The sequence below is a fragment of the Manis pentadactyla genome, chromosome 6, assembly GCF_030020395.1.
Source record: "Manis pentadactyla isolate mManPen7 chromosome 6, mManPen7.hap1, whole genome shotgun sequence".
NCBI lineage: Eukaryota > Metazoa > Chordata > Mammalia > Pholidota > Manidae > Manis > Manis pentadactyla.
Window position 1 is genome coordinate 107184979 of NC_080024.1, and position 212905 is coordinate 107397883.

The following is a 212905-nucleotide window of genomic DNA, read 5'->3' on the forward strand; positions in this document are numbered from 1 at the left end:
GCAGTGCATGGTGCCTGAGATGCAGGGTGTGTGCACTGATAAGACCAAGGCTACCAGAGAGGAATCAGGCCCTGGGATGCAGGCTGGCCATTTAGGCAGGAAGTGTTGGGGTTGGGCTCCTGGAGGGAGACCTAAAACAAATAGACTAATCTCCTCAGCCTTGCAGGCTGGGGGACATATGCTAGAGAAGCCTATCACAGGGGACCCTCTGGCCTGAATCCAAGGGTGACAGGGCCTCCAAGTGAGGGATGGGCAGAAATGTAAGGACGTGCTGACTCTCTTGTACTGATCCTAGGCACTGGTACTTCCCTATATTTTCTATCTTGGACTCCTTGCTTACCTCACAGCTGGACAGCAGTGTCACCGAGTCAGAACTGTCAATGAATTTTCCAATTTGGGGCTGAAATTCATGAGCATTTTTTGTTTCATATTTGATGAGGACTGTGACTATAATTTGCTTTGAACTGTGACAGGCAGGTAAGCCAACAGTCACTTGGAACCCTGTGCTCTGGTTATTGCTCTTTGAGGCATCATTTAATTTGTCTCCATGTACATCATTCATTTTTGCAGATCCTAACATTAAAATTACCTGGGAACTAAAATCTCCAGCCATGCCTGGCAAACTTCCAATTTCATGGGTGGGTGGGTTGGGGTCTCAGAAGTGTGGACTTTGAGTAAGCTCCTAGGGAATTTCAGTGTGCATCCTTGCTTAAGAACCATGGGTTTGTTATTCTCTTTCATGAAACATACATTTATTTATTTTTATATGTATATATAAAATATTTTATTTTATTACATTTAATAAATATATGTATTTATTACATATTTATTAATTATAATACAGACCCCCAAATTTCCCTTGGCTCTGGGAACACAAAGAAGCAGGCACAGGACCTCATGGGCATTAAGTTCCCAACTGAATTCCAAAGAGGGGCAAGGACTTCCCAGGAAGAGGAAATCCCAAGCTATCCCACTTCTGACCAAGTCTGACAGGAGAGGCAGCTCTGTAAAAGAGGGAAAATCAAGTTGCAGGTTGTGTTCACAGCTTGTGTGGGCTAATGTGGCAGTTGAGAGTAACTGGAACCCCAGGCACAAGGGGAGCCCACATTCCATCTGCAACTCTTTCCCAGGCTCTCCATCAGATGCCACCTACTTCCCCAGATCCTCCTTTCCTGAAGCCAAGACCATGGAGGGAGGGGCAGGGCCTTGAAATTTGGGAGGGAGGCCAGAATCCTGAAGGACTGGGGGAGGTTAGACGTTGCTGCAGAAGGCAGTGCCCATAGGGGCTCAAGCCACGACAGGAGCATTCTTATTCTGGGAAGGTCTTGGTAGCTACTTTGAGTTACTGTCATGATTATCTGAGAAGCAAGGTGCAAACTACAGAAGTATATTTTAATATAGAATTAAAAGATTAGAACTCAGGCACTCACATTCCAGCAGCCTCCTTATCTGTGTGTGTGATAATGCAATCTGGTGCACAGACCTTCCACCAGGTGGGCTGAGCTGAGCAGCTTGGCAGGACCAGCTTTATCAGTGGGCAGAGGGGTGCTACTGCGTCTTGGGTGGCTCCCAAAGGGCTCCCTGATTCTAAGTGATCTTCCTGCAGTGTGCCACTGTGTCTTGACCTCTGTTGTTAAAGACAGATTTTTAAGAGAACTGACAGAGAAGGGGACCTTTCTTTCTGATCAGATATTCATGTCAGGTGACACTCAGCTTGTTCTGAGAATGAATGAAAAGGGAATTTTTCTAACTCCATGGAGCTGGGGTTGGCAGACCTAGAGAAGCTGGAGAACATGGGGAGACATGAGGGTTTGGATGATTGGGGCAATTAGATGATATCTAATTGATGTTATTTTTTTAAGTGTCATAATGATACTGTGGCCATGTAGGAGATGCAGGGTGGACTGTCACAGAACACGCAGCTTGCTTTCAAATGCTTCATAAAAGAGGATGTGTGTGTGCATGCGTTTATGTGTGCACAGAGAGAGAGAAAGCAGATGTGGCAAAATATTAACAATAGATGAATCTAGAGAAAGGGTATATTTGTTCATTTTATTAATGTATTATTCTTTTCTTTTATTATTAATTTTATTATTGTATTTATTTTGTTAATGTGTTTGAAAACCTCTCGAATAAAATGGTGGTGTCAGAGAATGAACTACGAATGATTAGCGCAGAGAGAGGAGGGCACAGCCAGCCTGGCAGAAGTCTCCGGCCTCCAGTGGACGGAGAAGAATGGATGAGTGCAAAGTGCCTGACTGCTGAAGCCCATGGATACCAGTGGCTAGAGTGGCTGGAGCCCTAGGGAGGGGGGCTGGGCCTGGATCCCGCATGCAGGCTCACCCCCCTGTCCCAAGGTCAGTGTTTGGGTCGCTTGGGTGCATTTGGGCAATGCTGACGGTCAGGTGGTCAGGTGATGGGCACACCTACCCCTCCTCCTTTGGGCGCTTTGTGTAGGGCCAGGACCAAAAATAAAGATCCTATTTCATATTTCTTTCCTGGACAAGTGTTCAGATAGGTTTGGGATGTGTGATTAGAAAATAGTTTTGTTTTTATGGAATTGCTGAATCCCTGGAATGCCAAAGGAAGACCCATGTGGACTGTGGCTGCCTGCAGCCTGTTTTGCTGCACAATGGGAAATGAATCTGAACATTATTTGTGACTCTTACTCCCCCTGCAACCTGGAAGCTACAGCTATAGATAAAATCAGTTTCCTCATGAGCCAGTGAATGAATAAGACCAAATAATCATTAATTCCCCCACACTCTCACACCTTGTGACTGATCAACACCTGCCCTGACCTAAACAACTCTAAAATGCAGCCTGATTGTCCCATCTCTCCTAGTTCTAAGAAAATAGTGGCCATTCATCCATGAAGCATACAATGCAGAATAAACATTCATGCACAGGACTGAGTGCAGTAAATCAAGTTTATAACATGTGTGACCTGACACCATCTGATGAGAATAGAAATGTTCTTGTGAGAATAGCAATGAGGGAAAAATGCATGGCAGGTCTTGTCCAAAACTGCAGGCCAACAGCTCTACCCAGCCTACCCCAGTGTTCTTCATTTTTTATTTTTTTCAGTCAACTCCAACACTGACCATTTCCTCTGATACTGTGCTGTCTTGCCAGTGGGTTTCAGCCCCTGGCAAGTTCAGTATAGATTCAGTGAGACTGAGGAATGACAATGGAATGTTCTTGGGGTGAGAGGGCTTATTATCCAACTTCGTTCTCCCGCTGATAGATCTAGCACTAGAATTACATCTATATCCAACAGGCTGCAGGTCTGTAATCCCTCATCTCTGCCTCCTTCCAGAGCACTGGGCAGAGCTCTTTATGTAGTGACTCAGTCAATAATAGCTTATTGCCTATGGGTGTGGAAGCAGTAGCCTAGCAGCAGGCCAGTTACATCATCAAGTAGTTTAGGTTGAGGTGAGGATCCTGGCCATAGCAACTTCAATTTTCCCCACACTCCACCCCTCAATAATTCTCACCTCACAGTCTACATGCTGTCAATCTTCTGCAATGGTCTCTGTGTGAGAAAGCTGGAGCACTGTAACCAGATTCCACAATAGCAACAGAGGATAACAACAACTTAGAGATAATAACAAAAATTAAGACACAAGATTTTGATACAGGTAACAAAAATTATAATAATCCTCAAGATGTGCCCAATCCACAAAGACCTTAGGGGTGATAAGACAGATGTTTTAATGACACCAACATAGGCAAATCTTGTTCATCAGGTAGGACGTATGCAAGGTAGTGGCCCTGTGTTAGGACTGTGGCAGGAAGTGGGTCCCATCCAGGTCAGGTATACCATACTTTTACCCCTCTCCCTGTGGAAGTTACCAAGGGGTCTATATATAGTGCTACTGGAGGTGTATGCACTGGTTATAATGATAAAACAAAATTCCCCAGTAATATGCTCTTACCTTCTGGCCATGTAGGATATACTATTGTGATCTTTGGGGGTCACTCTACTGTTACTCCAGGACTACACAGGAGGCCAGCTTCCAGGCCTTGTCCCCAAGGTGCCAGGAGAGCCAGCCATCACTGGTCCATGTGTTGAAATGTCCAAGGCCATATCCACTCAATGGAGTCTCCAGGGTTTTAGTGCAGTTGGTGCTGGCAGTAAGATATTATTCTGGTGGTCAAACCTTGGCTTCAACGATTCTTTCTTGGTTTGTACTTGCAGTATAGGGGAGGCAGCAATATACATTAGCATGTCTATGGGGCTCAGGGCTCCCTTTTGGGGTTTCTCATTCAAATGCCGTAGCACTCTCCATAAGCAGACTGACCATCCCTGCAGACTATTGTTGTCTGCCAGTCAGGACTTTAACAAACCATTGTACCTCTCCATTATGCCTGCTGTGGTAGGATTGTATGGCATATGAAACTTCCATTTGAGTCCCAGCTGTTGCACCCATTCTTGTAGTGCATATCCATTAAAGTGGGTGCCTGATCACTCTCAATTACCTGTGGTCAGCCATAGGCTGCAAAGAGACACTCCAGGACTCTTTTGGTTATCTTTTGGCCTGCACAACATGTATGAAAAGCAACCAGAAGTCCAGTAGCTGTGTTCACACAAGTCATGGCATATTGGTACCCTTCTGACATGGGCAGAGGCCCAATATAGTCTATCTGCCACCTGATGAGGGGTATTGGCCTTTTAGCTGTTGTCCCATGTTGCTGTGGAACTTAGGGTAAGTCCTTTTTAGAGCATACAATGCACTCCTGCTGGGCTCTGCTGACTCCTTCAAAGGTCAAAGGCAAGCCCCACCAATGGGCTACAGCCCACATTGTCTTTTGCACCATGTGCAATAAACGCTGATGTAACCATTGGGCTACATAAGATGCAGGCTTTCCTTCTTTGCAACGTACTAGGGGCAATTCATCTGCTTCGTCATTTCCTGGGGGTGCCAGCGGCAGATGACCTGTCACATGACATACTGTAACTGGTTTAGTCTGACTACAGGCCCATAAATCTGCCATAATTCTTGCCCCCAAAGGGGTTGGTGACCAACCAACCAGTTGGCATGGTACCATGATGGTACCCACAGGGTCAAGCCCAGATAGACAACCCAGCTTTCAGTGCAGACAACTATTGGGGAGGGCCCCTGGGTGATCTCAAGCCACACTGCCTGCAACACTGCCCATCAATTGCTCTTCCTCTCACCATCTTCCATCCGTATTGTTTCAGTCTTAGGATGGAAAGCTATGGCCCTCCATTTTGAGGACTGCCCGTGGCTGGACCTGTCTGTGTACTGTGCATCTTTGGGTATAGGTACCCAAAGATGCATGGTACACATCTTCTCTGGGTAGCAGACCTTATTAAATTCTTCCTCTGAGTAACAGACCTTATTTCTTTCCATGCTCTCATTGCTTCAGCCTCTCCCAAGTCTGCTACTGTATGGGTAACCTCACTTGTGGGCTTCCCTAAGTGAGGGGCAAGAATAGCCACTAGAGGCCCAAAGAGGGATGTGGGAGCCATTTGAAGCCCAACATTTCTCATCCCTGCAGTAAAAGGCTCCTCATCTGGGCCATAAGTTTCTGGAGTATAGATGGCATTTTTATGTCTAACTCCCATAGCACCTGTTGGAGCTCAGCTTACACCTGCCATCTAGCAGGGAGTATGGTAAGTCACCCTGACTGGGCCATGCAGCACAAAGTGCAGCCATAAGCCAATCGAGGAGGGAGTGATTTCCTGGGGCTTGATGTGCATTTTGTAATTGCTGCCTCAAGGCAGGATGAACTGTCAAGGGAAGCCAGCTTTCCCATCTCTGATCCTGACAGAACAATTCCATCCACCCTTAAATCCCACAGATGTAGGAGCCAAGCTGATATTGACTCCGAGGGCTTCTGCCTAAACTGGGAGCCCAAATCCACCAGCTCAGCCTGAGTATAGGGGTGGAGCATAGAGTGCTCCAGGACCTGGGGTGGGGGATGCACCTCTCCTGGAGGAACCTTTGGTTGCTTTGTCTTTATTTTCTTTACAACCATTGGGTGTGTTTTCAATAGAGGAGGGGTTGGTGCCTCTGGCACCACCCCTTCGTCCTCCCCAAGCTCCTCCATTTCCAGGCTGATGGGACCTTTCTTTCCACTCCCCTGAGTGCCTCCTCTATGATACCCATTACCATTTCTACAGTGCATTGCAGCAAGCTAGCTCAGTCTTCAAAGAATCCACAGCAGTTTGCAGTTCACATTCTTGTGCTGCCATTTCTTGTGTCTCTTTCAGAAGCACATTCTCATCTGTAGATTTTTTAATACTGTGAGAAGCAGCCAACCCACAGTTCTCACTGCCTCATGGGCATTCTATTTCTCAAATGACCTACTTACTATATATACCGAGGGCCACCCCTACTGCCTCAGGTATCACCTCTACCTGCCTCTAGTCCTGGGATGGGGCTTAGCCCTCTAGGAAGCAAGCCACCTCAGACCCCATACCCATTGGGGGACACCTGACTATCTCCCCATTCATAGGGGCAGCCCGCTGAAGCACCCCTCCCAAGGGCAGCCCGTTCTGTTTCTTAGTCAACAATGAATCCTGCTGATATCACCAATTGTCTTGCCAATGAGTTTCAGCCCCAGGCAAGTTCAGTATGGATTCAATGAGACTGAGGAATAACTATGGAATGTTCTTGGGTGAAAGGGTTTATTGTTCTCCCAGCAATAGGTAGAACACTAAAATTACATCTGCCTCCAACAGTCTGCAGGTCTGTAATTCTTCTTTGTCTCTGCCTCCTCCCAGAGCACTGGGCAGAGAGAGCTCTTTACTAGTGACTCAGTCAATAATAGCTTATTGCCTACAGGTGTGGAAGCAGTAGCCCAGGAGCAGGCCAGTTACATCTTCAAGTTGCTTAGGTTCAGGTGAGGATCCTGGCTGTAGGAACTTCAATTTTCCCCACATGTGCACAGTATAATAGTCTTCAGTATGTTCTAGAAGGAAGGATTCTGAACATGGTGACAAAGCCCTGTGATTTAGCTCCCTGATGAACTCCTAACAAGCTGTGTGTCTGAGCCTCAGTTTTTCCCTCTACTACACGAGGGCGTTGAGTAGCCCAGATGTGAGAACTCTGAGCCCCAAAGTCCAGAGCTTCCCCAGCAGCTCCTGACCATGTGCATCCTTCCTTCCCTCACCCTGGCCCCTTGTCTTTAATGCATTCAATATGGTGTGGGCCCCAGGCAGCAGCAAGGCCCAGGAGCTGTGGAGATGGGGAGGGGTGGGGGCTGGGGGAGGTGCAGGCAGCCATCCACCGCAGGCAGGCTCTGGAATATCCAGCCAGGTGATGGGTCATAGGGTGGACAGAAGGGAAGTGAGGACCAGTGCCTTCCTCCCTGGAGATTTTTTAAACTAGCTGAAGCAGAGCAACTTCCAAGACTAGCTGGGGGCAGTTTATGTTTTTAAAAAGTCCTTGCATTATTTTTCCATTAAAAACTAATAGATGAGTTTTGCAAGATGTAAAGTTCTGGAAATCTGCTTCACAACACTGTGAATATGTTGAACAGTACTGAAACGCATATGTAGAAAGGGTTAAGATGGTACATTTTATGTTATGTGCTTTTTTACCGCAATTTTTAAGAAGGGGATGGGGGAGTAACAGACAAGTTTCACAGAAGATGGGAAAGAGTGAAAAGTAACAAAAGACAAAATCCAACTTCCCAAACACCATTAATTAATTGATTAGTATTTTGACACATTTCCTTTCAGTCTTTTATTATACAACTAGTTTTCTTAAACCTAATTAGGTTTGTGCTGCACACATGCTTTACAACAATGAGCTTTGTAAACGGAACTTCCTGTTAGTATGGTGCTTCATTTTGAATGGCTTTATGACGTTTTGTGGCAAATTCTAGTTATTCCCTTATGTTTGGCTATTTGGGTCATTTTCTGTTTTCCACTATTATCAGTAATGCTGCAAAAGACACCGTGGTGCATGAAATACTGAGTTTAGAATTGAAGATTGGTTCCCAGAAGTGGAGAAAACAAAGAAGTGGGTTCTTCATCAAGGCTGGGAGGCTCCAGCAGCGAGGGTACGGTACCACGACGCTTCTAAGCTGAAGAGCAGAAAAGCCTGTTGTCACAGCTGAGCTACACACAAAGTCCCAGGGAAGAGGATTTCCTAGGGAAATCCTGAGACCTCCACCTTCTCTTCCCAAGGTTGGTCTTCTGGTGCCTTGTTTGAGATGAATCCAGTGAGCCGTTGTATGCATGCTAGGATACATTTTTTTGAGATAAAAGTCTTATAGGCCAGAACTGTGTCCATTGACTAGTCATCTCCATCTTTACTTTGTGATATCATTCATGGAAAAGATCAGTCAGTTTCTCCCTGCCCTGAACCTAGTCCCTTGGTTACAGCCGCAGAACTTTGTCTCCCTGTATTTGGACTCTGCTACCAGTCTCTTGATGCCGCCCAAGCCATTCTAGGAGCTGGAGCCTCACTTCTTTCTTCGTGCTCTCCTTGGCTGTCATTTCTGCCTGTGGGTCCTACTTCCACCTGTATCTTCTGCTTGGACGCTTGACAACATGCTCCCTCCACCTCTGGGACTTCTGCCTGTAGTCTCTATAAGAAACCCTCAGGCCACTTCCCCCACCTCCCAGCACTTGTCATTTGCCTATCCCTGCCCCTGGACATCCCCAGGTCTTTGGACCTGCTAGTGTTTTCCCAGCCCTTCCTATCACCAGTTGAGCTGCTAGGTGATGAAATGGTGCCAGGAAGGCTGTTTAAAGCTATGCTGCTCTTTCACAGCTAACAGCACAAAAGGGAATAATTGTTTTTTTGCTCCTTACCCCCATAGATTGAATTAAATTAAGTTAATCTGCCTCATTCCACCTCCAGGCTGGAATAATCTGATAGGCTCTTTTTCTGGTCCCAGACGCAGCTATGTCAGAATTGACCTTAACATTTGCCCCAGTATGTCTGCACCAACCACAAGATCCTATGCTCATTAAGTGTCACTCAGAATCAGATTACTTAGGTGTCCCATGTTTTGAAGTTTTACCTCCTGGACTAGATTATAAATTCCTAAGGATAGAGGCTAAACTTTCTGGATGTCATCCATAATACTCAGCAAATTACTCAATATGCAAGTGTACCAGAAAATGATTGTGAATGAAAATATAGGATGGCAGACAATTGGCAGTGCAGAGGACTCTTCTGAAAGGGTCATATTTTGATGGGAAATAAAGACAAATTTAATAGTACCTCCCTAACAAAGAGGTTTCCACCAGGCTTTTCTCAGACTTAAATATAAATTCAGATGGTATTTTAAAAATAAAGTCAGAATGGTTCCCAACTGATCATGATCAGCCAGTCATTTGCCTGAGTTCCTTTCCTAGTCATTTTTGCTGGTCTAGTTAGGAACTGAGGTTTGTAACTGGCTGTGGTCTTGGCCCTGAGTGTTCTGGGCAGGGCTGCTCGGGCACAGGGGGGAGGTAGGTCCCCGCCCCCCCGGCCATCCCTTTTAAAAGGCAGCTTCACTTCTTCCTTAGTCTAACAGGCTTGCAGGGAAAGCAGCCGAGATAACATACCTAAGATGCCTGTAAACTGTGAATTGCCAAACCAAAGTCATGTGAAATTCTTATTATCTTCTCTACAGTAAAACACTGGCTATTTGGAGAGTTTCACTCAGTTCAGGCCAAGAGCCCCCTCCCCCCTTCCAGCTGTCTCAGCGGCTCTCAGGAATTCCATGGCAGCCACTCCCTCGGTTCTCAGCAGGCCCAGTGATTCGGAGAGCATGCCCACCCACTCTAAGGGCTGGTGCCTTCATTGTTCAGCCCTTCCCTCCCCAAGTACACTTGTGGCTAACTCCCAAATATGTGCTTTCTGGCCCACTTGTTTAATCAGGGAGGAACAAAGCCCTCTGTTGGAGCGTCCACGTGCTGCAGGAAGGGAGCATGCTGCTTTCTCCAAAACATCTCATTTAAGGACTGTCCTTTCCAAGGCAGGAGTTATTCACACTTTCAGGGCTGAGAAAGACCAAGTAACTTGTCCTCAGCACACATTTAGACTTTGGCTTCTTCTTTTTCACAGAGATACGTATTGCGGTTAGGTCGCCTACCATGAGGCCGACCCTCTTAGCACTACTACTGTTGATTATCTGTACAGTGCTGTACCGCAGCCCTCTGGAACCTGTTCCTCTTGCTCAGCTGAAACTCTATGCCTGCCGATTAGTGACCCCCCATTGCCTAGACCCTGCTTCCTAAAACAAGAAACGGCCTCGGAGCTCTGTGGCACAGTGCAGCAGGATTGGTTCAGATGCGACAGAATTGACTGGAAACCGATGAAACAGGAAGGACTGTTTGCTCAGTGCTGATCCCAGGCTGAACTGGGGGTCAGAAGCTGTCCTTGTCAGATGAGATTCTCCGCCTGGCCTTGCCCTGCCTCCATCCTTGCAGGAGAGGAGCCTGTGTTTACCCGCTTATCCACCGTGTAGACACACTGAGCAGCAGCCTCTGCGCCAAGGCCCCCGGAGAGGCCATGCCTTCTCCACCCTCTACCGGCTTCTGCTCAACAGAACAGCTGGAAAAGTGGCACCTCAAGGACTCCCCGGCTATTTTTAAGTGGCCATCTGCCTCTAGACCAGGCTTGGCAGGCAGCAACAGGCCCAAGGAATGCCACGGCAGAGGGGTGACGCCCAGACAGCTGAGGATGCCCCACCCTGATCCTGACTGTTGTTCTAGGGCCACAGGAAATGTGGCAGGAAGATACCAAGAAGAAAAAGAATGCCTTTTATACATCCTGGCTTGAGGGTGATGTGGGTACCCTTGGTTCCTTTTTTATTTCTAGAGAAGTCAAGGCCAGCTTCGCCCTGACATTGCCAGGGTCTGGGTGGAGGGTCACGTGGGTACAGTGTATGGGGCAGATGCTTTTCCTGCTGCTGACATCGGTGCCATCAGAGGAGATGGCATAGCAAATGCTCTTCAAAGGACATGCACCCAAGCAAAGCCTTGGGCTTCAGGCTGTAATGACCCCAGGGGTCCCTGTGGCCTGACTTGACTGAAAGTGAAGCCTGGGGCAAAGTCAGGCAGGCAGATCTACCCAGAAACCTTGGCAGCCCAGTTTGCCCCAGCAGTGGGGCCGTCATCAGATCTATGGTTTAGAGGAAGGGCTTGCTTCATGCACAGTGCCTTGGGAGGAGGGAGCATTGAGAAAATCAATGTCCTTTCATTATAGAAAATTTTAAACATGCCAAATTAATTAGAGGCTAGGATAATGACTCCCCATGTATCTATATTACCCAGCTTCATACAAAAGTATTTTCTTAAGCACATCTGCTTTTTAATAAAAGGAAAAAAAGTATGTTTGCATTAGATTTATAGTAAATGTTTTAATTTGCCCATTTCAGGAAGAAATGGGAAAATAAATGGGTCAGTTATTTTGAAAATAGTATATAAAAAGAAAGTAGATAATCTAATCTTTATTTGTCTTTAGTGTAATAGGTGTTTACTTCCCAAGTGCCCACTACATGTCAAGCTCTGTTCCAGGATCTGTGTTCTGCATCCATTGAAACAGCTTCTACCAGCCCGTGGGGGCCAAGAAGAGGTGGGTCAAGGTGTCTGGAGCCCCAGGCTGGCACTGGTGGGACTTTGAGAAAGACACTTAAATTCTAGATGCTAGGCTGTGTAAAGTAACATGACAGTGTTGATCTTAATTGCATTGTTACGAAAATCAAATACAACTACCTTCAAGCTGTGGAAGCAGTTGCAATGATAAAAATATTTTAAAAATTTAAAGGAGTTATGTGGAACATACCTGAAACAGCAGGGGTCAGAAACTCTCTTGTGGGTCCCCCAAACCACTCTCCTCCTAGATGGAGAGGTTGAAAAATGGAACAGCATCTCCTAAACTTCCTGCAGCCAGGGCTCAGATGCAAATGACCACTGGCCAGTTAGATGCTCGTGGGCCTGGTTTGGAAGGGAACTGTCCCTCTCACTCCGGCACTGCTGCAGTGACCCACCTCAGAGCCATGGGTGTGTTAGGTACCAGTCCTGGCAGCAGTCCAGGGGGCCCTGGCTCTGGCCCTTCCATGACTGTGAGCGCCTAATTCCCTGTGTGAATATTCCCCTTTTCTGCTTGAGCTGTCCAGAGTGACTGTTCCTCCTGCTTGGAACCCAGCCTGAAGCTTGTGGCCCAGAATGAAGTCAGGCCCACAGAGGGGCCAGCCAACGGAGCTGAGAAGACTTCACAGGACCTGGGCCCTTTCTCTTGCTCCTTTGGTTTGGTCTCTTAGGCTTTTTATGTGGCAGAGGCCATGGCTGCTGCTTTGACCAGCAGCCACTCCACCCCCCAAACACCCTGGCATCTGGGGCTGCGGTTGCTGTTGTGAATGATCCTGCACAACCACCCACCCAGACCTGCAGTGGCTTGAACAGCACTGATTTTCTTGCCCCTCCGGCTGCCCTCCTGGGGGGCTGCAGGTCATTTGGTGTGGCTCCATGCTGCAGGGAAGGTTCAGACCTGCTGTACATGCCTCACTTTGGACCCTGCTGAAGGGACAGCAGCCATCTGGGCATGTTCTTATCATGTTGAGAGTGCCTGAGCCCAGGCAGGCATGCGAACTGACAGCTCAGCTCAGCCAGTCTGCTTATGTCAGGCCTGTCATCATGGGGCTCTAGAACCTGGCAAGACCACATGCACCAGGTGGGGGAAAATAACCCAGGCTTCCTGGGAGCTTCACAGACAAGTCTAAGAGTGGCAGGGAGGAAGCTTTCTCATGTTTGATGAGAATTGAATTAATCTGTTTGTTTTCAGAAACTATTTTCCTCATGTTTGTGACCTACTTTACAAATTTTTGTTATTTTTTGCAGCTATCAGGAACTTTGTATATTCCTTACATTATTTAATAAATAATGTTTCTGTTTGCTAATATTTAGCGCCTATTATCTTATTCAAGCCTTATAACATTGGTAAGGAAAAATAATATTATACCCATTTTACAGATGAGGAAATTCAATCTCAGAGATGGTAAATAACTCCCCCAAGATCATACAGTCAGGAAAACAGTAGAACAGGAATTACCACCTAGATACTACAGGCATCTTCAAGAAAAATCTTGAAGCAAATAGGGTGGTATTTTAAAAATGTTTAGAACTAGTACACAAAAACATTATTCGATCAATCAAAATACAAAATGACTTCTTTTTTTCCTAGCTAAACAAAACTGTGTATTATAAAATTGTTAATCAGGTGATATAACTTGCAGCATAATTGGTTTATCAGATCGTTTTAGTTTCCAAACCCTTTTTGGCTTTTAGCAAATGCTGCTGTGACCTCCTTGAATGACTTGGTGGCTGCTGAGCCATGCTGCTCTCTGAGCCCTGAAGGAACACAGGAGATGCTCTGAACTCTCCCAGGGACACTGATAGACTCGGGGTGGCTTGTGTGGAGACCTGTTCTTAACCTCACTGATATTTGTAGCTCCTGGTATTCATGCCACCAAACTAACAGCAATTCAATTCAAAGGACATCTAGACTTTCTAATATTGTCGAGGATTTTATTCAATATCTCATTATTAACCATGCCATGAAAGCCCTTATTGGAATGCCACATTTAATTAGTTTGCTTTATCTTATTAATTTTTATTTATTTTTAAGCCATGGAGCCTCATAACATCATTTGGCAAAGTTTTGTGATTCGATAACTTGAAATAATGTGAAAGATTATTGTGCTGCTCACTTTTGCCATCAAACAATAACTGCATTTTACTGTAATTGATTAGGCGCAATCAATAGAAAAAAATAGTTTTCTCTTGGAATTGAAGTTTCATTGTGTTTATCTCCAAATGATATCTCATACACCTCCATTTCTACAGTCTTTTCTGCTTCCAGTACATATTTTATTTTATTTTATATATTTGATCACTTTTATAGTTTTTGGAATTAACCTGTCATCTTTACTAACTGAAAATTTTCTTTCTTATAAAACTAAAGGAAGTATTGGCATCTGCATTAGATCATAATTTATAATTTCCAAATATCTAAAAAAAGTTTTCCTTTTCCAAAATCTTAAGGACTTCCATTCCACAGTTTTATTTTGTTTTTTTAATTAGAGTGTATATACAAAGCATGATACAATTTTCATGTTGCTTTTTCAGCTCTAGGCGCACAGACTGCCCAGCGGGCGCTCTTACCTCAGGTCCCAGCTTGTCAGGCACATTAGTTAGTTCTTGAAAATGCTTGTGTGATAGCCGGCAGTGTATGAAAAGCTTGAGGGAAGATCTAAGATGAATCCAAATGGACATGTTCTGTTGCCTTATCCAGAAGTAATTTAAATAAGGTGATTTAGACAGTGGCTTAGACATTCAAAACTTAGGCTGACTAGACTTTTTCCTTTTATCACTTTTTTTGTCTGTAAACATTTCAGTTTGTAGCTCTAAAAGGGAGTCCTTTTGGAAACATAACCATTATCATACCTAAAAGTTAACTTCTAAGTATTATGCTTGTTACTCCAACCACGTAATAGCAATCCTGAGAACTTTTGCATCTCCCTAAATGTTCACCACTTGCTTTATTAACTTTCTCTAAATTTTTGGAAGTTTTTATTTTTATAAGTGGCTTAAGTGTGAATTTTTTCCCTATTGAACATTATAAATTTTCTTATAATTATGAGCTTTAACATAATATGTTTGCCATTCTGATGAAATATGTTTTTAGCAGTTTCGACTTGAATGACTCAAAGTTTATGTCACTACCAATAATAAGCCACTCTTTTGGTTTTTGAAATAATTATTTTTCATCCCAAAATTAAAATGAAAGGAAATCGGAAAAAATGCACTCCTTATTGGGTTCTTTCTTTGTCTTACTTTTAAAATTATTGCCTCTCCAGCAGGAGGAGGAATTTACAAATCTGAGCCATTTGCAATTGACTAGCTCCCATTACTTTAAAAAAGCATTCTCACATTCTTTGTGAAGTTTCCCTCTCTGAAATCAGCCTGAACTCTGATTTGGAGTGAGTGGATATTTTACTTACATTACATAGATTCAAAACATTGCTGGGGGAGGCCATGCCCTGCCTTGGGCAGAGCTGGAGGTGGGCAGCCAGGTGGGGGGAGAACAGCCTTCTGGTGTGGGCGTCACACAGCAGTTTCTGCTAATGGCAAGTTTCTGAGAAGTATTTTAATTTAGATGGTAATTTTACATATTATGTGTGTATTTCAGTCCTCTGTGTATTTTTGTGCTTATTATTGTAGTGTGCCAAACAATTCTACTAAGAGCAGAGGTGGTGTCTTGCCAATGGGTTCCAGCCCCGGGCAAGTTCATTATGGATTCAATGTGACTAAAGAAAATGACAGTAAAACATTTCTTTGGGGTGAAAGGGTTTATTACCCAACTTTATTTCCAGGTGGCAGGTCAATCACTAAAATCCCGTTCACTCAAAGCGAGTCTGCATGCAGCAAGCAGATCTCTGCCTCTGGGCCTCTCTGTCCACACAGCTGTCCTCTGGGCCTCGGTCCTTGGCACTGCCACCACTCCAGCCTCTGCTCTGCTCTCCTGCAGCCTTGCAGCCCTGCTACTGTGCCTCCCAGAGCACTGGGCAAGGCTCTTTACATAGAGTCAATAGCAACATATTGCCCACACGTGTGTAGTGAGCTAGCCAGCCAGGGCCAGGGGAGAATCCTGGCCACAGGAACCTTCACTTTATCCACAGGTGGATTTCCTTCCTTCATTATTTTATTCCATTGATCAACAAACATTTATTGAGGGCTCTCTTTGGGAAGATGCTGCTGGATGTGCTGACAGATGGACAGGGTCCTGTGGAGAGGAGTTTGTGGTGGTCTGGGAAAACAAGTGGTCTCATACAGCAGGTCACAGCCTCATTGCAAGATGTGACTTAAACTTCAGCAAGGATCATTGTCTTGCCTGAGGGTTGCAGCCCTGGGCAAGTTCACTATGGATTCAGTGAGACCAAGAAATGACAATGGAACAGTTCTGGGGTTAAAAGCGTTTATATCCAGTTTTATTCTCCTGCTGGTAGGTCAAGCACTAGAATCATGTCTGCATCCAGCACTCTGCAGGTCCGTAATCCACCTCCATCTCTGCCTCCATGCAGAGCACTGGGCAGAGCTCTTTATATAGTGACTCAGTCAGTAATAACTTACTGCCAAGGGTGTGGAAGCAGTAGCCTAGCAGCAGGCCACTTACATCACCAAGAAGTTTAGGGTCACGTGAGGATCCTGGCCATAGGAACTTCCATTTTTCCCACAATCATCTATGCCATTAAACTAATGTCGGTAATTTGGATACAGTGGTTTTTCCCACCTTCCTTTATATTTGTTATGTAAATTTAAAAAACAGTTGTATAGAATATATCAGCATAAAGGCTTCATGTCTAATTTTATGTTTGTATATAATAGTTAATGTTATGATGAAAATAATAGGTCTTTGGGATACCCTCCTGTGGGGAAAGTTGGGGTTCCTATGGCCAGGATCCTCACCTGACCCTAAACTACTTGATGATGTAAGTGGCCTGCTGCTAGGCTCCTGCTTCCACACCCATAGGCAATAAGCTATTATTGACTGAGTCACTATATAAAGAGCTCTGCCCAGTGCTCTGCAGAGGCAGAGATGAAGGAGGATTACGGACCTGCAGCCTGTTGGATGCAGATGTAATTCTAGTGCTCGACCTATCACTGGGAGAACAAGCCTGGAAAGAAACCCTTTCACCCCAGGAACATTCCATTGTCATTCCTCAGTCTCACTGAATCCATAGTGAATTTGCCTGGGGGTGAAACCTATTGGCAAGACACTTCTCCTACTGCCTTTCACATGAACTACTTCAGCAGTTTCAGGGCACTCCCCTAACAACACAGGTGCGCACATGGACCCAGTGCGCACACACATGCACCCAGCATGTGCACACTCCAAAGGTGCACTAATGTTTCCAGCACTTTTCAGAGGCTGAACCTACTGGTGAGAGCGGTGTGGGCCTGAGAACTGAGTAGCAGACAGCTGCAGCAGGTGCCGCCCCACACTGGCCCGCCGACCTGGCGGGAACCCTGTGCAGTGCCCACCTGAGCTGGGACCGCACAGTGGGATGCCGGCTCCCTTCATTTCTGCTCCTAGGGAAAGCTCACGTTGGTGTTTGCCTTGTCGCACCCACACTGGCAGAGAGCACAGGGAAGTAAAGGAAATGCAGGAAAGGAGAGGAGGGCAAGAGCGAAGGGCAGGAGCGAGACCTGGGGAGGTAGAGGAAGGGCGGCGGAGCCCAGTGCAATAAGGGCAGACGGGACTGGCAGGTGCCTTGTGGAGATGAAAGCAGTGGGAAAGCAGATGGGGTTTGGTTTTTATAGCTTAAGAGGGCAAAAGTAGAACCTGTGGGTGGAAGTTTTAGGGACTCAGATATTTGGCTTAAAAACTCCCCAAATGAACAAAACTGTCCACAGGTAATGAGCCACCTTTTTGAGGGACAGTATCTCTGAAAGTGTTCATACGGGGGGGTGACAGAGCCCGAGGGTCCTGTGGGGAGGGTCCCTGCACACACGCCGCCCCTGAGTCATCCTCCTGACCGCAGCGCCTTCACCTGTGCAGGCTTTATCCTTTGAGGAGGGAGGTGAGCTTTTCTAAAGCAGAACACCATTGGCATGACATTTACCCTGGGGAATTAGGTCCCACACATCCTTTTAGGGTTCTGTCGTTTGCAAATCTGAGGTCTAACTATATGCCAAGGAGGGGAGATTCATGTGGCCATCTTAACTGCTTCCCCACAGGGCAGGAGCATGTGGGATCTGAGACGGGTGGTGATTTTGAGGGGCTGGTGTATTCTTCCTGCTTCCCCTGCCCCTGCACCTTTCAGGGATTTTGCAGCCCAGCCCTTAGCAGCCACCATGGTTACAGAGGGGAGAGGATGGCAGGGTGAGGGAGAGGCTAGGCTCACTCAGGAGAGATGGAGAGCTTTTAGGAAGGGTCAGATTCTGGATCCTGGGGTACAAAGGGCATGGGAATCAGAGGCACCCCAGAAGACGGGAGCTGAGACCACATGGATCTGCATGCTTTCTCCAGGTGGAGCCTGAAAGCTAGCACACCTCAGCACTGTCCACACCTGATACAGACCAGGAGCCCCAACTCCATGATGCTTGCATGGGTGGGTGCCTGGAGTCCTGGCCTGGCTGGGGAACAGCAGAAAGTTCCCTCGGGGCCAGGCCAGGGAAGACCTGGTGCTGCCAGCAACAGTGGGGTAAAAACTCCATGCAGGAATGGTGGGGAAAATGCAGCATGGCCTTCTTAGACTGACTTCCAAAGGCCAAAGTCAGTGGGTATCTTGGGGAAGGCCTTGGTGGGGCATGACCCCTGGTAGTCAGGCTATGTCCCCTAGTGCCTCGGTGCATTAGCCCTTGGAATGCCTGGAGCAAAATCTTGGGGCATAAGGTTGAGGAGACCACTCAATGGAAGGGTTGTACACTGAGAGGTTTAACAGCTGTCCTTCTTTACTGTTATGTATAGTTTACCACCCCCGGCCCCCCCATTCTCCCCACACACTGCAGGGAAGGAGAAGCTCTCCTCCTTGCCTGCTCAAGTCTGTGGGCTGAGATTTAAATTTGCTCTGGGTTTGGGGTGGTTGGGGCCTGTGTGGTTTCAACCTTGGCCTCTCTGAGGCTTCAGGGAAGGAGTCCTCTCAGGGCTGCGCTTTCCTCAGGGTGTGATGAAAGAAGACTCCTCAGAAGGAGCCAGGTGTTTGCAACTAACTGTTCTTGTGAGGTGGCTCCAACCCCTTTGTAGAAACTGAGATTTTTGTAGCAAGGAACAGGAGTCCCCAAGAGGAAGGTGGTAGAGAAGAGAGCGAAGCTGCACAATGTTTTCTTTACAGAGAAGTCAGAGCCAGAGAGGCCTGAGGGGCAGCAGCCCTCAGATTTAGGGCAGATCACGGCCTGAGGCTTGTCCCTGGGCTGGGAACACGCCAGGTGCAGCTGCCTGGAGAAAGGCCACTTGCTCTGAGATCAAAGGCACCAAAGGAAAGCTACAGTGTCATTGGGAGTCCAGGTCCAGGCAGGCTCGCTCCCCCTGGGAGAGGGGCAGCTTCAGGGGTCATGCTGCCTTCTCCGTGTAGAGCAGAAAGCGTGGACTTGCGGGTGTGAGGAGAAGGAGAACTTTCCTTTGAGGAAATGGAACTGGTTTTAGGTTCCTAGTTGGGAAAAAGCCTACAATGGCACTGGCTTGGTGCCAGGGGCCAGCGTGGCCAGAGCTGCCGGGAGCTGCAGGGCACCAGGCCGGCGAAGGTGCCCCATTTGCATCTTTAAACCTGTTCCCAGAAAGCCTGTCTGGACATGAGACCCTTGAACCACCTCACTGTAATCCTGATTTTACACATGAAGACAGATGTGTAGCAGGGTGGTTTGTACTTGTGGGGTTTTTTTTATTATTATTAAAGTATCATTGACATACAATCTTATGAAAGTTTCACATGAACAACACCGTAGTTTCAACATTCACCCATATTATCAAGTCCTTACTCCTCCCATGTGGGGTGGCTTTAACCAGAGTCTGTCCTTGGCCATGAGGTAATGGCTCTTAGAATACTTCATCTTAACACCCTCAGTTCATGCCAGGCCTGTCCTCTGTCCTCTGACAATGAATGGAGACACACCAGGACATGTGGGGGTGTGGAGCTGTGTGCACGCAACTCAAGAAGGGGGCACACTGGTAGACAAGCTGTGCACACAAACAGATGGGTCATGAACTCTGAGCTCATAGGAATGATCTCCTGTTTTCTGAATCTTGATCCTGAAAGTCAGTAAATCAAGGGCATGTGGGAAGACCCTGAGCCCTGGAAGGGGCCACATGCCACCTGACAGACCCAGCTAATGATTTAGTTATTGGAGACATCCCCAACCCTGCAGAAGTTTCTCTGCAGAGTCCACACTGGGCCAAATTTTGCCAAGCAGGCCTGGCCAGGAGCCATGGTAGACTATGGTAGAAGCCAGCCAGTCCATCCTGCTAACCACAGGGACCACGCCTTTCTCTGTGTGGGCTAAATGTGGGTTTAGAGAAACTAAGATTAGAACAAGAAAGTGTCATGTTTGGAATGCACATTGCCTGACCTGAACCACAGACAAGAGCAGGGCCGTGCCTGCTGTGGCTATTCTCGTAAGCAGAGCATCAGAAGGCTGTTTCTCCCATCAGAAGGCTCAGGAGGGACCGTCTGAAGCCCTTGAAGTCAGCAGAACCAGCTTTTGCAGTCCCTCTGCACAAGCTTGTGCAGTAGAGCCTAGGAACTGGGTGAGCCTCCCCTGAGAGTTCTGGGAGGTGGCACCACCTGGCCTCCTCTGCAACCAGCTGTGGGCAGGGGGTGGCTGTGCCTGCTCAGACACCCCCAACTCCAAGCACCATTCCTTTTGAATGAGCACCCTGTTTGAGATGGCACTTCCACATTCTCCTTTTGCTTCATTCCCCCTTAAAATAGGCCAGGGTGGTCCTGGAATCTGTGAAGAAAAGGACACGCTGGGCTGGAGGCCGCTGAGTCAACGGGATCAGCCACTACAGTGAAAGCTCCTTTTTTGGAAGGCAGGCAGTCACTCTCCAGGACTGCTGAACCCTTGGGAAGTGACGCAAGCCTGAAGCCAGAGAGGGGCGGGCACCAGCGTTCCTCCAAAGGTGCAGAAAGTGGCTCTGGGCCCAGTACGCGGAGCGGGACGGTGGCCAGGCTCCTGGGCGCCATGCCAGGCCTTTGGGCAGAGCCCCTTATATAGGAAACCTTCCACAAAGGACAGCAGGAGACTGCGCTTGAGCGATCTCTGTGTACTGTCCTGCCAGCAGCCATGCCTTATTCTAGAAGCATGAGCAGAAGCCAGGTGGGAGGGGCGATGCTAAAAACGCCTCCCCCGCGGTTAGAGGTGGCTAGGAGGACGCTGCTGGGCTCCCACGCGCTCTTGCTCCTTCCGGACGCCGCTGCTTCCTGGCTGCTTCTCCAAGTAGGCGGCTCGCCAGCCCAGGGGAGGGCTTGGCAGCGGGCAGGCACTGCAGGGGTATCCTGTGCCTCTCGGTCTGGACAGCCTGCAAGTCTTTTCCCTGTTCACCAGGACAGGATAAAGGCCTCTGCCACCACATTTCGTAATAAGAAAACCACACTTTGGAACCAAAGCAGATGGGTCTGCTGGCATCCATGGGGTGGGGTTTCATCCTTCCCTGTCTGCAGGACTGAGCAGGTGTCCCCCGGCTGCCTGCTGTGGGGCTGGCTTGTGCTTCCCCATGAGGAGGGCCTGCCTGAGGATGGCCAGCCCAGAGGAAAGCAGGACCACAGGAGACAGAGACGACACTGGCCTGCAGCAGGGCCTCTGCAGCTCTGCTCCTGCCCCTCGGCATCTGCCAGCCCGAGTCAGAGCCGTGTCATCTGCAGCCAAGTGACACGAGGGGCTGAAGACACAGTCCACTAAGTACCCTGCATCAGTCGAGGTCTCAAGCACTTTTTTTTTAATTTAAGAAAAAGGCTGAAAGTGCTGCTTGAAGATCCCCCAAAACTTCAGATCCCTAAGTTTCTGGGTCCCTTTGGGCCAAATTAAAAAAAACCTATGGTCATATTTGATAGCTCGTTGGCTCATGGCACCAACTACTAATAAAGACTTAAAAGTGATCATACTGCTTTTTCTTATTTCTGAGTTTTGCCTCTGAATGAAAATTTTGTTTGATTTTTGGGAAGAGACACAAAGAAGTATTCCACATATTAAAGTAGTCTGGTGATTGGTTTATTGCAGGAGGTGAGCAGCCAGGAACGTAATGCATGCGCACCACCCCTCAGTCACCCCAGCCACCCATCATTCGTCCCCTTCCTCCCCGAGGGCAACCCCCACACGTCTCCCGCCTTTGGCTATCCCACTGCACAGCCCCCACTTCATGTGCCATCAGCCCCTTTACTGTCACCTGGGTACCACTCCTGAGCAGAAGTGACTAGAAACCTAATGAGCCCGTGGTTAAGAACAAGAGCATCTTCAAAGCTCAGCATTTGGGAGGGGACGTTTGGGTCAAAAGCCAGGTGATCCCCCCGCACTGTGCATCTCTATCCACACCTGAACCCTCATATGGAGCGTAACTTGGGAGAAGTCCGCTCTTCCATGTCGCCCAGCATCCAGAGCATGTACGTGCCTGTGTAAATGAGAAACTGTCCAGTCACCTGAGCAGTGTGGGACAGGAACCGCAGCAGGCTCCTGCAACAGAAGGGGCAAGGGCATGTGTCAGGCTTGGAGCTCTGAGCCAGGGAGGAGCAGACAGTGCGGGGAGTCTTTACCACACTCCACCCCAACCTGCGGGGAGCAGGCAGTGCTCACACTGAATGCTCTGAAGACACCTGGGACTCTGCTAGCCACTTCCAGACATGCCTGTTGTTCAGTCCCTAGAAAGTGCTGAGTAGGCAGACTGTGCTCCTGAGAGTAACATGATGCCCCGTACTTTGGTCACTGGCTTATTTTGGTGTTCTTGGGTGTGCAGAGCTACTGAATCAGTCAAACCAGGTGTGAAAGGAGAAATCAGGCTGAAGGAGAGTCCTACAGAAATCGCAATCACGATCCGAGGACCCAGTTTGCTTAGGGAGGCTGGGACATCCCAACCTGGCCCTGTTGTGGCATCAAAGTCCTTTGGCTAAGTTTGGTAATTTAGACTAAAAATGTAAGTCCAACTCAAATTCTTCTCTATTGAGTCCAAAGCTAAAGGATTTCATTCCAGTTCTGAAGGTCTGCCACTTCATAAGGACAGTCAAACCCAAGTGCCATCTGGGTCAGTCGGGAGAGGCCCCTGCTCCTGGGGTTCCACAAGAGGCCCTGGCAGGTGACGCCTTCGATTTGGGAGGCTTTGTGACTCTGGTGACTGCTTGTGGAGCCATCAGACTTAGCATATGGTAAAAATTAGTGACAAGAAGGCTGAATTTGTCTTTTAAGAAATATTTTGTTGAGTTAGGATTTCTTCATTTTTTTTCTAAGTTGTTATAACTCTCCTGTTTCACTTTAAAAGTCAAGCAATCAAGGTATTTTCTCCCATCTGAGCAAAAAGAGGAAGGTCTCCTAGGGGTCAAGATTTCAACACTAGGATAGTAACAGCTGTCTAGGAGTTAGGTGTTGATGGTTCTAAGTGGGACACGGAGGCCACCCAGAAGCCACTGCCCAGCCACCCTTGTGCAGGGTCTGGAGACCATCAGAGGAGGGCAGTCTCATTTCAAAGCATTTCCCTCCTGACACTACACTCAGGGAAGTTTACCTCCTTTTGGGGTCAGTGGAGAGAAGGAGCCAGCACCCTCAGAGAACAGGCAGGCCCCCAACTGGAGGGGCTATGTAGAGAGCACGAAATGTCAGCAGGTGCAACTTCTATAGACTAGCTTCTAAAGATGTGTCTCAATCTCATCTTCCATCTGTCCCTCCACAGAGAAATAGCTCTTTAGAGGATCAATAACAAATTTACTAGAGGGCTAGGAGCAGGTATATTTGGAGCCTGTGCAATCATAAAGAACTTGGAAGCAACCTTCTCATTTTAAAATTGAGGAAACCCAGGCTCAGAGAAGTTAAGTAGCATGTTGAAGGTCACACAGCTGGTTGCTTTGGGGCAAGGCTGGGAGGGACTTCAGGTGTCACTCTCAGTCCAGGACTTGTGGCAGGGTGTCCATCCCATTTATACCCAGGGAGCGTTCTTGGTGAACACACAGAATTCGTTCAAATGGGTTTGGAGATTGGTCTTCTGTGGGCTCCCTTGTGAGGCTGTACAGCCAGCCTGGCCCAGCCTGTAGTGGTGGTGCCTGGGCAGTTTGTGGAGAAGGAACGTGCCTGTGTCATGTACCTGCTAGCTGCAAGTTAGCAGTGACACAGGAGACACACGCTGAAAAGTGAGCATGCAGCTCTGGGAGGCTTCTCTGTACAAGTCAGGGCAGTCTCCAGGGCTCCAGTTCTAGCTTAGATTTAAGCTAGAATTAGCTTAGAATTAAGGTTTTGAAATGCATAGCTCTGGTTTTTAAAAGAAATATGGTTCTTTATACTTACTTAGTTTTGTTTCTATTTAGTGTTTAATGGTCTTTGGAGAATAAAGTATTTTGGCTCAAAATTTTGTTTTCTGAGATAAGTCTGTTGTGGCATGAGAGTTAAACTACTGACATGAACTAGAGTGAACTCCAATAACTACCCGTCAGGTCAGGGTCCCCAGGGGGCTGGGCTCTGGGAGTGCAGAGCAGTAAGCTGGGGACAGGCTGTCTGGACCAGGCTGTGTGCAGTTTCCAGGCCCTGCCATTTGACCCCAAAGTCAGTTACCTCAGCAGAGCCTTGAGCCCCATACAACGGATGTCGTAGGACACTGAGTACATCTCATACATGGTAGCCTTCACGTTGAGGCAGCCGATGAAGTCCTTGGGATTCAGCTTGTACAAATTGAGGGTGACTCTTGCTATTCCTGATTTCTTTGGCTGCTGATGAGCTGAGATGTAGTTACTACCCTAGAACAATGAAGGGGGGAAGAGACTTTAGAAGCATCCCCACCTACAACATGCAAATTCTGTAATTCTGTTTTTTGCTAGTTTCAACTCTGTTGGCTTAAAATCTATTAGTGACTAAGCTGCTAATGACTTGAATGTTTTTAGCAGATCAGTATGCATAAACCATGTCCAAACCCCCAAAAAAGTATCCTTTCCAAAACTACTTACTGGCTCCGGAGCCTGGGGTTGGGACACACTCACACCAATCACTAAAGGCTACCCGTTTACTTGATTAACATGGACAGTCTCGTGACTATAACACAGTCTGCTTAAAGAGAGCCAGGCAGCACCATTTCTATTTTACAAGAGGCTCCTGAGCAGAAAGCTTCAGAAATACAGGGCTGGAGGAAGGGCTGGAGGAAGGGCTGGAGGGAGAGCTCTCCCAGGGCTTCCTATGTCCTAGTAACTGCCCTTGGTGGAAGCTGCCTTCCTGGGGACACTGAAAGCTGTTTGGTTGCAGCAGCCACCCTCAGGCTTCCTGAAGCATCAGCAGACCTTTCAAATTGGGAGAGAAAGTCAAAAACTCTGTAAATCCCCAGGGGTATAAAGAACTCTGGAACATAATGGTCCCACAAAAACTCTGAAAAAACAAGAAGAGAACATTGCTGTCCCAGGGTGCAATGCCAGGCCTGGAGGCTACTCTTCCTGCAGTTAGTCCACACAGGAATCCTGTGGTGATCATGGCCCAAATATACACAATCAATAGACTTACAACATCTCAAGAACGTCTGGGTTGAGAGCAGCTGAGGTTATAAATGTTAAATTCATCAATGACAATAATCTAGATATTTGACGTTAAGACATAAATGCCCCTAAAAGTACCCAAACACTTCTTGCTGAGCCACTCTTCTTTCCTACGCAGAACTTCCACACTGAGAGAACCTGGGTGTACCCCACTGCTTAATGCTGCTTCTCGGGGGCTACTACCTGTCCATCAGTTAGGAAACATTTTAAAAATTACGATGACAGAATCAAAAGAGGGTTTTTAACCTATAATCCTGCCAGAACTCTTCCCCATTGCCTCAGTTCCTTTCTGAAGTAAAAAGGTTTTTCTTAGTCCCCCAAACGTCTTCCTAGTCTTTGCTTTAAATCACAATCAAGATGCACTCACAAAGCTAATCCGCTGGTGACCTAACACAGGGTTTCAATAAACTACTGAGGAAGGGAGCCCCCTGGTGGCCATTTCTTGGCTGGACATTCTTACCTCTGGCAAAATTGGCCTCCCTGATAAAACCGCCTATAGGTGAACAGGGATCTACAATAGCTGTGAGGTGCCCATTCCACCCAGAAGGACAGTTGAAAGGTGTTAAGAGAAGAGTCCGTCCAAGCTCACAGGTCAAGCGGGAGTCACTAGAGGGAGAGGCCTTCGGTCTGCCCCTCACATGCCAGGGTCACTGGCATCCTTGGGCTCAGAGCCTTAGTGCCCAATCACCCAGGGCATAACTTGCACTACCTGTTACCCCACTCCTCCCTGGTAACCCAGAGTCTCATTTATGAAAATCAGCAAACAGAAAATACCCTTCCCTTATGAAACAGTTTCCAATCACTGCTGTAGCAAATTATGGCAGATTTAGGGGGTTAAAACACTAATTTAGACTCTTAAATTCAGGTAGTTGGGTGGACAAGCAGGGGTGGCTCCTTCTGGAGGCTGCAGGGGAGAGCCGGCTCCCTGGCCTTCGCCAGCTCCTAGTGGGCTGCACTCTAGGGCACCCAGCCCTTCTCACGTCCCTCCTCTGTCTCTGCTTGGGCCTCACTCCAAGCCTCCTGCAGCCCTCCTGTAAGGACCCCTGATGGACCTGTTAGGCAGAAAGACAGAAATGAGCAGGATGGAAAGGAGAAAGGGCCCCCCAAAGATGACTCAAGGAGTTGATCAGATAGAGCCAGAGAGCCAGAAATGACTCAGAGAAGTAATCAGTTGAAGCCACAGGGTCAGGAAATGTCCAGGGTCCCCCCAGATAGGAAACATCAGAGGCACAGGCCTAGCCCAGCCCATGTCCTCATTTCACCAATCAGAACAAGCCTAGAGGGCTAAGACCTGTCAATCAAGGGCTTCTCTGCCCTGCCAAAACCACATAAAAGAAGCCTCAGAATGAGTATCTGGGCCTGTCTCACCTTAGACAGGCCTGCTCTGCTAGCAGAGTGTATTAAAACTTACTTTGCTTTCTTGACTTTGGTCTCTCATCTCACTGTATCTGACTTCCCTGCGACACCAAGCCAAGTCCTTTCCTTCCCAACATATTTTGGTGCCGTGCCTCAGAGAAAGCAGTAGCAAGTCACTCTTACTTTTATTTTCTGTTGGGCAGCCATTCTGATCAAAAGTGGGCACAGGTTAGCCACACTAAAATGCCACTAGGCAGGCTGCCACTAGAAGACTCCTGTGACAGGATAAGATGGTCACAGATCAGGGACAGAAGCATTAGGCTCCCTGCCACCTGCAAGACATCTGCGCAACCAGGCACACAGTAAATCACACCCAAGTCCAATCCCTGGCCATCTCCCAAATAGGTTTTTTGCTGCCTGACACTATCTCCTTTCCAGCTTCTGTTTGGTTGAGCTACCTTCTGGCTCCCACAAAGACCTTCTGCTAGCCTTGATTTCCACTGTCTCCAGCTCTTGGGATCAACTCAGATCAGGGTGAGCCCCCTTTACCCTTCACTAGGAAGCCACAGGACTAATCCTCCATATCCCACTTGGAGACGTCTGAGGCGGGATGCGTTAAGGTCCTGGGCTGCCGGCTGTGCCAGGACCTCTGGGATAGACTCTGGGACGCTGGGCTCTCTAACCCACTCCGCAGGATTATGGTCTTTCAGTCCTCCATCCTGCTGCGAGAGACGTATGAAGCAGGAATATATTTCCAGTCATGGGACGCTGAAACCTCCGGGATAGACCCTGAGATGCTGGGCTCTCTAACCCATTCATTTCTTCCTAGATGGACAAGAGGAGTCCATTCTGGCTACCATGCCACTGGGCTGTATCCTCTCTCATTGGTCCCAGATAGATGCAGAGACACCTAAAAAGAAAAGACTAATATTCTTTTGCAACACAGCCTGGCCCCAATATCAGCTAGGGGACAGGAGCAGTGGTCACTTAACGGAACTCTTAACCCTAACACCCACAGGCAGCTTGACCTTTTCAGCAAAAAGCTGGGTAAATGGGCAGAGATCCCTATGTTCAGGCTTTCTTGTATCTTAAAAGCTGAGAGGATCTCTGCCGGGCTTGTAAGTTAAAAAGTCCTCCCAGAGGAACAACCTAAGACAGGCACAGTCTCAGGGGGCCATCTGGTGAGAAAATGGGGAGCAGCAGAGGTGAGGCTTAGAACCTCCCCCCTCATGTTCTGAGAGAAATCTTCTGCATACATGGATGTTTATTGCCCTTGTCTAGCTTGGATTAACACATAGTCTACAGGCACACACCTGATCATCTACATTTGCTCTCCTACAACACTAAACTCTGTTTTCTACCTTTATCTCGTATCTACCTACCACTTCAGCATTTTATTAAAAATAATAATAATAGAGAAATGTGGTATCCACATATAAATCAGGTTTAAAAATCAAATGAATATTCATATTTGAACTGACTGTGTATAGTTCATAATGCATTAACAAAACCGAAAGCTTCTGTGATGACTGCCCTTGCACTGTTCACCATGTAACTTATTCACTATGTAAGAATTTGTACTCCATGTAAGAATTTGTTCGTTATGCATCAGAAGATTGGAGACTGACGAAAATTGGGCTTGGGGTGGATTAATGATTGTGCATTGAGTATTGACCCCCCTATACAGAGATTTGTTGTGGTTAACAACTATTTGATCAATAAATATGAGAGATGCCCTCACAATATATATATATATATAAACACACTTCCAATTGTAAAATAAATAAGTAACCGGGATGTAATGTATAGCATAAGGAATATAGTCAAAATATTGTAACAACTTGGTATGGTGATACCTGGTACCTAGAAATATCATGTATATAAATGTTGAGTCGCTGTGTTGTACACCTGAAACTAATGTAATGCAATGCTGTTGTCAACTACCCTTCAATAAAAAAAAAAAAAAAAAAAAAAAGTTCAAACCATAAAAAAAAAAGTCCTCCCAGCCTTCCCTCTGCTCCACTGCCTGCTCTTCCTCCACCCCAGCACCCAGGACCACCTGAGGGCAAAGTGTCACAGGCAGCCCCACAGGGCCATCAAGAACAGAGTCCTGGGTACTCAAATGCACTCCCAAAGGCACCCGTTAAAGTTCTCCCATTAGTAGAAATGGCAGGTGGAGAATTTGGCACAGTGCTGGTCCACAAACCTTTTTCACTAACTGAATTAAAACAGCTTAAAACTGATTTTGGCAGCTTTACTTCCAATCCAGATAACCATATTGATCAATTCCAGCACATCAGTCTAGTTTATGACCTCAGCTAGAAAGATGTCATGATAATCCTGGGACAGACACTCTCTGACCCTGACCAAGAAAGAGTTATTAAAGAAACCCATAAATTTGCCAGTAGCCTCTACTTATCAGATACTAAATTTCCTACTGGGGAAACAGCTGTTCCCTCTACAGACCCTAATTGGGATTATAATGATAAAGACGATATATGAGGAAGAAACCACTTCCTCTTTGGCTTAAAGACAGGGCTAAAGAATGTCAGGCAAAAAGTGATTAACTATTCAAAAGTTGCTGCCATTAGTCAGGGGCCAGAGGAAAATCCTGTCACTTTCTTAGAAAGACTGGGAGACACCCTCACTAAATACACTAATCTAGATTTAAACACATCTGAGGGACAAGAGGCAAATTTCTCTCACAGTCATCATCTGACATCAGGAGAAAATTACAAAACCAGATCCCAACAAACCCTAATAGCAGTGCAGACAAGCTCCTGCCCACGGCCAGTACTGTGCTCTGTGGGCCTGATCAGGAAGAAGAGGCCCAGGCTCAGGAAAAGGACAGGAGGAAGGAGAGCCGACATGCTCAGCTACCAGCTGCCCTAGCGGCTCAGTCCATGCGCAGAGGCCCACCAGGGCCTGACCAGGATTCTAAGAGAGATAGTAAGTGTTACATCTGTCATGAGACCGGGCATTGGGCTAAGAGCTGTGTCCTAATAGAGATAAACCTCCACAATTTCCCTGCTACAAATGTAAGGAAATGGGTCACTGGGCTTCCCTTTGCCCCATGGGCCACAGGACCCCCTGGGCCATCAGAGTTGCCCATGGTCCTTGAGCTCCTTTCACAGGAATGGAGGCCCTGGCCCGTTGGCCCCAATCTGTGACAGCGACATCACTGGACTAGAGCCTAGGGTAACCATGGACGTGGCAGGTAGGACAATTTTCTTTTTAATTGACACTGGGGCCTCCTACTCTGTCCTCAGTTCCTAGTCCAGACCCCTATCCTCTTGAACTTGTGTAGCACTTGGAGTGACAGGGACCCTACTGCTCGGCCCTTCACTCCTCCCTTAGGATGTCTCCTCCACAGCCATTATTTTACACACCATTTTTAGTTGTAAAAGAATGCTCTATTTCCCTCTTGGGGTGATACATACTAGAAAAATTACACACCAAGATGATTTTTAACTTTCCCCATCTAGTCAAACCCCTCTCCAACTTCTGGTCATTCCCAAAACCCCCTCGTCAGCTTTTCAGACTGGGAACAGTCCATGAATCCTGAGGTCTGGGCTAAGGGAATCCCAGGAAGGGCTAAGTAGGCCACCCCAGTGGTCCTCCAGCTCAAAGATCCATCTAAGTTCCCCAGCCAAAAACAGTATCCTATAAAGCCTGAGGCTTGTCGTAAAGGCCTCCAGCCTCTAATTTCCAAATACCTTAAACATGGGCTGCTAGTTCCAACTAATTCACTTTACAATACTCCAATCCTGGCGATCATAAAGAGCAACCAGACTTATCATCTAGTCCAGGATCTAAGAATTACCAGTGAGGCAGTTGTGCCTCTCCATCCGGGGTCCCTAACGCATGTACTCTATTAGGAGCTATTCCACCTGACACCTCGTGGCTTACAACTCTAGAACTCAAAGATGCTTTCTTCTGCATCCCCTTAGAAAACCAGTCACAGTCACTATTTGCTTTTGAATGGACCACTCCAGGAAACAGAGCTGGCCAGTTAACCTGGACTGTCCTCCCCCAGGGGTTTAGAGACAGTCCTCAACTACCTGGACAAGACTTGTCCCAAGACTGAACCCAGCTGCACCTGAACAATGGGGGTCCACTCATGCAATATGCAGATGATCTTTTAATCTGTTTCCCCACAAAACAAGACTTCATTAATCATACCATTCAGACCCTTAATTTTTTAGCTGAGCAGGGATATAAAGTTTCAAGGGCCAAAGCTCAGTTAGTAAAGTAAAAGTTCACTTACTTGGGAATAAATAATCCTTCTACCAGGGAAGAGAGGCCTTTCTCCAGACTGAGTTCAGGCCATTATTTCCCTTCCCCAACCTACTAACCACAAACAACTCAGGGTTTTCCTAGGACTAACATGATATTGCAGGTTATGGATCCCAAAACATGGTACAGCTCCTCTATGAAACCTTAAAAGGAAAGGATGCCTCTAAACCTTTAGACTGGGGACCATCACAACAAAAAGCTGTAGATCTGCTTAAAGACCTGTTAACATGGGCCCCTGCCCCAGGACTCCCAAACCCAGCCAGGCTATCCCAACTGTACTCCCATGAAAGACAAGGAGTGGCCCTTGGAGTTCTAACTCAAAAATTAGGCCAAACTCACCCACTTATATTCCATCAAAACCAATTTCTACCTCAAAAACCAAGCAGGCTTTTCTTATGCAGATTAAACACTTATTTGTGCCTCCCAGCTAACTGGACCGGGACCTGTACCCTAGTCCATTGGCCCCAGACACTGACATAGTCCCCAGTAACCAATCACTGGCCATTCCTCTGCCCTCTCACATAAGAGCTAAGTGAGCTATACAGTTCATTCCTCTCTTAATAGGCTTAGGAATCACCACAGCACTAAGCTCTGGCATAGCTGGACTATCTCGCTGTCCTATTACCAAAGCCTATCCAAAGATTTTTCTGACAGCCTAGAAGAAATTGCTCAAAGTGTTATAACTGTTCAAAATCACATAGACTCCTTAGCAGCAGTCACACTTCAAAACAGAAGAGGACTGGACCTCTTGACAGCTGAAAAGGGAGGCCTATGCTTCTTTCTAGATGAGAAATATTGTTTTTATGCTAACCAGTCTGGCCGAGTTAGAGATACTGTCCAGAAGCTTTCTGAACGTGCCTCAGAATCCAACAACAACTATCAGAATACTGGGGCAACTAGTCCCAAATTTGGAGCTGGGCATCCTGGTTGCTTCCCTTAACAGGACCCTTGCTGATGCTTCTCCTAGCCCTACTATTTGGACCATGCTTACTAAATCTCTTAATTAAATTTGTTTCTTCCAGACTAAAGTCCATCAAGGCCAAAGTCTCATTGTCATGAGGATTCAAGCCCTTGCCAACTGATGAATCAGCTGTCTTCCTGGGACCCCTAGATGGACACCCTTACTGTCCTACTCTCCACCATCCTGATAGTCAGCAAGCAGAAGGACCCAAATGACCACACCGTCCATCCCTAACAGGAAGCAGCCAGAGTGGTCATTGCCCCTCATCCCAATGATTTGGGTCCCAACTGCTTGAGGGGGAAATGTTAGGCAGTAAGACAGAAATGAGCAGGATGGAAAGGAGAAAGGGCCCTCCAAAGATGACTCAGGGAGTTGATCAAATAGAGCTAGAAAGCCAGAAATGACTCAGAGATTTAATCAGATGAAGCCACAGGGTCCAAGAGTGACTCAGGAAATGTCCAGGGTCCCTCCAGATAAGAAACATCAGAGGCACAAGCCCAGCCCAGCCCATGTCCTCATTTCACCAATCAGAACAAGCCTAGAGAGCTGACCGTTGTCAATCAAGGACCTCTCTGCCCTGACAAAACCACATAAAGGAGCCTCAGAATGAGCATCCACACCTGCCTGTCTCACCTTAGCAGGCCCACTCTGCTACTCTGTGCAGAGTGTATTAAAATTTACTTTGCTTTCTTGACTTTGGTCTTATCTCACTGTATCTGACTTTCCTGCCCGAGCCAAGTCCTTTCCTTCCCAACAGAGCTGGCCCACAGGGTTCTCTGGGATCACCTCCCAGCCTCAAGATTCTCAACTGAATCACTTCTGCCATGTCCATTTGCCACACAAAGTGGCCCAGTCACAGGGCAGGGGTATTAAGACATCTTTGGGAGGCTGCTGTTCTGACAGCAGCTTTCTCACAAGCAGTACAGCCTAAGGCTATTTTTAAAAAGATGGACCTAATTCACCCCACAAATTTCTTACCTACTGATTTTATCTCCTCACCTGGTTTAAAGATTTTTCCATTTAAAATTTTACATTTTTTAATAATTGGTCTGTAGCCTTTCTGTTCCAGTTAGAAAAATGAAGTATTTGATGTGTACAGGAGTATACATACAATGCACGTAAAAACAAGGACCATGATGGGTGTGCCCACCAGTCTACGTAGAGCAGCCCACAGTCCCCAGGGTACCTCTCCCATTACACCCCACTGCCCCTCAGGAGGAAACCACCCAAGCTGTGCATCAGTGCCTGACTTTCCTTTACTGTTGGCACATGTGTGTTTCAAGCATTACACTGCTGATTTTGCACATTGTTAAATTATCTGTAAATGAATAATTGCAGAGATTCTCAAAGTGTAGTTTGGAAACACCTGGGAAATCGTGAGACCCTTTCAGGAGGTTGAGAGATCAAACTATTCCCACAATAAGCATTAAGATACAATTTGCCTTTTTTGTTCTCGTTCTCTCTGATTACACATCTGACAAAATTGCAGAACTGAGTGAACCAACATTTCCTAAATGATCAATGCATGATGTCACAAGCCATCTCTGGGAAAAAGATCCATCCAAAGTGCAGGGCAAACCAAGGGGCTCCAGTGTCACAGGGGAGGCAGCCCTGCAGGCGTCCTGCAGAGTCTGCACTGCAGCCTTTACGGAACCACCACAGCTGAGTTGAGTGAGGTAGCGAGGACGATACCCTCAATTGTCTGAAAACACCATTAAAATACTCTTCCCACTTCCAACTACGTATCTATGCAAGGTCATATTTTCTTCACGTACTTCCACCAAAAAATGAATTACAATAGGCTGAATACAAAAGCAGATATGAGAATAGTAGCTCCTATACTATTAGGCTAGGCATTAAAAATATTTGCAACAATGTAAGAAAATATCACTCTTCATTAAACATTTTCACTTTGGAAAACAGTTATTTTTCATAAAAATGTGTGATTTTAGTTAAGGAGATATGGGTTATTATTTTTAATTATTTTAATTTAAAATATATTAAATAATGTGAAAATACATATTTTTATTTTTATATTAATATGTATATGTTATAAACATAATTTTAAATATAAACAAATATTTTTAAGTCTTCTCAATTTTAATTTCAAATATAGGAAATATCTGTATCTATAGTTCAGTTTCTCAGCCTTGGCACTGTGACATTATCTGGGTCAGATAATTCATTGTGGGGGCTGTGCTGTGCTATCATAGAATATTTAGCAGCATCTCTGGTTTCTACCCACTTGATGCCAGTAGTGCCCCTCATACCCCAGTCATAGCAACCAAAAATATCTTCACCCAAATGTCCCGTAGGGGATAAAAATGCCCCTAGTCAAGAACCTCTGATTGATGGACAGCTACATATGTTATTGATATAATCCTCATAAAAGCCATTTGGGGTCCTCATTATAATTTTTAAGAATGTAAAGGGGTGCAAGATCAAAGTTTGAGGATCATTTTCTTCATAGACTTAAAAGAATACTACGTCATTTTCACTCAACAGAGCTGATGAGATTTATTCACATAGATGCTTGTGGCTGGACTCTTCATGCACCGTCACAGTTGAAGAGTATTCTATTCAGTGAAGAGATACCAGTGCATTTATTTATGCACATTTACATAGGAGCACATGGCTGGTACCTGCATGCTGGATATATGTATAGAAATGGACTTGCTGGCTTGTAGGTGGTACTTCAACTTGATGGGATAAAGGCAAATTATTTTAAATAGCTGTTGTTTGGAGTGTAAGAGAGTTTACTGCTCTATATCTTAAAAATGGAAAAATATCAAAGTCTTATATCATCAAATCTAATGGTGTAAAAGAGTATCTTATTGTAGTCTTTAACTTAGGTTTCCCTATTCACCAATGAGGTTGAGCATTTTCTCTATGGTTTATTGTCCATTCTGCAGATGCCTCTCCCCATTTTTGCCCATTTTGTTATTAGATTGTCCATTGTTTCCATCACTGATTTGTGTGAGTTTTTAAATTTTTCAAAATACTAACCCCTTGTCAAGTCTTATTGAAAACATCTTTTCCTCACTGTGGCTTATTGTTTTACTTCCTTTATAGTATCTTTTCATGAAAAAAGAATTTAAAAATTCTTTTTTATTTTTCTACAATTTTTTACTAAGGTATTATTGATTTATACTCTTATGAAGGTTTCACATGAAAAAACAATGTGGTTACTACATTTACCCATATTATCAAGTCCCCACCCACACCCCAATGCAGTCACTGTCCATCAGTGTGGTAAGATGCCACAGATTCACTATTTGCCTTCTCTTTGCTACACTGTTTTCCACATGATCCCCCACACCACGTGTACTAAACATAATACTTCTCAATCCCCTTCTCCCTCCCTCCCCACCCGCCCTCTCACATCCCTCTCCTTTGGTAACCACTAGTTCCTTCTTGGAGTCTCTGAGTCTGCTGATATTTTGTTCCTTCAGTTTTGCTTCATTGTTATACTCCACAAATGAGGGAAATCACTTGGCACTTGCCTTTCTCTGCCTGGCTTATTTCACTGAGCATAATGTCCTCCAGTTCCATCCATGTTGTTGCAAATGGCAGGATTTGTTTCTTTCTTATGGCTGAATAGTATTCCATTGTATATATGTACCACATCTTCTTTATCCATTCATCTACTGATGGACACTTAGGTTGCTTCCATATCTTGGCTATGGTAAAAAGTGCTGTGATAAACATAGGGGTACATATGTCTTTTTGAATCTGACAAGTTGTATTCTTTGGGTAAATTCCAAGGAGTGGGATTCCTGGGTCAAATGGTATTTCTATTTTTAGTTTTTTGAGGAACCTCCATATTGCTTTCCATAATGGTTGAACTAGCTTACATTCCCATCAGCAGTGCAGGAGAGATCCCCTTTCTCCGCATCCTCACCAGCATTTGTTGTTCTTAGTCTTTTCAATGCTGGCCATCCTTACTGGTGTGAGGTGATATCTCACTGTGATTTTCATTTGCATTTCCCTGAAGATTAGTGATGTGAAGCATCTTTTCATGTGTCTGTTGGCCATCTGAATTTCTTCTTTGGAGAACTGTCTTTTCATATTCACTGCCCATTTGTTAACTGGGTTATTTGCTTTTTGGGTGTTGAGGTGTGTAAGTTCTTTATATATTTTGGATGTTAACCCCTTGTTGGATATGTCATTTACAAATATATTCTCCCATACTACAGGATGCCTTTTTGTTCTGTTGATGATGTCCTTTGCCGTACAGAAACTTTTTTGTTTGATGTGATCCCATAAGTTCATTTTTGCATGCATTCAGGAAGAAGTTGCTCATGCTTATATTCAGCAGATTTTTGCCTATGTTGTCTTCTAAGAGTTTTATGGTTTCATAAGTTACATTCAGGTCTTTGATCCATTTCAAGTTTACTTTTGTGTGTGGGGTTAAACAATGAACCAGTATCATTCTCTTGCATGTAGCTGTCCAGTTTTGCCAACACCAGCTGTTGAAGAGGCTGTCATTTCCCCATTGTATGTCCATGGCTCCTTTATCATATATTAATTGACCATATATGGTTGGGTTTATATCAGGGCTCTCTAGTCTGTTCCATTGGTCTATGGGTCTGTTCTTGTGCAAGTACCAAACTGTCTTGATTATTGTGGCTTTGTAGTAGAGCTTGAAGTTGGGGAGCATAATCCCTCCAGCTTTATTCTTCCTTCTCAGGATTGCTGTGGCTATTCAGCATCTTCTGTGGTTCCATATGAATTTTAGAATGATTTTCTCTAGTTCGTTGAAGAATGCTGTTAGTATTTTGATAGGGATTGCACTGAATCTGTAGATTGCTTTAGGCAGGATGGCCATTTTGACAATATTAATTCTTCCTATCCATGAGCATGGGATGTGTTTCCATTTATTGGTATCTTCTTTAATTTCTCTCTTGTAGTTTTCAGAATATAGGTCTTCCACTTCCTTGGTTAGGTTTATTCCTAGGTATTTTATTCTTTTTGATGCAATTGTGAATGGAATTGTTTTCCTGCTTTCTCTCTCTGCTAGTTCATTGCTAGTGTATAGGAATACCATAGATTTCTGTGAATTAATTTTGTATCCTGCAACTTTGCTGAATTCAGACATTAGATCTAGTAGTTTTTTATGTAGAATATCATGTCATCTGCAAACAGAGACAGTTTAACTTCTTCCTTGCCAATCTGGATGCCTTTTATTTCTTTGTGTTGTCTAATTGCCGTGGCTAGGACCTCCAGTACTATGTTGAATAAAAGTGGGGAGAGTGGGCATCCTTGTCTTGTTCCTGATCTTAAAGGAAAAGCTTTCAGCTTCTCACTGTTAAGTATGATGCTGGCTGTGGGTTTGTCATATACGGCCTTTATTATGTTGAGGTACTTGCTCTCTATACCCATTTTGTTTAGAGTTTTTATCATGAATGGATGTTGAATTTTGTCAAATGCTTTTTCACCATCTATAGAAATGATCATGTATTTTTTTGTCCTTCTTTTTGTTGATGTGGTGGATGATGTTGATGGATTTTTGAATGTTGTACAATCCTTGCATCCCTGCAATAAATCCTACTAGATCATGATGAATAATCTTTTTGATGTATTTTTGAATTCGGTTTGCTAATATTTTGTTGAGTATTTTTGCATCTATGTTCATCAGAGATAGTGGTCTGTAATTTTCTTTTTTTGTGGTGTCTTTGCCTGGTTTTGGTATTAGAGTGATGCTGGCCTCATATAATGAGTTTGGAAGTATTCCCTCTTCTTCTACTCTTTGGAAAACTTTAAGGAGGATGGTTATTAGGTCTTCACTAATTGTTCGATAAAATTCAGCGGTGAAGCCATCTGGTCCAGGTGTTTTGTTCTTAGGTAGTTTTTTGATTACCAGTTTAATTTCATTGCTGGTAATTGGTCTTTTCAGATTTTCTGTTTCTTTCTGGGTCAGCCTTAGAAGGTTGTATTTTTCTAGAAAGTTGTCCATTTCTTCTAGGTTATCCAGTTTGTTAGCATATAATTTTTCATAGTATTCTCTAATATTTCTTTGTATTTCTGTGGTGTCCATAGTGATTTTTCCTTTCTCACTTCTGATTCTGTTTATGTGTGTAGACTCTCTTCTTTTCTTGATATGTCTCACTAGGGGTTTATCTATTTTGTATGTTTTCTTGAAGAAGCAGCACTTGCTCACATTGATTCTTTCTATTGTTTTATTCTTCTCAATTTTATTTATTTCTGCTCTAATCTTTATTATGTCTCTCCTTCTACTGACTTTGGGCCTCATTTGTTTTTCTTTTTCTAGTTTCATTAATTGTGAGTTTAGACTTCTCATATGGGATTGTTCTTTCCTGAGGTAGGCCTGTAGTGTAATATACTTTCTTCTTAGCATGGCCTTTGCTGTGTCTCACATATTTTGTGGTGTCGAATTATTGTTATCATTTGTCTCCATATATTGCTTGATCTCTGTTTTTATTTGGTCATTGATACATTGGTTATTTAGGAGCATGTTGTGAAGCCTCCATGTGTTTGTGGGATTTATCATTTTCTTTGTGTAATTTATTTCTGGTTTTATACCTTTGTGATCTGAGAAGCTGGTTGGTACAATTTCAATCTTATTGAATTTACTGAGGTTCTTTTTGTGGCCTAGTATATGATCTATTCTTGAAAATGTTCCATGGCACTTGAGAGGAATGTGTACCCTGTTGCTTTTGGATGGAGTCTTCTGAAGATGTCTGTTAGGTCCATCTGTTCTAATGTGTTTTTCAGTGCCTCTGTCTCCTTATTTTCTGTTTGGTTGATCTGTCCTTTGGAGTGAGTGGTGTGTTGAAGTCTCCTAAAATGTATGCATTGCATTCTATTTCCCCTTTTAATTCTGTTAGTATTTGTTTCACATATGTAGGTGATCCTGTGTTGGGTGTATAGATATTTATAATAGTTATATCCTTTTATCATTATGTAATATCCTTCTTTGTCTCTTGTGACTTTCTTTGTTTTGAAGTCTATTTTGTATGATACAAGTACTGCAACTCCTGCTTTTTTCTCACTATTAGTTGCATGAAATATCTTTTTCCATCCCTTTACTTTCAGTCTGTGTATGTCTTCAGGTTTGAAGTGAGTCTCTTGTAGGCAGCATATAGATGGGTCTTGTTTTTTTTATCCATTCAGTAACTCTATGTCTTTTGATTGGTGCATTCAGACCATTTATTTAGGGTGATTATCAATAGGTATGTACTTATTGCCACTGCAGTCTTTAGATTCATGGTTACCAAAGGTTCAAGGGTAATTCCCATACTATCTAACAGTCTAATTTAACTCACTTTGTATGTTATTACAAACACAATCTAAAGGTTCTTTTTTTTCCCCTCCTTTTCCTTCCTTCTCCATTCTTTGTACGTTATGTTATTCTGTACTCTCTGTCTATCCCTTGGGTGACATCTCTTTAGCCTTAGGAATACTTCCATCTAAAGGAGTCCCTCCAAAATGCACTGTAGAGGTTGTTTGTGGGAGGTAAATTCTTTCAGCTTTTGCTTGTCTGGCAATTGTTTAATCCCTCCTTCAAATTTAAATGATAATTGTGCTGGACACAGTATTCTTGGTTCAAGACCCTTCTGCTTCATTGCATTAAATATATCATGCCACTTCCTCTGGCCTGTAAGGTTTCTGTTGAGAAGTCTGATGAGAGCCTGATGGGTTTTCTGTTGTATGTGATCTTATTTCTCTCTCTGGTGCTTTTAATAATCTGTCCCTATCCTTGATCTTTGTCATTTTAATTACTCTATGTCTTGGTATTGTCATCCTTGGGTCCCTTGTGTTGGGAGATTTGTGATTTGTGCACCTCCATGGCTTGAGGGACTATCTCTTTCCCCTGATTGGGGAAGTTTTCAGCAATTACCTCCTCAGTGACACTTTCTATCCCCTTTTCTCTCTTCTTCTTCTTCTTCTAGTACCCCTATAATGCAAATTTTGTTCCATTTGGATTGGTCATACAGTTCTCTCAATATTGTTTCATTCTTAGAGATTCTTTTTTCTCTCTGTGCCTCAGCTTCTCCGTATTCCTCTTCTCTAGTTTCTATTTTATTTATCTTCTCCTCCACTGTATCTAATCTGTTTTTAATACCCTCCATTGTGCTCTTCAATGATTGGAGCTCTGACCAGGATTCATTCCTGATTTCTTGAATATATTTCCGTACCTCCATTAGCATGTTAATGATTTTTATTTTGAACTCCCTTTCAGGAAGAGTCATGATGGCATGTCATCTTTCTCAGGAGTTTTATTAATTTTCCTCTGAACCAGGTTCCTTTGGCATTTCATATTTGTATATGGCACCCTCTAGTGTCCAGAACCTCTACTCTCTGGAGCTGCTCAGCCCCTGAAGCAATGTCGGGAGTTGCAGTGGAGTGGTATTGGTGCCTGAGGGGAGGAGAGAACTGTTTCCTGCTCCCAGCTGCTATGCTGGTCTCCACTGCCTGAACCAGTGGGCCGAGCACACAGGTATCAGCCTCTATGCTTTGCATTTGTAGTTGGTGTAGACAGATCTTCCCTCTGACTGGGCCTAATGCCAGAGTAGGGTTTGCCGGTTTGCGAGCCAGGTGGGCCTGCCTGGGAGAAAGGCACAGTAGGCTGTGTATCACAGAGGGAGTCCTTGGAGCTGTGTAGCCAGCCAGCAAGCTGGAGCACAAGAAGGTCATGAAAGCTCCCAACCTGCTGGGCAGAGTGAACCCAGACAATTTTGTCTAACTGTCCTTTCTCCTAAGCAGTAAGCTCTGCAATCCTTGCCCCTTTAGCAGCCGTCTTGCTAAGGGCTTCCTTGTTAGGAAGTCTCTCAGACTGCCCGCTTTTCTTTTGTCCCAGAGCAGCCAGATATGGATCCCTGCTTTCCACAAGCAGCTGGAATCTCAGTCTCTCCAGGAATTCTGCCTGTCATAGTTTTCCAACCCCCTACTCACAAGAGTACCATGCAAGCACCATGAAATGTAGGTTTGTGCTCCCAGAGCAGATCTCCAGAGTTAGGTATTCAGCAGTCCCAGGCCTCCATTCCTTCCCCACTCCATTTCTCTTCCTCCCACTGGTGAGCTGGGGTGGGGGAAGGGCTTGGGTCCTGCCAGGCCACAGTTTTGGTATGTTTCCCTGTTTTGTGAAGTCTGCTCTTTTCTCCAGGTGTATGCAGTCTGGTGCAGTCCTCTTTCCTGTTGCTCTTTCAGGATTAGTTGTATTAATTATATTTTCATATTATATGCAGTTTTAGGAGGAAGCCTCTGTCTCACCTCTCACACAGCCATCTTTAATCCTCTCTGAACAAAATTCTTATTGGAGGTGAATTTATCATTTAAAAAATGGTTTGTGCATTGTGTCTTGTTTAAAACAGCAATACACTCTGAGGATGCCAAATAGATGTATAGTTGAGCTTCTCAGGCATGTCTCCAACACCCTTCATGTTTCCACCTCTACCTTTTTGTGTTGTGTGGTCAGAAACTTCTTTAGACACATCCCCCAGGTCTTTTATTATGATCTTCAGTCCTATCTCTGTTGACTTTTATGCTAAATTTTTCATTTCCAGAAATTTGATTTGATTCTGTCAAGTCTCCTCCTCCTTTTGAATTATCTCTTGTCTCTTTGTACTTTTGATTATCTTTTATATTCTGTGAACATGTTAAATATATTTACTTCATATTCTATATCTAATGATCCCAACATGAGAGGTCTTTGCAGGCCTGGCTTGTTATTTCTCCTTACTCTTGAATATAGTGCCACAAGTCCTTATAGTCTGTGTTTTGATTGTGAACCCACAATCTGTTGGAACTTGTGGAATGGAAATTCTTTGACATCCAGATCAATGCTCATTCTGAGCCTATTTGCTTGTGCCAGTTACTTGGGAACCCTTACCAACCCTAGACTCCTGGGGCTGGTGGGAGGGACTAGTTGAGTAAAGAGAATCCACTGATGCTTCCTCCCTGGGTTTCTATAAACTAAACTCTCAGCTTGGGTGTTTTTGGAATTAGCAGTCTCTAAAGCCTCATGAGCATAGCTTGTGGGTGCAGATTCTCAGGAGAGACCTTTAAGATTCTCTACTTTATGTGGGCATGCCTAACCTGGCCCCTCACTTTGTATCAGCCCAGGACCTTGTGAAGGCAAGGTCTTCTGCTATAGCCAGCCATGTGCACTGGTTTGAACATATTAACCAATTATCATGTCCTCCCAGCATCCATCAAAACTGAAGCTCTTAGTCACTGAAGTCATGGATGCCCACAGGTGAGGTGCCCACAGGTGAGATGCCAGCTTCAGCATTGCTTTCTTGCCCCACAAAAATTTTGGCCTCTCAGGATCTCCCTTCCTTGCAGGTCAGTTGGGCTTCTAAAAAGATGTTTTAATATTTTGCTTTACGTTTTTGGATGTTTTATAGTGGGAGGGTTTTTCAAGATACATAATCTATGGTTTCCCAGAAATAGAAGCTTAGTTCTTCTGTCCTTTTACTTTTCTAAATCACTAAATTCTCTCTCTCTCTCTCTCTCTCTCTCTCTCACACACACACACACACACACACACACACACACACACAACACACACACACCACACACCTGATTTCACGGGCTCTGCTTGTGGGCTTTCTAGGGGCAGAGACAGTGAATGGTCACCAGGTCATATCTGCATCTTTAACACAATCTGTAGCTATTCACTGGCCAAAGCCTGTCTTTCAGAATTAATTTGCTTAAATCATATAACCCAGGTTCACAAAAATGCTAAGTTTCCTAGAAATACTTCTAAGAACACTTTTGAGAGTAGTGGATCAGTTACTAAGTGAATACAGTACATAGTTTGAAAATGAGCAAGCCAACACCAACGTAGGGAATTACTTTTGTAGGGAAAACGTCTACCCGGCAGCTGCTTGGATGAGTGTTTTTGCTTACCCGCGTCCACTTCTGCCCTTTTTCCAGGATCATGAAATGTGTGTTGTCTGCTAAGGTCTGAAAGAACTCCTCTGAATCCACCACAGTGCCGTCTTCCTCCAGCACCAAAGTGATCAGTCCGTGGGTGATAACAAGGGCATCCAGGGTCTAGATCGGCAACACATGAGAGACATGGAAGGAGGCAAGAGATTCATTCTGACCACCCAAAGTTATTGATCAAGTTAGAGTTTCAGCACTGTTGGCTGATCATGATAAAATTTTAATGGTCAAAATAAACCCTAATTGGTATCTATGACCCAATCTTTGCTGGGAAAATGAGAAGTTAAGATTTTTAATGGATCTATCTCCTTCAGAGATTTCAATGATATAAGTGATCATATTGATTAATACTTCATTTCTAAAATTACTTATTTTGACAAATGAAAAGAATAATCTGGCACAAGTGGTATTCAAAGAGCTTTGGTCTCATGTGGCATATTTGAGAATCTCTTTTCTTGCAGAGTCTCTATGTTGGATATTCATTTCTCATTTCCATGGTGTCTCTGTCTGGGTGCCTTTATAATCCAATTCCAGAGACTCTGAGAGTCTATTTGTCCCTTATTTGGTGATCTAGGACACTGTGTTGGATTAAGGACTGCTCTTCCCTGGCCTTTATGACCAAAACCAGATTTCCTAAGTTTGTTGCTTCCTTATATTCTCCCTTGTCAAAGAAATAAAGCTACATTATCAACCGATGACTACTTTAAGGGTTTTGCTTCTGTAGCTAAACCTTCTGTGGTGCAGAGATGCAATCTGTTTCCCTTTAGTCTTCCATTCTCCATTAATCCACTTAGTAATGGGTCCCTTCAGACTCTCTGAGGCTGAGAGACACTGTCATTTCTGTCTTTGCAATGGCTTGGTACCCACGGCCACGGCCCTGTGTGAATCTGCGGGTTTTCTGTGGACAGGTCAGAGGGGTGCTGTGGTTCACAGTACCTTGCTGAGGAGCTCGTTCAGGCTGCTCGCCATCACTCCTCGTCGGCTGCTTCTGTCATGGCTGGAGACCCGGAAAGGGCGAGCTGGGTGCATGAGGGGAGTGAGTAGGACTCTTTTAGTCTGTGAGCCCATAAATGTCAGGGGCCTAGAAATGGAGGAAAAAAGTAAAAAAATGCATCAGACATTATTTTTTAAAAAAGTATTTAAAGAGAGTTTTGTAGTAATAAAAGTTTTTATATTTGAATCTGAATTAAAACAATTCAAAGGTTGGGGTTTATTAAAAATTATATGTGTATGTATACACCACACACACACATCTCCCAATACCAAGGAACAAACAAGTAATATATAAAATTAAAAACCTAACTATCATTATACCTGTTTTACTAGAATGTTCAAATTCCTTACAGGAACTATTTGAGGAGGAATGGTAAGAACATCAAATTCAAAAAAGGAATGGGTTTTAGAGCTCAAAAAATCTAAAAGAAAAAAAAAAGAAAGAAAGAAAAAGAATAGATTCCTGGAGACCATGAAGTACCTAAGCAGAGTTTTTTAGACAATCAGGCACACACACAAATAGTTACATATTTGTATAGTAAGTCTAAGCCTGAAATTGAAAAGCCAGATAATGGTCACTATAGCAATAAACCAATTAAAAATTTTAACTTAAGACAAACAAGGGATGACAGAACACTATAGTAACTGTGGCTAGAATAACAAGAAGGAAAAAAACTTTGGGTCATAGTTTACATGATGCTTTGGAATAAGTTCCATGTTTATCAAAGAATCAATCCAAAATTCCACTTTAAAAAGGACACAGAAAAAGAAAACAACCATAGTAAAATTAAATGAAGGCTTAATTTTCTGAGGAAAAAGTCTATAACCCTTGATTATAAAATTTTACTTACCTAGCAACTGTAAACAATAATAAAATGAGGGATAAATAAGAAGCTTACTGCTTTACTAGTTTTATTTAACACATATACATTTTGCTTTATAGATATTAGCTCACTGAATCCTCAAAAAACCCTGAGATATAGCCCTAGTTTTCTCAATTTACAGAAGATAGAAATCAGGCCAGAGAGCTGCCCCAGAGCCAGGAGCCAGAGCTGGGTTCTGACCCAGCCACTGGTTCTTTGGCTCATAGAGGTCGTCTACATGCCACATTTTGAGTGACTAAAGAATACGAGAAGTTTGCATATTAATGAACATATGAAGCTTTTGATAGCAATTAAAGAAATGTGAAACTGCCGCTGCCTTACCATCACATGCTTTTAAACCAACATATAGAAGTTATTTAAGAATAACTCCAGGAAGGGAGAGGGCCAGCCGTGCTGGTGGCGCTAGAGGGTGGTTCAGTCTCTGTGGAGACCAGTCTAGCAATGCGTGAAGAGCTTTCACCCAGGGCTGGGGGCTTTTTACAGTTAGGAATATGTCCATAAAGGAAGGATTCCAAAGAATATAGACAGAGATTAACAATGTTTCAGGCAGGTCTTCCTGAGTATGGGCATTGTAGTCAGTGACATATGAACTCATTTAATCCCCACAGTGCCCAAGAGACAAGTGCCTGTAGCTGGCCCCTCCTCCCACTAGAACAACGCCCCCCTATTTCAGGTATTCCAGTGATTGTTGACTGGACAAATACTGTACAGTGACATTTAGGACAGTGAAATAAAGGCTGTATTTTTAGGATGACCTTGTAGAAGATAACAATATAAGAACATCACTGCTTTGTGACACTTAAAATGGTTTGTCTGGATTAACCCTATGAAGGCTAAAATTCTAAGGGAATATCTGTGTTGGGTGTGAATGCCTATCACGTAGGATTTAGCAGTTTATGACACATACACGTACACACACACATATTGTGATTTATTTATTCCGGCTTTATTTTCCCAACTGGATTGTAATTTCCTAAGGACAAAGTCTTCTTTGTTGTATCTCCCATAATGCCTAGCTTAGTGCTAGGCATTTAAATTATAAATAGTATATTGTGTAACGTGAAACTCTACAAATGGATATAAGTGAAAATTCAGTGCTTGCCAACTAATTTGCTATATGAAAAACCTACAGGATAGTAATGAACCAGCTCTCAAAAATTATCAGGTTACATTCACGCTACCAACACAGTCAACCAGTTTCAGAAGGGTTTCGACAGTAGTGAGCAACTGTGTCTCATCCCTATGCCTCACCAACAAAGTGGCATTCTGGAGTCAGACCTGGCTTGTTAGCAAGAATTTTCGGAGTTTTTCAGCTGGCATCACATTAGTGCCTCCTAACTGCTCACATCCAAGCACCAGCTATAGTCAGTCATGTGCACTGGTTTGAACATATTAACCAATTATCATCATAACTATTTAAACATACTAATTATCATTACAACCTCACAAGGAAAGTATCACCTCATTTCTCAGATGAGGGCACTGAGGCTCAGAGTGGTTTCTCAAAGTCACCTAGCTATTAAGGACATAATTTCTCTGAACTGCAAACCTCCAGCACTAAACGTGAGGCCAGAGCCCCAGAGGAAGAGCCGCTCTGGCTGCAAGGATGGAAGGAGTGGGCTCAGTCCCCGTCCTTGGCTCCCTTCCCCTGGGCCCGCAGAGTCACTGCGCAATGTTTCTAGTGAGGCAACTGCAAGAGGGTTGTGTTAGGTCACTAGTCCCAGCGCGGAATCCCCAAGAGGGTGGGGAGAGGCGCCCCCATGTAAATCGGAGCCAGAGCCAGCGCTGTGGCGGGCCCGGCACGTGGCCTCAGAGCTCCGGCCCTGATCACAGTCGCTACCCCGAGCGCTTGGCTGCGCAACGCGGGAGCCGGGTGTCCACACTCTGCTGGGCTGAAGGCCCACTCGCGGTCTCGTCTGCGGCAATCCGGTGGACAGAATGGAGGGTTTTCCACTTTGCGCTTTCCATTTAGAACCTGGCTTTGTTCTCAACCTAATCATAGCTCTGAAACATCAACTCACTGCTAAGTTCCCCTGAGGAGAGAAAGAGAGATTCCAGCCTCCCTGTGCCAGCCACAGTACACACTGCTGTGTCAGCTAACAGCTCTGCAGACAGGCATTACAGACAAGGATTTTCCAGCTCAGGCTGGGAAGGAAGGAAGTCAGAGTTAGCGGTGCTAGAGTAGGGCTTGGAGTCCAGCCCTAGCCTCTGCACAGGGGCAGCTGCTCTACTGGGGGACACTTCCAACGGCTCAGGGCAGCCCTGGGCTGCCAACAGCAGGAGACTCTCCCCACAAAGCAGGAAGCCATTGCCACTGTCCACAAGGCCTTCTAGAATCTATGCTCACCCAGGCCAGGGTCTGTCTGTACATTTTGTACTTTGCCACAGCACACAATCTAGTCACCGAGTAAAGACCAGGCTGGGACATAATCAAAGAAATGGGAGAGCAATGTGCTGGACTCTAAGTCCAGGTGCTTGTGGCTGATGGCACACCTTGTGGGCACAAACAGCTTTGACCCAGTTAGTTGTGGTTCTGTGCCTCCTCACTGGACCCAGATGCTCCAGTTATGCAGCACGCTTGATTATACAGACCTCTCATCTTTTGCCTTCTGACAAGGTTAAGTGCTGGCAGTCATTTCTGGTCCTACCTCTTCTCTCTGCCCTCAAGATAGCATTCCTGAGCAAAAACGATACATGGCCTGTTGCCCTCCTCACCTGCTACACTTCCCAGTCCAGAACTGGGTCAGTGTTGGAGAAGAGGTTTGTGGGGCACATGAAAAAAAATCATTGAAAATATAAAAATGAAATTCTGCCTTTCTTTTCAAGCAACAGGATGTACCAAATTATATGCAACCAAGACCATCCTATTGATAATATAAAAGGAGCAAAGTGAGGTTTGATATACACCGAACCTATATAAAACATACTATGTGAGAACTCTGCTCCAGCTAAATCAGCAGCAGGGTGACTAGCTTGCTAAATGAACAACACAGAACATTAATTCAACTCACTCTGATCCTCTTAATAGGATAACTTATGTTACTGGCAATAGCACAGTGGCTAAAATGTGTTGCTATTTTCCCCTCAATGTTTTAATACATCAAAGTTGAAACAGGAACACTGAGAAACCTTAGAATGCTGCTTCACCCTCTAAGCTCTGGGAAGTGCACACAGTCCTACTAGGTAGGAAGGAAAATAGGTCACTAGAAGGGAAAAAAAAAACAAGGAAACAGGTTGTTCAAGGAATCAGATTATTTCAGGGAAATCAGGAGATAAAAGAAGTCAGAGTTCATAGAACATTCTTGAAAACTATGAAAGGGCATATAGCCTAGAAATGAGGGATACAGAGAAGTCTTGTATTTTTCCCTGAAGGAACCAAGGAGTCTTAACTTACGCAACTGTAAAATAAAGCAACCAGCTACAGACTTGACAGTGGACTTGAACTTTACTCCAGGAAAACAAAGCTACTCCCACAGGTCATAAAGTATTTTCATATGCCAACCTATGGCTGGTGTTTATTCTGAAAGTGCTGGAGGCAAAAGGCAGGCCCAGGAACAACATCTCTGTCAAACAGAGACATGTTGGTGTCAGCAGGACTGACATGGCTCTATAAACCCATGTAAGATTGCCAATCAAATATTCAGAGTCAATGACTGAGGGAATCTGCATTTTATCAGCTGGAAAGAAGGAACCTGTGTGGGAGTCACAAAGTGCAGAAATGAGTTGCACATAAGTTAGCCCAGCATTTTCACCAAAGCCAAGAGTGACAACAGGAATGTTACAAAAGGCAGTGATGTCAAGTGGGGGAAACACAGAAATAAGACAGGACTCGAGAAGTATTTGTCAGGCCTGGGTAGATGTCCAGAGATACACGGACAGTGTAAGGGAGGGAGGGTCTAACCCAAGGGCAGCAGGTGAAGGAGGAGGGTCGACCTCGGCGACGCTTCCAGCTCTCCCAGCGGCTCCCCACACCCCATTAAGGACAACACACCTTGAGACACTCAGCCCCACAGGGAATGTGGCCAGCGCACCTCTGTGCATTGATCAGCCTATCAAAATGCTTTAAGTAGTAAGAGTATTCAAACATGACCATGAAGTTCTAAACGATTTGAAATATTAAAATAAGAGTTTAGACTCAACAAAGGAGTAAGCATCAGTAATCCGGGAGATTTACTGGTAGAACACTCAATTCCTTGCTTATATCATGAATAAGACTGGGGTACTATTTGTACTGAAGTGGCAGCTATACAAAACTAGAGTTTCTTGTTCAAGGAAAGGAAAGATGTACTAAATTGGAAGAAAAGTCGCTGTTTTGCACAAAGCAGAGCATTGTAATGACTGCTGGGTTGGCATGAATGTTACCATTGGCAGGACACACAGAGCGTTGTTTGCCTACACACCCCATGTGGACATCCTCCATGATGTTGGAGGAGCTACGAGGCCTCAGGCTGCTTTTGTTATGATAAGACCTTTAGTGCCTATAGACAATTAACTAATGATTGGTTAAGAGTTTGTAACTGCTTAACGCACTTGATGTTTAAAAATCATATGTACATTAAGTTACTTCCTTGGCAAAATGCAGTTATTCATTGATAAAAGGCAGAGTTAGGTCGTACTCTAGCAGCTAGTTTAAATTAAGGAACGCTGAGGAGACAGAAGTCTAGCATGACTGTAATTAAGAAACACTGTAGTCACCCTGTGGGTTGCTCACATGCATCTTCAGCCTGGACATGAGTTTAAAGAGGCAGGGGAAGAAAAGTGTTTTCTTTTCAACAAGTATTACAGATTGTTTTCTTCCAGTTTAGTTTGGAAGCAGGTAGATTCCAAAGAATTATAGCAGCTCAAGTAGGAGGCAGGTAGATCTTCAAAGTACTGTAGTAACAATCTGTCCCTAACAAATAGTTTCTCGGAAAGAGGTAGATTCCAAAAAATTATAGCCCCTCAGGTAGGAAGCAGGTAGATCTTCAGAGAACTGTAGTAACAATAGGTCCCTAACAAATAGTTCCTCGCTCCTAGAGCTTGCCAAACTCGAAAGTGTTAGGAGATTAGGTATTTCCCTGTTTTGATTTGCCAGCATTTCACAAGCAAATCACTTCCACGCATGCTTGACACGGTGGAAACCGCCCACACACCGTCTGGATTTGGATATACTGCTGTCCCGTCAGGTGTGAGGGCGTGGTGGGCCGTGGCTGCCTCCTTCTGCTCCAGGCAACGCCACTGAGAAATTGAGTGCCCTCTTACCAGTCCTTAAAACTCAGTCCACCAACTGTTCGGTCTGGGAAGAACTTGGGGGATGGGTGTGTTTGTATAATCATGGGGGAAGAGTCTGGGAGATGCACTCTGAACCGTCAACAGTAGTTATCCTGCCTGCAGTGGAATTGTCGGGTGGGTGGGTGGAGCTGGGATGACAAGAGGAAAGACAGGAAAGAAGCCAGGGGCCTTGCTTTTATGCCAAAGGCGCTGGTGAAGCTGCCTTAAACAAGTCTGCTGTTCCTCACCTTCCCCCGGGCCTGCCCCCACCCCCAAGCCCCCATTCCACTCTTTCGTTTGCCCTTTGTTGTTAAAGAGAAAGCCAGGGCTCCAGGCAGACCACCTTCACATTTTGGCAGCTATTTTTCTAAGCTTGAATATTGCACGCAGCCCCTTTAGGCACCCAAGTTCAGATGCTTGTAGTTAACACATTTCCTAAAGTGACATCCCAGCCCCCTTCACCTCACCTGTGCCTCTGCCCCTGGGTACATAGGGTGTCCATCACCTCTGAAAACCTGAATTTTAAAGTATTCCAGGGCTTCGCCATCCTTTTCGGAGTACTTTGAAAGATCTTCAAGATACACGATCGCTTCCTTAATTAAGTCTGCACTCTAAAGTTACTTACATGCAATGTTTTTAGGGTTTTACCAACAAAGATTGGTTTTGGTATGTTAAGATGGGAAGCTGAAACGAAGCAGGGGGTGAAGGGGAGGAAGCAGCGCTGAGGCCAACCAAGCAGAGGGCGGGCCCCTGGTCTCTCCCTGGGCAGCGGCGGTGCCTTCAGAGACGGCGAAGGGGGAGCGCTTCCCCCAAACACCACCTTAGCATCCTGGGTGGGTTGAGCGAGCGAGCAGGGCCTACGAGCGCCCCTGGCTCAGCCCACCTGCCCTTGGAGACCAGAGCCCCGCCCTCTCTGAGCCGCGAGCCCGAGCCGCCTTCGGCCGCCGAGCACCCCCACCAGTGCCCCTCCACTCGCCCTAGCTCCAGTCGTTGTCCCGGGGTCCCCTACAAGCCCTATCCCCGCGCACTGTGGAGGCGTCGCCCTGGTTCTCGGGACAGGGCCCTTGTCTGCACCGGCGACAGCAGCAGCGGCCAGGAATTCGGCCACTGTCACCGGTTCCGCGGACACCCGAGCACCTCGGGAGCGCCACACCGGGCACTAACGGCCAGCTGGAGCGGGCGGAGACGCGGCGGATTCGGGCTCTCCACCCGCGAGGGGCCGCCGCCGTGGGCAGCACAAGGGAGGCTGGGACCGGGGCCTCAGAACGCGCAGGGTGCAGGGGTCGCGGGGCGCAGGGGGACGGAGGAGCGGGGGCCAAGGGGCCGAGGGGGTCGCGGGGCGCAAGGGGACGCGGGGCGCAGGGGGATTGCGGGGCGCAGGGGGACGCGGGGCAGAGGGGCACGAGGGGCGGAGGGGTCGTGGGGCGCCCCCGCGGCGGCGGGCGTGGACTCGCCTGAGAAGCGCCTCGGCGTAGTCGCGGGCCGTCTCCATCCCGCAGTCCCGCAGCAGCGCGCCGCTGCCCGCCCGCCCCGCTTCTTTAAGCGCCGCCGCCCGCCCCGCCCCGCCCGCCGCGGCCAGCCCCGCGCGGGGCGAGGAACTTGGCGACTGCTTGCGGCAGCGGAAGGCCTTGGCGTAGCGTTTTGGGAGCGCGTCGGTCCCACGCCCGGTCGAGCGCGGTTCCGACGACCCGGGAACCCCGGCTACCCTGTGGGCCCCTCATGGTCGCTTGTCAGCCTGTTTGTCTTACGCGTTCTTGGGGTCGGGGCCATCGGCGACACCACCAACGCCGGCAACAGGGCCTCGGCTGGCTGTAGAAAGGTGAATGTGTTTGTTTTAAACCCAGGCCACGGCGGGAGGGTGGGGCTCAGGACGTGTGCAGAAGTTACTGCTGGGGCTGTAGCCCCTGTCGCGGGTCTGCCTCTCCAGGTGAGCTCTTTGTCCCGGACACGCAGCCCTCCGGATCCTCGATGGGGCCTGGCCTCATTCCCGTCAGGTGGCTTCACGGCTGTACCATGGACATTTGGGGGCAGTAAGAAGGGCAATTAGAATGGAGGGGCAACAGAAATGTTGGACGTCGTTAACAATCTTTTAGCTACACGTAAAGGGCTAGGTCAGAGTAAAGAAAGCAGAGAAAAACCGAGCCAGGGCTGAGGGATTCTATCCACGTCCTGCATGCATTGATGTCTTTATCGGGTGATGCAATTCAGGATGTTTCAGACCTCAAAAGAGCGCGAAGCTAGTCAGAGATTCCATATGCCCTTAATTACAAAATCGAAGCAGAAACCTCTTGAGTATAGGTTTAGTAGAACAGCCCCATAATGCCAACCTTTTAAAACGCGTAAACTTTCCCAGAAAGAGATTTGCTAGTTCAATACTCTCCAGCAGTAGTAAAGTGATTGGTTCTGGAAGTGAGTAACTGCTGCCTGCCCTGCAGGGACCGATGTTTTGAAAGAGTTGTAGCTTGACCTGTGCCTCCCTTCTCCTGACTCAACTTGGTTTGGGCACACTGACCTGATCAGTGGCCCCTTCTGCCTGCACTCCTCAGTTTAGCTCACTGAAACAAGCACAGCTGCTTCCCCTGGAGGGTCACTGGTGTCTGCAAGCCTCATTTGACTTGCAAGAGTGTTGAAGCCAAAAGCAATCTCCTTCCAGTTTCCTCACTGCCAGGGCCTGCTGCGAACTCTCCAGCCCCGGGGCACAGAGGGGGTGTTTCCTGCATGTTTGTGTCCCCTGTGATATAATGAGTCATAAGAATGACCAAATATGTATTTCTTAGGTATATTTGGTCTTCATCCACAGTTCCTGAAAACACTGTAGTCTTAAAGGTGAAATGGGTGTTTTGCCATGTTAATGAGAGACTTTTGGACTGTAAGTCTGGGGAGAGGAAATTCTGGGGCAAAATACCTCTAAAAACCAAATCAGTCAAAGGGAGAAATAAAGTTTAAAACCCATTTATTGTGCACAAACTGCAGTCCTGAGCCGTCTTTCTCCTCTGCTCAGGAAGAAGCCAGCAAGCAACTACCCAGCCCCCTTCCCCTTGACCTCTCAGGTTAGGCACGCCCTCGGTTGCCCAGGTAATTACCCATTGAAATGGAGATCAACTTCTCTCCACCCCTGAGGATATGCAGATACACTAAAGCCAAGCCAGATACTCTGGAAATGTTACAATTTTACCCATAGACACCCCTCCAAAAATCTCGCCTTACAATCTACTCGTTCCCCTTCTTCCACATGGTCCCTGGGTGAGAAAACTGGAGCATTGTGACCAGACTAATCACATAACAATAGCAACAGCAATAAAATTACGACAATCCTCAAACTGGAGGATTCAGCTAGGTTCAAAGTCCCATGCATTCCATAGGCAGGCTGTAGCTAAGGGTACAGAGCATTCATCATGCTGCAGCTACAGCCAGGGGGCACATTCAGGCCACAAGGACTGTAGGAGAAAATAACCTTCAGGGCAATAAGATACATGTTTTAATGACACCAGCATAGGCAAATCTTCTCCATCAGGTAGGATACATGCAAGAGAGTGGTCCTGTGGTAGGACAGTGGCAGGAATGGGATCTCGTCCTGGTCTAGTATACCTGACTTTTACCCCTCTCCCTGTGGGAGTTAGACATGGTCAATATATAGGGCTACAGGAGGTACATGCACTGTCCATAATCATAAAACAAAACTTCCCCACAAGATGCTCTTACCACCTGGACATTTTGGGTACACTACCGTGACCTTTGGGGGCCATTCTGCTGTTACTCCAGGAATACACACAAGGCCAGCTTCCAGGCCTTTCCACCAAGGTGCCAGAAGGGTCAGTCATTGCTGGTTGGTGTCAGAATGTCCAGAGCCAGGTCCACTCAACAGTGTCTCCAGGGCTCAGTGCAGTAGGGGCTGGCAGCAGGATGTTGCTCTGCTGGTCATATCCTGGCTTCAATAGCTCTTCTTTGGTTTGGACATATAATTGTATAGGAGAGGCAGCAAGGTGTGTGAGCATATCCACAGGGCTCAGAGCTCCTTTACGTGGCTTCTCATTCAAACGCCACAGCACTGTCCATAGGCAAACTGACCAACACTGTAGACTATTGATGTCCGACTTCAGGCCAGATTTCAACAAACTGTTGTGCCTCTCTATCATGCCTGACCAGTAGAATTATATTGTGCATGAAATTTCCACTTGATTCCTAATTGCTGCACCCATTCTTGTAACACATGTCCAGTGAAGTGGGTGCCTGATCACTTTCAATCACCTGTGGGCGGCCATAGGCTGCAAAGAGACGCTCCAGGCCCCTCTTGGTAGTTTGCTGATCTGCACAACATGCAGGAAAACCAAACAATAGTCCAATAGCTGTGTCCACACATGTCACGGCATACCGATATCCTTCTGATATGGGCAGAGTCACAATTTAATCTATTTGCTACCTGACATGGAGTACTGGCCCCCTTACTATTGTCCCATGTTGCTGTGGGACTCAGTGTAAGTCCCTCTTAGAGTTAACAAGGCACCCCTTCCGGGCCTTGCTGACTTCTTCAAAGGTCAATGGCAAGCCCCTCCCCAGGCTACAGCCCACATTGCTTTTTGCCCCACGTGCAACAAACACTGGGGCAGCCATTGGGCCACATTAGAGGCAGGCTTTCCTTCTAGCCAGGGCACCTGGGCCAATGTGTCTGCTTCATCATTCCCTGGGGATGCCAAAGGCACATGATATACAGTAAGTCTTAGTCTGACTAGAGGCCCATAGGTCTTGCCACAGCTCTTCCCCCAAAGGGGTCAGTGACCAGCTATCCAGTTGGCATGATACCATGTCCGTAGCCACAGGGTCAAGCCCCGATAGACAGCCCAGCTGTCAGTGCGGACAAGTATGGTGAAGGCTCCTGGGTGATCATGAGTCATACTGCCCACAACTCAGCCCATTGACTGCTCTTTCCCTCTCCATCCTCCATCCATATTGTCTGTCTTACGATGGAAAGCCACAGCTCTCCACTTCAGGGGCTGCCCATAACTGGAGCCATCTGAGTACCAAGCATCTTCAGGTATAGGGACTTTTCCCTCCTGATAAGGAGTCTTGGCTACCAAGGACTGAAAAGCAAGTTCTTCCTGCTTTTCACTGGTATAGGTCACTGGCCCCAATAAGCACTGAAATTCTCCACTTAAGGGGCTAGTAGAGAAGCCGCTGTGCTGCTGTAAATATGTGCCCCATTTGGCCATTGTAGGCATCTGTGCCATGCCACTCTGTGGTTCGGGTCCACTCTCACATCCAACCTGCGATGGGATGCAATAACATGGTTATTACCTTGGTCAGAGCTGTTCTGGCAATGGGCTCTGTAGCCAGCAAGGCATGGTACACAGCAGCCAGTTGCTTCTCTGTCAAGGTGTACTGGACCTCTGCTCCTTTCCATAGTTGTGACCAGAATCCAATAGGTTCGCATGTCTGTTCAAGTGCTGCCAAAGACCCCATCCATAACCATCTTTGGCTACATGAACATCTAGCTCACAGGGCCTTGATGAGCCCATTACATTCAACGCCTGTATGGCCTTGACTACCCACTTGGCACTAAAAGCAGCTGCACATGTCTCATCCCAGTCCCACCTGATGCCCTTTTGTACCAACTGGTATAAGGGCTTCAGAATTTGTGCCAAGTGTGGGATAAACACTCTCCCATAGACCAAAAACTCTTGTAATACTGCCACAGTGGTTGAGGTGGGGAAAGCCTGGACCTTGTCTATGACTGCTTCAGGTACAACTTTAGTTTTACCTGACCAGACGACCCCCAAGAATTTCACAGACAAACCAGGTCCCTGAACCTTGTTGCTGTTCACAGCGCATCCTTTTTCCTGTAGATGTTGCAACAGTCTAGGAACTGCCCCTTATAAATCTGAAAGAGAATCAGATGTGAGCATAATATCATCAATGTAGTGATACAACCACACTCTTTGTGGTTTCCTCCATGTGGTGAAGTCCTGGGCTACAAGTCCATGATGGATGGCGGGACTGTGGAGGTATCCCTGCAGAAGGACAGTGAATGTCCACTGCCGGCCTTCCCACGTGAAGGTAAACTGTTCCTGGCTTTCCTGTGCTATGTCAATAGAGAAGAAAGCATTAGCAAGGTCTACTACTAATGATACCTTCCCAGTTCACAGCTGAGGGTGTCCAGAATGTCTCTATGGAGGGGACAGCAGCATGCAAAGTGGGTGTGACTTTATTCAATTCCTTGTAGTCCACAGTCATACACCAGGAGCCGCCTGGCTTTCTCACTGGCCACACTGGGGAATATAAAGGACTATGAGTGGGCTTTATGAAGCCCACCCTCTCCAACTCCTGTAGAGTTTCTCCAACTTCCTTGTGTCCCCAGTTCTCTCCAACTCCTGTAGAGTTTCTCCAACTTCCTTGTGTCCCCAGGAAACTTATACTGCTTAATATTTATCACCCACCAAGGTACAGGCAGAGCTACAGGTGGGTGCTTAGCACGTCCCCTCAGAACTGCCTTTCCCACACGTACCCTCAGTCTGAACTCACCTGCAGTGATCTGTAACCACAGGCCCTGCAGGTTATCTACCCCCAAAATATATTCAGGGATGGTAGAAATGTACATGGTATACTCCTTTGGGGGTAAATGCTCTATCTCCAAAGAGATCTGGGCTTTCTTCACTCTAATTGCCTTACCCCATAACCATCTATTACAACAGGTGTCCCAGGAAAATGCTCAGGGTTTCCATAAATCAGAGAACACTCAGCTCCAGTGTCCACCAGCACCAGGACACTTTGTACATTTACAGGGGACCAATGAATTACTAATTCTACATGTGGCCTCTGGTCCCCACCATGACCCCCAAGGTGGGGACTTTGACCCCCTCTTCAGTCGATCTGCCCGATCATCCTCCTGTGGGGTGAGGGCTCAGGAGAATCCTGAGTACTGTCTCCCATGAAATTTTGCAGGGATACAGGCCGGGCATGAGGCCTTGATGCTGGTTTCCGTGTCCTGGAACTCAGTGGCTGGAACTGCTGCTCTGGCTTTAATTGGTGCCACAGTTCTAACAAAATTCTATTGTGCTGCCCATTGAGTTTTTCTTTCACTACCCCGGCCTTTATCAAATCAACCCACATCTGGGTCCTTGAGACCTTCACAGGACCTTTCGCACTTCTCCTTTCAGTCGTGGCCCATACTTCCCTTGATGCCCTTATCGTTTCAACCTCCTCCAGATCTGCCAAAGTACAAGTAGCCTCACTTGTGGGTAGCCCTATGTGGGAGGCAAGAGTATTCACTGGGACCCAAAGAGAGATGTGGGAGCTGTATGCAGCACCAGGTTTCTCATTCCTATAGTGAACACCTCCTCACCAGGGCCCTGGGGGTCCATATTATAGAGGATGTTTTTCATACCCAATTCCCACAGTACCTGCTGGAGCTCTGCATATGTTTTCCAACTACTGGGAAAATATGGTAAATCACCCTGATTAGGACAAACTATCTGATGGCGGCTGGTACCGGCTGTGGTGGCCTGGGTGGCAGATCTGCCAATGGCCCCACCTCCTCCTCTTCTCCCTCAGGCTCCTCCACCAACATCTCCTCCTCCATCCACCATTTCCGAGGCTGAAGGCACTATTCTTTCTTCCCCCTCACCCACGGTCTCTGGCAACTCAGCTTTTCCTGCCGTCTCCCCGCTTGCCGCTGCTAAGGAGTCTTCTAGGAGTGTGACCTGCCTTTCAGTAACTGTCTCTCTTCTTTAACAGCAACCCATAGGTTATCACCCAGCTCCTCCAAGCGATGCTGAAGTGTGTCTCTCTCTTGCCTGAGTCCCTCGATAATTCTTTCTCCTGTATAACATTTTCCACTATCTGGATGAAAAGAGACCCTATGATGTCAGCCACTACACAGCCCCCTAAGATCTCCAAGCAGTCTTCCAACTCATGGAGGGCTAATTCTGTAGCTTCTGGTGTTTCCACCCTTCCCCAGTTCTGGGGAAGGCCCCACCTCTCAAGGAGGTACTTTACCCTAGACCAATTCCCCACTAGGGGTTCCCAAGTTGAAAGCCCCACAGCTGGGGGGATAATAAGGTGAAGCGGCACCCTCTTCTGCTGCATCCACTGGGGCCTCCCCACCATTCACAGGAGCAGCCCTCCCAAAGGTTACACCCATTATGAGAGACTTCAGGTTCAGAGGCACCCTGCCAACTGCACAGGGTGTAAGTCCGGGGAGAGGGAATCTCAGGGCAAAATACCTCTAAAAACCGAAATCAGTCAAAGGGAGAAATAAAGTTTAAAATCCTTTTATTGCTCACAAACTGCAGTCCCAGGCTGTCTTTCTCTGCTCTGGAAGAAGCCAGCAAGCAAGCTAGCCAGCCCCCTTCCCCTTAACCTCTCAGGTTCAGGCATGCCCTGGGTTGCCCAGGTAATTACCCATTGATATGGAGATGAACTTCTCCCCACCCCTGAGGATATGCAATTGCACTAAAGCCAGGTGAGATATTCTGGAAATGTTACAATTTTACCCACATGGACTCCCACCCAAGGGTGGGCCTGGAGGTTGAATCAGCCAATGGCCAAAATTTAGTCAATCTTGGCTATGCATGATGCCCTCACAAAATCCACGAGAAGGACTTATTGCTCTTCTCTCTGTTGGGTCCTGCTTCTCAGTTGAGAGCTTCTGTGCTTGGGGAATGAGAACACCTACATGTGCCACTGAGCCAGGCCCCAAGCTCCACAAAGATAGAGCTCATATTTTTGGGACCTTGTCCTATGTCTTCATCTGGCTGTTAACTTGTATCCTTTATGGTAACCTTTATTAAAATGGTAAATGTACATTTTTTCCTGAGCTCTGTGAGCTGCTCTAGCAAATTAGTTGAATCCAAGGGGGAGGTTATGGGAACCTCCAATCTCTAGCCAGTTGGTCAGAACCACAGGCTTGTGACTGGCATCTGGAGTGGGGGGTGGAGGGCAGTCTTGTAGGATGGAGCCCTTAACCTGTGATAAATATGCTTGAGAAAATGTCCAAGCTCACTAACGATCAAAGGAATATAAGTTAAAACCATAACTGGATCACCTATCTTTTTTTTTTTTGAGAGGGCATCTCTCATATTTATTGATCAAATGGTTGTTAACAACAATAAAATTCTGTATAGGGGACTCAATGCACAATCATTAATCCACCCCAAGCCTAATTCTCATCAGTCTCCAATCTTCTGAAGCATAACAAACAAGTTCTTACATGGTGAACAAATTCTTACATAGTGAATAAGTTCTTACATGGTGAACAGTGGAAGGGCAGCCATCACAGAAACTTTTGGTTTTGATCATGCATTATGAACTATAAACAATCAGGTCAAATATGAATATTTGTTTGATTTTTTTTTTTCTTTTATTGAAGGGTAGTTGACACACAGTATTACATTACATTAGTTTCAGGTGTACAACACAGTGATTCAACATTTATATACATGATAATTCTAGGTACCAGCTATCACCATACCAAGTTGTTACAATATTTTGACTATATTCCTTATGCAATACATTACATCCCGGTTACTTATTTATTTTACAATTGGAAGTCTGTTTATATATATATATATATATATATATATATATTTTGTGAGGGCATCTCTCATATTTATTGATCAAATAGTTGTTAACAACAATAAATTTCTGTATAGGGGGGTCAATACTCAATGCACAATCATTAATCCACCCCAAGCCTAATTCTCATCAGTCTCCAATCTTCTGATGCATAACGAACAAGTTCTTACATGGAGTACAAATTCTTACATAGTGAATAAGTTACATGGTGAACAGTACAAGGGCAGTCATCACAGAAGCTTTCGGTTTTGTTCATGCATTATGAACTATAAACAGTCAGTTCAAATATGAATATTCATTTGATTTTTAAACTTGATTTATATGTGGATACCACATTTCTCTCTTTATTATTATTATTTTTAATAAAATGCTGAAGTGGTAGGTAGATACGAGATAAAGGTAGAAAACAGAGTTTAGTGTTGTAAGAGAGCAAATGTAGATGATCAGGTGTGTGCCTGTAGACTATGTGTTAATCCAAGCTAGACAAGGGCAATAAAACATCCACGTATGCAGAAGATTTATCTCAGAACATGAGGGGGGAGGTTCTAAGCCTCACCTCTGCTGCTCCCCATTTTCTCACCAGATGGCCCCCCTGCGACTGTGCCTGTCTTAGGTTGTTCCTCCCTTGAGGAATCTTACCCGTCTCTGGCTAACCAGTCATCTTCTGGGGCCATACAGGGAAATGTTAAGTTGGTAAGTGAGAGAGAAGCAATATTCTTTGAAAAGGTTAGCTTTTTACTTCTTTGCATATTTATGCCCTGTGGCTTCTATGCCCAGCATTTGTCTTGAGGTGTCTTTACCACTTGGAAGAATTATGATACTCGGTAAATTCGACATGTGGCATGAGTTCTATTTAAAGGTTGTGATTAGGTAGGAAGAAGAAAAGTTATAGAAGTAGCAGGCAGAAGAAAACCTGGGAAGATTGATTATTTCTTTGACATATCTTCTTGTAGAGTAACTTCAGCATGGATAGGTTTTAAACTACTAATTAAATTGTGCACACACATTAACATAATAGGAATATAGTTACATAACCAAAGCATACCTGTAATTACCAGCCATCTCCAGTGAAACCAAGAAAACGAGTTAGGCACCTTAGACATTTGTGAAAACTTATCTATGATATGGTGGATATTGTCCAACTGAACTTGAACAGTCTGAGAGAATTCAGATAAATTAGAACAACCCATTCCTGGGGACTGTTCACATCCCATATGTTCTTTTAACAGTAAATAGTCTGTGGTTGTAAGATTTTGGAGTGCTACAATTTGCACTTCTCCTAATTCTTGGTTGAGTTCCAACAGTATAGATCCAGTCAAATTTGTTGTTTTACTGTATGCACAGGCCAGCTTAGATATCTCCTTCATCCTTCCCATGGCAAGTCCAGGAACTGGTGGGATGAGTGCATCTACACCTGTGGCAGTGCGTGGATCTTTGTTGGGGTTTTTTTTTTTTTTTTTGCTGATCATCTTCTGTCATGAGTCTTCCCGAGAGTGCTGATGTTGGAAGTTCTTTTTCATATCGTATCTTAGTTCATTTTCGGGGTAGCCAAATTAGGCTTTGATCCTCTGTATAGACACAAACAGACCCTTTGCCTACACTTTTATATGCCCTTTATATCATTGTGTAGAACTCATTGTCATTTGATTTTTATACTTGATTTATATGTGAATCCCACATTTCTCCCTTATTATTATTATCATTATTATTATTTTTTAAATAAAATGCTGAAGTGGTAGGTAGATGCAAGATAAAGGTAGAAAACATAGTTTAGTGCTGTAAGAGGGCAAATGTAGATGATCAGGTGTGTGCCTATAGCCTAAGTATTAATCCAAGCTAGACAAGGGCAACAAAACATCCACGTATGCAGAAGATTTCTCTCAAAACATGGATCACCTATCTTTTGATAAAGATTTTTAAAAAACCATAAAAACTGATAAGGGCACAATTAAATAGGAGTTTATACTCTTTCTACTGATGGGAGTATAAATTATTCCACCTTTTTGGAAACTAATTCAGGAATTTGTATCACAAAAATGAAAAGTGATCGTTACCTTTCATCCATTCATTCCACTTCAGGGAATCTATTTTCGCAGATGCCAGTATCACATATGTGTCTTTTAGTTTCTCATCCATCTACAAGTTCCACGTGTCTCCCAAAGAACTGGTGCACCAGGAGGCTCAGACTAGGCCACCAGATCAGGTGGTCTCTGCACATGCACTCACTTCCCTTAGTTGCCCCTGTTGTGTGCCTGCAGTGGGACTGCACCATAGTTCCCAGTCCCAGGGCCTTGCCCACTGCAGCCTGTGCCCTGGAGCTCATGCTTCTGTTCTCTCTGGAACCACCACTTCCACTCTGCAGGAATGACCTTATCAGGGTGGGGTGGCCCCATTAGAAACCTGTCCTTGCTTCTCCACTGGTGTGGATGGAGCACAGTGACCTTGGGTCTGGGGAGGAAGCAGCATGCACCTCAGCTTCTGTGTATCCAAACCCTCCTGGGTCTCAAGGTGTCCCCTGCAAGGAGGAATGTACCCCTGTTGTGAGGGCTCAAGGCTTCAGTTCATATAAAGGATTGGTAATGCTCTTAGGGTGGACTCTTCCTTGTTAGGTGGGGCAGGTCAAGCCCTGACTGCAGCACTGGGGTCAGAACAAAAGACACTTGTGTGGAAAGGGCAAGGTTTTGACATTTTAGTAAGATTTATAGTAGAGCAATAAATAGAGTATATGTTTCAAGCTTTTTCACTTTATGAATTAATAAGCATATTTGTTTAATGAGGTACCTGGATTCATGGCCAAGAGTTCAGAAAGACATAAGCTTTCATAAAAAAAATGGGTTGCGTTATAGCAGCCTGAACCTTCTCTATTTCATTATTAGGTAACCGCAGGACTGGTCTAGAGACAGGCAGTTCCTACCTTTGCACTTTATAATGAAAGCCAATTTGTAATGGTAGAATCTGAGGATCATGCTAATAAAAGTGGTCTACAGATTGTATTCACAATTTACATACCACAGGAAATTTTTTTGTGTGCTTTTTAAGAAATGTATACTAATTCTTACTGTCTTTCTGAGCCCCCTCCACTTTTCTTCTTTAATTGCAAATAAATTTTTCAGTTTCTGACTGGTATATGGATCCAATGAGATAGTCAATAAATATTGCCAAAAATATAAAAAGAAAAGAAAAACAGCCTACTACTTCTTCTTTGGGAGCTTAAAACTCAGTCACACAATGTTTCTTTTTATATAAGTGGGAAGAAGGGAATTAAAGCCTGTAAGAATTATGAGGCTCTGCTTATAATGTCTTAGGTGTATCTCTTGGAATGAGCAAAGAGTTGTTTGTAATACCCAGATCGTATTTTGTACCTATGACACGCACTCAAACACACACACACACTCACAGGCTTCAGTTAGAATCTCAGTGTTGGGTTAGATGAAGCCTGTCTTTCTAAGGTGCTTAGAAAATTAACCACATTTGCCTTAGTGGATGGAATCAAGAATATGAGACAGAGATGGAAAGGAAATTTCATTTTCATTCCATAATCTTTTATACCTTTTGAATTTTGTGCCTTTTAACTTAAATCATATGCATGTATTACCAATTCAAAATGTTAATTGATCAGTTTGCTTTTAAAAATTAGCTCTGAATGCTCTTCAGTTGCTACTTTATAATATACAGACACAATTATGGAGAATTCTTAAAACTAACCCTGACTGAGGGGTCAAATCCAATGGGAAAGGAAAGTCTCTTTTAACAAATGGGGCTGGAATAGCTAGACATTCATATAGGAAAAAAATGAACTCTGGCCCCTATCTCACTCCATCTAAAAAATTAATTCAAGATGGGTCATAGACCTTGATATGAGAGTGAGAATCATAAAGCCTCTAGAAGAACACAGTAGAAAACAATCTTTGCTCCACAGCCTTGGGGCAGACAAAGATTTTCTGGACCTGGTATAAAAAGCACTAACTATAAAACAAAATTTTGATAAATTAGATATAATCACATTTTTTAATGTTCCACTTATCAAACAATCTTAAGAAACTGAATAGTCAAGCTACAAACTGGGGGAAATATCTGGAGAAAATATATCTGACAAAGGACTCTTAGCCAGAATATTTAGAGAATTCCTGCAAATTAATAATGAAAAGATGAACAACCCAAATTAAAAAATGGCAACATACTTAAAAGTCAATTCACAGAAGATACACAAATGTCTGGTAAACTCAGGAAAGATGCTCATCATTATTGGTCACTACTAGTTAAGGCAGTTTCAACATTTGAAAACCAATCCAGACAATTATCATATCAACAGACTAGAGAAGAAAAACCACACAATCATGTCAGCAGAGCCAGAGAAAGCATTTGACAAAATTCAACATCCATTTGTGATAAAAACTCAAAGCAAACTAAACACAGAAGGGAATTTTCTCAACCTGATTAAAGGCATCTACAAAAACAGCTATGACAGCAAATACTACACCGGACTTTAGGAAACGTCAACATTTTCATGCATCAAATGACAGTAACAAGAAAGTGAAAAGACAGAATAGGAGAGAATATTGTAAATCATGTATCTGATAAGGGCCTTGTATCCAGAATATACAAGGAATTTTTAGAGCTCAACAACAAAAAAAATGACTTGAATAAAAAACAGGCAAACAATTTAGACATTTTCCCAAAGAAGATATACAAATGATCAATAAGAACATGAAAAGATGCTCAACATAATTAGTCATTAGGGAAAGAAAAATCAAAACCACAATGAGGGACCATTTCACACTCATTAGGGATGGCAATTTCAAAAAAACAAAACAAATGTTGGTGAGAACGTGGAGAAACTGGAACTTTTGTGTTTTGTTGATGGGTATGTAAAATGGTACAGGTGCTATGAAAAACAGTATGGGGTTTCCTCAAAAACTTAATAGAACTATGACATGATCCAGCAGTTATGAGGCAGAGCAGGGACATGGAACAAGCATCATGATTAATTTTTCCTGCCTGTGATGAAAAATGCCAATGTATAAATAGTAAGAAAAGGAGAAATTGGCTTAAAGATGGTGGCATGAGAGGTGAGACAGAAACCTCCTACAAAACCACATATGATATGAAAATATAGCAAATACAACTAATCCTGAAAGAGCAACAGGAAAGAAGGCTGTGGCAGGCTGCCTACACCTGGGGAAAAGAGCAGACCTCACAGAACAGGGTAAAGTACCAAAACCATGATCTCATGGAACCCAAGACATTCCCCCACCGCAGTTAACTGGCAGGAGGAAGAGAAATGGAGTGAAGATGGGGTAGAGGCCTGGGACTGCTTAACAACCAACCCTGGAGATCTGCTTTGGGAGCACCAACCTACACTGCATGGTGCTCTGGAGATTGGTGGGGTTAGAAAGCTAAGACAGGCAGAATACTTGGAGAGACTGAGATTCTAGCCACTTGTGGAGAACAGGTATGCACAAATGGCTGCTATGGGACAAAAGAAAGGCAGGCACTCTGAGAGACATCCTAACAGCCGGAGGGCTGCTAAAGGGGCAAGGTCTGCACAGAGCCTGCTGCTCAGGAGAATGGACAGGTGGACAAAATTGTCCTGGTGCACTGAGCCCAGAAGGTTGGGAAATTTCAGAAGATTCAGGTGCTCCCTGCCCCTCTCTGGCAACTCAACTACGAGGCCCCCCACTGTGATGAACTGCCTGCCACTCCTTCCTCCCAGCTGGCAATGGTTCACAAATCAGCTGCCCCCACCATTGCAACAGGCAAGTAACAGGGCAGCCCCATCTATGGCAGCTACAAATGTATAGCACAGAGCCTCCTCTCTGCATGCTGGGCCCACTGGCCCTATAGTGAAAGCATACACTGCAGCCAGGAAGCAGGAAAGAGCACTTTCCTCCAGGCAGGCACCAGTGTCACTTACCTGCGACTCCTGCCATCACTCCAGGGGCTGAGTAGCTCCAGAAAGTAGAACTTCTAGGCACTAGAGGGCAGACCTACAAATATGAAACATCAAAGGAACCTGGTTCAACCCCAAATCCCACACACACCAGAAAAAGGTCCAAGTGAAACTGAACTCACCAATCTTCCTGAAAGAGAATTCAAAATAAAAATAATAAACATGCTCACAGAGCTACAGAAAAATATGCAAGACCTTAGGGAACAATTCAAGAATGAGATGCAAACATTGAAAAATACAGTATCTGAAATGAAACATACAATGGAAGGATTTAAAAGCAGATTAGATGAAGTAGGGGAGATAGTAAATGAAATAGAAATTAGAGAACAGGAAAACAAAGAAACTTAGGCACAGTGAGAAAAAAGGATCTCTAGGAATAAAGGAATATTGAGAGAACTTTGTGATCAATCCACACAGGAGAATTATTCGCATTATAGGGGTACAGAAGAAGAATAAGAGAGAAAAAGAGACAGAAAGTGTCTTTGAGGAGGTATTTGCTGAAAACTTCCCCAACCTGGGGAAGGAGATAGTCTCTCAGGCCATGGAGGTGCATAGATCTCCCAATATAAGGGCCCCAAGGATGACAACACCAAGACATATAATAATTAAAATGGCAAAGATCAAGGACAAGGACAGAGTATTAAAAGCACCCAGAGAGAAAAAAAGATCAAATACAAGGAAAAGCCCATCAGACTATCATCAGATTTTTCAACAGAAACATTACAGCCCAGAAGGGAGTGAAATGATATATTAAATGCAATGAAATAAAAGAGCCTCGAACCAAGAATATTCTATCCAGCAAGATTATCACTGAAATTTGAAGGAGGAATTAAACAATTTCCAGATAAGCAAAAGTTGAGGGAATTTACCTCCCAAAAACCATCTCTGTAGTGTATTTTGGAGGGACTGCTATAGACGGAAGTGTTCCTAAGGCTAAATAACTGTCAACAGAGAAAACAAAACCACAGTTAATAAAGTAGACCAATTAATTACTAAACAAATGCAAAATTAAATCAACTACTACAAAATATGACACCTAATATATAAAGAATGGAGGAGGAAGAAAAAGGAGGGAAAAAAAAGAACCTTCAGATTGTGTTTGTAATAGCGTACTAAATTAGATAGTAAAGGAGTACCCTTGAACCTTTGATGACCATGAATTTAAAGCCTGCAATGGCAATAAGTACATATCTATCAATAATCACCCTAAATGTATATGGTCTGAATGCACCAATCAAAAGATATAGAGTCATTGAATGGATAAAAAAGCAAGACCAATCTATATGCAGCCAACAAGAGACTCACTTTAAACCCAAAGACATACGTAGACTAAAAGTGAATGGATGGAAAAAGATATTTCATGCAAGTAATAGGGAGAAAAAAGCAGGAGTTGCAGTACTTGTATCAGACAAAACCGACTTCAAAACAAAGAAAGTCACAAGAGACAAAGAAGGACATTACATAATGATAAAGGGGTCACTCCAAAAAGATGATGTAACCATTACACATATCTGCACCAAACACAGGAGCACCTACATATGAAACAAATACTAACAGAATTAAAGGGGGAAATAGACTGCAATACATTCATTCTAGGAGACTTCAACACATCACTTGCTCCAAAGGACAGATCAACCAGACAGAAAATAAGTAAGGAGATGGAGGCACTGAACAACACATTAGAGCAGATGGACCTAACAGACACCTACAGAACATTTCACCCAAAAGCAGCAGGATACACATTCTTCTCAAGTGCACATGGAACATTTTCAAGAATAGGTCATATACTAGGTCACAAAAAAGAGCCTCAGTATATTAAAAAATATTGAAATTGTACCAACCAGCTTCTCAGATCACAAACGTATGAAACTAGAAATAAATAACTCAAAGAAAATGAAAAAGCCCACAAAAATGTGGAGGCTTAATAACGTGCTCCTAAATAACCAATGGATCCATGACCAAATAAAAACAGAGATCAAGTAATACATGGAGATAAATGACAACAATAACTCAACACCACAAGATCTGTGGGATGCAGCAAAGGCTGTGCTAAGAGGAGAGTATATTGCAATACAGGGCTGTCTCAGGAAAGAAGAACAATCCCATATGAGCAGTCTAAACTCATAATTAATGAAACTAGAAAAAGAAGAACAAATGAGGTCCAAAGTCAGTAGAAAGAGGGACATAATAAAGATTAAAGCAGAAATAAATAAAATTGAGAAGAATAAAACAATAGAAAGAATGAGTGAAAGCAGGAGCTAGTTCTTCAAGAAAATAAGCAAAATAGATAAACCTCCAGCCAGACCTATCAAGAAAAAAAGAGTCTACACACATAAACAGAATCATAAATGAGAAAGGAAAAATCACTATGGACACCACAGAAATACAAAGACTATTAGAGAATACTATGAAAAATTACATGCTATCACATTGGATAACCTAGAAGAAATGGACATCATGATCAAGTGGGATTTATCTGGGGATGTAAGGATGGCATAATATTAGAAAATCCATCAACATCATACACCACATCAACAAAAAGAAGAACAAAAACCACATGATCATCTCCATAGATGCTGAAAAGCATTCAACAAAATTCAACATCCATTCACAATAAGAACTCTCAACAAGATGAGTACAGAGGGCAAGTACCTCAACATAATAAAGGCCGTATTTGATGAACACACAGCCAACATCATACTTAACAGTGAGAAGCTGAGAGCTTTTCTTTTAAGATCAAGAACAAGACAAGGAAGCCCACTCTCCCCACTTTTATTCAACATAGTACTGGAAATCCTAGCCAAGACAATCAGACAACACAATGAAATAAAAGGCATCCAGATTGGTAAGGAAGAAGTTAAATTCTCACTTTTTGCAGATGATATGATATTGTACATAAAAAAACCTAAAGAATCCACCCCAAAACTACTAGAACTAATAACTGAATCCAGCAAATTTGCAGGATACAAAGTCAATACACAGAAATCTGTTGCATTCCTATATACTAATGATGAACTAGCAGAAAGACAAATCAGGAAAACAATTTCATTCACAATCCCATCAAAAAGAAGAAAATACCTAGGAATAAACCTAACCAAGGAAGTGAAAGACCTATACCCTGAAAACAACAAGGCACTCATGAGAGAAGTTAAAGAGGACACTAATAAATGGAAATACATCCTGTGTTCATGGATAGGAAGAATTAGTATTGTTAAAATGGCCATCCTGCCTAAAGCAATCTACAGAGTCAATGCAATCTCTATCAAACTAACAATGGCATTCTTCAATGAACTAGAGCAAATAGTTCTAAAATTCATATGGAACCAAAAAAGACCCCAAATAACCAAAGCAATCCTGAGAAGGAAGAATAAAGCTGGAGGGATTATGCTCCTGACTTAAAGGTCTACTACAAAGTCACACTAATCAAGACAATTTGGTACTGGCACAAGAACAGACCCATAGACCAATGGAACAGACTAGAGAGCCCAGATATAAACCCAAACATATATGGTCAATTAATACATGATAAAGGAGCCATGGATATCCAGTGGGGAAATGACAGCCTCTTCAACAACTGGTGTTGGCAAAACTGGACAGCTACATGTAAGAGAATAAAACTGATTGTCTAACTCCATACACAAAAGACAACTCAAAATGGATAAAAGATCTGAATGTAAGTCATGAAACCATAAAACTCTTAGAAGAAAACATAGGCAAAAATCTCTTGAATATAAACATGAACAACTTTTTTCTACACACATCTGCTCAGGCAAGGGAATCAAAATAAAAAATGAACAAATGGGACTACATAAAACTAAAAAGCTTCTGTACAGCAAAGGACACCATCAGTAGAACAAAAGGGCATCCTACAGTATGGGAGAACATATTTGTAAGTGACATATCCAACAAGGGGTTAACATCCAAAACATATAAAGAACACATGAGCCTCCACACCCAAAAAGCAAATAACCCAATTAAGAAATGGGTGGAAGATCAGAACATTCACTTCTCCAAAGAAGAAATTCAGATGGCCAACAGGCTCATGAAAAGATACTCCACATCACTAATCATCAGGGAAATGCAAATTAAAACCACAATGCAAGATCACCTCACACCACTTAGGATGGCCAACATGCAAAAGACAAGGAACAAGAAATGCTGGTGAGGATGAGGAGAAATGGGAACCCTTTCCCTCTCCCTCCAACATTGCTGCTGGGAATGTAAGCTAGTTCTACCATTGTGGAAAGCAATGTGGAGGTTCCTCCCAAAACTAAAACTAGAAATACCTTTTGATGAGGAATTCCACTCATAGGAATGTACCCAAAGAAAACAAGTTCTCAGATTCAAAAAGACATATGTGCCCCTATGTTTATTGCAGATCTATTTACAATAGCCAAGATATGGAAACAACCTAAGTGCCCATCAGTAGATGAATGGATAAAGAAGATGTGGTATATAGACACAATGGAATATTATTCAGCCATATAAAGAAAAGAAATCCTCCCATTTGCCACAACACAGATGGAGCTAGAGGGTATTATGTTCAGTGAAATAAGCCAGGTGGAGAAAGACAATTACCAAATGATTTCTCTCATTTGTGGAATATAACAACAAAGCAAAACAGCAGCAAACTCACAGATTCCAAGAAGGGACTAGTGATTACCAAAGTGGAGGGGTGGGGGAGGGTGGGTGGGAAAGGACTGAGAAGGGGATTGAGGGGTTTTATGATTCGCTCACATGGTGTGTGTGGGGTTATGGGGAAGAGTGTAGCACACAGGAGACAAGTAGTGACTGTGGCATCTTACTATGCTGATGGACAGTGACATCAGTGGGGTATGGGGGGACTTGATAATATGGGTGAATGTAGGAACCACAATGTTTTTCATGTGAAATCTTCATAAGAGTGTATATCAATACCTTAATAAAATTTTAAAGAAGCATATGAAAAAAAAGTTCTCAAAGTTTTACTATCAATTGAACTTAAATGTTTACTGAAAATATATCTAAATTTTGCATACTTTGAATAAAGTTGCATTTTTTTAATCCTTTAACTGATCATTCGTATAGAGTAGCCACTAATATGACAATTGAGCTCTTGAAATGTGACCATTTTGACTTGAGATACACTCTGAGTGTAAAATACACACCGAATTCCAGAGACCTCATATGAAAAAAGAACATAAAATATGTCACTAGAGGATCATGGGAAGATGGCAGCATGAGTAGTTCAGTGGAAATCTCCTCCCCAAAACATATATATTTATGAAAATACAATAAATACAACTATTCCTAAAAGAGACACCAGTGGATACAGTACAACAGCCAGGATACATCTACATCTGCGAGAACTCAACATCACACGAAGGGGGTAAGATACAAGCTGTGGCCAGGTGGGACCCAAATGCCCCCCCATCCCAGAACCCAGCAGGAAGAAAGGAGTCAGATGCGGAGGGAGTGAAAGCCCAGGACTCCTAAACAACCAGCTCTAGAAATCTGCACCCGGAGCACAGACACAAGGTGCATGGCATGCTGAATATTAGAGAAACGGAAAAGCAAAACCTGTGGGCAGGTCCCCACAACCAGTGCCCCTGAGACAAAAGAAAAGCAAGTGCTTTTTGCAAATCTTAAAGAGACAGGGACCCCACAGCTGGACGAAGTCACCCTGGCACAATTAGTCAGCAGCTGGGAATCCCGGGGAACTTTACGTGCCCTAACCTCCTGGGCAGCAGCACATCTCTGAAGCTCCTCATGGCACTAAGTAGCCTGCCATTCATTCTCCCAACTGGCATGGACCCCGACACACCAGCCCAGTAGTTGGAGAGTGGCAGTGCGCGCTGGGGGTGGCGGCGCCAGAGGGGATCAGGAGTGGCCCACATGCGCTGATGGCACCAGAGGGGACTGGGAGTGGCTCGTGTGAACCCGCTGTGGTGGCAACTGAGCGACCCGGGTGCGGCCTGAACGTGCCAGCGGCAGTGGCACCAGAGGGGCATGGAAGAGGCCTGCGAGCACCTGCAGCGGTGCCAGAGGGAGCAGCCGTGCTCCCAGCAGCTGAATGGAATCCCAGCCTGATGCACAGCCACCCAGGCCAACCCAAAGGCTGCTGTTGGTGCACAACTGCCTGGCAGAGGCGCCAATATCACGGAGGAGTGCACCTGGCATGCCTGCCACTCCCTGCAGGGCTCTGCATTGCTCTGACAGAGACCCCGCCCACAGCAGCTTAGGGGATTGATCTGGTGGCTGCTCCAGAAGTGCGGGTAACTGACACAGGCAGTGGAGAAGGGCAAGGCATCCAGCAAGCAGTAAAGGACTTTCTTCTCCCAGCTGCCTAGAGCCACTGCTATAACCATGAAAAGGCAGAAACATTTAGTCAGTCCAAAATAGTTCAGACAACCCCTGAGAGAGGATCAGCAGAGACAGACCTAACCAGTCTCCCTGAAAAAGAATTCAAAATAAAAATCATAAACATACTAACAGAGCTACAGAGAAATAAACAAGAGCTAATGGATGACGTCTGGAGGGAGATTACAGAAATGAAACAATCTCTGGAAGGATTTATAAGCAGAATGGATAAGATGCAAGAGGCCATTGATGGAATAGAAACCAGAGAACAGGAATGCATAGAAGCTGATACAGAGAGAGATAAAAGGATCTCCAGGAATGAAACAATATTATGAGAACTGTGTGACCAATCCAAAAGAAACAATATCCACATTACAGGGGTACCAGAAGAAGAAGAGAGAGAAAAAGGGATAGAAAGTGTCTTCGAAGAAATAATAGCTGAGAACTTCCCCAAACTGGGGGAGGAAATAGTTGTTCAGGCTACGGAAGCACACAGAACTCCCGAGAGACAGGACCCAAAGAGGACAACACCAAGACACATAATAATTAAAATGGCAAAGATCAAAGACAAGGACAGAGTATTAAAGGCAGCCAGAGAGAGAAAAAAGGTCACCTACAAAGGAAAACCATCAGGCTATCATCAGACTTCTCAACAGAAACCTTACAGGCCAGAAGAGAATGGCATGATATATTTAATGCAAAGAAACAGAAGGGCCTTGAACCAAGGATACTGTATCCAGCAAGATTGTCACTTAAATATGAAGGAGGGATTAAACAATTCCCAGACAAGCAAAAGTTGAGGGAATTTGCCTCCTACAAACCACCTCTATGGGGTATCTTAGAGGAACTGCTCTAGATGGGAGCACTCCTAAAAAGAGCACAGAACAAAACACCCAACATATGAAGAATGGAGGAGGAGGAATAAGAAGGGAGAGAAATAAAGAATCATCAGACTGTGTTTATAATAGCTCAATAAGCGAGTTAAGTTAGAAAGTAAGGTAGTAAAGAAGCTAACCTTGAACCTTTGGTAACCACAAATCTAAAGCCTGCAATGGCAATAAGTACATATCTTTCACTAATCACCCTAAATGTAAATGGACTGAATGCACCAATCAAAAGACACAGAGTAATAGAATGGATAAAAAAGCAAGACTGATCTATATGCTGCTTACAAGAGACTCACCTCAAACCCAAAGGCATGCACAGATTAAAAGTCAAGGGATGGAAAAAGATATTTAATGCAAAGAATAGGGAGAAAAAAGCAGGTGTTGCAATACTAGTATCAGACAAAATAGACTTCAAAGCAAAGAAAGTAACAAGAGATAAAGAAGGACATTACATAATGATAAAGGGGTCAGTCCAACAAGAGGATATAACCATTATAAACAGATATGCACCCAATACAGGAGCATCAACATATGTGAAACAAATACTAACGGAATTAAAGGAGGAAATAGAATGCAATGCACTCATTTTGGGAGATTTTAATACACCACTCACTCCAAAGGACAGATCCACCAGACAGAAAATAAGTAAGGACGCAGAGGCACTGAACAACACACTAGAACAGATGGACCTAATAGACATCTATAGAACTCTACATCCAAAAGCAACAGGATACACATTCTTCTCAAGTGTACATGGAACATTCTCCAGAATAGACCACATACTAGGCCACAAAAAGAGCCTCAGAAAATTTCAAAAGATTGAAATCCTACCAACCTACTTTTCAGATCACAAACGTATAAAACTAGAAATAAATTGTACAAAGAAAACAAAAAGGCTCACAAACACATGGAGGCATAACAACATGCTCCTAAATAAACAAAGGATCAATGACCAAATTAAAATGGAGATCCAGCAATATATGGAAACAAATGACAACAACAACACAAAGCCCCGACTTCTGTGGGACACAGTAAAAGCAGTCTTAAGAGGAAAGTATATAGCAATCCAGGCATATTTAAAAAAGGAAGAACAATCCCAAATGAAAAGTCTAATGTCACAATTATCAAAATTGGAAAAAGAAGAACAAATGAAGTCTAAGGTCAGCAGAAGGAGGGACATAATAAAGATCAGAGAATAAATAAATAAAATTGAGAAGAATAAAACAATAGAAAAAAATCAATGAAAGCAAGAACTGGTTCTTTGAGAAAATAAACAAAATAGATAAGCCTCTAGCCAGACTTATTAAGAGAAAAAGAGGGTCAACACACATCAACAGAATCGGAAAGGAGAAAGGAAAAATCACGACGGAGCCCACATAAATATAAAGAATTATTAGAGAATACTATGAAAACCTATATGCTAACAAGCTGGAAAACCTAGGAGAAATGGATAACTTCCTAGAAAAATACAACCTTCCAAGACTGACCAAGGAAGAAACACAAAATCTAAACAAACCAATTACCAGCAAAGAAATTTAAGCAGTAATAAAAAAACTACCCAAGAACAAAACCCCCGGGCCAGATGGATTTACCTCAGAATTTTATCAGACATACAGAGAAGACATAATACCCATTCTCCTTAAAGTTTTCCAAAAAATAGAAGAGAGGGGAATACCCCCAAACTCATTCTATGAAGCCAACATCACCCTAATACCAAAACCAGGCAAACACCCCACCAAAAAAGAAAATTACAGACCAATATCCCTGATGAACATAGATGCAAAAATATTCAACAAAATATTAGCAAACCGAATTCAAAAATATATCAAAAGGATCATACACCATGACCAAGTGGGATTCATCCCAGGGATGCAAGGATGGTACAACATTCAAAAATACATCAACGTCATCCACCACATCAACAAAATAAGGACAAAAGCCACATGATCATCTCCATAGATGCTGAAAAAGAATTCGACAAAATTCAACATCCATTCATGATAAAAATTCTCAACAAAATGGGCATAGAGGGCAAGTACCTCAACATAATAAAGGCCATATATGGTAAACCCACAGCCAATATCATACTGAACAGCGAGAAGCTAAAAGCTTTTCCTCTGAGATCGGGAACAAGACAGGGATGTCCACTCTCCCCACTGTTATTTAACATAGCACTGGAGGTCCTAGCCATGGCAATTAGACAAAAAAATAAATACAAGGAATCCAGATTGGTAAATAAGAAGTTAAACTGTCACTTTTTGCAGATGACATGATATTGTACATAAAAAAGCCTAAAGACTCCACTCCAAAACTACTAGAACGAATATCGGAATTCAGCAAAGTTGCAGGATACAAAATTAACACAAAGAAATCAATGAACTAATAGAAAGAGAAATCAGGAAAACAATTCCATTCACAATAGCATCAAAAAGAATAAAATACCTAGGAATAAACCTAACCAAGGAAGTGAAAGACCTATACCCTGAAAACTACAAGACACTCTTAAAAGAAATTAAAGGGGACACTAACAAATGGAAACTCATTCCATGCTTCTGGCTAGAAAGAATTAATATCATCAGAATGGCCATCCTGCCCAAAGCAATATACAGATTTGATGCACTCCCTATCAAATTACCAACAGCATCCTTCAATGAACTGGAAGAAATAGTTCAAAAATTCATATGGAACCACCAAAGACCCCGAATAGCCAAAGCAATCCTGAGAAGGAAGAATAAAGTGGGGGGATTTTGCTCCCCAACTTCAAGCTCTACTACAAAGCCACAGTAATCAAGACAATTTGGTAGTGACATAAGAACAGAGCCACAGACCAGTGGAACAGAATAGAGACTCCAAACACTAACCCAAACATATATGGCCAATTAATATATGATAAAGGAGCCATGGACATACAATGGGGAAATGACAGTCTCTTCAACATATGGTGCTGGCAAAACTGGACAGCTACATGTAAGAGAATGAAACTGGATCACTGTCTAACCCCATACACAAAAGTAAATTAGAAATGGATCAAAGACCTGAATGTAAGTCATGAAACCATAAAACTCTTAGAAAAAAACATAGGCAAAAATCTCATGAACATAAACATAAGTGACTTCTTCATGAACATATCTCCCTGGGCAAGGGAAACAAAAGCCAAAATGAACAAGTGGGATTATATCAACCTAAAAAGCTTCTGTACAGCAAAGGACACCATCAATAGAACAAAAAAGTATCCTACAGTATGGAAGAATAGACAGATCTGATAAAAGGTTGACATCTAAAATATATAAAGAGCTCACACACTTCAACAAACAAAAAGTAAATAATCCAATTAAAAAATAGGCAGAGGAGCTGAATAGACATTTCTCTAAGGAAGAAATTCAGATGACCAACAGACACATGAAAAGATGCTCCACATCGCTTGTCATCAGAGAAATGCAAATTAAAACCACAGTGAGATATCACCTCACACCAGTAAGGATCGCCATCACCGAAAAGACAAAAAACAACATTGTGGGGAGTGGGGGAAAGGGGAGGGCTGCGGAACACAGAGAAGACAAGTAGTGATTCTACAACATCTTGCTATGGTGATGGACAGTGACTGTAATGGGGTTTGTTGGGGGGACTTGGTGTAGGGGAGACCCTAGTAAACATAATGTTCTTCATGTAATTGTAGATTAATGATAACAAAAAAGGGGGGGATTATTCTGTGATAGGATAAAATTAACTGCAAATCAATGATTAATGCATGCTTTACATACCCTTAATTTTGATCTTTTAAAGGGTGTCGGATGATCAGCTATGGAAGTACATTTTTTCTGATAATATTTCTTTCTCTTAAAAAAAAAAGCAGTTCCTGTGTGGTGGTCTCCAATAGGTTCTTCACAATGGTATAAAGCTCATATCAAAGTGTGAGCAAAGGGTCTGTTTGTGTTTATACAGAGGATCAAAGCCTAATTTGGCTACGCAGATAGCGAATTAAGATACGATATGAAGAAGAACTTCCAACATCAACATCCTCTGGAAGAGTCATTCCAGAAGATGATCATCAACAAACTTCAACAAAGATCCTGGCACTGTTGCAGCTGTAGCTGCATTCATTCCACTGGTTCCTGGACTTGCCGTTGGAATGAAGAAGGAGATATCTAAGCTGGCCTGTGCATACAGTAAAACAACAAATTTGACTGGATCTGTACTGTTGGAATTCAACCAAGAATTAGGAGAAGTGCAAGTTGCAGTGCTCCAAAATCGTGTGACTATAGACTATCTACTGTTAAAAGAACATATGGGATGTGAACAGTTCCCAGGAATGTGTTGTTTTAATTTGTCTGATTTTTCTCCAACTATTCAAACTCAGACAATATCCATCATATCATTGATAAGTTTTCACAAATGCCTAGGGTACCTAACTGGTTTTCTTGGTTTCACTGGAGATGGCTGGTAATTACAGGTATGCTTTAGTTATGTAACTATATTCCTATTATGTTAATGTGTGTGCACAATTTAATTAGTAGTTTAAAACCATGCTGAAGTTACTCTACAAGAAGATATGTCAAAGAAATAATCAATCTTCCCATGTTTTCTTCTGTCTGCTACTTCTATAGCTTTTCTTCTTACTTCCTAATTACAACCCTTTATTAGAATTCGTACCTCATATAGAAAATTACCAAGTATCATAATTCTTCCAAGTGGTAAAGATACCTCAAGACAAATGCTGGGCATAGAAGCCACAGGGCATAAATCTGCAAAGAAGTAAGAAGCTAACCTTTTCAAAGAATATTGCTTCTCTCTCACTTACCAACTTCACATTTCCCTGTATGGCCCTGGAAGACAGCTGGTTAGCCAGAGATGGGTAAGGTTCCTCAAGGGAGGAACAACCTAAGACAGGCACAGTCGCAGGGGGACCATCAGGTGAGAAATTGGGGATCAACAGAGGTGAGGCTTAGAACCTCACCCCCCTGTTTTGAGAGAAATCTTCTGCATCTGTGGATGTTTTGTTGCCCTGGTCTAGCTTGGATTAATACATAGTCTATAGGCACAGACCTGATCACCTACATTTGCCCTCTTACAGCACTAAATTATGTTTTTTACCTTTATCTTGCATCTACCTACCACTTCAGCATTTCATTAAAAAAAAATAAGGGAGAAATGTGGGATTCACATATAAATCAAGTATAAAAATCAAATGAATAATCATGTCTGACTTGATTGTTTATAGTTCATGATGTGTGACCAAAACCGAAAGTTTCTGTGATATGACTGCCCTTGCACTCTTCACCATGTAAGAACTTATTCACTATGTAAGAACTTGTTCACCACGTAAGAGCTTGTTCGTTATGCTTCAGAAGATTGGAGACTGTTGAGAACTGGCTTGGGGTTGATTAATGATTGTGTATTGAGTCCCCTATACAGAATTTTATTGTTGTTAACAACCATTTGATCAATAAATATGAGAGATGCCCTCTCAAAAAAAAATGGGCAGAGGAGCTGAATAGACACTTCTCTAAAGAAGAAATTCAGATTGCCAACAGACACATGAAAAGATGCTCCACATCGCTTGTCATCAGAGAAATGCAAATTAAAACCACAATGAGATATCACCTCACACCAGTAAGGATCACCATCATTGAAAAGACAAACAACAACAAATGTTGGCAAGGTTGTGGAGAAAGGGGAACCCTCCTACACTGCTGGTGGGAATGTAAATTAATTCAACCATTGCGGAAAGCAGTATGGAGGTTCCTCAAAATGCTTAAAATAGAAATACCATTTGACCCAGGAATTCCACTTCTAGGAATTTACCCTAAGAATGCAGCAGCCCAGTTTGAAAAAGACAGATGCACCCCTATGTTTATTGCAGCACTATTTACAATAGTCAAGAAATGGAAGCAACCTAAATGTCCATCAGTAGATGAATGGATAAAGAGGATGTGGTACATATACACAATGGAATATTATTCAACCATAAGAAGAAAACAAATCCTACCATTTGCAACAACATGGATAGAGCTAGAGGGTATTATCCTCAGTGAAATAAGCCAGGTGGAGAAAGACAAGTACCAAATGATTTCACTCATATGTGGAGTATAAGAGCAAAGAAAAACTGCAGGAACAAAACAGCAGCAGAATCACAGAACCCACAAATGGACTAACAGTTACCAAAGGGAAATGGACTGGGGGGGATGGGTGGGAAGGGAGGGATAGGGTGGGAAAAAGAAAGGGTGCATTACAATTAGCATGTATAATGTGGAGGGGGTACGGGGTGGGCTCTACAACACAGAGAAGACAAGTAGTGATTTTACAGCATCTTACTATGCTGATGGACAGTGACTATGAAGGGGCACCTGGGGGGACTTGGTGAAGGGGGGAGCCTAGTAAACATAATGTTCTTCATGTAATTGTAGATTAATGATACCAAAAAAAATCTCACTAATAATTTTTCTTATTGATTACATATTAAAATAACATTTTAGGTATCTTGGATTGAATAAAATAAATTGTTAAAAAAAAAAAAAAAAAGAACAGGGAGGACCTCATCTTAAGGGTAAGATTCTGTTTTAAAAACCAGGGAGTTAGGAGGTAAGATTCCTAACATATTTTATGGTAGTGAGACAACTACTGACCCTACCTTAAGGCAGGGCAAGCAGTTCTAAATGATATGTTTCCACTGCTTGAGGGTAACCATTAATTTGGAGGAAAACAGGGTCAATAAATTCCTTGTCTTAAGTTTATCTTTATGAATATCTAGACAACTGATTATGGATGATGACACAGTTTCTCTCACTAAAGACAGACATTGTGAGACCACAGGTCAAGCCTATGTTTCCTTGGCCCATTGCCACATTCTTGAAATCCTTCAAAGACACGAATCCTAAGCCTTGAAGCATGCCTCCTCTCTGAGGCTGCCCACAATTCCCTTTACTCAAGTGCGTCCTTTGTCTTAAAGACTTCTTGATGCCCAACTTACTGTGTTTTGTCTCTGAACTCTTCAAAGCCTGTTGGAAGGTTAATAGTAGACCTCTTTTCCCAGTGGCAAGCATTTTTGTTACTTCACCATTTCATTCAACTTTCAAGACTTAAGCAGAAGCCTTCACTCTCTCTGCTCTACTTCAGACAAGTAGGGAGGTGCTACTGAGATCTCTGATTTGGGCTTGCAAGTTCCTGTCACCTGGGTGACCTGGATGGGGCTGCAGCTGTAGGATCATGCTCTTTAGTAGCCTTCCTGAAAATCTCCTTTCTTTCCTTTGGGAAATTCTCAGAATATAATCCCACTCCATCCAGTGCTCTGGGGCTCCCCCAAATCCTGGGGCGGTGGGGGTTTAGTTCCCATGCCATGCAGATTCAAGTGGACACTGGATAGGAGGTGACCCTGGCTTCAGGAGTTGGCAAGAGGTTTGCCCTATGCCGAGAAGGAGTTCAATGGGCTTCCATTTCCTCTCTGTTCTCCTTTGCTCTCTTGTGCCTGAATGGCTGCTGCCATTCACTACTACTCTCATTTCAATGAATTCCTTCCTTACCTACACTCATCCAAATTATTCATGAATTCTTTCTCGATCAGAGTCGACTCCTCCCCTGTGCAGGTTGAGTTTTCAGTTAGTGCACTGGGAGAGACCTCCCAGGTGCAGCTGCCCAACAACAGACCTGCTTCTGGGAAAATGCCCCAAGGAATTAAAGGCAGAAACGCAAACACCCATGTTTATAGCAGCATTATTCACAGTAGTTAAAAGGTAAAAGCAACCCTAGTGTCCATCAAGGGATAACTAGATAAGCAAAAGTAGTATATCCATACAATGGAATATCATTCAGCCTTAAAAAAGGATGGAAATTCTCCTGTAACCTACAACATGGATAAATGTGGAAGACATGCAAAGTGATGTAAGCCAGTCACCAAAAGACAAGTACTGTACTTCAATTCAAAGTAAAAATGTAAAATAAATAAGTAATGCTGCAAAAAAGGGATAACAGTAAGACCAATAGCATTATAATTTAAAATATTTTAATTGTGGTAAAAAACATAACACAGTTTACCATGTTAACCATTTTTAAGTGTACAGCTCGGCAGTGTTAATGATATTCACATTGTTAGGCAATAGATCTCCAGAACCTTTTCATCTTGCAAAACTGAAACTCTATACCCACTGAACAACTGCCCATTCCCCTCTCCCAAGCCCTGGTATCCAACATTCTACTGTCTTTCCTTATGAATTTGACTATAGATCTCTCATATAGGTGGAAGCATACAGTTTTTGTCCTTTTATTGCATTTAGCATAGTATCCTCACGGCTCATCCATATTGTAGCATATTGCAGGAATTTCCTTTCTTTCTAAGGCTGAATAAACACCCCATTGTATGGATAGACCACATTTTGTTTATCCATTTTTCTGTTGATGGACACTTGGGATGCTTCCATCTCTTGGCTACTGTGAAACATGGGTGTACACATATGGCATCATATTTTTAAATATAAAAAGCCAGGGCAGCACCAGCCATCTTGTTTCTTCTCCTTCCTCTTCTGCATGAAGCAGATAAGCAATTTGTTAGAGGCTAGCACAGTAACTGAGTATGATGCTCATACCAAGCACTGAATCATGACAGTGGCCCTGGGTGAGCAGAAGCTCATGCTGTTCTCAAAGGCTTAAATGTGTCTTTGGAGGCAGTGTAGAAATACAGCTGGAGGTTATTGAAGCCAAAAACAGCAAAGGTCTTCTTTTGTATGTGCCCAGGAACAAGACCCTCTGATCTGTCAGGAGTGGACATTCTTACACAACAAACTGACTCCTGGCACCACTTGGCTCTGCCACTGGCTGGCCCTCTGCCAGCACCAGGAGACACAGCAGGAAACCTGCAGGGAGGGAGGAGGTGTGTATCTATTGCCAGCCACCAGGTGGCAGGAGACATAGCACCTGCCCCAGGAACCGAAGACCTAGAGAGGGTGCCTGCCTGAGAGAAAATGCCTACAGGACTGGCTGGGCTCCTCTGGTCTGCTGTCTTCTCTTCCCCAGCTTGAGTTCATCATCTCACATTCCATGATTTGCAAAAAGATTCTCTAGCCAAAATTTCACTAGGCAAGTTGGTGATGTCACTCTCACTGGGGAAGCACTGAAGTTTTTATACAAATCTGTTAGTTTGCAAGCTTGTATACTCTATAAAGCCCTGGGGAAGATCAAATTGTGACCAGTATATCCAATCACTTGGAGCAGAGGCTGGAGAGGCGATTAAGTCATTTTTAAAATTAAATTATAATTGAAATGCAATCTTATGTTGGTTTCAAATGTACAACACAGTGGTTCAACGGTTGCCCATATTATTAAATTCTCACCCTTCTCTAGTGCAGACACTATCTATCAATGTAGGAAGATGTTAAAGAAGCATTGAATTTTCCTTGCTGTACTACCTTCCCTGTGACCTACCTAATTGTGATTGTGAATTATTGTGCCCCTTTATTCCCTTCCTCCTCCCCCTAAACCCCTCCCCCTTAATAACTACTAGTCCCTTCTCAGTGTCTATGAGTCTACTGCTACATTGTTCCTTCTGTTTTGCTTTGTTTTTTTATACTCCATAAATAAGTGAAATCATTTGGTACTTGTCTTTCTCTGCCTGGCTTATTTCACTGAGCATAATACCCTCTAGCTCCATCTGTGTGGTGGCAAATGGTAGGATTTATTTTCTTCTTATGGCTGAATAATATTCCATTGTGTATATGTACCACATCTTCTTTATCCATTCATCTACTGATGGACACTTAGCTTGCTTCCATATCTTGGCTACTGTAAATAGTGCTGTGATAAACATAGTAGGTGTGCATATATCTTTTTGAATCAGGGATTTTGTTTCCTTCAGGTTGATTCCTAGGAGAGGAAATCCTGGGTCAAATGGTATTTCTATTTTGAGTATTTTGAGGAACCTCCATACTGCTTTCCACAATGGTTGAACTAATTTACATTCCCACCAGCAGTGTAGGAGGGTTCTCCTTTCTCCACATCTTCACCAACATTTGTTTTGTTTGTCCTTTCAATGGCGGCCATCCTAACTGGTATGAGGTGATATCTCATTGTGGTTTTAATTTGCATTTCTTTGATGATTAGCAATGTGGAGCATCTTTTTATGTGCCTGTTGGCCATCTGAATTTCTTCTTTGGAAAAGTATCTGTTCAGCTCCTCTGCCCATTTTTTAATTGGTTTATTTGCTTTTTGTTTGTTGAGGTGCATGAGCTCTTTATATAATTTGGATGTCAACCCCTTATCAGATATGCCATTTATGAATATATTCTCCTATACTGTAGGATGTCATTTTGTTCTACTGATGGTGTCCTTTGCTGTACAGAAGCTTTTTAGTTTGATACAGTCCCACTTGTTCATTTTTGCTTTTGTTTCCCTTGCTGGGGGTGACATGTTCATGAAGAAGTTGCTCATGTTTATTTCCAAGAGATTTTTACCTATGTTGCCTTCTAAGAGTTTTATGGTTTCATGACTTACATTCAGGTCTTGATCCATTTTGAGTTTACTTTTGTGTATGGGGTTAGAAAATGATCCAGTTTCATTCTCTGACATGTAGCTGTCCAGTTTTGCCAAAACCAGTAGTTGAAGAGGCTATCATTTCTCCATTGTATATCCATGGCTCCTTTATCATATATTAATTGACCATATATGTTTGGGTTCATATAGGGCTGTCTAGTCTGTTCCATTGGTCTGTGAGTCTGTTCTTGTGCCAGTACCAAATTGTCTTGATTAGTGTGGCTTTGTAGTAGACCTTGAAGTTTGGGAGCATAATCCCCCCAGCTTTATTCTTCCTTCTCAGGATTGCTGTGGCTATTCAGGGTCTTTTGTAGTTTCATATGAATTTTAGAACTATTTGTTCTGGTTCACTGAAGAATGCTGTTGGTATTTTGATAGGGATTGCATTGAATCTATGGATTGCTTTAGGCAGGATGGCCATTTTGACAATATTAATTCTTCCTAGGTATTTAATTCTTACTGATACAATTGTGAATGGAGTTGTTTTCCTGATTTTTCTCTCTGTTAGTTCATTGTTAGTGTACAGGAATGCAACAGATTTCTGTTTATTGACTTTGTATCCTGCAACTTTGATAGATTCAGTTATTAGTTCTAGTACTTTAGGAGTGGATTCTTTAGGATTTTTATGTGCAGTATCATGTCATCTGCAAACAGGGACAGTTTAACTTCCTCCTTGCCAATCTGGATGCCTTTTATTTCTTTGTGTTGTCTGATTGCTGTGGCTAGGACCTCCAGTACTATGTTGAACAGAACTGGGGAGAGTGGGCATTCCTGTCTTTTTCCCGATCTTAAAGGAAAAGCTTTCAGCTTCTCGCTGTTCAGTATGATCTTGGCTGTGGGTTTGTCATATATGGCCGTTATTATGTTGAGGTACTTGCCCTCTATACGCATTTTGTTGAGAATTTTTATCATGAATGGATGTTGAATTTTGTTGAATGCTTTTTCAGCATCTATGGAGATGATCATGTGGTTTTGTCCTCCCTTTTGGTTATGTAGTGGATGATGTTGATGGATTTTTGAATGTGTACCATCCTTGCATCCCTGGGATGAATCCCACTTGTTCATGATGGATGATCTTTTTGATGTATTTTTGAATTTAATTTGGTAATATTTTGTTGAGTATTTTTGCATCTGTATTCATCAGGGATATTGGTCTGTAATTTTCTTTGTGTGGTGTCTTTGCCTGGTTTTGGTATTAGAGTGATGTTGGCCTCATAGAATGAGTTTGGGAGTATTCCCTCCTCTTCTACTTTTCAGATAACTTTAAGGAGGATGGGCATTAGGTCTTCACTAAATATTTGATAAAATTCAGCAGTGAAGCAATCTGATCCAGGAGTTTTGTTCATAGGTACTTTTTAAATTACCAATTCAATTTCTTTGCTTGTAATTGGTCTATTCAGATTTTCGGTCTCTTCCTGGGTCAGCCTTGGAAGGTTGTATTTTTCTAGAACGTTGTCCATTTCTCCTAGGTTCTCCGGTTTTATACCATGTAATTTTTCATAGTATTCTTTCATAATTCTTTCTATTTCTGTGGTATCTGTACTGATTTTTCCTTTCTTGTTTCTGATTCTGTTTACGTGTGTAGACTCTCTTTTTTTCTTGATAAGTTTGGCTGTGGGTTTATCTATTTTGTTTATTTTCTCGAAGAACCAGCTCCTGCTTTCATCAATTCTTTCTATTGTTTTATTCTTCTCAATTTTATTTATTTCTGCTCTAATCTTTATTATGCCCCTTCTTCTACTGACATTGGGCTTCATTTGTTCTTCCTTTTCTAGTTTCATTAATTGTGAGTTCAGACTGTTCATTTGGGATTGTTCTTCTTTCCTGAGGTAGGCCTGTATTGCAATATATTTCTCTCTTGGCACGGCCTTTGCTGCATCCCACAGATTTTGCAGTGTTGAATTATTGTTGTCATTTGTCTCCATATATTGCTTGATCTCTGTTTTTATTTGGTCATTGATCCATTGATTATTTAGTCTCCACGTCTTTGTGGGCTTTTTCATTTTCTTTGAGTTATTTCTAGTTTCATAACGTTTGTGATCTGAGAAGCTGGTTGGTATAATCTCTATCTTTTTGCATTTACTGAGGTTCTTTTTGTGGCCTAGAATATGATTTATTCTCGAAAATGTTCCATGTGCACTTGAGAAGAATGTGTGTCCTGCTGCTTTTGGATGGAGTGTTCTGTAGATGTCCATTAGGTCCATCTGTTCTAATAAATTGTTTAGTGCCTCGGTCTCTTTACTTATTTTCTGTATGGTTGATCTATCCTTTGGAGTGAGTGGTGTGTTGTAGTCTCCCAAAATGAATACATTGCATTCTATTTCCCCCTTTAATTCTGTTAGTATTTGTTTCACATATGTAGGTGACCCTGTATTGGGGGCATAAATATTTATAATAGTTATATTCTCTTGTTTGACTGACCCCTTTATCATTATGTAATGTCCTTCTTTGTCTCCTGTTGCTTTCTTTATTTTGAAGTCTATTTTGCCTGATACAAGTACTGCAACTCCTGCTTTTTCTACCTATTAGTTGCATGAAATGTCTTTTTCCATCCCTTTCAGTCTGTGTATGTCTTTGGGTTTGAAGTGAGTCTCTTGTAGGCAGCATATAGATGGGTATGGTTTTTTTATCCATTGAGTGATTCTATGTCTTTTGATTGGTGCATTTAGACCATTTACATTTAGGGTAATTATCGATAGGTATGTACTTACTGCCATTGTAGGCTTTAGATTCGTGGTTACCAAAGGTTCAAGGGTAATTCTCTTACTATCTAACAGTCTCATTTAACTCACTTTGTATGCTATAACAAGCACAACCTAAAGGTTCGTTTTTTCTTTCCCTCCTTTTTCTTCCTTCTCCATTCTTTGTATGTTATGAATGTTATTCTGTACTCTTTGTCTATCTCTTGGGTAACATCTATTTAGCCTTAGGAATACTTCCATCTATAGGAGTCCCTCCAAAACACACTGTAGAGGTGGTGTGTGGGAGGTAAATTCTCTCAGCTTTTGCTTATCTGAAAATTGTTTACTCCCTCCTTCAAATTTAAATGATCACCTTGCTGGGTAGAGTATTCTTGGTTCAAGGCCCTTCTGCTTCACTGCATTAAATATATCATGCCACTCCCTTCTGGCCTGTAAGGTTTCTATTGAGAAGTCTGATGATAGCCTGATAGGTTTTCCTTTGTATGTGATCTTTTTTTCTCTCTCTAGCTGCTTTTAAAAGTCTGTCTTTATCCTTGATCTTTGCCATTTTAATTATTATATGTCTTGATGTGGTCTTCCTTGGGTCCCTTGTGTTGGGACATCTGTGCACCTCCATGTCCTGAGAGACTAGCTCCTTCCCCTGATTGGGGAAGTTTTCAGTGGTTACTTCCTCAATGAAACTTTCTATCCTTTTTTCTCTCTCTTCTTTTTCTGGTACCCCTATAATGCAAATATTGTCCCATTTGGATTGGTCACACAGTTCTCTCAATATTCTTTCATTATTAGAGATCCTTTTTTCTCTCTGTATCTCAACTTCTTTGAATTTCTCTTCTCTAATTTATATTCCATTTACCATTTCTTCTACTACATCTAATGTGCTTTTAAATCGCTCCATTGTATGTTTCATTTCAGATATGGAATTTCTTAATGATTGAATCATCATCTTAAATTCATTCCTGAGTTTTTGAATATTTTTCTGTAGCTCCATAAGCATGTTTATGATTTTTATTTTGAACTTTCAGGAAGATTTGTGAGTTCAGTTTCATTTGGCCCTTTTTCTGGGGTTTGTGAAATTTTTGTCTGAACCATTTTCTTTTGATGTTTGATATTTCTGTATGGTGCCTTCTGGTGCCCAGAGGCTCCAGTCTCTGGATCTGCTCAGCCCTTGGGGATTGTAGGGGAGTGGAACTGGTGCCTGGTGGGAAGAAAGATCTGTTTCCTAATTTCCATCTGCTGTGCCTGTCTTCGTATCACAGCCACTGGGCCAATCACACAGGTGTAAGCCTCTGTGCTTTGTGTCTCTAGCTGTTGTAGGTGGGGTCTCCCTCTGGCTGGCCTGATGCCAGTGCAGTGACTGCTGGTTTGTGAGCCGGTGCCATCAGGCAAGGAGGAAGTCTTGGCAGGCTGCGAATCACAGTGGGGAACCTCAGAGCTGAGTAGCCACCAGGGGGATAGAGCACCTGAAGCTCCTCAAATTCCCCAACCTGCCTAGCAGCGCGCACCCAGACAACCTGTCCCTCTATCCCTTCTCCTGTGCAGCAAGCTCCATGCAAACCCTGCCCCTTCAGCAACCCTCTCGCTGCTAGGAAGCCTCTCTGACTGCCTGCATTTCCCTTTTCCCAGAGCAGCTGGGTGTAGACCTCATCTTACAAACAGCTGGAATCTGTCTCTCAAGCACCCTACCTGTCCCAGCACCCCATCCTCCAGAGCACCACACAATGTAGGTTTCTGTTCACAGAGCAGATCTCCAGGGCTAGGTGTTCAGCAGTCCCAGGCTTCCACCCCCTCCCTGCTCCATTTCTCTTCCTCCTGCCAGTGAGCTAGGGGGCAGGAGGTCTTGGGTTCCACTGGATCAAGGCTTTGGTACGTTACCCTGTTTTGTGATGTCTGCTCTGTTCGTGAAGTCTGTATGCTGTCTGGTGCAGTCTTCTTTTCTGTTGCTGTTATAGGGTTAGTTGTATTAACTACATTTTCACACTATCTGTGGTTTTGGGAAGCATTCTCTCTTTCACTCCTCATGCCGCCATCTTGAATATATGCAAAATCCTAAATTTCTTCTTTGGAGAAGTGTCTTTTCAGGTCCTCTGCACATTTATTAATTGGTTTATTTGCTTTTTGTTTGCTGAGGTGCATGAGCTGTTTATATATTTTGGATGTCAACTCTTTATCAGATATGTCATTTATGAATATATTTTCCCATACTGTAGGATGCCTTTTTGTTCTATTGATGGTGTCCTTTGCTGTACAGAAGCTTTTCAGCTTGATATAGTCCCACTTGTTCATTTTTGCTTTTGTTTCCCTTGCCTGGGGAGATACGTTCATGAAGAAGTCGCTCATGTTTATGTCCAAGAGATTTTTGCCCAAGAGATTTTTGCCCATGTTTTCTTCTAAGAGTTTTATGGTTTCATGGCTTACATTCAGGTCTTTGATCCTTTTCAAATTTACTTTTGTGTATGGGGTTAGACAATGATCCAGTTTCATTTTCTTACATGTAGCTGTCCAGTTTTGCCAACACCAGCTTTTGAAGAGGCTGTCATTTCCCCATTGTATGTCCCATGACTCCTTTATCAGATATTAATTGACCATATATATTTGGGTTAATATCTGGATTCTCTATTCTGTTTCACTGGTCTGTGGCTCTGTTCTTGTGCCAGTATCAAATTGTCTTGATTACTGTGGCTTTGTAGTCGAGCTTGAAGTTGGGAAGTGAGATTCCCCTGCTTTTTTCTTCCTTCTCAGGATTGCTTTGGCTATTTTGGGTCTTTTGTGGTTTCATATGAATTTTAGAACTATTTGTTCTGGTTCACTGAAGAATGCTGTTGGTATTTTGATGAGGATTGCATTGAATCTGTAGATTGCTTTAGGCAGGATGGCCATTTTGACAATATTAATTCTTCCTACCCAAGAGTATGAGATGAATTTCCATTTGTTAGTGTCCTCTTTAATTTCCCTTAAGAGTCTCTTGTACTTTTGAGGGCATAGGCCTTTCACTTCCTTTGTTAGGTTTATTCCTAGATATTTTATTCTTTTTAATGCAATTGTGAATGGAATCATTTCCCTGATTTCTCTTTTTGCTAGTTCATTGTTAGTGTATAGGAATGCAACAGATTTCTGTGTATTAATTTTGTATCGTGCAATTTTGCTGAATTCAGATATTAGTTCTAGTAGTTTTGGACTGGATTCTTTAGGATCTTTTATGTACAATATTATGTCATTTGCAAATAGTGACAGTTTGACTTCTTCCTTGCTGATCTGTATGCCATTTATTTCTTTGTATTGTCTGCTTGCCATAGCTAGGACCTCCAGTACTATGTTGAATAAAAGTGGGGAGAGTGGGCATCCCTGTCTTGTTCCCTATCTTAGGTGAAAAGTTTTCAGCTTCTCATTGCTAAGTATGATGTTGGCTGTGGGTTTATCATATATGGCCTTTATTATGTTGAGGTACTTGTCCTCTATACCCATTTTGTTGAGAGTTTTTATCATGAATAGATGTTGAATTTTGTCAAGTGATTTTACAGCATCTACAGAGATGATCGTGCTGTTTTTGTCCTTTTTGTTGATGTGGTGGATGATGTTGATGGATTTCCGAATGTTGTACCATCCCTGCATCCCTGAGATGAATCCCACTTGATCATGTTGTATGATCTTCTTGATGTACTTTTGAATTCCGTTTGTATTTTTGCATCTATGTTCATCAGGGATATTGGTCTGTAATTTTCTTTTTTTATGGGGTCTTTGCCTGGTTTTGGTATTAGAGTGAGGCTGCATAGAATGACTTTGGAAGTATTCCCTCCTCTTCAATTTTTAGGAAAATTTTAAGGAGAACGGGTATTATGTCTTCTCTATATGTCTGGTAAAATTCAGCGGTGAATCCATCTGGTCCAGGAGGTTTGTTCTTGGGTAGTGTTTTGATTACTGATTCAATTTGGTTGCTGGTAATTGGTCTGTTTAGATTTTCTGTTTCTTCCTTGGTCAGTCTTGGAAGGTTGTGTTTTTCTCTTTTTCTCTTAACAAGTCTGGCCAGGGCTTTTTCTATTTTATTTTCTCAAAGAAGCAACTCTTGGTTTCATTGATTTTTTTCCATTGTTTTATTCTTCTCAATTTTATTGGTTTCTTCTCTGAGCTTTATTATGTCCCTCTTTCTGCAACTTTGACCCTCATTCATTCTTCTTTTTCCAGTTTCAATAATTGTGACTTTAGATTATTCATTTGGGATTGTTCTTTCTTCTTTAAATAGGCCTGGATTGCTATATACTTTCCTCTTAGAACTGCCTTCGCTGCATCCCAGAGAAGTTGGGGCATTGTGCTGTTGTTTTCATTTGTGTCCATATATTGTTTGATCTCCATTTTAATTTGGTCATTGATCCATTGATTATTTAGGAGCATGTTGTTAAAGCCTCCATGTGTTTGTGGGCCTTTTTGTTTTCTTTGTACAATTTATTTCTAGTTTTATACCTTTGTGATCTGGGAAGTTGGTTGGTAGAATTTCAATCTTTCTGAATTTACTGAGGCTCTTTTTGTGGCCTATTATGCGGTCTATTCTGGAAAATGTTCCATGTGTACTTGAGAAGAATGCTTAGCTTATCCTGCTGCTTTTGGGTGTAGAGTTCTGTAGATGTCTGTTAGGTCCATCTGTTCTAGTGTGTTGTTCAGTGCCTCTGTGTCCTTACTTATTTTCTTTCTAGTTTATCTGTCCTTTTGAGTGAGTGGTGTGTTGAAGTCTCCTAAAATGAATGCATTGCATTCTATTTCCTCCTTTAATTCTGTTAGTATTTGTTTCACATACGCTGGTGCTCCTGTGTTGGGTGCATAGATATTTATAATGGTTATATCCTCTTGTTGGACTGACCCCTTTCTCATAATTTAATGTCCTTCTTTATCTCTTGTTACTTTCTTTGTTTTGAAGTCTATTTTGCGTGATACAAGTACTGTAACACCTGCCTTTTCCTCCCTACTGTTTGCATGAAATATCTTTTTCCAGCCGTTCACTTTTAGTCTGTGTATGTCTTTGGGTTTGAGGTGAGTCTCTTGTAAGCAGCATATAGATGGGTCTTGCTTTTTTCTCCATTCTATTCCTCTGTGTCTTTTGATTTGTGCATTCAGTCCATTTACATTTAGGGTGATTATCAATAGATATGTACTTATTGCCATTGCAGGCTTTGGATTCGTGGTTACCAAAGGTTCAAGGGTAGCTTCTTTACTATCTATCTAGCCTAATTCACTTATTACACTATTATAAACACAGTCTGATGATTCTTTATTTTTCTCCCTTCTTATTCTTCTTCCTCCACTCTTTATATGTTAGGTGTTTTATTCTTTACTCTTTTTTTTTTGCTTGCTTCCCTTGACTGCTCTTGTGGATAGCTTATTTTATTTTTTGCCTTTAGTTAGTATTTGGTTGGTCTGCTTTCTTTGCTGTTATTTTATTTTCTCTGGTGACATCTATTTACCCTTAGGAGTACTTCCATCTAGAGCAGTCTCTTTAAAATATCCTGTAGAGGTGGTTTGTGGGAGGCAAATTCCCTGAACTTTTGCTTATCTGGAAATTGCCCAATACCTCCTTCAAATTTAAAGGACAATCCTGCTAGATACAGTATTTTTGGTTCAAGGCCCGTCTGTTTCATTGCATTAAAAATATCATGCCATTCTTCTGTGGCCTATAAGGTTTCTGTTGAGAAGTCTGATGATAGCCTGATGTTTTCTCCTTTGTAGGTAATCTTTTTTCTCTCTCTGGCTGCTTTTAATACTCTGTCCTTGTCTTTGATCTTTGCCATTTTAATTATTATATGTCTTGGTGTTGTTCTCCTTGGGTCCCTTGTGTTGGAGATCTGTGGGCTTCCACGGTCTGAGAGACTATTTCCTTCCCCAGTTTGGGAAAGTTTTCAGCAATTATTTCTTCAAAGACACTTTCTATCCCTTTTTCTCTCTCTTCTTCTGGTACCCCTATAATGTGAGTATTGTTCCGTTTGGATTGGTCACACAGATCCCTTATTATTCTTTCATTCCTAGAGATCCTTTTATCTCTCTCTGCCTCAGCTTCTCTGTATTCCTGTTCTGTGATTTCTATTCTGCTAACAGCCTCTTGCACCTCATCCAGTCTGTCTTAAGTCCTACCATTGCTTATTTTACTTCTGTTATCTCTCTCCGGATTTCATCCCTTAGCTCTTGCATGTTTCTCTGCAGGACCATCAGCATGTTTATGACTTTTATTTTGAATTCTTTTTCAGGAAGGTTGGTTATATCTATCTGTCAGACCATTTCTCTGGTGTTGTTTGAGTGATATTTGACTGGACCAGATTCTTCTGCCTTTCCATGGTGATAGAAGTGATAACCAGCAAGTGGCACATGTGTGAGCTGGGAGATCAAAGTCCCTTCCTGCTTGCTGGTTGCCTTGCCCTTCTCCACTGCCTGTGCCAGTTACCTGGACACAGTGAGCAGTCTCTGAATTAATCCCGTGAGCTGCTGTGGGTGGGGCAGCCCTGGGGATGGCCAAGGGCACTATCGGAGTTCACAGGTACACAGCTTGTGTTCTCCTGTGAGAACGGCACCCTTCCTGCTTTCCTGACTTTACCCTGTCTTCCTCTGTCTATGGCAGGCAGCTGTGTGCTGGTGGCAGCCTCTGGGTCTGGCCTGGTTAGCTGTGTGCTGGGAGGAGACTCTGTGTGGTTGCTGTGGGCGGGGCTGCTCCACAGCAATGGCAGATCAGCCAGTTTGCTTACAGTGCTGGCAGGGGGGAATGAATGGCATGCTGCTTGTCACTGTGAGGGTCTTTGGAGCTGCGTTGCCACCCAGGGCATCAGGGTGCCTGTAGTTCCTTAAGATTCCCAGCCTGCTGGGCTGAGTGTGGCAGGACGATTTTGTCTACCTGTTAAACCCTTGTCTCTTTAAGACTTTTAAAGTGCCCGCTTTTCTTTAGTCCCAGCGGAGCTGGTTGTGGGGACCCGCTCACAGTCTCCATCCACCAGTACACCATGCAATGTGTGTCTGTGCTCCTGGTGCAGATTACTAGGGCTGATTATTTAGCAGTCCGGTGCTTCCACTCCCTCCCCACTCTGATTCTTTTCTTCCCACCAGTGAGCTGGGGTGGGGGGAGTGCTTGGGTCCCGCTGGGTCACGGCTTTGTATCTTACCCTTTTCGTGAGATGCTGAGTTCTTGCAGATGTAGATGTAGGCTGGTTGTCGTACTGTATCTTCTGGTCTCTCTTTTAGGAATAGTTATATTTGCTGTATTTTCAAATGTACTGGTTTTGAGAGGAGATTTCCACTGTCCTACTCATTCTGCCATCTTGAGCACCTCCCCATTTGTATTTCTTCTTTGGAGAAGTGTCTGTTCAGATCCTCAACCCATTTTTTAGTTGGGTTATTTTTTTTGGATGTTGAGGTGTATGAATTCTTTATATATTTTGGATGTTAACCCTTTATCAGATGAGTCATTTACAAATACATTCTCTCATACTGTGGAATACCTTTTTGTTCTACTGATGGTGTCTTTTGCTGTACAGAAGATTTTTAGTTGGATATAGTCCCACTTGTTCATTTTTTATTTTGTTTCCCTTGGTTGAGGAGATGTGTCTAGGAAAAAGTTGCTTTTGCTTATACTCAAGAGATTTTTGCCTATGTTTTCTTCTAAGAATTTTATGGTTCCATGACTTATATTCAGGTCTTTGATTCATTTCGAGTTTACTTTTGTGTATGGAGTTAGACAATAATCCAGTTTCATTCTGTTAGTTGTAGCTGTCCAGTTTGCCCGACACCAGTTGTTGAAGAGGCTATCTTTTCCCCATTCTATATTCATGGCTCTTTTATCATATATTAGTAATTAAGTCATTTTTGCATGTTTGCACACATGCCCAACACAGGTACAGCCTGGTATAATCCTGGGCAAGACCTTGCACTTCTGTCAGAGAGAGCAAAACCCTGCCCCAGGTGCACTCATAGGCTGGAAAGCTAAGTATTTGGCTTCCACTGGAAACACACATTTCCCCAAGTGATTAGAACTGGAATGGGGGAACAAACACATCCCCTCAAACCATGGCTCCAGGATGACTTCTTTCTGTCAGAGCCCAGGTGTTAATATCCTTCCCATCGCCTCTGCAATAATATCCTACATTTAGATGCTCTATACTTGCTGCATTCAAGCTTTGTAGAGCAGTGGTCCTTGACAGAGAGACAATTGCTTCCCTACATGGCCTTATAGCTTTCATTGATTCTGAAATAAGTATATGTCTTGATTCTCTTGTTTCTAGGTATCAACTACATTTGGCCTATGTCATTACTAGGATGTCTATTTTGTACCCTTGTGTACCTGTATGGGACTTGCCACCATTTATATTCTTTTTACCACCATCCAGTTCAGTTTTATTTTACAAGCATTTGCCAAGTGCTTGCTGTGTACTCCACTCTTCTGAAAATAGAGACCAATTGGATATCTTTGATGGCATTTTATTGACTGTATGACAAATCACAATCCTAAGCATGGCTCATAAGGCCCCCTGATCTTTCAATCTGTTGTGCATACCATTGGGTAAGCCTTCACCAAATGCTAGCTGCTGATAGGCCTATGGACCACACCCACTCTTATCTCCCACCCTCCTCATTCTGGCTATTGGTTGATGCTGAATTTACTACACACTTTTGTGATGATGTAGCATCATTGTTCATGCAGCTTCTTCTGGAGAATGCTTCCAAATCCATCTTAAATCCTACCTTACCCATCAAGATCTATCTCAAAGGTAACCTCTTCTTGAAAACCTTTTGGTGTCCTTCCACTCCAACATGATAAATTTTCCTCTCCTTTGTCCTCCTGGTGCATTGGTATTATGTTTTTTTATGGCATTGACGATTTATAATAACCTTGCATACCCGTTTGTGTACAGGTTTGTTTCCCTTTGCTTCACGTTGTAAACTTCATGAGAATAGGAATCATGTCTTATGAATAATCTGAGCACTTATCTTAGAACCTAACTGTAGTAAATATAATAGTAATAAACATTTCAGGTGAACCTTCATTCAGTATGTGCAGGAATGGTGCCAGGAGCTTTGCACTTGTGGCTCATTACTTCTTACCCTATGAGCAGGTATTGGTATTGCCTACATTCTAGATGATGAATTGAGGCACAGAGCGCAAGAAGCCTACCCAAGGATGCACATAGCTGGTAAGTAGTATTGTGGGGATATGTTAAATAAGTGATAATTGCATGCTGAATTGAGTTTGATATGATTTTCCCTAGTATTCTGGGAAGATGTTGAAAAAATAAAAGCACGGTTCCTGTCCTTGAAATACTTAATTGGCAACATTCTTTACCATTACAAAACTGTACAAAAAATGTCAGTGTCCAGAAGTATAACTCCAACTTTATCTTAAATTTAACTAAAAATCATTAAATTTCAAAGTCCTTACTGTAAACAAGAAAAAACAAAACAAAAACACAACCTCTTATCAAAACCTTGATTAAACTCTGGATGAACTAGTTCAATGCCATTTTCTTTTCTTTTTTTACTTAAATTTTACATCATCTTTACTTCGGTTATGTGCTGTGTTGACATCTTTTAGTTATAGACACACCATGTCGCCTTACATAGAATAATGGCATTTACTCTGCCATGATTCCTAAGTGGTGTGTTCACACAATCATGAATACAGAAGAGCACCACGGCTAAATTATCCCTGTCCTCCGGGAACACTCTCCTATCACGCCCAGAGTCTAAAGATAAACTGCACCCAAATGGCTTTGCGGGGCGCCAGCGTCTAAGAGCGCCTGGGACCTCGGGTGCCGCGCAATTCGCCAGCGCGGCCGGCAGGGGGCGGGGGAGGGTCACTCAAGCGCCCGGCCATACCCAGAAACCAAGCTCCTCTGACAGCGCTGGGCTAGAAGGCTCAGGCCACAGAGGCCACGGCAAGCCGTCCTGCTGGATCTTCGCAGCCCGGGGCTCCCTGAAGATGGGCTAAGGCTGCCCTCGGCCAGGACCGATCCCCAAGGCCGCAGGTGGGCCCACCGGGCCTCAGGGAACAGGTGTAATTTACCGGCCAAGGGTTGCAGTGTGACCATAATATGGGGACACGGAACGCTGGAAGCAACTTTCTCCACAGCCTCTCGGGGATACCTGCCTCGGGTCCTCAAGCCGGGCATACCCTGTCCCAGTAGGCCCTTCTCTATCAGCAAAAGGGACCTTGCTGCTCCGGGAGTAGTGGAGGGATTCATGGCGAGGTGGGGGTGGCTGGGGACTTAGACCGAGCGACAGGAGGGGCTGGAGAATCCAACTGCTTCCCTCACCTGGTGCCTTATTGGTGTGATGTCCGTAAGAGGAGGGAATCAGAATCCCAGAGGCTCCAAAGGCCATGCTGACAAGGTGGAATGCTATGGGGAAAACCTTAAAAGCCCTACACATAGTTCCAAAAGCCAGCTATACAGGGACATAGTGATGGAGATGTATCTCCATAGCAACACACTTTAAGGGCTTTCATTTCTGTTGAAAACCGAAAAAGAAAACTGCATACCTGTGTGAGTGAGTGTAGGCCCGGGGATAGGAAATCCCGGGGCAAAATACCCCTAAAAACTAAACTCAGTCAAAGGGAGAAATAAAGTTTAAAACTCTATTGCTCACTAACTGCAGTCCGGCCGTCTCTCTTCTCTTGTTCAAGCAGCCACAACACCGGCCCTACCTCACCTCTCAAGTACAGATAAGCCCTCTGTTGCCCAGGTAATCACCCATTGATATGGAGATGAACTTCTCCACCCCTGAGGAAAGATGCTTTCCACCTCTTAACACCTATCCATATGCAGATATACTAAAGCCAGGCGAGATATTCTGGAAATGCTACAATTTTACCCACAGTGAGACTTTGTCATTAATATCTTAGACTCACTCTTCTTGAAGCCAAGGAGGTGGCAGACCCTTCATCCCAGGTGGGTCCTGCACTATGGGAAAGGCAGAGGCCTAGGGGCCACTCTGGTGATTGGTGACCTCTGGCTCAGATGGTGGAGTACCAGATATGTCACAACATTTGTAAACACTTACGGTCAGCAGCAGTTGGAGGCCAAAACTCAAGACAAGGCAGAAGGGCTTTTCATTATCCTGACCCTTCCGAGATGGTTTTTGGTGAACCTGGTCCAGGTGCTGGATGTGCTGGGTGCCAGGCCCATGAGGGGGTGAGAAGTGAGGCTACCCCAGTGGATAGGGAGGGGAAGGAGACAGGCCCTTGCAAAGTCAGGCTGTGCCACTATCTCACTGGCCTTCTGGCCCTGGTGGGTTGGTATGAGCACCATTTGCCCTGAGCCGTTCATGGCCTTGTTCAGCCTCCTTCTCCCCCAAGACTGATGGGGAATTAAATGACCAATACTGTTGCTTTTCTTTGTTGAACTTGCCAGGCACACCTGCGATCTGCCGTATGGCTAGTGGCTGGTGGGAGCTGGGGAACAAAGGTCAGGCCCTTTGCCTGTGTGGGAGGTGGGGCCTCCTCTCCCCAGCTTGGGAGATTTCATTGGTGGGTTTGAGAAGCCTCCAGGGGAGAAACTGTCAAAGCCTCAATTACTTCATGCATAGATGTATCAGATCATTCTGCTGAACAGAGGAGCATGACCAATGTACAATAAAATTGCCTTGTGGAACCATGCGGCACCTACCACCTGCCTGAGAGCTCCCTTTTTTCTCACATAAAAATCCTTACAACCGGCTATCTAGGGGCATGTGAACACACACTGGTGACAGTGCCCTCCGGGAGTTTCTGGCATGTGGTGGTGACGGCTTCGCTTGGTGCCCAGGCCCTCTGCATTGGCTCCTGCTTTACTGTCACCTCCTGTCCTCCTGAGTGACACCATGCCCTCCCCAGCCATGCAGCCCCAGGATCAATGTTCCGCTCCCCCTGGAACGCCTGGTCATTCCAACCCCATCACCTCCCTGCTTTGACACAGCATCACCTCCTCCGGGAAGCCTGGCCCACCGCTCTGGAGCCTGTGTGAGTCTGGTCTTCCTTTCCCACCTTCTGACTCCCTCTTGCTCGACCTTCAGGTTCAGCTCCTTTGGTCCCCCTCTCTGCCCTGCCTGCCCCTGCTTCCCAGGCTTTGTGGGCACCTGGCACCTGCCTGCTTGCTTTGCAGCCTGCTGGTGGGATCTCCTGTAGTAATCCTCTTACTTCCGTACACTGGGTCCTCATCTTTCATTCTAGCCATCCTTCCCTCTTTTGCTATTTGTTCTAAATCAATTGTGGGGTCGCTGATGACATGTGTGGTGCCTGAGGGGACAGGCCCAGACTAACGCCAGGAAGCCATGTGGCTCATCTGTGTTTCTGATGACTCTGGTATGGGCACTAAGCTGACACCATACCTAACTACATGGACATCTAGATTTGTCTTCTGTGTCCTTTATGGGGGGCCCCTATGAAGTGAGGGAGCTGCCCCAGGTCTTTGCAAGTGGGAAGGGAAGCCTGGCTAGGCTGGGGCAGAGGACAGGCTCTGCAGCAGCCAGGTGAGCTGCCCTTGCCCTTGGGTCCCCATCTGGCCCCTGCAGCCCACCTGCTCTTCTGGTATGTCTGTTTGACGCAACTGTATGTGCACACACTACTTCTTTTCCCCTCCTGACCTTGGGAAGAGCACAGTGAACTCATTTTGCTGAGAGGTGCAGAGAGGTTCTCTGAGTAACTCAGGTTCATCCAGTGGGTAAGTTGTGGCCCTGCATTTCCTATCACTCTCTGGGAACCCTAAGTATTGGTTCATAGGGCCTGGTGCTTCTGGAAATCATCCAAGCTTTGAGGCCATGGGTTTGGTCCTTTGCTTATGCTTTAGAAAATCTGTCCATGCCTCCATGGAAGAAAGCACAATGATGGAAGTGTGTGGCATTGCTTTAATGTTGTTAGTACTGAGGAAAGCTAGGGAAGGCCATATCTGAGATTGCCTGAAGTCCTGGGTGCAGAATAATTATCAAACTGATTGTAAATGGTTTTAATAAATCAGGCAGTCTGTCCAAGCTGTGGTATCATCTGCCTAAATATTTCTAGTTTTTTCCAATAGCTGACCCATCCCATTTAGCTATGAATACCATGGTCTTTTTACTCAAAAATTTAATTGCAAAAAATACATCACCCGACATTTCACACCTCTTGATACTGTCACACACTGTGTCGTGACATCTTCACAACAGCCCTGGGTTGGGGCTGGTCAGGTCCCATGTTACACATTTCACCAAAGGCCAGCGGAAGTGAAGTGACTTCTTCAAGGTTATACAGCTACTTAACATGAACTTGGGACGAGAGTCCATTTTTCCTGACTCCCAACCTGTTTGGATAGTGAAATTTAGTGATCTGCTAGAACAAATGTTTTACCTTTTTTGGGGGTTAGATTATAAAGGCACCAAAACATTTGATGACTGGTACATAAGATGCTTTGAGTAAAACTGTTAAAACAAAGGAGAGAAATTAGAGCAAAAGTAAAGCCTATGAGAGGAATTCTAAATGAATGTAATCATTAGAGTAGGTGAACATTATTTTGCAAGGAAGTCAAAATGATAATGGTGAGCAGTTGGTTGACTTTGAAAATCACCAAAGCGAGCGTCTCATTTGATTTCTGGGAGGCTGGGGCATTTGGGTGGGTGTCAAGGAGCTGCTAGGTGCCTTGGTGGGCTATGCCCTGTGCTCTGGCCTGGCCTATGGCCTCAGGGTCTCGGGCACTTCCCTGTTCTCCAGGGGGTCTCTCAGCTTCTCTCCAAACTCATGCAAAGCTTATTAGACTCAGCTTTGGAATGCAAGTCAGCCACCAGAAAATGAAAGCACATGTGGGGCAGGACAGGAGGATGGGGGCTTGGGGGCTGGGGGGTAGGTGAGTGAGAAGGCTGGAGGCCCACAGCCATTCAAACTGTGTCCTCCTGGGGCTCCTTCTGCCCTGAGGGCCGTCTTAGGGGCTTCTCCTGTGAAAAAGTTACTTCTCTGCATGTAAGAACTAAACGACATTACATCATTAATGAGCATTACACCTCCAAATGTTGAAGAATATAAGGAATATCTTGTGTATCTGCATACAGTCAGAAGAGCTGTTTGAATATATTCTGAAAAAATAAACTCTTGCAAGTCTAAGCCTAAAAGAACAGTCAGCAATTGGGTGAGACTTGAGTGTACATTTTAAACTTCTATTAACAAAGCCATACCATTTATTAAAAAGTCCCACTGAATAAAATTGATGCAGACAAAGCAGTAAAATGGCAAATCGAGCAATTTCCAGAGATGAAAGAAAACCTAGTCTTTTCAAAGATGACTGTAAGTGTGCTTCTGGAACTAGTCAGTGGCTTGGAAAGACCAGGGCCCTTGGGCCAAGGAAGACTGAGTACTCAGAGAAGTTCTGGGCTTTCTCCTGGGTGGTCAGACTCTGGGTAGGCTCTATATCTTCAAAGACAAAACTATAACAAAGGATGATAAGACAAGTGGTCACTCGAAAGTGAACATATAGAAATATTTTTAAAACTCAGAGTTAATTAAAAACAAAGTGTATTTACTATCACAGCTAGAAAACACACCTCTTCTCTATTCCTGCCAGTAACTTTGGCAGGCACGGTATTTGCTAGGTCTACCAGCTGAGGGAACAGAATCTAGAAGAGCCCTGGAGAGCTAGCTGTAAGACACAAATGTTTCAGGTACCAACTGGGGCCCTGCTTTCCTTAAGGGATTAATTAGCCCAAGGTCACTAATTAGGGCTAATCAGTACAGAGTCAGGACTTGAACCCAGAACCAGGATTCTGATCCTTACCCAGTAAGGTACCTGCTTCCATACACTGAATCTCCTTTAATCTTTAAGCATTAAAAATTTATGCTCAATAATCCACATCAATATTTTCAAAGTTGTAAGTTAATTAAAATATATTAACTTAGGTTCAAAATGACATATGATATTTAGTATTGCTTTTCTTTACGTTTCTCTTTTTTCCCCTCTAATACATGTGAGTTTCAAGAATCGCTCCCTTACACTTCATTTAGTGGTATCTTCATAATATAAGTAGGTTCCCTCAAGGCAGTATATAAAATGACTAAAGATTTTCTATGTGTGTATATACATATAGCCTACAGATTATGAGACTCATATTTAGGAAAAAAATTTTTTTAAATGATCACTATCAGGGTACCGGACAACCTGTTCCAGCACCATCTGTGCTGAAGCTGGATGATAGCACAGCAGCATGTACACCAGCAATGGCTGTAACTGCACAGTAGTGTTTTCGACAGCTCAGGAACCCAGAGGGCAGGTGTGTTCTACCTGCTTTCATTAACCACTGCCTTTACATATATTTCGTATGGACATGACTACTACAAGGACAGTGGAGCAACTGTATTTTCAGCATGACCTCTGACATATTAATATCATTTTTTTACCCCTGGTATTTTGTATTAGCAATCATCTCACATAGATATGTAATGCTTATTGAGGTATAAGGCTTTTTTCCAGGTCCCTACTCTTTTACAGCCCCAAAAGCTCACATCTTTGGCAGTTCATATGCAAGTGATTAAGCGTCCACTTAACTACATCTGGCACCTGAAGAGAGAAGCCTGTCACAGTGAAGATGGTAGGGTAGGGAGGGGTCTCACAAAAGCAGTTTTAAAAAGTGCTTGTTAATCTCCTATGGAAAATGTAGTAAGTTACAAAACTACACAATTTAGAGGATGTCTCACTTGCTTACCTAACTATTTTTAATATGAATGTGAAGGCTTCTTCTGTCAGTCACTCTCTAAGTCTGAGCCTTGAAATCTCCCTGAGCCCTGTCCTGCTTATTCGCCTACCAGGAATCTACACAGATCCCTCCCCTTAGCTGGAATAGATTTTTCTAATTTATATCACTAATCCTCAAAATTTCTTAGAACTAACATTGTTCAGAAAACTTTAGTTAAATGCTTACATATTTCTGTTGCCCCAAATAAATTTGTACATAGTTTGTAATATATAATATATATTAACATACAGACACACACACACACACATGCAACCTTGTTGGAAGGATGAATAAAATCACAGGTGGTTTTCACACACTTAGACAAAACTCCGAGGTCCCCAAGTTGCAGATTATGTGATGCTGATAAAATATGAAACTGCTCCCACAGAGTAAGGCAGGCACTTGAAAAATCTTCTTGAAAAGTCTAAGGCACCAGTGGTTCCAGTGGCACCAGTGGTCCCCCAGCAAGTCATTCCTCATTGGGCAGAATCTGGCCCAACTGAAAACCACCTCGGATTCAGGGCTATGGAGGCTGGCATACCTTCTGTGGAGTAGGTAAGCAAGATAGAGACTGGGAAGGAGTAGATGCTAGTGTACTGGGATTATGGGGAAACAAACGTCCCTTTAATGTTGTTGTAACATTATTTTCACATAAATAGAATTCAGAAGACAATTTATCTGCTAATATGTGGCTGATCTCTTTAGTTTTATTCATTAAAAATTTGTTGAGCACCCATTTCAAAAAGTGTCCTGAAGGGGCACTGAACTTGGTCAGTTACTCAGACCAGTAGAGTAACCTGGGCTGGGCCCCTGAGTGATCCTGGCTCTCAAAGTCGTCCAAGAGGAGCTCCAAGATGCTGGTGATGAGCTCATAGCACTGATGCCGCCAGGGCACTGGCAGTCCCCTTGGCGAGCCAGTGGGAGGCATCATGTGCAGTTACCAGGGCAGCAGCTGAGGCTGGGGAGGAGAGCCAGGGAGGCTCCCAAATACTCTGTATTTGCTGCTGCTGCTGGCAGATTAGGAACATGAGAGAAGTTGAGAGTGGACTGGAATTTTTCCTGTCTTAAGACTGACCTTCTCAATTCTTCAAAACTTCAGAAAGTATACCTGGCCAATCAGTGAATAGCCTTATTAGAATTATTCTTACATACAATTCTTCCTTCCATAGAGCAAAAAATAAGGCCCAGAAAATAATTTATAATCTCTCCTATTAAATAAATGGGTCATAAAAACAACATAATTTAAAATGATGGCACAGATTACCATAACTGTAGAATCACAGAACACACCATTAGAAAACCCAGATCTGGCACTGTTTGTCGATGGGTCCTATGTTAAGAATGTAGAAAGGAAATATCAAGTAGTAGATGATATAATTCAATACGACACTGGAAAGGGGGCTCCGTTCCCACTTTAAGTCTGCTCAACCAGCAGAATTACATGCTCTCACTTGTATTTGCCACCTATCCGTGGGAAAACCAGCAAGCATTTCTACCAACAGAGATATGCCTTTGGGGGGCCTATGACTTTGGTACGTTATGTAAAGAGAGTTCTACATTGCTAGATGAACCCCAATAAAAAATGGACCCAAAGTAAATTAACTGCTCTCTGCCATTATTTGCCTAACTGAATTGCAATTATTAAAATTGAAGCTCATAGACAAATAGAACCTAAGTATCAGGGAAATGCACTAGTAGACTTCCAAGCTCAATCAGACAGCACTAGAAGGGGTTGGGGAGGGTGGGTGGGGAGGGAGGGAAAAGGAGATTAAGGGGCATTATGATCAGCATGCATAATGTAGGTGGGTCACGGGAAGGCAATATAGCACAGAAAAGGCAAGTAGTGACTCTACAGGATCTTACTACACTGATGGACTGTGACTGCAATGGGGTGTGGGGGGGGGACTTGATAATATGGGTGAATTGTAACCACAACGTTGCCCATGTGAAACCTTCATAACATTGTATATCAATGATACCCTAATAAAAATAAATAAATAACATAAATCAGACAGCACTAAAACTGTTCCAATACAAAATATGAATGAACTCCTTAAGATTGATTCTAACCAAATTATTTATGATAATTCATATAAAATACAAAATTAGTCACCTGTGCTAGAGCAACAATGTTGGGACCAAGAAGGGTGCAAATGTAATATTAAACAAGGATGCACAGAGGGCCTGTTTCTTCCTGAGTCCTTAAAGATGTTTTTCAGTTTGCAACTCATTATGGCACAGATAAAATGATCCCAGTTATGAAAAGGTACTGTTGGCATGACTACTTTAAGGTTGCAAAATGGTTTACAACCACTGTTGGATTTGTCAAACCCATAACCCTGGAAAGAGCGCTAAGGTGTTAAATGGCAAGTTCCTACCCCTTACTGGGCCATTGGAACACTTACAAATGGATTTCATTCGATTGCCTCCTGTAATAGGTTATCAATATGTTCTTGTAATTATTCTCAGGATGCACTGAAGCCTTCCCATGCAGAAAGGCTGACACCACAACTGTGGCTAAGAAACTCAGAAAATGTATTTTCTTTATGGGATAGCCCCAGAAAAATCTCCAGCAATAGGGAAGCTCCTTTCACCAGACAAATGATTAAGCAATTAAGTAAGTCACTGGAGACACAATGGCATTACCACTGTCCTTACCATCCTCAGTCATCTGGGAAAGTTGAATGGACAAATCGTAATTTAAAACTAAAGCTAGCTAAATGAACAGAATTGACTGGCCTAGATCAACACCTATGGGAAAAATATAAATTAACACCTTATGAAATATAACAGGAAGAGCTGTGCTTTTGATGAAAGAACCATGTGTTCTCTCCTGTACACATAAATTCTATTATGACTCACTTAAAGCTTTAATGCATTATGACGAAGTATATTTCCACCAGGTAGGGAAGCCTTTCCATGGCCCTCCTACAAATGGCTGAACCTTCCACAACTTAAAGAGAGTGGTTCTTCTGGAAACATCTTAAAAGACTGCCCTAGAGCCTCGTTGGAGGGACCATTCCAGGTTCTCTTCACTGCCCAATAGCAGCCAAACTTCAGGGGCTTGAACGTTGGGGCCATGGCTCCCAAATGAAAAGGGCTTCTCCAGACTTTTGGTACTCCACCTTAGTCAGAGATCTAGAGTTAAAATGGACCAGGAGGTTCCTCCCCAGAGGCAGATGGCATCTTGAGGATGGCCAGCTCTCCCAAGACCATGGGTCAGGATCTTCATCTCCACTTGAAACCTCTATGCCTTTTGCCTATTGGCTATCTGCTTTTTCTATTAATGCATGAGAAGACAGCCCTTAGATTAGGATTTCCCAAATAATATCTACTGCAGGAAATGTAACTAACTGATAGAATTGTCCTGCTAAACCAAAATCAGAACACAATGGGGGCACCCTTACTTACTAAAGTAACTTCACTAGAATCCTAGGTGCCATTGTATGCCTAAATTGTTCTACAGCTCCTTTTTATGAAGTTGAAATAATAAATTCACATATCCCAGTTCCTTGCCTCAATTTAGCCCAACTCTGGGATGGGAAAACAAGATCCACTGAACATATATACAAAAGACACTGCTGAGCAGCCAGTATAAATCAGACCATTTGTAGGCTTGCTGCCCAGCGCATATATTCAGGTGATCTTTCAACGTGCGATAATGCAGCATTTGAGTCTAGGTAAACAGTGCTAACACCTCCAGAACTACAAAGGGCTCCACAAGTGCTAATACTTATGGGGGAGCCCTGTTTGCACCTCCTGGTTACTCCTTCTTATGTGGAGGTTTTGGGATCAGCCCCTGTGGTTCAGCAGCTCATTGTCTTGACAGCTGGAGGATGAAAAGGACAATGTGCTCTCACTGTATTTACTGTTCCACTGTCCCTTCATAATACCTTAGAAACTCCACACTGGTCCACTCCCTTGAATCTCTATTACTGACCAAAAAGAAGTTTACCACCAGATGTTAAGCCCTCTGGATGGTGGACACTTGGACATCCCTTCTTCCTTAGCTTGGAGCTAGTACAAACAAATATGCAATTATAAACTCATCCTCAACTCTGGCAGACACTGCTGAGTCTACTGCTAAGGTCATGGCTGCACAACCAAAGTCCTCAGGCTCTCTTGCCAAGGTGGTTTCAGATCATACATTGCTTTAGATTACTTGTTAACAGAACAAGGAGGAGTCTGTGCCACAGCAAATACCTCCTGCTCTACCTGGAGCAACACCCCTAATACTCAAATACAAGTAACTAACAAACAAGGTACTTGGCTAAAACTCATTCGGTTTGGTACATGGCAGCCCTGGCTAAGGCATATACTTCAGGCTCTTGGTATCATCTTGCGAGCAGTCAGCATTACAGCCTCCTGGTGTGTTAAGTTCTCTCTCAGTTCTTAGACGCATGTGTGCAGCCATCCGCAGGACAGCATAGGGGGACAGAAACAAGATGGACAAAGGAAGAACAGAAAAAAGCAATTCTTCTACGGCTCTGACATCATAACCTGGGAGCTTCACGATGAGAAAAGAGCAATTTAGCTCCCGTGGTTACTGAGAGTGGGGCTAAAAACACATTTTGGGTCAATCTCTGGGAGAGGACGACCAAAAGAGGAAATTGTGAAATTCAGTAAAAGGGAGGTCGTTAGACTGAGGCTGTTCTAATGCTGCAGCGCCAATGTGAACAAAACAAAACCCAGGCGAGTAAATGCCTCCAGATATGAGGGCAAAACCAAGGCCAACCAGTCCCAGCAGCCAATCAGGTGTTAAGCTATTGTCATTCAGTAATTTCCTTACTGTGCTTCTGCCTTTTCTCTGTAAAAGTTTTTCCTCAGGTCCCATGGATGGAATACTTCTAATCACATCCAGTGGAGTGCTGCCTGATTTAAATATATTTTTGCTCAAATAAATTCCTAAAATTCTAATATGCCTCAGTTTATCTTTTGACACATGATAATCACCTAAGAAGTCTTCACAGTGCTTGTCTAAAGGCAGCAGGCAGAAAGCAAACACCATCTGTGGGCTTTACTATGCAAACCTCCAGCAAGAGCTACATCCGGGGACTGTATGGGTGGTCTGGAGGAAACAGGGAGCACACTTATGAGGGAAACAGATCAGCACAGTGCCGTTATTTTGATTTATTGCATTTGAAGTACCTTCGGAGAGGGCCTGAGAACAAGTCCACTTTATCAGCGGTCCTAAAGCCTTTTTACCTGAGATTTGCATTCTGGAAAAAAAAGATCGAGACTATATCATCAATACATATGTCCCATGAGATTAGGGTTTTGGCCCTGAAAGAAGAACTTTGAACTCATACTAACCTGGAAAAGGCTATGTGTGATTAAAGAGGGAAAAATACCAAATCCTGGTGAAACACGTGGATTTAACCAGAAAGCCACACACTTTAGCATAAGACCTCCCTGTGTTGGGTTAAGTCTGCATGAAACCCTTGACATGAGTGCAGGTGCTCAGGCAGCTTCCTCCGGACCCGCACCAGCTCCCGCAGTCCTGGGAAAGCCTGGTCCTGGGTTACATCTTTTGGCCACTGGCTCCCCTTCACTTCTCATCATCCCGCCCATAGTTAATCGTTTGTAAGGCCTGAGCTATGAGCGTTGCCATCTCTCGGGTGCCCGCAGCAACCACTCTGCAAGACATGAGGTCAAGGGGTCCGCCTGAAGACAGAGGAGAGGGTGCCTGGGTTACTGGAGAGGGCGAGGCAATCAGAATAACTGCTCAGCATACATGTTCCCAGGAAAACAAAGCTTCTGAGCATCTAGAGGGCACACCAAACAGCCTGGTCTGCACATGAGCCTGGTCAGAGAGAGGGGTGACTCTGCCCTGCACCAATATGCTGTACAGAACTGATGCTGTCCTGTGGGCTGTGCTGGGAGAATGCAATGTAAGGGCCAACATTCAAGGCTGAGCAGTTCTCAAACTCTGTGCTGCACAGTGGCAATGGGGACCCTGTGAGATGGAGGTCCTGCCTCTGCGGTCTGGGTGGGCCCAAAAGATGGCTGACATGGCTACTGTGGGGACCAGGCAGCAGGGGGAGGTGGATGAAGCCCAGCATCCTTCTGGGAGAGGGGTATGAACAGGACTAACTGTCTCATTGGAGACCTCTGTGCACACATGCGTACTTGTATAGTAAACCCAGTGTGGGATGCACTTTCAACGTGAAATTGGCCTTTGTGGCCTTGCCATGTAAAGCTGACACCTCTTCATTTTTACACCTGACTGGTGGCTCAGTTAAGGTCTTTCAGAGGAGAAAGAGGAAAAAAGTAGAAATCAAATGACAAAAGACCTACCTCCCTGGGCAAACTTAACAGTTAAAAGGAAGCCACAGTATTTCTGCAGAAGAGCTTGGGACCAAAGAACTGGGAGAGAATGGGGCCTAAGAGGGTTCATCCTATCCCTGAGTCATTATTCCTAAACTTAAGTGAAGGTCTGCCTAAAGCTGAGTGGATGTACCAGGAGCAGAGATGCTACAGGACTAGCTCCTGGGGTGGCAGTCACTGGGATATGATGACTGTGAAGCAGAGGGAACAGGTCACCTTTTGGATCCATTCTCCTAAAACCCTGCAGGGTGCCCACGGTATATACTGTGCTGACCCAGTGCTGAGACTATGGGCCCTGGGGGTTCCAGTCTCCTCCTTGCACGTGGGGGAGCGCGATGCGCACTCTGCCTGTCTCATCAAGCTTTGTGGGGTGGGAACGTGTGTGCTCAGGACACTGTCAATGTCATGTGGATGTAAAGTGGTGCTATTACCATCTTGCCATAAAGCCTGATCCGGGGTGTTTCAGTGCTGAGAGGCATAAAGCAGGAAGGCAGGAAGAACTGCAAGGCACTGGCCCTTGGTGGCCTCTGTCAGAGACTCTGAGGAAGTGGGGGACATTCCCTGGCCTAGTCTCTGTTGTCACACCCTGAGGATCAGAGGCAGAGGGTCAGAGTGGCTCACCTGAAGTGTCCATTACGATGCCACCTGCTTCTCTGATGATGACTGTGGCAGCGGCCAGATCCCAGCAGTGCAGGCCAAATTGGTAATAGGCGTCTGCAGCCCCCGAGGCCAAGTGGCAGAGCGCCAAGGTGGAGCTCCCGATCACACGGACCCTGAGGAGAGGGGAGAAAGCAAGTGCCTATGTGAACAGCACTGGGCACCAGTTGGATCGCTCTTCAATAGTGTGTGCCAGCTTCACACAAAGTTGCCTGCCCTGATGGAATTAAGCAGGAGCCACAGAGCTTTCACCAATAAGCTCTAGATTCAAATCTGAGGTCCAGTGTGGTGCTGTCCCACAGAGCTTTCTGTGACGATGGACGGGTCTGCACTACGGTAGCTACCAGCCATCTGTGGCCAGAGGGCAAGTGGACTGTGGCTACTGCAACTAAATGATTTGATATTTAATGCTACTGAACTTGAACTTATATTTAAATCTTCCTCTGTGGCCAGCAGCTATAGCACAGACACAGAGGGAAGATGGGGGATAGACAGGGTTCACTGGGACTTGGACTTATTTTTCCTAAATGTTTACTGGTGTAAAGTCAGTATGTAGGTATCTTAGCACATGCAGGACTTTATGGTCGGGTGGCTTGAGATCAGTTAGCGGGCTTCTCAAATGCTGCTCAGAAAGGAACAGAGGTCCCCTGGCCACTTCCTAACAGCTGGTTGCACGAGCCGTCCGACTGAACAAGGAAGAGGCTCTCTGGGCCTCAGCATGGGGACAGCACCTTGTAGCCCCTGGGGTCACAGCAAGGCTGTGCATGGCCTTTTGGCCTCAGGATGCTCCGGGAACTGAAAGTCATACCCATGAGCTTTGGCGTGGAGTAACCTCTCCATGTTGCTCAGGAATAATTTCAGGGTAGCAGGGTCACGTTTGGGACCGATTTCTGTTAGAACCAAGGCCTTTGAGAGATCTGCAATAGAAATAATTTCCCATAATTAGAGAAATCAAGTCTTGGTTCTAAATGGAAGAGTCAGGGTTTCCCTGAAGCAAGGTTCAAATATCAGCCAGCCTCTCATTCCTTCTCAGAATAAGTATCATCTTTTGAGTGATTTATGCTGTAATGTTTTTCTGATAGCTATATTGAAAAGTAAGGACACAGGGAAAGAAAGAAACAAAATGCACACCATTTCATGGTAGTTCCTTTAAAGCCACTTTCTGCTACACAATTCAGAGGGAACAGATTCTCAGTTCTCTCTCTTTTCAGGGATAGTTGGTATGAAGAACTTGGAAGAGTTTGGTAGCTTAAGGAAATCACCACCATTCAATTAAAACAAATAAAAACAAATCTACACCATTCAAATAAAAACAAAATGACTCCAAGAAAAAATAATACCTCATCAAATAAATCTGTCTTTCAAAAACATTTCTCAAACTGCTGTGAGCACAAAGATGGAACTATCCCTGTGGAGAAAGCACTTTTAAATAATGTCTTTGGAAAGGGAGTCCTCAGGAGTAATCCCCTCGGCATAAAGAAGGCACAGGCTGTAGTCCTATGGCCACCCAGCACTCTTGCCAAGAGCATGGTTGCTGCCAAGCCGCATCCAGCCTGGGCTCCCTCCCGAGCCTGGCTCACTGTGGGCATTGCAGTAGGCGTCCTCGCTTTGCTACGGACCTAAACACAACCAGACCTCCCCTGACCCATCTCATCAGGATTGTTGCTCAGGCATAATCAGCCTCACCAGGTGCGCTCAGAGAGCAGAACAAAGACACCCTGTGAAGTGGAGAAACAGCACGTTCCACAGCTGATTCCAGGTAAGGCATGCATACTATGTGGGCACCTGCAAGGTCATCCCTCACCCAGGGACCAGATGACCTGAGAAGACAATCTCCTCTCAGACAGAATTTACACCCATTTCCCCCTTTCCTGAGAGTGGAGGCTCTCATTATACCTTCAACACTTTCTGAAAACTGCTTGGCTCCTCTAATGCTGCCCACCTGCAGGAGGTCGGAATCACCCCTGCACATAGCCAGCTCCAGAGCAGAGCTCAGGCTGCACCTGCCTCATGCAGCCCAGGGTCTCTGTGGACAGGAACCATTAGCCCTTCTGGAGCCTGTTTCCTCACCCTACCTTTACCAGACTGTGAAGAGATGGTATTTCTCCTATGGAAAAAAGACTTCTTTTAAAGAAAAAGACATCAACAGGGCCAGGTGCAGTAGGCACTCAAATAGTTATCAAGGGAATGAAAGTTTTCTCTTAAATACCAGCGTTAAGGAAACATTCTAAGAGTCTTTCTGCTTTAGCGTGGTTTCTTAAATTACTAGCATTTTAAAATTTATGGGAGAAATTCTTGAGTTAAGTATAATTTTGTCAGCTAGCCTAAGAATCTAATGACTTGCTATGTATGACACTATTCTTGGGGGGAAATGAATTCTGAATGATAAACATTTTAGTTACAAACATTATTTTGAAAGATATATTGCAATTTGGGGAGTGCCATTTAAAATTTAAAAAGAAACTGGATGGCATGCACATTATTATTTTAGTCAGGGAAAACAAGGAAGAGCTGTCCCAGAGGAAGCCGTGGAGGACAAGGAAGTGAAGTAGCATGGCATCACCTAATCTTACTTCTAACTTATACACACTCACATGTGTACACAAACATTTTTTTAAAAACTGTTTCACAAGTTATCCTATTACTTGTTCTTTTGATACAACAACATATTGAGTATCTCTTTCTCCATTGTTCATACTCATAAAGGCTGCACGATATTCCACACAATGGAAGAACTGCAACTGGTCTAACCACCCTCCACAGACGAACATTTTCAAGTCTTGTTAGTGTAAATGATGCTATCTTTCTCTGTATAGGTTTGTGTAGCCACGTTGATATTGTTTTTAGGACAGATTTATGGAACTGGGATTTCTCAAAGAGTGTGCATATTTTAGATCTTGATAATTCTTTCAAATGGGATTTCTCAAAGAGTGTGCATATTTTAGATCTTGATAATTCTTTCAAATTGCCCTTCAAGAAAGCTATACCAGTTTTACTACCATTCTCCTCCCCTCTAGGGCATGATCCTGTACTATTTTCAAGTCCCTGACAGGTATCCCTTACTACAGGATATGTACTTTAAGAGTGATTCTCCCTGAGAACTCAGATCAAGAAAATACTCCTTATATACAGTACATTTCCTGGCTCCGGGACCTTAGTCACCCTGGAAGATACTAAGGAAGATATTGAAGATTTCCCCCTGGAAACTAGAAGGTTTCTGGTTTTTTATTAACTCTGTTCTTGATTTCATTTGGGAAAACATACATTAACAAGGCCCAGACTTAAAAAAACTAGAAAACCAGACAGTCAATTTCCATGAAAGATTGGAACATATTTTTAATCAGGTATATAAGATATGACTAACTGGACTTATTGTGTATGTATTTCACAATGTGTACAAATGTTGAATTATTACCTTCTATACCTGAAATGAACATAATGCTGTAAGTCTATCATATCTCAAAAAAACACACAAGTGACTACTCCTTCAGGCCAAGGCCTAGCCCAATCTATCCTTTTCAGAGGGGTTGGGTGCAACTGGGTGAGTGGAGAGGGAAGTCCCCAGAGTGCCAGCCAGACAAGCAGACACCCCCACAAGCAGGGCTGCAGCAGGAAGAGCAGGGGTTTCCAAACTAAGTGCCACAGGGCTATTTCACAAAGGGAAATTATACAAAGTGTTGAAACAACAATGGCTCACATTTACCTAGCTCCGACTGTCTCCACTCAGATGGACCTGTGCTGAGCACTTTTTCCTTTGCATTTATGACACATCATTCCTGTTACTGTAATGATACATTTGTGATTCCATTCCTCTGTTAACATGTATAATACATCCGTGAATGCCAGGCCTCTACTGCATTCATTATTTTATTGCCCTTCTTTCACAGATGAGGAAACAAAGCCTAGGGAAGTGAACTGCATGAGGTCAAGCTGCCCTTAGGTGGTAAGGCCCAAACTTAAACTCAGGATTAGCTGGTGAATATGAGAAAGAAAGGGCTTCTTCTCATGGTTTTTAAACTTGTTTAATATTTCTGCATCCAATACCCTCCTCTTCTAGCTGTACCCATTCATTCTCAACCTTTTTTTCCCAAATGAAACCAAGAACAGAGCTAATAAAAAGGAAGTCTGAGTGTTGCCACCTATAGGCAAAATACTTTGTTTTATTTTGCCCCAGATAGCAAAAAAAAAAAACAAAAAAAACCTTACAAGCAAGAAGGGAGTGGCATGGTATATTTAATGCCATGAAGCAGAAGGGCCTGGAACCAAGAATACTTTATCTGGCAAGATTATCTTTTAAATTTGAAGGAGGGATTACACAATTTCCAGATTAGCAAAAGCTGAGAGAATTTACCTCCCACAAACCACCCCTATGGTGTATTTTGGAGGGACTGCTATAGATGGAAGTGTTCTGAAGGTTTAATAGCTGTCACCAGAGGTAATAAAACCTCTGTTTTTAAAGTAAAGAAAGAAAATGCAGTAAAGAAAGTAGATGAGTTATTACTATGCAAATATAAAATTAAATCAAATACTCCCAAAGTCAGTCAAGGGATAGACAAAGAGTACAGAATATGATACCTAATACATAAAGAATGGAGGAGGAAGGAAAAGGAGGAGAAAAAAAGAACCTTCAGATTGTGTTTGTAATAGCATATTAAGTGAGTTAAATTAAACTCTTAGATAGTAAGGAAGTTAATCTTGAACCTTGGTAACTAAAATCTAAAGCCTGCAATGGCAATAAGTACATACCTATCAATAATCATACTAAATGTAAATGGTCTGAATGCACCAATCAAAAGACATAGAGTCACTGAATGGATAAAAAAACACGACCCATCTATAAGCTGCATACAAGAGACTCACTTCAAACCCCAAGACATACACAGACTAAAAGTGAAGGGATGGAAAAAGATATTTCAGGCAACCAATAGGGAGAAAAAAGTAGGAGTTGCAGTACTTGTCTCAGACAAAATAGACTTCAAAACAAAGTCACAAGAGACAAAGAAGGACCTTATATAATGATAAAACGGTCAATCCAACAAGAGGATATAACCATTATAAATATCTATGCACCCAACACAGGAGCACCTACATATGTGAAAGAAATACTAACAAAATTAAAAGAGGAAATAGAATGCAATGCATTCATTCTAGGAGACTTTGACACTCCACTCACTACAAAGGACAGATCAACCAGACAGAAAACAAGTAAGGAGACAGAGGCACTGAACAACACATTAGAACAGATGGACCTAAGAGACGTCTACAGAACTCTCCACACAAAAGCAGCAGAATACACATTCTTCTCAAGGGCACATGGGACATTTTCAAGAATAGATAATAAAAGAGCCTCAGTAAATTAAAAAAGATTGAAATTGCACCAACTAGCTTCTCAGACCACAAAAGTATGAAACTAGACATAAATTACGCAAGGAAAACAAAAAACCCTGCAAACCATGGAGGCTTCACAACATGCTCCTAAATAACCAATGAATCAATGACCAAATAAAAACACAGATCAAGCAATATATGGACACAAATGGCAACAATAATTCAACACCGCAAAACCTGTGGGATGCAGCAAGGCCATGCTAAGAGGAAAATATATTGCAATACAGGCCTACCTCAGGAAAGAAGAACAATCCCATATGAACAGAGTAAACTCACAAATAATGAATCTAGAAAAAGAAGAACAAATGAGGCCCAAAGTCAGCAGAAGGAGGGACATAATAAAGATTAGAGCAGAAATACATAAAATTGAGAAGAATAAAAAAACAGAAATAATCAGTGAAAGCAAGAGCTGGATCTTCAAGAAAATAAACAATATAGATAAATCCCTAGCCAGACTTATCAAGAAAAAAAAGAGTCTACACACATGTACAGAATCAGAAATGAGAAAAGAAAAACCACTACTGACACCACAGAAATATAAAGAATTATGAGAGAAAACTATGAAAAATTATATGCTAGCAAACTGGATAACCTAGAAGAAATGGACAACTTTCTAGAAAAACACAACCTTCCAAGACTGACCCATAAAGAAACATAAAATCTGAAAAGACCAATTACCAGCAACGAAGTTGAACTGGTAATCAAAAAATTACCTAAGAACAAAACTACTGGACCAGATGGCTTCACCACTGAATTTTATCAAACATTTAGTGAAGACCTAATAATCATCCTCCTTAAAGTTTTCCAAAAAGTAGAAGAGGAGGGAATACTTCCAAACTCATTATATGAGGCCAGCATCAGTCTAATACCAAAATCTGGCAAAGACACCACAAAAAAAGAAAATTACAGACCAATATCTCTGATGAACATAGATGCAAAAATACTCAACAAAATATTAGCAAACTGAAGTCAAAAATATATCAAAAAGATCATCTACCATGATCAAGTACGATTTATTCCAGGGATGCAAGCATGGTACACTATTAGAAAATCCATCAACATCATCCACCACATCAACAAAAAGGACAAAAACCACATGATAATTTCTATAGATGCCGAAAAAGCATTTGACAAAATTCAACATCCATTCATGATAACAACTCTCAACAAAATGGGCATAGAAGGCAAGTACCTTAACATAATAAAGGCCATATATGACAAACCCACAGCCAACATCATACTTAACAGTGAGAAGCTGAAAGCTTTTCCTTTAAGATCGGGAACAAGACAAGGATGCCCACTGTCCCCACTTTTATTTAACATAGTTCTGGAGGTCCTCGCCATAGCAATTAGACAACACAAAGAAATATGAGGCATCCAGATTGGTAAAGAAGAACTTAAACTGTCTTTGCAGATGACATGATATTGTACATTTTAAAAACCCTAAAAATCCACTCCAAAACTACTAGATCTAATATCTGAATTCAGCACAGATGCAGGATACAAAATTAATACACAGAAATCTGTTGCATTTCTATAAACTAATGATGAATTAGCAGAAAGAGAAATCAGAAAATCAATTCCAATCACAATTGCATCAAAAAGAATAAAATACCTACGAATAAACCTAACAAAGGAAGTGAAAGACTTGTACTCTGAAAACTACAAGACACTCATGAGAGAAATTAAAGAAGATACCAATGAATGGAAACACATTCTGTGCTCATGGATAGGAAGAATTAATATGTTAAAATGGCCATCCTGCCAAAAGCAATCTACAGATTCAATGCAATCCCTATCAAAATACTAACAGCATTCTTCAACGAATTGTAATAGTTCTAAAATTAATATGGAACCACAAAAGACCCTCAATAGCCAAAGCAATCCTGAGAGGGAACAATAAAGCTGGGGGGATTATGTTCCTCAACATCAAGCTCTACTAAAAGGCACAGTAATCAAGACAATATGGTACCAGCACAAGAACAGACCATACACCAATGGTACAGACTAGAGAGCCCAGATATAAACCCAAGCATATATGGTCAATTAATATACAATAAAGGAGCTATGGACATACAATGGGGAAATAACAGCCTCTTCAACAATTGATGTTGGCAAAACTGGACAGCTACATGCAAGAGAATGAAACTGGATTATTGTTTAATCCCATACACAAAAGTAAACTCAAAATGGATCAAAGACCTGAATGTAAGTCATGAAACCATAAAACTCTTAGAAGACATCATAGGCAAAAATCTCCTGAATATAAACATGAGCAACTTCTTCCTGAATGCATCTCTTTGAGTGAGGGAAACAAGAGCAAAAATGAACACATGGGACTACATCAAAATAAAAAGCTTCTGTACGGCAAAGGATACCATCAACAGAACAAAAAGGCATGGAAGAATATATTTGTAAATGACATATCCGAAAAGGGGTTAACACCCAAAATGTATAAAGATCTCACATGTCTCAACACCCAAAAAGCAAATAACCCGATTAACAAATGGGCAGAGGAGATGAAGAGACAGTTCTCCAAAGAAGAAATTCAGATGGCCAACAGACACATGAAAAGATGCTCCATATCATTAATCATCAGGGAAATGCAAATTAAAACCACAAAGAGGTATCACCTCACACCAGTTAGGATGGCCAGCATCGAAAAGACTAAGAACAAATGCTGGCAAGGATGTGGAGAACAGGGAAACCTCCTACACTGCTGGTGGGAATGTAAGCTAGTTCAACCATTGTAGAAAGCAATATGGAGGTTCCTCAAAAAACTAAAAATAGAAATACCTGGGAATTTGACCTGGGAATCCTACTCCTAGGAATTTACCCAAAGAATACAAGTTCTCAGAATCAAAAAGACCTATGCACCCACATGTTTATTGCAGCACGTTTTACAATAGCCAAGATATGGAAGCAACCTAAGTGTCCATCAGTAGATGAATGGATAAAGAAGATGTGGTACATATACACAATGGAATACTATTCAGCCATAAGAAAGAAACAAATCTTACCATTTGCAACAACACAGATGGAGCTGGAGGATATGCTCAGTGAAATAAGCCAGGCGGAGAAAGACAAGTGCCAAATGATTTCTCTCATTTGTGGAGTATAACAACGAAGCAAAACTGAAGGAACAAAACAGCAGCAGACTCACCGATTCTAAGAAGGGACCAGTGGTTATCAAAGGGGAGGAGTGTGGGAAGGCAGGTGGGAGGGAGGGAGGGAGAAGGGGATTGACGGGTATTATGTTTAGTACACATGGTGTGGGGGGTCATGGGGAAGACAGTGTAGCACAGAGAAGGCAAACAGTGAATCTGTAGCATCTTACTACACTGATGGACAGTGACTGCAATGGGGTATGGGCAGGGACTGGATAATATGGGTGAATGTAGTAACCACATTGTTTTTCATGTGAAATATTCATAAGAGTGTACATGACTGTTACCTTAAAAAAAAGGTAAATGTTACAATTCTCCTCTTAGTATCAGCTATTATGATCATTTCTGACTATCTACAATCACTATGCTTCTTGCACTCTATTATCCTTAATCTTATATTTATCATAACATTTTGGCTCTTTATATATATATATTTGAATTTAAGGTATCTGTAACTTCATGGGTATAGGGGCTAGTGGGCAGTTATTGCTTAATGGGTAAAGAGTTTTGTTGGAGTGATAAAATTTCTGGAAATAGGGGCTGCACAACACTGTGAATGTAATTAATGCCAATGAATTTGTACACTGAAAAATGATTAAAGTAGTTAATTTTATATTATATAGTCCATTAAGAGACAGTTTGAAAACCCGCTTTGTCGCTGAGCAAAGTTAAAATGCCCAGAGCATCAAAAGTACAGTTGTCTTAAGAGAAATTTTACAACTTAAGGTAAAAAAAGCAAGTCATTTGTACACACTGAAATACATACCCATGGAGAAAAACGTGATTATGCTTTAAAGTCTGGAAAATATCCCCTACAAACACAGGCTGGTTTAACAGGTGTAAAGCTCCTGTGACAGCTCCTTTACACATGTCCTGATTCTTTCAGATTTCTTACAGACCATTGGGATCTACTTGTATGGAAATAAAATTTAGCTTTATTTAACTTAAATACATAATAATTAAACAGAATGAAGGTTAGTGGTTGGGTATGAGGTTGGGGGAGGGGAAGTATGGGTAAAAGTGCTTAATGAATATAAGGTTTACCTTGCAGGGATGCACATGCCTAGCACTGTGAATGTATTAACTGCCACTCAATCATTCACTTCAAAATGGTACATTTTATATAATTTGACTTTCACTTCAGTATATTATTTTTAAAAACAAACAAGTCAGATTAAAGATGATGGCATGAGAAGTGAGACAGAGGCCTCCTCCTAAAACCACACATAATACGAAAATATAATTAATACAACTAATCCCGAAGGAGCAACAGCAAAGAAAGCTGTACCAGACTGCATACACCTGGAGGAAAGAACAGACCTCACAGAACAGGGTAACGTACCAAAGCCGTGACCCAGTGGGACCCAAGCTCTTTGCCCATCCCAGCTCACTGGCGGGAGGAAGAGAAACAGAGCGGGGAGGGAGTGGAGGCCTGGGACTGCTGAACACCTAGCCCTGGAGATCTGCTCTGGGAGCACGAACCTACATTGCATGGTGCTCTGGTGATCAGTGGAGTCGGAAAGCTAAGACAGGCGGTATACCTGGAGAGACTGAGATTCCAGCTGCTTGTGTTAAACAGGGATCCATATCCGGCTGCACTGGAAGGGCAGAATGAGAGACTTCCTAAAAGCAAGAGGGCTGCTAAAGGGGCAAGGACTGCACAGAGCTTACTGCTCAGGAGAAAGGATACATAAACAAAATTGTCTGGGTGCACTCTGCCCAGCAGGTTGGGAACTTTCACAGTCTTCAGACACTCAATCCCCCTGGCTAGGTACACAACTCCAAGGCCCCCCACCGTGATACACAGCCTGCTGCACCTTCCTCCCAGCCAGCCTGCACCTGGCTCGCAAACCAGCAAACCCTGCCCTTGTGTCAGGCCAGCCAGAGGGAAGCCCTGCCTACAGCAGCTACAAATGCAAAGCACAGAGGCTTACCTCTGTGTGTTCAGCCCACTGGTTCTGGCAGTGGAGACAGGCATAGCAGCCGGGAAGCAGGAAACAGCTCTTTCCTCCCCCCAGGCACCAACACCACTCCCCTGCAACCCCTGACATCACTCCAGGGACTGAACAGTTCCAGAGAGTAGAGCTTCTGGGCACTAGAGGGCACCACATACAAATATGAAACATCAAAGGAACTTGGTTCAAAGCAAAATCTCAACACCACCAGAAAAAGGGTCGAGAGAGACTGAACTAATAAATCCTCCTGAAAGAGATTTCAAAATAAAAATCATAAACATGCTCCTGGAGGTACAGAAAAATATTCAAGAACTCAGGAACAAATTCAGGATGGAGATCCAATAGTTGAGGAAAACAGTGAAGGGTATTAAAAGCAGATTAGATACAGTGGAGGAGACAATAAATGAAACAGATATTAGGAGGAATACAAGGAAGCTGAGGCACAGAGAGAAAAAAAGATATCTAGGAATGAAAGAATACTGAGAGAACTGTGTGACCAATCCAAATGGAACAATATTCATATTACAGGGGTAGCAGAAGAAGAAGAGAGAGAAAAAGGGATAGAAAGTGTCTTTGAGGAGGTAATTGCTGAAAACTTCCCCAATCTGGGGAAAGAGATAGTCTCTCAGGCCATGGAGGTGCACACATCTCTCAACACAAGAGGCCCAAGGAGGACAACACCAAGACATATAATAATTAAAATGGCAAAGATCAAAGATAAGGACAGACTATTAAAAGTAGCCAGAGAGAGAAAAAGATCACATACAAAGGAAAGTCCATCAGGCAGTTATCAGACTTCTCAGCAGAAACCTTACAGGCCAGAAGGGAGTGGCATGATATATTATTTAATGCAATGAAGCAGAAGGGCCTTGAACCAAGAATACTTTATCTGGCAAGATTATCTTTTATATTTGGAGGGATAAAACAATTTCCAGATAAGCAAAAGCTGAGAGAATTTACCTCCCACAAACCATCTCTACAGTGTATTTTGGAGGGACAGCTATAGATGGAAGTGTTCCTAAGGTTAAATAGCTGTCACCACAGGAAATAAAAAAGGATAGACAAAGAGTACAGAATATGATACCTAATTTATAAAGAATGGAGGAGGAAGAAGAGGAGGGGAAAAAAGAACCTTTAGATTGTGTTTGTAATAGCATACTAAGTGAGCTAAGTTAGACTCTCAGACAGTAAGGAAGTTACCCTTGGTAACCATGAATCTAAAGCCTGCAACAGCAATAAGTACATACCTATCGATAATCACCCTACATGTAAATGGTCTGAATGCACCAATCAAAAGACATAGCGTCACTGAATGGATTAAAAAACAACACTCATCTCTATGCTGCCTACCAGACACTCACTTTAAACACAAAGACATACACAGACTAAAAATGAAGGGAGGGAAAAAGATATTTCAGGCAACTAATAGTGAGAAAAAAGCATGTGTTGCAGTACTTGTATTGGACAAAATAGACTTCAAAACAAAGAAAAGTCACAAGAGACAAAGAAGGACATTACATAATGATAAAATGGTCAATTCAAAAAGAGAATATAACCATTATAAATATCTATGCACCCAACACAGGAGCACCTACATATGTGAAACAAATCCTAACAGAATTAAAGGGGGAAATAGAATGCAATGCATTCATTTTAGGAGACTTCAACACTCCACTCACTCCAAAGGACAGATCCACCAGACAGAAAATAAGTAAGGAGACAGAGGCATTGAAGAACACATTAGAACAGATGGACCTAACAGACATCTACAGAATCTCCACCCAAAAGCAGCAGAATACACATTCTTCTCAAGTGCACATGGAACATTTTCGAGAATTGATCAAATACTAGGCCACAAAAAGAGCCTCAGTAAATTAAAAAAGACTGAAATTGCACCAACCAGCTTCTCGGACCACAAAAGTATGAAACTAGAAATAAACTATGCAAAGAAAAAGAAAAACCCCACAAAGACATGAAGGCTTCACAACATGCTCCTAAATAACCAATGGATCAATGACCAAATAAAAACAGAGATCAAGCAATATATGGACACAAATGACAACAATAATTCAACACTGCAAAATCTCTGAGATACAGCGAAGGCCATGCTAAGAGGGAAATATATTGCAATACAGGCGACCTCAGGATAGAAGAACAATCCCATATGAACAGTCTAAACTCACAATTAATGAAACTAGAAGAAGAACAAATGAGGCCCAAAGACAGTAGAGGGACATAATAAAGATTAGAGCAGAAATACATAAAATCGAGAAGAATAAATAAATAGAAAGAACCAATGAAAGCAGGAGCTAGTTCTTCGAGAAAATAAAATAGATAAACCCATAGTCAGACTTACCAAGAAAAAAAGAGTCTACACACATAAACAGAATCAAAAATGAGAAAGGAAAAATCACTATGGATACCACAGAAATACAAAGAAATATTAGAGAATTATATGAAAAATTATATGCTAACAAAATGGACAACAGAAGAAATGGACAACTTTCTAGAAAAACACAAAGTTCCAAGGCTGACCCAGAAAGAAACAGAAAATCTGAACAGACCAATTACTAGCAATGAAATTGAATTGGTAATCAAAAAACTACGTAAGAACAAAATCCCTGGCCCAGATAGCTTCACCACAGAATGTTATCAAACATTTAGTGAAGACCTAATACCCATTCTCCATAAAGTTTTCCAAAAAGTAGAAGAGGAGGGAATATTTCCTAACTCATTCTATAAGGTCAGCATCACTCTAATACAAAAACCAGGCAAGGACACCACAAAAAAAGAAAATTACAGACCAATATCCCTGATGAACATAGATGCAAAAATAGTCAACAAAATATTAGCAAACCAAATTCAAAAATATATCAAAAGAATCATCCATCATGATGGAGTAGGATTCATTCCAGGGATGTAAGGATGGTACAGTATTAGAAAATCCATTAACATCATCCACCACATCAACAAAAAGGAGGACAAAAACCACATGATCATCTCCATAGATGCTCAAAAAGCATTCAACAAAATTCAACATCCATTCATGATAACAACTCTCAACAATATGGGTATAGAAGGCAAGTACCTCAACATAATAAAGGCCATATATGACAAATGCACAGACAACATTATACTTAACAGTGAGAAGCTGAAAGCTTTTCCTTTAAGATCAGGAACAAGACAAGGATGCACATGGTCCCCACTTTTATTCAGCATAGTTCCGGAGGTCCTCACCACAGCAATCAGACAACACAAAGAAATAAAAAGCATCCAGATTGGTAAAGAAGAAGTTAAACTGTCCCTGTTTGCAGATGACATGATATTGTACATAAAATACCCTAAAGAATCCATTCCAAAACTACTAGATATAATATCTGAATTCAGCAAAGTTGCAGGATACAAAATTAATACACAGAAATCTGTGGCATTCCTATACACTAATGGTGAACTAGCAGGAAAACAATTCCATTCACAGATGCATTAAAAAGAATAAAATACCTAGGAATAAACCTAACAAAGGAAGTGAAAGACCTATACTCTGAAAACTACAAGACACTCATGAGAGAAATTAAAAAGATACCAATAAATGGAAACACATCCCGTGCTCATGGATAGGAAGAATTAATATTGTTAAAATGGCCATCCTGCCTAAAACAATCTACAGATTCAATACAATCCCTATCAAAATACTAACAGCATTCTTCAACGAACTAGAGAAAACAATTCTAAAATTCATATGGAACCACAAAAGACCCCAAATAGCTAAAGCAATCCTGAGAAGGAAGAATAAAGCAGGGGGGATCATGCTCCCCAACTTCAAGCTCTACTGCAAAGCCACAGTAATGAAGACAATTTGCTACTGGCACAAGAACAGACCCATAGACCATTGGAACAGACTAGAAAGCCCTGATATAAACCCAAGCATATATGGTCAATTAATATACGATAAAGAAGCCATGGACATACAATGGGGAAATGACAGTCTCTTCAACAGCTAGTGTTGACAAAACTGGACAGCTTCATGCAAGAGAATGAAACTGGATTATTGTCTATCCCTATACAGAAACGTAAACTCAAAATGGATCAAAGACCTGAATGTAAGTTATGAAACCATAAAACTCTTAGAAGAAAACAGGCAAAAACCTCCTGAATATAAATATGAGCAACTTTTTTCTAAATGCATCTCCTTGAGCAAGGGAAACAAAGCAAAAATGAACACATGGGACTAAATCAAAATAAAAAGCTTCTGTACAGCAAAGGACACCATCAACTTAACAAAAAGGCATCCTACAGTATGGGAGAATATATCTATAAACAACATATCCGAAAAGGGGTTAACATCCAAAATATATAAAGAACTCACATGTCTCAACACCCAAAAAGCAAATAATCCAATTAAAAAATGGGTGGAGGATATGAAGAGACAATTCTCCAATGAAGAAATTCAGATGCCCAACAGGCACATGAAAAGAGAATCCACATCACTAATCATCAGGGAAATGCAAATTAAAACCACAATGCAGTATCACCTCACACCAGTTAGGATGGCCAGTATCAAAAAGACTAAGAACAACAAATGCTGGCAAGGATGTGGAGAAAGGGGTGTCCTCTTACACTGCTGGTGGGAATGTAAGCTAGTTCAACCATTGTGGAAAGCAATATGGAGGTTCCTCAAAAAACTAAAAATAGAAATAACATTTGACCCAGGAATTTTACTCCTAGGAATTTATCCTAAGAATGCAGCAGCCCAGTTTGAAAAAGACATATGCACCCCTATGTTTACTGCAGCACTATTTACAATAGCCAAGATATGGAAGAAACCTAAGTGTCCATCAGTAGATGAATGGATAAAGAAGATGTGATACATATACACAATAGAATACTATTCAGTCATAAGAAACAAATCCTACTATTCACAAGAACATGGATGGAGCTGGAGGATATTATGCTCAGTGAAATAAGCCAGGCAGAGAAAGACAAGTACCAAATGATTTCCCTCATTTATGGAGTATAACAATGAAGAAAAACTGAAGGAACAGAATAGCAGCAGACTCACAGACTCCAAGAAGGAACTAGCGGTTACCAAAGGAGATGGATGTGGCAAGGAGGGAGAAGGGAATTGAGGGGGGTATTATGATTGGCACACATGGTGTCAGGGGGATCATAGAGAAGATAGTGTAGGGCAGAGAAGGCAAATAGTGACTCTGTGGCATCTTGCTATACTGTTGGGCAGTGACTGCAATGGTGTATGAGGGGGACACGGTAACATGAATGTAGTCACCACAATGTTTTTCATGTGAAACCTTCATAACAGTGTATATCAATAATACCTTAACAAAGGGGTAGACAAAGAAACAAACAAGTAATCTGGGGGAAGAAGGTTTTCAAACTGGGCTGCTGCATTCTTAGGATAAATTCCTAGGAGTGGAATTCCTGTATCAAATGGTATTTCTATTTTTAGTTTTTTGAGGAACCTCCATATTGCTTTCCAGATACTATATCCACACCCCAAACATAGGTGGTTGGAGCAAACCTCCAAAAGCATCAGGAAGAAGAGAGAAGCATGGAGCATCTACTGGACCCCAGAACAGGAGACCCTCAAAATCACCAAGAGGTACTCACTGGAAACTACAGACAAGTGTGAGAGGAGCTCAGACAGAGGGATGGAGCACACATCAACTCATGAATTCCTGATAAGGCACTCATCAACTCAAGTGATCCCTTGTGGGCTACTTGAACTCATATGGGTCACTTCCCTAGGCTTGGTTTCCCCTCTGTGAAAGAAGGGCAGTGAGATAGTAAATCAAAGAGGGTGATTCAGTTATGGAGAAATAGAATAAATGTATCACATATGTACAGTAATCTTAAATGTAACAGAGGGATGGAATAATAAATGTATCATAAATGTAATAAGCATTTGACTAAGAGCATAGTATGGAGGGACCCACCAGCCCTATGACCTCTCATAATGGCTTACCAGGACCTCTTAGGGCAGCACCCAGCTGAGTAGACATGGACAGGAGTGAATTCCAAATTCACTAGACAGAAAAGGAAAGAAAAAGTCCAGATAACCGTGAAGGTGGGGAACAGAGCCAAAAAATATATAAGGACAAGACCAATTTTTACCTGTTTTTTTGAACACTTCACAAGAACAACAGAAGAGGGAGCTCCAGAGCTATGAAGCTACTGAAAATGTTCCTAATTTGAGCCCTTGCCCCCACCTCCAGACAAAAAGGAGTATACATTTCAAGTGGAAACAAGTAATTAAAAAGGATGGTTGAATCCCACATACAATTATCATAAGAAAAAAGAGAATAAGGAGAATCACATCTCTCCAATCAAAGATTGCCAGAAAGATTTATCCACAAAACAGAATTAGCTTTATGTAAAAGAATAAAGAATATGTGGGCAGTGTGCTCAAAAGTAGAGGGAACAGAACTTAGGAAAGAATTAGAAAGGAAAGCATTTCAGAGAAGATTAAACTAAAAGAAAGAATGAAGCATAAAATATACTTTACAAGAAATGGAGGATGAAAAGGAGGAAAATTTCAAAAATAAAAAAATTGGTGGAAAAGGTAAAATGGATTACAGAGAAAGGGATATATAGATAAGGTAAGCAGGGAAGACACAACATACATATAATAGTAGACCAACAAGACAAAAAACAGCAACAGAATTTGGAAATGAACAAATACTAAAACTATATTTATAGAAAACTCTTCTGGAATTTAAAAAAAAAACCTGAAGTTACATATTGAAAAGGTGTACCATGATATGCCTGGGAAAGCTGACTGAGAGATAGACTCTATTAAAATAATTGTATTCTAAAGAAAAAGAAAATCCTTTGGGCATTCATACAAAAAACTAAAGTGTCTACAAGAGAAAGAAAATCAAACTGTTTTCAGACTTTTCAACAACAAGCTTATGCTAGATGATGACGGAGAAGTTTCATTCAGCACAAGAAAATGTGAGTCATGTGTTTTTTTACCAGAAAAACGGATTTTCAAACAGAAGGGCCACTGAACATGTAAGAACTCATATACTGTTCCCATGAACCCATCCTATGAAACCAACTGGAGTAGAAGTTCTTAAAGTGTGGTCCCTGAGCGTCTCTCAGGAATCTGTGGAGCTAAAGTGATTTTCATAATAATACTAAGATGTTATTTCTGCCTTTTTAACTGTTAAAACAGGATGCATAGACCAAACAAGGCAGGCACTGCCTGCTTTAGTCATCACTGCAGTCTTCTCTGCTTTCCCACAGTCACACACAGGGAAAATGTCAGTTTTCCTTAAGAATGAAGAAGCTATAAAAATTATTAATTATACATAATCCTGAGCTCTAAGTACATGTCTTTTGAATATTCTGTGTGATGAAAAGGGAAGTACACATGTGAAAGTTAAACTATACGGTTGACTCTTGAACAATGTGGGGGTTACCCCCAAAACTTAACTACTCTTAGCCTACTGCTGACCAGAAGCTTTACCACTAAAATAAACGTCAATTAACACATATTTTCGTAGGCTATACATATTATATGCTGTATTCCTACAATTAAATAAGCTAGAGGAAAGGAAACTTTTTTCAAATTGTCAAAAAGTTCCAACGTATTTATTGAAAAAAAAATGTGTATACGTGGACCTGTGTAGTTCAAATAAGTTTTGCTCAAGGGTCAACTGTAGTTATTCAGAGCTGGGTATTTGGAAGACATTTTCAATGAAAGAAGTGAGCCCATTACTTCAATTGCTAAGGTTGCCAAAAATAAGACTCAAGCTTTCCTCAAATGTAAATCAGAATTTGAGAAGACAGAATCTGGAGAGACCTAACAGCTTCCCACACTAACGATTTCTCATAAGAAGAGTGGTGATATTAATGAACAGGATTTTTTTTAGTATTTTAAGATGAAATATGTCAGTATTTGAAAGAACCCTGAAAACTCACTAACCCTATGTTTTCCAAGTGACCAGTGCATGATGTTGCAAAGTCATTCATGAGTAAAAGATCCATTCAAAGTAAGAGACAGCCTAATGGAATTCAATGTAACTGAATCCAAACAAATTCATTGATGTGTTATTAGATTTCGCATTGCAACTAACCTTTAAGTAACTACCACTCCTTGAGTCTTGGCATCAAAGAAGAATATCCTTGATTATCTGAAAAGTCTATTAAAATATTCCTCACTCCTCCCTATTCCAACTTATCTGTGTAAGGTCATATTTTCTTCACACATCAAAACAATACATTATAACAGGTTGAATACAAAAGCAGATATGAGAATCCAGTTGTCTTCTCTTAGGCCAGATATTAAAAAGATTTGGAAAAAACACAAAACAATGCCAGTTTTCACAAACAAAAAAAATGTTGTTTCAGAAAATATGGCTGTTTCCTATAAAAACATACTATTCATGTTAATGTGCTAATAAGTTTTTTATTTTAAAAATAAAGTATTTTAAAAACACTTTAAATTTCTAATACATGAACATCAATAGATACAACTTACATAAACAAAAGCTTTTTGGGCTTAAATAATTTTTCCAGAAATATAAGCCAGTTGGTCCTACAATCAAAAAGTTTGAGAAATGTACTAATGAATGAACTTCACAAACCAAAACAACTGTAGAAACATCAACATAAAGGACTGGTTGGTGGGTATTAAAACTATGTTTATCTGGGGAACCAATAATAAATCTTCCATGATAGTTTTCAGGTGAAGCACGGCACACAATGGCTTTTGGCTGCTCTGCCAATGCGCACACAGCACAAGCACCCCAAAGGGGAAGGACAGTGGGGAGATGCTGTGGCTACCAGAGTAAGCTTGCCAGTTACCTTGTATGCAGTTACTGAAAGTAAAAGGATGTCATTTTTTAATTGTATACTGGAATATCTGAAGAGGGGGAAGAAGAGGTTACAAGCTAAGTTTAGCATTACTGATAATAGCGAACCAACAGACAATAGCCCAGAAAAAAAGGATAGTTGAGAGCCTCACAAGGATGTGAGGTCCTCACACATGACAAAGCCACACAGCCAGCCCACCAGGAAGCTCAGTGTGTGTGTGGATAGTTGCGTATTACAGTCAAATGAAATATAGGGCAAAGTTCATCTCAGCCTGTTTAATAATATGCTTCCTTACTGCCGAGTTACACAACTGCACTTGAGTGGCTACCTCTTGGCATGTGTAGTTGCAATTAACTTGACACTTTACATAGCCAAAAAAAACATTTCTGGGAGAGGGAGAAAAGGGGCAGGGCAGGAACTGTTCTGGAATCTCTCTAGGACTCAGAAGCAGTAACTGGTCCTGCTGGTCCCACTTCTGTCTTAAGTCCTCTTCCCCTCAGCCTGCAGTGACCCTTACCCCTTCCCCTCAGCCCGGGGTGCTCCTGACTCTCACAGCCTCAGAGCACACCTTCTCAGTGTCCTGGAGGTCAGGCAGGCTGCCAGCTCCAGGCACCCAGGGCCCCAGGGTCTCGGCTGGACAGCCTGTTCTCAATGGATAAGGAGCAGCGACACACCTCATTCTCATTGCCTCTGAGGCCATCTAGGCACACGGGTGCTGTCCAGGGAGGAAGAAAAGGCAGAATAAAGAGACAATGAAGAAAGGGTGCCAGCCAAGAGAGGGTTTTAAATGAAAGGCTGGAAATGGGTACAGAGGGAGGAAGGCAGGCAGTAGGAGCTCAGCAGGAGGTGCTGGCACCGCAGGCTGCAGCCCTGGGAGGACCCTTTGTGATGCCCGCTGCAGCAACAGGCAGGTGAGCAGCTAGCACTGTGCTTCTGCCTCCTCAGTGGACATTAGGGGGTTTTAGTCTTTTCCTAGTCCAGCTGCTTCTAGTCTGTGGCTCTTTTATTTCTGTCTTGCACTTCTCTGTCCCCTACAGCACGGGTCCTACAGTGTGATAAAACATCACTAGTTTAATCAGTGTGGGAGAAAGGCCAAGAAGAGTCAGTGAAAAACCTAACCTTGCATGTTAATGACATGTGGTGACACACAGTTTAAGTACAACCTCAACGTCCTTATAAAAGCTACTGGATGGCCTTGAGGTTCTGTTTTAGGAATAACGATGACAGTGGTACATCTATGGTGTATGAAAACATCACTTGTTTACATGACTCATTCCTATGCCATCTGTCTTCTCACAGAAATTGAAGCCAACTGCAATTATCCCCATCCAGGGAGCCACGGACTGCACCCTGGGGACACCACCTGGGTGACATCAGGATGACAGACATTTTCCTGAACACTCTGAGAGCTGGAGCATCCTTCTGACTCTGCCCTTGGCCTCACACTGCGTACCATTCCTGCTAGAGACCATATCATACGTGGTGACTGATTTCTTTTAGCACTAAAGATGAAAGATGTGAGTGTAAATAGAACAAGACTATTTAAAGCTCCTGGCCACATTCATAAAAACATTAAGATACAGAACTGGTTTGACTTCCAGTTCATCAGGGACATGATGTCCCTGAAGAAATTGAACCCTCAGCAGATTTCTACTACCATCTCACAGGATGGGGATTTTTGGCATTTTCCATTCACATGTCTCAAATTGGAGGGATCTGAGATGAGCCGTAAAGGCCCACCTGTCTCCCTGGAGACCCGGAGTCGCTGGCCATTGCAGAAGGCTCCCCTGCCCCTCCGGCCCGTGTACAGCCGCTCTTCTGTGCAGTGGTAAATCACTCCAAACTCCAGCTGTGGGATGCGGGGACAGGACAGAAAGCAAATGTGGTTCACTTGTTGTTGACACAGAAAATAACAGTCATTCAAAAGCTAATGCATTCTAGGTGTTACAAACTAATGCCGTGATGGTGGAATAGAAATTACCTTCCAAAAGGGGACTAAAAACAATTAGTGTCAGATTCAAAACTAGACCTAGACATGAAAGCAAACTTTCTTTTTTAAAACAACCATTCTTAAACATACTAAAACTAATAAAGCTGTATTAAAAATTAACATCATTGTCAAGCATTCGTAACTAAAGGTTATTGAAAAAGCTAAATTCTTTTTTTTAATTAAAGTATCACTGATATACAATGTTATGATGGTTTCAAATATATAACACAGTGGTTCAACATTCTCCCATATTATCAAGCCCTCACCCCCCACCCCAGTGAGGTCACTGTCCATCAATGTAGTAAAATGTTACAGAGTCATTAACTGTATTGTCCATGCTCCACCACTGTCCCCATGAAAACCTATATTGTGACTGTGAATCATTGTGCTCCTCAATCCCCTTCTCCTTCCCCATCCCCCCATCAGCCCCTCCCTTTTGGTAACCACTAGTTCCTTCTCAGTGTCTATGAGTCTACTCCTATTTTGTTCCTTCTTTTTTGCTTTGCTTTTATACTCCACGGATGAGTGACATCATCTGGTATTTGTCTTTCTCCGCCTGGCTTATTTCACTGAGCATAATACCCTCTAGACCCATCCATGTTGTTGCAAATGGGAGGATTTCTTTTCTTTTTATGGCTGAATAATATTCTATTGTGTCTATGTATGACATCTTCTTTATCCATTCATCCATTGATGGACCCTTAGGTTGCTTCCATATCTTGGCTATTGTAAATAGTGCAGCAATAAACACAGGGATGAGTATGTCTTTTGGGATCAGGATCTTGTTTTCTTTGGGTAAATTCCTAGAAGTGGAATTCCTGGGTCAAATGGTATTTCTATTTTTAATTTTTTGAGGAACTGCCATATTGGATAAAGCTTAATTCTTTAGAAAGCCTCTTTTTTCTGGGAGGAAAAAAGGCTACTCTAATCAAACCCCACCAGAAACCCTCAACACTGCTGGCATGTGAAGAATTCAGAATGCATCTGCAAAGCCGGCAGAATCACAGAGCCCAAGGGCAACTCCAGGAAGCAGGAATTGATCCACCAAAGTGGATCCAAAGTGGCGCACTCCTGAGCAGGCAGGGTGCTTGTAGCAGCCACACCACATCAAGCAAGTGTCAAAAGGCCTTAGACAACAGACTCCCAGTAAGAAGCAGTGAAAAGAAGAGGTGGAGCATGGAAGAAATGCTCCCTCACACCCACTCTTGCTCCTTTCCTCCACCAGCTTCCCCCTAAGGACAGCAGGTGTGCTTGGTCTGGGGGCTGGCCAAGTGCTCATCCCTCTGGGAAGTGAAGAGAGACACAGGCCAAAAGCCTCAGGAAAGTCTTGGCTGGCTCAGCCACAGTGGAATGGACACTCTGACCTGTAGGAAAATGGCTTATATCTGGGGAAGACCATTCAGTCAGCTTATGGATAGCCTACAGCCTCCCAGCAATGTCTAACCATCCTCCTCCTTCCCGTCAGACTGACTTTAAAGGGCTTCCCAAATCAGGGTCTGCCAGAACTGGGCTGTGCTCTGAGTGCCTGGGGTGGGGTGGTAGGCAGCCTGGAGGCCTTTGCTGGCAGGAGGGTGGGATGCTCCCCGACCAGGGACTCTCACCACAAGGCCAGGCCACCTGTGCACAGCCACACACGCCAATCCATCATGGGCTATGGGCCTCACCAGTCAGCAAATTTGCAGGCCTGCTGCATTTTGGCCCCCCACTTACTGACATGCAGTTATGAGCATCACCCATTGGGCTTAATGCTCGGTGACAACATTTAACAGAGAAACAAATGAATAAAATAACTCCTTAACCAGATTTCAATATTATAATTCTTGCTTATCTTCAACTGAAGTACTTTTACACAGTCATAAACTTCTTTCAGTTTCCATGCTGGGATCCATCCTAACCCTGAGGACTAAGATGAGAAAACAGTATTCAAATGGAGAGCTGCTTTTGAAAAACACTGAGCCCCAGTCCTACTTAAATATAATAGCAGTAACTACAAAGAAATTGGGGCTTTTCCTAAGTGTTATTGCTTACATTGATTTAAAAAGTTTAAGCCTGGGTCCCATGCCTTTTGTGCAGATCCCATGATGTTACTGAGTTCTAAAGGTCCATGGGAACTCTGAAACAGCCACATTCTCATACTAGTAACTAGAGAAAGATGAAGAATTAATAGAATATTGGGATTAACAATGTCCTCCAAAAATAGGACTTTCTTTTGTGTGTGACTTGATCACACGCCCCAGGGGTCAGATGGAGACTAACTTGCTCAGAACTATCCCTTTCATGCCTTCCACGGCAGCATTGCACAGAGGGCATGGTGGAAAAGGGGGTCAGCCACCACAGGGAATCCCCAGGCCTATATACCCCAAAATCAGTTTCTATTTGTTTACTTTTTTGCATTGGAAAAACACATGCTTGTATTTACTAGTCATGATTGAGGTACATGACAAAGAGAAAAACAGGAGTGCAGTGGTGGAAATTGAGAAGGAAGATGACGAAATGAAACCCAAGGGCTTGGGCTTGCCAGCTGGGGGCCCACCCACAACACACCTCTTGGTTCACGGCAAATCCAATGCTTACTGCCACTGTTGGAAACCTGCAAAGGAAAACAGAATGGTTGACAAGCTAAAACATAAATGGTCTCAAGCAAACCAACATGTGAACTCTCAGGGGCCTCTGTGTGCCTCTGCAGCAATGGTACTTGGGGCACAGAAGGACGTTTATACAGTGTGGGTGGGTTTATTTTTTTTAAACTATTTCCCACAATTTCACTAACTGATTCCAAGACAAACAGGCTTAGCTGACCGTGTTGTAAGATAGGTGACCTTGAAAAAGAACAGCATTCTAAAGTCACGAAAGATTGATATAGTTTGATAATGCCCATTGAGTACCCAATTGTGAGAGACTTTAATCATGTGCACTCTGGTTCTCAGAGACCTAAGGGGACAGCAGAGACCTCCAAACAGGCCAGACCTATGGCCTACACAGGGTAAGGAGAGGCCCCCAGGAGGCGACATCGCAGACCCCAGGCTACAGCCTCCACCCAGAGCCCAGGTCCTGCGACAGTGACATCCCTCCTCACTCTCTCTGGTGTGAGCATCCAGCCAGCCAAAAGCAAATGGGGGTCACTGCCACCCACTGGAGGTGGGTTGTAATGTCGCAGTTTGCCTGCAGTTTTAATTTGTGATTCACTGTTGCTGTTCTAAATCTTCAAAATAATCTCTCCTTTCTGTGAAGATCATCAGAGCTTCATCAAGCAGGAACCAAGAAAACTGAGTATATCTAAGTCACAGGAAAGCTAGAACACTGGGCCCAGGGCTGAGCCTGACCTGGCTGTGGCCACGCTCTCTGTCACCTTGCTTCTTGGCACCAGGAAGGCACGCCCCCTGGTTCGCCCCCTTCCAGCTCTCAAAAGAGCTCCCTTCCTACCTGCGTCAGTCCTGACGTTGTGGGGTGCAGAATGAGCAGGCCCTGTCCCTAACTGAGCTATAGCAGCCAGGGCATTGGGGCCTTTAGGCCACGAGAGGCACCATGGCTGTGGCCCCATGGTGGCTTCTGGGCTGTGTGGGTCTGTGCTAGACACGTTGTCCAAGTGACACTTCTTCCTAAGTCATCTCTCTGGCCCCACATTCCCATCGGCCCTGGGGCCGCCGGGGCCCACGAAAGTCCTTCAGGTGGACATGAGGCCTGCATCACATGGCAGGGCTCAGCCCATCCTGTCCCCATTACCAGCACACTGGAATGACCAGCAAGACAGGCGAACAGGGGCTCCATGTGGCGAGGCACACCTGAGGGGGATGTCACACTTAAGTTAAAATTATAGTCTGGTGACACTGTTGTCACCAGATGATACTACTCCACTGCCTCAAAAGGTCCACCTGTATGACCAACGACAGACTGAATTCTCAAGGAGACCCACGTTAAGAAAGGGTGATGATTAACACGACACATGGGGTTACTTTACACAGTTTTCTTGAGACATACCCTTTGAGGGAAAACACGAAGGACAGAGCCAGAGTGAAGACCCTCTAGCTGGGCTGTGCTCCCATCCCTCACATGAAGCAAGGATATGGAGTGGTTCCCAGTCAACCCAGTGCTGGCCTTGCCTGTGAGCTTGAGGATGCAGACGCACTCACCCAATCTAATGCATGAGGGCCTGAGAAAGGGCCAGGAACCTGTGCCAACAGGTTCTCCAGGCAGCCCTACATGTGCTCACTGCAGAGAACCACCCTCTGTGGACAGCACATCACTTTCACTTGGGTCCTTGAGCAGCTCCGATGCTCCCCCACAACTATTCAGAGCGACTGGGGCCGAGGCCACAACCCTGTCACCTCCCGAGCTTGGCAGCTCACTTCCCATCCCCCCAGAACCTCTCAGACTTCCCCAAAACCACTGCCTTTTAGCTGTTATTTGCCGGTCAGATTAGTCCAGCCAGCTGCTTCTGGGCTCCTCACCCCATCTCATGGGGACATGAGGTTCGCACCCATTCACGGAGGCTCCGGAACATCACCCCTCAGGGGCTGCTGTCTATACCTCGTACTCCTGAGGCTGCCGGACCACACACACTTTTCTTTTTTTTTAATAACTGCTTATTTCTCCAGGGGTCCTCCTGAAGGGGTCCTTCTTAATTTAACCCAACATTTTAAGCATAACAAACACAGTAGTTTTTAAACAAGTGATTGACTACATGCTCTGAGAGCATCTCAGAAACAGGAATCCTTATTTTAAAAATATTGAGACTTGACCACGATTTTAATGAGACTAGAAACCTACTAGATGTTTGCTTACATATTCCTGCTTTGGAAAAGACAGTCTTAGAGTTTGGGCACTAGAACGGGGGTGCCCTGCCTGAACTAATGCTTACCTGTGCACAAAGTTGCAGGTGCCATCAATGGGGTCCACAATCCAGGTGGGGCTGGAGGTGAGCACACACTTGGCCCCGGCAGCCGCAGCCTCCTCTGCAATGAACCTGTGGTGGGCAGGAGCTCAGCCTGAGAAAATGTGCCAAGATCTCAAGCCAAGTGCTTCAAACTGATTCTGGTCCCGTCAAAGGCAAAGCAGACACAGTAATGAGATTTCATTATGATTTCTTGGGGTCAGAGGAGGCACAGTCTATTAAAGACCATCCGCTTTTCCATCTCTCTGCTAGCCTACTTACTCAGCAGCATTTAGAGAACACAGAGCGACACCTCCATGTAGGAGTCTTAGAAAAGCACCAGGGAGTGCGAGCGAGCTGGGCAGGGAAATACAAGAATGAAGAACTGGGAAACAGATTTTAGAACACAAAGCAAAATTCTGCTTTAACTTTAACTGGAGAACAGAAGGCCAAGGACAAGATGACAGAGCACAAGGAGAGCTGGCCAGGGTGCAGGGCCCAAGACTTGGTTTAGCTCTCCCATGAGCAGACAGCTTCACTGGACCCCCAGTGCCAGATGTTACCTACAGCTAACACCTCCCAGGTCTGTACCCAGCCAGTCCTCCCGGAATTGCAGACAAGGGGACAATTAAATCTGCCTACCACATGGGTTCCACAGGAGCCAACATTTCTCCTTAGAGGCCCTCTCTAGCCTGGTCTCTCACCTTACAGTTCTGGGGTGGGCTGCACATTCTCATTCAGGCTCCCATGCCCATGCATCGTGTAGAAATGCAGCCCACTTACTCCACCAGTAGGTCATGGCCCTAGCTTCCTCCTTTGTAATTAGTCCTCAGTTGCACAGGCCCTCTATTTCCTGTTAGGAACCTGAACAAGACAACCAACATCTCCAAATTAACCTGCATAAAAGGGTACCCCTAGCTGTCTCCATTCACATCTGTCTCAGCAAAAGGCATTGCCAAGTGCCCAGATGCTCAGGCTGAAAACAAAGAAGGCATCCTTAATTCTCCCCTCTTGTTCCACTTCTCCCACCATCCACACAGGCTCAGTATAGCACAGTGAGGGCTGTGGGGGCACTGGTTTGTACATCACAGCTGCCACCTAAGAGTTGGTGCCCCTGCAGAGTGGGCCTCCACTTACACCCTCTGGAGTTGCCCTTGGGAGTAGACAGCATGTTCTATCTAAAGTGTTTCCAGGATAGGGCTCAGTGCACTAGAGTGCCCAGTACATGCCCTTAATGGCACACTACAGACTGCAGCTCACCAGGGGTAGAGCCTCTGCCTCATACACTGCCTCGTGGCCAGGGCCTCTTTGCTTTATGTGTGAACATGAGGCCTTGCAGAGGCATTCTCATGCCATGCCCATGTCTATACTAGAGAAAAAGGAGACCTGAAGACACTACATTTTACTGAGCAGGAAAAATAAGTGATGCCTTCTGTGGGCATGTGCTGTGCTGTCAATTGTGGTCACCAAGCAGCTGCTCAGCCCCTGGAGAGGTCAGAGTGCTGGGCAGACTACTCCCCTCAGCCTCAAAGTGCTAGAAATCTCAGTCCCCAGAGGAACCTTGTGTCCTAAGATTTGGCTTCATGAACTTGCATATAAGATTGCCATCATACTGTAAATGAAAAGATGGACATGGAAATCTGTATCTGCTCTGCCCTGCAGGAGCCACTAGCCACATGTAGCTGTCCAAGTCTAGATAATTTAAGTAAAAAATTAAAAAATAACAAGACAGTTCCTTTGTCCTGCTAGTTGCATCTAGAGTCTGCAGACAGCTCTGGACAGAGCAGACAGCCTTTCTGTCATCTTGGGAAGTTCTACAGGTCCATCACTCTTCTGTCTGTGGCACTGTGGACAAACAAGTGCCTTGCAGTCTGATGCCACTTGTCAGTCAATACAGTGCTGTTACGTGCACTGGAACTCATCTGGTCTCCTGCTGCTCTGCTCTGAGCAGCCAATCATTTCTACTTCACAGATTATGACATTCATGGTCTCTATTTACACACACTCATCTAGACCCTTCCATCTGATAGATTATCTGAAAGATGTCAGTGTAAATGATGAGTGTACACATATCATTTTCAGGTTGGTGTTTCCACTGCTCCCCCCAACTCCTACTGTTCCCTGAAGAAACCCACATCTGAGTAGGCAGGACCCTGGAGTAGGGAGCAATGAGCAAGACACTTGAGATCCACATCGAGCACCATTCACCCAGAGGCTTACAATCCAGAGAGTTGGCCAGATGCAGTGGGTGCCAGTTGCTTTTGTCTGCTCTTTATCACTTCCGCCTGCTGGGAACTGCCTCCCTACCACTAGCCTCCTCTCTGGGGTTTTGGATTCATTTGGGTCATGTGATCCAGGCAGGCAAGTCTAGATGGAACAAATGGGTCGGTGGAAGACTCGGAGTCAGGGGAGCCAGGGTGCAACCAGACAGTAAAGCCTGAACTCCCAACCGCAGCAGAATCACCTCTGGTGTGAACAAGGAATCACTCCATGTCACTGCTGACCATACCAAGCCTTAGCTCTGCCAATTTTCTTAGCCAAAGGCTTAAGGAATTAAATCTGTTTCCAACGCCTTCTTATATAGCTACATGATTTTCCTCCCCTGCAACGGCTTGCAAGTATGTGTTCATGTCCTAAAAACACGTTTAAGGACAAAATGCCAAAGCACAAATGGAGCACAAGGTCAATAAAGCAATGAGAAGACACTACTAAGGTCAGGATGGGAATGGAAATGACTCCCATACAAAGATAAGCTCTCAGGAAGCTGAGGAGGAATGTGCAATTCTCTTCCCTTTTAAGCTTGACTCTAGGTGGGAAGCTAGCACTTACCAGAGTTAAAGGGAAGCTGTGGGGGTCTCCAGGGAAGAGAGAGAGCCTCTGTGCAGGATAGACATCAAACACATGCATCAAAGAGCGCAGCCTGCAGGACAGAGGCCACCCCCTGGCCACACTGCTGGCAGCTTAGGACCTGCAGGTTTGTGAGGTCTGTTGCTCGTTAGCGGACCATGTGGGGCACAACCTGGGGGCAGGAGCTGGGGGCTCACCAGGCAGCCTGCTCTGCGGCGGCACTCACAGTGCCTCTGTTGGCACAGCTTTCGTTCTGCAGTGTTTCTGACAGGCATCACTCGCAATAACCACACTGAGCCCTGGGCTGGCTTTTTCACTGGTTGATTACTCGCACCCAAGCCTTCTCCTCTCACCCGCCACCCCAGTGAAGGGAGATGGAAGGAGCATCATCCCTTCCCAACTGCCTCATCCTGCAGCCAGCACTTTGAAGTAGGGTCTTGGACTGCGTCCACTCTACTGAGGCACCCAAAGTGCCTCCCTGCTATGTGGGGAGAGGTGCAGTTTCTATTCACCAAAACCCAACTTTCTTTGGAAGCTAGTACCTACAGAATGGAAAGAACATTCCTCAGCTCTCCTCTGAGAGGTGGGGACATCAACTTGGACAGATAGAAATGTGAAATAATGGCAACCTTAATAAAAGCATTGGAACACACAAAAGTAGAAAAAAAATACATGTCATTAAATTTAGGGAGCTCAAGGCCATTTCCCAAGTCTATCTAATGTATAAGAGGAAAAAGCAACTGGGTAAGGTTCAAAGCTTAGTAAAAAATTAGAGTGATACATACTGCTGTGTAATTTAACTTTTTTTTCCTAATAGTTATAACAGGCCCCTCTTACAATGACCAAGTGCATCTGGGTCTTTTGCTCCTTTCTAGTTTGTTTACTCTGTGACAAGGTCAGGGTCACCCTTCAGTCCAACTGGGAGCCAATTAATGTTCCTAGGCCTCATCTTCTCAAGCCACAGCCTGGCTCCTGCCAGCATTGCAGCAGGCTCTGCTGCCCAATGACATGGGAAAATGATGAAAAGCAAGCATCTAGCTAGTGGTGGCCAGGAACATATTTTTTCCAAATCCCGGGCCCATTGCAGGGCATGGGGGTGATCATGATGGACGAGGCCATGTCCCACCAAAGGGGGCCCAGAGGAGGGCAGGGGAGGCAGCTGAGTACACTGAGCACTAAAGCTGCTGTCCTCCCCCCTTTGTTGTGCCACCCAGAAAAAAGGGACAAGAGTGCGGTGTGTATAAGTATGATGCAGTGATGCTATTGAATATTTTCAATCAATAAACTTGGATCTAACTCAAAACCATCAACCGAAAACAGGTTTAGGTGCCAGCAAAGGCAGGCCCAGATGGTAATGTGGGCGATGTTAGCGTCGTGCTGCAAAGACTGCCTGTCAAAAGCTCTACTTGGTCTGCTGCTCACTTCCTGTCTTTACCACCGTGTGTCAGCATTGGGGCTGGAACTGCACAGATGACCTTGGTCAGGCCTCATTCCTAGGTGAGGAGACTGAGACCCTGAGGAGTGGAATAATTTGCCAAAGCTGAGGCAAGGAGCAGGTTTAAACCTGACTATTCTTTGATTCAGTCTACTCCTGTCTTCTAGATTGGGGACCCAGACTTTGGCTTTCACGAATGAGTGAAATAAAATAATACAACCAGGGAGGCTACATCAGGTTGTTTCTCATTTTATTCAAAACAAAACAGTTGCAATATACCTTTAATATTGTCTCATGAAGGACTAAAAGAGGGGGACAGCATAAGCTCAGAATGGAAGAAAGTCCTTCCTAAGAAAGGGTAACAGGCAACCTTATGCTAACTTAATGTTTAAGGGATATATTTAAATACTCTATGTCCAAAAAATTACAACATACTATTTTATAATACGTATGCAATTTTTTTCTCATCACAAATTTATCAATTTGTCTATGATCTAAAATAAAATTAAACATCCCCAAATTCTGGTACTTACTTTTAAATCTTAGTCATTGGCAAAAAACCAAACTTGACATAGATATTGAAAAATGACTTCATCTATCTACATTTTCCAGGCAAACTGAGCAGAGAGTAGGTGCAGTGATGGACAACCTTCACCTGCATCCCAGCACTGCCCTCAGCTCTGAGAAGGAAGTGGTGGCAAAGAGCTGAGGGCTGACCGTTGGGGTAGTCACGTCTTGTTCCTCATGGAACGGCCGGTACTAGCTTGTGGACTGCAGTTTAGGAACTGCTGCTCTGAATCGCTGATTACTGGTTTGGGGGGGGCTCACCATCCCCCAGGGCTTTTTCACAGATGGAGGCCTGGCATCAGCAGGTTAGAGAAGCTCCCAGGCAAGCCATACACACACTCTAGGCAGGGTCCACTGCTCTGGGTTAATGGTTTTCCAAAGAGGCTTTGGAACCTGGTGGTCCCCTGGTGACTCTGAGGCTATAGGGTGAAGGGGGAGGCTTTGATTACCCATATAACACATTGACTTTTATCCTGGGATACACAGAAATGAATATTAAATTTACCTTGTACAAATGGAATCCATGCCCCATATTGACAAAAGTGGGTCCAAACCCCTAGCAACTGCTGTGAACATGTACAATAGGCATGCAATTTCAGAATTCGCCCATCAGAGTAATCTGACTGAAAAACGCCAGACGCCCTGGTAATACCATTATGCCTAGTCTTACAGTGACCTTGAGGTCTTCACCAAGACTTCACAGAGCTGGGCCAGCCCTCATTTCTGTCACAGCCACTTGGACCAATACCACAGAAACCTCAAGTACCAAAATAGTTCCTCAACCAGCAACAGCTGGCTGGTTACTGCAGCTTTTTTCCTTTCAAAGAATAAAAGCAATCCATATAATTCTTTTGGCATAGCCACTTAATTTAGATTTTAAAAGTTAAGAAATCATATGCATTTTAGAGCTTATAAGCTTATAGGCATTAAAACATGTGAGGGATGCTGACTTCACACTGAATAAGGGAACAGGAAGTAACAGATGCTCAAACACAAAAATTGTCAACAAAACAGAACAAACATAACCACTGGCAGAGAGAATTTCCAAGGGAGTACAGGTGACCCTGAGATAACCTAACCAGTTGGGAAGAAACAACAGGAAAAAAGGAAGTAAGTTTGAGCACTGGCTGGTTCTTTCCTTTGTTTAATCATCCACAGGAAAAAAATGTATTGCTCGATTCTGTGCTAGATGGATGCTGAGGGAGACCACCTCACATATTTCTGCCACGTAAATCCATACAAACGTGGGATCTGAATGTTAGCCCAGAAACGTACACCGGAAATCCACTAACTGGTATTCCAGTTTTAGCGATTCTCCACTGGGGAGGATAGAAACCCCTTGAATCCATGGCATGGTTTTCAAATTGTTCTGCAGAACTCTGGGGGTACAGGAGGGGCCTCCCAGAGCTCCAGGAGTCTTCCTCTGGGATCTATAGCCCCCTTGGAACTAGATATAAAATGCTGTATAAATATTTGCATTTTTCTGAGGGAAAGATGAATAGCTTACATTGGATTCTTCACGTGGTGACCCCCAAAAGGTTAAGAGCTTCTGCTCTATAGATGATGGTAGAGTTCTCACAAGGGCCTTCCTGGAAGGAGTGGCCTTCCCTGCCACATGCTTTGGCCTGGCAAAGGACACCATTGGGTTGGGGGTCTCTGCCTGCACAGCTGATGGCACCTGTGGGGTCACGTCCTTCTTGGAGAGTCTGTGTGGGGCCACTGAGCAGACGCCGCCTGCCAGGGAACACTTCTGCTCCAAGACACTCCAGAATTAGGCTGAGTGGGTTTGCAGAGGGAAGCAGGGCGCCTCCTCTGAGCACACATGTGGAAAGTGAAGCCTTTTCAGGACTCTGAGGTGATGTATGGACATGAGGGTGTCAAGGTGATGGTGAAGAGAGTAACAAGGGTCGGTTTGTCAGCCACACAATCACAATACTGGGGGGCAGGCAGACTGGGAGGCTTCCTGTTTTGTCTACTGCCATCAACCAGCATGTAGTCCTGAGCCTTCTCTGTGAACATGTCACCGTGCTGGGGTGTTTCCCTGAGGGATACACCTACCTGTGTGAAGGAAACTGCTTCTGCAGCTCAGAAATAATTAAATCTTCCACAAGGTGATCTGTTTCTGTCACAAGATCCGCAGCTGATGTTTTTGTTGAGACATGTTTTTCCTCAGAAAGGGCTTTTCTGATGATCTGAAGTAAAATATGGCAGGTAGGTTAGACTGGCAAGCTGCCTCCTCCTCTGTGGGGTGGGGTGTGCTGCCCTGGGGAGAGGTGGTGAGTGGGGATCTGTGGACCACTCACCTCCTCCCACACTGACAGGCCTTGTGGGCTCAATGCTGCACCCAAGACCTGTTTCTGTTTCTGTTTCTAGGGAGCTTTAATCACCCACTATTCTTTTTGCATGGAAGATAGACTCACTTGAAGTTATTTTGTCTTACCTGTTAAACAATTTCTTTGAAGGAAAAGAAAAAGTGGTTTTGCAGAGTTTGAAACATCATCCAATGAAAGATGTTTGCCCTACAGGGCCTCATGCATTTGAATTTATACTTCAGGGTAAGAACTTTTCAAAATATGAATCAAACGAGATGGAACATGCTCTTGAATCCAGATGACAAATGTTCAAACTGAGGAAGCAGGGAAAACTAGAACTGGAATCCTGCTGCTCCAGTCAGAGCCCTACTGACCGTCCAAAGGGGACTAGCAGGGAACTGCTTCGGTTCCTGGGACCTCCCTGAGCCCTCAAGGCTGAGCTGACCTACAGGCACTGCAGATGTGCGACCTGCCAGCACATCCGGTCCAAACCCACAGCAACTAAATTTAGGGGCGAGGAATGGAGGGCTCTCGAGCTCTGTACCTCCAGCAGGTCTAATCTGATTCCAGGAACCCCTGGGAGACCCAAACAGGAAGGCCTGTGGAGTGGTTAATCAGTCACAGTGTGCCTTGGAAAGATCAGTTCTATTTTGTGAAAAAGCACCCCTACTCCAGCACTGGCCTTCTTCATTTCTGTCCCCTGTAACAACTCGCTGTCTCCCTTACATGATGACAAAGCCAGGATACCTAAAAACAATCTCAGACCTTTCCTCCCAAACTGGCTGCCACCCCAAGATCCTGAATTTCTTCCAAAGCACCACTGATCACTCAGCTATCCAGACTTGCCGTCCTCTGTCCATCGTAGTACGTATTCTTCAGCCTCAGATAAGCATTTCCTGAGTGCCTTCTTCACACCCAGCCAGTGTTCTGTGCTAATGATGTGATGGTGAGGGCCCAAGGGGGCTCACCCTAAGTCTGCAGACAGGAGAGGCTCCCATGGAATCTTACTAAGCAGGAGCAGCCCCTGGACACTGAGCATCCCCCCTTATGTTTTACACAGTCCTCTCCTAGTACTGGCCCACACAAAACTAAGCCTAGACAGGTTCTGTTTGGCTTTTTCATCTTGGCTGCATAGATAACAGATACACATTACAGAAGATTTGGAGTGTGATGTATTTTTTAAATAATACAAGAGACAAAGCCCAGAGCAGTCATGCATATCCACTGAGACAGTCCATTCACATTTCCATGTCAGCCCCTGGACTGTCTGCCCCTGGGGCCTTCCTACCCCTTCTATCTGCAACTCATCATTGTCAGGTTAATTTCCTTAAGTCACCACTGTGTGTACAGCAAGTGCCTGCCAAATGATTCTCCAAAGGTTGTTTATAAATTTCAAACTCCTCAAATCCAACTCATGTGGCACCTGCCCATCCTCCAGAATCCCTAAATTTTGAGCTAGTCCAGACATCCTATCCATAGGTCATTTGGTAGAGCTTGTACCTTTTATTGAAATTCAGTGTGCTATGTGAGTATGTGTGTGGTGGGGACATGGGAAGTTTATGTGCATATGAATATGATGTGTAGTGCGTGTATGTGATATGTGTGTGTGGTGGTGGTGGGGTATGTGCATAGAGGGAAGGAGACAAACACCCTAACCAGAAGATATACCATTGGCCCTTCTGAAACTTTAACGTGTGAGTCACCTGGGGTCTTGTTGAAGTGAAGATATGGTTGAGCAGGTGTGGGTTTAGGGTCTGAGATTTTCATTTCTGAGTAGTTTTGTGGGGACACTGAGGCTGCGGGCCACACTTGAGTAGCAAGGGCTGGAGCAGGGTCTCAGACCCAAGTGAGGAAGGGTCCTCTGGAGGCTGGGATGCTGACTTGGTACAAACCTGAGTCCTGGGCCCCCCCACCTGAGGGGACACAGGCTTCATTTATGCTTGCTCCCATTCACACATGATAAGCATTCATGCAATTTAAAGCCATGATTCTTACCATTCACCCTGTAGTCTGTATAAATGCTGCATTAATAATTTTTAAGCACAGAGCAGCTTGCATCACTTTAATGATTAGAACTAACCAACAATGGCTTCCCACCACCCTTAGAACAAAGCCCAGATCTCATGTGACCAGGCCCTCACCATCCCCACCCTTATGGCTCCTTCCGCAGCTCTGGTTTTCTGGCTGAGCCTAACCAAATTTGTGTCTGCCCCAGGGACTTTATATTTTGTGGTCCTTCTATCTAGAATGTCTCACCATCTGAAATCATCTAGTTTGTTCCATTGTTGATGGTGCATCTCTCCCCACTGGTATACATGCTCCAGAAAAGCAGATGTCACTGTGCTGTTCCCTGCTGCACCCCTGGTATCTAGACTCATGGCATAGAGTAGGTGTACAAAATTCTTTGAATAATGAATAAAATACACAGACTACTTGAACAGATTCTGAACCATTTTTTCTGCTGGGCCATTAGAGTTTGTAGATCATGGTCTTTTTGTTTTGTTCTATTGTGCTTTCTGGTGACCATGTTCAAAAACTCTGATACACCTGAAGCCTGTCACCATCTAGCCTCCATCCACCAGCCCTTCCCTATTGGAGCCTGCCCGAAACTGCTTCTTGGCACTCAAGCCCATTCTCCACATCCCAGCCAGAAGAGCCTGCTAAAATCCTGACTGTAATCACGGCTCTCCCCAGCATACAGCACTTTATGGCTCCTTGTTATTCTAAGGATAAAGTTAAAACCTCTGAGGGTGGCAAACAATAGTTTTTGAGAGTTGGCTTGTAGCAGGGACTGTTTGACCCCAAAGAGCCAGCCTCCCCTCATCCTTAAGCTTAGCAAAGCATAGAGCCACCTCAACAGTTTGCACCTCTCTGCCTCTTGTGCAGGAGGTGCAGCCCTGTGACCAAGCTCTGCCCAAGAGGATGTGAATGGCGGTGATGTGTGCAACTTCTGAGGCACATACTTAAAAGGCCACTGTTGGCACTCTGATTCCTCTTAACATTTTCCCATGCCACTTGCTGTGATGTGGGTGTGGGGATGAGAAGTCAGCTTTAGTCACATGGGAAGAGTGTGCCTTCTTAGAGCAACAAGCAAGACGGAGCCTGGGTCCTCTGGGTGACTTCACGAAGCCAGGCTCCTACTCCAGACCTCCAGCTAGACTTCCATGGGAAAGAGAAAGAAATGTTTGCTCTGTCACTGGACTCTGAAGGAAGCCAAAGCATTGACCTGATGAACACAGGCCTCCCCTAACCTCTACATTCTCCCTCCCCTCCTGGCAACACGGCTATTAGGCTCCAGCCAAACTAAATCATTGATCCTTCACATTTTCCGACAGAACCGCCAACCTTCCTCTGGCCCATGTTCTCTTTTTTTGTGACTCAATTCAAATGTCACCTTCTCTGAAATGTCTCCAGCTTCTGCGGGCAGCATGGGGTACTTATGCTGAACACAGACCCTTGACTGCCCGGCAGTTCCCTCGTAGTTAAGGACCGTTGCCTGTCCTCTGTGTCCACCTCCCACAGGCAGATCTTGCAGCCTGTACAAGGGCTGCCATGGATGAGTCTCAGTGAACATTTGCTGAATGAATGAATGATTTCTTGGCTGCTGCATGCTGAGCTCATAGGTGATAAAGTCTGAAGGCATTCTAGGAAGTGCCCTTGTGAAGCTGTATTTAACCTCACTGGTATTTATGCACTTGGTCTTCCAGACGCCAATACACACAACTCTTGTATGTGGAGGAGATGCATACTCAGGGCCTGTCTGGGCAATCTGGGCAATGTCTGATGTCATATGGGCACACTTTCCCAAGGAACGAGGCCCCTGACAACAAATCATATTAGGGAGGGGAGATTTACGGATTCAGAAGGAAGATGCTGTATCATTTTTTTAAAGCATTTTTTTTGTTTTTATTAATGCTTATTATTGTTTGCTATGATCGTTTTGTTGTGCGCATGTGTCACAAAGAAAGAGTGGGGCTTGAGCAGAGGGGCACGCCATGCCATGCTCCATGCTCACTGGCCATATACAGTGCAGTCCCATGGCCACTCCCCTCTCAGCTGCTGCCACTCCTTTACCTGGCCCACGTCCCACAAACACCAGAGGAGGAACCTGCAGATCATTAAGTCCTTCCTCTCATGTGGTTACAAACCAGATTCCACTTCTGAAGTACATTTCCCCATATGCTGCCCTTCTCCTACTGCATGCCATTGCTTGCCTGCATTGTTATAACAGCTTCCAAATATCCTTCTGTCTTACTCCTGTGAAGCATTGTTCACCTTGTGCAGAGCAGGTTCTCCAGAAAGCAGACCTACCTCCTAGCATTCTCTGTGGCTTGTTGGGCTCACTCTGAGGACGGCAGGCCCGTGTCCTGAATGTGAGATCCCCTATGACTGCCGTGGACCCTGTCCCTCTTGCCATGCTCAGTCACTCCCTGAGGTTCTCCCTCCTGCAACTCCAGCTTTGGACATAAAGTTCCTTCCGCCCAGTGGCTGTCCCTGCCTTACTACTGCCTGTCTGTCCCTGAGAGCTTCTTCCAGGAAGCTGCCTGTGTAGCCCCTGCCCACCACCTGGGTGGGGACCCTTCTCTTGGGTCAGTGGTTCTACAGCACAGAGTGCACACCCAGGCACCACATGGAGCAGCACTTATTACTGCTGGCCACTGTCGTCTCCTCCACTGGACCGTCAGCTTCTGGAGGGCGGAGCTTTGCCTTCCAAATTAGCAGCTCCAGGGACACCCCCACTCTCACCCCGTCGTACCACACAGGCTCCACTCTGCTTCTCTGGCCCAGGCCCATCAGACAATATGCATCCCAGTGGGTATTCACAAGGCTATCTGTTGGATTTCCATATGTGGCACAGCCATATAAATGAGCTTCCTTTCAGTCAGCAATGACTCAGAAACCCTAGTTCTTCAGAAAAAAATGCTTCTGAGTTCCCTTTGTCCATCTCATAGCACCATTAGGGGGCACAAAGGATAAACCTGCAGTTTAGAATCAGATAGATCCAAACTTAAAGCACCGCTTGGGAGATCATGGGGGATCGTGTAGCATCTGAGAGCCTTTGTCTTATCTGTAACAATGGTAGTGGCTAAGACACTGGGGTGTAAGAATCAATAAGGAATTGTATGTAACGGTCTATGGACAAAATGCTTCAGGTACACATGCAGACCTTTACCACTCTAGTTATCTGTGAGGACATGTATCTGACAAAATTTAATGACTTACAACAAAAAACAAAACCCACCATATACACAATGTACAAATCTTAAATAGGATGTTGAAATACTAGGTTAAGAAAAGTTTAATTCATAATTTTTACCTCACTGAGAAAGGTGGTGATGCCGTGTTGCATTTTAAAATAAATCAGTATTAGACTCAGGAAGCCCTGCCCTCAGTCACAGCCACATCTAGAGGGACGGCCAGCTTAGTTACCTGTTAAAGCCCCTTATCACTCAAAAGCTGTTTTCTCTTAGCCTTAGAATTTTAAACGTTCTCATTCTGCCAGCAATAAGTTACTGTATGCTGTTTTTCAATTAATGTTTTTCATCTACTCAATAACTAAGCATGCCCTTCATAGACCTCCTGGCCTGGGTCTCTCCCTCCAAATAACATTCTGTTAATGTTTAATATATAAAACATGGGCCTTTAGTCACTGAAGTCTGGATTTCAAATCTAAAAGAAAGGATACCATCAGCTAAAGCATCAGAGCATCATTCAGAGACAGGCCCAAATGCCTCTTCCTGTCTTTGGACTTTACCTGCAACCTTGGCTCTTCCTACCTATAGCCTTTGAACTGGTTCACTGGCTATCTCTGGGTCTCCAGCCTGCCAGCTCACCCTGAAGATTGGACTTGTCAACCTCTGATTGATTCTATTTCCCTGGAGAACCCTAATACATATGACAATATAAAACCCACAAAGCAAATCAGATGCCCAGGCAAGAACATGGCTATCATGGGGCACAAGTGGTCAGCAGTTCATATCTGTTAATATATTACAAACAACTGCAGAACCTTAATCACAGGAAAGAGGAGTGGTTAAAGCAGAGGTGGGCCAAGGATGCCAGATTCTCCTTAGCTCCATGGCTAAGTTTGCTCAAACTCACCGGCTACTTTCCAAGTTCCCATCACCCTGTCTTCCCTTGCAGCCCCAGCAACCCTGCCAGGCACCTGAACACCTCCTGTGCCAAATCCAGGGGGACACTCTTCATCCACATCTCAGCTGCATCTGTGTCATCGGGTCCTTTCTGCCAGGGTCTCAGAGACCCCCATCTCCTGGTGTTTCTCCTTCAGACTACTCCTTTTAAGAGGTGTGTCTAAGAACTCAGGTGGAGCCCCACCCTCAGGGGCCATGTTCCCTGAAGACCCACCTACTCCATCACCAAGGTGGAGGGCTTCCTCTGTCCCAGGCACAGTCTAAGCAGTTCACACATGCCAATTATTTAATCTTCATGACAACTCTGAGGTAATAATTATTATTCTTGTGTTAAAGATGAGGAAACTGAGGCACAAAGAAATTAGGAAAGTTGCCTAAGGCCATACAGCCATAAGGTGCAGGAAAAGGGGTCCTGACACAGGTGTTCCAAATCTTCCATTTACTAAACAGAGTCCACTCCTCCAGGGTGGAGGTTCCATAACTGACGGTTCCCAAATCCCTATCTGGTCCAGAGTTCTCTGCAACACAGTGAAATCCACCCAGGTGCCCAAGCCAGGAACCCAGACGTTCCTCACTCCAAGGTTTCCTGAGACTTACAACTCTTCACTAAGTCCACCTACCATGAAATTCATTAATCATCACAACTCACCTAGGTCACCTGAGTCTGACACTCCCTGCAACTCCACCCTCCACAAGAGGCCTCCCTGTGTTACCGATACCCCTGCCCAGCGGCCTGACACTCTTCTTCACCTGAGCTTCAGCCAAGGTGCACATCCTGCAGCTCCTGGGGGCTGCCTTTGCTTTCACCCCTGCATGCCCACCTTCTCTCTGTGAGTGGATCCCTTCTCTTCCCCTCTACCCACCCCAAGCCCCTCACCCAACCTCTCTAGTGGACTCCTGCTTTTCCTTTTGAGAACACAATTCAGGTATGACTTCCTCCAGGAAGCTGTCCGCCATCTTCCAAGGACTGGAAACAGCTACCCTACATGCTGTTGTGATCACTGGCTTAGGCCTCTGTCTGGGGCAGCCTGTGGGGCCCCTGCCATGCCTACTGTGTGAATGCATCACCCAGGTAGCCCCTGGGGTTGGGAACTAGGACCGTGGCCACAAGGATCTTGAAACAGGCTTAACCATGTGCCCCTAGGCTGAACTCTTCCCTCATCTTCCATGGAAGAAAGATGTGGGGCAGGCCAACCTCAGGTTCCTGCCTGGTGGGGCCAAGAGATGGAGGAGCCTGGACTCAAAGCTCCCTTTTCCTCTCCAAACCTGGGTTCCTGGGGCCTAAGTACCCCCCCACACACACAAGACCCCACTGCCAGGGTTCAGGGGTCAGTAGGGCCTGAAACTCAAGAGCAAGGTTTCCATTCTCTGGCTAAGTGGTAAGATTTCAGCCTACTCTGCCCCTGCTCTTAGCCACAAAGACAGCAATCTCCACTATTGGGTGCTTCATTTTGGGTGAACAAGTATTAATATCTCAGGGACACAGAGATTGATTCACTTTCACATGAGGTTGACTCCAGCCTTTCCTTCTACTTCTTTAGTGAAACACAGATGGGACTTCACTGACTCATTCCTGTGCCAAGGGCTGGTGGAAGGGCTGCAGGGGCAAAGGTCTCTGACAAAGAGCATTCCTTCTCAATTTTCTCCAACAGCTTTTGTTTAGCAAAATGGTCATAAGAAACATGCTAGTTTCTTTACCATGACATGTAAGTAAAATGACCGCTGGCCTTGCACACAGTGTCGGGAGTAGTGGTTGCCAGACACTTAAACCACAAGTGCCCCAGGAGGGTCAGCTGCTCCTCCAGGCTGGCCAGTGTTTGTCACACAGGAGTTCTGTCCTGGCTGAAGTTTCAAATGTTGGTGGGAATTCTATAGTTGTTAATGAAGATTGACCCCCACCCTCTGGAGCTAAGCAGAGACTAGAGGTCTGCACCTGAGACATGGGTGCGGCATAGGGCCAAGGTGAAGCATGGAACACCTGCCTCCTCCTTGCCTGCAGTGCCCAGTGCATTCAGCCCAGGCAGGAGGGCAGGGGAGTCTTTTCTGGAGAAATGAGTGACCTAAGGCCTCCACATATTGCCCCTGGGGATCTCCCAAGAAAGAGCCAGGAATTTGACTTGGAATCATCCTAAGGCAGAGCCCATGAGTGAACAAGCCTACTCTGTCCCTGTCTGAGGACCTGGCCTTAAACACCATCCCAGGCCAATAGCTCCCAAATTGGCATCTTATCCTCAACCACTCCCCTGAACTCTAGGTCCAAACTCAACACCTCTGCTTAGAAATCCACTGGCAATTCAAGCTTAGCATGTTTGAAACACAACACTTGGCTTCTACCTCCAAACGTGCTCCCCTGCAGTTTTGCCACCTCAGAAATGGCAAATCCATTCAACCAGTTTTTCAGGCCCAAACCCTGAAGGCATTCTTGACTTTCTTCTCACTCAAATTCCGTGCCTCTAATCCACCAGCAAACCCAGAAGCTCAGCCTTCAAAGTATGTATTCTACCTCCTTCCTCATGACAGCCCAGTCAAATCTGCCCTCACTTCTCACTTGGACTAGTTTAAGAGCTTCCTATCAGGTATGTAATTCTGGTGCCCTCATGGCACTGTAGGGTCCCACATAGCAGCCAAGGTGGTACCCTGATTGCCCTGTAGGGCCCCACACAGGACTGCCCAAACTTCATGTCATACACAGAGTAAAGGCTAAAGTCCTTTCCATAGTTACTCAATAAATATTTGCTAAGTGAATAAATACATTTATAATCTGAGTTTCAGTACTACCATTTCAAAACCGAGAGTATCCAGAAAGCCAATAAACATGAATGCACTCAAGTTCATTAACCATATGGGACACGCAAATAAAAACCACAAAAAAATACCACTTTGAACTCATCAAATGGCAAAAATGGAAGATAGACAATACCAAGTGTTGTCCAAGACATGCAGCAGCAGGACCCCTACCTACTGCTGGTAGGAGTGTAAGTTGGTGCACCTGCTTTAGAAACCACCTGGCAGAATTTCATATCCAATGACACAGCAATTTCACTATTAACATGCCCCCAGCAGAAATGCACACATACCTAACCAAAAAGCACATTCAAGGATGTTCATGGCAACATTATTCATAATTCCAATTGGACAATATCTAAAGTTTCCTCAAGAGTTGAGTGAATGTTGTCATATATCCATGTAATATACTATACAGCAGTAATTCTCAAAGTGCGGTCTCGCAGCATCAGTATCAGCTGGGAATTTGGTAGAAATGCTAGTTCTCGGCATCACTTCAGAGTTGATGAATCAGAAACTCTGGGTGGGACACAGCTTGCCTCAACAAGCCTTCCAGTGCTTCCAATGCACAGGAAAGCGTGAAGGCCACTTTCCCAGAGCAATGAATCACCGAGGAAATCATTACAAATTATATTGGAAAGCTGGAAGATGATCATTGGCAGGTAAATAGAAAACTAAGCAAATAGAAAAAAAACAACTGTTTAAGGAAAATATAAGCTACCTAAGAGAGAAAAGAGTATGTAATACAACCATACTATCTGGCTCAACCATGGTAACAACTGCATGGTCATCAGAACATGAACATGGATACCAGTGACAATCAAGTAATACAGCACACAGTGTAAATACAATGTCCAAAACGGATGACTAGGAAAGAGTGGTAGAAGCCTATTATTTAGAAAATGGGTGTAACTATAAAGAGTAACCTCTAGGGAAAAGGTCATCTGCTGAGGATGACGTGGACAGAGCACTGTTGTTTTTCATGACATTCCTTATAGTAGTATTTCACTTATTAAATTAATTGTGTGAATGATAAGGAACATAGTGGATCTCTGGGAACCTGCTGCCCTGATGGACAGTGACTGCATTCGGGTATGGGTGGGGACTTGATAATACGCGTAAATGTAGTAACCACATTGTTTTTTCATGTGAAACCTTCATAAGAATGTGTATCAATCATACCTTAATAAAAAAGTTTTTAATTTATTGTGTGAATAACTGATGAAAATTAAAGTTACAAATCAGAACACCTTTTTGGGAGAACACACCTGGCAAGTGGGTGATGTTGGTTCAGAGCCCCCCAGTGTACACACACTGCTCTGGGGAGTGAGGTGGACAGAAGAGCATCCACATTCAGAGCTCACCCTGGCGAAGGCACACCAACCAGATCAGGGACAAACAGAGCTGGGAAGAGGAACAGCGAAGGGAAGGTCTCACAGGAAGGTCCATGAAGGAAGGGGCTCAGGAGCTGGGTCAGAAGGCAGGAAAATGCAATGTGTATTTTGAAAAAGCGCAGCAGTTCAATCTGGCTGGCCAGAGGGGCTCATCCACACAGGGACTGTTGGGAACAGACCTCACTTCTCAAGACTGGGCCTTGGGAAGTGTAACCTGCAAGGGTATGAAAAGCCAACTCGATAGAGAGGAAAAGGCTGGAGTACTGAATGAGGGTAGAATCCTGGGTTTCTGTTTTTCTGCTCTGTCCTGAGATTTTGCTACCAGTAAATAGATGAATTTACTGTGAAGCTAATGGAGCTGAGGCCTCAAGGCCTCTCCCTTGAGTGAAGCTCTGCCAGGCACCCTAGTAAAGTGTTCACGTGGTCACACACGAACACTCTTCTAAGTTTGCAAAAGTCAGCTATTCTAACTGTACATAAACTGTTGTCTCTTTCCATTATGAACCTCCACTCCATCACATTTCATGTCAGGATACAGGGGAGTGCGTGCTGACATTTTTGGCTAAAGGGACATAGAACAGAGATTAACTTACTTTGGGTTTTAATGGGACATATCTATGGGGTTTGCAGTCACCTCTGTAGGTTAACAGTTCTGTGTGGGATGGCTTCCAGAAATGCTTCTACTGTCCACCTGCTGACTGACTCGGCATGGTGACATAAACAACAGGCCCAGAGAAGCATGGGTGTTCCTGTAGCAGCTGGCACAAGGGATAGTAAGAAACAGGCTTCAACGATATGGACCATAAGCTAGTCTATGGAAAATACCTCCCCATCTTACAACTAATATGTAAAAGAAGATTGACAGGATTTTCAAATTTGATGGCAATCATAAGTTTATATGAACCTACAAATAACAAATTTGAAATCTAAATAAGCTTTTCTAAACACCAGCAATTTCAATTAGCTGTGCTACAAGAAAGCCTGAATTTATCTTTCTAGTCTCTCCATAGAAAATACTACAAAATCATTGTCATTTGAAGATGCAAAGGGTATGAAACCAAAAAATATGAAAAGTATTACAGAAGAGGGACAGTAAAAGAATTACTTTTATGTATTTTGTTATATTTGTTAGCATCATAAAATTTATTCCTGTGATTTTTATTATAACTAAATAACCTTTACACCTAAGTTTGAATTTTGAATTTTATATTTTTCTCTTAAAGAGATCCCTAAATTGTCTAAAGTTCAGGCCCAAGAAAACCTGAATCTACCTCTGCAGGACAATTTAAAAAGCACAGCTTTCTAAGATACTTTTGTTCACACATCACACAAAAGATGATAAACAGCCATTCTGATGAATGTTGCTATTTGTATTTGTGGTGGTAATGGGGGTGGGATTCCCAAAAGCCTGCAATGACATGGGTGGTTGGGACTGGAAGGGAAGGGATGACTCCCAGAGGCACTGCAGGGATGGGTGGTGGAGAAGCCAGGGGAGAATGGGGAGGGTGTAGTGCACTTTCCACTGGGCAGGCTGCTTTTGTGGAGACCTCTTAGGAGGAGGCAAAGGGGAGGTGGCTGCCCTGACTGGAACCAATGTCTGAAAGATCAAGGGCTGTGACATTTCTCTCATGGGAGGTTCCTCCCTCTGCTCCCTGTACCTTTCAACATATAGAACTGGGCTTAGTTATTCACACATTCAACTGTCCAGGAGCAGCTGAGAGTAGCAAACTTGATAAAACAGAATTTCGGGTGCTGGTGAGGGGGTGGGCATGTTGGGCCACAGGCCATGTAACTATGCCAAATACCCCTTTGGCTGAGGACTCAGGAAAGGATCACCACTAACCCTTCTTATCCCTTGCTGGGCTATCTGGCAAAAGGCCAGACTTCCCCATTCAACACCCCATTGCTATGAGAACATTAAGACAATCTGTCCGTCTTTACACAGGTTACAAAGATCTATGTGGCTACTGTTTGTCTCTGCCACAGACCATTCTGGCCACTCTCCCCTCTACTGCCCGGGAGGCAGGAAGCATCAGCATAAAGCCCAAGAGGGAGCCCAGGACTGGACTGGACTCCTAATGGCAGAATCTTTATTTCACCCCTCCCCCAACACTCAAATAAAGCTTTTTGTTGTTGTTGACAAGTTGGAAAAATGCAGCTCTTAAATAAGTTAAAATTCCTAAGACCCTTAGAATTGTGCTTAGAATATTGCAATTGCTATATAAACATTTCTTATTTAAATGTTTTTAAAAAACCCTTCTGTTTCTTCAAGAATCTAAATTTGAAAAGTCTCAGATACCCATAACAACTCACCAGGGTTTACACAGTAGTGTCCAAATCCTAAACTGACTTCTCCTCAAAAAAGTCTTAATGGGGGAGCCTAAAAGTTACTAAACATCCTGATGATGCACACTCTGGAAAGGATGCAAGGGGGGCTGGGAGTGAGGGAGGGGGAGAGCAGGTGCTACCCAAACTCCCAACTTGCTTTCCAGAAAGAATGCTCATCCTGCAGCTACAAGCTTCAGCATTATCGCACAAGGTCGGGGTCATCTTTTTCTTACTAGAGGGAAAGGTGATGGAGCCAAAGGATAGTTTCCCAATTCACCTTCCAAGTTGTGCATTCCTTACAGGCTGAGTCTTGTGTCCTTCAAACCACAGAGGGAGGGCCCTCCAACACAAAATATGTCCACTGAAGGCTGAAGACTAACTTTTAACTGGGTAGGAGGATTCACACCAAGGTAAAGCACTATCCACTGTGCAAAAGCCTCACTTCAAATTTAGAATTGGTAACAGCCTGATTTTAACTCCGGGGGAAAACGGAAGAGCTTTTTCAGACTGCTAGACCTGAAAAAGAAAATGCTGTTTGGATACAAAGAGGTGGCGATCTGCCCCCACCGCTGCTTCTGTTCGCTCATCCTGTAATTCACCAGAACACACTCCCGCACCTCAGCGCGCAGAGCCGGAGTTAGCAGCCTTCCCGCGCCGGCCTCCGCGCCGACAGTCCTGGGAGAACCGCCGCGCAAGCCTTCACCCCATGGGATGGACGCGGACCTGCTCTGTGTCAGGCACCGCAGAACGAGGTGAGAGAATGGGGGTGGGAGTACAAAGAACACAAAAATATAAGTGAAAAAAGGGGACTGCAGTCTACTCCCAAACTCTGCTCTGAGTTTTCCGTAGCTCTGCTGCTTGATTTTCACCCTTCCGGTCAGTGTAACAAGTTCCTCCACACACACTGCGTGGACCACTTTTAAGCTGTGGGTCAGAGGAGGTCTGGGTTCAGGATGCTTGAGCAAGACAACCCAGCAGGAAGCCAGATACTGCGTGGCTGGGGTTTCAACCTGAGGGCGACCACACCCACGCCCCGGACACTGGGTCACTTCTGAGGTCCTTAAACTGCCCGCTGCCCCACGCAAGCCTTGGGGATGATGTTTAAAGCCCTGGGCTGACCTGCAGTCAATCTATTCTAACCGACTCTTAAGACAAAGGTCAAGTCACCTACAGTCAGCCCCTCTGCTGCCCCAGGAGAGAGGCCGTGTCCGCACCGCCACGCGAGAGCCGCTCGCCGTCCGCCCCGCCCCGCGCCCCCCACGCCTAGGGTGAGAGGGGAAGGGAACGTCCGCCCAGGAACTCAACACAAAGACCACTTTTACCGCCTCACGCCCCTCACCTCGTCCGCGGACGCCCACCGCTCGCCGCCCGGCTTCGCTCCGCGCCGAGGACCCGCCCCCACGGCGGCCACAAGCGGCCGGGCTGGCGCCCCGGGCGGGGAGGCCTCCCCCCGCCCCACTCCCTCAGCTCTCACTTCTACAAGTTCCGTGGGAGCGGAAAGCGGCCAGAGCGCCAGACGCCGCCCGCCCGCGAGCCGCGGTGGACCCTGCAGCGCGGGAGGAGGCCGCGGCGCTCACCTGTCCCGCTCGTAGCGCCAGCTGCACCGCCGCCTCGAAGCACTCTTCCCAGGGGCCCCCGGCGGGCGCCGCCTCGTCCTCGCGGCTCGGCTTCATTGCGGCCTCGCCGGGCCCCGCCACCTCCCACCCTCCTCGCCGGGCCCCCACTGGCTCCCACCGCCCCGAAACCAGGCTCCACACGCCCCCTTCTTCCTCGGGCCGCTCCGCGCCTCAGCCGCCACCCGCTGCACAGCTAGGAGGGCGGGAAGTGCAGGGAGCGCGCCAGCCCGGGTAGCTGCGCTGTGCGTCCCGCGTCCCGCCCCCGGTCTGCTCCCGGCCCCGCCCCACGACTCCCCGCCCCTTTCCGCTGCGCCTCTCGCGCCCCGCCCCTCCCAGCATCGGACTCCTCCTCTCCCCTCCCAGCACCTGTCCCCGCCCCTTCCAGCACCCAGCCCCTCCCCTCCCAGCTGAGCACAGCCCCGCCCAGCTCCGGTCCCCCCAACGAACTTCACCCGAGATCCGCCCCTCCTGCAGTGCATTCGACCTCCCGCCCCTTCAGGCCCAGTACCGAGGCCCGCTGCTCCCCGTCGAGGCCACCCCTGACCATTGCGCTGTCGGCCGAGTCCTGCCCCACCACTCCGAGGCCTCACCCCTACTCCCGCCCGCCTACTCCACGCTGAGCCTCTCCGCGCGCTCTGTCCCGCGAGCAGCAAGCAGTAGTGGCCGCCTGGTGGGAGAAGTGGGAGTGGCGACGACTGTGAACACGAGGTGGAGGGCTCACAGCCTGGCGGAAGCGGGGTCTCGGGGCGGTAGGTGTGCGCGGCTGAGGCCAGGGCTCTGACGCGGCCCGAGGTATTGCAGTGGGCGCCGGCGCATCCGCTCCAGCTGGGGATGCTTCCGACCCTCTCGCCAGGCAGCCCACAAGCACTTGGCCTGAGGGCCCCTTCGCGGCCAGCCCCGAAGGGGTTCTCAATTCCTAACGGATCGTTCCTAGCCGAAGACCGCTGGGCTCCTGGTGTTTCAGCCTGCTCGGTACGCCACGGGCGGTCGTCCTCGCTGCAGAGAACGCAGAGCGCCCGTGTTCCCCAATGTCTGGGTGCTGGCTAAAAAACACACTCTACGATGACAGTTACTGGATTGCATAAAATAAACAGTCTGAACTCAGAACTCCCATATGGAGCCCGAACTTGACTCGCCTCTCTATGTAATGTGGAATGATCTTTTCGACCTTGGATTCTTCAACATTATTGAACAGTATTCTAAACATAAATGGAAGGCATTTCCCCAGAGGGTGTCTCCGTGGTTTTCAGGAGTTCAATTTCATGAACTGCTTTGCCCACCCCACTATAGATGATGCTGACCCATGTAAAATTATTCTGGAGTGCTACTTCTCAGAGTCTGGGAGAACAATGGGAGTTCGTACAAGAACCTTATGGGACATATACAGTTAATTTAATGATGGGATTAAATGTTTTTAGGCTTTTGTCTGTGAGCACTTTATGTTGAAACACCTTGTGGGAAAACTTTAGGTGTATGGCATAAGAACAAATACAATTACCACCACCAAGGAAGAATTAGGACCAGAGCTGGGTAGGGCTTTAGTCTCTGCTCTAGCCTTGCCCAGGTCTCATCCTCCAGCTCAGAAAACTAGACCAAGATTTGCCCCAGCCCCACTGAAGGCCATCTGAAGGCATGCTCTACTCCATCTTTTGGTTCATATTTTTCATGATTTCAAGATAGGAAGCTGGACTTCTGAAAATACTTTAGAATGTGCTCTGAAGCCCTCATTTTTAAATTAAATGCATTCAGTTGTTGATTTTCATGGCATGTTTTCTTTAGAGCTCTCTTCCAACACAAAACAAAATTAGGAAGTTATGAAGTTTCTCTTTAGTTCTCTCAGCTTCCCTTTTTGAACACCTCTCCCCCCTTCTGCCTGTCCTGGGCCAATGTGGGAGCTCAGTTACATTTTTAGATAAACTTTTATGAACCTCAGCCTATCTAAACATCTAGAGAAAGACTTTATAATTTGCTTGTCCAACATCCAAGTATCTTAGGGCAGAATCATGTGGTTTTTACCAGTATGAAGTTTGGAGCCAGCTATATTTTCCTGTTAAAATATTGGCTCGATTTCTTCCTTGATGCATGGATTTGAGCTAATTACAAATTATCTCTTTTGACTCAGTTTCCTCAACTTCAAAATGGGTTTTTTGTAACTATTATGTGGGTTAATATACATGTGCTTGGCACTTGTGTGTTTGCAACTGTTATTAAAGATGTGCTTACCAATGTACCTCAAGTCATCAACATACTGTTTGGCACATAATAGTTGCTTAATATCTGTTAATCGTTGAACACTGAAATAAGCTTTTTCTAATGGATTATTGTGGGGAAGTTGGGATTCCGATGGCCAGGATCCTCACTGAACTTGAACTACTTGATGATGTAACTGGTCTGTTGCTGGGCTACTGCTTCCACACTTTTAGGCAATAAGCTATTATTGCACTATATAGAGAGTTCAGCCTACTGCTCTATGCGGAGGTAGAGATGCTAGTGCTCGACCTACTGCCAGGAGAACAAGCGGGTAATAAACCCTTTCACCCCAAAGAACGTTTTGCTGTCAATTTCTTTGGTCACATTCAATCCATAGCGAACTTGCCCGGGGCTGAAACCCATTGGCAAAACAATTATCCAAGTTTTTTATGCTCTAATGATGAATTTCTTTGGAAACAGAATAGTTCCTCAGCAGTGTGCCCTATATACCTCTTCTGAAGCCCTGGAAACCACATCAACTTTGGTACGCCCCTAGAGTACCATGCTTTGCCTTGACAACTATTTCCTAACTGCCCCTTCTCACTCCCACCCTGTGGATGCAGCCTCAGTGGACACTGTAGTCACCAGGAGGCCACATGCAAGGTGCCTCCCCTGTGGCCACAGTGGGAGAAGGAGCTGGGACAGACGGTGGTAAGTGGGTGAAAGGGCCCTCAGGACAGCCCTTTTCGACTTGCCCTTTATGTCCTTATTAATCTGGGAGTTCCTTCTCCTCATGTCCTTTCTGGAGCAAAGCAAATTCTAAATAAACAAAGTGTTTATTTAAAATGAAGTTTTTCTTTTCTTCTACCCACTTCACTAGCTTCCCAGGTTACTTTGAAATCTGATCTTATTCTCCAGGACCATGACAGGCTGATTTGGACATTTGATGAGCTTTGTTGTTTCATCTCATCTGAATCCCTAGAAGTGGGCCCAGGATAGCATCTTACCATTTTTAATCTCAGGTATGGAAAGTTGGGGTCATGGACTGAATTGTGTCTCCCTAAAAATTCATATGTGGAAGTCGTAACTCCCAGTACCTCAGAATGTGACTGTATTTGGAGATAGGGCCTTTAAAGAGGTAATTAAATGAAAATGAGGTCGTTAGGGTGGGCCCTAAACCAACAGGAAGAGGGAATTTGGGTAAAGAAAGACACATAAAGAGGGAAAAGGTCATCTGCAAGCCAAGGAGAGGCCTCAGGAAAACCCAAACCTGCAGACACCATGATCTTGGACTTCCAATCTCCAGAACTGTGAGAACACACATTCCTGTTTTTAAGCCATCCAGTCTGTGATACTTTGGCTTGGCAGCTCTAGTAAACTGATGCGGTTCAGAGTCAGAGTTTTGCCTCATGCATCACCACACTTAAAGGTATAAAGAGCTCTTCTCAGCCAAGAGGTCTTGTAGGGGGCCATAGGGAGCTTGGATCTCCAGGATAGAACAGCAGAGCCAACCTTTCTGCCCACTACCCAGGTCCCCCACCCCACTGTTGCCGCAGAGTAGTTCAGACACGCTTATGCAATAACTGGAGTCAGCCAGAACCACAGATTCTCACTAAATTAAGTCGGACAGGTGATTACTAACAAATGCTCTGTATAGTTAAATATCACCCAACGCTCTGTGCATAGCTCCTTAACAAAGACAAGGAACAATTTTAGGAGTCCTTGCAAAGTCTGTTCCAGCAGAATTGTCTGCATAAAGTATTCTCTGTGGGGTTATTTCTCTCATTAATTTCCACTGTAAAATTGGAGATGCTTTTTCCTATTCTGAAAAAACCTCCCAAGTCATTGTTTTCCATTGGGGAAGGGATTAATGTGGTGGTCATTACCCCTTCTGCTGAGTATGACCTTGTACCAGATAACCCCTGAGAATTCACCTGGTGTGCTGGCTTCCAGAACTTTGCAAAGCTTTACCGGGATTCTTATTTTTTCTTTGTCATACCCTCCACTCACTCCTTATTGTGATTCTATGCCTGTGGATCTCACAGTCCTAGATCCTGGAGACAAAGCAATTATACTTCAGTAATTGAGGCCATCTCCATTCTGTTAAATAACCTGCGAAGCCTCAGTCCTGTAAAATAAATTTCCAATATGTCCACTTCCATGCATCCGAAATTCTTCCTGATGATGTTCATGAAATTAAAGATATTTGCAAGAGGATGATATTTCACAATCCATGGACTCATATGTACTATATGTAGTTCTCTTTATTACCTCGTAACTGAATTCTTTTTGTAGTTTCCCCTCCTGCCTGATGGAAGAAAACTGATTCTACTGACTTCCAGGATAATTCAGATATGTCAGTGATTTTTCAGACATTTTAAGTTTGAAATTCATTCAATTCAGCTTTGAGCTGCCCCTTTCCCCTAGGTGGGTCCATTCCCCTAGGGGTGCTCAGCCTTGGGAAAGGACACATGCCCATTGGGCCTCACTCTGTCCCATGCTAGCATATGCTGAGATGACACCTGACCCACCCAGGCTGCTGCTATTATTCTTCTCTGTCAGTCCTGATGGCTTCTCCTGGCTAGCCCTGGGGTATTGGCAAAGTGTGCTAGTTTCTTTCTCAACCTCCAGGCTGCTTTGGGTCTTGTGCACCCCTTTTCCAGGGCACTGTGACGTTGGGATGCTCCCCAGGGGAGGCTCCCAGCATGGTTTTCTCAACTTGCACATCTTCTCCTTTTCTAGCATGTCTCTCCCCAAGCTGGGGTCATGCAGAAGGAAACCGGGATTGTGTATGTTCCCCAGGGTCCACTGGGAAGGTGCTGAGACTTCCTAAGGTTTTCCATGAAAAGTCATCCTTTCTGTCCTTTCTGCCACTCCCAGCTCTGCCCTTCTGCAGAAGGTGGGGGATAGTGAGGGGGTGGTGGTGGTGAGTAGGTAGATGGGCCGAGTGCCTGGCCTTATGCTCTCTCCCAAGAGCTCCTCCATCCCTCTACTGTCTCTGAGCTACTGGGGGCAAAAGGACTTGGGCTCTGCCTCATCATATCTTTTTCAGAATTTTTCTTTGTCATCTCTGACCAGTGGGCAATGCTTTGTCTTCCTGTGATAGATACCCATCCTCCCACCCTCAGGGTAATAACCCTCAGATCCCACTGCTTGAAGTTGAAAAGGAGTAAAGGTAGATCAAAAGGCATTATCTTGCAGTTATAAAACAAGTAAGTCATGGGGATGAAAGGTACAGCCTGGGGAATATAGGCAGTGCCATTCTAATAAGTTGGTATGGTGGCAGATGATAACTAGCCTTACTGTGGTGAGCATTTTGTTATGTATATAAATGTTGAATCACTGTGACCTGAAACTATTATAGTATTATGTTAACTGTATGTCAATAAAAAAAGAAAAGACAGGAAAATGAAAGGAGGTGGGAACATACTAACAAACTCTTCCCCCTGCATGTGTTTTTTTTTTTTTAAATAATTATTTTTTATTGAAGGGTAGTTGACGCACAGTATTACATTACATTAGTTTCAAGTGTACAACACATTGGTAGAACATTTATATACATAATTCTAGGTTCCAGCTATCACCCTACCAAGCTGTTACAATATCTTGACTATATTCCTTATGCTATACATTACATCCCGGTTACTTATTTATTTTACCATTGGAAGTCTGTCCTTTTTTTTTTTTTTTTTTTGTGAGGGCATCTCTCATATTTATTGATCAAATGGTTGTTAACGACAATAAAATTCTGTATAGGGGAGTCAATGCTCAATGCACAATCATTAATCCACCCCAAGCCTAATTTTCGTCAGTCTCCAATCTTCTGAGGCATAACAAACAAGTTCTTACATGTAGAACAAATTCTTACATAATGAATAAGTTACATAGTGAACAGTACAAGGGCAGTCATCACAGAAACTTTCGGTTTTGCTCATGCATTATGAACTCTATAAACAGTCAGTTCAAATATGAATACTCATTTGGTTTTTATACTTGATTTATATGTGGATACCACATTTCTCTCTTTATTATTATTATTTTTAATAAAATGCTGAAGTGGTAGGTAGATACAAGATAAAGGTAGAAAACATAGTTTAGTGTTGTAAGAGAGCAAATGTAGATGATCAGGTGTGTGCCTGTAGACTATGTGTTAATCCAAGCTAGACCAGGGCAATAAAACATCCACGTATGCAGAAGATTTCTCTCAGAACAGGGGGGTGAGGTTCTAAGCCTCACCTCTGTTGATCCCCAATTTCTCACCTGATGGCCCCCCTGCGACTGTGCCTGTCTTAGGTTGTTCCTCCCTTGAGGAATCTTCCCCGTCTCTGGCTAACCAGTCATCTTCCGGGGCCATACAGGGAAATGTGAAGTTGGTAAGTGAGAGGGAAGCCTTATTGTTTGAAAAGGTTAGCTTTTTACTTCTTTGCATATTTATGCCCTGTGGCTTCTATGCCCAGCATTTGTCTTGAGGTATCTTTACCACTTGGAGGAGTTATGATACTCGGTAAATTTGATATGAGGCACGAATTCTATTTAAGGGTTGTAATTAGGAAGGAAGAAGAAAAGCTATACAAGTAGCAGACGGAAGAAAACATGGGAAGATTGATTATTTCTTTGACATATCTTCTTGTAGAGTAACTTCAGCATATATAGGTTTTAAGCTACTACTTAAATTGCGCACACACATTAACATAATAGGAGTATAGTTACATAACCAAAGCATATCTGTAATTACCAGCCATCTCCAGTGAAACCAAGAAAACCATTAAGGCACCTTAGGCATTTGTGAAAACTTATCTATGATATGGTGGATATTGTCCAACTGAACTTGAACAGTCTGAGAGAAATCAGACAAATTAAAACAACCCATTCCTGGGGACTGTTCACATGCCATTTGTTCTTTTAACAGTAAATAGTCTGTAGTTGTAAGAGTTTGGAGTGCTACAATTTGCACTTCTCCAAATTCTTGGTTGAGTTCCAACAGTATAGATCCAGTCAAATTTGTTGTTTTACTGTATGCACAGGCCAGCTTAGATATCTCCTTCCTCATTCCCATGGCAAGTCCAGGAACTGGTGGGATGAGTGCATCTACAGCTGTAGCAGTGCGTGGATCTTTGTTGGGGTTTTCTGATGATCATCTTCTGGCATGAGTCTTCCAGAGAGTGCAGATGTTGGAAGTTCTTTTTCATATCGTATCTTAGTTCATTTTCGGGGTAGCCCAATTAGGCTTTGATCCTCTGTATAAACACAAACAGACCCTTTGCCTACACTTTTATATGCCCTTTATACCCTTGTGTAGAACTCGTTGGAGGTTACCACACAGGAACTGCCCTTTTTTTTTTTTGCTTTGTTTTTGGTATCACTAATCTACACTTACATGACGAATATTGTGTTTACTAGGCTCTCCCCTATACCAGGTCTCCCCTATAAACCCCTTTACAGTCACTGTCCATCAGCATAGCAAAATGTTGTAGAATCACTACTTGCCTTCTCTGTGTTGTACAACCCTCCCTTTTCTCCTACCCCCCATGTATGTTAATCTTAATACCCCCCTACTTCTCCCCCCCTTATCCCTCCCTACCCACCCATCCTCCCCAGTCCCTTTCCCTTTGGTACCTGTTAGTCCATTCTTGAGTTCTGTGATTCTGCTGCTGTTTTGTTCCTTCAGTTTTTCCTTTGTTCTTATATTCCACAGATAAGTGATATCATTTGGTATTTCTCTTTCTCCGCTTGGCTTGTTTCACTGAGCATAATACCCTCCAGCTCCATCCATGTTGCTGCAAATGATTGGATTTGCCCTTTTCTTATGGCTGAGTAGTATTCCCTTGTGTATATGTACCACATCTTCTTTATCCATTCATCTATTGATGGACATTTAGGTTGCTTCCAATTCTTGGCTATTGTAAATAGTGCTGCAATAAACATAGGGGTGCATCTGTCTTTCTCAAACTTGATTGCTGCGTTCTTAGGGTAAATTCCTAGGAGTGCAATTCCTGGGTCAAATGGTAAGTCTGTTTTGAGCATTTTGATATACCTCCATACTGCTTTCCACAATGGTTGAACTAACTTACATTCCCACCAGCAGTGTAGGAGGGTTCCCCTTTCTCCACAGCCTCGCCAACATTTGTTGTTGTTTGTCTTTTGGATGGCAGCCATCCTTACTGGTGTGAGGTGATACCTCATTGCAGTTTTAATTTGCATTTCTCTGATAATTAGCGATGTGGAGCATCTTTTCATGTGTCTGTTGGCCATCTGTATTTCTTTTTTAGAGAACTGTCTGTTCAGTTCCTCTGCCCATTTTTTAATTGGGTTATTTGTTTTTTGTTTGTTGAGGCGTGTGAGCTCTTTATATATTCTGGACGTCAAGCCTTTATTGGATGTGTCATTTTCAAATATATTCTCCCATACTGTAGGGATCCTTCTTGTTCTATTGATGGTGTCTTTTGCTGTACAGAAGCTTTTCAGCTTAATATAGTCCCACTTACTCATTTTTGCTGTTGTTTTCCTTGCCCGGGGAGATATGTTCAAGAAGAGGTCACTCATGTTTATGTCTAAGAGGTTATCGCCTATGTTTTCTTCCAAGAGTTTAATGGTTTCATGGCTTACATTCAGGTCTTTGATCCATTTTGAGTTTACTTTTGTATATGGGGTTAGACAATGGTCCAGTTTCATTCTCCTACATGTAGCTGTCCAGTTTTGCCAGCACCACCTGTTGAAGAGACTGTCATTTCGCCATTGTATGTCCATGGCTCCTTTATCAAATATTAATTGACCATATATGTCTGGGTTAATGTCTGGATTGTCTAGTCTGTTCCATTGATCTGTGGCTCTGCTCTTGTGCCAGTACCAAATTGTCTTGATTACTATGGCTTTATAGTAGAGCTTGAAGTTGGGGAGTGAGATCCCCCCTACTTTATTCTTCTTTCTCAGGATTGCTTTGGTTATTCGGGGTCTTTGGTGTTTCCATATGAATTTTTGAATTATTTGTTCCAGTTCATTGAAGAATGTTGCTGGTAGTTTCATAGGGATTGCATCAAATCTGTATATTGCTTTGGGCAGGATGGCCATTTTGACGATATTAATTCTTCCTAGCCACGAGCATGGGATGAGTTTCCATCTGTTAGTGTCCCCTTTAATTTCTCTTAAGAGTGACTTGTAGTTTTCAGAGTATAAGTCTTTCACTTCTTTGGTTAGGTTTATTCCTAGGTATTTTATTTTTTTGATGCAATTGTGAATGGAGTTGTTTTCCTGATTTCTCTTTCTGTTGGTTCATTGTTAGTATATAGGAAAGCCACAGATTTCTGTGTGTTGATTTTGTATCCTGCAACTTTGCTGTATTCCGATATCAGTTCTAGTAGTTTTGGGGTGGAGTCTTTAGGGTTTTTTATGTACAGTATCATGTCATCTGCAAATAGTGACAGTTTAACTTCTTCTTTACCAATCTGGATTCCTTTTATTTCTTTATTTTGTCTGATTGCCGTGGCTAGGACCTCCAGTACTATGTTAAATAACAGTGGGGAGAGTGGGCATCCCTGTCTAGTTCCTGATCTCAGAGGAAATGCTTTCAGCTTCTTGCTGTTCAATATAATGTTGGCTGTGGGTTTATCATAGATGGCCTTTATTATGTTGAGGTACTTGCCCTCTATTCCCATTTTGCTGAGAGTTTTTAAAATGAATGGATGTTGAACTTTGTCAAATGCTTTTTCAGCATCTATGGAGATGATCATGTGGTTTTTGTCTTTCTTTTTGTTGATGTGGTGGATGATGTTGATGGACTTTCGAATGTTGTACCATCCTTGCATCCCTGGGATGAATCCCACTTGGTCATGGTGTATGATCCTTTTGATGTATTTTTGAATTCGGTTTGCTAATATTTTGTTGAGTATTTTTGCATCTACGTTCATCAGGGATATTGGTCTGTAGTTTTCTTTTTTGGTGGGGTCTTTGCCTGGTTTTGGTATTAGGGTGATGTCAGCTTCATAGAATGAGTTTGGGAGTATCCCCTCCTCCTCTATTTTTTGGAAAACTTTAAGGAGAATGGGTATTATGTCTTCCCTGTATGTCTGATAAAATTCCGAGGTAAATCCATCTGGCCCGGGGGTTTTGTTCTTTGGTAGTTTTTTGATTACCGCTTCAATTTCGTTGCTGGTAATTGGTCTGTTTAGATTTTCTGTTTCTTCCTGGGTCAATCTTGGAAGGTTATATTTTTCTAGGAAGTTGTCCATTTCTCCTAGGTTTCCCAGCTTGTTAGCATATAGGTTTTCATAGTATTCTCCAATAATTCTTTGCATTTCCGTGGGGTCCGTCGTGATTTTTCCTTTCTCGTTTCTGATACTGTTGATTTGTGTTGACTCTCTTTTCTTCTTAATAAGTCTGGCTAGAGGCTTATCTATTTTGTTTATTTTCTCGAAGAACCAGCTCTTGGTTTCATTGATTTTTGCTATTGTTTTATTCTTCTCAATTTTATTTATTTCTTCTCTGATCTTTATTATGTCCCTCCTTCTGCTGACCTTAGGCCTCATCTGTTCTTCTTTTTCCAATTTCGATAATTGTGACATTAGACCATTCATTTGGGATTGCTCTTCCTTTTTTAAATATGCTTGGATTGCTATATACTTTCCTCTTAAGACTGCTTTTGCTGTGTCCCACAGAATTTGGGGCTTAGTGTTGTTGTTGTCATTTGTTTCCATATATTGCTGGATCTCCATTTTGATTTGGTCATTGATCCATTGATTATTTAGGAGCGTGTTGTTAAGCCTCCATGTGTTTGTGAGTCTCTTTGCTTTCTTTGTACAGTTTATTTCTAGTTTTATGCCTTTGTGGTCTGAAAAGTTGGTTGGTAGGATTTCAATCTTTTGGAATTTTCTGAGGCTGTTTTTGTGGCCTAGTATGTGGTCTATTCTGGAGAATGTTCCATGTGCACTTGAGAAGAATGTATATCCCACTGCTTTTGGATGTAGAGTTCTATAGATGTCTATTAGGTCCATCTGCTCTACTGTGTTGTTCAGTGCTTCCGTGTCCTTACTTATTTTCTGCCCAGTAGATCTATCCTTTGGGGTGAGTGGTATGTTGAAGTCTCCTAGAATGAATGCATTGCAGTCTATATCCCCCTTTAGTTCTGTTAGTATTTGTTTCACATATGCTGGTGCTCCTGTGTTGGTTGCATATATATTTAGAATGGTTATATCCTCTTGTTTGACTGAGCCCTTTATCATTATGTAGTGTCCTTCTTTATCTCTTGTTACTTTCTTTGTTTTGAAGTCTATTTTGTCTGATATTAGTACTGCAACCCCTGCTTTCTTCTCACTGTTGTTTGCTTGAAATATGTTTTTCCATCCCTTGACTTTTAGTCTGTACATGTCTTTGGGTTTGAGGTGAGTTTCTTGTAAGCAGCATATAGATGGGTCTTGCTTTTTTATCCATTCTGTTACTCTGTGTCTTTTGATTGGTGCATTCAGCCCATTAACATTTAGGGTGACTATTGAAAGATATGTACTTATTGCCATTGCAGGCTTTAAATTCGTGGTTACCAAAGGTTCAAGGTTAGCCTCTTTAGTATCTTACTGCCTAACTTAGCTCGCTTATTGAGCGGTTATATACACTGTCTGGAGATTTTTTCTTCTCTCCCTTCTTGTTCCTCCTCCTCGATTCTTCATATGTTGGGTGTTTTGTGCTGTGCTCTTTCTAGGAGTGCTCCCATCTAGAGCAGTCCCTGTAAGATGTCCTGTAGAGGTGGTTTGTGGAAAGCAAATTCCCTCAGCTTTTGTTTGTCTGGGAATTGTTTAATCCCACCGTCATATTTGAATGATAGTCGTGCTGGATACAGTATCCTTGGTTCAAGGCCCTTCTGTTTCATTGTATTAAATATATCATGCCATTCTCTTCTGGCCTGTAGGGTTTCTGTTGAGAAATCTGACGTTAGCCTGATGGGTTTCCCTTTATAGGTGACCTTTTTCTCTCTAGCTGCCTTTAACACTCTTTCCTTGTCCTTGATCTTTGCCATTTTAATTATTATGTGTCTTGGTGTTGCCCTTCTTGGATCCTTTCTGTTGGGGGTTCTGTGTATTTCCGTGGTCTGTTCGATTACTTCCTCCCCCAGTGTGGGGAAGTTTTCAGCAATTATTTCTTCTAAGATACTTTCCATCTCTTTTCCTCTCTCTTCTTCTTCTGGGACCCCTATAATACAGATATTGTTACTTTTGGATTGGTCACACAGTTCTCTTAATATTGTTTCATTCCTGGAGATCCTTTTGTCTCTCTCTCTATGTCAGCTTCTATGCGTTCCTGTTCTCTGATTTCAATTCCATCAATGGCCTCTTGCATTCTATCCATTCTGCTTATAAACCCTTCCAGAGTTTGTTTCATTTCTGCGATCTCCTTTCTGGCATCTGTGATCTCCTTCCGGACTTCATCCCATTTCTCTTGCGTATTTCTCTGCATCTCTGTCAGCATGTTTATGATTCTTATTTTGAATTCTTTTTCAGGGAGACTGGTTAGGTCTGTCTCCTTCTCTGGTGTTGTCTCTGTGATCTTTGTCTGCCTGTAGCTTTGCCTTTTCATGGTGATAGGAATAGTCTGCAGAACTGGGACGAGTGACGGCTGGAAGGACTTCCTTTCTTGTTGGTTTGTGGCCCTCCTCTCCTGGGAGAACAGCGGCCTCTAGTGGCTTGTGCTGCACAGCTGCGCGCAGACAGGGTTTCTGCTTCCTGCCCGGCTGCTATGGAGTTAATCTCCGCTGTTGCTGTGGGCGTGGCCTGGCTCGGGCAGCTACTCCAAAATGGTGGAGTCGCGTTGGAGCAGGAGCGGCTGGGAGGCTATTTATCTCCGTAAGGGGCCTCCCTGCTCCCTGCAGCCCAGGGATTAGGGTGCCCGGAGATCCCGGATTCCCTACCTCTGGATTAAGTGACCCGCCCTGCCCCTTTAAGACTTCCAAAAAGCACCCGCCAAAACAAAACAACGCCCACCAAAAAAAATAGAAAGAAAAATTTTTTTAATTAAAAAAAAAAAAAGTCTTTAATTAAAAAAAAAAAAAAAAAGTTGTTCGTTCGTTTTTCTTTATTCTGTGGTGCCAGCCTCAGGCCTCTGCTCACCGGTCTTTCTGCCCTGTTTCCCTAGTATTGGGGTCCCTATCCCTTTAAGACTTCCGAAAAGCGCTCACCAAAACAAAACAGCAAAAAAGCAAAAAAAAATGGTCGCGCGCTTTTCTTATGCCCTCTGTCGCCCAGCCTCCAGTGCCTGCTCACTGTTCTTGCTGCCCTGTTTTCCTAGTATCGAGCGCCCTGCACTCTGGCCCGGATGGCTGGGGCTGGGTGTTCGGCAGTCCTGGGCTCCGTCTCCCTCCCGCTCTGCCTGCTCTTCTCCCTCCAGGAGCTGGGGGGGTGGGGCGCTCGGCTCCCGCGGGGCCGGGGCTTGTATCTTACCCCCTTCGCGAGGCGTTGGGTTCTCTCAGGTGCGGATGTGGTCTTTATATTGTCCTGTGTCCTCTGGTCTTTATTCTAGGAAGGGTTGTCTTTGTTATATTTTCATAGATATATGTTGTTTTGGGAGGAGATTTCCGCTGCTCTACTCACGCCGCCATCTTCTGCCCCTCCTGTTCTACTTCAATCCCCCTGCATGTGTTTTAAAACTACTGAATGTTTCTCTGCCTTTCTACTGCAAGTTTTTGCTCCATTTGCAAAGTTTTTTTTTCTAAACCTAGAAAGGTACTGTTATACTACCCTGGAGAATGTTTACTGGTACATACAAAAATGCTACCAAAAAATAACAGAAAAAAACTTTATTAATAACACGTGAGAGGAAGATACAGTGAGATTCTTCTGCATTTGACCCAATTATCAAACACTTGACATTCTGAAGGGGACGGAACAATGACCAAAACCCAATCAAGGAAATTCATGCCAAAGATTCATGTCTTCATTACACACACACTAGCTTTTGAAAGTGTTGACATGTGTGCTTTCTTTTTCAGATGGTTTGGTAACAGCAGAGAGGTAGAAATGCATGGATGGGCTCAGTCCTGCCAGGCCTCTTTCTTCACCTATCAGATCCTCATTTTTTCACATTTTCTTGTTTGTTTAAAATACTCCCTCTGTAGTAACAGTCTGCACCTAGCTCCAAGGCTGAGTTAAAGAAACAAATAATAAGCCTGCTTCCTGAACCAACTACATCGTATGCAATTCTTTAAAAAGTTCATATGCCTTTTGAAGGCAGGTTAAGTTTATTTAAAAGGAATCCCTGGCAACTATCGAAATCAGTCATATTTTCATTAAGTTAGTGTTTTATGTTAAACTTTAAAAAATCTGATATGAACTTAAAAATAGAAAATACCTTTAGTAGAGATAAATGTGTGTGTGTACACACATGAAGAGAGTGAAAGAGAGTAAGCACATACATCATATACTTGTAGGAATATAGAGCTGGAGAAGAAAGCTAGCAATACAGAATTTCACTAAGAATTTCCATTTCTAAGGCAGCCACCACTATTAAGCCAGAATATTTTTCACCTTGAAGGATGATTATGGGACTTAAATGAGACTGAATTTTACTTGTCTGTGTTACAAAAAGGAAGTATTATTTTCAGCATTAACATTTGAGTCTTTTCTGCCAAGAGAGGAACCCAATTTAAGGGGAAAATAAAACAAAGATAAGTTTTGTATTTTTTGTGTGGATTAGTCCTTGTGTGTATCATTTGTATATTCATTCATTCACTTGTTCAACAGTATTCTGCATTGCACATGGTCCCTGGTGGTTAGGGAAACAAGAAGACAGCAAGATTTAGGGTTAACTATTATCAGTCATTTCAGTTGGTGGCCCTGCACATGGAAGGAAGTTACTACCAACAGTCCTGAATTGAGTTGGAAATGTGACCAGAGGGGAAAATATCATGTAGGATACAAGAGAAACAGGATTGCAAAACTGGTGGATGGATGTAGCAACAGATTATTAGATTGTCCGTGGAAATTGGCTTGCACGGTCAGACAAAAACTAGGGGACAGATGCAGAATTCAATCAACGGTCATCATCGCATCAGTGAGAGCTGTGGTCCCAGCAACAGGAATAGTATTAAAATGATGCAGAATCCCATCAAGTTCAAAGGCCTGGAGCAGAAAACTCACCTTCCTGGAACAGGGCTGAGCCTTATTTCCTTGGTGGATGAGCTTCTTTTTAACCATCAGATGTAGGATTAAGTAAAGAAATACTAAGGAGAACCAAACTCATAATACCAATGTCTCCATGTTGAGGAAGTATCTGTGAATATTTAATATGTTAAATATAAAAATGTAATCTAATATGAATAAGTGCACCTAACCAAATAGTCATTATAATAAAAAAATCACTTTTAAAAGTTATTATTAAAATTTGCTAAACTTAAGAATATGAATTAAGTTGAACTAGAAACTTAATAATAAATAAAATATTAATATTTAGGACCAAGTCACCTCTGAATTATCTTTTCTCTGCACAAAAGCCATCTTCGAATATACTAAGCAATTCAGTGATTAATACCACTCTCCCTTCTAAGCCTATTCTCTTGGAGTGATGGTCATAGTGGAGAGCCATTAATGAGACTCCAGACAGAAAACAAACTACATAGAGATGCTCCCTTTTTATATAGGAGCACTCTATTGAAATTATTAAGAAAGTTAATTTCTACAAAGTCAATCATACTTTTTCCTTTTTTAGGAAAAAAGTTCTTTATGTTTATACCATGAGCATTGTTCTCATGTCATCTGCATTCCAGAACTTGATTTGCCTTTTGTTTGGCTATTTGTAATGCTTTCTAACATTTCTAGCAAATGACATACTTCAACCCTCAAATTGCTCAAGTTCTCCAGATTTAAGCAGGGCCAAAAATAATACATTGCTTATTTTGCAATGTGGGCACATAGATGGTAAGTAACCTGGAAGGATTCTGAAATTCCCCTGGCAGGATGATCGGAAATCTTAGGCATGAAGTCCAGCTGGGTTAAGGAGTTTATGCATCTTTACACTTGGCTTTGCTGGACCAACAACTCAAGTCAGCACCACTTGTATTTGTGTCACAATTGTTTAAGCATATCTAAAAATAATGCCCCCCTCTTCCCATGGTGCAAAAACATTATGCCAACATGAAAAGGTAACTGTAAAAAATTACTCTTCAACTGATTAACAAAATTAAAGGGTTTGTGAAGATGCTGCCAAAAATACAGAATGAGCCTAATTTGCTTAAAATAAATAAAAAAGAATTCAAATGACAAATTTAAAAAATAATGCAGCATTACTCATAAAAGTTAATGTAGAGAAACAACCTAACTGTTGATGGATGAATGGGATGCAAGGATAAAGAAAATGTGGTAAATTGGTATACACAATAGAATATTAATTACTCAGCCATCAAAAAGAAGGAACTTCTGACAACATGGATAGCCCTAGAGGACTTTACACTATGTGAAATAAGCCAAAGACAACTACTGCGTGGTATCACCTATATGTGGAATCTAAAAAAAATGTCAAACGCATAGACACAGAAAGCAGAAAAGTGGTTGCCAGAGGTGAGGGTGGGGGCAAAAGGAAGAGGTTGGTAAAAAATACAAACTTTCAGATATAAGACTGAGGATCTAATGTATAACATGGTGACTCTAGCTGATAAACTGTATTGTGTAATTGAAATTAGCTAGCAGAGTAGAAAGTAAATATCATTAAAAAAAGGAAAAAAGGTAAATATGTGAGGTGATGCATATGTTCATTAGCTCAGTGTGGGCGGAGGATTCTTTCACAATGTGTAATATGTCAGATCATCAGGTACACTTTAAATATCTTCTACTTAAAAAAAATTTTTTTATTAAGGTATGATTGATATACACTCTTATGAAGGTTTCACATGAAAAAACAATGTGGTTACTACATTCACCCATATTATCAAGTCCCCACCCATATTCCAATGCAGTCACTGTCCATCAGTGTAGTAAGATGCCACAGATTCACTATGTGCCTTCTCTGTGCTACCCTGTTCTCCCCGTGATCTCCCACACCATCTGTACTAAATGTAATACCCCTCAGTCCCCTTCTCCCTCCCTCCCCACCCGCCCTACCACACCCCTCCCCTTTGGTAACGACTAGTTCATTCTTGGAGTCTCTGAGTCTGCTGCCATTTTGTTCCTTCAGTTTTGTTTCATTGTTATACTCCACAAATGAGGGAAATCATTTGGCTCTTGTCTTTCTCCACCTGGCTTATTTCACTGAGCATAATGTCCTCCAGCTCCATCCATGTTGTTGAAATGATAGGATTTGTTTCTTTCTTATGGCTGAATACTATTCCATTGTGTATATGTACCACTTCTTCTTTATCCATTCATCTACTGATGGACACTTAGATTGCTTCCATATCTTGGCTATTGTAAAAAATGCTGCAATAAACATAGGGGTGCATATGTCTTTTTGAATCTGACAAGTTGTATTCTTTGGGTAAATTCCAAGGAGTGGGATTCCCGGGTCAAATGGTATTTCTATTTTTAGTTTTTTGAGGAACCTCCCTCTTGCTTTCCACAATGGTTGAATTAGCTTACATTCCCACCAGCAGTATTGGAGGGTTCCCCTTTCTCCACATCCTCACCAGCATTTGTTGTTCTTAGTCTTTTTGATGATGGCCATCCTTACTGGTGTTAGGTGATACCTCATTGTGGTTTTAATTTGCATTCCCCTGATGATTAGTGATGTGGAGTATCTTTTCATGTGTCTGTTGGCCATCTGAAATTCTTCTTTGGAGAACTGTCTATTCAGCTCCTCTGCCCATTTGTTAATCGGGTTATTTGCTTTTTGGGTGTTGAGGCATGTAAGTTCTTTATATATTTTGGATGTTAACCCCTTGTCGGATATGTCATTTACAAATATATTCTCCCAAACTGTAGGATGCCTTTTTGTTCTCTTGATGGTGTCCTTTGCTGTATGGAAACTTTTTAGTTTGATGTAGTCCCACGTGTTCATTTTTGCTTTTGTTTCCCTTTCTCAAGGAGATGCGTTCAGGAAGAAGTTGCTCATGCTTGTATTCAGGAGATGTTTGCCTATGTTGTCTTCCAAGAGTTTTATGGTTTCATGACTTACATTCAAGTCTTTAATCCATTTCAAGTTTACTTTTGTGTATGGGGTTAAACAATAATCCAGTTTCATTCTCTTGCATGTAGCTGTCCAGTTTTGCCAACACCAGCTGTTGAAGAGGCTGTCATTTCCCCCATTGTATGTCCATGGCTCCTTTATCATTTTTAATTGACCATGTATGCTTGGGTTTATATCAGGGCTCTCTAGTTTGTTCCATTGGTCTATGGGTCTGTTCTTGTGCCAGTACCAAATTGTCTTGATTACTGTGACTTTGTAGTAGAGCTTGAAGTCAGGGAGTGTAATCCCCCCTGCTTTATTCTTCCTTCTCAGGACAGCTTTGGCTATTTGAGGTCTTTTGTGGTTCCATATGAATTTTAGGATGATTTTCTCTGGTTTGTTGAAGAATGCTGTTGGTATTTTGATGGGAATTGCATTGAATCTATAGATTGCTTTAGGCAGGATGGCCATTTTCACAATATTAATTCTTCCTATCCATGAGTATGGGATGTGTTTCCATTAATTGGTATCTTCTTTAATTTCTCTCATGTGTGTCTTGTAGTTTTCAGAGTATAGGTCTTTCACTTCCTTGGTTAGGTTTAGTCCTAGGTATTTTATTCTTTTTGATGCAATTGTGAATGGAATTGTTTTCCTGATTTCTTTCTCTGCTAGTTCATTCTTAGTATAGGAAGGCCACAGATTTCTGTGTATTAACTTTGTATCCTGCAACTTGGCTGAATTCACATATTAGATCCACTAGTTTTGGAATGGATTCTTTAGGGTTTTTTATGTACAATATCATGTCATCTGCAAACAGGGACATTTTAACTTCTTCCTTGCCAAACTGGATGCATTTTATTTCTTTGTGTGGTTTGATTGCCATGGATAGGACCTCCAGAACTATGTTGAATAAAAGTGGGGAAATGGGCATCTTGGTCTTGTTCCCAATTTTAAAGGAAAAGCTTTCAGTGGGTTTGTCATATATGGCCTTTATTATGTTGAGGTACTTGTCCTCTATACCCATTTTGTTGAGAGTTTTTATCATGAATGGATGTTGAATTGTGTCAAATGCTTTTTCAGGATCTATGGAGATAATCATGTGGTTTTTGTCCTTCCTTTTGTTCATGTGGTGGATGATGTTGATGGATTTTCAAATGTTGTACCATCCTTGCATTCCTGGAATAAATCCTACTTGATTATGATGGATAATCTTCTTGATGTATTTTTGAATTCGGTTTGCTAATATTTTGTTGAGTATTTTTGCATTTATGTTCACCAGGGATAATGGTCTGTAATTTTCTTGTGGTGTCTTTGCCTGGTTTTGGTATTAGAATGATGCTGGCCTCATAGAATGAGTTTGGAAGTATTCCCTCCTCTTCTACTTTTTGGAAAACTTTATAGAGAATAGGTATTAGGTCTTCACTAAATGTTTGATAAAATTCAGCAGTGAAGCCATCTGGTGCAGGTGTTTTGTTCTTAGGTAGGTTTTTGATTACCAGTTCAATTTTGTTGCTGGCAGTTGGTCTGTTGAGATTTTCTGTTTCTTTCTGGGTCAGTCTTGGAAGGTTGTATTTTTCTAGAAAGTTGTCCATTTCTTCTAGGTTATCCAGTTTGTTAGCATATAATTTTTCATATAATTTCTAATAATTCTTTGTATTTCTGTGGTGTCCATAGTGATTTTTCCTTTCTCATTTCTGATTCTGTTTATGTGTGTAGAGTCTCTTTTATTCTTGATACATCTGGCTAGGGGTTTATCTATTTTGTTTATTTTCTCAAAGAACCAGCTCTTGCTTTCATTGATTCTTTCTATTGTTTTATTCTTCTCGGTTTTATTTATTTATGGTCTAATCTTTATATGTCCGTCTTTCTACTGACTTTAGGCTTCATTTGTTCTTCTTTTTCTAGTTTCATTAATGTGAGTTTAGACTGCTTATATGGGATTGTTCTTCTTTCCTGAGGTAGGCCTGTATTGCAATATGCGTTCCTCTTAGCATGGCCTAGGCTGCATTCCACACATTTTCAGGTGTTGAATTATTATTGTAATTTGTCTCTGTATATTGCTCGATCTCTGTTTTTATTTGGTCATTGATCCATTGGTTATTTAGGAGCATGTTGTGAAGCCTCCATGTGTTCGTGGGATTTTTCATTTTCTTTGTGTAATTTAATCTAGTTTCATACCTTTGTGGTCTGAGAAACTGGTTGGTACACTTTCAATCTTTTTGAATTTACTGAGGCTCTTTTTGTGGCCTAGTATATGGTCTATTCTTGAAAATGGTCCATGTGCACTTGAGTAGAAGTGAATCTCGTGTAGGCAGCATGTAGATGGGTCTTGTTATTTTTATCCATTCAGTGACTGTGTGTCTTTTGATTGGTGCATTCAGTCCATTTACATTTAGGGTGATTATCAATAGGTATGTACTTATTGCCATTGCAGACTTTAAATTCGTGGTTACCAAACGTTCAAGGTTAACTTCCTTACTATCTGAGAGTCTAACTTAACTCACTTAATATGCTATTACAAACACAATCTAAAGGTTCTTTTCTTTTTCTCCTTCTTTTCCTTCCTCGTCCGTTCTTTATATATTAGGTGTCATATTCTGTACTCTTTGTCTATCCCTTGATTGAGTTTGGGGATAGCTAATTTCATTTTGCATTTGCTTAGTAATTAGCTGTTCCACTTTCTTTACTGTGGTTTTATTTCCTCTGATGACAGCTATTAAACCTTAGGAACCCTTCCATCTATAGCAGTCCCTCCAAAATAGACTGTAGAGATGGTTTGCGGGAGGTAAATTCTCTCAGCTTTTGCTTATCTGGAAATTGTTTAATCCCTCATTCAAATTTAAATGATAATCTTGCCTGGTAAAGTAATCTTGGTTCGAGGCCCTTCTGCTTCATGGCATTAAATACATCATGCCACTTCCTTCTGGCCTGTAAGGTTTCTGCTGAGAAGTCTGATGATAGCCTGATGGGCTTTCCTTGTATGTGATCTTATTTCTCTCTCTGGCTGCTTTTAACAGTCTGTCCTTATCCTTGATCTTTGCCATTTTAATTACTATATGTCTTGGTGTTGTCTTCCTTGGGTCCCTTGTGTCAGGAGATCTGTGGATCTCCATGGCCTGAGAGACTATCTCTTTCCACAGATTGGGGAAGTTTTCAGCAATTACCTCCTCAAAGACACCTTCTATCCCTTTCTCTCTCTTCGTCTTCTTCTGGTACCCCTATAATGAGAATATTGTTCTGTTTGGATTTGTCACACATTTCTCTCAATATTCTTTCATTCTTAGAAATCCTTTTTTCTCTTTATGCCTCAGCTTCTTTGTATTCCTCTTCTCTAGTTTCTATTTCATTTATCTTCTCCTCCACCGTATCCAGTCTGCTCTTAATATCCTCCACTGTGCTCTTCAACAATTGGAGCTCCGACTGGAATTCATTCCTGAGTTCTTGAATGTCTTTCCGTACCTCCAATAGCAAGTTAATGATTTTTATTTTGAACTCCCTTTCAGGAAGAGTCCTGAGGTCCACGTCATCTTTCTCAGGGGTTATATTAATTTTACTGTGAGCCAGGTTCCTTTGGCGGTTCATATTTGTATGTGGCGCCCTCTGGTGTCCAGAAGCTCTTCTCTCTGGAGCTGCTCAGCCCCTGAAGCAATGTCGGGGTTCGCAGGGGTGTGGTATTGGTGCCTGGGGGGAGGAAAGAGCTGTTTCCTGCTTCCCAGATGCTATGCCTGTCTCCACTGCCTGAACCAGTGAGCCGAGCACACAGGTATAAGCCTCTATGCTTTGAGTTTGTAGTTGCTGTAGACAAATCTTCCCTCTGCCTGGCCTAACACCAGGGTAGGGTTTGCCAGTTTGTGAGCCAGCTGGGGCTGGCCAGGAGAAAGGCACAGTAGGCTGCCTATCACGGAGGGAGTCCTTGGAGCTGTGTAGCCAGCCCGGGAGCTGGAGCACCTGAAGATCATGAAAGCTCCCAACCTGCTGGGCAGAGTGCACCCGGACAATTTTGTCTAACTATCCTTTCTCCTGAGCAGTAAGCTCTGTGCAATCCCCTTTAGCAGCCGTCTTGCTAAGGGCTTCCTTGTTAGGAAGTCTCTCAGACTGCCTGCCTTTCTTTTGTCCCAGAGCATCAGGATATGGATCCCTGCTTTCCACAAGCAGCTGGAATTGCACTCTCTCCAGGAATTCTGCCTGTCTTTGCTTTCCAATCCCCTAATCATGAGAGTATCATGCAAGCACCATTAAATGTAGGTTTGTGCGCCCAGAGTGGATCTCCGAGTGAGGTATTCAGCAGTCCCAGGCCTCCACTCCCTTCCCACTCCATTTCTCTTCCTCCATCCCCTGAGCTGGGGTGCGGGAAGGGCTTGGGTCCCACTGGGCCACAGCTTTGGTACGTTACCCTGTTCTGTGAGGTCTGCTCTTTTCTTCAGGTGTATGCAGTCTGGTGCAGTCATCTTTCCTGTTGCTCTTTCAGGATTAGTTGTATAAATTTCATTTTCGTGTTATATGAGGTTTTAGGAGGAAGCCCCTGTCTCACCTCTCACGCTGCCATCTTCAATCCTTTTGAAATATCTTCTACCAATTTACCAATTATAGTTCAATAATACTGAAAAAAATAATAATAGTAGATGATGCATTTGATCATCAATGATTTGTTGTTTAAATTGAATTACTGTTTTGGATCAACTAGTTCTTAAGCAAATTATTTTGGGTCAAATGGTCTGCCACACAAAATGCAGGCAAAAAAGGCTTATAGGGAAATGGTATAGGAAAGGATTCGATTTTTCCAAGTATTATTTATCTAAGCCTTGTTCTGAGGCTAATGGTGCCTTCTGGGGTGTGCTTAATGCTGGGAAGGCAGCAAAGAAAAGGGAGGTGAAGGGACAACAGTGCTGGCTAAGACTCACTAAACCCTTCCAGGTCCTGTAATTATGGTCTTCACAGAAAAAGAGGCCCTTTGAGTGACAATGTGATTATACGGCAGCCCTTAGGTAATACTAACTCCACACAGCCCAGGGACTTTTCCTCCTTGTCAATTGCCCCATGTTCTCTTTGGAGAAGGCTGAGGCAGTGGGAAGGACATTTGCTCAGTACTCAAAACATGGCAGCAGTGGAAATGGTCCAAAGCTCCCCTACCTTCTAAGAAAACTAAACATCAAACATCTTTAAGAATAAATACCCCATGACTATGGGAGGTGAAAAGGGCATAGAGACTTTTGAGAGATACAGCTTATCAGGCAAACAGCCCTGTCCTCTCAGAGCAGTCCAGACGTTGAAGGAGAATTGGGCATGAGTATGATGAATTGTCCTGAAATTTCAGCGTATGTGGATGGACTGGGTGACTGCTCTTCGGTAAGTTTATTCTTCTTGGGTGGTGTGATTACAGCCATAAATAGCATGTGTCAACCTGAAAGCAGGAGTCAAGGCATGGACAGGGGTGGTCAGTGCCCTCCCAGACTTCCATCAACCCTGAAAGCAAACACGCCAGAGGGTTGTTTTCTGCCCAGCTCTGTGCCCATCCTCGATTCTCATCCAGTGTCCTCCTGTTGCTGACACTGGCCCAGACTTTGTCTCTGAGCCCTCTGGTACCTGTTTCCCTGTTAGACACCCGACACACACACACACACACACACACACACACATTCAGCCTCTTCACAGAGCGCCCTTCCTCTCTCCTCTGGCCCTAAGGGATGCCTGGCTGACCCCAAGCAACAGAGCACCCCTTGAGGAAAACCTCCTGCATCCCGGGTCAGGGGTGCACAAGGATGGGAGGATGGGGTGGGAGGACAACGTGCTAGCATCTCTCACCTCTTACCCCTCACTCAATGTCTTCAGGCCAGGACCTCTGCTCCTGGGAGACCACTGCCACACAGCAGCCTCACGGTCCTTGTGGTGTTAACTTCAAGGTCATCACTCACATTCCTCAGAGTCTGTTTCCTAGCTTCCAAGTTTTTCACTCCATCTCTACCTTCCCCTTTTTTGTATATTTTGCCAACTTTTGAAAGAATGGCTGACTGCACACCTTAGACTCAGAGGTTCTTGATCCCCTGCCTTCATAGTGTTTTTCTGCCCACCCCCTCCATCCTGCTCCTCAGTCCCCCAGTGCATGCCACCATCACCCGGTTCATGGTCACCTCTGCAATCCACCTCATTATCTTACTCTTGGTCTGAACTGTCCATACTTCTTTCCCTCTTCCACCTACTCCTATTTCACTAGGAGGTAATTTGTCCCACTTCAGCCTGGTAACAATCAACACCTTTCCTCTGCATCTATTTTTCTCCTGTTTCAAAGGAAGAGGTGCAACTCTTCTACTTTAGTTCCCCTCTTTGTGCTCTGGACCCATCCTGCACAGTGTCCCTTCAGACCTCACTCCATTGATTACCTCCTTTCACTAGTATGTCTACTCCTTACAGCCATCTCTGCACCTATCTCCTCTTTCTGGCAAGCCCATAAATGTGCTGCCATCTCCCCCTTCATAAATGTCCCTCATTCATCTTGCACCCCTTCTAGTCACCTGCTTTCCACCTTGTCTGAATCTTCTGGAAATCGTTCTCCATCCCCTCCCCACCCACCTGGTCATTCCTCAGTCTCTGCTGGCTTCCTTCCTTCCTTCACCCTGCTGAAACTGCTCTCACAGAAGTCACCAGTGCCCTTCTGAATGCTGCACACAACTGATGCTTTTCAGTCTATGTCCTACTTGAGTTCTCAGCAGTATTGCACTCTGAGAGCTACTTCTCCATGCTACTCTCCTCTGCTGGGTTCCAGAACCCCAGTTTCTGCTGGTATATTTTTTGCACTTCCCTGACCCCTCCTTTTCCAGTCTCCTTCAAAAAATCTTGGTTCTTTGCCTACCTCCTTGTTTAAGTCTTCTCTCTTCAATGCCACCTGTGTGCCTAATAAGTGCCAGACCTGTGTGGATGGATGTGTCACAGAGAAACTGGGACAACGATAATAGAAGTGTTTGCCTAGTTCAGAACCTGTGCAAGGAAGGGATGCACTGTCAAGAGGGGTGGAATGTGGTCAGAGAAGCCTTCATAGAGGAGATGAGGGAAGAGGAGGCATCTTCCCTTCACTTGGAGGAGAAGGAAAGAAAGGTTATTTCAGGCAGAGAAAATGTCCCCAGGGCAATGCCAAAAAGGTAGGCATAAAAGTAGGTTCACACAAGTAGAATTCCAAGCAACTCAAGCGGCAGAGCTGTGTTCCTCTATTATGTGTTCTCAGCTAGGGCAATTTTGCCCCTGAGGGGACATTTGGCAATGTCTAGAGATGTCTTTGGTTGTCACAACATAGGGAGTGCTACTAGCATCTAGTGGTTAGAGGCCAAGGATCCTGTTAAATAGCCACGGGGCACAGGACAGCCCCAGTAACAAAGAACCATCCAGCCCCAAATGTTAATAATGCTGAGGTTGAGGAATCATGTTCTATTTTAACTCTAGTTTGAGGAGTCTGGCTCCAGGCCAGAGTTCTGCATGTGAGTTTTCAGACCTGACTACAGACAAGTACAAGGTTTTACCTGGCAGGTCTTCTGAGAGGTGGGGTCTGCCCTCCCCATGCCAGGCTGGTGCCCCTGTAGTGCGCTGCAGGTTTCCTGAGGGAGCTGCAATCAAAGGCTCAGAAACCACCCTCACCCTCTCCCCTACCCCAGCCACGCTCTTAGGCATATCTTCATGTCTGGCCTAGGCACCTCTTTTCCCCAGGCCTCCTTGTGCAGGAGGTGACTTGATAGGACCTTTCTTAGGGCCTCTGCCAAGACCACCTTGTCTGAGGGCCTTGAAGACATTTCTCCACTCTGACTGAGGATTCAGTACTTTTGCACACCTAGGCCCTCCCCACCCCCATTACCCCCAGATCCCCAGGCCTGGCAGCTTAGTTCTCCCCAGCTGGCTATAGACCTAGTCATATTATGTAATTATATGGTTTTTGTCTTTGAATCTGGTAGGCATTACATGATTTTAAAATTGAATGAGTGAAAGCATGTGTCAGTTTTCCAGATAACAAACTTAAGGGAGGTAATTCAAGCAGTTGATAGAATAAGGCCCCAAGGAATTTTGTGGAAATTTAACTGGGGCCCATGCAAACTCCTCCAGTTAGGTCTCGGAGTGCCAGTGTGAGTGCAGAGTGGGTGTCTAGGGTTGATGAGTAGTTGCAGGCCTCAGCACCCTGATGCGTTATGATTCCCTGATATTAGAGCCATGGAGTTATAACCCAGTTGTATTCTGGCTGGGCAGGGCACCCTGGATATGTTGTTTAGTTCTTCCCATGCTCTAAAAAGTCATTTACTTAAATATGTGATGACAGGCATTTCGATGTGCAATCGTTCACAGACATGACACAAATCCTCATGAGGGCACATACTTACAACTCTGCTTTCATCTCAGGCACATGTCTCCACTTTCCCTCTCCAGGGCCAAATACTGTCTGTGCTCACACCATTCTTTAGGAGGGACACTGACAAACTGGAATATGTTCAAGGACACAATTGGGTAAATTAAGGATGTTTTTCTTGGAGGATGGTGGAGAATGAGGTGATGTAAGAGGATCCTCAGAAAGAGGGAGGAGAACAGAGATGGGTTTGCTCTCATTCTGATGGAGCAGAAGCTTCCAGGCCCCTCACTTGCATGGGCCTCTTCAAAGCCTTTAACTTCATTTTGTATTCATAATTGTCATTATTTTTCCTGAAAGAGAGAAACTCCCCCCATCCCCCAGATTAGCTCTACTAATTTTGGATCTACCCCTGAAACAGAGTTAGTCAACATAATGTCCTGGGAAAAACTAGGATTATTAGAAAGTTACAAGTGAGGTGAGCATTGCTCAAGATCTGGAAATTCTCCTAGTCAGAGCTATTAAAAATTGGGATGGGCTGCAGATACCTGGTGAGCACATCATTAGATGACTTGACTAGAGGTGAATGATTACCTGCAGAGCTGTTGTAAGAGCAACCAATCATTTCTTCCAATTCTAGGAATCAAAGGCTCTGAGGTAAGCTACAGAGCACTGCAAAATCACCTTTTACCTATATATTATGTGTTAGTATGCTGGCTTGGTTTAAATTGCTATATTCCAACAAAGTAATGAAAATACATTTTCAAAAGCATTCAGTACTTCAGAATGGCCTTTCTCAAATACATTCAAACCAGCAGGAAGTTACTGAATTTAGTTTGCAATGGGTTTGTAGTCTATTATTTTTAATCTGCCACTCCTCTAGCCAAGCTCTCAGATATTTGATTCTTTACTCAAAAACAGCTAGAGTCATCATGTTGTATTCTTTCTATAAGCTCCCTGGTAGAGGAAGAAGACGCAGACCACACCACCATCCCAGGAATGTTCGTTGCTGCCACTGCAGTTAAGTGTGGTAGCCACTTGGTCCTTCAAGGCATGTTAGTGGATGTTTCACCACAATGATAATCACTGGATTAATACTGGTAATAGTTTGACTAATAGATGCCACCATGTGCTGTGGATTGCTAGTGTTGCATTTCTCATCAGCAAGGAGCTCAACACTTCATTCAAGGCCAAACATATCTATACTCATCCCATAGTCTGACCTTTTAGAGTCTATTCTCTTGGACCACTTACACCCAGTATGACCTCAATCATGATCCAGTCAGGGCAACAGAAACAGCCCTAGGCATTTCAACAGAGAGAACTGAATATAAGAAATTTTTAAGCAGTGAAAAGGCAGAAACAGGAAACTGAGGGAGCAAAGACTGTTAGGACAAGAAGCAGCTCTCAACCTGAAGGCTGGGGAAACAAATCAGAGGCTGAAGTTGTCAGAACTTGCAGGCTGGGAGGGCGCCTTGGGGCTGAAGCCAGACCTCTGCAGAGGGCTGCTGTGCTGGCAAGGCGGATGCCCAAAAAAGGGGCCTTGAGGCAGGGCTGCTGTCTGGTGGCACTGCCTCCTCAGCAGGGCACAGATGGGCTGGGTCCAGGGTCTGGAAAAGAACTGGAAGTCTGCCAGAGGGATGCTCACAAGAACAACAAGCAAGTAGGTCCACTTCCTTTCTCCAGCCTCGCAGTCTCCTCCCAGCACCCCTGGTAGAGTCTAACAGAGAGCCAGTGGGCAAAGGAAAGTGTATGTGCAGAGTCTTAGCCTGGGCATCCAACTGCAGAGGAGAGAAGGGTGGTGCTGAGCTGGGAGGCAATGCCTTCTTAACCAGCACTGCCTTCCCCACCTGCGGGAGAACACCCAGACGCCTCGTGGTGGCTTCCGAGGCCCTCACGACCTAGCCAGCTGGGCAGGCCTGCCCTCTCGCTCTGTGCCTGTCTTCCCACCTCCACGAAGTGTTGCTTCGCTGAGAAAGCCTCCTCCCCATCACTCAAGTAGAATTGATAATGCCTCCTCCCTGTGCTCCATCTTACCTGCACAGGCAATGTGAGCACTTCCCATTTATTGGCTGACAGGTCTGTTTCCCCTACTAAAATTCTTAAGCCCCTTAGTGGAAAAGGATGAATTTTCATTATTGTATCTCCAAAGTCAGTGCTCTGGTGGGCACACAGTAGGTATTTTTTAAAAATTTATTGAATGAATGAATATGTCATAAGTGTTTGCCCAATTGTGGCACTGATATTCTAATTTAGGAGGGAATATAAAATATTAATATACAAATTGAAATCCTTTAAAGGAAGGTGAAGCATATTGGACTTAAATTTTAAAAAAATGTTCCTAGTCTATAGAAAATTCTAATATAGCTGCCATATAGTAATTTAATGCATAGAGTAGCTTCTTAGTAAGCTTTATTCTGTAGGAGTGTAAAAGCCTCTGCTACATGAGATGGATAACACACAAAGTGTTTTTATATATGTGCAAGTGGTCTTTTTCTCTCACATTTTCTTTGGGAAAGATGATTGTTCTTTTAAAGAGGATGATAGAAACAACCAAGTAAGAACTTAATCTCCTCCCCGGGAAGCACAGTTGTCCCACAGCAGGAAGCTTCTCTTTTCCCAAGCAGGGCGTTCCCTCTGCTGTTCTCTGGAGAAGGGAAGGGCTCAGAGGACGTCTTTGGGCTCATGATTGGGCCAGTGACAACTTTGGAGGCTAAAATAATGCTGACAGTGATCATTTGAAAGGTGCATTAATCAAGGGGTGCAGACACTTTAAAGAGAATGAGGCTGATACTTCAGCCTAAGGGACAAGGAGCGCCAGGCAGCTTTGGGCTGGAATGCAGGAGGTGGGAGGAGCACTATGGCCATGGAGTTGGTCTGTTTGAGGCAGTTATCAGTCCCGCAGCCCAAAGCAGGGGTGACTGGAAGTGGGACCGACTGCACAGGGCTGATTCTCTGGGGCTACTTTCCCACTGGGGACTGTTCTGCCCACAGTGACATTTACACCCACATGAGAGTTAATGTGGACAGCCCCATGAAATTTTCATTCAGCTACATGTATTTCAGGTAAAAATTGTCCTTAGCTGAAGTAATGTCCTTTCTGCATTTTGGTGTTAAAATGTCATTTCTGTAATAAAATGATTGTGAAGGAGATGGCAGGGTTTTGTTTTGCTTTTCCCTCTCACTTGGCCACATAAATGATTGTCGAATCTCCCTCCATCGGGCGTATCCTGGAGTGCCCCCTCATGGGCCTTCCCTTAACTAAAATGGGAAGATTGGAGGGGTGTCAAAGAGGCCGCGCAGCATCCTGATTAAGAGGAACGAGTAATTGGTGAGAATGCCCAGAACTTCCGAGGCTCAATGAGCATTTGTAAGTATTGAACAGGAACCCTCTTTTTTTCAAAACACTCTTTATTGGAAAAAATAAAAACCCATTGGAAAACACTGCTGTTATACCAATATTCCAAAAACTTTATTAACCAGAAAATAAGTATATGGTTGTTAGGAGACAAGAGGCTTGGTCTTGTTATGGCACGAGAGGCTGTGTATCCTTTACTTTTCTACACTGTGGTAGAGGCCTGTCAATTCTGTTTTGGTGGGAGGGAGCATTATGCTCAGAAAAGAAAAAAAGCTTGTGCTTTTTATAAACACTTAATGAATAATATTATAAAATAAAAACCAAAGCAGGGTTGAAACCCACTGGCAAGACACTTGCCTATTCATTTATGAATTATGAAAAATTTATGGCTTTTTTCACACTACAAGGGTGGAGCTTAACAGTTGCAACTGTACAGAGACTGGATGGCCCACAAAAATACTTACCACTTTACAGAAAAAGTCTGCTAACCTGTAGTTTAGATTAGATATTACCAAATCTTTTGGTTCATAAGAACACAAGGTGGGAAAGGTATAAAGTAGTCTAGTTTCATGAAGTTAAGTTCAGAATGTGTTTTGGTGGTTTCCATATGCTTGAGGGTAAATTTGGTCATTCTTCGCAGATTCTGGAATCATGCAGCCAATCAGTCATATACATTAAAGTGAAGAGCATTCTTAAAAAAAAAAAAAACCAAAGGTTCTTCAACTTTTATGTTCAGTTGATAAATCTTGCTCATCTATTCAACCACCTAATAATGTTAGAAAGTCAAAATGCAACTTTTCCTGCTTTTTAATCAATGCTCAATTTGTGTATAAATTAAGATAGATTAAATTTCCACAAACAGTGCTTCCAAACTTGACTAAATTACCTTAGATAGTTCAGGCAATAATTATGAATGTAGTATCCAATTCTCTCACATACTTCACCTAGCCACTTTTATAATTCTTATGGGGCAAATACTTCAGCACACTCTTGTCCATCAAAACCCAACAAAACAGGTTCCCTAACCCTGTCAAACATCCCAACAGCAGCCAAAGCATACATACAAAAGCACGCCGATTCTAAAACTTGCTCTCAGTTACATAAACACAACTTAAGCAAGTCCCACACAATACAGGCTTGATTCCTTTTTTCATCTCAGAGTTAAAACGTACTCATCAGCCTAGGGACTGGATCCCCACCCCAAGCCCTGGGCTGCAGGGAGTGGTGAGAGAGCAGGCGTGGGCTCTCAGAACTGGACAGAGGCCCATTGTGTCAGGCTGGGACCCTCACTCCCAAGGCCTTCCTCGCCACCTAGTGATTCACTTCTTTGCCTTTACTGATTTTTTTTTACTCTGAATGTTTTTTCCCCTGATTATAGTTAACTCCCACATGGACTCCATCTCCTGCTCCCTGGTCCCCCACCTCCCCCAGAGGGGCCCAGTGTCAGTTCTGCACCCACAAATCATGTCTTTGTGCCCTCATTTAACTGCTTGACCTTAGTTGTCAAACATATAAACCTGGTACATACCCAGGGTTATCAATGCAGATCATTGTCTGAACCTCTTGTAAGAAATTTACGTATAGCTTTCCTTTAGCACACCTCATATTGTTTGCCCCATTTGAGGTCATAATGGACTCATGGCTTTACAGAGTAGTTATTTTCTTTTTAATGCCCAAGTTGTCATAATTTAACCCATAGGAACCCCTTATTTAAGCTGGTTCTTTGGTAGTCTTGAAATATCCTGGGTCTTTTGCAGCAAGCAAGTTTTGTCCAGCAAGCAAAATTTTCCTCTCCCAAGACACAGAATCAGCTTCTATGAGTGAAAGCAGCTAAGGGGCCATGGGGAGGTGACACTGATTTAGGACACTTTAGTAAATATCATGAGTTCATACTTATGTATCTAATTTATCTTGTTCTTTATCAAATATTCTTTTTATTTAAAGCAATCTTGATCTAAAATATGATTTTCAATCTATTTCCTTCCCTTTTCTGAGCCACCAGCTTCTCTCTTGTCTGACATCCCCATACTCTCTCACCAACTTCACTATGCCATACTATATGTCATTTTTTCCAACCATTTGATTAAATTATACAGCTAACCTTTCTGTTACACAAACAAGCACCTACTTAGATCTTAGAACCCTTACCAGGGCTGCAATTATATTCCTCTGCTCTTCTAAAATCCTTTTATATCTCATCAGCCACTGTTCTGGATTCATTTGACAACCACCATACTCAGTCAGGAGCCAGAGCTTATGGAGCTGAGATGGAAAACTGACAATGTAAATATTCTTTAATATCTCTCATAACATCAGAATCAATGAGATGCTTCATGACTGTCAGGCATAATGTTAAATTGCTTACAAATGACAGTAATTAATATTACTTCACATACCGAACTATACTTTGATTTTCGTCTTTGCATTTTTTGGTACTCTACTGCCTACGCTTAGTGGTAGTAGGAAAAGAGAAGGGACTTTCAGTCACTTTTAGCTCAGTTTATTCAAAAACATTAATTCAGCAAGTGTGTGAGTTCCTACTATATGCCAGGCTCTTTTCTAGTTCCTGGGATCCCTGCCCTCATGGTGATTACACTGTGGTGCCAGCAAACACTCTACACTGAGTAAAGCATATTTGCTTTTAGGATCTGACTTGGGCATTGTAATTCCTGAGGAGACTGTTGGGGCAGAAAAAGGCCTCCTTGCTCCATACATATAATCTCTTCAACTGAAACGCTATTGCATGGAATGCTTTTAAAAAGAGAGAAATGGCTTCCAACTAAAAGGCAGGAATCTGGGATGCATAGCAAAAGTCACTCAATTGCTATGAATCATTTTCCATTGAAATATGAATGTTAACATTCCATCTTTTGCTGGCTTCATAGAGGGATTAGAAAGTACAAGTGTATGGATAATATGCACAGAGGACTCCAAGCTCCAGAGAAGGCAACAGAAAGGGAGGCAGGGAACAGAGGATGCCTGGAGCAGGTCTGTCTCGTCCAAGCACATCTACATGGCTTCCCACTGTACACATGCCTACAGGACATGGCGGTCTGCCCCTTGCTCCTTGCCACAGGTTTCATTTAAAATTTTTTCTAATTGAAGTGCATATATATTCAGAAAAGTACATATATCCCAAACATAGAAACTCACTGAATTTTCACCAGCTGAACATACTTATGTAATCAGCCTTAGATTAAAAAGCAATGTTTTATTTTAATAATATGAACAATTTTGCATATGACACGATCTCCAAAAGGTCCAAAAGGGTATGTTTGAAATAAGCCTCCCTCCAACCCCGTTTCCAGTCACCAATTTCTCTTTCTTCCACAAAAAAAACCCATTGGTTAGTTTCTTAACCAATGGGTTTTTATTTTTTATTTTTTATTTTTTATTGAAGGGTAGTTGACAACAGTATTACATTACATTAGTTTCAGGTGTACAACACAGTGATTCAACATTTATATACATGATAATTCTAGGTACCAGCTATCACCATACCAAGTTGTTACAATATTTTGACTATATTCCTTATGCTATACATTACATCCCGGTTACTTATTTATTTTACAATTGGAAGTGTGTTTATATATATATACATATATTTTTGTGTGAGGGCATCTCTCATATTTATTGATCAAATAGTTGTTAACAACAATAAATTTCTGTATAGGGGGGTCAATACTCAATGCACAATCATTAATCCACCCCAAGCCTAATTTTCGTCAGTCTCCAATCTTCTGATGCATAACGAACAAATTCTTACATGGAGTACAAATTCTTACATAGTGAATAAGTTACATGGTGAACAGTGCAAGGGCAGTCATCACAGAAGCTTTCGGTTTTGTTCATGCATTATGAACTATAAACAGTCAGTTCAAATATGAATATTCATTTGATTTTTAAACTTGATTTATATGTGGATACCACATTTCTCTATTATTATTATTTTTAATAAAATGCTGAAGTGGTAGGTAGATACGAGATAAAGGTAGAAAACAGAGTTTAGTGTTGTAAGAGAGCAAATGTAGATGATCAGTTGTGTGCCTGTAGACTATGTGTTAATCCGAGCTAGACGAGGGCAATAAACATCCATGTATGCAGAAGATTTCTCTCAGAACATGAGGGGGGAGGTTCTAAGCCTCACCTCTGCTGCTCCCAATGGGTTTTAAATCAAAAAGACTTTCTGACATCTGTAAGGTCTTGGCTTGCAGGGGAGGAGGTGGATCGGGAAGGCTCTTTTTGTTAGCCAAAGAGCTGCCCCAGGCTGCCCTGGGACGGCGGCCGAGGAGAAGTGCCCCGGCCATAGTCCAAACCCGCTGCTGACGCAGGGCCCCCGGTGGGTGTCGGGCTGGGGGAAGGGAGCACGGAAGCGGGGAATCTGCGGCTTAAGGCTCCCGGGCCTTTGGTCACTTACGAGGAAGCCACCAGACAATTCCGGGCGCAGAGGAACGCACCGGCCATTGTCAGCCCTGGGAAAGGGAACTGCAAAGAGCCCGAACGGGGAGGCCCTTCCCTGAGGGAGCGCGGAAGCTCTGGTCAGGCCAGAGGAAGAGAGCGGGGCCGGGTGGGGCCGGCCGGGTGGGGACGGCCCCTCTGGGTGTCTGAAAGCTGATCTCCCGGGGTCTGGGAGCGATCCTCCCCCCGGGACCGGGGGTCTGGGAGTCTGGGAGCTATGCTCCCCGCGGGGTCTGCGGGCCTGGGTCCTGGGGGCGGTCCTCTCCCTATCCTGGCTGCAGCTGCTGGAGGCGGGCAGGGAGCCGGCTGCGGAGGCTGGCCAGAGTTTGGGGATCTCCCAGGGGAGAGATTTTTTTTAATAGCCTGGCTGACGTACGGAGGGCGGTGTAAAGTGCCGCTTTTAATGGCCAGTGATGACTGCCTGTTCAAGTTCAAACATGAAGACTGAGTAGAGGAGAAAAAGGACCCGTGAGCGGCTGCGGCGCTAAACCCGTCAATACGGTCGCCTGAAGTGGAGCAAAGGCCGCGAGTGGGAACCGCCCCGGCTGGCCGCACGTCGCTGTTCGCGCGCCTAAGCTCAGCGGAGGCATTTTCATTTAAAAAAATAGTAGGGATAACAGAATTCTTAGTAAAAGGGTTGTTTTTTTACTTAAAGGTACAAACTTTTATTTGGGTCATCCTTTGGCCTTCCCTTTGTTAACAAACTCAAAAGAATGATCTCTTTCATATACTCATCTTCACTGGTGTCAAATGAGGAGCTATTTTAAGTCATCAGCATTGCAGTTAATTTTGAAGCTGACCATCAGATAGCAGGTATGTAGGGATACCTAAGTGAGCTGTGTCATATTTAGGGTATCAAATAAGATTGGGCTTCTGGCCCTCAGGTTGCTCATCCAGTTGGGAAGACAAAACAGGCACATGTTATGTAATCCATGACACTACAAGATTCTATGTAATTTGTATTATTTATGAAATGAGGCGACAGTTTTCTAAGACTTGAGAGGTAGAAGACATGAATCAGAAAAGAAAAAGAAAAGAAAAGAAACAGGGAAGTATTCCAAGAAGAGGCACATCTTCAAGTTCACATTAGATTTCAGTAAATCCTGGCTGGGTTACAAGGAATTGAACCTCCTGGAATCTTTGTTACCTTTTGTAGCCGGAAGGCTGGGTGTTCCCTGAACGCTACGCCCATACAGCAGTGTACCCGTCATAGGTAACACATGCAATATCGCTTGCACCCCCGAAGCTCCCCTTGTGCCTCCTACCAATTGCTACCGCCTTTCTCCTCCCCACGGGAACCACTATCTCAATATTAACGCCACGTGTTCAGTTTACTTTTGAAGGTACATATATGCTCTCTGTGCCGCCTATCAGGCTGTAGCCTCCGGCTCCAAGTCTGCCCTCCTAGTCTCTGCCTGGTGGTGCGGCCAGGGTACCACCAGCCGTATTCCCCTGCCAGCGGTTCCCCTGGACTCCGCTGGGAGGATGGCTGCAGAGAATCTACCGCGTGCACTGGGAGGGTCTTGCTTCTTCCTGCACGTTTGGGGTTGGCTCCCTTTCTTCCCATTGCCACCCTAGCTATGCCTCCCAGTGGCTGCGCCTTCCTGCACTAGCAGAGCCCTGCTTGTAATTTTCCCAGCACTGGCAGAACCAGCCTCAGCGCCCCTAGAGGCAGGTCCCAGCACTAGAGGGTGGCCAGGCCTGGCCACCAAGCTTCTAAGTCTCAGGAATCCCAATTTTTTCTTTTGTTCCCAGCAATGAAGGTCTGAGGGGTCGTGATTATCTCACTGATACCTCTTTTTTACTCTCTGTCATCTAGTTAACATCTTTATACCTAGTCAACCAGTTCTTATGTGATATTGTCTCTATTGGAAGAACTGCTGCGGTTTTTCTCTCCTTACTGGATCCTAACTACAGGATCATTAGGGTTAATTCTTTGGTATTTGGCTTCGTTCACTCATCATGTTGGTGAGACTAAGATGTATTATTACATGTAGCTACAGTTCATGAATTTCCCTGCTGTTTAGCCCTCCATTGTGTGGACATGACACAATTTATTTATCTGACTACTGTTGATAGATTTTCAGGTTTGGGCTCTTATCCATAATGCTGCTGTGAATATTCCTGCACATGAATTTTGATGCACATATATATGCATTTCATAAGCAGTTCTCATATACCGGACTTTTAAATTTTAGGTATTCTGGTGTATGTGTAGTAGTATCTCATTGTATAAATTATCTTTCTGCATAACAAATTATCCCCAAATTTGGTGGCTTAAAAACTTCATTATCTCAGTTTCTATGGGTCACTGTTTCTTTGGGAGTGACAATTTTGCTCAGTGTCTTTCATTCATTCAGCCCATGTCAGGAGGCCCCACTTCTTCACCTGTGGGCTCCTGAGGGCTGCCTGATTGGCTTCTGGACAGGGCAGGAGCCTCACAGTCTGAGCATCCTGACAGGGAGCAGGGGAAGCCACAGTGTCTTTGTGGGCCCCAGCACGGGAACTTCATCTTCATCAACTTCATTCTCTTTGTTGGAAGCTGGTGTGGGCTAGACTGCCCTTGAGTGATGGTAGGGGAGAGGTGGGGAGGAATTAGGCACCATGTCTTTAAGGTAGAAGTATCAAAGAATTTGTGGGCTTATTTAAAACCATCACATGCATTATGTTTTCACTTATAGTTGGTTACTAAGAAACTGAGATTGTCCATTTGAGTATCTTCTTTGGTGATGTGTCTATTCAAACCTAGTGCCTATTTTTCTCTATTGTTTTTAAAAATTGATGTAGGAGTTCTTTGAATATTCTGGATGCAAGGGTTTTTGTTAGAAGTCTGTGCTGGCAATATCTACCCAATCATGGGTAATTGCTCTTTCATAACTTTCAGTGTTTTTAAGTGTCTTACAGTTAACATAAATTATATTTTTAAATATATTTAAAAAGCAAAGTTTATGTGGCAGACTGACAGTGAAAGCAGACTGCAGAGAGTTAAACCATCAATGGACATGAGGGAAAGGACACAGTAGTTGCTGGCAGGATAGCTATTTACTGGAAATTAGTCACTGACCTGAATGTTCCAAACTCTTGTTTCTTTGGAAAATTGTAAGGGTAGGCATTTAAGAAGCCTTAATTCATAAAGGTCTATTTTCTGTCCCAAATTTTGATGATGATTCCAAGGATAAATTATTATGTTCCCTGCCTTCCCAAACACAGTTACCTCTTTGCCAGAGATGTAAGTGCTTTGAGCACTACTCTTTGCTTGCTCATAAGAAATGCTCAAAATGTGAGCAGGAACACAATCTTTATTTGTAAGTAACTAGCAAAGTAGCAGAAACATTGGCTGATGTCAATAATCTCTAATCAACCTCCCCTTTCCTATGGTTTTCTTCAGAATTGGTTTGTTTTATTTGTTATGGGAAAGCTTTCTCCATTTACCCTTCATCAATTATCCTGCCAGATAATAAAAATATTTTCAGCTACCCTAATTCTTGGTACTTGGTTATCATTTGGGATTTAATCTAAAACTCTTAAAGAATTCTTAAGTTTTTCAGAGCCCAAAATGATGAGAATGGAACAATATTATTGCTAAGGACAATGCATGTTTTTATTTATTTATCTATCTATCTACCTATCTATTTATTTATTTATTATTAAGATATCATTGATATACAATCTTATGCTCAGGTTTCACATGAACAACATTGTGGTTACTACATTCCCCCTATTATCAACAATGCATGTTTTTAAACAGTTTAACATGATAAATAAAATTTAAAAGCCACCGGATTTTGACTTCCTTACTTAGCATCTCCTGGAATCCCGTGGAATAATTTCTTTCCTAACCCAATAGCTTACCTGGTTAAGATCTATTGTTTCAATCACCACATGAAGAGGCAAACTATTTTGATCCTAAATGGATCACACAGTGAGACGTCTCATCAGAGAGGAGGGCAGAGCGCGCCATCTGCTGGGGGATTATAATCCTTCCATTTCTTCAGAAAGTAAATGGCCTGAGTCTAGTTAAGTCACAACTTGATCACCTTTACTGTTTCTGACAGACAATTATTTGCCTTGAGACTGTCTGTCTTTTAGCTATGTTTCAGAGAAAAACAAAGTATAATTTACCCTAAAGATACAAATAATTTTAAGCCAGCATATGTAGAGTTACCCAGCCATTATCTGCTGTTATCCCAGAGGATATCCTAAGGTAATAGGTATAGCTGAAAATTTATTTAGGGTGATCTCAGTGGTGTGTCTGTTTGTGTGTGTATGTATTCCCACCAAACTGATGTCCCTTCCTTCCTTCCTTTTTCTTTCTCTCATCTTTGTTTCTATTTGTTTCCCTCTTTCCTTCCTTTGATCCTTTTACTCTTCCTCTTCCTCCTCCTCCTCCTCCTTTTTCTCCTCCCACCTCTCTCTCTTTCCCTTCTAATGAATTAGAGCGATTTCTGGTATGCATCCAGAACAAAGACCATACGTGGAATAGCTCTATGTATATTCTGTTGGCAAACTTGTACACTTCTAAATCATGGCAGAAGACTGTGATGAGCGCTGGGGAAAGACAGCTGGGCAAGTAATTTGGTGTTCTTACGATTCTTGGATTCTAGGCCCAGAATACCCTTTAATAGCCAGTCTGCTGGGGTCTCTGCTCCCTAAAGAAACAGAAAGGATGCAATCACAGACCTGGGCTTGGAAGTTCAAAATATGACTCTCAGGACTTGTTGTCAGTATCAATTGTTTCTTTGACCTCTGTCTAGCCTACAGAAATGCAAAACCCCTGAACTTTCTACTGTCAGCTGGATTTCTGCCCTCCAACCTCAACCCTTTGCCTCATCCCTGCACTCCTATCTGTACCCACCTCTCCTGGGGTTGGTGGTCTGGACTACTGGCTTTCTCAGCCTGCTCTGCCCTTTTCCCACTCTCAGACCCTAACCTAACCCTGCCCATGGACAGATTCTATTAGCTCTATGCTCCTCTTAGGATTTAACAATGAGTTGACCCTGTGTATAACTGGCCTGATGCTTTATTTGCTTGATTAAAACTGGTTGCTATTCCAAGCTCAGTCCAGCTGCACCAACTGTGAGAACCTTGAATCCTTGTTTTCCTCTGGATGTGACAGCAACAATTCTGAGTGGATGGATTGAGAAGTTTTACTTGCAGAAATTTAAGAAAATTGCCTTGTCTACCTGAAAACTCAAGGAACTAATTTCATAAACTCTGGGTCTGCTTCTTTATAGGGATGGGTTAGAATGATTCACTGGAGATGGTGAGCATTGGGCTCACCAGTAATAAGGACTTACTGTAGTCACTTTGTGCTCACAGAGCAGTCTGAAAGTTATAATACTTTATCTTCTTGTTACTGAATAGGGGGGAGTGTAATTGTGTGCTCTTGAAGGTGTTTGAGATAATTAGGTTTCAAACATCTCTATGTCAGAATAAAAAGCAATTATTTTTGTCTTATATTAATTTTCTAAAGTTGTGAAAATAATTTTAAATAGTATCTTCTGAGACTGTTATGTCTTCAGAAGAAATTGTTCAGATTTTCTTGATGGTCTTCGTTTTATTCTTTTGTCCTATATTTCAAAATGATACCTACTATTGTGCAGCCAAGTGTTTCAGCAGGCTGTTTTGCTCATTTCTTTTGTGAAGGTGTAGACAGCACCTGAGCCGAAGTCCCTCACACCAGATTTTTAAAATTACAAATAATTACTATATCAAATTAAACTAAAGCTTTAAACGTGTCACAACACAACAGAGTTCTATGAACTTGTGATGGCAATAGTAAAGAAAATGTAAGACTCTTGGAGGTCTTCAAATTAATCTACTAGTGTGGATAAATTGAACGTTCCTATGGCCAGGATTCTCATCTGGCCCTGGTGGGCTAGCTCACTACACACATGTGGGCAATACATTGTTATTGACTCTATAATAAAGCGCTCTGCCCAGTGCTCTGGGTGACATGGCTACATGGCTGTAGGGCTGTAGGACTGCAGGAGAGCAGAAACTGGAGTGGTGGCAGTGTTGAGGACAGAGACTGAGATGGCTGTGGGGGTAGAAAGGCCCAGAGGCAGAGACCAGCTTGCTGCATGTGGACTTGCTCTGAGTGAATGGGATTCTAATGATTGACCTGCCACCATGGGAATAAAGTTGGTGTCTTGCCAATGGGTTTCAGCCATGGGCAAGTTCACTATGGATTCAGTGAGACCAAGGAATGACAACAGAACATCCTTGGGGTGAAAGGGTTTATTACCCAGCTTGTTTTCCCAGCAATAGGTCGAGCAGTAGAATTATGTCTGCATCCAACAGTCTGCAGGTCTGTAATCCTCCTTCATTTCTGCCTCCACCCAGAGCACTGGGCAGAGCTCTTAATATAATGACTCAGTCAATAATAGCTAATTGTCTAGGGTGTGGAAGCAGTAGCGTAGCACAGGCCAGTTACATCATCAAGTAGTTTAGGTTCAGGTGAGGATCCTGACCATAGAAACCTTCACTTTGTCCATATACCACCCCTCCAGGATTCTTGCCTCAGAATTTACATGCTCTCAATCTTCCACAATGGTCCCTGTGCGAGAAAGCTGGAGAAATGTAACCAGATTCCACAACAGCAACAGAGGATAACAACATACAGATAATAAAATTAAGATATAATAGGATTTTGATACAGGTAAGAAAAATTATAATAATCTTCAAGCCAGAGGAGGTTATTTCAGCTGTATTCAAAATCAGTTCTACTCAGATGAGTTCATGACTCACACTTAGAAGTGGTACAGACAGGGAACTCCATGCACTCCAAAGAGTAGCAGATTTTTTGCTAGGGTGTGTTCCCAATCCACAAAGACCTTAAGGGTGATAAGACACATGTTTTTTTTTATTAAGGTATCATTGATAAAAAGTCTTTTGAAAGTTTCACATGAAAAACAATGTGGTTACTAAATTCACCCATATTATTAAGTCCCCCCCATACCCCACTGAAGTCACTGTCCGTCAGTGAGTAGTAAGATGACAGAGTCACTGCTTGTCTTCTCTGTGCTACACTGTCTTCCCCACACACATACCATGTGTACTAATCATAATTCCCCTCGATCTTCTTCTCCCTCCCTCCCCACCACCCTCCCCACCCCTCCCATTTGGTAACCACTAGTGCCTTCCTGGAGTCTGTGAGTCTGCTGTTGTTTTGTTTCTTTAGTTTTAATTCATTGTTACACTCCACAAATGAGGGAAATCACTTGGTACTTGTCTTTCTCCACATGGCTTATTTCACTGACCATAACACCTTCTAGGTCCATCCATGTTGTTTCAAATGTTAGGATTTGTTTTCTTCTTATGGCTGAATAGTATGCCATTGAGTATATGTACCACATCTTCTTTATCCATTCATCTACTGATGGACACTTAGCTTGCTTCCATATCTTCACTATTTTAAATAGTGCTGCAATAAACATAGGGGTGCCTATGTATTTTTGAATCTGAGAAGTTGTTTTCTTTGGGTAAATTCATAGGAGTGGAATTCCTGGGTTAAGTGGTATTTCTATTTTTAGTTTTTTAAGGAACCTCCATATTGCTTTCCACAATGGTTGAGCTAATTTTCATTTCCATCAGCAGTGTAGGAGGGTTCCCCTTTCTCTGCATCCTTGCCAGCATTTGTTATTCTAGTCTTTTAGATGTTGGCCATCCAAACTGGTGTGCGGTGATATCTCATGTGGTTTTAATTAGGATTTCCCTGATAATTAGCAACGTGGAGCATCTTTTCATGTGTCTGTTGGCCATCTGAATTTCTTTGGAGAATTGTCTCTTCATATCCTCTGCCCATTTTTTAATTGGGTTATTTGCTTTTTGGGTGTTGAGGCATGTGAGTTCTTTATATATTTGGGATGTTAACCCTTTGCCGGATATGTCATTTACAAATATATTCTCCCATACTGTAGAACTTTTTGTTCTACTGATGGTGTCCTTTGCTGTACAGAAGCTTCTTAGTTTGATGTCATCCCATTTGTTCATTTTTGCTTTTGTTTCCCTTTCCTGAGAAGATATGTTCATGAAAGAGTTGCTCATGTTTATATTCAAGAGATTTTGCCTATGTTTTCTTCTAAAAGTTTTATAATTTCACGACTTACATTCAAGTTTTTGTCCATTTTGAGTGTACTTTTGTGTATGGAGTTAGACAATAATTCAGTTTCATTCTTGTACATGTAGCTGTCCAGTTTTGCCAACACCAGCTGTTGAAGAGGCTCTCATTTCCCCATTGTATGTCCATGGCTCCTTTATCGTATATTAATCGACCATATATGGTTGGGTTTATATCAGGGCTCTCTATTCTGTTCCATTGATCTCTGGGTCTATTCTTGTGCCAGTATCAAATTGTCTTGATTACTGTGGCTTTGTAGTAGAGCTTGAAGTCAGGGAGAATAATATCGCCAGCTTTATTCCTCCTTCTCAGGATTGCTTTGGCTATTCAGGGTCTTTTGTGATTCCATATGAATTTTAGAACTATTTGTTCTAATTCCTTGAAGAATTTGTTGATATTTTGACAGAGATTGCATTGAATCTGTAGATTGCTTTAGGCAGGATGGCCGTTTTGACATTGTTAATTCTTCATATCCATGAGCACGGGATGTGTTTCCATTCATTGGTATCTTCTTTCATTTCTCTCATGAGTGTCTTGTAGTTTTCAGGGTATCAGTCTTTCACTTCCCTCATTAAGTTTATTCCTAGGTATTTTATTCTTCTTGATGCAATTGTGAATGGAATTTTTTTCCTGATTTCTCTTTCTGCTAGTTCACTGTTAGTACATAGGAATGCAACAGATTTCTGTGTAATAATTTTGTATCCTGCAACTTTGCTGAATTCAATTATTAGTTCTAGTAGTTTTGGGGTGGATTCTTTAGGGTTTTTATGTACAATATCATGTCATCTGCAAACAGTGACATTTTAACTTCTTCCTTACCAATCTGGATACCTTTTATTTCTTTGCGTTGTCTGATTGCTGTGGCTAGGACCTCCAGAACTATGTTGAATAAAAGTGGGGACAGTGGGCATCCTTGTCTTGTTCCTGATCTTAAAGGAAAAGCTTTCAGCTTCTCACTGTTAAGTATGATGTTGGTTGTGGGTTTATCATATATGGCCTTTATTATGTTGAGGTGCTTGCTTTCTGTACCCATTTTGTTGGTAGTTTTTATCATGAATGGATGTTGGATTTTGTCAAATGCTTTTTCATCATCTGTGGAGATGATCATGTGGTTTTTGTCCTTCTTTTTGTTGATGTAGTAGATGTTGTTGATGGATTTTCGAATGTTGTACCATCCTCGCATCCCTATAATAAATCCTACTTGATCATGATGGATGATCTTTTTGATGTATTTTTAATTTGGTTTGCTAATATTTTGTTGAGTATTTTTTCATCTATGTTCATCAGGGATATTGGTCTGTAATTTTCTTTTATTGTGGTGTCTTTGCCTGGTTTGGGTGTTACAGTGATGCAAGCCCCATAGAATAAATCTGGAGGTATTCCCTCCTCTTCTATTTTTCGGAAAACTTTAAGGAGGATGATTATTAGGTCTTCACTAAATGTTTGATAAAATTCAGTGGTGAAGCCATCTGACTGGGAGGTTTGTTCTTAGGTAGCTTTTTAATTACCAGTTCAATTTCATTGCTGGTAATTGGTCTGTTCAGATTTTCTGTTTCTTCCTGGGTCAGTCTTGGAAGGTTGTATTTTTCTAGATAGTTGTCCATTTCTTCTAGCCTATCCAATTTGTTAGCATATAGTTTTTCACAGTATTCTCTAATAATTATTTGTATTTCTGTGGTGTTCATAGTGATCTTTCCTTTCTCATTTCTGATTCTGTTTATGTATGTAGACTTCTTTTTTATTGATAAGTATGGCTATCAAGGGGTTATCTATTTTATTTATTTTCTTGAAGACCCAGCTCTTGCTTTCATTGATTTTTTCTTTTTATTCTTCCTGATTTCATTTATTCCTGCTCTAATCTTCATTATGTCTCACCTACTGACTTTGGGCCTCATTTGTTCTTCTTTTTCTAGTTTCATTAACTGAATTTAGACTGTTCATATGGAATTCTTCTTTCCTGAGGTAGGCCTGTTTTGCAATATACTTCCCTCTTAGCACAGCCTTCACTGTGTCCCACACATTTAGCATTGTTGAATTATTGTTTTCATTTGTTTCCATAAATTGCTTGATTTCTGTTTTAATATGGTCATTGATCCATTGATTATTTAGGAGCATGTTGTGAAGCCTCCATGTGTTTGTGAGATTTTTTGTTTTCTTTGCATAATTTATTCTAGTTTCATACTTTTGTGGTCTGAGAAGCTGGTTGGTACAATTTTAATCTTTTTGAATTTACTGAGGCTCTTTTTGTGACCTAGTATATGATCTGTTCTTGAAAATGTTCCATGTGCACTTGAGAAGAATGTGTATCCTGCTGCTTTTGGGTGGAGTATTCTGTAGATGTCTATTGAGTCCATCTGTTCTAATGCATTGTTCAGTGCCTCTGTCTCCTTACTTATTTTCTGTCTGGTTGATCTGTCCGTTGGAGTGATAGGAGTGTTGAAGTCTCCTAGAATGGATACATTGCATTCTATTTCCTCTTTTAATTCAGTTTGTATTTGTTTCACATATGTAGGTGCTCCTGTGTTGGGTACATAGATATTTATAATGGTTATCTTCTTGTTGGATTGATCTCTTTATCATTATGTAATGTCCTTTGTCTCTTGTTACTTTCTCTGTTTTGAAGTCTATTTTGTCTGATACAAGTACTGCAACTCCTGTTTCTTCTCCCTATTAGTTGCCTGAAATATCTTTTTCCATCCCTTCACTTTTAGTCTGTGTATGTCTTCAGGTTTGAAGTGAGTCTCTTGTAGGCAGCATACAGATGGGTGTTGTTTTTTTATGCATTCAGTGGCTCTATGTCTTTTTATTGATGCATTCAGGCCATTTACTGCCAGAGTCCAGCTTCAGCAAATCCAGAAGTCCTTGAAGGATGAACAGCATTAGCAACTGATGGAATGAGTCAGCACACAGACACTAGCAAAAGTTGAGCCTGGCCTTTAATGAAAAGTAGCATCTTGATTATATACTCTTAGATTACATGAAGTACAGATATTAATCATATAATTGACACATATCATGGTTACATGCATTTGGAGAATGAGATTACATCATTTGGCAGGTCTTAGCAGTTAACTTGTTTCTTTTTTTTTTTTCCTGGATAATTATTTTTTATTGAAGGGTATTTGACACACAGTATTACATTAGTTTCAGGTGTACAACACAGTGATTCAACATTTATATACATGATAATTCTAGGTACCAGCTATCACCATACCGTGTTGTTACAATATTTTGACTATATTCCTTATGCTATACATTACATCCTGGTCACTTATTTATTTTACAATTGGAAGTGTGTTTATATATATATATATATATATATATATATATATATATATATATATATATATATACATATATTCTGTGTGTGTGTGTGTGTGTGTGTGTGTGTGAGGGCATCTCTCATATTTATTGATCAAATAGTTGTTAACAACAATAAAATTCTGTATAGGGGGGTCAATGCTCAATGCACAATCATTAATCCACCCCAAGCCTAATTTTCGTCAGTCTCCAATCTTCTGATGCATAACAAACAAATTCTTACATGGAGTACAAATTCTTACATAGTGAATAAGTTACATAGTGAACAGTACAAGGGCAGTCATCACAGAAGCTTTCGGTTTTGTTCATGCATTATGAACTATAAACAGTCAGTTCAAATATGAATATTCATTTGATTTTTATACTTGATTTATATGTGGATACCACATTTCTCTCTTTACTATTATTAGTTTTAATAAAATGCTGAAGTGGTAGGTAGATACGAGATAAAGGTAGAAAACAGAGTTTAGTGTTATAAGAGAGCAAATGTAGATGATCAGGTGTGTGCCTGTAGACTATGTGTTAATCCAAGCTAGACGAGGGCAATAAAACATCCACGTATGCAGAAGATTTCTCTCACAACAGGAGGGGGAGGTTCTAAGCCTCACCTCTGTTGATCCCCATTTTCTCACCTGATGGTCCCCCTGCGACTGTGCCTGTCTTAGGTTGTTCCTCCCTTGAGGAATCTTACCCGTCTCTGGCTAACCAGTCATCTTCCGGGGCCATACAGGGAAATGTGAGGTTGGTAAGTGAGAGAGAAGCCATATTGTTTGAAAAGGTTAGCTTTTTACTTCTTTGCATATTTACGCCCTGTGGCTTCTATGCCCAGCATTTGTCTTGAGGTGTCTTTGCCACTTGGAAGAATTATGATACTCGGTAAATTCGATATGTGGCATGAATTCTATTTAAGGGTTGTAATTAGGTAGGAAGAAGAAAAGCTATAGAAGTAGCAGGCAGAAGAAAACCTGGGAAGATTGATTATTTCTTTGACATATCTTCTTGTAGAGTAACTTCAGCATGTATAGGTTTTAAACTACTAATTAAATTGTGCACACACATTAACATAATAGGAGTGCAGTTATGCAACCAAAGCATACCTGTAATTACCAGCCATCTCCAGTGAAACCAAGAAAACCAGTTAGGCACCTTAGGCATTTGTGAAAACTTATCTATGATATGGTGGATATTGTCCAACTGAACTTGAACAGTCTGAGAGAATTCAGATAAATTAAAACAACCCATTCCTGGGGACTGTTCACATCCCATATGTTCTTTTAACAGTAAATAGTCTGTGGTTGTAAGATTTTGGAGTGCAACAATTTGCACTTTTCCTAATTCTTGGTTGAGTTCCAACAGTATAGATCCAGTCAAATTTGTTGTTTTACTGTATGCACAGGCCAGCTTAGATATCTTCTTCATCATTCCCATGGCAAGTCCAGGAACTGGTGGGATGAGTGCATCTACACCTGTGGCAGTGCATGGATCTTTGTTGGGGTTTTTTTTGCTGATCATCTTCTGGCATGTGTCTTCCCAAGAGTGCTGATGTTGGAAGTTCTTTTTCATATCGTATCTTAGTTCATTTTCAGGGTAGCCAAATTAGGCTTTGATCCTCTGTATAAACACAAACAGACCCTTTGCCTACACTTTTATATGCCCTTTATATCATTGTGTAGAACTCACTGGAGGTCACCACACAGGAACTGCTTTTTTTTTTTATCATTAATCTACACTTACATGACAAATACTTTGTTTACTAGGATCTCCCCTATACCAGGTCCCCCCTATATACCCCTTTACAGTCACTGTCCATCAGCGTAGCAATATGTTGTAGAATCACTACTTGTCTTCTCTGTGTTGTACAGCCCTCCCCTTTCTCCCACCCCACTATGGATGCTAATCTTAATACCACCCTTTTTCTCCCCACCCTTATCCCTCCCTACCCACCCATCCTCCCCAGTCCCTTTCTCTTTGGTACCTGTTAGTCCATTCTTGAGTTCTGTGATTCTGCTGCTGTATTGTTCCTTCAGTTTTTCCTTTGTTCTTATACTCCAGATGAGTGAAATCATTTGGTATTTCTCTTTCTCTGCTTAGCTTGTTTCACTGAGCATAATACCCTCCAGCTCCATCCATATTGACGCAAATGGTAGGATTTGCCCTTTTCTTATGGCTGAGTAGTATTCCATTGTGTATATGTACCACATCTTCTTTATCCATTCATCTATAGATGGACATTTAGGTTGCTTCCAATTCTTGGCTATTGTAAATAGTGCTGCAATGAACATAGGGGTGCATTGGTCTTTCTCATACTTGATTGCTGCATTCTTAGGGTAAATTCCTAGGAGTGCAATTCCTGGGTCAAATGGTATGTCTGTTTTAAGCATTTTGATGTACCTCCATACTGCTTTCCACAACGGTTGAACTAATTTACATTCCCACCAGCAGTGTAGGAGGGTTCCCCTTTCTCCACAGCCTTGCCAACATTTGTTGTTGTTTGTCTTTTGGATGGCAGCCATCCTTACTGGTGTGAGGTGATACCTCATTGTAGTTTTAATTTGCATTTCTCTGATAATTAGCGATGTGGAGCATCTTTTCATGTGTCTGTTGGCCATCTGTATTTCTTTTTTGGAGAACCGTCTGTTCAGTTCCTCTGCCCATTTTTTAATTGGGTTATTTGTTTTTTGTTTGTTGAGGCGTGTGAGCTCTTTATATATTCTGGATGTTAAGCCTTTATCGGATGCGTCATTTTCAAATATATTCTCCCATACTGTAGGGTTCCTTTTTGTTCTATTGATGGTGTCTTTTGCTGTACAGAAGCTTTTCAGCTTAATATAGTCCCACTTGTTCATTCTTGCTGTTGTTTTCCTTGCCCAGGGAGATATGTTCAAGAAGATGTCACTCATGTTTATGTCTAAGAGGTTTTTGCCTATGTTTTTTTCCAAGAGTTTAATGGTTTCGTGACTTACATTCAGGTCTTTGATCCATTTTGAGTTTACTTTTGTATATGGGGTTAGACAATGGTCCAGTTTCATTCTCCTACATGTAGCTGTCCAGTTTTGCCAGCACCATCTGTTGAAGAGACTGTCATTTTGCCATTGTATGTCCATGGCTCCTTTATCAAATATTAATTGACCATATATGCCTGGGTTAATGTCTGGATTGTCTAGTCTGTTCCGTTGGTCTGTGGCTCTGTTCTTGTGCCAGTACCAAATTGTCTTGATTACTATGGCTTTATAATAGAGCTTGAAGTTGGGGAGTGAGATCCCCCCTACTTTATTCTTCTTTCTCAGGATTGCTTTGGCTATTCGGGGTCTTTGGTGGTTCCATATGAATTTTTGAATTATTTGTTCCAGTTCATTGAAGAATGTTGCTGGTAGTTTCATAGGGATTGCATCAAATCTGTATATTGCTTTGGGCAGGATGGCCATTTTGACGATATTAATTCTTCCTAGCCACGAGCATGGGATGAGTTTCCATCTGTTAGTATCCCCTTTAATTTCTCTTAAGAGTGACTTGTAGTTTTCAGAGTATAAGTCTTTCACTTCTTTGGTTAGGTTTATTCCTAGGTATTTTATTTTTTTTGATGCAATTGTGAATGGAGTTGTTTTCCTGATTTCTCTTTCTGTTGGTTCATTGTTAGTGTATAGGAAAGCCACAGATTTCTGTGTGTTGATTTTGTATCCTGCAACTTTGCTGTATTCCGATATCAGTTCTAGTAGTTTTGGGGTGGAGTCTTTAGGGTTTTTTATGTACAGTATCATGTCATCTGCAAATAGTGACAGTTTAACTTCTTCTTTACCAATCTGGATTCCTTGCATTTCTTTGTTTTGTCTGATTGCCGTGGCTAGGACCTCTAGTACTATGTTAAATAACAGTGGGGGGAGTGGGCATCCCTGTCTAGTTCCCGATCTCAGAGGAAATGCTTTCAGCTTCTCGCTGTTCAATATAATGTTGGCTGTGGGTTTATCATAGATGGCCTTTATTATGTTGAGGTACTTGCCCTCTATTCCCATTTTGCTGAGAGTTTTTATCATGAATGGATGTTGAATTTTGTCAAATGCTTTTTCAGCATCTATGGGGAAGATCATGTGGTTTTTGTCTTTCTTTTTGTTGATGTGGTGGATGATGTTGATGGACTTTCTAATGTTGTACCATCCTTGCATCCCTAGGATGAATCCCACTTTGTCATGGTGTATGATCCTTTTGATGTATTTTTGAATTCGGTTTGCTAATATTTTGTTGAGTATTTTTGCATCTACGTTCATCAGGGATATTGGTCTGTAGTTTTCTTTTTTGGTGGGGTCTTTGCCTGGTTTTGGTATTAGGGTGATGTCAGCTTCATAGAATGAGTTTGGGAGTATCCCCTCCTCCTGTATTTTTTGGAAAACTTTAAGGAGAATGGGTATTATGTCTTCCCTGTATGTCTGATAAAATTCCGAGGTAAATCCATCTGGCCCAGGGGTTTTGTTCTTTGGTAGTTTTTTGATTACCGCTTCAATTTCGTTGCTGGTAATTGGTCTGTTTAGATTTTCTGTTTCTTCCTGGGTCAATCTTGGAAGGTTGTATTTTTCTAGGAAGTTGTCCATTTCTCCTAGGTTTCCCAGCTTGTTAGCATATAGGTTTTCATAGTATTCTCTAATATTTCTTTGTATTTCTGTGGGGTCCGTCGTGATTTTTCCTTTCTCTTTTCTGATACTGTTGATTTGTGTTGACTCTCTTTTCTTCTTAATAAGTCTGGCTAGAGGCTTATCTATTTTGTTTATTTTCTCGAAGAACCAGCTCTTGGTTTCATTGATTTTTGCTATTGTTTTATTCTTCTCAATTTTATTTATTTCTTCTCTGATCTTTATTATGTCCCTCCTTCTGCTGACCTTAGGCCTCATTTGTTCTTCTTTTTCCAATTTCGATAATTGTGACATTAGACCATTCATTTGGGCTTGTTCTTCCTTTTTTAAATATGCTTGGATTGCTATATACTTTCCTCTTAAGACTGTTTTTGCTGTGTCCCACAGAAGTTGGGGCTTAGTGTTGTTGTTATTTGTTTCCATATATTGCTGGATCTCCATTTTGATTTGGTCATTGATCCATTGATTATTTAGGAGCGTGTTGTTTAGCCTCCATGTGTTTGTGAGCCTTTTTGCTTTCTTTGAACAGTTTGATTCTAGTTTAATGCCTTTGTGGTCTGAAAAGTTGGTTGGTAGGATTTCAATCTTTTGGAATTTTCTGAGGCTCTTTTTGTGGCCTAGTATGTGGTCTATTCTGGAGAATGTTCCATGTGCACTTGAGAAGAATGTGTATCCTGTTGCTTTTGGATGTAGAGTTCTGTAGATGTCTATTAGGTCCATCTGTTCTAGTGTGTTGTTCAGTGCCTCTGTGTCCTTACTTATTTTCTGTCTGGTGGATCTGTCCTTTGGAGTGAGTGGTGTGTTGAAGTCTCCTAGAATGAACGCATTGCATTCTATTTCCTCCTTTAGTTCTGTTAATATTTGTTTCAGGTATGTTGGTGCTCCTGTATTGGGTGCATATATATTTATAATGGTTATATCCTCTTGATGGATTGAGCCCTTTATCATTATGTAATGTCCTTCTTTGTCTCTTGTTACTTTCTTTATTTTGAAGTCTGTTTTGTCTGATACCAGAATCGCGACACCTGCTTTCTTCTCTCTGTTGTTTGCTTGAAATATCTTTTTCTATCCCTTGATTTTAAGTCTGTGCGTGTCTTTGGGTTTGAGGTGAGTCTCTTGTAAGCAGCATATGGATGGATCTTGCTTTTTTATCCATTCTATTACTCTGTGTCTTTTGATTGGTGCATTCAGTCCATTTACATTTAGGGTGATTATTGAAAGGTATGAATTTATTGCCATTGCAGGCTTTAAGTTTGTGGTTACCAAAGGTTTAGGGTTAGCTTCTTTACTATCTTACTGTCTAACTTAACTCGCTTGTTGAGCTACTATAAACACGGTCTGAGGATTCTTTATTTCTCTCCCTTCTTATTCCTCCTCCTCCCTTCTTCATATGTTGGGTGTTTTGTTCTGTGCTCTTTTTAGGAGTGCTCCCATCTAGAGCAATCCCTGTAGGATGCCCCGTAGAGGTGGTTTGTGGGAGGCAAATTCCCTCAACTTTTGCTTGTCTGAGAATTGTTTAATCCCTCCTTCATATTTAAATGATATTCGTGCTGGATACAGTAGTCTTGGTTCGAGGCCCTTCTGTTTCATTGCATTAAGTATATCATGCCATTCTTTTCTGGCCTGTAGGGTTTCTGTTGAGAAGTCTGATGATAGCCTGATGGGTTTTCCTTTGTAGGTGACCTTTTTTTTCTCTCTGGCTGCCTTTAATACTTTGTCCTTGTCTTTGATCTTTGCCATTTTAATTATTATGTTTGTTGGTGTTGCCCTCCTTGGATCCCTTGTCATGGGAGTTCTGTGTACCTCTGTGGTCTGAGAGGCCATTTCTTCCCCTAGTTTGGGGAAGTTTTCAGCAATTGTTTCTTCAAAGACACTTTCTATCCCTTTTTCTGTCTCTTCTCCTTCTGGAATTCTTATAATGCATATATTATTCCTTTTTGATTGGTCACTCAGCTCTCTTAAAATTCTTTCATTCCTGGAGATCCTTTTATCTCTCTCTGCATCAGCTTCTCTGCATTCCTGTTGTCTGTTTTCTAGTCCATTAATGGTCTCTTGCATCTCGTCCATTCTGTTTTGAAGTCCTTCCAGAGCTTGTTTTATTTCTGTATTCTCCTTCCTTAGTTCTTGCATATTTCTCTGCAAGTCCATCAGCATGCTTATGACTTTTGTTTTGAATTCTTTTTCAGGAAGATTGGCTAAATCTATCTCCCCAGGTTCCTTCTCAGGGGAAGATGTAGCAGATGCTGAAGCTGTCTGGGTTAGTTTTGTCTGGATCATATTTTTTGCCTTTTCATGTTGACAGGTGCTATTGACTGTCAGCTGGGAGGGCCAAAATTTTCACTTGCTACTGGCCTTTCTTTACTGGGACAACTGCGACCCCTAGTGGCTTGTGTTGAGTAATTGCGTGTAGACTGGGTCTTTGTGTCTTGCCTGGCCGGAATGGAGGATTTTTCCTTTCTGTGGGCGAAGTTTGTCTCAGGCTGCTTCTCTGCTTTCTCAGCGCCCAGAGGGGTAATGGATGGGGGGGACTGTTTGGCTGTTTACCTCCGTGAAGGGTCTCAGAGCTGTTGCCCAGGGGGTTAGTGTGCCCGGTTTTCCCTGTAATTTCCAGCTGCTGGACTATGAGCTGTGTTGTTTCCATCAAGCTGTTAAGTCCCTGTCCCTTTAAGACTTTCAAAAAGCCCCCGCTTTTCTTTGTCACAGGGGCATCAGCTTCAGCACCCGCTCAGAGGTCTTACTCCCTGTTCCCCCAGTATCCAGGCCCCCCGCCCACGCACTGTGTCTGTGCTCTGGTGCGGGTGGCTGGGGCTGGGTGTTCGGCAGTCCTGGGCTCCGTCTCCCTCCTGCTCTGCCTATTCTTCTCCCACTGGGAGCTGGGGGAGGGGCGCTTGGGTCCCGCCGGGCCGGGGCTTGTATCTTACTCCTTTCACCAGTCGCTGGGTTCTTGCTGGTGTAGCTGCAGTCTGGCCACTGTCCTGCGTCTTCTGGTCTGTCTTTTAGGACTAGTTGTGTTTGTTGTATTTTCAAAAGTATATATGCTTTTGGGAGGAGATTCCCACTGTCCTACTCACGCCGCCATGTTGGCTCCACCTCCTAACTTGTTTCTAAGTAAGCTTGGATTTTAGTTATTGTGGCCAGAAAATCTCACATAGGTTAGGTAGGTGCCAGACTCTTGGTTTCTTTACAGATGACTATCTAAAGTTCACTATTGTATTGTTTTTATGTAAGTCCCTCATTCTCTCATAGTTATACTCCCATTCTTCATCTTCATTTTCAGTAAGGCTTACAACGGAGATTTTTCTGCTCTGGAGTTAGGTAATGCCCTGCTCTCATTTGTTTTCTAGTTTGCCAGGTTGTTCTCTGGTTGGCTAACTACAGAATATCATTTGTTCTCTCTACTAACCTGTTGCCATTAATCATTGGATATGTTGTTTGGAGGGAGGCCACATAGGGGCTGGGGAAGGAACCTTGACCCAGGTAAATTTCTCTTATCTTTTTCCAATTAACTTGGGTTCAATTCTCATGGGGTTTCACTTTCCCATTATTGAAGGTAGTCACAGAGACAGTAGTGATTTTTTCCTACTTCCTTTTGGGCCAGTACCTAAAATTTTCAGGGAAAATTAGATATGGCCTCTTCCCTGAAGGGGCAGTTTGAATTGAAACCAAAATAAGCAAATTTATTAGGAGGGACATTTTGAGCAGGAGGGATATTGGACTTGCTCCTTTGGGAAGGCCACTATGCAGTCCCTTCCATCTGACTGCCCAGACTGTGTCATCAGGCTGGCGGTTTGGACCGGCTACTGACAATTTACATTTAAGGTGATTATCAATGGGTTTGTTCTTATTGCCTTTGCAGGCTTTAGATTTGTGGTTACCAAAGGTTCAAGGGTAACTTCCTTACTATCTAACATCTAATTTAACTCACTTAGTATGCTATTAGAAACACAATCTAAAGGTTCTTTTTTTCCCTCCTTTTCCTTCCTCCTCTATTCTTTATATGTTAGGTATCATATTCTGTACTCTTTGTTTATCCCTTGACTGACTTTGTGGGTAGCTGATTTAATTTTGCATTTGGTTAGTAATTAATTGGTCCACTTCCTTTACTCTGGTTTTATTTTCTCTGGTGACAGCTGCTTAGCCTTAGGAGCACTTCCATCTAGTGCAGTCCCTTTAAAATACACTATAGAGATGGTTTGGGGGTGGTAAATTCCCTTAACTTCTGCTTATCTAGAAATTGTTTAATCCCTCCTTCAAACTTAAATGATAATTTTTGTGGGTAGAGTATTCTTGGTTTGAGGCCCTTCTGTTTCATTACATTGAATATATCATGCCACTTCCTTCTGGCCTGTAAGGTTTCTGCCAAGAAGTCTGATGATAGCCTAATAGCCTAATGGGTTTTCTTTTGTAGGTGATCTTTTTCTCTGTTTGCCTGCTTTTAATACTGCGTTCTTGTCCTTGAGCTTTGCCATTTTAATTATTATATGTCTTGGTGTTGTCTTTCTTGGGTCCCTTGTGTTGGAATATCTGTGGTCTGAGAGACTATTTCCTTCCCTAGATTGGGGAAATTTTCAGCAACTATTTTTTCAAAGACACTTTCTATCCCTTTTTCTCTCTCTCCTGGTTCCACTTCAATGCGAATATTGTTCCATTTGGATTGGTCACTCAGTTCTCTCAATATTCTTTCAATCCTAGAGATCATTTTTTCTCTCTCTGCTTCAGCTTCTTTGTATTCCTGTTCTCTAATTTCTATTCTATTCACTGTCTCCTGTACCTCATCTAATCTGCTTTTAAATCCCTCCAATGTATGTTTCATTTCAGCTGCTGTATTTTTTAGGGTGTTTATCTCTGTCTTGAATTCATCCCTTAGCTCTTGAATATTTTTCTGTACCTCCATTAGTGTGTTGATAACTTTTATTTTGAACTCTTTTTCAGGAATATTGGTGATTTCATTCTCACTGAGCCCTCTTTCTGGTGTTTGAGGGATTTGGGGTTGAACAAGTTTCTTCTACCTTTTCATAATCCTATTGGATATTGAGAAATATTAGGTTTGTGTAGGCAGCACCCTCTAGTGCCCAGAAGCTCTGCTCTTTGGAGTTGTCCAGTACCTGGAGCAACGGCAGCAGTAGCAGGTGAGTGGTGTTGGTTCCTACCCTAAAGAGTAAGCCCTTTCCTGCTTCACAGCCACAGTGCCTGCCTCCTCTGTCATGACCAGCGATCTTCACACTGGAAGCAGCCTCTGAGTTATTTGCCTAAGCTGCCATGGGTGGCACTGCCCTTCGTATGGCCTGAAGCAATGGCAGGGGTCACAGGTGAGTCACGCCAGGGTCTGCCAGTAGGACAAAGCCCTTTCCTGCTTCCCAACTGCAGTGCCTCCCTTCACTGTCAGGATCAGTGAGCAGTGTGCAGGCAGCAGCCTCTGCGTTAAGCCTTGTAGTTGTTGTAGGCAGGGCTGCCCTCTGGCTGGTCTGGAGCAATGGCAGGGGCAGCAGTTTTGTGTGCAGGTGCTGGTGGGGAGGAAGAAGCGGCAGGCTGCTTATCACTGTGAGGGGCCTCAGGGCCGTGTTGCCAGCCAGAGGGATGGAGCACCTGAAGCTACTGAAAGTTCCCAACCTGCTGGGCTGAGTATGCAGGATGATTTTGTCCACCTATTTTTTCTCCTGAATCCTTGCCCCTTTAGCAGCCCTCTCACTATTAGGAAGCCACCTTTCTTTTGTCTCAGGGCAGCCAGTTTTGGGAACCTGATGGCAATCTCAGTCTCTGACTTTGGTTTTCAATCCCTCTAATCTCCATAGCACCATGCAATGTGGGTTTGTGCTCCCAGAGTAGATTTCTAGGGCTGGGTATTTAGCAGTCCAGGGCACTACTCCCTCCCGGCTCTGATTCTCTTCCTCCCACCAGTGAGCTAGGTTGGGGGAGTGTTTGGGTCCCGTTGGGTTGCAGCTTTATTACTTTACCATTTTCCATGAGATTTTCTCTTGTCCCAGATGTAGAGTGTCTGGCGCAATCTTATTTCTGGTCACTCTTTTAAGAATAACATATTTACTGTATTTTTATATTATATGTAGTTTTGGGGGGAGATTTGTGCCTCACTTCTCATGTCACCATCTCTTTTCCTCCCTGGTCTCCGCGTCTCGCTATTTTTCCTCCCTCATTTTAAAGAAGAAGAAACTGAAGCTCTCAGTAAGGCTACTGATTTATCCAGAGTCACATAGGTAATTGGGATTCAGCTCAGTGTTTCCAGCTCTATAGTCTACTGTATAAATCTCATAACACTAGAGATCTAGTAGGATGAATTTATTATTGTCTTGCCAATGGGTTTCAGCACCAGGCAAGTTC

General features: G+C 43.2%; 2 protein-coding genes across 6 annotated transcripts; both read right to left on the reverse strand.

Moving 5' to 3' along the window:
• Positions 1–21666: 21666 nt before the first annotated feature.
• Positions 21667–51424, reverse strand: CIDEA (cell death inducing DFFA like effector a). The gene is made up of 5 exons (XM_036932712.2): positions 51294–51424; positions 43649–43793; positions 42674–42820; positions 24221–24402; positions 21667–22141 (listed from the first exon to the last, which is right to left on the reverse strand). Exons 1-5 carry the CDS (start codon positions 51329–51331, stop codon positions 22012–22014), a joined length of 642 nt encoding a protein of 213 aa, XP_036788607.1. The 5' UTR covers positions 51332–51424; the 3' UTR covers positions 21667–22011.
• Positions 51425–51568: 144 nt separating this feature from the next.
• On the reverse strand, positions 51569–156345 carry IMPA2 (inositol monophosphatase 2). 5 transcript variants are annotated; one of them, XM_057504032.1, is made up of 8 exons: positions 156072–156344; positions 141583–141716; positions 134664–134768; positions 132350–132395; positions 129556–129664; positions 109279–109387; positions 108435–108586; positions 51569–51648 (listed from the first exon to the last, which is right to left on the reverse strand). In XM_057504032.1, exons 1-8 carry the CDS (start codon positions 156165–156167, stop codon positions 51584–51586), a joined length of 816 nt encoding a protein of 271 aa, XP_057360015.1. In that variant the 5' UTR covers positions 156168–156344; the 3' UTR covers positions 51569–51583. The 5 variants fall into 5 exon arrangements, with proteins under 5 accessions (XP_057360015.1, XP_036788606.1, XP_036788603.1 ...); XM_036932711.2 differs by lacking the exon at positions 51569–51648 and adding an exon at positions 54726–55100 and having other exon boundaries at positions 156072–156342; XM_036932708.2 differs by lacking the exon at positions 51569–51648 and adding an exon at positions 98840–99070 and having other exon boundaries at positions 156072–156345.
• Positions 156346–212905: the final 56560 nt, after the last annotated feature.

Coding starts and splice junctions, on each gene's coding strand:
- CIDEA (XM_036932712.2), bottom strand. CDS start 51,331: ATGGAGACGGCCCGCGACTACGCCGAGGCGCTTCTCAG. Junction 43,794..51,293: donor TACGCCGAGGCGCTTCTCAG/GCGAGTCCACGC, acceptor CTCCATTTCTAG/GCCCCTGACATTTATGGGCT. Junction 42,821..43,648: donor TGAACGAGCTCCTCAGCAAG/GTACTGTGAACC, acceptor TTGCCGATCTAG/ACCCTGGATGCCCTTGTTAT.
- IMPA2 (XM_036932708.2), bottom strand. CDS start 156,167: ATGAAGCCGAGCCGCGAGGACGAGGCGGCGCCCGCCGGGGGCCCCTGG. Junction 129,665..132,349: donor GATTTGCCGTGAACCAAGAG/GTGTGTTGTGGG, acceptor CGCATCCCACAG/CTGGAGTTTGGAGTGATTTA. Junction 99,071..108,434: donor CATCGTAATGGACACTTCAG/GTGAGCCACTCT, acceptor CTATCCAAACAG/GTTGGGAGTCAGGAAAAATG.